Source organism: Rhineura floridana, chromosome 16, assembly GCF_030035675.1.
Source record: "Rhineura floridana isolate rRhiFlo1 chromosome 16, rRhiFlo1.hap2, whole genome shotgun sequence".
Taxonomy (NCBI): Eukaryota; Metazoa; Chordata; class Lepidosauria; order Squamata; family Rhineuridae; genus Rhineura; species Rhineura floridana.
The window spans coordinates 4,817,894-5,097,018 of record NC_084495.1 but is presented as its reverse complement, the minus strand read 5'-3'; the positions used below and the strand labels follow the sequence as shown (position 1 = coordinate 5,097,018).

General features: G+C 45.0%; 5 protein-coding genes across 8 annotated transcripts; 1 reads left to right on the top strand and 4 right to left on the bottom strand.

The window, feature by feature from the left end:
• Nucleotides 1–9,843: 9,843 nt before the first annotated feature.
• IGBP1 (immunoglobulin binding protein 1) lies at nucleotides 9,844–18,358 on the bottom strand. Its single transcript, XM_061598776.1, has 6 exons — nucleotides 18,117–18,358; nucleotides 17,197–17,508; nucleotides 14,844–15,039; nucleotides 13,778–13,857; nucleotides 13,012–13,124; nucleotides 9,844–10,294 (listed from the first exon to the last, which is right to left on the bottom strand). The coding sequence occupies exons 1-6, from the start codon at nucleotides 18,308–18,310 to the stop codon at nucleotides 10,152–10,154; spliced, it is 1,038 nt and encodes a 345-aa protein (XP_061454760.1). The 5' UTR covers nucleotides 18,311–18,358; the 3' UTR covers nucleotides 9,844–10,151.
• Nucleotides 18,359–29,705: 11,347 nt separating this feature from the next.
• Nucleotides 29,706–39,549, bottom strand: LOC133371502 (uncharacterized). Its single transcript, XM_061599035.1, has 8 exons — nucleotides 38,873–39,549; nucleotides 38,430–38,626; nucleotides 37,983–38,322; nucleotides 37,340–37,578; nucleotides 35,961–36,238; nucleotides 34,895–35,026; nucleotides 33,325–33,617; nucleotides 29,706–30,310 (listed from the first exon to the last, which is right to left on the bottom strand). Exons 1-8 carry the CDS (start codon nucleotides 39,547–39,549, stop codon nucleotides 30,136–30,138), a joined length of 2,331 nt encoding a protein of 776 aa, XP_061455019.1. The 3' UTR covers nucleotides 29,706–30,135.
• A 5,681-nt stretch (nucleotides 39,550–45,230) lies between these two features.
• Nucleotides 45,231–57,047, top strand: LOC133371501 (transforming growth factor beta activator LRRC32-like). The gene is made up of 2 exons (XM_061599034.1): nucleotides 45,231–45,344; nucleotides 51,853–57,047. Exons 1-2 carry the CDS (start codon nucleotides 45,231–45,233, stop codon nucleotides 53,851–53,853), a joined length of 2,115 nt encoding a protein of 704 aa, XP_061455018.1. The 3' UTR covers nucleotides 53,854–57,047.
• Nucleotides 57,048–63,713: 6,666 nt separating this feature from the next.
• On the bottom strand, nucleotides 63,714–65,108 carry LOC133371437 (uncharacterized). The gene is made up of 3 exons (XM_061598878.1): nucleotides 64,835–65,108; nucleotides 64,493–64,722; nucleotides 63,714–64,162 (listed from the first exon to the last, which is right to left on the bottom strand). The coding sequence occupies exons 1-3, from the start codon at nucleotides 65,024–65,026 to the stop codon at nucleotides 63,772–63,774; spliced, it is 813 nt and encodes a 270-aa protein (XP_061454862.1). The 5' UTR covers nucleotides 65,027–65,108; the 3' UTR covers nucleotides 63,714–63,771.
• Nucleotides 65,109–79,913: 14,805 nt separating this feature from the next.
• Nucleotides 79,914–200,468, bottom strand: EDA (ectodysplasin A). Of its 4 annotated transcripts, none has more exons than XM_061598726.1 (8): nucleotides 200,013–200,468; nucleotides 139,290–139,395; nucleotides 105,819–105,845; nucleotides 103,962–104,141; nucleotides 86,093–86,127; nucleotides 85,197–85,248; nucleotides 83,684–83,814; nucleotides 79,914–82,908 (listed from the first exon to the last, which is right to left on the bottom strand). In XM_061598726.1, the coding sequence occupies exons 1-8, from the start codon at nucleotides 200,370–200,372 to the stop codon at nucleotides 82,657–82,659; spliced, it is 1,143 nt and encodes a 380-aa protein (XP_061454710.1). In that variant the 5' UTR covers nucleotides 200,373–200,468; the 3' UTR covers nucleotides 79,914–82,656. The 4 variants fall into 4 exon arrangements, with proteins under 4 accessions (XP_061454710.1, XP_061454711.1, XP_061454712.1 ...); XM_061598727.1 differs by having other exon boundaries at nucleotides 83,690–83,814; XM_061598728.1 differs by having other exon boundaries at nucleotides 83,684–83,805.
• Between the last annotated feature and the right edge of the window lie 78,657 nt (nucleotides 200,469–279,125).

Sequence of the window (279,125 nt, the reverse complement as noted above, 5' to 3'; positions counted from 1 at the left end):
CCTACTTGCTAGGAAACTCAGGGCAGAAGAGAGGCAATTCAACACACAATTTCTGCATTAATTAACCACAAGGTCATTAGGTCCGATGGCTTTTGAAACAGATTAGACAAATGGCATGGGGGACAAGCATTTCCCTATTCATCATGCCAGCTAAATGGCGACTTTTTGTTTAAAGGAAGCATCTCTCTCTCTCTCTGTTGTTCACAAGATCAGAAGGATTCGCAGTGCTGTTGCTGTTCTATCCATAAAAGTGGGGGTAGGGGTGGGGGCCTTCATTGGATCAAGGCCAGAACTTGTGACTAACCTAAATACTTCTAAACAACAGAAGAAATATTACCAAAACAGAATACAATTCAGGCATTTAGACAAGGAAATAAAAATGCATTCAAATGCAGATGCTAGTTTAAAATGATTTTGATACTACAGATTTTCTTTATAATAAATGTGGCTTAATTACCCTATCAAGATAATATTTGTATTCTCTCCTTTCCACTTTATGGGTGTGCAATCATTTTTGGTTTTTGTGAGATGCTCTTAAACAGCGGGATATAAATCTACTACATAGGCTATTGCTCCAATTAATTTGATGATTAAAACCTCATTTGTTTTGCAATTAATTAGTGAAAGTCACATCCATTTTCTTACTAATTTGATCTTATTCCACTTTTAGCTCACTAATTGAACTAAGGTAGATCCCATTCAGTTCAGATTTTCATTTGTTATAAAATGAATGAACACTCGCTGTCCAAAGCACTCAGAACATTTTAGGCAACAACCCAGCGATGTATATTTGGTCTAAGACAGTGTTTCCCAACTAGTGGGCCACCAGATGTTGTTGGACCACAATTCTAATCTTTCCTGACCTTTGGCAATGCTGGCTGATGCTGATGGGAGTTGTGGTCCAACAACATCTGGTGGCCCACTAGTTGGGAAAGGCTGGTCTAAGAGGTGGAAACCTCTCAACTGGCTTTAAGGGAGAAACCTCTGAAAAGTGTAACTGTATTGAGGGAACAATCTGAATGTTGTGGGGGTCCTTCTATTACTTAGCATATATATATATATATACACATACATATACACACATACATATACATATATATATATACACATGCATACACACACCCAGTGGAGGCTGGTTCACTAGAGCAAACCAGGGCTTAGCCCTTGCCAAGTGAAATGTCAAGCAAGTTTTTAAAGTTTCTCCCAAAATCTCAAAGCCACACTCTTTTCTTTCTCACACACCCTTCCGGAATCCATTTGAATTTAGAGAGGCTCCTGAAGACATTTCTGTCAATCTCCCATTCTCTGGCCAATCCGCTCTCTGCACCCCACACTCAACCTTAATCCAAAAGCATTGCTGTGGCCAAGAAGTCTCACCCAACTGTCTCCAGGCACGGGAAGAACGCATGAGAGTAAATGCGTATGTTAATGGAGCTACTGGCTCATAAGAACATGGGAAGCTGCCTTATATTGATTCAGACCACTGATCCATCTAGCTCAGTATTGCCCACACTGACTGGCAGAGGCTCTCCAGGGTTTCTCTTAGCCTTAGTTGTGCAGTTGCCCCCCTCCCTCCTCTTGCCATGCTGACAATCTAGCCACAGAATCTAATGCTAATAGGTTTATTTTTAAATATGTGTTAAAAGCTGTTTAAATGTATTTTAAATTCTTGTGATCCATCCTAGGACCTTAGGGTGAAGGGCATGTGTGTAATAAATAAATAAATAATACTGTTATAGTACATCCACCAGCCAATACATCTGTTCTGGGCATGCTCTGAGCTCTTTCCTTGAAGACCGTGCTTACAAAGTAGCAAAGCACACGGGCTGTTTGGGTGGCATTCAATGCTACACCTACTCAGTGTAGACCCATTGAAGTTAACAGACATGACTAAAGTCCACTCATTTTAATGGGTCTACTCTGAGTAAGCCTTAGTTGACTATAACCCTTTGTTTCTTTATTCCCATTTGTGTTTGAGTGCTCTTCACTGGACACACTGTCTCTTATTTGTAAAATAAATGGATTGTTTTTACTAATACCATTTTTAATGGATGGGGTGATGGGAAGGAATTATATTACTTTATAAAAATGTGTTTCCCACATTTCCTGTAGCGGTTTCCCCTCATTCAAAGTAGGTGGAATTAAGATAATTATGCTAAGAGGAGAGGTGGAGGAAAGGAAAAAAATGTAGGCTTTTTTCTTTCTTCAAAGACATGCCGGAACATTAATTTCTTTTTAGGCAGCCATAGATGCTGTAAGACTGGCCACTTGATCAAGGTGCATGATCAATAATACCATATTGCATACAGGGATCTCACAGACTGTACAGGGCAAAGGGGCATGGGTGTGTTTACCGCTTGAGCTTCCCTAGGATTATTTATTGTGTAAATGTACTGATTGCTGCTGTCAGTGTGGTGTGGGAAGAATGCGAGCAGAACAATAATACTGTGGAGATTATAAAATGTACTAAGAGATTATAAGATGTCACCAAACTATTTTTATTTAGAACAAACTGGAACACACATTAAGAATGATAAAAAAAATCCACCAGAAATCTCTCTCTTCAATTTCCTCAGAGTCTAAACTCCTGAGTATTTTTTTTTTTTTTTGTAAATCTGGACTGATCTGTTCTAGTCTCCGATGAACTGGAACCCATAGGACACTGATGGATTCCCTTAACACTACAGTGCTGACTATGTGCAGGTGCTAGAGCCCTTCTTGAAAGTCTTGCTTGCTACTTTCAAGACTAACCAATTCAGGCTGCAAGGCTGTACATACTTATCAGAGAGAAACCCACATAGAATTCAATGGGGCTTACTTCAGCAATGTCTGCTGATTGTGGCATAAACTCACTCTCGTAATTGTGACTGATGGGACCCTCCTGAACCAAGGTCACTGAGGTGCTAAGCATTAATAAAACTGCAGTATTTAAATCTCCACTCTTTCTTTGCAAATGAGGAGGATGGGGGAAAGCCAGAGTAGGTGAAGGCCACACAACTTTTCTCCCAGCAGAGAAGCAACTATAACAGCAGGGACTCCTTCTGAACGCTCTTCAGTCTAGTCAGGTGCTGCGCATTTGTAAAATGGCAAGGCTTAAGTGTCCACAATATCTTTGCCAAGGAAGGGGATGAACTGGCCACGCCCCCATGACCTCATTGGCACCCCTCCCTGGTGACACAGCAGCCCCACTAGGTCCTATGGGTGCCATTTCCCCAATATAGCTCTTTTAGTGGGATTTGGTCCAGGGGCCAAACCAGAGTTGGGACAAAGAAGTGTTTACTGAGCACCAGCAGAGCCAGACTCTTTGCTCCATCTAACCTGGCCTCGTGATGGCATCTGCCTGGGAGAAGGTTTCCAGGGGTTCAGCAGAGATCTTTTCCTCCAGCTCTCTTAACTGGTGATTGAACCTGGGACCCATCCTGCATAAAATTACAGCCACCCTTTGCCCCCAGGCAGTGACAGCACCATACATACCCCAGTGACTCAAACTGGCAGCCGCAGGTTTGTTTGTTTAGAGACAGGTAAAGGTGCAACACGCAGAGCTCACTTCAAGACTATGGGTGACCCAGGTGATCCTTGGCCAATAAGCAAAAACACCTGTGAAGGTACCGAAGTAGCCAAAACCGTACCACCTGCCCACAAACGGGAGACATCAGCAGACAGAGGGTAACCTCGAGGTTTGCAGGGGTATAAAAGGAGCAACCCCCTAAAACAGCCTACTGAGGATCCAATGGCCACTGTAAGATGACTGACGAAAATGGAAAGAAAAAGGCAACCAGGCAAGGGGGGAATGGAATGGACTGGCTGGAAAAAAAGGAAGAAAGGGTAGAGATAACTCTCTCATTGTCTGGGCAGGTTATTTCCTGGTTCAAGTTGAGAGCTACCTTTAAATGTCCTGATGGAAATCAAGAGAACCCCCGCCCTGCCAACTCCAGAGAAAAACCAGATTGATGGGGGAAGCCCAAGAAGGACTGAGCATGTTCGGTGGGCACAGAATGCCCAAGCAGCAGCCTTGGACAGAGTCAGGCCGTTGGTCCATCTCGCCCAGCTGGCAGCAGCTCCCCAGGACTTCAGGCAGGGGACCTCTCCCAGTTTCATCAGGGGATGTGAAGGATTGAACCTTGGGTCTTTGACTTGCAAAACATGTACTTGATCACTGAGCCAGGGCTTTTTTTCCAGTCCCCTGGTCATCCTCGTTGCCCTCCTCGAACCTGTTCCAGTTCCTCTGCATGTGCTTTAAAGTGCAATGTCCAGAACTGGATGCGGTGTCCAAAATGAGACCTACTCAGTGCCAAATAGAGGGGAACTAGTTTTTCATGCAATTTGGAAACTATACTTCAATTAATGCAGCCTAAAATAGCATTTGCCTTTTTTGAAGCCACATTGCACTGTTGGCTCATATTCAGCTTGTGATAAACAATTCCAACATCGTTCTCGCATGTAATATTGCTGAGCCATACTTATAACTCATCTTATAACTGTGCATTTGGTTTCTTTTTCCTAAGTGTAGAACTTGCTCAGCAGAAATCAACAGATGATACTTTTGATGGCATGATGAAAGTCCAGTAGGAAGAAGTGGACATGTTGACAGTACAGTAGGTGGAATTTCAAGTTGTGCCTTTTAGATAAGGAAACAGATACTATCGCTATAAGTGAATTACTGAAGATCATGGTAGCTTCCATCCACTCCCCAAGTAGCATGCCACCTGGGGAGTCGGACATCCTCCCCGCAGCCTGGGCAGGTAGACCAGCTCACTAACAACAAAGACCATGTGGAGGTGGAGAGGGACAACTTGGCCGATGACATTATAAGTTTCCGAGAAAAGAAGGAATGTCTCTCCTAAAACCATGTCTGCTGTGGTAATTGTGTGTATCACTTGAAAACAAAGAAAATATTGTTTTTGTTGCAATTTTCTTTTACTTTGTTCTTGTTGCATTGTAATTTTACTGTATATTTTGTACTGGTTATTTCTTATGTAATTTTTTTTTTTGGTTATATGTTTTAATATGTTGTTCACCACTTTGGGGGCCTTTTGGCCAAAAAGTGGTATATAAATAAACTATAAACTAAACTAAACTTTGCACTTATCCCTGTTAAATTTCATTCTGTTGTTTTCAGCCAATGTTCCAGCCTTTCAAGATCCTTTTGAATTTTGTTTCTGTCCTCGAGTGTATTAGCTAACCCTCTCAATTTTATATTACCTGCAAATTTGATAAGCATTCCCTGCACCTCCTCATCCAAGTCATTAATAAAAATCTTGAAGACCACTGGGCCCAGGACCAAGCCATGCAGGACGCCACTCATTACCGCCCCCCAGTTTGAGAAGGAACAATTGATAAGCACTCTTTGAGTATGATTCTGTAGCCAGCTGTGGATCCACCTGATAGTTGTTCCTTCCAGCCCACATTTAGTTAGCTTGCTAATCAGAATATCATTGGGCACTTTATCAAACGCTATGCCTAAATTGAGATATATTATGTCCACAGCATTCCCATGGTTTATCAGGGAGGTGACCCAATCAAAAAAGGAGATAAGATTAGTCTGGCAGGATTTATTCTTGCATCACTGCATTGTTTTCAAGGTGCTTACAGAGCGACTGCTTTTAAATCTAATTTTCCCAGGGATTGAGGTCAGGTTGACTAGTCTGTAGTTCCAGGTTCCCCCTTTTGAAGATACGGACAACATTAGTCCTCCTCCAGCCATCTGACACCTCACCCATCCTCCTCCATTTCACAAAGATAATAGCCAGTGGTTCCTAGAGTTCTTCAATACTCTAGGATTGCAGTTTATTTATTATTTAATTTGTAACCCGCCCTTCCTCCCAGCAGGAGCCCAGGGCGGCAAACAAAGCGCTAAAAACACTTTAAAACATCATAAAAACAGATCTTAAAATACATTAAAACATGACAGTGTTAAAAACATTTAAAAAACAACAACTTTTAAAAAGGGTTAAAAACATTATTAAAAAAAAAATTAAGCAATTCTAAAACAGACGCTGACTGGGATAGGTCTCAACCTAAAAGGCTTGTTGAAAGAGGAAAGTTCATCAGGCCCTGGACTCAGTATTCCTTGACCATTTGTCTATCAATCTCAATCTGCAATCCTGCCCCTTCAGCTTCACATTTGCCAGGAGGGTCACAGACCCTTTTTTGGGAGAAGACTGAGCCAAAGTAGGAATCACGCACTTCTGCCTTTTCTTCGTCCCTGTCATCATTTTGCCATCCTCATTGAGTCGCTGAACCACCATTTCTTTTCTCTTGTCTTTTACTATGGACGTACCTGAAGAAAGCTTTTTTGTTGCTTTTAGCATCTCTCGGTAACCTCAGCTCATTCTCAGCTTTAGCCTTGACACCACCCCTGCAATTCCATATTACCTGTGTGGCCTGGCCTTCCTTCCACTTTCTGTATGTGTCCTTTTTTGTTTTCAGGTCATCTTTAAGCTTTTTGTGGAGCCACATTGGCTTCTTCTGTCTTTCCCTTTTTTCCGTTGTTCAAATTGTTTCCGTTGTGCCTTTAGAATTTCCTTTTTTAGAAACTCCCACCCATCTTGGACTCCTTTTCTCATTAGGGTCGCTAGCAACGGAACCTTACTTGCCACTGCTCTGAGTTTATTAAAATCGGTTTTCCTGAAGTCCAGGGTAGGCGTATGGCTACTCTCAGCTTTTGCTTCCTTTAAATCAAGAACTCCAGTATAACATGATCACTTTCCCCCAGAGTTCCTGTAACTGCCATTTCATCCACCAACTCACCTCTGTTGGTTAGAATCAGGTCAAGGATAGCTGATCCTCCCATTTGTAACCCTCTTCTCCCAGAGAGGATGGGCATGAACTCGGAATCTGTCATGTGTTTTGTATCTAGACACACACAGCATTCTAGGCAACCCAGTGTTGTGTCATACACGATTGCAGCACAAAAGGAAAATTTCCAGTTCCACTACCAGTAGATGGATAAGAAAGGGCATTTCCCGGGTTTATTGAACCAGGTTTACTATGAAAGGTGCCATTTGCTCAGATGGCACCATTGTTCTGCCCCAATTAAGCATTATGTTGTTTAATATACTGCTTACAGGTCAGTAGGTAGAATTCTCTTCAGGAAATCTGTTAGCAAGTGATTAGGTCTGATTGTCTGTGATCATGCCTCGAATGGCTGCCCCTGAGGAAGGCCTTTAGTTATATGTTTTGTGGTGGTTCTTTCTAGAAGGCAGACAACCTCCCTCAGGCCTGGTTCTCCTCAGCTCGGAGGGCTTGGCTGTGCATTATCTTGTCACCACGCACCCATTCCATCTACTTTGTTCAACTGAATCCTCTAATCAACTTTGTGCAGTTAAGTGTTTATTGGTTGCTGTTCAAGATTGTTCATCAATAAAAAATAGAAGATTTAAGTCATGTAAAGTGTGGCTTGGACGTGAGTTTATCTGCCTGGATAGACACACACCTCAACGTGTGTTGAGGCCAGAACAACCATAACTGGCTTTAAAAGGGGATGAGACAAATCCGGAGAGGCTCTGTGCACGCCAGTTCTCGCTCAGTCTCACACCTACCGAGGGCAAGTCACCTTTTGCCAGTTAAGATGAACAAAAATAGGAACGCAAGCCATCTGCATGGTGGGCAAATGGCTGCAGCTCTACTCAGCCCTGGAGCAGACCCGCTACCCTTTCCGCAAGATGCACCAAGAATCTTTGGTGGTGCTGCATGGTGGAGTGAGGGACGGATGGGCCAACCCCAAGTCTGGGCCCGGCAAGAGGAAGCGGGGATTGTCCCTGCTCCCCTGTTGGCTTTTGGAGGCTCAGCAGGAGACGAGAGCGACAGCCCCACCGGAATGCGGGTGAGCCAGATCCCAGGGTTGCTGAAAGTTATCAGAATGCATTTTGCAATTTTAAATAAATGGAAGACCACAAAATGGAAAGCACAGATGCAGCAAACCCTCCTCTTCCTCAGCCAAGGAGGGGCTCACTGTCTGTGAGGTGTTTGCCTTTAAGTCTGTTGTTTTTATGCTGTATAACTCATGTTAGCTACTTTGGACATTCCCACTGGAGCGGAAAGGCAGGACACAAATTGTACTATAAATAAAATGGGCAGCAATTTAAATACACAGTATTAAAATCAGTTTAAAACAATGACTGTCAAAAGAATAGGGTGGGTATGTGTACACACACAGAGAGTGAAACATCAAAGGTCAGGGAAAAGCATGCAGGGGAAACTGTGGACCGCCCCTCTGTGGAGAGGGAATTCCACAACTCAGGGGCTGCCACAGAGAATATCCAGCCCTGGACTGCCACCCCCCCCCCAAACTTCTGAAGGTGGAGGAACTATCAACAAGGCCCCTCTGCGGATTTAACACTTGGGGGAGTCTGTAGGGAAGGAGGTGGTCTGTCAGATAATTGGCCACCTGGCACAGTGGGGAGGAGAGCCTGGCTGGGAGTCCAGAGTCCGTGAGTTCAAATCCCCGCTCGTGTCTCCTGGGCGTCAAGGGCCAGCTAAAGATCACCCCACAGTGAGTGGCTCAGGGGTTACGTGCCCTGCCTCCTGTGCAGCCATGGGCAAGCGGCATAGTCCCAAGGAGCCCAGTTGCCCCCCAGCTGGCCATTGTGGACAAAGAACGGGCTGGCTTGTGCAGCTGTGGCAAGCTGAGCAGGCCCTAGCCAGCTGGGGAGGACTAGCCTCAGAGGGAGGCAATGGGAAACCCCCTTTGAATACTGCTTACCATGAAATCCCTACGCATAGGGTAGCCATAAGTCGGGATCGACTTGAAGGCAGTCCATGTCCATTTCCAAGAAATTTAGAGCTTTAATCACTAATGAAAATGTTGTATTAGGCCCGGAAATGAACTGGCAACTAACGCAGCTGAATCCAGCCTGTAATATGGACCAGATGAAATGTCGAAGTCATCTTCAAGACCAGTCACAAGTAGGGAGCACTGGAGTAATCCACTCTGTTACCAGAGCATGGAGCACTGTGGCCAAGCCATCTCTATCCAAAGGGGGCTTTGGCAAATGAAACAGCTAGATCTGTTAATAGATACCCCCAGCCGAGGCCACCTGAGCTTCCAGTAACAGTGCTGGAACCAGAAGTACCCTAAGCAACAGACCTGTCCAGAAAAGGCCGCCTGCCTGCCTGCCTTCCTTCCTTCATTTATTTATTTAGGCAGGCCGCCTTCTCACTCAAACCCTGGAACACAGAACCCCTCTGTCTTTTCAGGATTTAGCTTCAATGCCAATTCTAAAGATTTATACAAACACCTAGTGTGGTTATTATGCCCTCTGCTTTCAACGCACTAACATTCAGGGTGAACGTGTGTGATTATTTTAAGCTAGACGAGAGTCACAACACAGGTGGAATTTTCCTCCTCAGCACCAAGGTGGCAAGATGATCTTGCAAAGGTCCAGCTTCCACATTACAAAAAGAAACCGCTAAACACCTTGCTTCACCAGATGTGAATTTGCAAGGTAGAGGGCAACATAACAGGCACTTACTGGAAGGTGAAAAGAAAAAGGATTCTTTCTTTTTCAAAATTCTAGAACCAGCACGAGTGACTTGCTGTAAGAGCAGGCCAAATCAAAGAACCCTTTTGCTCACAGAACACATCATTACAAAGGGACTCCTGGGCCCCAGACGGACCTTGGTCTGATCCAGCCCAGCTGCTGCTATGTTCTTAAGATGGTAATCCCTTCGCGGCAGAACATTTTATACCACCGATATGAGGGAGGAAGGGAACTATTTCACCTCAGAAATGGTTCTGGGAGCTGGCGCTTAGCCTTGCTTCTCCACCTGCACCAAAACCGTTAAGGAATCATCTGACTTGTAAGCTCCGCCCATGTCAGGAAGAGACGACGCCAAGCTGGATGAACTGACAATGGCATTTATTTTTAAAGAAAGAATAAGTTACAGTACTTCTAAATTGACATCCATTCAGCTCACCGGGAACGACTTTAGGAAAGGGGGATGTCATGTCCCCCACAGGGGTCTCCTGCGCGGGAGGAAGCCTCAGCCACTTCTGGACTCCTGATACTGCCCAAATGTGGCCTGACAACGCAGAACAAACAGCCTCGCCCTGTTCACCTTTCAAAAGGGAGAGTACATGGTGTGGGCAGCTTATTTAACCAAATGTTATGGAGGGTCTCTGGGCTGCAGGCTCACCTCTGGGATGCCCATCAGCCCATGTTCTTCCGGTTGCCATAACCCCTGGGGTGCAGGTCCTTCCACTCGTCCCATTCCCGGGCTTTCCACACGGCTTCATCTTCCTCCTCTTCCTCCTCTTTCGTTCCTTCCTCTTCCTTCTGCCGCTCTTCCGTACCTGTCACAGGGAAAAAGCAAGAGTTTTGCTGAGATCACAGCTGTCCTGAATACATCGGATCAAGAACACCAATTCATAAAAATGCAGGGTGGAATGTCCTGGCACCACCTGGACATGCCTTTGCCTCCCCCAGGGATCCAGAGCAAGGAGTGACTGCGGCACCTTGGAGGGGAAGAAGCAATGCCTGTCTCAGCACCAAGAGGAGCCAAAGCAAGAGGCCGCGAATGTTGGCAGGGCTAGGTGGCCAGCAACTCCACACCAGGAGGCCACCGAGGATCATCTGGCGGCTACATCTGTGGGCCACCCAGGAAAATAATCTCTCAGATGTGTCACACGCATTCTCCTATTTCTTCTACTTGTACCCTGCACTCGTGTTCAGCTAGTTAATCAAGGCAACTCGGAATAACTTACAGGAAAACAACATTCACAAGCAAAACTTCCCTAAAAACGTTAGTGCCGTTTTAACCCAAACTGTGCCATTTAAAAGCCAACAAAACCTTATGGCCGCAGCAGCAGGAGGAAAAATGTCTGATTTCGGCTGAACATCAGGGAAAACTTCCTCACAGAGTGGTATGACAATGGGACCAATGACCTCGGGAGGTGGTGGGCTCTCCAACCCTGGAAGAATTCAAGAGGCTGCTGGAGAGCCACCTGTCGGGGACTGTTTAAGCTGGATTCCTGCATTGAGCAGGGGTTGGACTTGATGACCTTACAAGCCCTTTCCAACTCTACTGTTCCATGATTCTATGATGTATTTCTGGAAATTCTCACCCTCGTGTTCCCTAGGGAAGCTTCCTACCATAAATTCACATTATAAGAAAGGTTGCCTCCCTCAGCTCACTTCAAGACCTAGGTCCAGTTCAGACACAACAGGGCAGCACAGCTTGTATCAAGCAGAGTTTCTACTTCCAGGCACCCAACAGGTAAAACATAGTTTTAGGGCTTGTGTGATTGTCTTTTCCATCTGCTCAGGACTCAGCTTCAAAAGTTTACTCATGTCTCCATGAGGCACATCAAGATCCTAACTGCCATTTGTCAAATATCTGGAAAACCAGAGGCCATGGCAAGCACATGAGCGTGTGTATGAGTCGTGATTCAAAACCAGGTTCAACACTAGATTATCATCCCAAAATGCACTGTAGTTAGTGAGCCACCTCAGGTTCAGACATGACATAAAGCCACGTTTGAGCTAAATGTCATGGAGGACTGTCTACCATGACTGTCCCAGCCCAGGGCCGTGGAGCCAGACACTGACACTGGGTCCTTCAGTATGCTCGGGTCAAGAGGCCCTTGCCCTGAAAGTAGGCAGGCAGCAGTGGAAACCAATGGGCATAAGCAGCTGTGGCGTGGGAATTCAGTTCTCCCTCTCAAAGCAAGTCTGCACTCGCTCGCTTGTGACACCATGAATCATATATTCCATTTCCTTCCAAGGCCAAAGCAAGGTCTAGCCGATGCCAACAAGGCCTAAACTACTCAACACTGCCCCGCGAGATTTAAGTGCTCCCAGTCAATTATCTGCGCATAAAACCAGGTCCACAAAGGACACTGTGAGCCCACAGTTCTTGGTCCTTCACCTCACAGGCTCCGCAGAGGAAGAAAACGCCAAAGCTTGAGCCTGTACCCCTTCCACCCACAAGGGGTGCAAAGTATTTTTGGGTGTCCAGGGAGAGGGCAGAATATGCCAAAATGAGATCTGACACACGCAATTCACTTCTTCTTCCCTGCCCTGAGTGGGGGGAGCTTAAGTCAAAACGTTGGTCAGTTGATCAAGCCATCAGTTTCCCAGGCTTTGTCCTTGAGCATCAACACAGACCTCCTCTAGCTCTCCCTAACAGGGATGGCGGTCTCTCTCTCTCTCTCTCCTCCTGCTCCTGGGCTACCTCTCTCCCCACAGAGAAGACACATGATGGGAAGGGGGGAGAAGAGAATCCATTTGTACGTCGATTCCTTTAGAATAAATTCCTGCTGTCAGGGACTCTGAGGCCTGAACCGAGCCTAGCAAGTCACCAGGTCATCTCCACGTCCACGCCTCACAGCTCCAGAAACAGCAGGGAACAGAGACCTGGGGTTGGCAACCAAGATGAAGCCTTGGATTGTCCAGCCCTGGGATAAATACTGGCAGGTACCTGACCCTACTGTCCTTTCCAGGCCAAGATCACAGGCCCATTTGCACTGCAGGCTCCAGCTTCCTTTGGCAACCCACAGCCCTGGATGGGGCATGACCCCCAATGGCATGAAGCCCACGGGAGTGCAGGGGTCTGGATAGCAGCAGCCGCTGGGTCCCGAGTCTGGAGATGGAAGACTAAGTACGCAATGCCGGGAATTCAGAATGAGAACATTCCATCATGAAGAGTGACCGACCGGAATCTGGGTTCTCACAAGCAGGGCTATCAGTCTTTCAGCCCAGGATCTGGCGGACAGAGGGATGCGGCCTTTGTATACATACCCATTCACAAATTTGCAAAAGCCACCCAGGCCTCCAGTCATCATCACATAAGTGGTGCTGCTTCCGCCACACACTGTGCGATTTATACGTGAGGGCTGAGGGCAGGTGTGGCAGGGAAGGGGACCCAGGGTCCAGCCAGGAGAGGGTTAACCCTGAAAAAGCCACTTAGCTAAGATCAGGCAGAGACAGGGGTGTTTCCAACACTAGCCCCTCTGGTTAGACTTGATGCATATACATCCACCTTCCCACACACACACTGCCCCACAAATACCTGAAGCTGCTTGTGGAATGCCCTGATCCGGTAAGGCTCCTTGCTTCCGGTGCTGCTCATACCAGTCATCCACTGTCATGGTTGCGAGGCTGGGGTAGCCAGCACCAAACACCCTACAAGGAAGAAAGGTAGAAAGATGCATTATTTACTGAAAATATTCATAAGCTGCTTTTTGGGGTCAAATCTCCTCAAGATGATTTCCAACACTCCTACAACTACTACAAAGACTCAAAATACAAAAGCAAGAACCAACTTAAAACACCCTAGCCATAAAAATAAAGTTAGAAGGGCCAATAGTAACATTAACAACACTGTAGTCCGGTAAGACCCATAAATCCACACAAAACGGCTAAAACTATCGCAGCCACAAAATGCAGCGGAACCATAAAATTCTTTTTCATGAGAAAGTGATTTTAAACGAACAGGGCTTTGAAGCAAGCGATACAGACCTATCCACGGACCTGAAGTTGGAGTCTTGCGTAGGTGCAGGGCCTCCCTATCCCTCATACTCACTATCCTAACTGTTTCCACAGGGCAGGCATACCAGGCGGGGTCTCTGAAGCTGATCCCAAGGAGCAAGCAGGTTAACATAGGTGAAGGTGGGTCCTTCAAACTGTTTCGGGCTTTAAATGGTCAAAATATCATGCAAGCGCAAGAGGGCCGCAGGGCACAATTCAGCCCCCAGAGAGACTGTCTGCAACAGCAGCAGCCCACAGCCAGAAGACGACCCCCTGATCCCAGCTCCTCCCTTCCCAGAAGAACATACTTTGCCTGGGCAGCATCCCGCGTAAGGATGAAGGGCTTCAATGGAGGCCGGCATCGACCGGGAGGCCGCGTGGCTGAACCCTGGAGAGGACAAACAGGAAGAGGAGGATCTTTCTGGACCTGTTAAAGAACTCACACTTGCAGACACAAACACACTGCAGGAAACATGCAGCCAGCGAGGGGTGTGTGAGTGTTACAGTTTTGCCCCTCAGTTAACTGCATGCCCCCATTCCCCACCCCAGCATGTGATCACCACCCACAGATAGGGATATATTCTGCTGTCCAAAGAAAGAAAATCCACATCTAATTTCTTGGCATACCTTGTATTTCCCTAACTGGTATAACTGACTGAATCCCAGTTCTCTCTCTCCCCCCACCCAGCCGTATCGCATTTCCCCTCACATCCCCAAGAGAGGCCACTGCTCTGAGGCACAGCGTCCAGTGTTCAACGCTGCTGAGGTGCTTCACCATCCCTTTTGTCCTTCTCCTAATGGCCGTCTCAGGGTAACTCTTGCTCTCCTTTCACAGAAGCCCAGTAAGAGAGGAGCTTTATCTCCTCGGCTGGGGCCCATCAGCGAGCAGGCCACAGAACCCCCATTAGAAAGATGCAGCAGAACTCAGGCAGTCTTCTCCACCGTTGCATCCACCCCCATCATCCCTGACCACTGGCCAAACTTGCTGGGGATGACAGCGGCTGCAGGGCAGCAACATGTGCAGACCCAAAGTCCCTTGGAGGCCTCTTGTCACACAGAATGGTGAATTTGTTCCTAGACTGTGCAGAATGCAGGTGGTGGAATCTACAACTGAGTATTCTCCCCCACTCGGAAAAGAAAATCAGGAAACCTACCTACGCATGCGCAGAACTCACACGTCAAAGCGTGTGGTCTGAGGGGGGGGCAGAGGAGTTCTAGCCGAGAGTTACCCCCAACACGCCCCCTTGCCACATGCAGGGTTCCCATCTCCACTACCAACGGGGACCATTCAGACGCTGCCTACCACTCGTAGGCTGACGCGGTTTCAGCAGAGAACCCTCTCTGGTCCAGCAAGGCCCCTCACGACTCTCTCACCTTCTTCAGAGCATCCCGCCGACTGAGGATTGCTACTTCTTGATCAATGCTCTCGATCTCCTCCAGACCTGTGCTGATCCACTTCTTGATTTGCAGCAAGTAGAACTCCCGTATTTGTTCCTCCTCTGCCTGGCCGCGATCGATGAAGGTCTTCAAAGAAGCAAGCTGGTTTTCGACCTCCTTCTTCTGTTTGTATCTGTTGTGGGGAGGAGAAGAAATGAAAACGGGGAGGCAGCTCTCACACTGCCCGGCCTTCACACCTGGGGCCATCTGAAGTAAGCAAGCCAAATGCATTAGGATGCATTACCACGAGCGTTACGCCAACGAAACAATGCAGATCGATGCAAGGAAGGTGGGAGCCACCTGTCTTCTCCCACAATCTTCCAGGGTACGTTCTGCTGCTGCTTTATTTCATTATTTATTATCTATCACCTTTCACACAAGCGTCTCAAGACAACGTGCAATAAAATAGCTAAAACCCAGTTTAAAAACAACACAGAAACAGCAGATATAGTTTAAAAACAGAAACAACAACAACAAGGACCAAGCGGTCCGAGCATATAACACCTGTTCTGGCCCGCTTGCACTGGCTGCCAATACGTTTCCGGGCCAGATTCAAAGTGTTGGTATTAACCTATAAAGCCTTATACGGTGCGGGACCACGATACATTGCGGAACGCCTCTTCCGATATGAACCGGCCCGTGCACTACGTTCTGCTACGAAGGCCCTCCTCCGGGTTCCAACTCACAGGGAGGCCCGGAGGGTGATGACAAGATCTAGGGCCTTCTCAGTGGTGGCCCCCGAACTATGGAACAGTCTCCCCGAGGAAGTGCGCCTGGCGCCGACTCTGCTTTCTTTTCGGCGCCAGGTTAAAACCTTCTTATTCTCTGAAGCATTTTAATTTAAATTGATTTAATTTTAAAAATGTTACTGTATTGATTTTAGATTGCATTATTTTGTATTATATTGTGTCATTTATTGTATTTCCTATGTTATTGTATTTCTATGTTCACCGCCCAGAGAGCTATTGCTAGTCGGGCGGTATATAAATTTAATAAATAAATAAATAAATAAACAAACAAACAAAACCAAATACAAAATCGACACTCATGGCCCAGATCTAGTGGCCCAGCTGGGACAGTCACCAAGAACAAAGATGCCTTCAATTGTTTCCAGACGGTGCAGATAGTGAGCGGCTGATGTATTTTGGCAGGACTGCGATTCCACAGAGAAGGGCAACCACACTGAAAGTCGCACTCCGAGTTACTCTGAGATCTTTGGAACTCGAAGGAGAAGCTCTCCCACAGACCGCAGTGACCCACTGGGTATACAGGGCATAAGACGGTTCCTCAGGTAACCTGGACCCGAGTTGTACAGGGCCCTGTATGTTAGTACCAAAACCTTGAATGTGGGCTGGTAGCAAACTGACAGCATGTACAAATCCCACAAGCAAGCTGTTATATGCCGGTGGCACTTTGACCTCACAAGTAACCTAGCCATTGTGTTCTGCACCAGCAGCAGCTTCTGCACCAACCTCAAGGGTAGCCCCACCTAGAGTACATTGCAGTAATCCAATTGTGAGCTCACCAAAGCACAGACAATTGTAATCAAGGTATCCTTATTCAGGAATGCCCACAGCTGTCTTACTGACCAAAGGTGGTAAAAGGTACTCTCAGCCACTGAGGACACCTGAACCAGAAAGAAAATCCAGAAGATTAAGGTTGCAATCCAATACAGTAGGGCCCCACTTTTTGACATTCCGCTAATACGAAGGTGCCAGCTGGGCGATCAGCTGCAGTGCAGGGAGCTCCAGCCGCCGCGCTCCAGCTGATCGCTGTCAGCTGGAGTGCGGTGGCTGGAATACAGTAGGGTCCCACTTTCCTGTGGTTTTCGCTTTTCGCTGGGGGCCTGGAACATAACCTGCCGTATGAATGGGGCCCTACTGTACGCACTTACCTGGGAGTAAGTCCCATTGAACCCAATGGAGCTTACTTCTGAGTAGACATGTATTGGCTTGCAGCCTAAGCTATGCCACAAAAACTCTGTAACCCAGAGTAGTATCTTCCTCACACAACATTACCACCCGGGGATCACTAATACAGATAACCATAAACCCAAATGGAAAAAGTGAGAAAGTTTTACTTCTTGGTAAAGCCCCCACCCTTTATCACAGACAACAATGTGTAGCAGAAAAAGAAACAGATAGCCCGGTATTACTACATGATAAATTTGTCCACGCTTGAGTAGAGCTGTGGCAAAGTTCTTGGCCTTCCTTGAAAAATGGGTGGCTATTTATGTCATCCATTATCTAGACGGGCCTGTAGAGCCAAACCCCAAGGCCTGCCTCCTCACCTTTCAATTTTTGCCTGCCTATTTGATGCCATGGCAATGAGAGTGGCCTGATCAGATGCTGGCGCAGCGTCCCATGAGCTCCCAGCAGACTCACTCTCCTCCCTGCTGCTCGGCTCCCGAGGGAGTTCAAACTGGCCAATCCCATAGTCTTTGCAGATTTGCAAGAAATTCATGAAACAGGCTCGTGCCCTCTCCACATGCTCCAGTCGCTTGTCAGGATTGACCTGCTTCAAGATGAGGGCCGCCAATAGAGCAGGTACCAGCATGAATTTCAGGTCAGCTGACGCAATCTCTTCCAGCTCTTCATTTCGGCTGAAAGCAGAGAAAGGAATGAGATCTGCTACAATCAAAGCAAGACAATTTACAGAAAACATTGAATTCTGCAACTTCTGTATGTTATGAACATTATATTTACAAACATTTGTTTAATTTGCAAAAAAGCACAACAAAGAGCTACTGCATGAAGCTGTTGCTCTGGAGTGGCAGCAACATATGTATGTGGCTGCTGTCACTTGTGGGTTGAATTGGCACAATGGATATTTATCATACTACAATGTCACGGTGCCTGCATTGTCAACACATTTCCCCCTGACCGGCCACTGTTAATAAGGTAATTATCACTGCGAATATTTTTCTTGCATTTTGTTTCCTTCTGACGCCAGTTTACAACCTCAACCTCACGTGTGCGTGCGTGTGTATACACATATATATCCCTTCGCCGAGGGAAACCGGCGCCGCCCCGCTGTTTGTCCCAGGCCCCGCGGCTCTGAGGAGAGATAGACTGCCCCCGGGCATGGAGGCTCCATGAGCCCTCAGGAGGATCCCGGGCCCCGCGCCGAAGGAAAGCTGCGCCCCAAAAGGGGAGGGGCGGGAGCACAGGGGGCTCTCTGCACATGCTCTACGGCATCCCCGCCCGGCACCTGAAGAGCTGGAGCTCGGCGACGGCGCAGGCTGCGCGCTCCAGGAGGGCAACGCCGCGCTGGACCTTGCGCTGCACGGCGGGCGCCCCCGAGGAGGGCTCCGCGCCGCTCTCCACCTCTTCTAGGAGCCGCCAGCCAGACTCGAGCAGCTCCGAGAGCCGCACCGGCTCTTCCGTCGCCGCGCAGGCCGCCATGCTGGGAGGCGCTCTGCCGCCGGAAGCGGAAGCGCCGCCGCCGCTCGGGCGCCGAAGACTGCGGCTCCATCTTGGCCAAGGGCAAGCCGCGCAGGGCGCGCGTGACAGCGTTGGGCGCCATCTTGTGCCGGCCTCCCTCCCGGGAGCGGGCGGCCCCTTCGCGCGGGGGGCGGGGCCTCGGTCTTCACCCCCGCCCCCTTCGGGCACCCTGCGGCGGCTGCGCGCCGCTCCCCCGGCAAGGGGGGGAAGGGGGTCCACACTGCAGGGCTGGCGTGCGGAACTCTCCTCTGGCAGCATCGTCCGCGGGCCGGGCCAGGCGTTGCGTGGCTGGGAGGCGTCCCTCGACCCACCGCCCTCCTCGGCTGCCAGGAAGGGCCTCCATTCCCCCCGAGTGCCCAGCAGCAGCGCCCGGCCCCCTTAAGAACATAAGAAGAGCCTGCTGGATCAGGCCAGTGGCCCATCTAGTCCAGCATCCTGTTCTCACAGTGGCCAACCAGGTGCCTGGGGGAAGCCCGCAAGCAGGACCCGAGTGCAAGAACACTCTCCCCTCCTGAGGCTTCCGGCAACTGGTTTTCAGAAGCATGCTGCCTCTGACTAGGGTGGCACAGCACAGCCATCATGGCTAGTAGCCATTGATAGCCCTGTCCTCCATGAATTTGTCTAATCTTCTTTTAAAGCCATCCAAGCTGGTGGCCATTACTGCATCTTGTGGGAGCAAATTCCATAGTTTAACTATGCGCTGAGTAAAGAAGTACTTCCTTTTGTCTGTCCTGAATCTTCCAACATTCAGCTTCTTTGAATGTCCACGAGTTCTAGTATTATGAGAGAGGGAGAAGAACTTTTCTCTATCCACTTTCTCAATGCCATCCATAATTTATGTCCACGAGTTCTAGTATTATGAGAGAGGAAGAAGAACTTTTCTCTATCCACTTTCTCAAGGCCATGCATAATTTTATACACTTCTATCATGTCTCCTCTGACCCGCCTTTTCTCTAAACTATAAAGCCCCAAATGCTGCAACCTTTCCTCGTAAGGGAGTCGCTCCATCCCCTTGATCATTCTGGTTGCCCTCTTCTGAACCTTTTCCAACTCTATAATATCCTTTTTGAGATGAGGCGACCAGAACTGTACACAGTATTCCAAATGCGGCCGCACCATAGATTTATACAACAGCATTATGATATCGGCTGTTTTATTTTCAATACCTTTCCTAATTATCGCTAGCATGGAATTTGCCTTTTTCACAGCTGCCGCACACTGGGTCGACATTTTCATCGTGCTGTCCACTACAACCCCGAGGTCTCTCTCCTGGTCGGTCACCGCCAGTTCAGACCCCATGAGCGTATATGTGAAATTAAGATTTTTTGCTCCAATATGCATAATTTTACACTTGTTTATATTGAATTGCATTTGCCATTTTTCCGCCCATTCACTCAGTTTGGAGAGGTCTTTTTGGAGCTTTTCGCAATCCCTTTTTGTTTTAACAACCCTGAACAATTTAGTGTCATCAGCAAACTTGGCCACTTCACTGCTCACTCCTAATTCTAGGTCATTAATGAACAAGTTGAAAAGTACAGGTCCCAATACCGATCCTTGAGGGACTCCACTTTCTACAGCCCTCCATTGGGAGAACTGTCTGTTTATTCCTACTCTCTGCTTTCTGCTTCTTAACCAATTCCTTATCCACAAGAGGACCTCTCCTCTTATTCCATGACTGCTAAGCTTCCTCACAAGCCTTTGGTGAGGTACCTTGTCAAACGCTTTTTGAAAGTCTAAGTACACTATGTCCACTGGATCACCTCTATCTATATGCTTGTTGACACTCTCAAAGAATTCTAATAGGTTACTGAGACAGGACTTTCCCTTGCAGAAGCCATGCTGGCTCTGCTTCAGCAAGGCTTGTTCTTCTATGTGCTTAGTTAATCTAGCTTTAATCATACTTTCTACCAGTTTTCCAGGGACAGAAGTTAAGCTAACTGGCCTGTAATTTCCGGGATCCCCTCTGGATCCCTTTTTGAAGATTGGCGTTACATTTGCCACTTTCCAGTCCTCAGGCATGGAGGAGGACCCAAGGGACAAGTTACATATTTTAGTTAGCAGATCAGCAATTTCACCTTTGAGTTCTTTGAGAACTCTTGGGTGGATGCCATCCGGGCCCGGTGATTTGTCAGTTTTTATATTGTCCATTAAGCTTAGAACTTCCTCTCTCGTTACCACTATTTGTCTCAGTTCCTCAGAATCCCTTCCTGCAAATGTTAGTTCAGGTTCAGGGATCTGCCCTATATCTTCCACTGTGAAGACAGATGCAAAGAATTCATTTAGCTTCTCTGCAATCTCCTTATTCTTCTTTAGTACACCTTTGACTCCCTTATCATCCAAGGGTCCAATCGTCTCCCTAGATGGTCTCCTGCTTTGAATGTATTTATAGAATTTTTTGTTGTTGGTTTTTATGTTCTTAGCAATGTGCTCCTCAAATTCTTTTTTAGCATCCCTTATTGTCTTCTTGCATTTCTTTTGCCAGAGTTTGTGTTCTTTTCTATTTTCTTCATTTGGACAAGACTTCCATTTTTTGAAGGAAGACTTTTTGCCTCTAAGAGCTTCCTTGACTTTGCTCGTTAACCATGCTGGCATCTTCTTGGCCCTGGCGGTACCTTTTCTGATCTGCGGTATGCACTCCAGTTGAGCTTCTAATAGAGTGTTTTTAAACAACTTCCAAGCATTTTCGAGTGATGTGACCCTCTGGACTTTGTTTTTCAGCTTTCTTTTTACCAATCCCCTCATTTTTGTGAAGTTTCCTCTTTTGAAGTCAAATGTGACCGTGTTGGATTTTCTTGGCAATTGGCCATTTACATGTGTGTTTAATTTAATAGCACTGTGGTCACTGCTTCCAATCGATTCAACAACACTTACATCTCGCACCAGGTCCCGGTCCCCACTGAGGATTAAGTCCAGGGTTGCCGTCCCTCTGGTCGGTTCCATGACCAACTGGTCTAGGGAATAGTCATTTAGAATATCTAGAAACTTTGCTTCTTTGTCATGACTGGAACACATATGCAGCCAGTCTATGTCCGGGTAGTTGAAGTCACCCATTACTACCACATTTCCTAGTTTGGATGCTTCCTCAATTTCATATCTCATCTCAAGGTCTCCCTGAGCATTTTGATCAGGGGCACGATAGATCGTTCCCAGTATTAAGTCCCTCCAGGGGCATGGTATCACCACCCACAACGATTCTGTGGAGGAGTCTGCCTCTTTTGGGGTTTCGAGCTTGCTGGATTCAATGCCTTCTTTCACGTATAGAGCAACTCCGCCACCAATACGTCCTTCCCTGTCCTTCCGATATAGTTTATATCCAGGGATAACCGTATCCCACTGGTTTTCTCCATTCCACCAGGTCTCCGTTATGCTCATTATATCAATGCTCTCCTCTAAGACCAAGCACTCCAGTTCTCCCATCTTGGTTCGCAGGCTCCTAGCATTAGCGTACAGGCACTTGTAAGCAGCATCTCTCTTCAAGTGTCTTTGGCACTTGTGGTTAGGCCTGTGGTAATTTTGCTCTTCTGAATTTATATCCTGTGCCCCTGCTCTCACAATGCCTACTTCTAGGCCTACCCCTTTTAAAATTTCATCATTTCTTTGGTTTTTATCCCAGGGGGGAGGTTTATTCCGAACCGGACCTTTCTCAGCTCCTGTCGGGTTTCCCCCTCAGTCAGTTTAAAAGCTGCTCTGCCACCTTTTTAATTTTAAGTGCCAGCAGTCTGGTTCCATTCTGGTTCAAGTGGAGCCCGTCCCTTTTGTACAGGCCCGGCTTGTCCCAAAATGTTCCCCAGTGCCTAACAAATCCAAACCCTTCCACCCGACACCATCGTCTCATCCACGCATTGAGACTGCGAAGCTGTGCCTGTCTGGCTGGTCCTGCACGTGGAACTGGTAGCATTTCAGAGAAAGCCACCTTGGAGGTCCTGGCTTTCAGCATCCTACCTAGCAACCTAAATTTTGCTTCCAGGACCTCACAGCTGCATTTCCCCATGTCGTTGGTGCCAACGTGCACCACGACCACTGACTCCTTCCCAGCACTGTCTACCAAACTATCTAAACGACGGGCGATATCCGCAACCTTCGCACCAGGCAGGCAAAACACCTTGCGGTCTACACGCCCATCAGAAACCCCACTGTCTATGTTCCTAATGATTGAACCACCCACTACAAGGATCCCTCCACCCCCTGGAGATATATCCTCGGCACGAGAGGATAGCTGCTCATCCCCCAAGGAATGGGTCCCTTCTAAGGGATTGTTTCCCTCTTCCTCAGCTGGATGCTCTCCTTCCCCAAGACCATCGTTCTCCATGATAGCAGGAGAGCTATCATCGTTGGAGTGGGACACAGCTATAACGTCCCTGAAGGCCTCCTCCACACACCTCTCTGCCTCTCTCAGCTTTTCCAGGTCCGCCACCTTGGCCCCAAGGAAATGAAGTCGTTCCCGGAGAGCCAGGAGCTCATTGCACCGAGAGCACACCCACGACTTCTGTCCAACAGGCAGATAGTCGTACATGCTGCAGGCGGTGCAAAACAGTGGAAAGCCCCCACACCCCTGCTGGCTTCTTCCCGGCACAAGGGGCGGGCCGATCCCCTTTTGGGGTGGAGCCTCGTCGCCCCTCTCCTGGCCCTCGGGGGCCACGCTGCCCCCGCGATTCTTTCTCACATGCTGGTACTGCCCACGCCGAGCCTCGCCTGGCCTCCCGGCCCCGGTGCCCCCCACCCAGCCACCCAGAGAGCGAGCAGGGTGCAGGCGCCTCTCCCAGGTCTGCTCCGTGCAGAGGAGTGGGCGACCCTCCCGGAGCCCTTCCCTCCGCCCCTCCCGAGGGGTCCCCCACTCAAAGCTCCCCCTGCCTTGGGGGAGGAAGCCTGGGGCTGCCCGGTGTCAGGACGTGGCCGTGGGAGCAGCGGGAGGCGTCGGCGCCTGAGCCCCGTCTCGACCCCTTTGCTGGTCGAAGGCTTTTCTCCTGATCTCCGCCCCCTGGGCGAAGGCCAGGGGGCTGCGGGGGTGCCCGGCTGGCCCCGTTTTCTTGCTGGAAGCCCCCGGGGTCGACATGCAGTGACCCAAAGCAGCTGCTCTGAACCCACTTTAATCGGGAGGTGACACCCCAACAGCCAGTTTCAACCCCACACACACACCCCACATCAAAAACAGCCGAAAGATCTGTGCAGGACGATCATGGGCCCCCAAGTCGCTTTCAGTTTACGGCGCCCTCCACCAGCATCTGACCCTGTTCAGCTGCTGACACTTTAGATGCCCCGGCTGGAAACGGTGCAAGGCCCAGAGAGTCTCTGGAATAGCTGAGGAAGCTGCCTTGTACCAAGTCAGACCATTGGTCTAGCCAGCTCAGTACTGCCCGCACTGACTGGCAGCATTCTCCAGGGTTTCAGGCAGGGCTGTCTTGCAGCCCTAGTTGGCGATGCTGCTGGGGACTGAATCTGGGTGCTTTTGCAGGAGGGGCAGGTATGTTTGTGTGCGTGCACGCACTGATGCTCCACTTTCATTCTCCATGGGCATGCTAACCAAGTCAGTTCTGATGAGCATCCCAAGGCCTAAAAGCACTAAGCCCCTCCTCAGTCTGTGCAGCTTGTCTGCCGTGCACAATCTAGCATCCCCATTGCTAACATATTTCTGCTTATTATTAAAAGAAAAAAAGCTCAGCAGGTTAGCTGAGGCTGGGATCCTGGTCCTGCAGCGGAAATGTATTTATTATTGCATTTATATCCCACCTTTCCTCCAAGTTGCTCAAGGTGGTACACATGGTTCTCACCCCCCATTTTTATTATTATTATTATTATTATTTATTAAATTTATATACCGCCCGACTAGCAATAGCTCTCTGGGCGGTGAACATAAAATAGCATAAAAATACAATGAATAACAAAATAATACTAAAATACAATCAACAATCCAATACAATAAACATTTTAAAAAGTAAATCAGTGTAACTTAAAATGCTTCAGAGAATAGGAAGGTTTTGACCTGGCGCCGGAAGGAGAGCAGAGTCGGTGCCAGGCGTACTTCTCAGGGAGACTGTTCCATAGTTCGGGGGCCACCACTGAGAAGGCCCTAGATCTTGTCATCACCCTCCGGGCCTTCCTGTGAGTTGGAACCCAGAGGGCCTTCAAAGCAGAATGCAGTGAGCGGGCGGGTTCATATCGGGAGAGGCGTTCCTCAAGGTAACGTGGTCCCACACCGTATAAGGCTTTATCCTTATAGCAACCCTGTGAGATAGATCAGGCTGAGAGACTCTCACCCAAGGTCACCCAGTGGGCTTAGCTGGGTGGGGATTTGAACCTGGATCTTAGTCCAATCCTATAACCCACTGGTATTCGGAGACAGGACTGTACATCTTCAGATGGGAGGGGAATCCCAATTTGATTGGGCCTTTGCATTAAGAAAAGAAAGCAACACCTCCCTGTCTGCAGGGAGCTTTTTTATGGAAAGGGATATTTGGAGATGTGATTTTGCCATACACATTTTTTCAATTAACAGAGCCTAAAATTACAATTAGCATGGGGGGGGGTGTCACAAATTTGTTTGAGCTTACAAAAGGGGTCCCATACTCATACAGGTTGGGAACCACGGCTCTAAACCCTAACAATGGACTACGTTGCAAGGTTGTTGAAAGCCATTCTCTCAGCTAGGCTCCTCCCTGCTACAATGTTATCTCCCACATTGGACCCACTCTGGAAAGGGAGGGAGGAAGCGCTGGCAGCCAGGGACACACTGGGGGAGTTCTAGAAACAAGTTGAATTTACACAGATGGGAACCCTGGCTGTTCTTGGGACAGTTGCCCCAGAAGGATGCCATGGTCGATGGTATGGAAAGCCGCTGAAACATCAAGGAGTCACACTCTCCCTGTCTCTCTCCTGACACAAGTCATTGTACAGGGTGACCAAGGCAGTTTCCATACCAAACCCAGGTCTGAATCCTGATTGAAATATATCTAGAAAAATCTGTCTCCTCCAAGAGTATCTGGATCTGGTTTGCAACCATGCTCTCAAGAACCTTGCCCAGAAAGGGGACATTTGCTACTGGTCTCAAATGTAGCAAGTGATACAGTGCAGGGGTCAACTGGTCCAGACCCAAGACCCACCTCTGACCCCCAACCTGCAACATGGGACTCACTTTCACTTTTGATATTTAATATGCTCATAATGCTCACTACTAAGATTACTCATCATGAACTGGCAGTTAAGAGGAATATACCTAGTGTTACTTTGGCATTACTACTATATTAAAACCAGTAATATTTGAAAAGATTCACTCAGTTTCAGTGGGACACCTGGCCATGTTTCTTCCTTCAGATTTCATTCCAGGGAGGAGTGATGTAAGAAAGGCTCACTTGCAACTCATTTCTTTTGCTTTTGTTTGGAGGGTCACCATTGTCGAGAAGCCTTGCTCACAAAGATACCAATCTTGATACCAAAGGTCTGGTACCAAGTGGCAGCAGATGACGATAGCTTCACTTGCCAATTCTGGGTATTCTTTACCAACCAAGATCCAACTTTGGTAATGTTAGTTGCTCAAACTGCAATTTTAGGGCTTGTGTCACAAGACAGCTGAAGAGAAGTTACACAAACAATTCCAAAGACTTTGTGCCCAGTGATTGTACCCAATTTCATGCACATCTTTGGGGAAATAAACATTTGAGCTACCGGGCCAAGTTCAAGGTTCTTATTTTGGTGTACAAGCCCTATACAACTTAGGACCAGGATACCTGAAAGACCATCTTATCCCTTATATACCCAATCTGCAGATACCATCTTATCAGGAGGTCCATTCCACACAACATAGAAACAGACCTTTAGTGTAGTGGCACCTACCTTTTGGGATTCCCTCCCCTTAAATATTGGGCTCCTACTGGAAGGGGGGGATATAAATCAAATAATAAATAAGTATTGGACAGGCACCTACTGAAGACCTTCCTCTTTCAACAAGCTTTTAAGTAGAGATCTTACCCCAGTCTGCGTCTGTGTTGGAATTGCTTTTTGAGGCGTTTTTAAAGATGTTTTGTTTTAATATGTTTTAAAGTCTTTTGTTTATGAGACTTTTAAGAGTGCTTTTGGGGGAGGGGTTCCGCCCTGGGCACCTTCTGGGAAGAAGGATGGGATATAAATAAAATAAAAATACTTGGAGACTAAAACTACACAAGTGGACTCGGCTAAAAATATTAATATTTGGTATTGCTTTATTCAGTTCAAAAGCAACCAGGACCACCCAAAGAACCCACTAGCCAGACATGGACAGTTATGGATCGACTTTCTAAGATGACCTGTGAAATGGGAAAATACGATGCAATGCATATAGGGAAAAGTGAACACTTGGTCTACATGCCATTCTGCAGGTAAATATGATCCCATATGATACAGGTCTCTGCCTTTTATCTGTTCCTGGAGCAGCCGAGGATATTTGGCTGAAGGACTTAGTTACTGTTGTTATTTCCCAGAATTGGAAAGATGCACGTAATTTGACTTTATTGCCATTTCAGAAAAATTAACACATCATTTGAACATACAAAGGAGTAAGGCTGACCCAGAAGACTGCAGATGTTTGGTGGCTTTTATAATACTTATGTCCCAAAGCGTTATGAGTTTGTTTGGAATTACTTGCAATCTGTCCCAACAAGCTCTTTACTTTTGACTTTTTCTTTTTACAAGATGACATTTTCCTCTTGTTGCTTTATTCAATTGTACTGGATGGATGGATGAATGTATAACTCCGTACTTACTAGTTTTGTTCTTACGGAAATGCTTGATGTATTCAGACCTGCTTCATGTTCTTCCATTTTGTTAATCAAAATTAAATAAATAAATACATAAAAATTGGTCTGCATCAGTTGCCTGAAATCTTTTAGTGGGGAGAATTCACAGGATCTTGTTGTTGTACAAAAGGTAAAGTACAAATTGAAAGCCAATGTACACAAGATATGCTTGTGTTTTGGAAAAATCAAATCAAACTGCAGGTTACAACCACAACATTCAACTGTTCATGTAACTGTTGCAGCGACCTTTGGGGCTCTGGAAACATGCCCCCCACCTTCCCTTACCAAACTATTCTATCTACCTTCTTGAAGGTCTGAACAGCAACAGGTTGAGAAGCACAGAGTTTCCCCTCAAGTACCATGATCCAGCATGTGCAATTGGGGGGCTCCATGACAGAGGCAAGAGCCAGGGACACTCGCCAAGGCTCAGAGGAACTGCCCGGAAGAGACGAGAGTTCCTAGATGCAGGCAAGCAGGTGCCGGGTCCAAGAACCAGGAGTCCAAGATGCTAGCCAAAAGGTTTCAGGTAGAGGCATCTGGAATTTTAAACTCCAAGAATGCAAAGGCTCAATACGGCAGGGAAACAGAAAAGGACCAGAGCAACCCCAGACCAGTTCAGCTACCACGCCTGAGTGGAGATTTCAGCCAAACAGGCAGAAAAGCCAATTAGGCTGCAGATGGGGGAACAGTCAACAGGCAAGACAGCCACTAAAATAATCGGCACAAGCTGAGGGATTCTATCCCAAGACAGCAAAGGACCAACACTTTTTTAAAAAAAAGAACCTGTATGGATTCTATTAAGGGTGCAATAAAATCCACTGAAAGTTGACTTGTTTCTGCCAAGCAAAGCTGGCTTCATCCTAGAGTTGCTTCAGGGCAAGCTAGTTAGCATCTTATATTCACTTGAAATTGGGTCCCCATTTCAGCCAAGGGCCTTGATGTTAAACGGTGTGAATTAATAACATACATTTAATGGTTACAACAAAGCAACCGTGCACGGCAGGGGCTTATTATACAAAGCCTGCATCAAGGTTTGCTAAGCTACATGCCCTTTCCATCAACAGCTGACTTGTGTCAGACCAAGATGGAGATGCAGTAGCGAGATCCCAAGTTTGAGTAGCACGGTTGCAAGAGCTCACCTTGTGGCATTCTTGCAAAAGATCCTCATCACACAATTCTAGCCAATTTTTCTTGCATGGCAGAAAGTTCAGCAATGCAGGGAATTCCCAATCCTTCAGAAGCCAACTGCTTTGAGCATTTGGGCTCAGCTGACTCCCTCCCCCCACCCCTCATCCTTTCATCAAGCTTTGAGGATAGTCCAGAAGGCCAAGGTCCCATTCATTAGGCACAAAAGGAGTCCATATCCCTCAGGATGGCAATTTTTTTTTTAATTTGGGAGAGAAATAAGCTCCAGTTCCAGAAGCTGCTCTTCTGGTTTTGCTCTAGGATGGGTGTTGGGAACCTTTGGCCCTCCAGATGTTCTGAACTACAACTCCCATCACCCCCCGCCTACTGGCCATGCTTGCTGACAGGAGCTGTAGGCCGGCAACATCTGGAGGGCCAAAGGTTCCCCACACCTGCTGTAGGAACCGTTTGCTGCAGCATCACCCTGGCCCGTTCACTCACACTAGACAAGGACAGGGAGGAGTCACACGCCGCCACTGTTGATTTGTAACCCTCCCATGGTTTATTCTGCCTTTGGCCCCATTGCAGAAAAATCCAACTTGGGGGAAAAAAAAGAGGAGTAGCCATTCACAGCTAGCGTGAAAAATGTGCAGCCCTGCCACGGTGGGAGGTGCTGCCACTGTGGGCGGGTAAGCTTTATAAGGGCTTACCCGCGTTTCCCATGGCAGAGTGCTTCCTGCTCTGCAATGCAAGCCCTAAACATTTGCCACCTGCCTGCTTTGAACAGCAAGGAGAGGCTCAGTGCTCACCAACTGAGGGGAATGCGCCTCCTGCAAGCCTTGTCTGACTGGCGCGGAGCGTAGAAAGCATGCAACTGTGCTGCTGAGAGGGGGAAGCCATACTCTGAACAGCAGCCCGTCATCTCACTGCGTTGCACAGTGTGCAGTCCGGCCCAAGAGGACGTTGAAGGGAGAAGGGACTCCAACGCGGAAAGAGGCCTGCCACAAAGTCAGACCACTGGTCTATCCAACTCAGTACTGTCTACACTGATTGGCAGCGGGACGCCAGGGGTTCAAACGGAGCCTTCCCCGCCCCACCTGGAGATGCTATCGGGGACTGAACCTGGGACCTTCAGCACGCAAAGCACCCACTCTCACCACTGGGCTACGGCCCTCGCCCTAATCCGCTCCGTTCTCATTGCACAGTTCATGCAACGTGAAGCTTCCACACTCGACCTTTTTTTTTAATGGCTTCTTTGAACTGCAGTTTTCCATCTACCTTTTCCACTTTCTGTATCAGAAACAGGAAGAGAGGAAGCTCCGTCCTCAACAGCAGCTCCAGGTAGGGGTGGGAGAGGCCCCCGTCTGGAACCTTGGAGAGCTGCTGCCAGTCAGTGCAGACACTGCTGAGAAAGACAGACCAAGGGCATAAGGCAGCTTCCCAAAACTGCAGTTCAAAGCAGTCAAGGCAAGGTGGAGAGCGGCAACATAAAACATGCCCACTTGATAGACCACAGACTCTTAAACCGTCCTTGGCTTTTAGTGTCTTTGCTTTATGGAAGAAACGGGGGAAGGGGCTCAGGAAAGAAGGAAAAGCAACTTCAGAAAATGAATAAGCAATTGTGTGTGTGCATGGGGGAGAGAAGATCAACATGGCTAACCCTCTTATGTCCCACCCACTGTGTGGATAGAACACCACAGAACGTGAATCTTAGCCAGTGCAGAAGCTCTGCTGCAATGCCAGATAAAATGGAAAAGCAGCAATTGGCGCTAAGGAGCCCGTCTGGAAGCAGCCTGGGTGCAGGCAGAAATCTTCGACAAACCGTGGATGGAGCTCACAGTCCGCATGCCCCTGCGTTCTCCCAGCAGACAGCGTGCTTCAGGGCCCAGCCTCGAGTCACTTGCAGACGAATCTTTCCACCACGTTCTGGCACTTCTTGCACTTCACGTAGCAACACCAATAGTACTTGCACTGGCATTTCTCTTCCACGCTCTCCGAGTAGGTGTTGTAGCCACGCCCACAGCACAGGAGGTTGCAGCTGTCACTGCCAGCAGAAGTCTTATTGCAATGCCTGCCGGAGGAGGAGAGAACGAGGAAAGGCCATGAGAGATGAGAGGAGGTGCACATGCATGGCTGCCCTGCAGGAAGGGCTCAATATGCAAGAGGCAAGATGGCCACAAGTTTTTAGAGGGGCTGCATTCAGAATCGAGCAAGGCTAGCAACACTGATTCCCTCCACAAGCAGAGAGTCTCATTACAAACACAGCCAAATGGGGAAATGGCAGGGAGAGGGAAACTCCAAGTTAGTGAGGACAGCAGCAGCTGTGAGGTCTCTCCTTGGAAAAGACACAGGAACTAACCCCGCCCCCCAGCCCTCTCCTCCCAACACAAAAACTTGTGGCATCGCTCTAATAAAGGGGGTTTTGGACCACAAAAGCTTTCCCCACAATTAGGTTTTCTGGGGTTGGCGCCAACTAAGCCCTACTCAGAGTAGACCCACTGCAATGAATAGACCTTAGTCACTCACATCCATCCATTTCAATGGGTCTGCTCTGCGGAGGACTAACTTTGGATACAAACCTTGGCCTTTACGGGATTGCAAATGAAACTACCAATATTGTAATGCCTTTATACAAATTTATGGTGTGACCCCACTTTGAACACTATATACAGTTCTGGTTGCCTACCCTCAAAAAGGATACGCCCTGCCTACTGCCCTGCCCTTACTCCCTGTAGGACACAGTCAGACAAAAGAGAAATGATACTAGCGTAAGGTACTCAAGTAAATTCAAATTCAGCATTGCTGCGTGGACAATTCCTAATCGGTGGCACCTTGAGCTTTTTCTGCTATTGTTATGGCGTGAGATGTAAACGTCGCTGAACTGACTAGAAACAGTCGCCACAATGCTATCAAATTCCACTGTGTGTTGCCAGCACAGCCTCTTTTGAAGTCTCTCAAAAATGGGCTTAGTTTTTTTTTTTTAAAGACCTTCCAATATTGTTGATTGGCAAACCCATGTCATGTGATTCAGATACTAATATTAGTGGCAAAATTGACTAAGCTAAGAGGGTCAAATCTCTCTCAAACAAAAAACTGGGAGTTGTACAAAAGAAAGGCCACAGAAGCTCAATAATAGAATGACGAGATCAGGAAAGGTAACAACCAGGGCCAAGAGAATTGCAGTGTCGTTAACAAGCAAAGTCACAGAAGGTGTAAGAGACCAGAAGGCCTGACCACATGAGAACAAAAAAACAGAATACAAACTTTGGTAAAAGCCCTGAAAGGAGGCAATAAAAGATGCAATAATAACCAATCAATTCAATCAAGGAGGACATTGCTAAAAGCATTAAGACCAACAACTAAGTTAGAGAGGCTAGTTGGACGGACCTTTGGATGACAAAGAAGTTAAAAGGTGTGCTAAAGGAGAAAAAAGAGATGGGAGAGAAACCAAATGAATTATTTGAACCTGTCTTCACCGCCGAAGGCACATATGCCGGTGCCTAAACGGACATTTTCATGGGAGTCTAGGAAACAGCGGTGACCAACAGCCAAAGGTGACAAATTAAAAATGAACAAATCAGATGGCACCTAAGCAACAGTTTTTAAAGCACTCAAATATGAAATTGCTGATCTTCTAACAAAAATTTGTACACTATCCCCAAGATCAGCCTCCATACCAAAAGACTGGAAAGTGGCTAAAATAACACCTCTTTTTAAAAAGGGATCCAGAGGGTATCCAGGAAATTACAGGCTGGTTAAGTTAACATACACTCTAGGCAAATGGATGGAACGTGTTATTAAAGATACAGTTATCAAGCACATAGGACAAATCTTGCTAAAGAAGAATTAACATGGCTCCTGCGAAAGTAAGTCCTGTCTCGGTAACGCGCAAGAGCTCTTTGAGAGTCTCAACCAGCAGAGTTTCAATAAGAAGGATCCAGCAGGAGAATTTCAAAAAGCGTTTAGCCAAAGTTCCAAAGGCTCCAGAACACACTTAGCAGTCATGGGATACGAGAATGGATCTTGGTATGGACAGGTAACTGGATGAAAAACAAGGAAGCAGAGAGTAGGAATAAACGGACAGTTCTCACAATGGATGAGTATAAGTAGTGGGGTCCCCGGCGGATCTGTACAGGTGACAGGTTAGCAGTGGGGTGTCCAAGTTTGCCAATGACACCAAATCATTTAGGACAGCAAATACAAAAAGACTGTGAGGTGCAATTAAAGGATCTCTTCAAATTGGGTGAGCGGGCATTAAAATGGTAAATACAATTCAATGGAATAAAGTGTAAATTGATGAACACTGGGGCAAAAAAAATCTCAGCTTCCCATATTGTTGATTGGCAAGTCCATGTCGTGATTCAGATACTAGTATTAGTGGCAAAATATTTAATGTATGAATGAGTGAAGGAAAATTATATATGCAACAGAGGTAAGTTTGAACTCAGGACTCTTAAAAAGCTAAATGAAAAAACAGACACCATCTTTTTTTGCAATAATGAATAAAAAGCATTAACGTTAAAAAGCCAGTTACATAAATGGAAAATTGCTATTACTTTTTATTACTACACAGCAGGGTCCCTCTATAAAATTCCTCCATGACAGAGTGTCTCCAAAGATACTGTGTTGTGGCCCATCTGCATTTGAATTAATATAGTACAAGAACGATAAAATTGATCTTGACCTGAAATTCAAAAATGTTTTAGATAATTGCTGTTTGCTCTTACATAATGTTTCACTGTACTTTAAACTTTGTTGTTAAAGGCAAAACAAAAGTGATGAGACACCTATATGAGTGCAATGTTGTGTGTCTCATAATTTCTGAAAACAAACGCCCTGTTCCTTAGGGACATTTATTAGCATACAAGATTCAAATTAGGTTGGGCTGCTTGGGCTCAGGAAGAATATTTTATGACTGAGGTTTGATCCAACATCCCTGAGTTAGCCCTGACAGTATCGTATCTGGCCTTTGGAGGGAGGTTTGGATAGAGCGATGCACACGCAACGTAAGGCATCTCTGCATAATATGCGAGGCAGGGCTGTGGGCTCAGGGATCAAGTCCTCTGTGTGTCCTGCAGGACTCACCTGTCCTGAGTCCCCAAGGAGCCCAGTCTGGGATTCTTCATACAATAATTAGAGGAATGGACAAGATAGACCAGCTCGTCCTCTTTCAACAGCCGGACGCTTGGTCCTCTGGGCACCAGCTGCTTCCTGAGGCCCGTGAACCAGGGCATCACTTGGGTAGCAGCCAAGTATTTGGATTTGAGCTCCAAGCCTATGTCGGCTAAATCGCGCAAGCTTTTCCAGCAGGTCTTGACAGCGCAGGAGCCGGAGACGCCATGGCATTGGCACTTGGTTTCCAAGGAGTCCATTAGGACCTGAGGGAGGAGAGGAGAGAGACTATCAGGAGTCCGAAGGAGGGAAAATCTAGCCTCCTGTATCCACACTTCCCACCTGAAGTTTGTTTACATCTCCCAAGCTCAGATTCTGCAGACCAAATAAGGGAGCCATCATTTCAGTTCCGGCATGTGCCATTACTGCAGTGCTGGCGAAGTTCTGTGCTGGTCTCTGAAAAGCCTCACTTGCCTTGCCACAACCTGGGATTCCCGCCTAGAACCCCTGTCAGGCGCCACCTTTCTCCTCCCCACTTCAAATATTACCTGTTTGGTGAGGCCTTTGGAGGAATCCCTGACTTCCCCTCCCTAACTAGTGACGTTTCTTGATGGCGTTAAATCCATCATAATCTCCTCAAGGACAGAATTTGGGTGGGTGACTGCCTGTTTGGGTACACCAAAGGAAATTAAAAGCAAACAACATGGGGTCGCATCGAACTAAGCTCTACTTACGGTAGGCCCATTGAAATGAATGGATCCAAGTTAGTGAAGTCCATTAATTTCAATGGGTCTGCTTGGAGTATGACTGACATTGGATGCAACCCATTCAAAAACAACAGCAGCAACAAGTGGTCCAACAAAGATCTACACTCTGTGACTTCCAGCACGTACAGAATGTGAGGATGTCTGGAATAAAGCAAAATTGGCTTGCTTAAGCCCTGAACAGCTTATAGCAGGGATCTCTTACCTGGAACATCTGTCATGCGTACCATAGCATCCCAATTTCACAGAAAACTGGCAATGCTCAGGAAATACCCCCCCCCAAAAAAACAGACAAACCTACAAATGGTATGCCCCAAAATATAAATGATAAAACAGGCAGACCATCAACCTCAGAACAAGTAACCAAAAAGGCCAACAGGCAGAACACCTCCAAAACAGAAAAAGGAGGAGGCAGCCCCCGTAAACAACCAAAGGAAAAAGCAGGCAAGGCATTCCCACATGGGTTCCCCAGAGGCAACCTGGAGAAACAGAGGCCGGGGATGGGGTGCCTGTAGTTTGCTTTCCAGCTAGCCTAGCACCAGCCATGAATAAAGCCCCTCAAAAACTCATTTTAAAATAAACATAAAACGGGGGGGGGGCCAAGAGGGTATCTGAGGGTGCCATTGGAGACTGCAGGCTTACAGCATGTTGGAGGGAGGGATGAGGGTTGGTGGTGCAGGCTGTGAAGCAAAGGACTCTCTTCCCCATGCCTGCTCCTTAAAGGGAGGGAAGGGGGCTTCCCCCACTCTCCAGACAGAATCCAGCATTCAAGCCCACACCTCACAGCCAGCTCCAAACTGGGGCTCTCGAGCACTCTGGTGGGGAAAGTGAGTTGGAAAGAGGAAAGGAGCGCTCGCTTCTTCTCCCATCCAGTGAAGCGAGGTGACCAATTTTGTAGCGCTTTTACTTTCCTGCAGGGAAAAAAATCTGTTTCACACGTTTATTAAGTAGCAGCCAACAGATCCCAATTACAAATAAAGCATCAGACACGCTTAGCAGCTTCAGTTTTTTTAGCTTGGCTTAGTAAAATAAACATGCCACATTAGATCATTCTTGGGGGCATTAGGATGTTTTCTGATGCTCATTTTCCAATTCAAAATCTTACAGAAAATCCATACCACTGCCCCTCACCCCTCCTAAAACCTCCTCTTCGAACCCCAATAGTTCTAGGTGGGCTCTGGTCTAGCTGGAGCCCTGAACAGGAGCACTCCTCCAAGGGACTGGAAACACATTTTGTTGTGGGTCCCTCTGAAAGTGAACCTGGTGCACCCTCACCAACTGCCAAAGCCACAAAACAGGGCCAGCCACAGATGAAGCAGGACAATTCTGCTTGCTTGGAAGACTCCCACTGAGACAGTACGTTGGAGTGTCAGACTAGGGTTCAACTGGCCCTAAAGCTCACTGGGTAACCTTGGGCCACACTGTCTCTCAGCCTATCTCACAGGGTTGTTGTGAGAATGAGGAAGGGGGCAACTACGTTTGTATGTCACCTTGAGCTCCTTGAAGGAAAAGTGGGATATAAATGCAATAATAATAATAATAATAATAATAATAATAATAATAATAATAATGCTGGGAAGAACAGAAGGAAGTAGAAAAAGAGGAAGGCCAAACAAGAGATGGATTGATTCCATCAAGGAAGCCACAGACCTGAACTTACAAGATCTGAACAGGGTGGTTCACAACAGATGCTGTTGGAGGTCGCTGATTCATAGCATTGCCATAAGTCATAGTCGACTTGGAGACACATAACAACAACAAATCCAGCACATGCACTGGGGGGAACGGAGTCGCAGTTTCCCCCTCCCCACCCGCTTTGCAAAGCTCAACAGCCGTGATACTTGCCTGTCGGCCCACTGCATTGTTATGGAGGTTCACCAGCCTGGAGACTCGCGTTCCGGCCTTGCTAGACTTCATGGGACCATCGACAAAAGCAGAGCCCAGCTGCAGGCCAAAGCGAAGGTTGTCCCCACAGCCACCCCACTGGAAGTCAGGCTGAGGCTCCTCCGTTGGAGCGGAGCCACAGGAGCAGAAAGGCACCTGTCCAGAAGCGCAGGCCTGGGCAATGGAGTGACTGATAGCAGCAGATGCCAGTGCATAGACAAATGCAGATTCCTTGGAGCCTACAAGAACAATTAGCGCTTTTGACACCTGACTTATAAGCTACCACAGACCAAATGCAAGAGGCAGAGCATCATTTTACAACATGACCGCTGTGATACAGCTGTGATACAGGCTTTTGTCGTCACCTGAAGGGATCTCAAAAAAGCAGCCAGTGTGTGAGGGGGAGAGCTGACACTGCACTGCTACTCACCAGGACCAGGATGGGGGGAGCGGCAAGGTTGCAGCGAGGGTGGCTCCATCCCATCTTGGCAAGTGGCAGTGCCAACCGCAGCCAGGACAGCAGCACAGCAGCAGTGCCCCCTTCACCCAAGCATGGCTACCAAAGAGACTGTTCATGCTTTTATTAATATGAACTAGAGAGCACAGCAATTAGAAATGCAAAGATGAGCCATAAATAACAAAAGCCAAGTCAGCTTAGCTTAACAGAAGAAAGCCCCCTGCCCATGCACTGAGTGGAGCTGTAGGCACACCCATTGCCCTGCAGGGGCAGAAGATGCTCCTGTGACCAAGAGAGAGAGAGAGAAGCCAAGGAGCCACCGCCTACGGCCTGCCACATCGAGGAAGGGCAAACAGGGCTGAAACCGGCAGCCTTATCTGGTGCAGAAAAAACACAAACCAACCACTGCAACAGGGCAAAACACGTGGGAAGTGTTGCCTTCCACCTTTCCATGCTGCTGGCCCCTAAAATCAAGTTCTCACAGCAACTGACAACACAAACCAAAGCAAATCTGAAAAACACATGAAGGGGGTGTTATTGGGGGGACTTTGGCAAGTTGCCCTCCCTCACAGGGAGGTTGTGCAGCGAGAAAACTGGCACAGCCCGAGTTCCTTGGAGTGAGACTCCACCATGCAGACGGGCTCCTTAACTGAAACCCCTCTCAGGTGGGCCACAGCAGCTGGGGCGAATCACAGCAAGGTGCGCAGAACGCTGGGACCGGGAGCCAAACTGGCCCTTGGGGAATCCAGCAAGCTTTGGAGCGCACAGCACCCTTCACCCAGGCCAGCCTCCATCTGCCTGCCTGGGGCAGAAACGCATAGAGAGACCCCCACCCGCCTCCGTTCAGTGGAACGGGCGGGAGGGCAGCGCGCTCTCCCTTCACCTTTCCGGAGGTCTGGCGCCAAGTGAGGCGCATCCTGGACGGAGGAGCAGTTCCAACGCATGTCGGCGAAGGTCTTTCGGCAGACGCCCTTGGTGCGTTCGGCCGCCTGCACGATGCTGGGCATCACTTCCAGGTTCCGCCGGCACAGTCGCACAAAGGGGTCCGGGGCCAGGCCCTCCAGGAGGCGGCAGTGTTGGGGGGCGTCCCAGGCCACTCGGGTGCCGTTCGCCGCCATCCCCCTACCGGGAAAGAGAGACAAGAGCCATCAAGGAACCGGCCCAAAGGGAACGGCTGGCCGCGCTCCGGGAGCCTCACGCGGCACCGATTAGGCGCAGGGCGGGTAGCCGGAGCCACAGAGCGCTCTTGGCGGCGGTAGGACGGGCAGCTTCCGTCGAGCCGGCGCGACACCGCCGTTGCTGGGGTTAAGTAGGCGGGGGCGGGCTGCTGCCAGCCAGGAGGGTCGTGGAGACGCGGCGGCCCCGACTGGGCATGTACTCGGCGGGGGACCCCACAAACCTCCCCGAAACCGCCCACACAGGAAAAGAGGAGCGGGACGGAGTTGCACCGGGTGGCTTTCTACCTGTCCCAAAGCTTCTGCGCACGCGGGGGGGGGGAAGGGAGAGGGGAGCCCGCCAGGACTCACAGCCATTGGATGGCGGCGCAGAGGCACAGGCGGGAAAGCAGAAGCAACGGCAGCAGCACGAGCCCCGACGGCGCCGAAGCTGAGAAGCGCATGACCGGCGAAAGCTTACGCTGCTGGCGAGGGAGAGGAAGAGGGCCTCTTTTAAAGGCGGCGGGGGGCAGCGCCACCCCCACCCCGGCACCCATTGGGCAGTCCCGGGTGCCATTAGCAGGGCGCGGGTGGGGAGGCGTGCCTCCCTCTTCCCCCCCACCCCGCCCCGCGTCTCTGCCCGGCTCTCGGCTGGACACGTTCACCCCTGCGGCGCTTTCGGGAGAGGGCGGCCGCGTGCCGTCCTGACTGGCTGCGGGACATCGGAGCAGCTCGACGGAGCCCAAGCGCCTCTGGCCCGGGAGTCGTTTCCGTGCCGAGAAGGGTGAAGGGACGCGCGCGGGGCCAGGCACTATTCACCACCGCCGATGAGGCAGTCAGGCGCGTCGGGGGCACAGAAGCCGATGGCGCTCGCTGTTCGAAGGCGGGCAGGCCACGGCTTTTGCTGAAGGAAGGGGCCCCCCTCCGTCTCCAGGCCCCCCGCTCGCCCTCCCCGCCCCCCGCCGCGAACAAAGCACTGAGGCGCCCTCTGGGAACGTTTGAAGCCGCCGTGGAAGCTGCGGGGGGTAGGCCGGCCGACTAGACCTGCCAGACCGACACTCCCCCGGGCTATGGGAAGAGGATTACCCCGCTGCTTTTCGCCGCCGCCTTTCCCCGCCCCTTCCCACTGGATCAGCGCCGCTTCTGCCCGTCAATCCACGTTTCCAGGTGGTCCCGCCGGCAGCCGCGGGGTCAACGAGGCCGGCCATCTCCATAGCGGTGGGGCGAGGCAGGCGTTCCCCCCTGGCCCGCGCCCTCCTTGCCTGGGGTGGGGTTGGAGCTGCCGGAGGGAGCCGGCGGCTCCTTGGGCGAGTGCTTGTCTCAGCGCCCCATCAGCAAAATGGGAAGAAGCCTGCCTGCCCGGCCTAAATGGCAGAGGCCGTCGAGGCTTCTGTCTAAAGCGGCGTACAAGCTGAATTGGTGCCGCGACGGCGGTGAAAGTGACGGCGGCTCTGATGGCGATAAGGGGCAGCCCGGGAAGTGGCGGCAGGGGCCGAGCCAGTGCGGTTAGGGCGGCAGCCTCGGCGACGTGACCCTGGGAGCGGCTGGCCCGAAGGGAGATTCCTGAGGAAAGGCGCCGCTCCCGATGGCCGAAGCCGCCAATGCAGCGTTGCAGGGCCGCTCCGTCGTCGCTGCTCCGGGCCGCAGGAGGCAGGCCGCGAGCCGCGTGCTGTAGCTGGCCGCCCACTCGCTTTGCCCGTTTAACTGTGGAAGGCCGGGCTTTGGACCAAGGGCGTTTAGCAGCAGGGCAAAGCCGGCTTTGGCAACAGGCGGCGCTGCCGAAGAGCCCGGTGAGGAAGGGTTGCAGCGTGCCGTCTACTACGGGGGCAGGAGGAAGAGGAACATGGGGGGGGCAGACAGGTTTGGCAAGGCCTGAGGCTGCAGCTTTGGGCTCCGGCGGCGGGTTCAGCTCCGCTCCCTCGGAAGCCTCTTGTCTCATTGCGCTCCCTGAGAGGGGGGGGGTTGAGGAGAGACTGGGCCGAAGGCGGAGGGGGGAGGACTCGGTGAGCCCTTTGCAGATTAGCTCTGGAGCCTTCCTTGAAGTCTCTGCAAGGAGAAAAACGTTTCTGCCGGAGGGAGTGCTGGCCCCTCAGGGTCTTTCTGAAGAGTAAATGAGGAGAAGGCCCCGAAGGAATGTTTCAATGCTATAGTCTACAGTGATGTAATTACAATTGCATTGTTTTATTTGCATGATTTAATTTAAGCCCAATCTCGCTTCTAGTATTTTTAGGAAAGACCCCGCCTCCTGCCCTCTTCCCTGGCTGCTGAAGCTGAGGAGCAGGCACTGCCCAACTTCTTGCAGTGTTAAGGACTAGAATGTTGCTTTCTTAAAAAAGAAAGAAAAGTAAGTAGTGCAGAAATTTATACGGCACTGGCGGAGACCCCTTCCACCCCCCCACCATTGCCCCATTTCAGTTTGCAAAGCACTCTCTACAGAAGCCTCCCAGTTCTCCTACATTTCACCTGTCATGGGACCCCCCACCTTTTCCAAAGGTGCTGTTGCTGCCAGCACCCCCCTCACACATGCAGGACACTCGCTGCTGCCTCTGGGAGGAAGTCGCCTTACTTGGGGCTAGAGATGGGTGGGAATTTCGATTCAGTTTGCATTTCAAGCAGAATTTATCAAATTCGCACTTTCCGAAACAATATGAGAACCAAAACACAGCCATGCCTCAAAATTCGCATTTATTAGGATTTTGGGATGTGGTTCGGCAACTAAAGAACATTGACAAAAATGCACATATTAGGGGAAAGTGTGCATAAAAATGAATGCATCAGTGAAAATAACATGCAAAAAGGCATGATGTGGTGAGAAATGGCTTGGAAAAATGTGTACCTTTGTCAAAATTGCCTACAAAAATGTCTATTTGGAGAAACTTGCACTAAAATGGAGAATTTTCATGAGGATTTTTTTTTTAAAACCGCAGATTACTGCAGACATGCAGAGGACTGAATTTAACGTTAGAAAAGTGAGAAACTGCGAGAACTGATGGACAGATCTTTCCATCCCTACCTGGGGCTCAGCCCTGCGCAGCTGGGTTTGCCCTCCTCCAAATTAGCTGGGGGTGGGGGGTGGGGCACCGCTGCTCTTTGACTGAAGGATGGGACGTTCAGTGCACGAGCTGCGTGCTCAAAGTGGCACTTTCCAAGGAGCGCTGCCAGGCTGGCTTGGGGAAAGTTGGTACTCTCTGAGCAATCCACATACGCAGAGGAAAGAGAATGCATACACTTGGCAGCCCCCCCCCCCCCGAGCAACGGATCACGCAAAAAGGCCAGGAGCCTGGTGAAGGGCTCCGGCTTCTGATGTGCCCATCAGTTAAAAAGGACGGCAAGAACCGCCACCCTCGGGCTGCCTGGGGCTATCCCTCGCTGAGCTCAAAGGGCTGCATTCTGGGTCCACAGCTGTAGGATTGTGCTGTGAGGCTGTTTCCCCAGGAAGCTCGCTCACCCCACCCCAGCAAGTCAGAAACACAGGCAAGGAACAGACTCTTGGAGCCCTTTGCCTTGATCTCTTTGGTCAAAACAAAACCTCATTTACATATAAAGAGTTAATGCAAACAACAAACTGGGCTCAGTCAGTGTCGTGGGGGGGGTCATCTCACCCAGCAGGTAGCTCAGATCCGTCTGCTTTTTTGTGGGGGCATGTTTGGTGCAAGGCAGTTTAGATTTCCTGTCCGATTCCTAAAGCAACCTTTTCCATCCCCACGAATTGGAGGGTTCTTGATGGGAAGTATCCCTGTGGGGTGTGCATGACTCCTTTCAGTTGTTCCGTAACCACCCTCCATTGCCATTTGTTTCAAACTGGTCAGGCATCCAGGGCTTGGCCCTGCCAAGTGCAATGACCATTTTTTTCACGCTTCCCCAAAAATCTCAAAGCCACACTCTTTTCTTTCTCACACCTCCTTCCATAATCCATTTGAATTTAGAGAGGCTCCTGGAAACATTTCTGTCAATCTCCTGTTCTCTGGCCAATCTGCTCTCTGCATCACTCAGCCCATCTTAATCCAAAACAGGGTTAATTTGATGACACTCGTGTAAAAATAACATTATATAAAATGGAAGTGGGAGCTAACTTTGCTCTTTCACCACAATAGGTCTTATACTAAGCTTATTTAGGAAAATGTGCCATTACACATGTGCAGAGTGCTGCTGTCTCAGCCTCAGTTTTTTAAAAAATCAATTACTCGCTGTACATCTATGGACAGAGGAAGAGCTCCATATAAGGCCCAAGTATGATTTCCAGATAAGATTGACTCCATGCCTCTTAGTTAGAAACTAGGCCATGTTAGAAACTTAGTTAGAAACTAGGCCATGCCACATGGCAGACTTTTTTGAATTCATGTCTTGCACAGCCATTGCCAAAACACTAAAGACACACAAACTTTTAAAATGTGAGGAACGCTCACTTATTATTTATTATTTTATTACATTTTTAAACCACCCTATAGCGATAAGCTCCCAGGGCGGTGTAGCATAAAAACTTCCATGTGCAGGCGGTTTTCCTCCCACAAAAAATCAATTTAACTTTTCATTATCAAAAACACTTTTTCCTCTAAATTAGAATGAAGTATTCCAACCAGTAGACAAAAAATGATTGTTTCATTTGAGCCAGGGCACCATCAAAGCATAGCAGAACATACAGGGCCGGCGCCACGCATGCCTGCACCTTTGGGCACCAGCCTGCCCCAGGCCTGTGGTGACATAGCTCAGTCCCTCCATACAAGTGGTGTGGGGCTAATAAACCCACCTACCTTTATTGTCCCTGCAAGCGACGTGTGCTATGCAACCAAGAAGGCAGCAGGGGCGTTAGCCCCTTAGGGAAGCCTCTGGCGCCATCTTGGTTGATGGCAGGGGTGTGTGCTGCATTCACCGGGGTGAGAGAAGTAGGTGGGGCATGTGTGTGGGCTTACTGAATCCTGCACTGACTGTATGGGGGGGAGGTGCCTGGGATTGCAGAATGGGAGCACTACCCTTCCACCCTAAGGAGGGGCCCCTCTGGGCCACAGGGGCCCTCAATCAGGGCCGTCCCCTGGCTCCGGCCCTGAAAACATACTTGAAATCTATGGCTCAGTCTTGAAAACGTGAAGCAATACTTTCTACTCATGTGCAGAGTGCTTTACACCAAAATAATCACAATCATTTATTTATTTTATTCGATGTGTTAGCCATCCATCTGTCTGGAAACCCAGCCACTCTGAGTGACGTACAAAATAAAGGGATGTAAACATCAAACAAAAGTATATAAACATCAAAAAACAAGGAATAAAAATGAACAACCAAGTAGAAGCTATCCCCCAAGCCACACAGCCCAACCCAAAGATCAGAAAGTCCTCCTAAAGAAGCTGCGTTTGAAGGCTGGAGGGTGGGGCAAGGCAGGTGGAAGCGGCCTCCCCTGATGGCAACAGAGTCTCTCTCCCCTCATATCTGAGGTTAGGGAGAGTTGTCTTCCTGGTTTGGGAAAGAATGTGGAGTCAAATCAAGGTAATATCCATACAGACAGATCTAAGTCTGTTGCAATGCAGCTTCAGGCCTGGATATGGAACAGAGGTGGCTTTGGCCACCTTGGTGGACAACCTACGCTGGGAATTGGATGGGGAGCATGGATCCCTGTTGGTTCTGCTGGACCACTCGGTAGCTTCTGATACCATCGACCATGGGATCCTCCTGGGCCACCTTGCTGGGATGGGACATAGGGGCACTGTTTTACAGTGGCCCTGTTCCTTTCTGGAGAGCTGAACCCAGAAGGTGGCGCTGGGGGATTCCTGTACGACTCCTTGAGCGTTAGCCTGTGGAGTCCCTCAGGGTTCCTTTCTACCCCCCATGCTATTTAACATATTCATGAAATTGTCTGGAGCTATGGGGTCTGGCGCCACCAGTATGCTGATGATATCCAACACCATTTCTCCTTCCCACCTAAATCCAAGGAAGCTGTTTCGGTTTCTAAACCGGTGTCTGTCATCAGTAGTGGGTTGGATAAGGGCAACCAAATTGAAGCTTAATCCAGACAAGACAGAGGTACTCCTGGTCAGTCAAAAGGCAGATAAGGGAATAGAGATTCAACCTGGTTTGGACAGGGTTACGCTCCCCCTGAAGACACAGATTCACAGTTTGGATGTACTCCTGGATTCAGCCCTGAGTCTGAATGCTCAGGTATCAGCAGTGGCCAGGAATGCACTGGCACAGTTAAAACTAGTGTGCCAATTGCACCCTTTCCTGGAGATATCTGATCTGGCCATGGTGACACGTGCCTTTGGATTACTGTAATGCGCTCTACATGGGGTTGCCTTTGAATAGTGTTCAGAAACTTCAGCTGGTCCAAAGAGCTGCGGCTGGATTGTTAACTGGGTGCAATGGCTCCCTTGTCGCAACATCCCCGCTGGCTGCTGGTCTGTCTCCAAGCACAGTTCAAAGGGCTGGTTAGGACCTATCAAGCCCTATACGGCTTGGTTCCAGGCTACCTGAAGGGCCGTATCTTCCCATATTTATTTATTTATTTATTTACTTATTTTTATAAATATTTTTATAAATATATGAACTTGTTCAAGGTGTAAGATCTTTGGGGGAGGCCATTTTCTCTGTCCCACCACCCTCACAGGCACGTCTGGTGGGACCACAGGAAAGAGCCTTCTCGGTGGCTGCCCCAAGGCTCTGCAACTCCCTTCTTGGGGGAGGTTAGACTGGCTCCCTCCTTGCTGGCCTTCCGCTGGCAGGTGAAAACTTTCCTATTCTGACGGGCTTTGGGGAACTGCCTGTAAGGGTTTTTCATAGTGTGCTGTTCTACTTATCTTTGGGCTTTTTAAATGGATATGCTTTAAATGGTTTTAATTCTGTAGATAGTTTTAATTATATTTGCACAGAACTTTTTGTACGTTTTTACCCTGTATTTGTTTTAATTTTGGTAAGCCACCTTGAGACCCAGTTTTTGGGGAAAGGAGGGATAAAAATGAATAAAATAATCAATTAATAATAAAAAAATAGAGCCCCAACTTTTCATTTTAGAAATTCACTGACAAAACTAGCAAAAAAGCATGCAAGAATTAAGAACAGCAGCATTTTCCTCCATTGTACATTCAGGATACTTTGAATTTAAGGGAGGGGAGAGATCCACACACTTTCTGGAACTGCACGTGGCTCTGATCAAACTGTCCCACGTGGCTACTGCTACAATGAACCATATGAGGCAATCCCCAATTTTGTGTCAAGAAAAGCTGGATTCTGGAAGGGGAACAAACCCTCATTCTGTGGTGTGCTTCTAGGTGCTCTACAAGTGGTGCAAATCGCTCTGGAGGCCAGTGTGCTTTCCAGCTGGAGATTCCCTGAGAAAACCATTGGGCTTCCCTCTTTTGAAAGACCTCTTTCCCTTTTGGTCTGGAAGGCTCACCTGGAGGTTCCTGGTTTCATGCCTCTGGGCTTCTCTGGCCAGTTTTGCTTTCCCTTCTGCACTCTCCTGGCTTCTATTTTGCCTGTCCTGCTTCTGTGGCTGGGAAGCACACAGCACTAGTTATCTTCTCTCCGCAGACTCCTGGGCCTATTTATGTGCAAGCCTTTTCCTTCCTTTGCCTGTGGTCAGGCTGAAGGGTGTCTGGAGGCAGGGCTGCTGGAGGCTGGCTTTCTCCGGCCATGGCTTTTCTTTATGGGTGCTTCATCCTCTGGCCGCTGCTGCTGCCGCTGCCAGTCCTCCTGAGCGCGCAGCCTGACTGGGAGGAGACCCCAAAGCCTCTGCCATGCCAGAAGGTAAGATGACGACACTCCTGTGGTAAAACAGCTGACTAGAACCAAGCCAGCTAAGCCTGATCAAGGATCTCCACTGAGATCCATTGCTTAGAAATGGTTGGGATTCTGAAGCCTCCCTCGCCACAAAGTCAGACAGAGGGAGGAAAAAAATAACCCTTTCCAGTCTTGCATCCCTCCTTCCTTAACTAACCTATAAAACTGTGTGTGTGGGGGGGATATCTTGTTTTTCTCCATAGCCCATCAGCCCCGGTCAGTGGTCAGGGATGGTGGATGCGGCAGTCCAACAACTTCAAAAGGGCCCCAGATTTCCTTTCCCTGCTATGAAGCCAATCCAAGCTGGAGCTCCACAAGGTCTTCAGAGTCCTGCTGATGTGTACTGATGGAGCCCTGCCTAGGAGAGGGGAGGTGGCTCACTTGACGCCTGAGCCAGCGGCTGAGTCCCGCAGGGTTGTTGCTTGAGAGCTGGAGAGGGAAGACGGTAGGCTGAGCTTGGGAAGGGAAAGCTGAACACAGGCTGAGGGCAAACTCCCATTGCATGCTGCTGTGTTCTGCCCTGGGCCGGGAATCTGTGGTCCTTCCAGTGACTCCAGCCAGCAGGGCTAATGGTCAGGGCTGATGGGCATTGTAGCCACAGGTTCCCCAGGTCTACCCTAACCCATTTGACACACACACACACACCCTGGAAAAATATCACCTATGGAAACAATTCCCATTTGTTACCGGGCCAAGTTCAAGGTTCTAGTCTTGGTGTACAAAGACGGATACAGCTTGGGACCAGGATATCTGAAAGACCGATTTATCCCTTATATACCCAGTCGATCACTGCACTCTTGCTCTGTCATACAAAGGGATGCTGTAGGCTTTGGCACAGAGCTTAGTAGTAGAGGGAGGATGCTTGCTGAGTGAAGCAATTGGCTGTTTTTGTGTGTTGAGCACCTACTTTAGGAGCTTCCCTCCCACCAGACTCCCACTGGCTGCCCATTTGCTACCGGGCCAAGTTCAAGGTTCTAGTTTTGGTGTACAAAGCCCTAACCAGCTTGGGACCAGGATACCTGAAAGACCGTCTTACCCCTTATATACCCAGTCGATCACTGCGCTCTGCAGGTGAGGGCCTCCTGCAGATACCATCTTATCAGGAGGTCCGTTTTGCACAACATAGGAAACGGACCTTTTGTGTGGCGGCACTTGGCCTGCGGAATTCCCTCCCCTTAAATATTAGACGGGCGCCATCTCTGTTATCTTTTTGGTGCCTACTGAAGACCTTCCTCTTTCAACAAGCCTTTTGAGACCTTATCCCAGTCTGTGTCTGTGTTGGAATTGCTTTTTAATATGTTCTTAACCCTTCTTTTTAAAAATGTTTTTAATCTTAGAAGGTATTTTGAAAGCTTTTTTTAAAGAAGCATTTTTAAAGATGTTTTAATATGTTTTAAAGCTTGTTTTTATGATGTTTTAAAGTGTTTTTAGTGCTTTTGTTTGCCGCCCTGGGCTCCTCCTGGGAGGAAGGTCGGGATATAAATCAAGCGGATGAGGGGGTAATGACATAATAAGAGACTGAGGGCATAACATGGAGGCACACAACCTCTTATACTAGGAAGGCTAGAGCTAGTTGGGGCCAACTCCCTGTGGGCTACACTGGGCAGGTGGACAGGGCCACCCACCCGCCAATCCCCTGACATCATCTGATTTCAGATGAATCCAAGCCCAACCTGGCAGCATGGCTTGCATTTGGAGTTATATTTAAATGGCGCTGAGTTCAAGCCACATGTGGAAGGGAACAATCAAGAGGGCACTGATTGTCCCAATGTTGTCGCAGCTTTACCTGTACCACACCTGACCTCAGGGGCCTATAGGTAGAGACACACTCCCTCTTCTGCTGGTTCCAGTCGCCACCTCTGTCTTCTGAAAATGGAGGCACATGACGCTTGTCAAGCCACACCCTTTTTTACTGTAAAATCTGGTGGGAGCCGCTTGAGTGTGTTTCTTTTAAAAGAATTCACTTCAAAGAGATTTTGCAGCTGATCGGCAGATCAACCCATTGCCCCTCCAGGTATGGCCAATGGAAATGCTTTGCTGCAGGCGACTAGTGTGCTCACAGCCCAATTTCACTCCAAAATGCTGTTTAACACAGTATTAGGAGTTCAGCTGGAGTGTGTGCTGCAGATCAGGAAAGGCGCCACCAGGGCCAAGAGGGTGCTGGTGTGGTTGACAGACAGAGTAAAAGAAGTTATTAGAGGTTAAGAAGGCTTCCTTCAAAAAATGGAAGTGTAAATTTCATGCTAGAGATCATTAAGGAAGTTATGGAAAATAAAACTGCTTATATCATAATGCCACCTTACAAATCTATGGTGTGACCACATTTGGATTACTGTGTACTGTTCTGGTTGCCTCGGCTCAAAATGGGTATTGTAGAGCTGGAAAAGGTTCAGAAAAGGGCAACTAGAATGAGCATGGGGATAGAGTAGCTCCCCACGAGGAAAGATTGCAGCATTTGGGGCTTTTTACTTTAGAGAAAAGGCGAATAATAGAAGTGTATAAAATTATGCATGGCATGGCAAAAGTGGCTAGAGAAAAGTTTTTCTCCCTCTCTTATAACGCTCATGGACATCCAATGAAGCTGAATGTTGGAAGTTTCAGGACAGGCAAAAGAAAGTATTTCTTCATGCAACACAAAGTTAAACTATGGACTTCGCTCCCGCAAGAGGTCATGACAGCCGCCAACTTTGATCTAAAAGAGGATTAGACACATTCATGGAAGAAAGGGCTATCAGTGGCTACTAGCCATGATGGCTGTGCTCTGCCTCCATAGTCAGAGACAGTATGCTTCTGAAGACCAGTTGCTGGAAACCGCAGGAGGGAAGAGTTGCTTTTGCACTCAGGTCCGGCTTGTGGGTCTCTTCCCACTGGGACACCTGGTCAGCCACTGTGAGAATGGTGCTGCACTAAGTGGGCCACTGCCCTGATGCAGCAGGCTCTTGTGTTCCTAGGGAGAAAGACGATGGGTCAAGGGATGTATTTTTGAGGAGTCAGTGTCATTTTGAATGCAGTAGGGGAGGAACTGGAGAAGAGACGGGGGGGTGGTATGTGGTGGGGAGTGTCGGAGAGTCTTAATGCTGCGCTACGGAACGGAGACTTTTGAGCGAGCGTGTGTGTGTGTGTTTGAATCTGCTAAGATTCTACCTTCCCTGCAAATTAGTCAGACAGAGACTTTAAGCTTTAAAATAAGAAAGAAATACTTTATTCTGGAAGTACATGCTTGATAGGAAAGAGTCCTTACATCTAGCTAACTAGTTATGCTGGAGAGCCAAATACTGTGCCCAGTGCTAGCCCTCATGCTGGTGGAGAGGGAGAGACAAAGGAAAGATGTTTGCTCCCCTCTTGAGAAAGAAGACTGTAGGAAGGCAGGAAGGAACTGAGATCAACATTCCTTGCATATCAGTAAAGCAGGAAGGAAGAGACAGCAGGAGATCAAAGGACAGGTGTAGCTTAGCAACCAAGAGGTCTCCTCTCTAGCTATGCCTTTAGCCCCATGCAGCCCCAACCCACAAGTTGGAGTTGAACCTCATACATTCCAACACAGATATGGTCACAGCTGGGCCACCAGCCAAAGGTGATGGAACGCACTCCTTGCCACCGAGGCCACTTGAGCCTCAAGGGACAGTAATAGATCCAGAAATACCCCCAAGCTATGCACCTGCTCCTTCAGAGCAAGTGTCGCCCACCAAATGGTCCAGGGAAGCACCAGCTAACAGTGCCAAAGTCTTGTCTGGATTGAGCTTCCGTTTATTGGCTCTCATCCAGTCCATGACCGAGGCAAGACATCTGTCTAGCACATCCACCACCACAGCTGGAGATGTAAAGGAGAGAGTTGTGTGTTGTCAGAATATCTATCGCAGTGGGTGGAAAGCACTGCCAAAGAGGAAGGAAATGGAGAATGGAGTAAGGCATTTTGTAAAGGCTGAGCATGCCTGGGAATGAGAAGAACCCTAACCTTGAAAGGGGGAAAGGGATTCACCAGGTGGTTCTGAATATAGGAGGCACATTGAGACTTGGAAGGCACTGGAGACCCACAAAGAAGTAAAATAGAAATCTTCCCAGGTGACAAACTTCTATTAATGTGATGTAGACATACAGGGAAGGTGATCGAGAGGGTTGTGGTGCAGCAATTGCAAGTACTCTTGGATGAAACAGATTATCTCGACCCATTTCAATCTGGGTTCAGGCCTGGTTATGAGACTGAATTGGCCTTGGTCACCCTCATGGATGACCTTTATTGGGAGAAGGACGGGGGAGTGTGACCCTGTTATTGTTACTTCATCTCTGAGTGGCCCTGGTATCCTCCTGAACTGACTTGGTGAGATCTTATCAGATGGGTTTTACAATGGTTCCAATCCTATCTCTGGGGTTGATTTCAGAGAACAGCATTGGTTGATTGCCTTTCACCCTCCTGGTAGTTGTGCTGTGGGGTGCCACAGGGTACTATTTTGTCCCCCATGCTGTTTAACATCTATATGAAGCCATTGAGAGGGGTCATCAGGAGATTTGGGGCGAGTGTCAGCAGTACGCTGACGATACCCAACTCTGTTTCTCTGTAACATCTTAATCGAGAGAGTCCACGCAAGCCTTGGACCAGTGCCTGGACTTGGTGGTGCGGTGGATGCAGGCCAGTAAACTGAATCTGAATCCTAGCAAGATAGAGATGCTGTGTGTTGGTGGTTCCCGAGACTGCATAATTGGTCAATTGCCTGCTTTGGATGGGCTCATACTCCCTCTGAAAGAGCAGGTCTGTAGTCTGGGGGTGCTCCTGGATCCATCTTTGTTGCTAGAGGCCCAGGTGACCTCAGTGGCTAGTAGTGCCTTTTGCCAGCTTCAGCTGTGGCCATTTCTGGATAGCCTCACCACTGTTATCTATGGACTGGTAACCTCCAGGCTGGATTACTATAATGCATACTATGTGGGGCTACCCTTGAAGTTGGTCTGGAAGCTGCAGCTGATGCAAAATGCGGTGGCCTGACTGCTCACTGAGGCATGGTATTGCCAACATGTTATCCCGCTGCTGAAAGAATTGCACCAGCTGCTCATTTGCTACCAGGCCAAGTTCAAGCTTCTGGTTTTGGTGTACAAAGCCCTGTACAGCTTGGGACCAGGATAGCTGAAAGATCATGTTATATACCCAGTCAATCACTGTACTCTGCAGGTGAAGGCCTCCTACAGATATGATCTTACCAGCAGGTCCGTTCTGCACAACATACGAAACGGACCTTGAGTGTAGTGGTGCCTACCCTTTGGAATGCCCTCCCTTTAAATATTAGACAGGCGCCATCTCTGTTATCTTTTCAGTGCTTATTGAAGACCTTCCTCTTTCAACAAGCCTTTTAAGCAGAGACCTTATCCCAGTCTGCGTCTGTGTTGGAATTGCTTTTTTAGATTTTTTTTTAATTAAATATATTTTAAATATGATTTGTTTTTAAAGATATTTTATAGATGTTTTTAGTGCTTTATCACCTGTTTGTCATCCTGGGCTCCTTTTGGAAGGAAGTGCAAGACATAAATTTAATAAATGAATGTATGCATTCGCTTTAGCATTGAACCCCCATTTCTCACTGATAAGGGCTTGAGGCGAGGCTTACTCCACATCGTATTCCACTCCCCCTCCAAAATCAGAGATCTAAGACCAGTCTCCCATACCAATCTCAGGCCTCTCATAACTCTGTCTTGCTTGCCAATGTTGTAAGTTGCTGCTCCTACACTTCTAGGCCCTCCAAAACTCGCCAAACACTTTTTTGCAAACAAGGTAAGCGAACATGGGACCCCTGAGTTCCAAGGAGAGATCTACATTGTAAATGTTCATAAACTTTCTTGTGAGGGCAGTGTGCCCTGAAAGGCAGGGTGGAGATATTTGAAAACACACATTTATTATTATTATTATTATTATTATTATTATTATTATTTATTAATGTATTAGTCGCTTGATACCCAAAGGTCCCCAAGCGACTTATAATGTTAAAACAAAACAAAACAGTCTGTAAAAACATAACAATAAGCAACAACAAAACAATAGCAATACCACCCCCACACAACTACAGGAACCCCATTAAAAAAAACCCTAATTTTACATGTCAGGATGATCATCCCTATCATGCTTTTACACTTGGGGGGGGGCACAACCTGGTTGAGCACTTTTGGAGGCCAACTGTAGCCTGATTAGTTGGGTCCTTCAAGGTACTTCTTTATGGTCTCAATGCGACCGTGGCCCATAACTCTGTGTTTCCTGCTCACCCAAGAGGGTCATGAGGTAAGTGCGGGCTGGGTTGAAACCTGGTAACCTGAAGACTTGACAGTGCCCAGCTATGTTCTTGAGTCATGTGAATTCCTCCCAAAGTCTTGTGGTTTCTTGGGGACCAGAGGAAGGTAGAGGCCCTCATGACTGAGGATTTTGAACAGCTGCAAAGTCTGACTGACTCTCCCCTTGTTATTCTGTCCCTCTCCCACCCTCTCCGTTTCTCTGCAGATCTCGCTTTACATATCCTGCAAAGGCCGAGGCTTCTCCACTTTTCCACAGGGACTTGGCTATGGAATTAAGCGGATTGATGTCTCTCATAATGCCATCTTAAACCTGACAGAGAGTGACACAGCCACTCTAGAGCACTTGGAGCAGCTGGACCTGGGCTCAAACCGCCTGCAGTGGGTGTCAGAGAGAGCCCTGAAGCACCTTGTCCGCCTTCACTCTCTGATCCTAGCCACAAACCATCTCCATCGGGACTACAACTCCAATGCAAAAGCTTTCCTGGCGCTGGTGAGTTTGGTAGCCCTTGACCTCTCGGCAAACAACTTAGACAATGACATGGTGGCTTTGTACCTTCACAGCCTCCCCTCTTTAGAGCGGCTGGACCTCTCCAGGAACCACGTGACTCGACTGTCAGAGAGCATCTTCCAAGGCATGCCAAAGCTAAGGGAGATCAACATGAAAAGCAATTACATTGCAGAGATTGAGGAAGGAGCTTTTACCCTGCTGAGCGGCTTGGAGGTGCTGAACTTGGCCATGAATTCCCTTCCCTGCATCTCAGGCTTCAGCCTAACCCAGCTGCGCATTTTAAACCTCAGCTACAACATGCTGGAGTTCTTTGAGGTAGCAGAAGGAGGGCTGGCTAGTGGGGAGGCTCCCTACCAGCTGCAGGCCTTGGACCTCAGTCACAACCGGCTGGTTCTCCTCCCGCTGCTCCCCAGAAGAAACCAGCTGGGGCATCTCAACGTCTCACACAACACCATTGCCCTCTTGGCAGCCAGCTCCACCAGGACAGAGTTATATTCACCTGGTCATTACAGGCGGCCCTGGGACATGTCCAGTGCCAATCTTCGCTTGAGAAAGGTAACCGACTTGGATCTGAGCAACAACCATCTGGAATCATTTCCAGTCAGATTCCTTTACAGCTTGAATTCTCTCCAGTCTCTTAGCATGGGTATGAACTGCCTTCAGGACATCACTGTAGAACTGCCCACTAATTGCAGTTTTCAGAGCCCTGATGCCAACAGAAGACAGCCTGGGGTTGGGGTTAGGCAGGACCTCATCTCGCTGTCAGTGAGGAAGCTGGATCTCCAAGGAAATGCCATACATTACTTGCCACAATGTTTTTTTGACATTATGCCTGATCTGGAGGCAGTGGACATGAGTCTCAACAACATCCAGCTCTGTAGGGCATGGAATGTCTCCAAGAGAGAACGCCCTTCAGCTGAAAGAGAGAACTGCACAAGCTTCCAGCGCATCCCCCGGCTCAGGCACCTCAGCTTGCGTGGGAACAACCTTGGCACAGTGCACAGCCATCAGTTCAGTCACACCCCTTTGTCTTCTCTGGACCTGTCGGAGAACAAGGGCTTGTCCATGCCAGGAGCTGCTTTGGAGGGTCTGGAATCTTCTTTGCAGGAGCTCTCTTTAAGAGGAAGCCAGATGAAGATCTCTGGCCTGAACTTCCCTTGCCTTGGGGTGCTGAAAAGACTGGACTTGTCAGAAAACAAGCTGAGCCTTTTGCCTCGCAGCCTGCATTGTGCTCCACTGGAGAAGCTGAACATCCGAGCAAACCGCCTGCCGAGCTTAGAGGAAGCTACAGTCATGCACCTGGCAAGGAGTCTCCAGTCCATGTCTGTGGCAGGGAATCCCTTCAGCTGCTGTGAGCTGCAATGGCTAGATGTCCTAGGTGCCTCGGCTATCACTGTGCCAGATTTGGACGAAACCCTGTGTTATTACCGTGACAGGGGCAAAAACTTTACAGCTCGGATCAGCGACAAAGATGCTGTGCACCTTTGCCCTCCTGAGGCACCCAGGGCCTCGCTGGCTGTGCTGATGGCTTGTCTTTGCTCGCTTTGTCTTCCCTGTAGCATCTGTTACTTTGTGAAAAAGGGCAAGAAGCACATGCCGCTCTACTTGGGATTCCTGAGCAACAAGGTGGACCCCGCTCCGTATCTGAGCAAGGAGACAAGTGGACAGACCGCAACAGACAACATCACAAAAGTCTAGGAAAAGGAAGAGGGTAGGATTTCTCTTTAAATAGCCACCCTTCCCGAGGGGGGGATGCGGGCAACACAGTGGCTTGTAAATGGCCTGCAGAATTTCTGCTGCTGCTTCTGTTGCTGCTGGGGTGGGCAAATACTACTACTACTAAATCTAGCACCTAGGAAACGATCAGACATTAGTGTACCTAGCTCAGTATTGTCTACACCAGCCTTTTTCAACCAGTGTGCCTCCAGATGTTGTTGGACCACAACTCCCATCAGCCTCAGCCAGCATTGCCAAAGGTCAGGAAGATGGGAGGTGGTCCAACAACTTCTGGAGGCACACTGGTTGGGAAAGGCTGGTCTACACTAACAGACAGTGGCTTTCCAGGGTTTCAGGCAGGGAATGCTCTCAGCCTTACCTGGAGATACAGCAAGGGACTGAACCCTGGGACCTTCTGCATGCAAAGATGCTCTGCTACGGAGCTATGGCCCTTCGCAGGGGGAAAAAAAAGTGCTCCGGCCTATTTGCCTGCAGTCTGGCAGGCTTCTTACCCAGGGCACCTTTGTTATGCCTGCAATTTTCAGATAACTTGTCCACAAAACACTAGGGAAGATTAAGTGCTTCCTTTTCCTTCTTTTTTATTCAATTTCCTTTTGTAAGCCAAAAAACGAAAACAAAACTATAATGACTGCCCTTGGGGGAAACCGCTGCAGCTCTCCTGCAGAAATTTGGAATACTGTGTACAGTTCTGGTCACCTCATCTCAAAAAAGGATATTATAGAGTTGGAAAAGGTTCAGAAGAGGGCAACCAGAATGATCAAGGGGATGGAGCGACTCCCTTATGAGGAAAGGTTGCAGCATTTGGCACTTTTTAGTTTAGAGAATGAACTTACAAGATCTGAACAGGGTGGTTCATGACAGATGCTCTTGGAGGTTGCTGATTCATAGGGTCGCCATAAGTTGTAATCGACTTGAAGGCACATAACAACAAAGTTTAGAGAAAAGGCGGGTCAGAGGAGAGATGACAGAAATGTATAAAATTATGCATGGCATTGAGAAAGCGGATAGAGAAAAGTTTTTCTCCCTCTCATAATCCTAGAACTCGTGGACATTCAAAGAAGCTGAATGTTGGAAGATTCAGGACAGACAAGAGGAAGTACTTCTTTACTCAGCGCATAGTTAAACTATGGAATTTGCTCCCACAAGATGCAGTAATGGCCACCAGCTTGGATGGCTTTAAAAGATTAGACAAATTCATGGAGGACAGGGCTATCAATGGCTACTAGCCATGATGGCTGTGCTCTGCCACCCTAGTCAGAGGCAGCATGCTTCTGAAAACCAGTTGCCGGAAGCCTCAGGAGGGGAGAGTGTTCTTGCACTCGGGTCCTGCTTGCGGGCTTCCCCCAGGCACCTGGTTGGCCACTGTGAGAACAGGATGCTGGACTAGATGGGCCACTGGCCTGATCCAGCAGGCTCTTCTTATGTTCTTAAATCTGTCAAGATGCATGCTCTCCAAAGGGGCAAGCTAGCCTGCAAATTTCATCCAAGACTACCCAAAAATAAAAGTTATAGGCAAACACATTTTAAAGTGTCCAAAACAAAAGTCCCTGGGCCTATTTGGCTGTAATTTGGCAGGTGTTCCTTTACCTTGGGGAGGCTACGATGCCTGAAAAGTTCATCCACTTCTGTAAAAAGTGATGGTGGTGGTGAGACTGAATGCAGTAGGACATAAATATTTGCTTTAAGCTACTGTATAATCTATGGTATATTCTACACAATTTGAGTTTTAGATGCTGTATATTGTACACTGCCAGTGTGATGTAATGATTAAGAATACTAGACCAGGACCAGGGAGTGCAGGAGGTCAAATATGAAGCTCACTTCAGGACCTTGGGCCCGTCACTCACTCTCAGCCTACCCTACAGCATAGGGTTGTTGTGATGATGCAGTGGGGAGAGGCAGACCTATGTATGCCACCTTGAGCTCCTTGAAGGAAAGATAGGATATAAATAAGTAGAATACACATTTTGGTTATTATTGGTGTGGGGGTACCATACCTGACAGTGTCTTGCGCCCAAGGAAGGTTTTGGGACAGATATCATCCAATGTCATCTCATAGAGGATACTGTCCTGGAGGTTGTAAAGTATGATTTGGCATGGCCTTGAGCTTATTGTGGGATGCACACCCTGAGTTCCTGCCTTGTTTTAGATGTCTTCTGAAAACCTTATTATTTAGACAGGCTGTCACAGTATGAATTTCTTTTTAAAAAATCTACCGATGCTTTATTGATGTTTTCAGTTATGGATACTTGTACTGATGTTGTTATGTTTGTATGTTGAACACTGCCTTGATATATCTAACAGACATAGACACAACAACCAATACTTATCAAAATAGTTGGAAATTACAGCCTGCTTGTCAGATCTCAACAGATGCTTGGAACTGGATTTGGCAAAATATCCCACAACAGGTAGTCACTATAAATTTGAAAGAAAATTTCTATAAATTTATTTTCTGATGGTATTTAACTCCCGCAAGGCTTAATTATATTTATAATAATGTTGGCAACATGTGCTGGAGATGTAAGACAATAAATGCAGATATAACCCACATTTTTTTGGTTTGTCCCCAAAATAATAATTAAAAAATTGGTGAGAAATAATACATGCAATTGAAATTATGACATGCTACAAGTTACCATTAGATCCTTTGGTTATGTTGTTTGGTTTTATAAAGGACTAAATGTTACCTCATGATATAGAAAAGGTATCTTTTAATAGCCACTTGAATGTTGATTGCTGTCAGTTGGAAGAAGACAAGAATGCTTACTGTGGGGAATTAGATGGTGTTACTTTCCATGTCTGGTCAATCTCACTACCATGGTGAGGGTCAGAGAGGGTGGGCAACAGAACAATCTTTTTGCAGAGAAATGGAGCATGTTTGTTATGAACTGGAGGAACATTGCTCTTCTCCCAGGCATTTTAGTATGTGTTAAAATTGTTTTTTAACTTTTTAAGAATTTAAAAATTTTAAAGTTGTTTTAAATTGTCTAAATATGTGGTTTATTGTATTTGATGTAGGACTGTCGTGAACCGCCCAGAGAGCTTCGGCTATGGGGCGGTATATACATTTAATAAAATAAATAAATAAATAAAAGGATGTATAACCTGGTACATTGCTGGGTTCATTGTGATATGTAGCGTTTCAGATATGTATGATGTATATGATTATGTGTATGATATATTATTATGTTATGACAATAAAATATTTTGTCTTCGGAATAACTGTTTCAATAAATAAATATTTGCCACTGTTATCTGCAGTTATTGTGCCTTCATGACTTTTGTACAAACATAATTTTGATTGGAAAAATTATTGTGGATTTCAAAGAAGACAGCCCTCCCCCCCCCTCGCACATCATGACAGAAGATTCCAGAGCTTACTTTGTGGGACACAGATACTGTAATTCTTTAAAAAGAATTTTGTTTGAGCTGTGTTTAAAACTTTCATATAAATAAGGAACTGGGAACTAGTCACCACCTTCAGCAAAAGAATAAAAAGGGAGCGAAGGGGCTGGAGATCTGGGGCATATTGCAAAAAAAGTGGGGCTCAGCATCCCCCCAGACCAGAAACAACACCCTATTTGTGGCATTTTCTTCTTCAGTGTTGTGCTTTTGAGTAAATGTAGATAATTCACAAGAACCTTCATGCACTTGCTATCTATGTGAGACTTCTGCAAATATCTCTCAATGACCAATTATATTGTTGTTATGTTGCTCGCATGGTAGGAGGAGAGAGGGGTGAATTCCCACTCTTTTCAAACTTCCTCCTCCTCCCGCCCCCATGGGGAACAGCAGCATTTACGTGTAAATACCTTTTGTTTAGCTTCGAGATAGGACAGAAAGAAGAAGTTGTATCACAGGAGCCGTGATGGTTATAGCAGGAAATGTTTCACCTTCCCCGCTAAGCCAAGTGAAGCTGCTCCAGACAGAGTTGCAGTCCTGGGTGCTGCATTAAGAGAAAGGGACAGCAAATGCAACTACCAGCTGAAATGCACAGGGAAATCCAACTGGGCCCTGTTAAAAAGGACTCACTGGGTGGGGCCTTCATTTTTATTTGTTTTCTTACATTTGTATCCCAACTTTTTCCATCATGGAACCAAAGGTGGCATATATATGACTCCAGGCACTGTCCAGACTACTGTCCTGGCTTCTTCAGAGCATTCTTGGTTTCCCAACCCACCCAGGTTGAGCAGACAGCTGCAGCTGCCTCTTTGGCAACTAAATTGCATCTGGAGAACTCCTTCACAGTAGTGCTGGCAGGCTTCAATATTCACGCTGAGGCTGCCTCAAATGGGCCAGCGCAGGACCTCGTGGCCTCTATGGCAACCAGGGGGCTTTCTCTGACCCTCATAGACCTGGTCTTTGCCAAGAGAGCGGACCATCCGCCCTCAGAGACTGATGCATTCGTGAACACTCTGAGGGATTTTCCGGCTGATATGGCCGGTGCGCCTGTTGAGACTCCTGGTTACGCTGTGCAGTGGTGAGATGTGTGGAGCCATTGGCACAATCACTCCCGAGTGCTGTCGCCATTACTTGGGCCACATATGCCACCTTGGTAAAACCAATGCTGGGCTAACTGTGACCAGTTCCTGTTCTGCAGGAGGGAAGAGGAGGAACCCTGTGTGGGTTGTCGCCACCCCCTCACTCCACTGGGCAGCAGGAAGAAGGCACTGAGAAGGGGTCACTTGAGTGGGCCAGACAATCCCTCCCTGGGCAGTCTGGGGTTGTGGTGAAGACCTCCTGGGCCTGCAGGAGGAAGCCGGACAGGATCAGAATACCACACAGATATGGAAACAGGTGAACCGCAGGCTTTCTGAGGCTTGCTACTAGTGTCCCCAACACCTTGGTAAGCACACCTGGAGCTGAGGTCAGCCCACGGGGCAGGGCCCTGCGCTGGTAGCGCCTGCTCTGGTAAGTGAAACATGGCGATGGAGTGGGCGAATCAGCATGTGAAGTTAGGCCTCTGTCAGGTCCAGGGGCGACATGAAGTTCCCCTGCCGGAAGCTCTCCAAAAGAGCCTTGAGAGTCTCCAGGTGAAACGTCAGTTTTTTAATATGGTGGTGATATTTTTAACTCCAGGTTTTCTTGGAGGAGGTTGATCTTCTGAATCCCTTTCAGTCTGGCTTCAGGCTAGAGTTACCAGGTCTCCGGTTTTTGGCTGGAGTCTCCATTTTTGGGGGGGCTCCTCCCGCTCCCCGGCTAGCACCCCTTAATCTCCAGACTCTCAGCTTCAATTTTAAAAACAAATTAAGTTTCTAGGTGGTCTGGTTCCCGAGATATACACCAAAACGTCAACCACTTCCCCGCACGACTGTTTTTTTACAATCTTTAGAACAATTCCTTGCTCTAGCTACAACTCCCATCAGCCCAATCCAGTGGCCATGCTGGCTGGGGCTGATGGGAGTTGTAGTTTTAAAAAAGTAACTTTTCAAAGCTCTGGCTGTAACTCCGCCCTTTCAGGATTGTAGCTAATGAAGCCAGGGTTGTGACTTGTTGATCCAGGCACGCCTAGGCTTAATTTCAACATCAGAAAATGGTGGCTTTAAGATTTTTGCAGTCTGCGTAAGTAATATGGCTTAACAGGTTTTTTCCTCTTCTGTCCAAGAGTCAGACCCTGGGCTATGAAATATGAAAGTATTTAATCCAATATCTGCTTTCCTGGGAGTAAAGCAATTCTAATCCCATGTACCTGGAGTAAACCCCATTGAACTCCATTAGGACTTACTTTTGAGTAGACATGGTTAGGATGTGCTGTAAATTAATAGGACTTTTGAGTAAACATAGCGCAGACTTGTGTTTGTGTTGTAAATCTTTCTCTCCCTCCCCAACCCTATTTTTAAAGAAATTAGGCAGGGTTTATCACAGTTTTTATTATGTAGGAAACTAATACTGATTTTTTTAAAAAAATGTTCCTCAATGACCAACTGGTTTGATAATAAACTATTATATGGGGTGTATTTTATGTGTGTGTGTAGGGCTGGTGACTGGAAACGAAGGCAGCTCACAATAAGAAATAAATCACTTTAAAAACCAATATAACCATAAAAAGAATAAACAGTTGGAAAACAGCTTAAAGTGGCATGATTCCAAATTTTGGGTTGGGTGAATGAAGTTTATTTATTTATTTTTATTTATTTATTATTTGATTTATATCCCACCCTTCCTCCCAGTAGGAGCCCAGGGCGGCAAACAAAAGCACTAAAAACACTTTAAAAATCATAAAAACAGACTTTAAAATATATTAAAACAAAACATCTTTAAAAACATTCTTAAAAGCTTTAAAAACTTTTTTTTTTAAGGAAAAGGTTTGAAAACATATTAAAAAGCAATTCCAACATGGACTGGGATAAGCTCTCAAACTTAAAAGACTTGCTAAATGAACAAGTTCCTTATCACTTCAGAGTACAGTTTTCCCTGGTTGAGTAAGCCCCATTGAATATATTGGGGCTTGCTTCTAAGTAAACAAACATAGGATTGCACTATAAATATCTTTACAGGTTGTATAAATAATAAACATATTTGATAGTCATGCTTATATAAATATTTTCATAGAATCATAGAATATTAGAGTTAACCCCCTGCTCAATGCAGGAATCCAAATCAAAGCATTCCCGACAGATGGCTGTCCAGCTGCCTCTTCAATGCCTCCAGTGTTGGAGATCCCACTACCTCTCCAGTAATTGGTTCCTTTGTCGTATGGCTCTAACAGGAAGTTTTTCCTGATGTCCAGTCGAAATCTGGCTTCTTGCAACTTGAGCCCATTATTCCGTGTCCTGCACTCTGGGACAATCGAGAAGAGATCCCGGCTCTCCTCTGTGTGGCAACCTTTCAAGTACTTGAACAGTGCTATCATATCTCTACTCAATCTTCTCTTCTCCAGGCTACACATGCCCAGTTCTTTCAGTCTCTCCTCATAGGGCTTTGTTTTCAGTCCCCTGATCAGCCTTGTTGCCCTCCTCTGAACCTGTTCCAGTTTGTCTGCATCCTTCTTGAAGTGCAGAGACCAGAACTGGACGCAGCACTCAAGATGAGGCCTAACCAGTGCTGAATAGAGGGGAACTAATACTTCATGCGATTTGGAAACTATACTTTTGTTAATGTAGCCTAATATAGCATTTGCCTTTTTTGCAGCCACATCACATTGTTGGCTCATATTCAGCTTGTGATCAACGACAATTCCAAGATCCCTCTCACATGTCATATTGCTGAGCCAAGTATCCCCCATCTTATAACTGTGCATTTGGTTTCTTTTTCCTAAGTGTAGAACTTTGCATTTATCCCAGTTGAATTTCATTCTGTTGTTTTCAGCCCAATGCTCCAGCCTATCAAGGTCCCTTTGAATTTTCTTTCTGTCTTCCACAGTATTAGCTATGCCCCCCAATTTTGTATCATCGGCAAATTTGATAAGCATGCTCTGTACCTCCTCATCCAAATTGTTAATAAAAATGTTGAAGAGCACTGGGCCCAGGACCGAGCCCTGTGGTACCCCAGTCATTACTTCTGCCCAGTTTTGTCATACTGTGTCCCTATAAGTATCCGATTTCATACTATGGTTGTACAATACTTCCTTTACATTTTAAGTATGCCTTGGGGTAGTCATGGTTCTCCATTGTTTTCATCCTGAGGGGCAGATAGGCTGAGATGGTGAGTAGCCCATGGTCACCCACTACAGTTTATAGCTCATTTCCATTTTGAAAAATTAATTAAAACAATTTATATGCAGGCAAAATTTATTAAGTGGATTCACACAATATGTGTAAAGCACATCCAACTCGCATTTAAAGCGCACGACTTCCCCTAAAGAATTCTGGGAAGTGTCATTTCCCCCTCACAGTTATAGTTCTCACCGCTCTTAACAAACTGCAGTTCCCATGATTCTGTGGTGGGATTCATGTGCTTCAAATGGGTGTTGAATGTGCTTTAAAGGAATGGTGTTGATCTGCCCTAGGTATGATGTGCATTCCAGAGTGAATTGAAAAAAACAATTTTAAAAGATACTTCTTACTCTTACTCATTTCTCAGACCTCTTTCTGAAGGGTCTAATCTGTAAACAAGTTTGGAGCAGCCACGTTAAAAGATAAGGGCAGGGTATTCCAGGCAAGGGGTTGCCAACCCTGCTTGGATATGGATGTCTTTGCAGAAGAACCCTCGTCAAGCTTTACCAACAGCACAATCCAAACTATATCTACTTAGAAGTCAGTCCTGTTGAGTTCTATGGGGCTTAATCCCTTAGTAAGTGTGTTTAGAATTGCAGCCTTCAGGGGCATCCATCTTTACTCCCCAAAGTTCCCATCTAACAACACTAAGCTCCTTTGTCCCTACAGTGACCTTCTGGTGACTGGCCTGGCCTGAAGGCACTTAACTCTTCTTGCTGAAAGCAAGTAGGCTAGATTAAATGTTCCCTACCCAGGCTCCACCTTTTAGCTAAGATGTCTAGCTTAATTTCCAATCAGATATATTTTTTTAATTGTATGCTCCAAGCAACTGTGATTGATGCTTAATGTATCATGCTTAATGACATCACTGGGGCACGCCCCATGACATCACTCAAGCCCGCCCCATGACATCACTAGGGCCCGCCCCTCAGATCTCAGGTTTTGGGAAGCTTCTGACCTGGCAACCCTACTTCAGGCCCAGTTATCAGATAGAGCAATTTGGGGCACCTTGGTGGCAATCCATGCTAGGAAACAGAGAAGGAATGCGCTCTGTTGGACTTCTCAGTGGCTTTTGCTGCAATCAGCCAGGGCATACTTCTGGCTCACTTGGCTGTGCCAAGGCTCAGGGAACTGTCTGGCGGCCGCTCCTTTCCTATGAGGACCTTTCCCAGTCCTTGTGACTATCAGGGCTGAGAGCAGGGACAAGCTTACAGCAGGCTTCCCCTTGATTGATTGATTGATTGATTGATTACTTGGTTTATATCCCACCCTTCCTCCCAGCAGGAGCCCAGGGCGGCAAACAGAAGCGCGAAAAATACTTTAAAACATCATAAAAAGACCTTAAAATACATTAAAACAAAACGTTAAAAACATTTTAAAAAAGCTTTAAAAACATCTTTAAAAACAAAAAAGGGTTAAAAACATATTATTAAAGAAAAGATATTAAAAGCAATTCTAACACAGACACAGACTGGGATAGGTCTCAACTTAAAAGGCTTGTTGAAAGAGGAAAGTCTTCAAAAGGTGCCAAAAAGACAACAGAGATGACGCCTGCCTAATATTCAAAGGGAGGGAACTCCACAGGGTAGGTGCCGCCACACCTACGTTTGTATACCACCCCATAGTCGAAGCTCTCTGGGCGGTTTACAACAATTAAAAACATTAAAAACAAATATACAAATTTAAAAACAATTTAAAAACAACAATTTAAAAACAACATGGTGGTGCCCTCCAGATGTTTAGGATTACAAATGTTGCAGTCCAAAATGTCTGGCAGACACCAGGTTAGTGGAGGCTTACAAGTATTGGAAAGGCCTCTTTCTTAAGCTTTAGCTCATTTTCACTTGGGAGCAGAGCTTGGAAGATTACTTTTAAAAAGTAATAAATTACAGTTACAATTACTTGGCCCAAAAAAGTAGTAATTACCGTTACAATTACAATCGCTCTGAAAGTAACTGATTACTTTACTTTTTCTCAAAAGTAATCACTACAATTACATTTCAGTTACTTTTTTAAAAAAACTCCTACAAGGTGCTGGCCTTGGCTGCTGCACATCTAAGAAGCCCAAAATAATATTAAAAATAAACACACACACACAGGGGGTAGTAGAATAAAAAAAATTATCCATAAGATTAACATGATGGCATAACAGAATCTCACATCCCCCCAAGCAATGAAGATACCCCAACTCTTGAAATCAAATTTTACACTTGAAATGCTTTTATAATATGTTTCTGTTATGTCTCAAAAGAACAAGATGCTCAAAGAGCATGTCAGACAAGGAATGTCTTTTTACAGTCATTACGTTGCCACCAGTACTGAACAGGCGTTCTATTGCGGCGCTTGAAGGCATGCCTGTGTTGTGCTGCAAAAAACACCGCAGCACACGTGGAAAGCCATGGAGTGATGACACTTCCCTGCTGGGAGACCTCAGGTACCTCACCAGTTCCTCCTCAGCAGTGTCCACTGCTGACTTCTTGCCCTGGGGCAGAAAATTAAAGATGTCATCTTCTAAGTCATCTCCTTCCTGGTCTTTATCTGAAGACTGATCACTGTCCTCATTAAGTACACCCATCTTTATTTCGGCTTTCAACAAGGCTTCCATTGTGTATCTAAGAAAGAGAGAGGATATGTTAACACATATATGTTAGGAAACCATCATCTGCTCTTCATTTCCTGATGCTTGTCATGTCCCCTGGTTCAGGGTCCAGCCTGAGCCTGTGGATGATGACATGGAAGGTAGGAAGGTGACCAAGTCACCACACTCATGGGGCAGCACAGCAGACCCTTAAGGATTACCTGCAGCAACCCAAGGTTGTGATGAGGAGCCCCAGGAAGAAAAGGCCCAGCCCCTGCCTACCACCTTAAGCCCTCTGATGCCTCCCTTGAGACAACATTTCCCTTGGAGTAATCCACCCAAAGGGCTTCCCTAATGTTCTTACTTGTTGGTATGGGTGGTGGCCTGACACGATTCCAGCCGATCTAGTTTGAAGCGAGGGTGTACGCAGGCTGCCAGAAGAAGCAGATCCCTGCCAGATCCCCACCTCTCAAGGGTTGTCTGCTGCTGCTTCAGCATTTTGGGAGGAGGGGTGTCATGCATTGGTTCAGGAAGGCCACGTCTCCTTGCCTTTATTGCTTCTTCAATTGCTCTCAGCTTCTCAGGGAGTGCCCTCTGAGGAAGAAGAACAAAGCATGAATCCAAGAAAAAATGGAAGAGGAACTTCACAATTTAAACATAAATAGACAATGGACACTCTTTGAGGACCAGCATGACAAAGGCTTACCTCAAAATGTTTCTTCACATTGGATGAGGGGGAAACAGCTGATCTCAGATTTTTGATCCTTGGAAGGCAGTAATTGCATCGTACAACAACATTTTTCCCACTCTGGCTCACAAATGTACAAGCTTTCTCAAAGCCAAACCATGGTACTTGCTGTTCTGCAGATGTGGCTGTGGGCAACTGGCACTGCTTCATGCCCTCCTCCTCCTCGTGCACAGGGCCTCCTTTCTGAACCTCACTTGCTAGTTTTGCCTCCTCAGGATCAACAAGCTGTGACTCAAGTGGCCGCACTAACTGACTGCTGCTCTCAGCAGCAAAACCTGCAACAGGCGTCTCTGTAATAAACAAGAGATAATGCTCCTATATGGGTGAACTTCAGCTGTGATGTGCCCCCATCTCTTCCCCATGCTGCAAGATCCCCCAGTCAGAGTGGAAGTAAGCAGGTCGATAGCACAATTAAAAGAGATCCTATTTGCTCACTGAATAACCCTGCCTGGGCCAGTCTAACCTACTATCTCACAGGGTTGTTGTGAGAACAAAATGAGACTAGGGTTCAAATCCCCACATAGCCATGAAGCTCACTGAGTGACCTTGGGCCAGTCACTGCCTCTCAGCCTCATGAAAACCCTATTCATAGGGTCACCATAAGTTGGAATCAACTTGAAGGCGGTACATATATTTTTTATTTTGAATATGATGATTATGATAATAAATATGCAGCATTTCAAATTAATTCTGTATGAGAAGCATTCCATGCCAAGCTTGGAAAACCAAGGATGAGGTATAAAATGTAGACAAAAATACTTTTGACAAAATGCTGTTTATATTTTATATATATGAGCCTGGGTAGGGAACATTTAATCTAGCCTACTTGCTTTCAGCAAGAAGGGTTAAGTGCCTTCAGGCTAGGGCAGTCACCAGAAGGCCACAGCAGAGACAAAGGAGCCTAGTGTTGTGGAGATGTTAGATGGGAGCTTTGGGGAGTAAAGATGGAGGCTCCTGAAGGCTGCGATTCTAAACACACTTACTAAGGGATTAAGCCCCATACAACTCAACAGGACTGACTTCTAAGTAGATATAGTTTGGACTGTGCTGTTGGTAAACCTTGACTAGGGTTCTTCTGCAAAGACATCCATATCCAAGCAGGGTTGGCAACCCCCTGCCTGGAATACCCTGCCCTTATCTTTTAACGTGGCTGCTCCAAATGTTTTTACAGATTTGACCCTTTACTTCAGAAAGAGGTCTGAAAAATGAGTAAGAGTAAGAAGTATCTTTTAAAATTGTTTTTTTCAATTCACTCTTGAATGCACATCATACCTAGGGCAGATCCACACCATTCCTTTAAAGCACATTCAACACCCATTTGAAGCACATGAATCCCACCACAGAATCATGGGAACTGCAGTTTGTTAAGAGTGGTGAGAACTATAACTGTGAGGGGGAAATGACACTTCCCAGAATTCTTTAGGGGAAGTCATGCGCTTTAAATGCGAGTTGGATGTGCTTTACACATATTGTGTGAATCCGCTTAATAAATTTTGCCTGCATGTAAATTGTTTTAATTAATTTTTCAAAATGAAAATAAGCTATAAAGTGTAGTGGGTGACCATGGGCTACTCACCATTTCTCAGCCTATCTGCCCCTCAGGATGAAAACAATGGAGAACCATGACTACCCCAAGGCATACTTAAAATGTAAAGGAAGTATTGTACAACCATAGTATGCAATTGGATACTTATAGGGACACAGCATGACAAAACTGGGTGGAAGTAAAAGTTCTACTTAGGAAAAAGAAACCAAATGCACAGTTATAAGATGGGGGATGCTTGGCTCAGCAGTACGACATGCAAGAAGGATCTTGGAATTGTTGTTGATCACAAGCTGAATATGAGCCAATAGTGTGATGTGGCTGCAAAAAAGGCAAATGCTATATCAGGCTGCATTAACAGAAGTATAGTTTCCAAATCATGTGAAGTATTAGTTCCCCTCTATTCAGCACTGGTTAGGCCTCATCTTGAGTGCTGTGTCCAGTTCTGGTCTCTGCACTTCAAGAAGGATGCAGACAAACTGGAACAGGTTCAAAAGAGGGCAACAAGGATGATCAGTGGACTGGAAACAACGCCCTATGAGGAGAGACTGAAGGAACTGGGCATATTTAACCTGGAGAAGAGAAGACTGAGGGGAGATATGATAGCACTCTTCAAGTATTTGAAAGGTTGCCACACAGAGGAGGGCTGGGATCTCTTCTCAATGATCCCAGAGTGCAGGACACAGAATAATGGACTCAAGTTGCAAGAAGCCAGATTTCGACTGGACATCAGGAAAAGCTTCCTAACTGTTAGAGCCATACAACAATGGAACTAATTACTAGAGAGGTAGTGGGATCTCCGACACTGGAGGCATTCAAGAGGCAGCTGGACAGCCATCTGTCGGGAATGCTTTGATTTGGATTCCTGCATTGAGCAGGGGGTTGGACTTGATGGCCTTATAGGCCCCTTCCAACTCTACTATTCTATGATTCTATGAAAATATTTATATAAGCATGACTATCAGATATGTTTATTTATATAACCTGTAAAGATATTTATAGTGCAATCCTATGTTTGTTTACTCAGAAGCAAGTCCCACTGTATTCAATGGGGCTTACTCAACCAGGGAAAACTGCAGCCTCAAGTGATAAGGAACTTGTTCTTTTAACAAGTCCTTTAAGTTGAGAGCTTATCCCAGTCTGCGTCTGTGTTGAAATTGCTTTTTAATATGTTTTTAAAATTTTTCTTAAAAAAAATGTTTTTAAAGCTTTTAAAAATGTTTTTAAAGATGTTTTGTTTTAATATAAAGTCTGTTTTTATGATTTTTAAAGTGTTTTTAGTGCTTTTGTTTGCTGCCCTGGGCTCCTACTGGGAGGAAGGGTGGGATATAAATAAAATAATAAAAATAAATAAATAAACTTCATTCATTTTTTAAAAAAATGAGTATTAGTTTCCTACATAATAAAAACTGTGATAAACCCTGCCTAATTTCTTTAAAAATAGGGTTGGAGGGAGAGAGATTTACAACACAAACACAAGTCTGCACTTTACTCACAATCATGAAAGGGCGGGGTTGCAGCCAGAGCTTTGAAAAGTTACTTTAAACTACAACTCCCATCAGCCCCAGCCAGCATGGCCACTGGATTGGGCTGATGGGAGTTGTAGCTAGAGCATGATCTGTTTAAAAAAAAGTTGTGCAGGGGAGGTTACGTTTTGGTGTATATCTCGGGAATTAGACCACCTAGAAACTTTTTTTTTTAAAATTGAAGCGGAGAGTCCAGAGAGTAAGGGGTGGTAGCCAGAGAGCCGGAGCGCCCCCCCAAAACCAGAGACTCCAGCCGAAAACACACACACCGGGGCACACAAACACACAAATCATCGTCACTCACCTCCACAGCTCTTCGCCATTCTGCCTTCCTTGCCCTGGCTTTTTCCTCCAGCGTCCATTTTTTCCTCTCAGAGTCAGAAGCTAGAAGGCTCCCCCTGCCTATTCATCTCTTCCATCGTGCCTCCTAACACAGATCACAAGGGAAGAGACAGTCTGCGCAGAGGTGCAATCAGTGTGAGGCACATGTCTTGTGTTAACCAATCACAGCCAGGAGCTGACTTCCCGTTGTTCCCACCCCCAAGTAACGTCCAACCTAACATGGAAATGTTAAAGTTGAAGCTGAAAAGTAGGGAAATTACTATTCGTTCCGTTACTTGCCAAATGTAATGGAATTACCCACTCGTTATTTAAAATTGTAACGAATTAAAAGTAACTCGTTAAAAATAACGAGTTACTTCCAAGCTCTGCTTGGGAGGTGCACTTGGACTTCCAAAAGGCTTTTGATACAGTTCCTTTCCAGCTCCCGAATGAGGTTAGCACCCTTCTTACAGATCAGCAGTTAAGAAACAGGAGCAGAGAGTATGAACAAAAGGACAGGTCTTCCATTAGAGGAAGTGGAGTTCCACAGTAATTGGTAGTGGGTGGGAAGTGTGCTTTTTAATGTTTTCATAAATGACCTGGATTTAGGGGTAGCCAAGTCTCCTGATGACACCAAATTGCTCCAGGTGCTTAAAGCAAAAAAAAGGGTATCTCCAACCGGGGTGACTAGGCACTAAAATGGCACACCTGAGTCAATGTAAGCAGATGAAAAGTGATGCACATGGGACTTCCGGGAAGTGGTGCTGGCTGGTGGTTGTCTCTGAGGGAGCTCTGCCTCAGAGGAAGCTTTTTTCAGGTTAAAAGTCAGCCAAGAGGAATCTTGGACTGGCTTAAATGTTCTCCAAGGTACAGGAGAACCGATCAGATCTTCCACAAGACTTCGTTGAGCTGTCGGCGGCTGGAATTGATCAGGAAATTCCTGAGATAAGAAGGCAAGCCGATCGGCTGAAGACGGAGTCAGGATTTTCACGCAAGCTGGACTGGAATGAAGCGAAGCGTTTTTTCTTTTCTTAAAAAAAAAACGTTCTTAACCAGCGAGCCCACTTCTGCCTAAACCTTATCATTTGGCTTAAATTACTGCAATAAAAGGGATTTGTTTATGAATCAGCAATTGAGAAACCTGGGTGAGTCATACTTTTTCTCTTTTAAATATAATTAAGGAAGAAAGAAAATATAAACAACTTATTTACTTTTCTACGACAAAAAGCTGGCTTGAATTTGGACTTTTAAAGTTTAAAAACGGATGAGAGGTAATTATTATATTTTGGACTATTTTTCTCTTTGGACTATTTCTTGTTGGATGAATCCGCTGCTCGTATATGCTACTAATTGTTTAGTCTTGGCAACCAGAATTGTTTTGCATTCTTGGATGCAGATAAGGACTGTGTTGTGCTGGCTGGATTCCAATTACAGGCCTGGAATATTAACTCTTCTTTTTGGTGGAGGGAAAAAAAGAAGAAATAGACTGCCCTTAGGTTCTGAAACAGTGATTAATTTTAGAAATTAAAGACCTTTTTTTGAAAATGACAACTAAAAAAACAACTAAGGCCCAGGGGCGAAGAGGTTCTATTGATACACAGGAAGAGGATATACCCCCAGAAATGTTTCAAAAAATAATGGAAGGGATTAATGCTATAAAACAGGAAATTAAACAGGAAATGAAAACTGAATTGACAGATATAAAAGACTATATTAAAACACAAGTGGATGAGATTAAAGGGACAATTGGGCAAATAAAGGAGGATGCAAAAAATACTAAAGAAAAGGTACAAACCTTGGAGAATAGAACAGATATACTAAATCTGGAACTAGAAAAAAATTTGGACTATTTAGCTATGACTGAAATGAGAAATAAAGAGCATTGTTTGAGATTCCGTGCAATCCCTGAGGAAACAGGTGAAGACATTAGAGACAAAATTGTTAATGCTTTAGTAAAATTTCTGGACTTGAATGAAGATAGGATGGAATTTGAAATAGACAAAGTTTATAGAATTAACTCCAGATATGCAACAATGAAAAAAATTCCAAGAGATGTGCTTGTTCACTTCGTAAAGAAAACGACCAGAGATATGGTTTTACAGCAACACTTTAAATATACCTTTAAAATTGATGGTAAGGAAATACTGGTGATGAAGGAAATTCCTATTAGACTTTTACGTAAGAGAAAAGAATATGCTTTCCTTACAGAAAAACTTAAGCAATGCAAAATTCAATTTAGGTGGGACGTTCCAGAAGGAGTGATTTTTACATTCAGACAACAGAAATATAGATTGAATACTGTTCAAAAAGCAAGGGACTTCTTGAGAAAAGCTTCAAAAGATATGGAAGAAGATAAACTCAAAGATATGGATACAGTTCCTGGGAAACAAAGTCAACAAGGATACGCAGAGGAGGGGAAGGAAGATGATGGATCAAAAGGAGCATCAGGCAAATTTTAAAATACACGCTTAACGATGGATTACAAATACCTAACTTGGAATATAAATGGAGCCAACACGGCGCAGAAGAGAAAGAAAGTGTTTCATTATTTGAAAAAATTAAAATTGGATATAATTTGTCTACAAGAAACTCATATTCAGAAGAAAGATTCTAAATATTTGATTTGTAAAAATTTGGGTGAAGAATTTATTTCAGCTGGACCAAAAAAAAAAAATGGAGTTGTTCTCTATATTAACCCACAATTGCTTCCTAAATTGGTATTAGTGGACGATAGTGGTAGATTTGTGGGGGTTGAAATTACTTTACAAGGTACAAACATTTTGATAGTGGGTATTTATGCCCCCAATGAAGATAAAACAAGGTTTTATACAGGACTTATGGAAAAATTGTCAGAGTTTTCATATGAGCATTGGTGTGTCATGGGTGACTGGAATGGGGTAATCTCACCAAAAATTGATAGGCTTTCTGAAAAAAATATCAAAGAGACACAAGGTAAATTACCGAAGATTTGTTTTGAACTCATGGAACATCTAGAATTGGTGGATACCTGGAGATATATAAATGATAATGCAAAGGAATTTACTTATTTTTCAGAAAGACATAAAACATTTTCGAGGATTGATATGATTTGGATGTCAAAAATTTTAGCGAAGGATATTTTTAAAATGGATATATTACCAAAAACTTTTTCGGACCATAATCCTGTGATATTAACTTTAAAAAAAAAAAATCTTGGATTTAGATGGAGACTAAATGAATCTTTATTACAGAATGATAAAGTAGTACAAGAATGTAAGAAGAAATTAAAGGAGTTCTTTGAATATAATTTACATAAAGGAACAAGTGAAAATATTGTTTGGGATACAAGTAAGGCATTTATGAGGGGATACTTTATTAAATGTAATTCTGAATTAAAAAAAAAGAAACAACAGAAAATGCAATTAATTTTGGAAGAAATAAAACAAAAAGAGGAAGAATTGAAAAAGAATCCAGCTAAAGTTTCTATTGTAAATCAAATTAAAATGTTACAGAAGCAAGTATCAATGTTGACAGTTAGAGAAATTGAAAGGAAATTAAATTTTGCTAAACAAAGGACTTTTGAATTTGCAAATAAACCTGGGAAATGGTTAGCATATAAATTAAGAAAAGAACGTCAAAAAAATATTATTTTAAAGATACAAGAAGGAGATGAGACGCTGACAGACAATGTAAAAATCAAAAAGATTTTTCATCAATATTACTCAACATTGTATAAGTGTCAAGAAATTCCATCTGAAAAAATAGAAGAGTATTTATTTAAACAGAATTTGCCTAAAATTACAGATTTTCAGAGACAAGTTATTAATGGCCCTATTACGTCAAGAGAGATATCTGAAGCTATAAATAAAATTAAATTAGGAAAGGCACCAGGACCAGATGGGCTATCTGCAATGTATTATAAATGTTTGGAGGAAGAACTCCTGCTACCTTTACAGTCTACAATGAATTCTATTTTGCAAGAGGGAAAGATACCGGATAGTTGGAAAAATGCTAATATAACATTAATACCTAAAGAGGACCAAGATTTAACTAAAACAAAAAATTATCGGCCAATATCTCTACTGAATAATGACTATAAAATTTTTACAATGATTTTGGCTGAAAGATTGAAAATAATATTGCAACAATTTATTCAGGAAGATCAATCAGGGTTTTTACCTAAAAGACAATTACGTGACAACGTCAGGAATGTTTTGAATGTGTTGGAATATTTAGAACAACGAAATGATAAACAAGCAGCTCTGATTTTTTTAGATGCTGAAAAAGCATTTGATAATTTGAATTGGAAATTTATGTTCCAGGTTTTGGAGCAAATGGACTTTGGAGACAACTTTATAAAATGGATTAGATCGATTTATACATCACAGAAGGCCCAGATAATTGTTAATGGAGACTTAACGGACTCATGTGAAATACAAAAGGGTACAAGACAGGGATGTCCATTATCTCCCCTTTTATTTATTCTGGTTTTAGAAGTGTTGCTTAGAGATATAAGGCAAGATAAAAGGATTTCGGGATTAAAAATAAAAAAAGAAGAATATAAATTGAGAGCATTTGCTGATGATTTGATAATTGTACTAGAAAACCCTTTGGAAGGAATTCATATACTGATGGACAAATTAAAAGAATTTGGACCTTTAGCAGGATTTAAGATCAACAATCAAAAAACAAAGATGTTGGTGAAAAATTTAACTTTAAGGGAACAGAAAGAGTTAATGGACAAGACAGATTTTACAATAGAAAAAAAGTTGAAATATCTAGGCATCATTATGACAAATAAAAACTCAAAGTTGTTTCACAATAATTACGAAAAATTATGGACAGAGATTAAGAAAGACTTGCTAAGATGGGATAAACTACAACTGTCATTAATGGGTAGAATATCTGTGATAAAAATGAATGTATTACCGAGAATGATGTTTTTGTTTCAAACAATACCTGTAATATCCTCTGATTTACCTTTTAAACAATGGCAAAAAGATATTTCTAAATTTGTATGGCAAGGAAAAAAACCAAGAGTTAAATTTAAATTACTTCAAGACGCTAAAGAAAGAGGAGGACTGGGATTACCAAATTTGAGACTTTATTTTGCTGCCTGCTGTTTAGTCTGGATAAAGGAATGGATCTTATTGAGGAATAAAAGACTATTGGATTTGGAGGGCCACAATCTGAAGTGGGGATGGCATGGATATCTATGGTATGACAAAGTAAAAGTAAATGTAGACTTTAATAATCATTTTATAAGACGTCCTCTGTTGAAAATATGGAATAGATACAAACCAAGGTTTTATTCGAAAATACCATTATGTGTCTCAAGTCAAGAAGCGTTTTATAGAAGAGAAATGTCTGGAAAAGAGAAATGGTTAACTTATCAAGAACTATTAGAAAATGTACATGGAGAATACATAATGAAAGAGAGAGAACAATTGATAAAGGAAGGATATAGTTTTCATTGGTTTGCATATTTACAATTGTTAGAAAGATATAAAATGGACAAGAAAATGTATGGGTTTGAAATAAATAAATCTGATTTTGAAATAGGTTTGTGTACAAATGATGAAAACATAATTGCAAAAATGTATAAACTTTTATTGAAAATGGATATGGAGGAAGAACAAGTAAAAGAGTGCATGGTAAAGTGGGCAAAAAATTTTGGTCATAACATACAAATGGATCAATGGGAAAATATGTGGAAAAAAGGCTTGAAATTTACATTATGTTATAATCTTAAAGAAAATTTTTATAAAATGATGTACCGTTGGTACATGACTCCAGAAAAGCTGTCAAAAATGTATAGTAATGTCTCTAATGTTTGTTGGAAATGTAAACAACAAGAAGGATCTTTTTATCATATGTGGTGGTCATGTAAAAAGGCGAAATTATTTTGGGCACAGATAGGTAGGAAGATGCAAAAAATTCTAAAGATAAATATTCAGTCAAAACCAGAATTTTTTTAATTGGGTTTTATGGATAAACAAATAGAAAAGAAATATGGAAGAATAATATTATATATGATTACGGCAGCAAGATTATTATATGCACAAAAGTGGAAAATGGAATCAACACCAACAATGGAAGAATGGTTATTGAAATTAATGGACTTAGTAGAAATGGATAAATTGACATGTTTACTTAGAGAAAAATCGACAGATACATTTCTTAAGGAATGGAAACCTCTCTTAGACTTTTTGTTGAAAGATCAAAATAAAATGATGATACTGGGATTTGACGATTAATTAAGACAGCCTATGGAGAAAAGGGACTCTGTATGTATACATTAAGGGACAGGTTTGATGTATATTATATACTTATAGCTGATCTGCGACAAATCGGAAGTCAACTATTTTATTTTCATTTTTTTGTTGATGTATTGTTATGTCTTTTTGACTTTGTTTTGTTTGTTTTTGGAAAAATTTGAATAAAAAAATTATTAAAAAAAAAAAAAGTGATGCACATGGGGGGTGGGAGAAATTCCTAACTAATGGGATCCGAACTTGTGGTGACTAATCAGGGGTCATGGCCGGATAACTTGATGAAGATGCTGACCCAGAGTGCAGCAGCTGTGAAAAAGGCAAATTCCATGGTGGCAATAATTAGAAACAAGAATGAAAACAAAACTGCCAGTATCTTAAGGCCATTATTATATGGCCACAGCTGTGTCCCTACATAAAGGGCGAGTCAGAGGATAAGGCTATCAGTGGCCACCAGCCATGACGGCCAGGTTCTCCCTCTGTTGATAGAGATGGCAAGCCGGGAGAATGCTCTCAGGTCTTACCTCCTGTTGGGTCATCCAGCTGGCCACTGTGAGAATAGGATGCTGGACTAAATAGCCCCCTTGGGCCTAATCCTGCTGCAGACAGGCAAGACCAGGGACAGCACAATCCCTTCTTACCGTCGGGGAGCTCAGTCACTGAATAATTCCTTGAAATTTTCAAAACCAGATTTTGCGGCTTAGCAGACCTCTCTGTCGGATGGGCGATTACTGTAGAAACACAGCAATGCAATTCTCTCTGTTGTTCCTCGTGAAGGCGTTGGTTGCAGCCTTCCATTCAGAGCTCCCTTTTGTTGCTGGGTGTGCACTTTTTCTGTGGTGGAAGAGGTTGCTAAACCTCCAAGGACACAAGCACGCACCTACCAACAGTACAGACCAGAGAAGAAGTCTCAGAAAACATTTTAAAAATGTTTCAGAGAAAGCTTATAATTAATTAGTGAGCTGGAGCGGCAGGAAGAATTTGCCCCACACAGAACACAGTTTTAGTATTCTGATCAGTGCTGCAACTAACCATACCTCCGCCCAGTGTGAACCATGTATCACGTGCCCTCTGCTCCCCCTGTCTGTCTTGCTATCTGTTGCTGTCAATATCTATTTAAATTAGAACCAGAAATCGACAATTCAATTAAATAAGAAAAGTTACAGTAAGTGGTGGCTGGCAAAATTTTGACTTAGTAGGGCTGCATTTTTTAACCTTGCTGTTTTTTGATGCACATCATGTACCCAACTATCTATGTTCCCAATGATCAAATTGCCTACTGCCAGGATCCCTCCACCCCCAGAGAACTGTCCTCATCGTGAAAGGATAGGTGCTCAACTTCCAAGGAATGCGCCCCTTCTGAGGAATCGTTTCCTTCTTCCTCAGAACGACAACCTTCTTTCCTGAGACCCTCATTCTCCCTGACCATCCTGGGAGTGGGACAGAGCTACAATGTCCCTGAAAGCTTCAGCCTCCAGCCTCTCTGCTTTTCATAGAATCGTGGAGTCAGAAGGGGCCTATAAGGCCATTGAATCCAAGTTAAAGCATGTCCAGCTGCCTCTTGATGGCCTCCAGTGTTGGTCTTAAGGTGGCGCCCCTTTGATTGGGGTACTGGATGCTTAGTTAGCATCGTTAGCATCAGTAGTGAGCTAGTCTAGCCAGGCCTATGGGACGCACTGCCTTTGGTGTAACGGTGACTCTAATAAAGCAAGAATTATTGCCAAACTCACCTCCGACTCGTGTGTCAAACTCTGGGCAGGACAGCTTTAGACTTCCTGATTCTATCCCTGCAATTCCATGCTACCTGTCTGTACTCTTCCTTTGTGTCCTGGCCTTTCTTCCACTTTCTACATATCCTTTTTTGTTTTCAGGTCATCTCTAAGCTTTTTGTGGAGCCACATTGGCTTCTTCTGCTATCTTCCACCCTCTTTTCCTTTACGGAATGGTTTGCAATTGTGCCTTTAGAATTTCCCCTTTTAGAAACTCCCATCCATCTTGGACTCCTTTTCTCAATTGGGTCGCTTGCCACGGAACCTTAGAGCCAGTGTAGTGTAGTGGTTAAGGTGTTGGACTACGACCTGGGAGACCAGGGTTCGAATCCCCACATAGCCATGAAGCTCACTGGGTAACCTTGGGCCAGTCACTGCCTCTCAGCCTCATGAAAACCCTATTCATAGGGTCGCCATAAGTCGGAATCGACTTGAAGGCAGTACATACACACATATGCCATGGGACCTTACTTATTCTTCTGAGTTTATTAAAATCAGCTTTCCTGAAGTCCAGGGTAAGCATATGGCTACTTTCAGCTTTTGCTCCCTTTAACATAAAGAACTCAAGTATGGTGTGGTCACTTTCCCCCAGAGTTCCTGTAACTGCCACTTCATCCACCAAGTCGTCTCTATTGGTCAGAATCCAGTCAAGGGTAGCTGATCTTCTAGTTTTCTTTGGAAGGAAGGGTGGGATATAAATATAAAAAATAAATAAATAATAAATAGTCGCTTCCTCCACTTTCTGTAGGAGAAAACTATCTCTAACACAAGTCAGGAATTTCTTGGAGGGGCCATGTTTGTCAGAATTTGTCTCCCAACAGATACTGGGGTAATTGAACTCTCCCATTACTACTACATCATGACTGCTGAAACATTGGTAATTTGCTTTTCAAAAGTGTCATTCTCGTCTTCTCCTTGATTGGGTGGTCGGTAGTAGACTCCAAGCACCACGTTCTTTTTATTCCTTGCCCCATTAATTTTAATCCAGATCCTCTCGGTGGAGCTGCCAAGCTCATCGTCCTGTATTTTTTAACATATAGCATGAACGACTCCGTCTCCCTTTCTATTCCATCTGTTTTCTGAACAAGTTATATTCCAGTCATGGGAATCATCCCATCAAGTTTCAGTTATACCTACCAAGTCATATTTATCTTCCTGTATTAAGAGTTCAGGTTTATCCTGTTTGTTTCCCATATAGACTTGGAAGTCCATGTGATTTAAGATCTGACTTCCTTCCTACATGTTTATGAAGACTATCATTGGGCCCCATTACAGCCATTCCCTCAGCCACCTTGGCCTCAACAAGTCACTTGATGTGACAGTTTGAACTTGTTTAATCCTAGATTATTTATGGTGCCCCCGTCTTCCTTATGACAACTTGGAGGTGAAATTAGCAACCTTTTTTTTAATTCTTTGGACTCCTTTGTAAAATAATTACATTCATCATGCACACAACAGAGCAGAATTTCCACATTGTATCTAAGATATTAAAACTGACAAAAGTGATTGGAATGTCAACAGCAATGTGGAAATGGCTGTGAGCAGGCAAAAAATGTGACACTAAAGTGGTTCTTCCACCAGGCGCCCTATTACAGTATTTGTGGGAATTCATGTTAAGGGTTTGGTACTTTCATGAGACTAACTGATTAACAGAGAAGAATCGAAATATTAGTATTAGTAATATGAAGCAATGAGTTTCAGAAGACTTGCAAAGAAATACAATAGGCAAAGATTCATTACAAATGCACAAACTATACAATGATTCTGGCCCACTTGCACTGGCTGTCTATATGTTTACGAGCTCGATTTAAAGTGATGGTTTTAACCTATAATGCCTTACATGGCTTGAGACCACAATACCTGATGGAACGCCTCTCCCGACATGAACCCACCGATACACTATGCTCAACATCCAAGGCCCTCCTCCAGGTGCCTGCTCTGAGTGGTGGTCCCCAAATTATGGAATGATTTTCCTGACGAGGTGTGCCTGGCGCCAACACTGTTATATTTTCGGCGCCAGGTCAAGATTTTCCTCTTCTCCCAGGCATTTTAGCATGTGTTTTTAAATTGTTTTTTTTTAAGTGTGAAAAAGACAAATAATTGGGTGTTAGAACAAATTAAACCAACTGTCACTAGAAGCTAAAATGATGAAACTGAAGTTATACTTTGGACACTTCATGAGAAGACATGAAAAGATTAGAAAAGATAATAATGCTGGGAAAAACAGCAGGGAGTAGAAAAAGAGGAAGGCCAAACAAGAGATGGATTGATTCCATAAAGGAAGCCACAGACCTGAACTTACAAGATCTGAGCAGGGTGGTTCATGACAGATGCTCTTGGAGGTCACTGGTTCATAGGGTTGCCATAAGTCATAATTGACTGGAAGGCATACAACAACAATGCTCATTCACCTAATGTCTGCACATCAAACTGCTCTTAAGGCACAGGGGCAGGCCAGGGCAAACTTATTTCTGCTCAGCTGGCAGCACTAGCTGTAGGCTTTCTTTCTTTTTCTTTAGGTTTCCATAAAGGAAGCCACAGACCTGAGCTTACAGGAACTGAGCAGGGTGGTTCATGACAGATGCTCTTGGACGTCGCTGATTCATAGGGCCGCCATAAGTCGTAATCGACTTGAAGGCCCATAACAACAACAATATTTGTATATTTGTTTTTAATTGTTGTAAACCGCCCAGAGAGCCTCGGCTATGGGGCGGTATACAAATGTAATAAATAATAATAATAAAGTGAATGTAAATACCGCACTGGCAATGAATACCATGTGTGGGAAAGAAGGCAAAGTTCCTGTTCCCTGCAAGGAAATGAGGAGCAGAAAATCTACGCAGGGTCAGTGAAGATCTGTCGGCATGTATCCCTCTTGCAGGGAGTTTGTTCTGAACAGCAGAAGACGACATTAGGGTTTTACGATTATGGAAGTGATGGCTGACCAGCAAGGGCCGTTTGACACTGCAACCCAGCAGGAGGGGGTGGGGGGTGCCCAGAGCAGCACGACCATCAAAATGCCTGCAGTGAAGCAGCCAGCCACGTGGTGGCAGCATTGAGTCAGGAAGCCACATAAAGATGACCTGACCGGAGATGCTTTTTCCTATTTGGGGGGGGGGGGAGTAAGAGATGCATCCCTTTGTGAAGTGTAAGAAGTCCAACGTTAATTCTTTCCTTCTGGAGTGCTGAGCAGGGACTGTTGTGATTGCTTCTACCCTCTTCCACACCAGCCATGCTGCTCTCATTGTCTTTGCCTTTGGCTCACTCCTCTCACCAGCCCAGACTTGGCATCTCTGCCCTGTCGCAATCAGGAGGTTTCATTACTTGCAGCATTGTAAAGAGATCGGCCACTTTCAACGGCCTTTTTTCTCTTTTCATTTTCTTAAGGGTTCTGTAACACTCTCCCCGTTTAAGCCTTTAGGATGGGAGGCTGACCAAGGAATCCTCAATTTACATGTGTGTAAAATGCCCCATATTTCATCAAAAGCAACAGGCTCAGATTCATTTTAAGCCAGATTCACACACAGGAGTCCTGGTGCCCACCCCTACCCTGCCCCACCCTCTGGTTTAACTGAAGCCACGACTGGGAATGTTCCGAACGCAGCAGAAGAGCAACTGAAACCAGATCAGAAAAGGTTTATTTGCAAAGAAAATACTGACAATTCACGTAAACTTACATCCCTGTTTATATACATTATGTATATTTTATGTACAGATCATATTGTGAAGAAAGATGCCAGCCAACAGGGCGGCATCAGGCACCCACCTTGCCCCTCTTCAAGGCAGGCTATTTGTCTTGCACACACAACCCTTTTGCCATTCAGAGTTTGAGCAAAGAGTCAAGCCGTGATAAAACCAGAACTGTCAAAAAGCAGAGCATGGCAATCTTCAGAAAGATGCACCCCAAAGCAGGCATAATGCATGAGAAGCCCTTGTGTTTGTCATGCTGGCTCTCCCCCACTGGAGGCGAGGCTGAAGTTGAGGGTGCAACCTGGCGCGGTTCCCAAAGTGCAGAAGGAAGAACATGTTCTTAAGCAAGTCAGCTGGCAGTGACTGGCACTGGCAATTTGGCTGTTCTCCTTTCCTGTTCCAAAAGAGCCAGCAACGGATGCAAGGCTCTGAATGCGTGTTCTGCCGCACGTCCTCTTAAGGCTTGGAAACAGGAGAGATAAAAACAGCAGAGGCAAAGGCTACTGGAAGGGCAGCGTAACAGCGCTCAGTCATCGAGTAAACCTTAACCCACTTTCCTCAGCACTCTCGGTCCAAGGGCTTCCCATCTCCTGTGCAATGCTAGCCAGTTCAGATCCGCCACAGGACCCTCCACCTCGCTTTGCTTCAGAAACTGGTACATGCAGATGCAGAAACTGATGGAAGAGCCCACATGTGCCTGAGCAGCTAAAAATGCCCCCCCCATGGATCCTCTAGGGCCTGCAATGTCATAAAGTGGTGAGTGGGGGCAGGGGGAGGATGAAACCAGCTCCTTCAGGACAGGCGTGACTTAGAACAGGGACTGGCCAAAGCAAGCTGGTGCTGCTGCTTCTACCTCCACGACTCAAGGTGGAGACAAACAGCGGCTCATCGGTTACCTCTGCCTGTTCCATGTCTACAGACAAAGCTGGCCCTGCCACTGCAAGAGCATTTTAAAATTCCTTGATGCTTGGCGAGAAGGAAAACCTCAGCCACCGATGGGTCCCGCTGCCTGCCTTGCCAGACCAGTGCTTGCTACTGGGCCATCCAGGCTGGATCCAGCGAAAGGTGGCACATCTAGTCTAGCATCCTCTTTCCCACAGTGGCCACCCAAAGCCTACCAGCAGGACTTTAGGGCACTCTCACTCTTGCTGATGTTCTCTAGCAATCCCTGGTACCTGGAAGGATGCTGCCTGCTATGTAGCCTTCAGGACTGACAGCCTTATCCTCCACAAATTTATCCGTCTACGCTGGTGACTGTCACCACATCTTGTGATCCCCTAAAGTGACTTGCTTCCCTGTGTAAGGAAGGCACCGTCTGAAGCAGGCAAATCACTCCTGGAGGACAGCTTACAGTCTTAAAGCACCTGTTGCAGGAAGGCACTTGCTGCTTTGAAGGCTGGCACAAATTTACCTTACAGGCAACTTTCCTAGAAACAGTTTCAACTGAAACAGGCTGATTTTTTCATCCCAGGATGGTCCCTCTATCGGAACTTGCTCCCAAGTTGCAACATTGAGGCACCTTTCATCAGTTTCCTTTCCAATAACAATCTGTCAGGGGAAGAGGAGAGGGGGAGGAGCTCAGCAAAGACCCACACCGCAGAAGATAGCCAAGCACAGGTCACACCAAGCTCTATTTCCCCATGGCTGTTGTGTCAGGGTAGTGGGAAGTGGCAGTTTGGGCATGTTTGGGTAGGCTGACTAAATCTCCTAATCTCTCCGATATCTAGGCCCAGAAGTCAGATGGCAAAGCAGGGTCACTCCATACAGAACAGATTTCTCTAGCCAAGAGTCGGTCGCTGCTCTCAGGGAGAGACAGACCCCCCCTCCCCAAATAAAGCCCGTAACAAGACATGGAAAGGGAGGCCTTTGGAAGCAGGTCTCCCTTTTGCTAAGTATGCTTTCACTGGGCAGAGCGTCCTTGCCGAATTCAACTTTACCAAGCCCTAGGAATGGCTCCCCATCTACGTCATCATTTTTAAATTGCTACAAGAACATCCATATAGCAAGGGCTCCGCAACAACCTCCGCAAATACGATATGGTACAAAAAAGTTGCTACATGCTGATTAGGAGTTCCCCGGGGTCGCTGAAGATGCCATCTTAAGCTAAGCTGAGCTGTTTGAAGAACCATCTTACTGGAGAGCATTTTGTTTTGTTGCCAGATTTAATGCTCTTCTGATGGTCACTGCCTCCGCTGCCCAGAAGCACCTGGCCCACTTGGTCCCATCCCATCTGCTTCCTCCAAGCCGCCATTGCCCTACAAAAGAATTCGCTCCTCTTTGTGGAGAAACCCCAACCCCAATCAGCTCTTGCTTGCCTTGGTGTGCATGACAGGACAGCTACCAAAGGTGTGCCTTCTGCTCTCTCCTGTCACAGCTGCTCTTGCTAGTGCAACCCAGAAGCAGGAAACAATCACCACCACAAGCCCTGAGTGGATTTTCAGTGCTGCAATATGTGAAACACTGAAGGAAGGTCATTTGCCCCTCCCCCTCCCTCCCTCCCACGGCTCCATCATTCGTGTTTCAACGGTCCCCTAAAGCAAAACACAGGAAACCTTCCTCGTTCTTCCTGCATCTACATGAACAAATAAATATCAGTGGTCTGTTCTCCCTGTGGTTGGGCTACATGGCCACCTGCAATTCTGTGGAGCAGCAGCAGCAGCAGCAGCGCCATCCAGTTCCTTTAGGACGCTGGTGCATCTCCTAGCCGTATGGCTCCAAAGAAGGTGGTGTGCTTGCTCATGTTGATGGAGATGTCTGCGTGGACCATTTTCACAGCAATCTTTTGCCGGGCTTTAAGTAGACAAACCCCAGCTGTGTAACAGGTGTTGAAGTTGGTCTTGCCCGTCTCAATGCTTCGGGTGCACTGTAGAAAAGGCCTTTCATCTACCACCACCTCATAGCTGGCAAAATCCGTGAAGTTTATATAATATACCTAGTTGGAAGTGGACAGGAAAAAAATGGCATCATTTGAAGAAGGGCAGTCGCGTGGCTACACCAAAGCATCCAAACGACTTTCAGGCTTTGCAATGAGAAACCTCTACAATGTCTTTGCATTTTCCTGCATCATGGCAAGAGAAGCAAAGGTGTAGCTGAAGACAAAACGTTTGTAAAGCCAGGCATCATAAATCAACAAAGTGTGAGGGTCTGATAAGGGACTGGTGGCTCCAAGCAAGGTGACTCTGCTGTTGTGGAAATTCTTCATGTGAATCGGCTGCCTCACGCGGGAAGGAGGTGCTCCAATTTGTCACATGAATTCTTTGCAACCATTTAAAAAGTACAATAAGAATGCAAGGAGCGCAACACAGTTAACACTTAATGAATGTTGAAAGAGGAGAGCCGATCCCACACCCCTGTATTGATACAGTGACCAGATCCCTTGCTGAGTAAGTGTCCCCCTCTGTCACCCAGCCTTGGACAGGGATGTGGTTCCGAAGCTACTTTGAGTGCATTTACAGCGGGAGAGCAGCACAACAGCAAGAACCGGGACAGGGAGGAAAAGGATATTACAAGGCACACGAAATCAAATGCCGTGCAGCTGGCATTTTGGCAGCATCACTTGCACCACTTTGCCCCCACCCAGCCATTCCCTGACCCCTAGAACACACATGCTGCTGTTGCTTTCGCTTGCTCTAAAGCCCCTTTACAATTTTCCAAACAGTTTGCATTCTGGAGACAGGAAAAGGAGTTAGGCCTAAGACCGTACTCACTTCTACCTGACTATAGACGAAGTATGTGCCGTCCACCAATACCTCCAGCTCTCCGCTGCGGGCGTGCAGCTTAAACACTCTGGGGTTCATGGTGATGCGAGACCAGTCATTGAGCACTCCACCTGAAAGATCTCAGTATGAGAAAATGGCAGTCACTCAGTACTCGTCAGGATGAAAAACACAAGAGCATCACAAAGGCAGGCTCTGTTCAAATTATTTCATTATACACCTTATGTAAAGAATGGGATATAAACTTTAAGATCAATTGATTAAGCATTTCAGTTCTTGGTTCCTGATCCCTGAAGGACTCAACGGATGCTTGCAGGAAGAAAAGACTGCAGCGCGCCTCCTCCCCACACTCTTTGCTGGGCACAAGTGCTGTACCAGCACCACTTATGCAGAGGAGGAACAGGGCACCCACTCCCTCCGCTGCAAATGTGCAAAGACAGGGGAGGTCTGTCCCTGCTCTGGTCCTTGGAATCAAGCTCTGGTTGCAAGGAAGAGCAATGAGAAAACCCTCCTGTTGCAAAAATACAACAATGCATGACCCACATTTTAGTGAAGGGACCAAGAACTTCATTATGAACCAAGACCTTCTACATCTGGCTTGTGCCAGACGCTGAACTGTAATATATGTAAATAAGCAGATGATTAAAAAAACCATCCTGGTGAACCTTAAGATCCATTTTGGGGGTAGAAACAAAAAATATCACATTTGCTGGGGGGGGGGTCTGGAAAGACACAAAAAGGAGGAGCAAAATATTAAAGTTGCTATGGTGAATTTTAAAAGGAACAGAATCAACCACTGAGATCTAGGAATAATTAGAAACAACAAACCTCCGTGCTGAACTGAGTCTACTACTGATTTCTTATGAAATGGGCAAAGGTCAATTTAATGAGCTGCTGAGCCTGCCAGACCTGCTGGCTTATTTATATATTTGTAAATGTGGTTTTTCTCTTGGTGGTGAGCCAAGACCGGAAGATAAGAAAGTGCTTTCTGGTACAAAAGTGGAAGTGGGAAGGCCCTGCTACCCCTTCCTGCCCACCCACGGTCCTCACTTGCCCCTCTTTCTTGGAGATTGGCTGGACCCAACCTGGGTCCTTCATGAATCACACCCTTAGCCATCAGAGCCTGCAAAAGAAAAGAACCACCCATGCATTGTGCTATGGATGAGCTTTTTGTAGCTTGCGTCTACTTCGTATGAAATAGCCCAGGAAACGAGCAGGAGAAGAGGAAGATTGATGGAGGTTACTCAAGATGGCAGATGACTGCAAAAGGAAAAAGACTGGCTAGCTGGTGTGACATGGCGATTAATTTTAACTGGAGACTAGAAGAAGATGTGAATAGAAGGAGAAGAAAGGCTGACGACTTAAAGTGATTCATGCCATTATAAAATGTTCTGCCGAGAAGGCTTCTCATTCTATGGCCAGAGGGAGCAGGACTACTTCTTCGTTAGAAGCCATGGAAGGTAGAGGGTGTAATTCTCAATGGCCATTTACTTGCAATTCTTACCATTCTTGACTTGAATAGCTGACCCTTGCCCCTGGAGATGAACTACAGCTGGCTGCAAATTAAAATACAGCAGATTGAAATTAAAACAGGTGCAAAGCTATATTATGCTATAAACGCATAATCAAGTTATCGTTCTAGACATTTATAATCCTGCAGGAAGTGACCTACTCTAAAGACTGAATTTTAGTCTGTCTCCAATGAGATTAAAGCACGCTCATTAGTACTAAGGATCTTATTTGCTTTTCTGATGTTCGTCTTGTGAAAGAAGCGTCAAGAAGACTGAAAGTTAGATTACTCCCTAAGGAACAAGGAAAGTGGCTGCAAAATATTCTGCTTAAAAGCATTACCAGGAGATCCCCTTAGGACAGTGGTTGGGAACCTCTGGCCCATGGGTCTAAATAGGCCTTGGACAAGCAGCACCCACCTGGCAATCACCTGACATCATATATGACGTCCGGTGTGGGTAGGTGAAAAGGTGGCTGGCTTGGATAAGCTGAACTGGGATCAGTTGATCGTTCAGGCTTCAAAACACAATGCAGTGTTCAAGCATGCAAAGAGGGGTTTGCAAAGAGTCGTCCGCTGCGCTTTGAAGCCCCGACGATCAGCAGGTGCTGTTACCTGATGTCATTTTGACATCAAATGAATGCCTCTGTCCATCTGTCAAGCTTGGCCCATGGAGGATAGGAGATAAACCCTCTGGCCAGATCCAGTCCCCTGCCCCTTAGGGGAACTCTGCTAGTATTTATGTAAGCAAGCATAAAGGTGAGTCAGCACAGACATTTGTGTCACAGAGAAACCTACATTTGGTTTAACAAAATCCAGCTTTTTACATTAAAAAGCAGGCAGTTTGTTATGACCAGGACCCACAGACATTTTCCCCAGGAGAGGCCACTGACCTGTGCATCTCTCGGTCCTGCTTTGTCAGCGGTACCTGCAAAACAGAGTATTTGTAATAAGACAAAATTTCACATGGCTTTGTATAACCGATTGCATCACGTTTTGTTAAAAGGTTCTCTCACAGCACTAATGCCAGAACTCAGCTGGGGTCATCCAAGATGCCGCAGGGTGGAAGAATCAAGACAGGCAAGAGGAAGCACTTTTTCACATCATGCGTAGCTAAACTATGCACTTCCCTACCACAAGATGTAGCTGTGATGATGGCCAAAAACTTTGATGACTTTGATTAAAAGGGAACAAGACAAATTCATGGAGGATATGGCTATCAATAGCTACCAGTCATAAAGGCTACATACTGTCTCCGGTATCAGAGGGAATACACCTCTGAATGCAAGACACCAGGGAACAGAGGTCGACTGCACGCATGCGCTGTTTGTGGGCTTCTTCCCATTAGGGCATCTGGCTAATTACTGCAGGAAGCAAGGATGCTGGACTAGCGACCCCCACTTTGGCCTGTCCCAGCTGCTGGTTCAGGGCTCTTCTGATGCTCTTATTCCAGTTATCCGGGAACAGAAAACAGTGCTTGGGCCATATTGTGAAATGCCTGCACATGGAAAGGGCCTGGGCCACCATCACTCCTCTTAGTTTACAGCTCAAGTTTGTTCAAATGGCTTTCATTAAAAGAGAGAAATTATAGCCTCATCTGGAAAGAGAAATTTAGTTACAATTAATTAATCATTAATTAATTAATAATTAATTAATAAAATTCAGCAAATTCACACTTGCGGGCTTGGATGCATACCCAACCAGCCCATCTGGAGCATTCTTTTGGCAGAGCATGACTGCCCCTCCCACCCTCCATCATTAGAAAGTTCTTTCCGAATTCTTTTTTCAACTTTTGCTCCAAAACTTTGCTGTTATGTGCCTTCAAGTTGACTACAACTTATGGCAACCCTATGAATCAGCAACCTTCAACAGCATCTGTCAGAACCACCCTGTTCAGATCTTGTAAGTTCAGATCTGTGGCTTCCTTTATGGAATCAATCCATCTCCTGTTTGGCCTTCCTCTTTTTCTACTCCCTTCTGTTTTCCCCAGCATTATTGTCTTTTCTAGTGAATCATGTCTTCTCATGATGTGTCCAAAGTATGATCACCTCAGTTTCATCATTTTAGCTTCTAGTGACAGTTCTGGTTTAATTTGTTCTAACACCCAATTATTTGTCTTTTTCGCAGTTCATGGTATGTGCAAAGCGGTCCTCCAACACCACATTTCAAATGACTTGATTTTTCTCTTACCCGCTTTTTTCACTGTCCAACTTTCACATCCATACATAGAGATTGGTAATACCACATCTTTGCATTTGAGGACCTTTTCTAGTTCTCTCATACTTGCCCTCCCCAGCCCTAGCCTTCTTCTGATTTCGATTATCTGGATCTAGGTTGATCCAATGAGGAAACTGAAGAGATGGTAAAAAACCCTCATATATTTGCAGAGCACTTAGGAGTCAGACATCAAAGAACCAGTGCAGACTATAAGGAAACCTCCCTCTACTGCAGAGCTTGTGTTTCAAAAAGGCGTATGTTTGGTTTCTTAAAAGAGAGTGTATGCACATGCACAGAACAGTCTATTTTCAACCCTCAAAAGCCTCACGCTTAAAACATCTACAACAATATTACAGTTCGTGATGTTTATTTCAGTACCAATTTTATACAAGTTTCATTATATTATTAAATATTATATATTAAATTATTTTCTCCTTTGGATCTAAAAATGGCTAGAATCAAGGAGACTTTATTTTATGCCTCTGCAGATGTGGGTGGCTGGTGAATCCCAAATTTCAAACTGTACTTCAAAGCTAACAAAGTTCAAAATATGTTTCCATTTATATTTCCAAGTGGTCCCATTAACGGGGCCTTTACTTAGGACTGAAACCAAAGGCTACAATCCTGCACATATTCATATGCGAGTAAGTTCCATAGAAATAAAAATGAACTTGCATGTGAGTAAACAGGTTTACCCTCTTTAGGATGCACAGCTTAACGTGGTGAGGGGGTTTGAGAGTGTTGAAGAAGCTGGGAGCAATGCCGTCAGGAGTCTAGACCAAGAGGCTAGGCTCCTAGCAGGGGCACCCAAGGCGGAATGGTCAAAGCTGGGACGCCAGACTAAGATGCATCCAGACTCAGAGGAAGGCAATGGTAAACCACCTCTGAATATCTCTTACCATGAAAACCCTATGAACAGAGTATCCAAAATGCAACATGAGATAGTGCTGGAAGATGAGACCCTCAGATCACATGGCACTTAGTGAGCTACTGGGGAAGAACAATGGACAAGTACGAGTAGCGCTGTGACCAGCTCCAGACGCTCTTGGATGAGACCGATTATCTAGATCCATTTCATTCCGGTTTCAGGCCCGGTTTTGGCACGGAGACGGCCATGGTCGCCCTGTGTGATGACCTTTGTCGGGAGAAAGACAGGGGGAGTGTAACTCTGTTGATTCTCCTCGATCTCTCAGCGGCTTTTGATACCATCAACCATGGTATCCTTCTGGGGAGACTCGCTGATCTGGGAGTTGGAGGTACTGGTTGGCAGTGGTTCTGCTCCTACTTGGCGGGTCGTCTACAGAAGGTAGTGCTTGGGGAGTTTTGCTCGGCACCCTGGGCCCTCCAATATGGAGTTCCACAGGGGTCAGTACTACCCCCCATGCTTTTTAACATCTACATGAAGTCACTGGGTGCCGTCATCAGGAGTTTTGGAGTGCGTTGCCACCAGTATGCTGATGACACGCAGCTCTACTTCTCCTGTTCATCTTTTTCAGGTGAGGCCGTCAAGGTGCTGAACCGATGCCTGGCTGCGATAATGGACTGGATGAGAGTGAACAAATTGAGGCTCAGTCCAGACAAGACTGAGATGCTGTTAGTAGGTGGTTCTCCTGACCAGATGGTGGATGTTCAACCTGTCCTGGATGAGGTTGCACTCCCTCTGAAGGAACAGGTTCGTAGTTTGGGAGTTCTTTTAGAACCATCCCTGTCATTAGAGGCACAGGTAGCCTCGGTGGCACGGAGTGCTTTCTATCAACTTCGGTTGGTGGCCCAACTACACCCCTATCTGGACAGGGACAACCTTGCTTCAGTTGTCCATGCACTGGTAACCTCTAGATTAGACTACTGCAATGCACTCTATGTGGGGCTGCCTTTGAAGATGGTTCGGAAGCTACAGCTCGTGCAAAATGCAGCGGCCAGAATGTTAACAGGGACTCGGAGGTCCAATCACATAACACCGATTCTGGCGCGCTTGCACTGGCTGCCTATATGCTTCCGGGCTCGATTCAAGGTGCTGGTTTTAACCTATAAAGCCTTACACGGCCTGGGACCACAATACCTGTTGGAACGCCTCTCCTGATACGAACCTACCTGTATGCTGCGATCAACATCAAAGGCCCTCCTCCGGGTGCCGACCCAGAGAGAAGCCCGGAAGGTCGCAACGAGAAAAAGGGCCTTTTCAGTGGTGGCCTCCGAACTATGGAATTCTCTCCCTGATGACGTACGCCTGGCGCCAACGTTACTATCTTTTCGGCATCAGGTAAAAACCTTCCTCTTCTCCCAGGCATTTTAACATTTTAACATTTAATATATAATTATTTTAATATTTAACATCTTAATATCTTAACATCTTTACCAGTTTAATACTTTTTTAACAGTTAATATTTTAGTATTGAGTTTTGTACTCGTCTATGTGTTTAATTAAGTTTTGGTTTTTGGTATAATTTTTCTGCATTTTTAGTTGTTTAATAATGTTTTAATTGTATTGGATGTTTATATGTTGTGAACCGCCCAGAGAGCTTCGGTTATGGGGCGGTATAAAAATCTAATTAAAAAAAAAAAAAGGCGAAAGGAAGCCCAGAGGCTGATGCACACAGATGCGAAAGGAGAGTCTGGAGTTGTATGATGCACACAATAGGAACATGGAATGTAAGATGCATGAACCAGGGAAAGTTAGAAATTGTCAAGCAAGAAATGGAACGTATCAACATTACAATACTTGGCGTGAGTGAATTAAAATGGATGGGAATGGGACATTTTCAATTAGACAACTACAAAATATTTTATGCAGGAAATGAGAAATCAAGAAGAAATGGGGTTGCTTTAATAGTAAGAATCATAGAATCATATAACAGTAGAGTCGGAACCCCCTGCTCAATGCAGGAATCCAACACAAAGCATTCCTGACAGATGGCTGTCCAGCTGCCTCTTGAATGCCTCCAGTGTCGGAGAGCCCACTACCTCTCTATGTAATTGGTTCCATTGTTGTATGGCTCCAACAGGAAGTTTTTCCTGATGTCCACTCGAAATCTGGCTTCCTGCAACTTGAGCCCATTATTCCGTGTCCTGCAGTCTGAGACAACTGAGAAGTGATCCCGGCCCTCTGTATGACAGCCTTTCATGTACTTGAAGAGTGCTATCATATCTCCCCTCAGTCTTCTCTACTCCAGGCTAAACATGCCCAGTTCTTTCAGTCTCTCCTCATGGGGCTCGGTTTCCAGTCCCCTGTTCATCCTTGTTGCCCTCCTCTGAACCCGTTCCAGTTTGTCTGCATCCTTCTTGAAGTGCGGAGACCAGAACTGGATGCAGTATTCAAGATGAGGCCTAACCAGTGCTGAATAGAGGGGAACTAATACTTCACTCCGTTTGGAAACTATACTTCTGTTAATGCAGCCTAATATAGCATTTGCCTTTTTTGCAGCCACATCACACTGTTGGCTCATATTTAGCTTGTGATCAATGACAATTCCAAGATCCTTCTCACGTGTCATATTGGTGAGCCAAGTATCCCCCATCTTATAACTGTGCATTTGGTTTCTTTTTCCTAAGTGTAGAACTTTGCATTTATCCCAGTTGAATTTCATTCTGTTGTTTTCAGCCCAATGCTCCAGCCTATCAAGGTCCCTTTGAATTTTGTTTCTCTCTTCCATGGTATGAGCTGTGGCCCCCAATTTTGTATCATCTGCAAATTTGATAAGCATGCTCTGTACCTCCTCATTCAAGTTGTTAATAAAAATATTGAAGATCACTGGGCCCAGGACCAAGCCCTGTGGTACCCCACTTGTTACTTCTGCCCAGTTTGAGAAGGAACCATTGATAAGCACTCTTTAAGTATGATTCTGGAGCCAACTGTGAATCCACCTGATAGTTGTTCCATCCAACCCACATTTAGCTAGTTTGCTAATCAGAATATCATGGCGCACTTTGTCAAAAGCTTTGCTGAAGTCGAGATATATTATGTCCACAGCATTCCCACAGTCTACAAGGGAGGTTACCCGATCAAAAAATGAGATTAAGATTAGTTTGGCAGGATTTGTTCTTCATATATCCATGTTGGGTCCTAGTAATCACTGCATTATTTTCAAGGAGCTTGCAGACTGACTGCTTTATAATCTGCTCCAGAGTTTTTCCAGGGATTGATGTTAGACTGATTGGTCTGTAGTTCCTCCTTTTTGAAGATAGGGACAACATTAGCTCTCCTCCAGTCATCTGGCACTTCAGCAGTCCTCCACGATTTCACAAATAGACAGCTATTCTGAGAGTTCTTCAGCCAGTTCCTTCAATACTCTAGGATGCAGTTTATTGGGCCTTGCCGATTTGAACTCGTTGAAAGTGATTAGGTATTCCTTGACCATTTGTCTATCAAGTTCAAGCTCCAATCCTGACCCTTCTACTTCATGTTTCCCGGGAGGGTCATAGACACTTTTTTGGGAGAAGACTGTGCTAAAGTAGGAATTGAGCACTTCTGCCTTTTCTTTGTCATCTGTTATCATTTTGCCATCCTCATTGAGTAGCTGTGCCACCATTTCTTTTCTCTGTCTTTTACTATGGACGTACCCGAAGAAAGCTTTTTTGTTGCTTGTAGGATCTGTCACTAACCTCAGCTCATTCTCAGTTTTAGCCTTTCTGACACCATCCCTGCAATTCCGTGATACCTGTACCTGTACCACTTTGTGGCCTAGCCTTCTTTCCACTTCCTGTATGTGTCCTTTTTTGTTTTCAGGTCATCTCGCTTTTTGTGAAGTCACATTGGCTTCTTCTGCTGTTTCCCCCCCTTTTTTCCTTGTTGGAATTGCTTCCCATTGCTCTCTTAGAATTTCCTTTTTTAGAAACTCCCACCCATCTTGGACTCCTTTTCTCATTAGGGTCGCTTGCCATGGAACCATACTTACAATTGTTCTGAGTTTATTGAAATCAGCTTTCCTGAAGTCCAAGGTGTGTGTATGGCTACTCTCAGCTTTCGCTTCTGTAAAAATCAAGAATGCAAGTATGGTGTGGTCACTTTCCCCCAGAAGTGATGTAGCAAAAGCAATTAGGAGCTACAACGCAAGGTCTGAGCAAGTGATATCAATGAGATTAAATGGAAAACCTATTAACATAACAATCATCCAAGTCTACGCTCCAACATCAAACGCAGAAGAAGAAGAAATTGGAGAGATTTTACTCGGAAGTACAGGAGGAAATTGGTCACACACAAAAATGAGATGTGATGGTAATTATGGGGGACTGGAATGCAAAAGTAAGGAACAGAGAAGAACTAGGAATTGTGGGGAAATGGGGCTTAGGAGACAGAAATGAAGCAGGAGAAAGACTTATTGAATTCTGTGAAGCCAATAATTAGTTTCTTGCAAACACATTTTTTGAGCAACCGAAAAGATGACTGTACACGTGGACATCACCAGATGGTCAATATAGGAATCAAATTGATTATATAATTGGTAACAGAAGATGGAGAACTTCCATACTTTCTGCGAATACAAAACCAGGAGCAGACTGTGGTACAGACCATGAACTGGTCGTATAAAAAAACCAGAGTAAAGCTAAAGAAGAACAACAAAGCAATCATAATGCCAAAATACAATTTAAATAACATCCCAGAAGAATATAAAGATCAAATAAGGAACAGATTTGAGGCTTTAAACTTAGTTGACAGAGAACCAGAAAAACTATGGAGTGAAGTCAGAGACATTATCAGGGAAGAATGCAAAAAGACAATACCTCTCATTAAAAAGAGAGAAAGACCTCAATGGATGACTGAAGAAACTCTTAAAATGGTTAAAGAGAGAAGGAAAGCAAAAGCAAAAGGAGATAGAAACACAGTCAGAACCCTAAATGCAACAATACAGTGACTAGTATGTAGGGACAAAGAGAACTATTACAATAGTTATTGTATAGAAATAGAAGAGGACAAAAAAGGGAAGAACAAGAGCCCTGTTCCAAAAGATTAGAGAAATGAAAGGGAATCCCGTTCCGTGCCTGGTACTTCCGGGCAAAGGGGCGAGTTTGCGGCCGCAGCCGAAGCACAGGCCGCCATCAGGGGTGTGTGTGTGTATGCGGCAAGCCGGCGCGCCGGCGTGACACGCAGAAAGGAGGCAGGGCAGCTGAAGGCCATTTAAGGCCACTCCACCAGCCTCCCGCCCTCCTTTGAATTTTGGCGGCAAGGCCTGCAGGGCAGTGAGGCCTTGCAGCGGCGGCGGCTGTGGCGAGGTGCAGGGAGCCTTCTGGCGCCGGCGACCCGCGGGAGGCTTTCCAGCCGGGGTGAGGGCGTTTGATGCGCCGGCCTTGTGGCGGCGGCTGCCACAAGACGCAGGAGGCCTTTCAGCCGCAGCGAGGCCTTTGACGCGCCGACCTTCCGGCTGCAGCGAGGCGCGGGAGGCCTTGCAGCAGCGGCGGCTGTGGCGAGGCGCAGGGAGCCTTCCGGCGCCAGCGACCCGCGGGAGGCTTTCCAGCCGGGGCGAGGGCCTTTGATGCGCCGGCCTTGTGGCGGCGGCTGCGACAAGACGCGGGAGGCCTTCCAGCTGCAGCGAGGCCTTTGACGCGCCGACCTTCCAGGCCTTCCAGCGGCGGCGGTGGCAGCAGTAACAGGCCTTGCGCGAGGCCTGGCTGAGGAGCCCTACGGCGGGACGCGAGGCTTCAAGGAGAGGCGCAGTAGCAGCGGCGGCAAGGAACGGCAGCGACCCGGGGAGTGGCGCAGCAGGCGCTCAGGCCAGGACATTTAAATTTCTTTTGTGAGCTCTTGCTGGGGGGGGAGGCTAGCGCTAAGGGGGTCTCAGGCCCCCACTGCCGACTTTAGCAGAATAGTAGAACAGGTAAAGCTTGTCTTGACATTCTGAGTATTGCATCTCCTGGGGAAAAGCACTAATTTTTGTTTGACCCTCATATATACAGAGAAGAAAATGCCTTTTAATGCTAGTGGAATTCCATATTGTCTGTCAGGACTGTTTCTGTGATCTCGCATCTTTGATGCTTGATACTGGACATGGGAGGAGAACTGCATGTATCTGGACACAGGGCTGACCCTACCATTAGGTGGAGTGAGTTGACAATTTCAAGTGGCAAAAACTTGGGGGGGGGGAGTGGCAGCAGCCCCCCAGGTCTACCTCATAAGCATCCTGTCTGTACCCTTCTGGTAGAGAACACAACTGTGCATATCATATGGCTTGTCCTGTACCCAGTTTTGAAATTAGATTCAGCTGCTGTTCCAGTCAACTCCTGTACATGAAATGGTGGTGGGGATCTATTTCTGCACTTCAAGCAGTAAAGTGTCTTGGAACAGCCATGGCCACACTCTTCCCCTAATCTGAGAACTCAGATTATAGAGTGGGCACATGATCCTATCTCATGAGCATTTCCCCTCCCCATCTCTCTTAAAGAAGATCTGAAAAGGGGATACTTTCAACTTCTCTTGCCCAGTTGTAGTTATTGACATTGGTGTATTATAGTCAGTTTGTTTGTTACTATATCTCAAGGTGATATTTAGTTGCATATATGCGGCCTCAGTATCCCATTGAAGCATAATATATTGTGTTGTCTGTGGGATGGGTTAGAGCACTGTAGAGAGAAAATCTCAACTTTTTAGATGCAAATGTTTGCTCTTTAAAGTTGCCTTAACTTTAAGCCTGTTTCTAACTCCAGTGACCAGCTACGGTACTTATGTGGGTCACAAGAACTACTTGATTGTGATGTTGCTCAGAGAAATATACCTCCAAAACTACCTTAGCTCTACTCATCCCCTCTTTTTTCACTGTCAAGCTTCCCCTCCCCAAATACGTTCTTCAAAACCCAGGTAAAAATATATGAACCTTTCCATCAGTTAAGTCCCAAAACCTGTCCTAAAACCCATTTAATCTGTGATAGGCTGAGTAAACATACATAGGATTCTGCTGTATGTGTGCAATCACATGCACCCTTCCGGGGGAAGAAGTAACGATACACTCAAGGGGATTTTCTCATAAGTAAGTATGCATAGAATTGGTCCAATTCATATTTCTCTGAGTAAATTATTTAAACAAGGGAATTCTTTTCAGTAATCACGTGCAGGCTGCACATTTGCTTGCATCTTCTCTTTAGCTAGTTTACAAACTGGAAGATGACATTGCCCAACTTCATGCCATCTAATAACTGCCGAATACGAACCTGCTATTAAAGGCTCAACAAGAAGCCAGAAGGATATGTGGGGCCAGGGCCCCTCAAAGGAGTGGGAAGCAGCCCCCAGCACAGGCTGCTCAAAAAAAGTTTCCCTTCCCAGCTACACTCGAGGGTTACGGACCTTGCTTTCAGACTGCCCAGTTTTTCTTTTTTATGCGGTTTTCCGGATCCTATACCGTGGCCCCCGGCTCGCCCTTATGGCCAGCAATCTTAAATCAGTCTTAGGTACGGACGCACTGGTCCAGAGGACAATTGATGAAGACATACAGTTGGGCAGGGTTATTGGCCCCTTCCCATCATCCCCTACCTCTGCTCTCTCAGTGCCCCCCGTATAGTGCCCAAAGTGGCAGTGGGCAAAGTCTACCTGATTCACCATCCGTCATACAAGTGGGGTCAGTCAGTGATGCCTTATGGGCAAGTGTGGCAGCTAATCTGCCTGCATTGCCGGCTGTTACACACGGTGGATTTTGAGCTGCTGAGTTTTGCCCTTGAAGTCAACTATGCAGCAGAGCATTACCTAGGGGCTGCTGTATTCTTGCATGGAGCACTTCAGCCCCTTCTTGGAAGGGACAGTCAGGAGACGAGAGGGCTCAGAAGCAGTGGGGCACTACTTTCATGATTTACAGTTCACGGGTAGGGCAGACTTCGGGTGCATGTTAGCACCTGATGGCACAGTTTATAGCGTAGCTATGAACTGGGGGGTTCCTTTGGCAGCTGGGAAAATGGAGGATCCTGCCCCAGTGTTCACCTTCCAGGGTATTAAGATTGACTTTTGGACCCAGGGCTGCAGGCTGCCTGGGAAAAGCTTGAACTGTTGCTGATCAGGATCCCGGAGTTTTCAGGGGCTGGGGAAGGTGTTTGCTTTCTGCCCTTCAGGAGTTGGGGGCCTTCTGCAGTGGGGTTTATGGTGCCATTAGAGGGATTTCACAGCCTTACCACAGGTTCAGGGTTTTGGCTGCCTTATGCGCCAACCTGTGGTGCGGCCCCCTCCTTTCCTGCGATGCATCAATGGTGTTTCAGTCAGAGGAAGGACTGACTCCGCTAGTCCCATACTGCATACTGGGAGATGGGGGAGGGGAGTCAGAGATGGCCATATGCTATCTGCTGCCCCAGCATGCTCAACAGCTATCAGAGGGCAGGAGGGGATTCCTGGGAGTCAGGGGCCGGCAGGGGCTATGAAAAGTGTGGCCTATTCATATAAATCACGTGCTGGAATTCATACGAATCACGTGCTGGAATTCATCACAGATGGTAGGAGTAAAGCTTGGCTGTCAGTGTGTCGCAAGGTAGGCTGGCAGGGGGCCTTTGGGACCATTCAGACGGCGTGGGATACGTCATGTGCTGGCCGGCTGGCCCATGCACACCCCCATACCCCTTATCCTCATCCTTCGTGTTCACCTGACCCGCCAGGGAGTGTTGATCAGGGAGGTGCTCTGTGACCATCCTGCTTCAAAGCCCAGCAGTTGCAGGTAGCGGTCTTCGCACTTAATTTGGAGCCTTCCAGATGGGGGGCCGGGGTGTTTGGGGCCAGGTCAGACTTCCCTTCGAGCCATCCCCCAGGCAGACCAGGGGTACAAGAGTCACTCCACATTATTTTACCCTCCCCCTGGACTGGACACTTCCCCATGAGGGCGTCATAGCGTTTTTGGCCTGAAGCTACAGGCCTGGTTGCCTGATATTCAGGGGGAGGGATCTTCCCTCATAACGTTTCGGTCTAGTGTCGCAGTGCCTGGGAGCAGACCCATGGGGGTTTGAGGGACATGCTCCTCTGGAATTGGGGTTGCCTACCCGGCAGTGGGATTGCCTACCTGGGACGGTCTATTTGGTTTTGTATATGCAGGTGCAGGCCGTCAGGAGGTGGAAGTAGGGGGCGCATGGAATACATTTACCCTGGGGGTGAGTCTGAAGGTCCAGGACCCAACTGTTCACGATTCTTTCTGTTTCGGCAGATTGCTGGACGGGGATGGAGCAGATGCGCAGCCTACTCTCTGCAGCCATGGCATGATCTCATAGGCTGGCCTTGGGGCCGAAAACGCACATTGGTTCACAGCTGGGCCCTGATGGCGGGCCACGGTTTGGTGGCTGGGTCAACAGAGTATGCGCTGGGATGGTCTCCTACCCATGTGGTTCCAGCAGGGTTCAGGGTGGAAGGTTCTGCAGGTGGTGGTCATTCCCCTGGGTGGGAATTACCTTGGTTACTGAAGGGCAAGACATGTGAGGACATGCAGTTGAGGCCACAATAGCCTCTGGTCGTCTGCTGTGGTCAGACAGGGAGGGCAAGGCCCTCAGTGGCAGGCATGTGAGGACATGCAGTCGAGGCCTCGGTAGCCTTGGGTCGTCTGCTGTGGTCAGACATGGAGGGCAAGGCCCTCAGTGGCAGGCATGTGAGGACATGCAGTCGAGGCCTCGGTAGCCTTGGGTCGTCTGCTGTGGTCAGACATGGAGGGCAAGGCCCTCAGTGGCAGGCATGTGAGGACATGTAGTTCGGGAGGCAACAATGCCATCCTCCTGATGGACCTGCAGAGGGGTCTGCATGAGATTCTTATCGGGTGTGGGGTAAAGGGAGACTAAGCAGAGGCTTGTCCCCCTTTTGTGGCAAAGAAGTGTGGGAAAAGGTTTAAAGGGAAAGGGCAGCTAGGTGACACCTTTAGGCACCTTTGGGGGCAATTGGCGGTCCGGGGGCCTGCAGCTCAGGGCTATACGGCCCGGGGGCAGAACACGGGCCGCCTTTGGGGCCAACGTGCCTCATCCGCTCGGAGTTTCACGGCTCCGGGGGGCGGTGATGCGGGTTGGACCCCCTACACATCTTCAGGGTGTGGCCTGAGCTGGGGTCTGGCACAGGGCAGCCCCGGGCTCAGGCAAGGTTTGGTCGCCCTATGGCTGCAAGCAGGCTTTGCCTGGATCATCAGAATGCTCCCGCACTTGATTTCCCCTCTGCAGGTTCATTATTCTAATTGATTCCGTTTAATAAAGTGGCCCATGATTTAACCCAATGAATGGTGTTTGTGTTTTATTTCAGCAATAGGCCGCAATCCCGTTCCGTGCCTGGTACTTCCGGGCAAAGGGGCGAGTTTGCGGCCGCAGCCGAAGCACAGGCCGCCATCAGGGGTGTGTGTGTGTACGCGGCACGCCAGCGTGACACGCAGAAAGGAGGCAGGGCGGCTGAAGGCCATTTAAGGCCACTCCACCAGCCTCCCGCCCTCCTCTGAATTTTGGCGGCGCCCGCCCGACCCTCCCTCTGCTGCAGTGTGATTCATTTGGTCGCTACGGGGCCGACTAGGAATTTTTGGCCTGCCTGCCTCGCTTTGCTGGCAGGTTTCTTTTGCCTACTCCACACTGTGGTTGGGAAGATGGGTCAAGGGTTAGCACGGGTGCCTTTGGGGTTAATAGGCTGATTGGTCTGTTTTTAGCTTCAATATGTCAACGGTCACTTGTGGCAAAGAAGTGCGGGAAAAGGTTTAAAGGGAAAGGGCAGCTAGGTGACACCTTTAGGCACCTTTGGGGGCAATTGGCAGTCCGGGGGCCTGCAGCTCAGGGCTATACAGCCCGGGGGGCAGAACACGGGCCGCCTTTGGGGCCAACGTGCCTCATCCGCTCGGAGTTTCACGGCTCCGGGGGGCGGTGATGTGGGTTGGACCCCCTACACATCTTCAGGGTGTGGCCTGAGCTGGGGTCTGGCACAGGGCAGCCCCGGGCTCAGGCAAGGTTTGGTCGCCCTATGGCTGCAAGCAGGCTTTGCCTGGATCATCAGAATGCTCCCGCACTTGATTTCCCCTCTGCAGGTTCATTATTCTAATTGATTCCGTCTAATAAAGTGGTCCATGATTTAACCCAATGAATGGTGTTTGTGTTTTATTTCGGCAATAGGCCGCAAATTTAAACCACAAGTAGGGATGATGAATAATCACCAGGGGAACGCATTGACTGACCGAGATGAAATAAAAGGAAGATGGAAGCAATACACTGAAGAACTCTATAAAAGAGATGCAAGGATGACAGATTCATTCACGGAGGAACCATATGATGAAGAACCAGAAATTTTAGAATGAGAGGTAAAAGGTGCTCTTAAAATACTTGAAAGAAACAAATCACCAGGAACAGATGGCATACCAATAGAGTTGCTACAAACCACTGAGACTGAATCTGTCCAAATTTTGACAAAAATTTGTCAAGAAATATGGAAAACTAAACAATGGCCCACAGAATGGAAACGTTCAATATATATCCCAATTCCAAAGAAAGGGGATCCCAGGAAATGCAGTAATTATCGAACTATTGCCTTAATATCCCATGCAAGTAAAGTAACTCTCAAAATTCTACAACAAAGGCTCTTACCATATATGGAGCGAGAAATGCCAGACGTCCAAGCTGGATTTAGTAAGGGAAGAGATCATATCGCAAACATTGCTAAAATCATATCACAAAAATTGGGCAGACGGAGGATGGGTCAAGGGGCTGTTTTTCTCCCAGGGGGGTGGGGGAAATGGGGAAAACAGTGGCAAGATTCTGGAGGGGTAGAATTTCTGAAGGAAATCACCCTGTATAGATTACAGCAGAGCCTTTGACTGTGTAGATCATGAAAAACTATGGAATGTTTTAAAAGAAATTGGGGTGCCACGGCATCTGATTGTCCTGATGCGCAACCTATACTCTGGACAAGAGGCTACTGTAAGGACAGAATATGGAGAAACTGATTGGTTCCCAATCGGGAAGGGTGAGACAGGGGTGTATTTTATCACCCTATTTGTTTAATCTGTATGCAGAACATATCATACGGAAAGTGGGATTGGACCAAGATGAAGGAGGTGTGCAAACTGGAGGGAGAAATATCAATAATTTTTTTTTTTTCAATAATTTTTATTCAGATTTTCATAAAACATACAAGACAAAATCATAAAACATTCAAAGACAAAAAACAAAATCAAAAATAGTTAAACAAAAAGAAAAAAAGAAAAGAAGAAAAAAAAAAATAAATAAAAAATAAAGAGTAAAATATTGACTTCCCATTTGTCAAAGATCAAATCAGTTATAAGTCTATAATATATAGCAATCCTGTCTCTTAAGTCATATTATAAAATCACTTTCCTCCAGTAGTTATCTTACTTAATCATCAAATCTCATAAACATTACTTTATTCTTTCCACAAAAAGTCAAAGAGAGGTTTCAATTCTTTAAGAAATATATCTATCAATTTTTTTTTCCAGATAAGCATATCGATTAATCCATCTCATTACTAATTATGATAATCTTATTGTCATAACCATAGTCAAAATAAACATTTCAATTAATCCATCACATCAGAATCTGTTAGGTTCAGTAATTTCAGTAGCCATTGTTCTATTATCTCTATTAGTTCCATTTTCCATCTTCCATCTTCAGTAGTCTTGTTAAGTCCAGTAATTTCAATATCCAATCTTCCATTATCAGTATTCCATAATAATCTTGCTGTCAAAGCCATAGTCATATAATAAGAGTCTGATGGGAATTACCTCTATCCCAAATATTTTCTTGCCATCCATTCTGAATAAGTTGCTGAAATACTGCTGTAAAATCATATCTCTGTTCTTTTTTTCAAAATACACTGGGTCATCTCTTAAAAGTTTTTCCATTGTCACATGGCTGCAGTTAATTCCATAGATTTTCTCTATATTGGGCTCCATCACATCATTCCAGTCCAGAAGATAATCCATGCCATTGATAACTTTATCTCTAGAGTCTTCATTAATTTCTTCAGAGATAACATTGAGTTCCAAACAATAGATTTTATTTCTAAAGTCCATAGACTCCAAATCTTGTTCCTGTTCCACGTTTGTTCCAATCTCCGGGATCTCCTCTCTCACAGGGACCCCTATTCCAGTCTCCAGGGTCTCCTCTCTCACAGGGACCCCTATTCCAATCTCCGGGGTCTCCTCTCTCACAGGGACCCCTTCCAGGGTCACCTCTCTCACAGGGACCCTTATATCTTTAATCTCCTGCTTCATTTTACTCAATTCAATTTTCGTTATCTCAATCTCATTCATTATTCTCTGAAACATAGTTATTTCCAGATTCTCAGCCACTTTCTTAATTGCCATTTTAAAAGAAAAATATAGGAAAACCACTTCTTATTTCAGCAACAATTGGGTTAATACTCCAAACTTGGTGACATCACAGTATAAACAGAGCAGACAGCCTTATCTCTCCAATAGTTAAGTAAACAAAATGCAGTTCCCAGGATCGAAGCAATTAATGGCAATCGTCAAGAAACAGATTCGTCAAAATAAAATAGACCAAAAAGAGAGTAGTCTCAAAACAGTATAATATTTTTCAAAATAAAAATCTGGAATAGAAATCCCTCTTCTGTGTGTATCTTTAGAATGCAAATCCAGGACAGCTTTTTGCAACAAAAACAGAGATAAGCTATTAATTAGTGCGTAGCAGAGAGAAGTTACGGCTCCCCAGTGAGATGTCAAAAACCGATCAATCTGGCAAATCTCTTTTAAACAGCAACAATTTAAGTCAAGTAAAAGAAAAATATAGAAAGAAGGGTGCTTGCCTGTTAGTGCGTTCTCTCTTAGAAGATAAGATGAACGTTCGCTTTAACAGATAGAGCTTGCTGTTAAAAATCCGTCCCACCTTCGTCGGCTGGACCTCGTCCCATAAATTAATGAGATCTGGTCGTCCCAACAAAAATAGGCTTTGAGGTTAATCTCTTCGTTTCTCCCTACCCGGGAGAAGTTTAATCAGTCAAAAAAAAAGAAAAAACTGACTGATATATCTGAATAAGCTTCTTTTGAGGCAGGAGCCCGTCTCAAAAGCAGGCACAGGCTAAGTCACCCTTCCCGGAAGTCCAGAAATATCAATAATTTAAGATATGCAGATGATACCATACTACTAGCAGAAACCAGTAATGATTTGAAACAAATGCTGATGAAAGTTAAAGAGGAAAGCACAAAAGCAGGACTACAGCTGAACATCAAAAAGACTAAAGTAATGACAGCAGAAGATTTATGTAACTTTAAAGTTGACAATGAGGACATTGAACTTGTCAAGGATTATCAATACCTCGGCACAGTCATTAACCAGAATTGGAGACAATAGTTAAGAAATCAGAAGAAGGCTAGGACTGGGGAGGGCAGTTACGAGAGAACTAGAAAAAGTTCTCAAATGCAAAGATGTATCACTGAACACTAAAGTCAGGATAATTCAGACCATGATATTCCCAATCTCTATGTATGGATGTGAAAGTTAGACAGTGAAAAAAGTGGATAAGAGAAAAATCAAGTCATTTCAGATGTGGTGCTGAAGGAGAGCTTTGCGCATACCATGGACTGTGAAAAAGACAAATAATTGGGTGTTAGAACAAATTAAACCAAACTCTCACTAGAAGCTAAAATGATGAGACTGAGGTTGTCATACTTTGGACACATAATGAGAAGACATGATTCACTAGAAAATACAATAATGCTAGGAAAAACAGAAGGGAGTAGAAAAAGAGGAAGGCCAAACAAGAGATGGATTGATTCCAAAAAGGAAGCCACAGACCTGAACTTACAAGATCTGAGCAGGGTGGTTCATGACAGATGCTCTTGGAGGTCGCTGATTCATGGGGTCGCCATAAGTCGTAATCGACTTGAAGGCACATAACAACAACAACAAAACAGGTTTAAGATTGGCATGCCATTTCAAAATGTCAACTAATTGTCTCTTTTCGAGGGTGGGAACACAGCACCGGGCATACCTATACATCGGGCACAGTAATAATTAACAGGGGAATCCTGGTCGCTAGTAGTTGGATTGTAAAGGATCTTGTGAGCTGACTTCATTCCCATCTGCTAATATCCTGCTGCTTGTGAGCTTGGCTGCCTGGAGGTTTAGGATGTGATCCAACACACAATCCTTCATGGCTACATCAGACATGATGTTTGAGGTATATACTTGAAGCGTACACTGTGCCTAAATGGGCCAACGTGGTAACCCACGCCTGAACACAAATACCATTCAGGTACATTCCACAGGGGATGGTCTGTGACTCCCTCTCATGTGACACCTTTACACCCATTGATATCAACAGCGCATTTTTTCCAAGTAAACTCATTTGTGACTGCCGGTTAAGACGCACCAAGACTGCAATACAGTGTACAGTGAGTCCATTTTACTTCAAGCGCTATGAACAGACACAGGGCCAGGATGCAAACCTGGCTATGCTCCAGCCCATCTCTCACCAATCTGGTGCCCTCCAGGCGTTTCGGACCACAGCACCTATCAGCCCCAGGAAGTGGCTGCAATCCAAACATCTGAAGGGCACTAGGTTGGGGAAGGCTGCTTTGACCTTAAGCAGAGGGGGCATGGGGCTTGTGCCCTCTTTGCAGCCAGCCTGCCCGCCAGTCCCCATCGCGGCTCTCCCCATGCACTTACCCGCAGGGCCTTGGTGGCCAGGGGGCCCCTGAGGGCCAGGAGGGCCAGGGGGTCCGGGAGGTCCCATCACGGTGGTGCCTGGAATGCCAGGGATCCCTGGGATTCCGGGGGGGCCCTGAGGCCCGGGGGGGCCAGGAGGCCCTTGAGGCCCAGTGGGTCCAGGAGGGCCAGCTTTTTTGCCTGCAGAAAGAAGCAGTGCATGTTAAGTGTTCACTTCCAAGCATGCCAGTTTAGGGATACAGGCAAGTCCCTCTGTCACCCCCCCCCACACACACACACGCATGAGCAGCAATGATCGACTGGCATTCTCTCTCTCTCCTGCTTTGGCAACCTGCCGGCTTAGTTCTTAACACATTTCAGGAGAGACAAAAATCACCTAGAGAACTTTGACTGGGCCAAGCAGTCACTTGAAAGATTTCAATATCCATGTTTCATGCAACTCTTCATTGGGCAAAACAAGCATCAGAGAGCTAGAAAACGGTTAAGGCGTTTACATGCCCCTGAGCTGAAGTAGGAAAGGGCTATCCGTGCAAAACGCTCCTTTTGGGATGATCAGACACACATCTAAGGAATCAGGTAATTTGTCTGATGCTCCTTCACCCCAATCTAGTCATAACTGTGTCACAATGTGGCTGGGCCAAGGGACATTGGATGCAAGAGTGTGGCTGGGGGTGACATCCACGGCTGGATGCCCACGTGCGGTGCAGCCCACATTCTGCTGCAACAAGTAGCCCTGTGCAAACCTTCATGAACAAGGAAGCTGCCTTCCCAAGTGCCATCATGTTCAGTGGGACTTGCGTTGAGGACAGGCATGGAATGCCAGCCTTAATCTTAATGCAACTAAGAGTTAGCCACATGTTTCTCTGGAATCAGATCTGAGCTGGCCATTGGCCAAGTCCTTCATCCAGCCCCTCAGCTCTCCTCTCTCTCCCTCCCTCAACAAGACACATTTAAAACGATAAACTTAACCACATTCCAGACCTTGCACACGTTTCCCCTAGAGTGTTTATCATTAAATTCCTTTGGTTTATACCGTCTTCATCCTCAGCTTACCTTGAAATAGGATCAAATGTGCATCTAAGCCAGTTTTCAGTAGGCAGGCTCCTCCCATCCCCACCCCAAAAATCAAGGGGAAATACACACTACAGCTGTTTTTTAAATCCTGCCCCAGAGGCCTGTTCTGCTACTAAATTAGTTGCTACTTCAGGTGTAACACAATTCGCTGTAATCTGAAAGCAGCACGTGCAAGCAGGCAGGCAAGCAGTCGCTCGTGTGCACCTGATTTTTCTATCCAAGCAAGATTCCTGTTTGCACTGCTGAAAGCGTACCCTTTTTCTTCAACCTCCACACATCAGGAAGGAGGCATCGAATATATTCAGGTGAAGCCGCCCAAGCAATAAGGTAACCTTCCTAGGTTGGAAACATGGCAGGCAAGTCCAGGCGTTAGCCACCCTCTCCTGACACGGAGAGAAGGTGAAAGCAGAGCCCTTGCCTAGATCTTTCCACGCCTCTGGCCTTAGCCCACAGGCAGAAGGAGCCTGGCCCAGCCGCCATCTCAGCACTGAGGGACAGGAGCTCTGCTGATCTCTTTGCAGATCTTCTAGGGGCAGAGAAGCACCGGGGGGGGGGGATCTTGGGAGGTTGGCTCAGAGGATACAGGGAAGGCCAGAGGGTTGCCCAGGCAGGTGTAGCGGGGCTGTATTTTCAATCAACAAAGGCTTTATGCAAAGGCGGTATATTAAACTGCCAGTAATCAACTGCCTTTTCTTTCTGTTGGAAAGGATAGATTTATGTGTTTAGTTGCTATTATGGAGATTTTCTCTATGCTGGACAGAAGAGGCAGGATCAAAGGCTTACCTTTTTTCTTTTTAGATGAACTTGTGCCTGCAAAAGAAAAAGAGAAGATATTTCAGTAATCTGGAATTATGCCTTGCATCTACTAACATCAAATGAATGGATGGCTGACAACTGCATAGATTAGGGATCTGGCACAAAAAGATCTGGGAAAACCTACACAGTTCAATTTGTTTAGATAAAAATGAATGATAATTGAAAACCGATTGTTCAAAACCAATAGGAAACATGCAAAAAAAGAAAGAACACCACCATCAAGGAGATTAAATGGTACATATTTTTTGCTACTCAAATGTGTATGATTTTCACCATGTTCATCTTATGTTCAACGCTTACAGAGGGCTGCTAACAATAAACTAAATGTCCCTATGACCTGAAATGCAGGAATTTCAAAGTCTTTCCTATGTCTGAACAGGTGACATCTTACAATTTAGCCTAGTCTACTTTTGTCTAGCTGCTCCAGCAACAAACAATATATTATCCTCCCTCAAACAAAACAGGCCACAGTTAGAAAAAACAGGTCAAACATTTGCAATTAAAGAAATTGCCCCCCTCCCATAAGCCACCTTCTCTTCCCATTATAGTGTAACGAAAATTATTATACATATAGTGCTTATACTATTGCTGACTTTTGACTGATGAGCTATGCCACCCTAAAACTACACTACAACAAGCCTGTCAAGAAGAATTTCCTTCTGAGAGTATCATATTAGTAAACACTCTTATTCCTTCAGTGCTAAGGCTTTCAACATATAGTCATATTTTGGAGGGAGGAAGGCGATAATTAGCACAACTTTCATATGACGTCTCTCTGTTCTCCATGTGAACTTGCACAAGAAAAGTTAGATCAGCCTTTGCCAACCTGGTGCCTTCCGGATGCTGTTGGACTCCACTGGCTACAGCAGTCAGCAGTCCCAGAATGATGGGAGTTTGTAGTCCAGCAACATCTGGATGGAAGACAGCCAGATGCACATGCTGCAATTTGGGCAAAATCCTCAAAAATGTGCCCTACAAGACAGTTTTCTCCAACTGAGTCCAACTTGAAATGTAGTCATCACAACAGAAACACCATAATGGAGTCATTTGCAGCCCACATGCGTTTGGACAGCATTTGCCATTTAGCATCACATAAGGGTCATTGACGAGGAAGCAAGCCACAGGATTTTACACTCTCAACAAACTCCATGGATCAATTTATCAGCTATCCTTTTGGAAGAATGCAAAAAATTAGGAGTAACGTGCCAGTTTTTCATCCAGGAACACATTTGCAGATGGATTGCCTTTGCTTCTCCTTCACCGGCACCTGGTCTCTGAAAAGACTGGAGAATATTTTTCTCATTTTGCAAAACTGATCAGCCGGCCTCTTTAATCCTAGGTAATTAAAGCCACCTTTCCCTGGAAGGCCACATCAAGCCCTTCACAAAACGCTCCAGCTAAAAGCTTGGTTTATAGAATGACTTTCGCCAAGGGAGAAACCAGAGCCGGCCCTTAACGGTCTTGGGGGCGCCCATTCCACCTGAGGGAAGACGTCCAGTTCTTAAGCCTTTTACTCTTTAGAGAGAACCAGGGCTGCTTTCACACTGCACTTTATTCCGTTATTCTGACGATTTCTCACCTGGTAATTTGCATATTATATTTGATCTTTCACACGACTCACAAGCTAGCTCTAGAATTCTAGTGGAATGTAGTGCAAGTTTAGCGCTAATTTTTGTGATAATAATACCAAAAATAATCCATTTGCAAGCTTGGGAACCCGGAAAATTGGTTTTTCACTAGCTGCAGCCACTCACATAATAGGCATCCCAGCATGCAATGCATTTCTGCCCTTTAGGCACGTATTAATTTTTGTTTTGCCTGACAAAAATTGTACCGATACTCCAGCATAGGTGCAGGTAGAAGCGGCATTTCCCCCCCCACACACACACACGTCTATACTTACAACTAAAAAATATGTATGTCAGCTGCAAAAAGGAGAGGGGTTGCATTGCGATGGGACGAGATCTTAAACCTCCTACACCAGCCTTTCCCAACTAGTGGGCCACCAGATGTTGTTGGACTACAACTCCCATCAGCCTCAGCCAGCATTGCCAATGGTCAGGAAAGATGGGAATTGTGGTCCAACAACATCTGGAGGCACACTAGATGGGAAACACTGTCCTACACAGTGGGAAGCTACAGTGACATGTGTATAACGGGTAAGGGACAAAACAAGACATTCATTGCAGCCGTGTGAAAGACAGTAGCCAGTAGATCAGCATAAAAATCTACTGTTCCTTAATGCAACGGGTACTGCAGTGTGAAAGGAATTTTAGTTATCGGGACAGAAGAGCTACCATTTCAATCCGTTAAATTTATATCTAGTCCATGTAATTCCATATAATATAAAGAGCTCAATACCCCACCCCACCCCCTCAGTTTCCATTCTTTCATCAAATCACAGTATCACACCATCAGCCTGGTGCCTTTCAGATGTCTTGGACTAAAACTCTCACCATCCTTGACCACTGACCATGCCGGCTGGGGCTGATGGGAATTGTAGTTCCAAACAACTGGAGGGCACCAGGTTGGGAAAGGCTGCTCTGCATTTGCAAACCCAACCCAACCCACCATGAAACTGACTTCCAGCTTCCACAGCGAAATCTCTGCGTGTGAGAATCCCACTCTACTTGAGGATGACAGGCTGAAGCTCATCCACATCAGCCTGAGGTAGCCAGCTGGTGGCCAGGAAGGGATGGGATCCTGCTCAGGATGAGGCTGCACTTCCCTGAAAACAGGAGTGGGGAACATCTGTGGGGCCCTTGCAGATGCTGTTGGAATCTTAACTCCCCCCAGCCTGCTAGCACGGCCGACGGTCAGGGGTGATGGGGGCTGAGCAACAAAGGTTCCCCACCCCTGCCCCACCGGGAACTGCTTGTTCCAGTCTGTTCTTGGCTCTCCCCCCCCCCCCAGAAAGTATGGAATTTCTCCATCTTCTACCAATTATATAATTGCTTGCTCAAAAAATGTGTTTGCGAGAAACAAATTATTGGCTTCACAGAAGTCAACAAGTCTTTCTCCTGCTTCATTTCTGTCTCCTAAGCCCCATTTCCCCACAATTCCTAGTTCTTCTCTGTTCCCTACTTTTGCATTCCAGTCCCCCATGATTACCAGCGCATCTTGTTTTGGTGTGTGATCAATTTCTTCCTGTAATTCTGTGTAAAATCTCTCCAATCCCTCTTCTTCTGCAACAAAAACGTATATGTGGGAGACACATTATTATCCGTCTAAGTTTTGTTACTTCTGAATTATCGTGATACAAAAATATAAAACTACAATGAGTGTAGAAATGGAAATTTCCAGAAAGTTTGAAGCCACACACACAAAAAAACTTTTTTCAGTGTAGTGGTGGAAAAAACCTGAAATTTAAGGGGAAATGGGAAAATATGCAACAACTGAACACTAAAGTCAGGATCATTCAGACCATGGTATTCCCAATCTCTGTATGGATGTGAAAGTTGGACAGTGAAAAAAGCAGATAAGAGAAAAATCAACTCATTTCAGATGTGGTGTTGGAGAAGAGCTTTGCGGATACCATGGACTGCAAAAAAGACAAATAATTGGGTGTTAGAACAAATTAAACCAGAACTATCACTAGAAGCTAAAATGATGAAACTGAGGTTATCATACTTTGGAGACATCATGAGAAGACATGATTCACTAGAAAAGACAATAATGGTGGGAAAACAGAAGGGAGTAGAAAAAGAGGAAGGCCAAACAAGAGATGGATTGATTCCATAAAGGAAGCCATGGACCTGAACTTACAAAATCTCAACAGGATGGTTTATAACAGATGCTACTGGAGGTCGCTGATTCATAGGGTCGCCATAAGTCATAATCGACTTGAAGACACATAACTGTTCCCTACTTTTGCATTCCAGTCCCCCATGATTATCATCACATCTTGTTTTGGTGTGTGATCAATTTCCTCCTGTAATTCTGTGTAAAATCTCTCCAAATCCTCTTTTTCTGCATTTGCCATTGGAGCGTAGACTTGGATGATGGTTATGTTAATAGGTTTCCCATTTAATCTCATTGATATCACTCACTCAGACCTTGCGCTGTAGCTCCTAATTGCTTTTGCTACATCACTTCTCATTATTAACGCAACCGCATTTCTTCTTAATTTCTCATTTCCTGCATAAAATATTTTGCATTTGCCTGATTGAAAATGTCCCATTCCCGTCCATTTTAATTCACTCACACCAAGTATTGTAATGTTGATATGTTCCATTTCTTGCTTGACAATTTCTAACTTTCCCTGGTTCACGCTTCTCACATTCCATGTTCCTACTGTGTGCATCATACAGCTCCAGACTTTCCTTTCGCCTCTGTGCGCATCAGCCTCTGGGCTTCCTTTCGGCTTTGACCCAGCTGCGTCATTAGTCACAGTGCTACTCGTACTTGTCCTTTGTTCTTCCCCAGTAGCTCGGTGAGTGCCTTCTGACCTGGGGGTCTCATCTTCCAGCACTATCTCGTGTTGCATTTTGGATACTCTGTTCACAGGGTTATCAAACAATAACAAAACAAAATAGAGCAAAATACTGAATCAGTTACACCTAATAACATTAATCTGAAAGGGGGTTTAATCTTTGTTAAACTATATCCTATTCCTAATATTTTAAATAACACCACAAAGAAATTTGGTAATGGGAAGCTTCTGAAATTAATAAGATGTATAGTAAACAAAATTTAATGTTCTCTCTTCCCTTTAGATTTGCAGGTCAAAGCAAACAGGTGTCCGTTGTTAATGCTCACAGTGCCATCTAGTGTCTACATATAGATTACCCAGCAGGGAATTTATTCTCTTGGCTCTCACAGGCTCCAAAAGCAGCAGGAAGTATAGAATCATAGAATAGTAGAGTTGGAAGGGGCCTATAAGGCCATCAAGTCCAACCCCCTACTCAATGCAGGAATCCAAATTAAGGCATATCCAACATGTGGCTGTCCAGCTGCCTCTTGAGTGCCTCCAGTGTCGGACAGCCCACCACCTCCCTAGGTCACTGGTTCCACTGTCGTACTGCTCTAGCAGTTAGGACGTTTTTCCTAATGTGCAGCCAAAACCTGACTACTTGTAGATACTCAGCATCAGACTCCTCTATCAGCTGTCGGGTGCTCTTTTTATATATAGGGAAGCCACCAGAAGAGTCTTCCCTTTGAGGTGCCGCTCTCCCACTCCCCTTGGGGCTGACAAAAGACTGCAGACCCTGACGCAGGAGGCAGCATGACCGTCTTAAAATGCAGTGCAGGTGCATTGAGCTGACTCAGCCTAGTGGCACAGAAGGTTTTAAAATCAATAAATGTGATCAGAGCTCTGAGTGAGTCCCCTGAGAATTCTAGATAACTTACTAAAAATGACTCTTGGCCAAGGCTTTGATGGGTTTGCCACTGAAAAGGATCTTTTAAGTAGATTTTGTAAGCCACTTTGGAAATCCCGTACTGAAAATGGGCAAAACCAACAACAATAAAGAATGCCACAGTGATTGTACACACAGTCTTCTTTTAGTATTTTTTTTTCCTGAGCAGGCCTTCCAACAGGCTCAAAGAAGTGACAATAAGATACAGCTTCAGTGTAGTTAGTTGCAGAACTAATAATCTTTCTTCTGATTAGTGCTTAATTAGGATGTTGGTGCTTGTTAAAGAATTTGGGAAGATAATCAAAATAAACTTTGCTAACAGAGACACAACAGGAGCATCTATCTTGTTAATACCCCAAAATGTCCACAGTCGGACAATGCCTTTACTGGGACCAATCAAAATGTCAGAGGACTTTATCAAACTTTGAAGCTCTCCAGAACTCTGCATCACACAAGATGTGATGAACAGTCCTGGAGAACTCGCAGGCCCAGGCAGCCAGGTTGGGCACTGACCGAGAGCCCCTGTGGCGAGAGGGGCCCCTGCTGTTGGGGAGGGGTAGATGTAGCTCCCACTCTGCTATCCATGCTAGCATCAGGTCATAGACCACACGCCCCACAACACAAGGCTAGCATGGACTGCGGAACGGGAGCCGCCCTCCCAGGCACACCCCTCCACCTGCAAGCATGGGCTTAAAATAGGCCTGGCTGCGCCACTTCCCATGTTGCTGCATTAGTGTCCCAGTGTGCTGTGCCATCGCTGCCAAGGGCCCACTGCAGCCTAGTGCCCAAGAACCTTTTACAGTTTGGTGCCAGCTCTAAGAAGCTTGCCACACTTTTGTGACATTTTGGTTGGTCCCATTAAAGGCACTGCTGAATTGTACATTTTGGGGTATTTTCTCATGGACCAACATTTGCTTTTCATGTTGCCAAATCTTTAAGACTAAATGTTCATTGACAGATGTTAATCCCCAAATGTGAAACCACTGCATGTTGCTACATGCCTTTCAAGTATGTAATCCAATAAACCAAGCTATGGAACTGGTGAAAGAAAGTGTCCCTCAACACACCTTGGGCCCAGCAGGATACCTAAAGGACAGCCCCCTCCAACAGCAGCCCCCCCAAGATCTTTTGGAGATGCTCTTTTTCATGTCCCAACAGTGGCCAAGGTACAAGCATCTAAACTGTGGAGCTTCCTCCCTTGGGGAGTCTCTCCTTGCCTTCTACCACTGAGCCAACGTTTAAGTAAGAAAAAAATCTGGCAGACACTTTACCTGATGATCTGTAATTCTTTTAGTGGTCTTAACCCTTTATTTTATTTACTGCTCTTGTTTTGGAGATTTATGTTACTTTTTGCATTGCTAATTTTTGTTGGATGTAATTGTTTTAAAACTGTTGCAAGCCACCTTGAGCAATGTATGTGAGATGGCCATTGTGAGGGCAGGAAGCTAGGGATGTGCTAGAATTCCACCCAATTCAGAAATGGTATGGAATTTTCCATTAATTTGCTAATTCTTAATCATTGCAGATAGGAATTTTATGTAGTGACTTCCCTCAGCTATTTTCGAAAGTAGATTCTTTTCAAAAAGAAATCTGTCTCTAAAATATTGATATTAAGAACCACAATTGTACTGATATTTCCTTTCAAAATATCAGTATTACTATCAGTAATTTTGCAAGGGTAAAAAACCCCAGGTTGGTAAAAGCAGCATCTAGCGGACAAAGAACAAACTTAAACCAATACTGGCCTGTTAGGTTGACAGAATGCTTTCAAATCGGCATGGGCCAATGGATCCCATCCCTACCAGATGCGCCTTTGCTCTGATGTTGCAGGGCTCACCTTACATTCCCTTACAGAGCCAAGGGTGTAAACAAGACTTTAATATCCCTTGTATACACTCAGCTGAGGCACCGGCTATGGAAATCTCATCTGACTTCCAATCCAAAACAAGCAATGGCTACACAAAAGAAAATCAGAGAGAGGCGGATGAAGGCTACGGAAAGATGCTCTGCAAACAGTTTGGCATCCTCTTGTGAGCAGCTCCATTGTGGACCAGCTGAAGTTTCTGTGCTACCTTCATAAACAGCTTCATAGAGTGCGCAACAGGAGTCCAGTTGGGTGATGACCAGAACACATGCATCTCTGGGACAATCGCCCTAGGAGCCGTCCCTCTCACCCTTTGCAGAGAGAGCCCCTGAGGTGTAGTAAGGTAAGTGATGTCGGGCACGGGTGGTGAATGGTGGTCCTGCACCCTGCTTCCTAGAACTGGCTGTTACCCTGCTTCAGCCAGCTGTACAATATTCGGCATCAAGGCACCTCCTCCTGTTTCAAAGGATACATTAAAATGTAGCTACAGATTTTTCTTATTCTTTACTTTGGTTGCATGTTCTAGGATTGAGCAAAACCTTCCAGCTTAAGATTCTGGGGAACAAAATGCAACAACCTATTTCAGTTAGTGAGCTTCCCTTTCGTGACTCCTGACAGAGGAAGAGCGCCCATCTTCAAAGGCCTAGGAAGCGTTTCCTGTGACATCACCCATCCCCACACTGATCAGCACATCCTAAGTGCTTTGCTGTATCAGAGCCAAGGATGTTCAGCCTTACCGTAACTTGACAGTAGGGCTGTGCTCGACGAATAAAAGCAGACAAACTGTGGTACTGCTGTAGGGATTATTCAAGAGGCCGTGCCTTACCCCAGTACTGAAGGCCCCACATCCCCCCTTCCCAATATCATGTTCAGTGAGGTCCCAAAAGTAGGTTGCTGCAGGCTGCATGGAGCCACCGCTAACAGGGGCATTTAGAAAAGGAGTTTGCGTTCCTGTTTACCCCTCATCAAGCATCATTCACATGAACAAGCAGTCATGGGCATGTGAACAAGTCTAGATAGTAATCTAAAATGCAAGTCCCTTGGGAGCTCTTCACGCACCTCCACACAACATTTTGGCAATTTGCACCAATCTGTGGAGCTGTGGAGTAACTTCTACACAACGGATGTCAAAGGGCTTAGCCCACTCTGGGAATGGCAGAGCAAAAAAGGAGAGCAAAAGGCACGTTCAGCTGCAGAAACTGTGTGACAGCATGTGAGGAATCCAACATTAACACTGCAGAGGGTGGCAGGCAGTGCTAACGTCTTTTAGTTATTGTATCAGGGATGGGGAACCTGTGCCCCCTCCCCCACCTTGACCAGTGGCCATGCTGGCTGACTGGTGTTTGATGGGAGCTCAAGGGCCAGGGGTCCCTGTGATGTTCCTGCTTATAGTGTAAATATGGTAAGTGCTGTTTATATAGAAGACATATGGTAGGTGGAGTGAAAGAGGAGGGGGGAGTACATGAGCAGTAGAATGCTGGATGATTGGCTGAGCGTTTGAGTGGCTGGGAGTATAAATGGAAGAATGACAGTTGAATCTGGGTGGAGGTCAGGAGTGTGGAGAAAGAGGGAGTTGGAGTTCTGATTAATAAGTCAAGTACAAAACAGGAATAGATGAAACCATACGCTTGTGAAACATTCTAAAACTAATCTTGTTATTTCTGATATTTAATAAATACTTATTTGGTTTACCAAAGGCCTGATCCTTGGCTGGGGGATATACATACCAGAAGGGAGGGCAAGGTAATTACCAAGGCTGAACAGAAATAGTATCTAATGGTGGTAGCGGTGAAGGGAGGAATAATAACAATTCAAGTATCCAGAGCAACCCAGAGTTGTATGCGTTATCTATAAAGATACAAGGGGGTTGGGAACAGCATAAGCACGCAGTCACAAAAGTAACCAGCTAGAGAGAGACTCAGGCAAAGTCTCTGGGAGTATTGGTTATAGGATGTGACTGGTGGTGCTGCCTAGCAGGGGGATCTAGTGAGATCTGTGATAGAACGGAGTGAGAAACCATATAAAGGACAGTCCAGACTGGTGGTATCCCTGGTGGTGCCTAGTGAAAGGCAGTAGCCACAAGCAGGTGGGAACCTGACAGGGAGAACCAGGGAAGGACGTCACAGTCCCCACCTCCTATTCACATCCTGCCTTTTGTCCAGGGAGCTCAGGGTGGTGGACGTGGTCCTCCTCCCCTCCCCTTTTACCCTCGCAACCGGCCAGTGAGGTAGGCTACAGTACACTATGAGATAGTGACTGGCCCAAGACCATGTAGTGACCTTTGTGGTCAAGTGGGAATTGGAACCAAAGTCTGACTCTTTAACAAGCTTCACTCAGGTGGTCCATGGCACATCTGAATGAATGAAGAGGATGCAGCAACTCCCTTACGAGGAAAGGTTGCAGCATTTGGGGCTTTTTAGTTTAGAGAAAAGGCGGGTCAGAGGAGACATGATAAAAGTGTATAAAATTATGCATGGCATTGAGAAAGTGGATAGAGAAAAGTTCTTCTCCCTCTCTCAGAATACTAGAACTCGTGGACATTCAAAGAAGCTGAATGTTGGAAGATTCAGGACAGACAAAAGGAAGTACTTCTTTACTCAGCGCATAGTTAAACTATGGAATTTGCTCCCACAAGATGCAGTAATGGCCACCAGCTTGGATGGCTTTAAAAGAAGATTAGACAAATTCATGGAGGACAGGGCTATCAATGGCTACTAGCTGTGATGGCTGTGCTCTGCCACCCTAGTCAGAGGCAGCATGCTTCTGAAAACCAGTTGCTGGAAGCCTCAGGAGGGGAGAGTGTTCTTGCACTCGGGTCCTGCTTGCGGGCTTCCCCCAGGCACCTGGTTGGCCACTGTGAGAACAGGATGCTGGACTAGATGGGCCACTGGCCTGATCCAGCAGGCTCTTCTTATGTTCTTAAACATTCATATTGCTTTTCAAATGTACTTTCATTGCTTTCATCATTTCTTACATTGCATTTTATGGTATTCCAATTTAAATTCTACGGAATGCAAATTATAACACAATAAGAAATAAAAGCAGCTACAGAAACACCATTACAAACCACACAGCATCCAGCACAGCCCATGACAATTGCTACAACAGGCAGAAAAATCATTACGTTGTCCACCAAGACCATCAGCAGTTTTCAAGTAGGCCGTAGAAAAAGAGCCACTCGTCTTGACTCAAGCCTCCATATGCAAGAAGTGGTAGCTGCAGATAACTGAGGTCTGAAAGAAAACTTGAACAGGGCAGGAGTTTCCCTCAACCCAGGAACCCTGCATGGAATCTGAGTGTTGCAAACCTGTCCATTCAGGGATACGTGTGTGTGTGTGTGTATCACATCACACCATTAGAATTATAAACAGAGTGAAAGTACAAATAACTGTGGTCAGCCAAACACATTTGAAATGGATGGAACTAATTACCTTCAAAGGCAAGAAGGAATGAGAACCACATGATAGGATGTCAGTGTTTGCAGAGACTCTATTACAAGACACACATCTGTGCCAAGTGCAGTCAAGGGGAACTCTCAGACGGTGCAAGAGGGCCTTTCCACAACCCCCAAGTATTTCTTATGCGCAGCTCCCCATCCCATCCCTGGAGGCATGGATTATCACAGCTGAGGCAATCTCAGGCTCCCGCGAGAGTTCGTGGCAAGCTTCATCTCATCTCCTCTCAGGCTGGAGAACTTTAATGTCTCATAACATATAGAAGCAACTGACATTCACTTTGTTTAAATTAAATCCACCTCTAGCAGGAGCCCTTCTGAAAGGATGTTGCTGGCCTCCTTTTGGCTAGACTGCTCTCCATGGCATGTGAGCATCCATGAAGAGCTTCAAGACACAACATGAAGTGGGCTCTGCTCCATGAAAGCTTATGCCAGACTAAATCTGTTAGTCTTTAAGGTGCCACAGACTAACATGAGCTGCTGCCCTCTGGGCAGTCTTCTGACGTCTACTCACACAACCACTCATGGCTTATCACAGGGCAATTGCAGTGTCAAGTGCCATCACTGTCTGAAACGTCCCATTCCAGACAATATTGTGTGCTGTTAGGAGGACCTATTAAGATGGTCCGCCACAGGCGTCTGATGGATCCTGATGGATTCCTGAATGCGCTTGGGGACTCTCTGGAGCATGCACACAGCCACTCGGCTGAGACCCTGGTGGAGGGGTGGAATGCCGCAATCGCCAGGGCATTAGACCGGGTGGCTCCGAAATGCCCTCTCCCCCTGAATAGAGCTCAGACGGCACCGTAGTTCACCCCACGGTTGCGAATTCTGAGGCGGGAGGTGAGACGGCTAGAGCGCCGGTGGCAGAAATCTCGCTCTGACGACGATCGGACACATGTTAGAGCGGCCGCGGCAGCCTATCATGTGGCAATAAGGGCAGCAAAAAAAGATTTTTATGCTGCCTCTATTGCATCTGCAGAGTGCTGTCCCAGGAGACTGTTCCAAGTGGTCTGGAGCCTGGTTGGTCCAGTTGCTCCGGAACCAATGGAACATGCTAAGGCCTCCTGTGACGAGTTTGCTAAACACTTTGCGGAGAAAATCGATCGTATTAAGAGTGCTATTCCATGCGCTGTGGACACAGTGAGCGAGCCAGAGGATAAAAAGCTCTGTGCCTAAAACTATGCACGTGCTTCTGGTGCTGAAAGGATTGGCTCAGCTTGATAATGGATGAGAATTTAATCGGTGCTGAACTGAGCATGTCCCCAAATCATGCGGTTGGGGATTGTGCTGCAATTCTGAGGCTCACCTGGGCATAACTTCTTGACACTAATGGCAAATGACTTGTTGTTTTACACTGAAATAAAACTGGTAAAACAGATCTTTGAAGGAATAATGAAGTTTCAAAGTAATAAGTGAGATCAGAAAAGTTCTCCAAATGAATTTGACTAATTCCAATGACTGTTTTAAATATTTGTTCTCTCACTGCCATTTATCCAACACAGCTATTTATTAATGGATGAGAATTTTCATAACAAAATGTAGTCTGACTAGTAAAAATAAGAACATAAGAAGAGCTTGCTAGATCAGGCCACTGGTCCATCTAGTCTGGCATCCTGTCCTCACAGTGGCCAACCAGGTGTCTATGGGAAGCCAAGCAAGCAGGACCTCAGGGCAACGGCACTCTCCCCTCCTGCGGTTTCCAGAAACTGGTAGTCAGAAGCATACTGCCTCCGACAGTGGGAGTAGAACACAGCCATTAAGGTTGGTAGCCATTTACAGCCTTATCCTACAATCAGAGAATGCTAGAGTTGGAACGGGCCAGTAAGGTCATCGGGTCCAACCTCCTGCTCAATGCAGAAATCCAACTTAAAGTTTACCTGACAGGTGGTTGTCCAGCTGCCTCTTGAATGCCTCCAGGGTTGGAGACCCACCACCTCCCTAGGTAATTAGTTTCATTGTTGTACCGCTGTAACGATTAGGAAGTTTTTCCTAATGTTCAACTGAAATCTGGTTTTCTGTAACTTGAGCCCAGTAATCCGTATCCTGCACTCTGGGATGATCAAGAAGAGGTCCTGGCCCTCCTCTGAGTGACAACCTTTCAAGTTCTTGGACAGCACTATCATATCTCCCCCCCCCCAGTCTTCTCTTCTCAAGGCTAAACAAGCCCAGTTCTTTCACTCTGTGCATTTAATTTCTTTTTCCTTCGCATAGAACTTGATTAGACTAACTTAGACTAAGACGCATCCAGACTCAGAGGAAGGCAATGGTAAACCACCTCTGAATACCTCTTACCATGAAAACCCTATGAACAGAGTATCCAAAATGCAACATGAGATAGTGCTGGAAGATGAGACCCCCAGGTCAGAAGGCACTCACCGAGCTACTGGGGAAGAACAAAGGACAAGTATGAGTAGCACTGTGACTAATGACGCAGCTGGGTCAAAGCCGAAAGGAAGCCCAGAGGCTGATGCACACAGATGCAAAAGGAGAGTCTGGAGTTGTACGACACACACAATAGGAACATGGAATGTGAGAAGCATGAACCAGGGAAAGTTAGAAATTGTCAAGCAAGAAATGGAATGCATCAACATTACAAAACTTGGCGTGAGTGAATTAAAATGGACAGGAATGGGACATTTTCAATCAGGCAACTACAAAATATTTTATGGAGCAAATGAGAAATTAAGAAGAAATGGGGTTGCTTTAATAGTGAGAAGTGATGTAGCAAAAGCAAGTAGGAGCTATAACGCAAGGTCTGAACGGGTGATATCAATGAGATTAAACAGGAAACCTATTAACATAACCATCATCCAAGTCTACGGTCCAATAGCAAACACAGAAGAAGAGAAATTGGAGAGATTTTACACAGAATTACAGGAGGAAATTATCACACACCAAAACAAGATGTGATGATAAACATGGGGGACTGGAATGCAAAAGTAGGGAACAGTTATGTGCCTTCAAGTCAATTACGACTTATGGCGACCCTATGAATCAGCAACCTCCAATAACATCTGTTATAAACCATCCTGTTCAGATCTTGTAAGTTCAGGTCCATGGCTTCCTTTATGGAATCAATCCATCTCTTGTTTGGTCTGCCTCTTTTTCTACTCCCTTCTGTTTTCCCACCATTATTGTCTTTTCTAGTGAATCATGTCTTCTCATGATGTCTCCAAAGTATGATAACCTCAGTTTCATCATTTTAGCTTCTAGTGATAGTTCTGGTTTAATTTGTTCTAACACCCAATTATTTGTCTTTTTTGCAGTCCATGGTATCCGCAAAGCTCTTCTCCAACACCACATCTGAAATGAGTTGATTTTTCTCTTATCTGCTTTTTTCACTGTCCAACTTTCACATCCATACAGAGATTGGGAATACCATGGTCTGAATGATCCTGACTTTAGTGTTCAGTTGTTGCATATTTTCCCATTTCCCCTTAAATTTCAGGTTTTTTCCACCACTACACCGAAAAAAGTTTTTGTGTGTGTGTGGCTTCAAACTTTCTGGAAATTTCCATTTCTACACTCATTGTAGATATATATTTTTGTATCACGGTAATTCAGAAGTACAAAACTTAGACGGATAATAATGTGTCTCCCACATATACGTTTTTGTTGTGTAATTGAACACCTGTAGGCAGAGAAGATGTAAGTAAAACATCTTCTCACACTTCAGAGAGTAAGCTTTAGCCTCAAGCTCATGAAGACCTCAACTCTCTTGGAAACATTGCCAAGTCAGAGAGGAGAAAAACAGCTGATGATGCAAGACAAACATAACTGCACTTTCTGCAAGCTCCATCTGTCAAGATTCACTATGTAAACTTTGGAAACCTATTAAAACATAAACTTTTTCAGAACTGTGAAAAGCAATACTCTTCGCTTACGTTATTAGCTGGACGGTGCTTTGTGAAAGGGTGCATCTCTCCTTCTTTATAAAGATTGGCACAAACCATGATCAGCCCGCACCGCCTCTCCTCCTCCTGCTGAATGCCCAAATCTAGAATTCTACTGGGCCTTTAACAAACACATTGGCTTCAAGCAACATGGCCCGCTGACATTCCCATCCCACAACAACAGAGGTATGAAATAGGTTTCAAACTGCCTAGGACACGTTTGGGGGAAAGCCCTTCAAAAAAAAATACAACGAAAGCTGCTTTTTAAGCCAGTGACTTGCACCCAGCCATAGGAATAGTCCTACACACCCCAACCATATTGGGGTACGCATTCATTCAGCTGCTCCTCTCGGGGAAGGGTAAAGGCAACAGGACAATCAAAGGCCAACCCAAACAGTTTGGTTTAGCTTCTACAGCCGTTCCCCTCCCAGGAAATCCTTGGAGCAAAAGTGCAGCATAATCAGGAGCTGTACTGGTTCCCTTCTCCTTGCCCCAGTCCATTCTCACTTATCTGCTGCTGCTATGCCTGGCTGAGGCTGGAGGCCCTAGACAAGGAGTGGGCTACCTTTCCTCATGCAGAGCCGTTGACCCACAAGAAGAGTCAGCCAGGGACCGGACTGAAAGCCAAAATGTCATAGCTCTCACTCTCTCGGCCACCCCAGAGCTCCCCCCAGCCCCATGTCCCTTTTGTATCCCCCTCTTGGCAATGGGCTGTTATATACAGCCGGGGCAGCGCCAGAGGGCGGCCAGGTCAGACCCTGGCCAAGGGGCCCCTCCTTAGGGTGGGTGGGTAGTGCTCCCTTCCGTGATCCGCTTCAGCTTCAGCTCCTGACCCTGCAGCAGATTGCAGAGAGGGAGCTCCCAGGCTACCATGGAGGCCCACGATGCCCACCTGCAAGCCCCACCTCAAAGTAAATACTAGCCCTTCTGCGTTCGAATGTATGCCATCAACCAAGATGGTGCCCAAGACATCAGCACCTTAGGGAAGCCTGGGCCACCATCTTGGTGGGTGGCAGGCCTGCGCGCACAGCATGGCCAGCATTCACATCAAGGGAAATGTAAGCCGGTGTGCAGGCAGGCTGGTGCCCAAGGGCCCCGCCCTGCCTGGCGCTGGTCTTGTATGCAGCCCTCCCCAGAACCAGCCCCGCCCTGAGCCTTGCGTCTCCAAGAACCAAAAGTTCTACTCTGTTCAGCATGAAACATAACTTTTTTTCTTTACATAAACACTATAAAGTTTAAATAGCTAACTAACAGGGACAGTAACGAGAAAAGTTTGCTATGTGAAGCTTCTGAATAATAAGAGAAATATGCAAAAAGGAGGGAATATACTGACAGTTGAACTCTTCTGGAGTGGAAAGCATATTCAGGAAATCTCATCTACACTTTCAGGGTCTGCAAAAGGAGTTAGGTTTCTTCAAGAATCCCATAATACAGCATCCTTTAGCACTCATATGCCATGGCTTTAGAAGAGCAAACGTTTCACCAGTGGGGGCTTTCTGGCTGGGCAGCAACTTGCTGGTCCCCTTCACCAGTCCCTAACTGGGGTGGAGGACCCAAGAGTGGCACAGGGGCCAAGGCTATGTCCTGGGGCCAGACTCATCTGGAAAGAGATGAGTGCCAAGCAGGCAGGCGAGCTGCTGCCACCACCCCAACTGGGAGATGGGGAGGGCATCTGCTTGGGCCCTCCTCTGCCCCCCCATAGCCACCCTTGTCCCCCTGTGGGTGGGACGCTATGCTTTCCTCAGCCCAATTCAACAGACTCGAAGAGGAGACCAAATGGTGCCCCCAGTGATGGAAGTCCCTCATCACCTTGTTTCTTTTACCTCTCCCTTCTCAGGCACCAAGGCAAGCCCAGCAATGGCCGCCTGGCAGAAGGTGGCAGCGGCAGCAGCAGCGAGGACTGCCCTTCTGTCACAAGCGCTGGGCATCCACTTCATGCCCCCTTCCAGATTGCCCACCTTGTTATAATATCCCACGCCCTCCTCCTAGGAGAGACAGCCTGTGCTCTTCTGCCAGTTTGCTCTTTCACATTTTTCTTATTAAACTGATTAGTTGCTTGTTACCCCCAAAAGGTCTCCAAGCAACTTGCCTTTAAAACATTAACATAAATGCATCATATAGTAATACTTCAGTTAACAAAGTAGAAACGTTCCTGGGCATGACTTCTTTCACAGAAACTTTGGTACCAGATGTAGGAATAACTTGGAAAGAACAGGGATAGGTTCCTACACCCCCAAAAGAAGAAACGTTCAACATATTTCAGCAAACTTTTTATTCAAATCTAAAAATATGCATGTCTGAAATGAAACAACCATGCCAGGTAGGCCTTGCATGCAGACCACCGAAAGGCTTCTTCCAAAATACATCCGGGGGGCTGCCTTGCCTTTTTCCTTTCATTATGTAGCATTTTGCGACAGCAATCTAAAGCTTGGAGCACAGTTTTACTCTCCGTACACTCGAGCAGAAAGACAAGGGGCAGCCATCGCCACCACCCTGTGCGCTCTCTCTCTCTCTCTCTCTCTACCATCCTCCCCTGGACTCGAGTAGATGCATCTGCAGTAAAGAGTGCTGCCATGGCACCCAAAGCACTGTTTACTGTGAAAGCATCTGCTCCACCTGGCTAGGAGCGCCATTCCAGCCACGTGTGATAGAGCTGCCTGCAGCAGCTGCAATTCTGTAGACAAGGAGCCACATTCCACCTATGTCAGCGTGTGTGCGCCCCACCCCCCAAAAGCCTTTGTTAAAAGGACCTTCTTTCCTGAGGTATTACTGTATCATGGGAAAAAGGGGGGAAATCATTAAAACATTAATCTTTTCATGCAACATACAAAGCACAGCTCCAATAACAACAACCGGAAGCCATGGCAGCACACTAACGACAAAGCAGGATCAATAAAACTGAATCAACTCAGTCTATCAAAGGCCTGAGGGAAAAGGCAAGTCTTTACCTGATGCCAAAAATATATTAACAAGGGCACCAGGCAGTCCACACAGGAGAGTGCATTCCACAAATGACAGCGTTCCACAGGCGGGCCACCACTGAAAAGGCCCTCTCCCTTGTCACCACTTTCCAGGCCTCCCTCAGAGAAGGGACCCAGAGAAGGGCCTCAGAGGAAGATCTAAAGGTCCAGGCAGGTTCTTATCAGGAGAGGCATTCCAGAAGTTCTTGGGAGTCCTGAGCTGAAAAGGGAAACAACCAGCACTCTGAATTGGGCTCAGAAGAATACAGGCAGGCATTGTAGTTGGAAAAGAACTGGCATTATATGATCTGTCACCCTGAAACTTTCAACAGCTGGGCAGCCGCATCACAAACTGAAGCTTTTGAACTGTTTTCAAAGGCAGCCCCATGTAAAGTTCATTGCAACGGTCCAACCTTGAGGTTACCAGAGCACAGATTACTGTAGGAAAGCTGTCCCTGTCCAGGTAATTTCACAGCTGGGCCATCTAAGCTGATGGAAGGCACTCTGAACCATGCAGGCCGCTTGTGCCTCATGTGATAGCAATGGATCCAGGAGAAACCCCAAACTAGCTACTGCAGAGGGAGCTTGACCAAATCTAGAGCAGGTTCCACAACACTCATTTCGTAAGAGGAACCCCGCACCATCTCAGTCTTGTTTGGGTTAAGCTGCAATTTATTGGCCCTCCTCTAGTTTATTATAGCAACCAAACACTGAGTTGGCACATCTGCTGCCTCACCTGCTTAAGATGAAAAGGAGAAGTAGAGCTGACGATAACGCATTCCAAAATTCCATATGATCCCACTGAACAGTTTCATCTACATGTTAAACATGAGAGGCAGAACTGATCCCTGTGGGACCCCATACTGGAGAACCCATAGAGCTGAGCAATGCTTCTGGAGCCGGCCATCCAGCTAGAACCACCACAATACAGTGCCCCCAATACCCATCTCAGAAGGCCCCAGAAGGATATCATGGTCAATGGCAGAGGTTGCCAATCCTTTTGGACCAGAAGGCACATTTTGAGAGAGTGCACCAGTCACAAAATGGCTACCATGGGGGTCATGGAATAACACAAAACTAGAAAGTAACCATGGTGAAGCTTTCCTCATGGAAGGCTTGCCCTGTTGAATTTTCTCCCTACCATACAGCCATTAAAGGCACAAGAACCCTGTCTTTCCCCAATCCCAACCCTAACCTAAAGCCTAGGCTGCCAACCTGTACCCAGTTACCTGGAAGTAAGCCCCATTAAACACAATGAGGCTTACTTCTAAGTAGACATGTATACCATTGCACTGTAAGTTAACTATACAGTGAGTTTTTAATGAGTCCTTGGTCTTTAGCTTCTGCAAAGCAGGAGACATGCCTAAGCCTCTTTGAAAAGTTTTCACATTTTGCATTTGCCATTGGAGGAGGGGGGTTCTTTAACAGTATTTGCAGAAAATAATTTCTAAGCACTATCTGATCTCAGGCAAACCCAGCACAGGAAAGGTATATCCTGGTTGCTAAGGGAAAAAAGGGCAAATTATTGAGATTCCAACGAATGGGCAAAAAAAGACAGAAGAAAAGTGCACTAAAAGGCAGGGCAAGACAGTAGCTCTTTAGGACCCCAGATATTCCTATTGCTGGGTGTCCAAACGACTCAGTTATAAATCATAGCTCTGACTTCATTTATTCATTGACAGGTAAGAGCAGGCAGGCTGCTCATTTGAAATAAATCATTGAGAAGGGTATCTGCACATTTTGTTCCATTCACTTTCTTTCTAGGAGTGCTAGAGACTTGCACAGACTTTGGGCTACCAGCTGGGGGTGCCACTGAAGGCCTTTTCGGATGTCAGGGTGCCTGTGGGCAATCGGTTGTTGACCTCTGGTCAATGGTATTGAAAGCCGCAGCGATCAAGGAGAACCAACAGAGCCACGATCCCCAGCTTCTCTCCTGGCACAGGTCATCATAAGAACAACCAAGGCAGTCCATACCAAATCCAAGACTGAATTCTGAGTGAAATGGATCTAGGAAAACAATTTCTTCCAAGAGTACCGGGATCTGATTGGCAACCACCCTCTCAAGAAGCTTGCCCAGAGAGCAGACATTTGCCAGTGGTCTAAAATTGGATTAGGCTAAAAAGCTTCTGTTTATTTATTTATTGCATTTATATACCGCCCCATAGCCGAAGCTCTCTGGGCGGTTTACAACGATTAAGAACATTAGCTAACTGTTAGCTAACAAAAAGACATAGGTGAGAGGTGGGCCAAATACTAGCCGGCCATCAACTGGATTTGAATCATAGCCTCAAGCCACCATCATGGAACTACAGTTTGCAGGGTGGGCAGGAAAAGCTTCTTTATACAGAATTAGACTGACGGGTCCATCTAGCTGGGTATTGTCTCAATACTGGTTGACAGAATCTCTTGCAGGTTGCATAGAGGAATCTTTCTCCTGAACCTTGGACCTTCTGTATCCAAATCAGACACTCAGCTACTGAGCCATGCTCCTTCCCCAAGGAAAAGAGATACAGGGACACTGGCTCCTTATGTACACATAAATGTAAAGACATCCTGGTCACCCTGAATGACACATCATGGGACAGAGTTCTCCCACCTGTCAATATGTTATTCAGAGAGGAGAGTGCAGGCATGGCACATGTACCCAGAGTGGAGGCTGGAAACGATCCTGTTCTCTTTCAGACTAGAGAATGGCTTCTGTGGAGATACAACAGCAGCAGGAACAGAGATTATAACTGTTTTGAATTAAGAGCCACGCACAAGCGCACACTCCACTCTAGACTGCAGTCACTGTGTGCCTGTTTGATCTCTGTGTTCCATTATTGCTATGCCTCTTGGAAACTCTCATGCACTCCACCTCAAATGCATTTAGAAACACAGAATCATAGAATCGTAGAGTTCGACTGGGCCTACAAAGCCATCGAGTTCAACCCCCTGCTTGATGCAGGAATCCAACTTGAAGCATTCCTGACAGGTGTCCATCCTCTTATACATGGAGGATATAAATTTACTAAAGAAACAAACTCTTGGTGTAACGTTGAGCATTTTATGACCTGCCCTGGGACTTTAGGCTGCTAGGCAATAAATCATTTTAACAACAACACTTTGTGTTACTGTATATCTCATTCAAATTCAGCGCATGCATGCAAAGGCTTATAAACAGGGAGGAGCTAAGTGATAGGTTGGCAGAATCAGGAACAAACATGTCCAATGGTTTAAATCCAGTGTATATCAACTTTAAGGTATCTTAAAAGGATTTCCATCCCCTCTCCTCCAAATCTCCCCTCCAAATTGTGTTAATTTCCATAGCAAGGACAGAGTACTATACCCAAGGCTCAAACATTTGGTGGAATGTGCTCCTTCCCTCTTGCTTTTTTTTTTCATGGTAGCCAGCACATGACAGAAACATTTATGGAATAAACTCCAAAGATGTGCATGAACAATTGGGGCAGCAAACAGGAGATGGTTTTCAACATGTATGAGACAGCAAAAGACCAGCATTCCTCAGAAATTTGGACAAGCAGGTAAGATTTATTGGAAAGAGGCAGTCTGTCCTTTCCAACATAAAGAGAGTGAAAAAAAACCGTTGGCAATTCTATTCCAAAACATTAAGAAATATCAACTTAAAAAGTTAGGAAAACCTCAGACATGCAACTAATTATGAAATTACTCAAATACTTGTCCAATTTGGCCCAAACCTGTCATGAAAAAAAAAAATCTTGGCAAAAAGATGACAATTGTGAAATTTCAACCACTTCAGTTCAGCTTAGGGAGTAAGGCATCAAGCTCAGGCTTATAACGGAAAACTACCTGAAAAGCCAAAGTGACTATGTATTATGATGACAATTCTCATTTATCCATCCATAAAATAAGAAAAGCTTCACTACCTTTGGAGTTGAATATTAAGAACAACATAGAATACAGCTGAAGAAATATTAGTATTTGCAAAACCTTAGTCTGTTCTGAGGACTGAAAGTTCATTACATGCAAAGATTTTGCAGATCAAACTCTCCTTTGATTTGCTCAAGAAATAATGTGAGTACATGCAGGGAATCAGGAGTGGTGTGAATGAAGACCATGGTTAAATTAATTTTTGTTAATGAAGAATCACGATAAAAAGGCAAAAGTACTGTTCTGCAGCAAGGTTTGATGTCAGAGCTCACAAAGAGTCCAAATTCTACCCAAAATAGTATTACACAAAGAAGTGACATGGAGGAGGGGGAGGGTGGGGAAACAGCAATGTTGAAAAAGATGAAAATGGATATAATTGCATGGCAGGTTCATAGCCTGAAATGGTATGGTATGTTGAAGGGGGCTTTGATTTGATTGATAGTGTCCTGGCCATAAGTCAGTGCAGAGCACATACATTTCCCTGGAGAAAAGGTAGGATACAGAGGCAACAAAACATACCTCTTTCACCTCTCTCTCTCCAACATCCTTCAGCCACCATCTAAGAGGTTTCTTTTGAAAAGAATTATAAGTGTGCTCAGCGCCAATGACTTCAAGCTAAAATATAAGGGCCCTGTTTTGTTCTTTTTGTGCTTAAGGGTCGTATTTGAATCTGTTGGAAGATTCAGGACAGACAAAAGGAAGTACTTCTTTACTCAGCGCATAGTTAAACTATGGAATTTGCTCCCACAAGATGCAGTAATGGCCACCAGCTTGGACGGCTTTAAAAGAAGATTAGACGAATTCATGGAGGACAGGGCTATCAATGGCTACTAGCCGTGATGGCTGTGCTGTGCCACCCTAGTAAGAGGCAGCATGCTTCTGAAAACCAGTTGCCGGAAGCCTCAGGAGGGGAGAGTGTTCTTGCACTCGGGTCCTGCTTGCGGGCTTCCCCCAGGCACCTGGTTGGCCACTGTGAGAACAGGATGCTGGACTAGATGGGCCACTGGCCTGATCCAGCAGGCTCTTCTTATGTTCTTATGCATTAGATGTGTGTCCTCAAATTCAGCTTTGGTGGAAAGGGAACAAAACTGTCAAAATCTGGAGGAAGAAACCACTGTGTGAAAAATTAACACACAAGAGAATGTCAGGGAGCTGTCACCTTGGCAGGAAAGGAAGGGAAAAACATTCAGCTGGGCCAAAGGAACAAAATGTTTGAAACTAGGATCAAGGATGCAAATTTGCAGGCACCAATCGGAGGAGGAATCAAGTGGAGATTCAAGGAGCACCTGCTTTCCTCAAAGACAACTGCTTGGTTGCTGTATAACTGCCTTGTCAAAATGTCAGTTGTTGCTCTAAGAGCCTAAGAAGATCCTGGCTGCTGCCCAGCATTTCTGTTTCCTGCCATCTCCTGCCAGATGCCCCAAAGGAAAGCCCCCAAACACAACAAGGCGGCAGCAGCCGGCTCTCATTCCTTGCTGCTCCCAAGCAGCTGGTATTCTGTGCAGCAGCAAATCCAGGCCAGCAATCCATAGGCCATAAACAAACTACAACACTGCCTACTAATCAGTCAAACACTCGGGAAAATAGGCTGGCCTACACTTGGCACCTGAAAGACACTGGGTGCTGGGCAAGTGCCCCTTGGGGAGGAAGCTCCACAATCAGGGTGCAACCCATGGTCAAAAAGGCCCTCTCTCTTCCAGACGTTCATTCAAATGCAGGGCAAATGTCCCTGCTGTTAGCTGTCTCCTCCCAATCATTCCAGGAAGAGGGAAGGAAAGCAAGAGCACTCCCATACAAGCAGCGTGGAGATGAAGGGAGCCACAGACTAGAAAACCTGTGGACCTTCAGACTTTGCTAGGCTACAACTTCCATCACCCCTAATCATTGGCTGTGCCGCCTGGTGCTGGTGGGTGTCCAACCACATCTGGAGAACTACAGATGCTCCTTACAGGATCACACCACTGGTGACAACACAGCCCTGCGAGGCTCTGCCCAGGCAGACCCAGGAGATGGCTCTGGCTCCTCCCCCAACCCACTCAACACAATCTGGGTCCTGTACAAAAGACAGAAGTGCCCATCCAAAAGCAGGCCTGGGAGTATTCTGCATCGTCTGAAGCAGATGTGGGAAACCTTTGGCTCTCCAGATGTTGCTGAACTACAGCTCCCATCATCCCTGGCCATTGGCCATGCCTGCTGTGACTGATGGGCAGTGTAGTCCAGCAATATCTGGAGGACCAAAGGTTCCCAACTCCTGGCCTGAAGGAATCGTCAAAGTCGTGCCCAGCCCCAGAAGACCATTTCTGCACATCAGCTGAAGCTGCCAGCAGCAGCATCACCATTCTGCTGTCTCTCGACGTGACTACAAAACACTTCTGCCATTTGCAGCAGGTTGCAGCTTGTAAGTATAGAGGTTTATTTCTCTCAGCAGTTCTCTCTTCACCTGTGAGCAACAAATAAAATATGAACTAGAAAGCTGCTGACAGAAGTATTAGTCATCTGAGCTACTGCTAAACTATGTTAAAAGGCAAAGTAGCTAAAAGTAGCTAAAAAAATCTGAGACATAAAGATCCTCCAGTCTCATAAAATATGATTTTCCTGTACTGCAGAATGAATGTCACACCACGTTTCATTCCTTACACGTACATTCATTATTCCACTGTATATTCTGGAAAGTTGTTTGTCTTTGCATTTGGACACCTCCTTAAGATATTGCAACCAAATTTTGCATGATCGTTCCTGAGATCAAGGAGCAGGTTTTTATCTACAAATGGATACATCAGGGCACCATTTTGAATCAAGATGGCGGACTGGATCTTTCAAAATTGCAGATTTTAACATCTGATTTCAAAACTGCAATGATTGTTTGGTTTCGTAGAAGTCCCAAGTAATGTGAGTAGGGTTACCACCATTTTGTTATTTCAAAGAGAGTACATTTGACTTCGATAAGTGAAAAGTAAGAGTATGCTGTTGCACCATCTCAAAAAGAGTATATGTACTCTTAAAAGAGTACAGTTGGTAACCCTAAATGTGGTGTATAAAGCTGCTATACATGAAGATCAGGGAATAATATTATAAATAATGAGTTTTTGCTATTCATTTCTATGTAAGTGACACTATCAGCTCTAAATAACAGCTCGCATAATGGTTCTAGAAAGAAAGAAAGAAAAAATAGGAGGCAAGAACCCCGGACATTCCCTCAGTCTGACTGGAGCTTTAAAAAGAAAGGCAGAAATGACAGCTTGCTGAAAGAGAAATTGCACCTTTCTCTGTAATCTGCTGCCCAAGACTAATTCAACCTGCTTCAAAGGCCTGGGTCATGAAAATTGGATTTCTCCAAGGGCAATTCTGGATTTGAACAAACTGTTCAAATCTCAAAGTCTCGAATTGTTTCTCAGAACTATGTTTGTAGCATTAGTTTAGAAAGTAATTTGAGGAGTTCTTTTTAAATCTATATCATATGTATTCTGGATGTTTGCCAACAATTTAAAGATAATTCATTTATTAATTAGGCGTTTAAAAGTTACATGAACTACTTTAACAGCACTTGCACTGATGGGTCAATAGTCTTCGCTGTTGAACGAATGCAATGCAATGAAAATCAGTCTCAAAAATGACAAACATAAACAAAGAATGATAACATTTACCAACATTGCAGCAGCAGCAGCTTTAAGCATGATAAATAACGCGCAAATAAATAAATAAATAGTTTTTACAGAACAATGAGAGTTTCGTTTATATTGGAACGACAAGCTGTAAGACTCAGTGAACCCATATTCTCTCCTGGGGAAAGTCTAAGAGTGGTGAGGGTAGATGAAATAGTACTGGGCTCCTGCTGGGAGGAAGGGCGGGATATAATGATAATAATAACAACAACAACCTGGAAAAGCATTATTAGTATTATTATTTCTCCTTTTAGGATTTGTAGGAACATTTAAATATATTTAACTGGCCGATGACATGTATTTACTACAAATATTAAAACTGTATTTATAATATTATTTTTAGAATATGATTATAACTTACAAATGGTGAAGACCACAAGTTGCAAATGTTTATAATAGAGCTAAAGGAAGCCTACCATTTTATCAAATGAAGAGTTTAAGAGACTTTATCGTCCTCCTTTTCTTAAAAGTGATTAAACATGTCTAAATATTTCAACCACAACTAGCTGACATTTGTGCCACCTTAGCCTGGTTTTTGGTAACTCTGGCCAATGGCCCGTTCTTACATGTAGTTTATCCTGCAGTAAATCCTACTGAGTTCAACGAGACTCCCTCCTTCCAACAATGCGACAGCATTCCCATTTCTGCAGCCCTTCCAGATTAGGTTTTAAAGCAAACAGTTTACTAACAACATTGTTAATAAATGTGTGATTTTGTTGCCTTTCAAGCATTTAAGGGCCCCAATTCCCTGACTTTTATGCATCAGTTTTATGCCGCCAAAATGGCAACTAAAAAGATCTCCCAAAGTAGAGCAAATGTTTCCTAAGGAGGTGAGATGAGAAGCAAGCAGAGTGCTCTTGCAAGACTAAGTATGGCAACTGCAGTTTCCGATGACATTCTCACTGCCATGTCACAGAGAAGCTCCCTCCATGAAGCAGCTATCTGATGCACCCCATCATGGGAGAAGGACAGAAATGGGAAGCTCCTACTGACAGCTGGCATCTTGGACTTCCCCGTTACCTCAAGCCCTTTCTACCCTCACTGAACTCCCAGTGCATCTCCAATGTCTGCCAAGGCCATGAGCTGCTCTAGGCAATAGATGGATAGAAGGAAAAGCAGGCAGGCAGGACTCTCATCTTAACCAAGTTCACTGAAGCACTCCCATGCACCCTGGAATATTATTATGCATGTATGTATTATTTATTTGTTTATAAAAATGTTTGTATACCGCTATTTCGTTACAAACATCAAAGCGGTCTACAACATGTTTAAAACAGCAACCATAAAATAAAAAAACCATCAAAAATACAATAAAAACAAATGTCAATTGTTGCAAAAAAACCATGTTCTTGCCTGCATAAGCCTGGTGAAACAGAAATGTTTTCAGCATGCGCTTAAGAGTTAAAACAGAAGAGAATTGGGCCGATGACACTGAAGGCTCAATTTTGTGTCGTCGTTAAATAAGCCTCGCCAACTCGGGGGACAACCAGAGCCACTCGTGAAGAAGATCTCAGTGATCAAGCTGGGATATAAGAATATAGTTGTGCATGTGTGTGTGACACACATGCCTTTTTGCAGGCAATGAAGTTATCACGCCCCTGGAAGAGCATCCCTCCTCAGAGGAAGATCTGGAGCCATCAAAAACTAGTAGCATCCAGGAGGAGCTTATGCCAGCAGCAGTCCTGCACTGCCCCAACAGTGGGACGGGGCAAGATGCACGATCAGCCCCCCTTCCCTAAATCTTCCTACAAACCAAATGTTGAAATGGAAATGGAAATGGACTGCCTTCAAGTCGATTCCGACTTATGGCGACCCTGTGAATAGGGTTTTCATGGTAAGCGGTACTCAGAGGGGGTTTACCATCGTCTTCCTCTGAGGCCGAGAGGCAGTGGCTGAAGAGTAGTGGAGAGGGAAAGAAAAATACTCCGGGTGGATGACTGTCTACAAACATGGTGCCGACACGAGAGATTTGGATTCTGGGCCATGGGCTACGCTTCTGGGAAGATAGACTACAAGTGATGAGCTACACCTCACAAGAACCCAGAAGAAAGTGTTTGGCCACAGCATGCAGAACGTCATCAGGAGGACTTTGAACTGAAACCTAAGGGAGAGGGAGACATAAACTTGGAGGTAATGGTTGACAAAAGCTTATTTATTTATTTATTTATTTATATTCATTTATATATTATTTGATTTATATCCTGCTCTTCCTCCCAGCAGGAGTCCAGGGTGGCAAACAAAAGCACTAAAAACACTTCAAAACATCATAAAAGCAGACTTTAAAATACATTAAAACAAAACATCTTTAAAAACATTTTTTTTAAAAAGTTTTCAAAATGTATTTTGTTTTTTAAAAAAGAGGTTTAAAAACATATTAAAAAGCAATTCCAATACAAATGCAGTCTGGGATAAGGTCTCAACTTAAAAGGCTTGTTGACAGAGGAAGGTCTTCAATAGCTGCCGAAAAGATAACAGAGATGGTGCCTTGTGCACAGTAACAGGAACAGAGAGAACAGCTCTAATGGGGCCCAATAATAGTCTTCATAAAAATGTAGGAAGGAAGCCAGGCCGTAAATCACATGGTCTCTACGTCTGTATACTAATGTCCAGAGTATGGGAAACAGGATGAACTTGAACTCAATACAGGAGAGTAAATACAACTTGATACCTATAACTGAAACTTGGTGGGATGCCTCCCATGACTGGAATACAGTAGTTGAAGGATACAATTTGTTCAAAAAGAACAGAAGGAATAGAAAGGGAGGCCAAGTTGTGCTATATGTTAAAAATATTTATCCCTGCACAGAAATACAGGAGGATGAGCTTGGTAGATCCACCGAGAGTGTCTGGATAAAAATAAATGGGGCAAAGAATAAAAGGAACATGGTGGTTGGCGTCCACTACCAACCACCCAATCAAGAAGAAGATGAAGATGAAACCCAATGTCTCGAGGAGGCATGATGTAGTAGTAATAGAAGACTTCAATTGCCCTGATATTAGCTAGGAGACAAATTCTCCCAAATGCAGCCCCTCCAAGAAATTCCTGACTTGTGTTGGAGATAACTTCCTCCTACAGAAAGTGGAAGAAGCAACTAGAGGATCAGCTATCCTTGACTTGATTCTAACTAACAGGACTTTGTGGATGAAGTGACAATTACAGGAATTCTGGGGAAAAGTGATCATGTTATATTGGAGTTCTTGATTTTAAAGGAAGCAAAAGGTGAGAGTAGCCATACATGTATCCTGGACTTCAGGAAAGCTGATTTTAATAAACTCAGAACAATGATAAGTGAGGTTCCATGGCAAGCAACCCTAATGAGAAAAGGAGTCCAAGATGGATGGGAGTTTCTAAAAAAAGGAAATTCTAAAAACACAATTGCAAACAGTTCCAACAAGAAATAAAGGGGAAAGACAGCAGAAGAACCCAATGAGGCTTCACAAAAAGCTCCTGCTGGGAGGAAGGGCGGGATACAAATTAAATAATAAATAAATAAATAAATAAAAAGCTTAAGAGATGACCTGAAAACAAAAAAGGACACTTTTGGGAAGTGGAAGGAAGGCCAGGCCACAAAGGAAGAGTACAGGCAGGTAGCACAGAATTGCAAGGATGGCACCAGGAAGGCTAAAGCTAAGAACGAGCTGAGGTTAGTATGGGATGCTGAAAGCAATAAAAGAGCTTTCATCAGTTACATCCATAGTAAAAGACAGAGAAAAGAAATGGTGGCACAGCTACTCAATGAGGATGGCAAAATGATAACAGATGATAAAGAAAAGGCAGAAATGCTCAATTTCTGCTTTGGCTCAGTCTTCTCCCAAAAGAAGGTCTATGACCCTTCTGGAAAACATGAAGTTGAAGGGGCAGATTGATAGACAAATGGTCAAGGAATACCAAATACGAGTTCAAATCTCCAGCCCCTGATGAACTGCATCCTAGAGCAATGAAAGAACAGAACTATCAGAACCACTGTCTATTATCTTTGGGTGAAGTGCTGGATAACTGGAGAACTATTGTCCCCATCTTCAAAAATGGCAAAAAGGAGGAACCTGGGAACTACAGACTGGTCAGCCTGCTAGCAATCCCTGGAGAAATTCTGGAGCAGATTATAAAGCGATCAGTCTGTAAGCACCTTGAAAACAATGCAGTGATTACTTGAAGACAACATGGATTTGTCGAGAACAAATCTTGCCAGACTAATCTTATCTCATTTTTTGATTCGGTAGCCTCCCTGAAAGACTGTGGGAATACTGTGGACATAATATATCTTGACTTTAGCAAAGCATTTGACGAAGTGCTCCATGATATTCTGATTAGCAAGATAGTTAAATGTGGGCTGGATGGAACAACTATCAGGTGGATCCACAGTTGGGTAAAGAATCATCTTCAGACAGTGCTTATCAATAGCTCCTTCTCAACGTGGGGAGAGGTAACGAGTGGGGTACTGCAGGACTCAGTCCTAGGCCCAGTGCTCTTCAATATTTTTATGAATAACTTAGATGAGGGAGTGCAGGGAATGCTCATCAAAGTTTCAGATTATAGAAAAGTGGGGGGGGATAGATAACACCCTGGAAAACAGAAACAAATTTTAAAGTGATCATTAAATCTTTGAAGTTGGCTGAAAGGAGCAGAATGAAATTTAATAGGGATGTGCAAAGTTCTACACTTAGGAAAAAGAAACCAAATGCACAGTTATAAGATGGGGGATACTTGGCTCAGCAATGCTACATGCGAGAAGGATTTTGGGATTGTTGTTTATCACAAACTGAATATGAACCAACAATGCGATGTAGCTGCAAACAAGACAAATGCTGTATTAACAGAAGTATAGTTTCCAAATCACTGAAAGACTAGTTCCTCTGTATTTGGCACTGTTTAGGCCTCATCTTGAGTACTGCATCTCATTCTGGACACTGCACTTTAAAAAGGATGCAGACAAACTGGAGTGAGTTCAGAGGAGGGAAACAAGGATGATCAGGGGATTAGAAAAAAAGCCCTATGAGGACAGACTGAAAGAACTGGGCATGTTTAGCCTTGAGAAGAGAAGGCTGAGGGGAGATGTGATAGCACTCTTCAAGTACATGAAAGGTTGTCACATAGAGGAGGGCCGGGATCTCTTCTTGATTGTCCCAGAGTGCAGGACATGGAATAATGGGCTCAAGTTGCAGGAAGGCAGATTTCAACTGAACATCAGGAAAAACCTCCTAACTGTTAGAATGGTATGGCAATGGAACCAATTAACTAGGGAGGTGGTGGGCTCTCCAACCCTGGAGACATTCAAGAGACAGCTGGACAGCCACCTGTCGGGGATGTTTTAATTTGGATTCCTGGTGTTGAACTTGATAGCCTTATAGGCTCCTTCCAACTCTACTATTCTATGGTTTTATGAATTGGGCCCAGAAATGAACTGGCAACCAATGCAGCTGTTTTAAAATGGGGGTTATGTTGAGATTTAATGGGAATCCCAGCCAGTAATCTGGCTGCTGCATTTTGGAGCAGTTGAAGTTTCTGAGTTTTCTTCAAGGGCAGACGCATGCAGAGCATACTGAAATCATCCAATCTGGAATTTACCAGAGCATGGAGTACCGTGGCAAAGTCATCTCTGCCTGAAAGATGGTGAACCAGCTGCAGCTGGAAAAAGGCACTCCTAGCAACTGAGGCCACCTGAGCCTCCAGCGGCAACAGCTGGATCTAGGAGTACCTCCAAACTGCAGACCTTCTCCTTTCAGAGGAGAATGAGCCTCCTTGTTCAGAAGAGGGCAACAAGGATGATCAGACACTTGTGGGAGGTTAAAACAAAAAGAAAATTGGTAAAGAACAAAACTTGGGAGGCGGATCCAAAGCCTCAAGCTGAGGCTGCTTTAGCTCTGACTGCTTTGGTTCCATTTCTCAAGATCCAAGGCTATCTAGATACCTTCGAAGGTACTATTCACTTCAGCATTAATGACTTATCTGGGCTTCATTTACCAAACACTCCAGCAATATATTTTAAATAATTATCTATGGAACAAATAAAGGGTTGATGGTTCTCCAGTCCCAGATGTCAAACTCTTATTCCACCCCCATCCCTTCCTCCCTTCCCTCCTTCCCACACAGGCTTCAAATTGTGCCACACTTAACAGAAATGACCCACAAAGTGAATTCAAGACTAATATTTTAACAGCGTTTGGGAACTGCAAGTCCCAGTGGCTTATAATGCGAGTCTGTGAAGCTGGGGAACAATGAATTGCAAAATAGTCCAGGCAAATAGACAGAAAGATGTAGCAACAATGCTGAAAACATAATTGGGCTCTGGATATTGCTAATCAGCACATCATAAATCATTCTACTCCCCAGCAGAGACTCAGCAGCAGCAAAGGGGGGAGTCTGCTCTAGTCTCTGGATGAAGGCAGAGCTAAAAATAAAGAAAATAAACCCTGGAAGGATCCTCTTCTCTGGAAGTGACAAGCATGTTTTTCTTCTTTTGTTCTCTTTTATAAGCACTCCCTTCCATTGGAAGACTAGTTAACTCTTTGCTGCCTACTTTCCTGCTTTGTTGACCAAGGCCCACTTAATCACAATCCTATTTCATTTGATGCTAGTTTCCATTATTTCTCAAAGAAATAACTCTGAGCAACTTTTTGGTTCAAAGCAAAAGATGTTCACAGAATGCAGTTTCAATTAAAAAAAAACAAAACAAGGAAGGGCGGGGGAGATCAAGAAAGCCAAAAGCGATGGTTCAGATGCTGGCTGTGGGTCTTGTAGAATCGCCTGCTTCTTTTGCTACTCAATATACCACCAGCTTCCAACTTTGGATGGTTCAGGACTATTCTCTGCACATCACTTTTTACCATCCTGGTCCTTTAGCTGACTTATTTTCATTATTCTTTTACTCTTCAGATTTCATTTCAGCATTTTTATTTCTTTCCAGCCTAGGTTACCAGAGATAAGCTGCAATCTTCTGGCCTTCAGACCAAAGGCACCAAGAACTGCAAAGGTTCACCATTTTGCACGAGCTCTTGTCTTTGAAGATCTGTAGACTGAGTGAGCTTTACCCTACTTCACAGAAGCACTGCCAACCTCAGCAAGGATCTTTCCTGAATCCCCCAAAGAATGTTGGGCTGGGGAGGGGAACAGCTGCATCTCTGGGCCAACAATGAGGAACCGGAGCATCTTATGGGTGGGGTTGTAGCCCACAGCTTCCAAGCCCAGGAAAACCACCATACTTCTATAGGGCTTAAGCATATCTCTGGGCCAGTTAGGACCTTTATTAATTCGAAGCATGCGTGCAACTCTCTCCCTACGAGCTGCTAATTGGAGCCAAACTTAAATACTGAACTACAACTGGATTTTTTGACAGCCAGAATTCACCAATAAAATTACAGGTATATGATGAGAACTCCTTCTGAGTCCTGGGCTAGTGCCCAATCTGGCTGACTGCTGGCGTCAGGCCTGACTGTGTACAACAGGGGCCACCAACCTTTTTGGACCAGTGGGCACATTGTGAATTCTAAGAAATGGTTGTGGGCACCAGTCACAACATGGCTGCCACGGGGGGCATGGCATAACACCAAATTATTATTGTTTAGTATTAATTTGTTAAATTTACATCCCGCCCTTCCTCCCAGAAGGAGCCCAGGGTGGTCAATTAGAGACAGTACAGTCATTGCTGCCCCCCTCCCACCCCACCCCAGATAGCTGACTTCCCATGGTTACACCTGAGGTTATGTCCTGCTGGGTCTGATTGTGGTGCTCATACAGCATTGATTTCAAACACACATACGCATACACTAATTATATTGCTTTCTAATAACAATAGGGAATATTCCCTAGGACCAGGAAAAATATAAAAGGTGGCCACGCCACACTCACTCTCTTGTGCACATGTGCACATGCACCTCTCTCTCTCTCTCTCTCTCTCTCTCTCTCTCTCTCTCTCCAGCTTCAACTGTCCCGCCCCTCACACACACACTCTCTCTCACAGATCACATACGCTCTCTCTCTCTCTCCTTCTCCCACAAAGTAAAACACTGGAAGGGTATAGGCCAATTTCTCACCAAAAAAATGAGAAAAATTGTGTCTACACATTTTGCCTCATATCTCAGGTTCTACCAATGCTCAAAACCTATCTTGTGGTGTAAATGGAAAGCTGGGAAACTGGGAGGGTCCACAAAAGGCCTTTGTGCGCTCTGGGTTGGCAAGCCCTGTTGTACAACCAAGTATGCTCACAGGCCCCCAGAGAAATGTGATGCTGAAACTAAAAATGAGGAAGGAAGGAAGGAAGGAAGGAAGGAAGAAGGAAGGAAGGAAGGAAGGAAGGAAGGAAGGAAGGAAGGAAGGAAGGAAGGAAGGAAGGAAGGAAAAAGATGCATGCTCTCACCCTCGGCTCCTTCATTATTCTTGCTCCTTTTGTTTCTGCGGACACGGCGGCTTCCTTCTCCAAAGGAAGGCCTTTCTTCAGAGGAGAAGAAATTCAGCAGTGCCACCTGAAAGATGAAATATCATTATAATTTCTACCCTGCTTTTCTGTTTAAACACATACAAAGCGGCACACAAAAGTTACAATGTACAACAGCAAAATGAATAAATCAAACTAATCCTATCCAGGAGTATAGTCATCCAGGGTCCTGGGAGGTCTTAGACCCTTTACTTTTTTGGGAGCAGGGTCCCTATGGCCAGCACCTATGAGCCAAACAGCCTAAAAGCGGAGTGTGTTAGCCACTGAGAAGAGTCTTCTAGCATTATTACTTGTCCTTTCCTGCTGTGGGAGCCAATCAGAGTGAAAGAAGGTGAGTCAGCCCCTAAGAAGACTCTTCTCAGTAGCTAACACTCTCCCCTTTTATGCTGATTGACTCCTGGGGACATCTGTTGCTGTGGGAGAAGGCATGAACAAAGATCTCATTCCCAACCCAGCAAAATAAAAAAGGGGGAGGTGACTATGACTATCATGAAGAGACTCTGCCCTTCTGAATATACCACTACTGATCCTATCAGCTACCATCTTTATAGGTGTTGAATCCCCCATCTATGTTTAACATCTCTACAGAGCCACAGGGAGAGATTGCCCTGGAATTTAGAGTGCACTGCCATTGATATGTGGACGACACACAGCTCTAATTCTCCTTTACATTTAATGCTAAGGAAGCTGTTGATCTTTTGATTTGGTGCTTGGAGAAAGCCATTGGGCTGGTAAGTGCTAATAAAGTGAAGTTTAATCTAGACATAGGAAAAAGTGCTCCATTCAACCTCTGGAAAAGGGATTCAATCCAATTTGGATGGGGCAGTGCTCTTTCTGAAGAAGGAGACTTGCAATCCTGGACTCCACTGGAGTCACTGGAGTTGTAGCTATCTCCATTTCTGGGGAGACTGGAATCAACTACAGTAATACCCGTGTTAGTTACATCTCAACTGGATGAATGCACTTTGCATTAGTGACTGCCCTTTTACGGGATCTTATCACTGGTAAGTTAGCAAACTGTTTCCAGGCACAATTCAAAGATGGTTTGGCTCCAGGATACCTGAGGGACCATTTGCCCTCATATCAGGGTGCCCATTCATAAAAGACGGAGTGCTCCACCTATGACAGAAGAAAGGGCTTCCTCAATGGCCACATCAATTATTGCAGAGCAGTTTGCCCCACAATGTTCAGATGGCTTCTGCTCCAAATGCCTTCTGCTATCTTTGGAAGGCTTCTTTTAAAAAATGGTAGGCATTTAACCTGACAGACGTACTTGTGGTTTCTCTCCTAGAAGAAGATGCTTTTTTTATCTGTTATGGCTTCCTTTGTTATGAATTGTTATTGATGCGGTGTTTTAATATTGCAATTTTAACCACTGTAAGCTGCCTTCAGAAATATATATATTTATCAAAAGGGCAAAATATAAATGTATAGCATTCAACAACTCTTTCTAGGATGCTAAGGAGAAAAAACCAAATCATAGGAAGTAGGCAAATTCATGTCATAGTTTCTTTTTCAAACAATTCTGAGAACAAGTCAAAGGAAGCCAAATAGGGCAGGAATTCTGTGTTCCAGGTAGGACTTTCCATGCTCCCAAGGTGGTCTGAGGTGGCCAGAACAGGGCTTGCTTCCCAATGAACATTATCAATAATCCCGACGCAAGCCAGACAACCAGCCAGACTGTGCCAGGCACATGCAAAGTCCAGCACTTGGCTCTCCAGGGCATCTGTTTCGACTGCCACATACGCTGGGGCAGAGGGCTTGTCCTTTCTTCTCAAAAGATGAAGTACGGCATATGGATGTTTCCTTGCAGCTCAGTATTGTGCATTCTGGGTTGCTGCCTTAACGGAAGGCAAGAGCAGGTATGGAGAAGGGAGGCCAAACAAGCGAGCCACCAGCGCACCATGGTGCTCCCAGCTTCCACTGAGCCGCAGCTGAGCCTGCCATCCCGATTGGGGGGGGGGGCAGACAAGTAGAGCCTTCACGCTGTGCACCAGCTAGGCGGTGGTTCCCTCGCCGTGCCTGCCTGCCTCCTTACTTGCAACCAGTTCAGGGGGTGGCACTGGCTGTCACCCTCCTCCTAAGTCTCAGTGTTGCCTTTGCAGAATTCAGGAAGGTGGGGACAAAAACCAGAGTTAATTGACTCCACCTATGTTTGCCTCCTTGCCTCCACAACTGCAGGAACCTGAACACGAGGAAACAGAATCATCTGTGGAGAGGGAGGTGGCTGCTTGTCGCAAGAAAATGCTTTCTCTCTCTCTCTTTTAAATAATGTATTAACAAAACAACAAGCACAGCTTCCAATGTCATGTAACAGTACAAACCGAAAGGAATAAAACATCAATATGCCATACAGGGCACGTAAGAGAGAATTTCCCTGGTAAGTCGAACTGAAGGGTAACATCTCACCTCCGACCGCATCCCTCCCCTAACAAAATGCTTTTATTACTCTTCTTTACAGATGTCAGTAGCTAGCAAAAACTAAAATGAGGAAAGCAACCGGTCAGCAATCAAGATAAACACACTAAAAGGGTGGGGTTTTAAATATATATAGTTTACACCACCTAATTCCTAAGGAGGTTTTGTATTTTTAACGAGATCACAGCGTCTCCATAATTGCTTTGTTGTGACTCTGTACTTAGTACTACAAACATTTAAAGGAATGACAGAATAGCCAAAGGTGCTCAAACTTCAGAGAGAGAGAGAGAGAGAGAAGGTAAACTTGAAAGATAATAATTCCTATGAGTGTCTGGACTCTTGCAGAAGGCAATGTCTGTAACACAGGAAGCTGCCTTGTATTATTTATTATGTGATTTATATCCCGCCGTTCCTCCCAGCAGGAGCCCAGAGCTCTGTACTGAGTCAGAACATTGGTTCATCCAGCTCTGCATCGCTGACACTGACTGTCACTGGCATTCCAGGGTTTCGAGTAGGGGACGTTCTCTGCTCTACCTAGAGACCAGGGACCTTCTGCAAAGCACGCATTCTACCACTGAGCTACAGCCACCTCCCCACTATGCATAGGGTAAGAAAGTTCATTCTGTACACATATGTTACTCCAGTGGAAGTCCTGAAATATTTTTGCAATTCCAAATCCAAGGCAGCTGAGTCAACACAGGAGGTAAGTGCAGATCTAAAGTCTCTCTCACATACAGGACAGCTGCTTTGATCACTGGGAGCAGCAGTGGAAGCCACAAATTTGCTAAAGATCTGCCTCTACTTTGGCTACCACACTAAGAGGCCAGACAGCATCCAAGAAAAGCAGCTTAGGCTGCTTTCACGCACGGGGCTGCCTGCGTTAGTTTAGCAGATTAAAAAGGTAGCGCTTCTGTCCCAATTTCTAAAATCCCGTTCAAACTGCAGTACCTGTTGTGTTAAGGAACAGTAGATTTTTACACTGATATACCGGCATTTCGTACAACTGTCTTTCACATGGCTTGTTTCTGTCCCTCACCCATTATACACATGTGCACTGTTCCCCACTGTGTAGGAGGTCTCATCCCGTCTCCATGCAAGCCCTCTCCCTTTAAGATCTGACTTTTAAAAAATTATTCTAGTTGTATCGGCACAGGGCTGCGTGTAGGAAATGCTGCTGCTATCTGCGCCGATGCTGGAGTACCAGTACAAGTTTTGTCAGGCCAAAAAAAAAAAACGCAATTAAAGGGCGGAAACGCACTACATGCTGGGATGCCTGTCACATGAGGGGCTGCGGCCAGTGAAAAACTCCTGCAATCTTCTGCTAGCAGATTATTTCTGGTATCATTTATCATGGAAATTTGCACTAAACTTGCACTACATTCCACTAGAATTCCGGAGCAAGCTTGTACATCGTGTGAAAGATCAAATATAATGCGCCAATTACCAGGTAAGAAATACAGGAATATTCCGCTATACGGACCTTCACTTTACGGACACTCGCGAGTACGGACATATTCACAGTAGCGCCATTCCCCCGTTTACGTCCGCTCGCTTCGCAAGAACGGACACTTAACGGCATGATGCCACCGCCTGATCAGTTTCCAACTACCAACGTTTTCTTCAAATAAGGCCTACTGTCTTTATTTTAGTTACAAATGCGTTCTTTACATCAGTTGTGGCCGTATATGACGATTGCAGTGCAGTATATGCATCGGTAAGTGAAAAAAGTTAGTGCTTCTCTTTAAGTACATTTTCGGTTTACGTACTCGCTCTGGACCCATTGCGTACGTTAATGCGGGGTATTCCTGTAGTCAGAATAACGGAATAAAGCACAGTGTGAAAGCAGCTGCAGTCTCTCACTGTTGAAAGTCTTCAAGCTTAGTACTGTAGACATTCACAGAGAATCGTCAGGCTACCAGCAGCCGTAGCTGAGTGGCACTGCACATGCAGAAGGTCCAATCTACAAGTAGGGCCCGGAGAGTACCCTGCCAGGATCTACTGGAGCTACTGCCAGTTTGTGTAGGTAAAGCTGGTTTGATGGTCTGACTCAGTATAAGGCAACTTCCTCTGTTCCTTCTAGCCACGATGGCTTTATACTACCTCCAGGATCAGAGGCAACAAGCCGTCAGCAGCTGGCAAACACAAGTGACAGATGGCAAACGTGCTCAACCCTGGACTAGATTGGCCTTTGGTCTGGCAGGGCTTTTCCTGTGCTCTAATGATAGAAATGAACTGTTTGGACTCCCACATTTACCTTCAGAGCAAAAACACAGGAACACTCAAGTCAGAAACTATATAGCATTGAAACAGACATAGGAGAGCACTACGATTCTTTGGCACACAAATTTCTTGTCACAGCATGGATTACATTTTAGTGCATCATGGGCTATAAACTCATTAGACAGGTGCTGAAGCCAGTATAAAGTTTCAAAAAGAGTAGGATACCTCAACAGCGAGGAATGCGTGATCCCCTTAGGGAGGTCACTCCACCCCAGATTTCACATCTTTTCCCCCACCTGCCTAAAGTTGCAATACCCGTGTAAAATTTAAGATAAAGAAACAGCTTTTCTATAAGAGAAAGCTATCATATGGATTAAGGAACAGGAAAGTCACAGGTTTTAAGGTCGCTGTGATCCACAATTTGCCCATTCACTTTGCAGAATAGAGGGCAGATTTGCCAAAGGATATTGAACACAGTCACAACTCCTACTACAAGTACAATAATGAATGCCGCCCTGGGCTCCTGCTGGGAGGAAGGGTGGGATATAAATCAAATAATAAATAAATAAATAAATAAATGATACTTATCCCATATAAATCCAACTGTGGTTACCATGGTCTACAAGCAACAGTATACATGTCTACTCAGAAGTAAATCTTTGTGTTTAATGGGACTTACTCCCAGGTATGTGGGTACAGGGTGGCAGCCTAGGCTTTGGTTTGTGGTTGGCATTAGGGAAAAACAGGGTTCTTATGTGTTTAACAACTATGAGGCAGGCAGAAAATCAACAGGATAAGCCATTCCTAGTATGAAAATACAATTTTGGGAAAGCTTATCATTGTACTTTTTTTTTGGTCATGTCACATTCTCCATGTGCCCTTGGCACTCTCAAAATTCAAAACTCTTGATGGCTTTAAAAGAGGATTAGATAAATTCATTGGGGATAGGGCTATTGGTAGCTACCACCCGTAGTGGCTATGCTCTGGCAGGATGCTGCTGAGTACCTGTTGCTGGAAACTGCTGGAGGGGAGAGTGCTCTTGTGCTCATTTCCTGCTCGAGGGCTTCCCACAGGCATCTGATTGGCCACTATGAGATTGGGATGCAGGCTCTTCTTACGTTCTTATGTTAAAATGTTCCCACTGGTCCAAAAAGCCCTTGATCTTTCTAGACCCATTTCAACCTGGCTTCCAGGCCCACTTTGGGAACGAAATGGCCTTGATCACCATGGCTGACAGCTTTTGTTGGGAGAGCAACATGGCAAGCGTCACTCTGTCAATCCTCCTGCATCTCTCAGCAGATTCAGACGGCATTGGCCATGGCGATCTTCTCCACTGCTTTCTGGGGAATGGGAGTAGAAAAGCCCTGTGCTCCGCAGGTCTCATGCCTCCCTGGTGGGTCATGTGCTGAGGGAGGTGCGCTGCTCTGTGGCATGCCACATGTCAAGGGTTCCACAAGTCTGTTTTGCCATCCATGCTAATTTCATGAAGCTGCCCAGAAAGGCTGCCCAGAGATCTGAGGGCGAGATGTTGATCATACCAAATTCTTCCTCTTTTTCCTCTCCAGGGGAGGTGGTGGATCGACTAAACAGCTGTCAGAAGTTAGTGATAGAACGCATGGGGGATAAAACTGACGCTGAATCCTGACAAGGCTGAGCTGCTGTCCGTGGGTAATGGATAGGATATTCAACCTGTGCTAGAGGGGTTGTACCTACCCCCCCTTAAACAACAAGTTCACAGAATGTGGGTATTTTTCATTTAACCAAAATTTTTATACTGCTTCGTTGGAAAAGCCCCAAAATGGGTTTATATTTGGGCAAAAACCTCCGAGTGGTATTGTATGAGAGCACCAATTGTCATCTGCAATTGCAGTGGGAGAAGCAGACCCTGCCACAGTTGTCAATCATTAGTCACTCCCAAGCTCATTATGTGGGACTGCCTTTGAAGTTTCCAGAAACTTCCAGGATAGTTCCAGGATAACAGCCACAGACAGCCTCCTTCTCCTCCATGGTTTGATCTGACCTTCTTTTAAAGCCTTCCAAGTTGAAGCCATTAATTCATCTTGTCCTGCATCTTCCAACATTCAGCTTCAGTTGGGCTCTGGGATCCTGCAGGCTCTAACATTTCTATGAAGTCGCTTGAAGTATGATGCAATTTGTCAGTCTGGTGATGATTCCAATTCCTCTCTTTTGTTTACATTAGATCCAAGGGAGTGAGTGGAAACCCTAAACCAATTCTTATTGCTGGAAAAGGACAATAAATGGGAATGGGCAATCAACTGAAACTTAATCCTGGCAAGGTTGAATGGGGTGGGTGAGGGTTATCCAACCAGGTGTTAGAGTTATACCTGGTTCTGGATGGGATTGCACTCCTTTTGATGCATCAGGCTCATGGCTTGGAGGTGCTCAGTCCAGGATAGCAGAGAGTAGGCACAGATGGTGTTGGTGACTAGAAGTACCTTTTAAATGTTACTGCAGCCTTTCCCAACTTTTGGGTCCCCAGATGTTGTCGGACTGCAACCTCCATCAGCCCCAGCTAGCAGGGCCAATGATGGGGATTGTAGTTCAGCAACATCTGGGGACCCAAAAGTTGGAAAAGGCTGCTATAAGCTGGGATAAGGTTTTAAGAAAGACAGTATTTTAAAAACCTTAAATAAGCTAGATAATAACTACCAGCTTTGGCTGCAACTCTTCCTGGCAAAGCCAGAGCTCACCATGACCTAGTGATTTCCAGGTTAGACTACTGCAATTCACTAAATAAGGCTGCCCTTTAAGAGTGCTGTTCCTAATGCAAAGTGCTGTTGCTGGTTTATTGGCTGGAATCTGGTGATCACAGCATGTTACTCCAATCTTATATGATCTGCACTATAGATGTGTAGTGGTTAAGGTGTTGGACTATGACCTGGGAGACCAGGGTTCGAATCCCCACACAGCCATGAAGCTCCCTGGGTGACCTTGGGCCACTCACTGCCTCTCAGCCTCAGCGGAAGGCAATGGTAAACCACCTCTGAATACCGCTTACCATGAAAACCCTGTTCATGGGGTCGCCATAAGTCGTAATCGAGTTGGAGGCTCATAGATGATCAATGCAAGGGTGAGTGGGCACATGCACCCAGACAGGCCTTCCCTGGCATCTGCAACTAAAATCCCACCCTCCAACTAAAATCAGACTTGACAATAGCCTTCTATTGCAGCCAACAGAGAAGTGATTTGGGGGGCTTAAATGGAGAGGCAACGGTCCACCCTTCACTCCCTTGCTGTCACCATCCTCAAAATCACCCTCCCAAAAGACTTCTCTTGGCACCAATACAATTTCTAGGTGGTTAACATTAGGGAATTTCTAAGCAGTGTACAATATACGATTAAAAACATGGTATAAAATCATTGAACACACTACGGGGCTTAATAAAACAGAACAGCAGAAGTGTAAGATACAAAGGTACCAAGTCTGACCTTCGGGTGCAAGAAAGGCCGTTGGCCGGCAGGTAACTGGTGGTGCCTCAGAAACTGAAAGGCAGAGGGCTGTTTCCTGACTATAGGGGCAACAATGGAAACGCCCGCTTCCAGGCCAAGCCCAGAACAAACCAACAGAGTTTTTCTTGATGGCCTAAGTGGTCACAAGCCTATATATGGTAACCTGGTCGTAAGTTATTCTGAGCTTTATATCTCAACTTATAAAGGAATAAACACGGCCCAGTAGCTAAGCGGCCAGTGCCGTTACTTTGGCACAGATGTAATATGTGCACTCTGGATGCTCCACTCAACAAACTAACCACAACATTCTGCACCAGCTGCAGCTTCCAGTCGCAGAGGAAGCCCCACATAGAGCATGTCACAAGTACCTCATTTGTAAGGTTACCAATGTGTAAGTCACAGTGGCCAAGCTATCCCTGCCCAAAAGGGCACACCAATCTAAGAGGATGATAGGTGCTCCTTGCCAAAGAGGTTGCCTGGGCTTCTAGAAGCACCCCCAAACTAGGTGCCTATTTGATCAGAGGGAGGGCAACCCCACCTAGAACTGGTAAACTCCCCAGCTCATGGACATCGGAACTACCCACCCACAAAGTTTTCATCTTACCAAGATTCATGCTCAGTTTGGTGGTGGGCTTCATCCAGCCCATCACTGCATCCAGGTACTGATTCAGAACAGTCAGTGCCTCTCCACATTAAGATTTAACAGAGAAAGAGATCTGGGTGTCACCAGCATACTGACGACACGCCTCCCCACATATAAGGACTGCTTCCAACAGCTTCATACAGATGTTAAATAGTGCCCTGCAGCACCAAAGAGCACAACTGCCGGGGCAGACAATACCTCAGGGCTGTTGTCCAAACTCAACCCTGTAAGTAGGAGTTAAACCACAATAAAACAGTGCCTCAGCTTCCCTGGATGAACGCACTGCATTCTGGTAGTATGAGAGTGCAAAAAAACCTCTGTCCACTTTCTCCACAGTATGCACAATTCTGTGCACCTCTATTATGTCCCTCCTTGCTCACATTTTCTCTAAACTAAATGCCCCAAATGTTGTACCCATTCCTCATAGGGGAGTTGCTCCATCCCCCTGATCATTTTGGTTGTCCTTTCCCAAACCTTTTCTAGCTCTACAATATCCTTTTCGAGGTGAGGTGACCAAAACTGTACATTGTATTCGAAGTATGATCACATAATAGATTTGCACAACAGCATTATGACATTGGTAGCTTTATTTTCAATTGTCTATAGAGGAATCTTGTGCTGATTCAGATCATCTTGACCCATTCCAAGCTGGGTTCAGGACTGGTTATGGGACTGAATTGGCCTTGGTCTCCACGATGGATGACCTTTATGGGAGAACAATAAAGGGAGTGCAACCCTGTTATTTTTATTTGATCTCTTGGCAGATTTTGATGCCACTGATCATGGTATCCTTTGGGGCAAACTTAGTGAGATGGGTATTGGAGGCACCGTTTTACAGTGGTTCCAATCCTATCTCTGGGGTTGGTTTTCGAGAAAAGCATTGAGTGATTGTCTTTTGTTCCCTGGCAGTTGTGCTGTGGGGTGCCGCAGAGTACCATCTTGTCCCCCATGCTGTTTAACATCTATATGAAGCCCTTGGGAGCCACTCTATTTCTCTGTAACATCTGAATCGGGAGAAGCATGCAAGTCCTGGACCAGTGTATGGACTCGATAGTGGGCTGGATGAGGGCCAATAAACTAAGTCTGAATCCTAGTAAGACAGAGGTACTGTGGATTGTTGGTTCCCAAGTCCAGATAACTGGGCAACTGCCTGCTTTGGATGGGGTGATATTGCCTCTGAAAGAGCAGGCAATGGGGTGCTCCAGGATCCATCTTTGTTGCTAGAGGCCCAGGTGACCTCAGTGGCTAGGAGTGCCTTTTCCAGCTTCGGATGGTAAGACAGCTGTGGTCATTTCTGGACTGAGATAGCTGGACCACTGTTGTCTACGCACTGGTAACCTCCAGGTTGGATTAATGTAATGCACTCTATAAGGGGTTGCGCTTGAGGTTGGTCCAGAAGCTGCAACTGGTGCAAAATGCAGCAGCATGACTGCTCACTGGGGCAGGATATCAAAAACACTGCTGAAAGATTGCACTGGCTTCCCATTTGCTACCAGGCCAAGTTCAAGGTTCTAGTTTTGGTGTATAAAGCCCTATACAGCTTGGGACCAGGATACCTGAAAGACCGTCTTATTCCTTGTATACCCAGTCGATTACTGTGCTCTGCAGGTGAGGGCCTCCTGCAGATACCATCTTATCAGGAGGTCCGTTCTGCACAACATAGCAAACGGACCTTTAGTGTGGTGGCACCTACCCTGTGGAATTCCCTCCCCTTAAATATTAGGCACCATCTCTGTTATCTTTTCAGCACCTACTGAACACCTTCCTCTTTCAACAACTTTTAAATAGAGACCTTATCCCAGTCTCCGTCTGTTCTGGAACTGCTTTTTAAGATGTTTTTAAAGTTTGTTTGTTTTTAAAAAAACAAATATGTTTTTAAGATGTTTTATTTTTAACATGTTTTAAGATGTATTTAATGTTTTGTCCCTTGTTTGCCACCCTGGGCTCCTTCTGGGAGGAAGGGTGGGATACAAAATTATTATTATTATTATTATTATTATTATAGATAGTGTCAAACATATAGGTAGTGTCAATAGGTTTCCAATATAAATTGGTGCTTATATAGCCACTGTGTAGTTGCACAGTCATATGCAGAAAGTTATGCGGACATGCACTTCCCCTTCTATCGAGGCACCTGTCCATTTATTCCTATTCTCTGCATCCTGTTACTTAACCGGTTCCTGATCCACAAGAGTACCTCTCCTCTTATTCCATGACTGCTAAATTAACTCAGAAGTCTCTGGTGAGGTACTTTATCGAAAGCTTTTTGAAAGTCCAAGTATACAATGTCAACTGGATCACCTCTTTCTGTATGCGTATTAAAAGGTGCAGTGCTCATATTAACTCTACCCCAGCAAGATTTGTTCTTTTTATACTTCATATTTCTACCTTTTGATAATGGGCTCCTTCTGGGAAGAAGGGTGGGATAGTAATCAATCAATCCATCAATCCATCAATCCATCAATCAATCAATCAATCAATCAATCAATATTTTCCACCAGTTTCCCTGAAACGGATATTAAGCCAACTGGTCTGTAATTTCTCAGATCCTCTCTGGATCACTTTCTACAAATTGCTGTTACATTAGTCACTTTCTAGTCCATAGATATGGGGGCTGATCTTAGGGACAAGTTGTCAGAAGATCAGCATTTCACATTTGAGTTCTTTAAGAACTCATCCGGATCTGGTAATTTGTCAGTTTTTAATTTGTCAATAAAGCCTAGAACTTCATCGCTCATCACTGCTATTTGCCTCAGGTCCTCACTCCCTTCCTGCAAAAATTGTCAGGCAAAAGTATCTGCCCTACATCTTCCACTATGAAGATGAATGCAAAGAATTCATTCAGTTACTCTGCAATATCTCATAACACAGCAGGGATGCATAACAATCTCTCAACAGATTCACAGAATCACAGAGTTGGAAGGGGCCTATAACGCCATTGAGTCCAACCCCCTGCTCAGTGCAGGAATCCAGCTTAAAGCATATCTGACAGGTGGCTGTTCAGCTACCTTTTGAAGGCCTCCCATGTTGGAGAGCCCACCACATCCCCAGGTCAGTGGTTCCATTGTCGTACCACTCTAATGGCTAGGAAGTTTTTTCTGATGTTAGGCTGAAATCTGGCTTCTTGTAACTTGAGCCCATTATTCGGTGCCCTGTACTCTGGGACTACTGAGAAGAGATCCTGGCCCTTCTCTGCATTGCAACCTTTCAAGTACTGCTGTCATATCTCCGTTCATTCTTCCCTTCTCAAGGGTCAACATGCCCAGTTATTCAACTCTCTCCTTATAGGGCTTTGTTTCCAGTCCCCTGATCATCCTTATTGCCCTCCTCTGAACCAGTTCCAGTTTGTCTGCATCCTTCTTAAAGTGCAGTGTCCAGAATGAGATGCAGTACTCAAGATGAGGCCTAAACAGTGCCAAATAGAGAGGAACTAGTCTTTCAGTGATTTGGAAACTATACTTCTGTTAATACAGCCTAAAATTGCATTTGCCTTTTTTTACAGCCACATCACACTGTTGGCTTATATTGCTTGTGATCAACAACAATTCCAAGATCCTTCTCATATATGTAGTATGGCTGAGCCAAGTATCCCCCATCTTATAATTGTGCATTTGGTTTCTTTTCCTAGGTGTAGAACATTGCACTTATCCCTGTTAAATTTCATTCTGTTGTTTTCCGCCCAATGCTCCAGCCTATCAAGATCCCTTTGAATTTTGCTTTAGTCCTCCAGGATATTGGCTATTCCTCCCACTTTTGTACCATCAGCAAATCTGATAAGCTTTCCCTGCACCTCCTCATCCAAGTCATTAATAAAAAATGTTGAAGAGCGTTGGGCCCAGGACTGAGCCCTGCAGTGCCCAGTCAGGGAGTCTTTTTTGAGGAAAGCTCCTCAGATGCTCCTTGAATCCCCACTTGATTCCTCCTCTAACTGGTGCCTACAAATTCGAACCCTTGATCCTAATTTCAAAGAACTTTGTTCCTTTGGCCCAACGGAACATTTTACTCTTCCTTGTCTGCCAAGATGCCAGCTCTTGTGTGTTAATTCTGCACACACAGGTTTCTTCCTCCAGATTCTGAAGATTCTGCTTCTCTTTCACCAAAACTCACATCTGGAGTAAAATAGTAGATGGCAGGATAGCTAATACTTTTCAACCATTTGATAGAAACCTGAACAAAAGATTATTTATTTACTAAATGTATACCCCACCCTTCTTCCCCAAGGGAGCCCAGGACAGCAACCACAAACAATAAAACAATTAAAATCTCTAAAAACAATCGAAACACAGATTTAGATCTGGGAAAGATCTGCACAGGCTCAATGAACCCTGGATTCCAATATTGTTCAGAACACATTGGGTGGAGGGCAAGGCTCCATTATTTCCTCATACATGCAGACTTGTCTCACACAGTGGAATAATCAGTGCTCATAGGTTGGTTTCATCGGTGAAAAGGTTTGCTGGTGTTCAGCCGTTTTCACAGTCCACCTTCTACCAGAAAGTTTTAATGGTATCACGCAAAATGCACTGAGTGCACAGATTATTGTTATCACAGAGGGTAGTAAAGCAATGACACACTGAAGCGACCTCGGATTTCACATGATTTAAGGGGCATCACTTAAGATCTGGCACAGTGTTCCTCAGTTCAAAACCAACCAGATTCTGAAAAAAGCTGGGGATAGGGCTCTAATGAAATTTCATGCTCTTCAATGGAGGCACTTCACCGGCATCAACAGAAGGCTTGAAAGCCAGGCGTACATACCCAAAGGCAACAGAGCAATTCTATTAAGCTCCCCGCTTCCCTTGGCGGCATTGAGACATCTGCACATGGCACACTGGCAAGCCAAATTCCAGCTTAAGCTCTTGACACAACCAATTTACTACACCTTTTCCTCACAAATACAGACATTCCTTAGAGTGTATTAAAAATGCAGATTACATCCTTAAGAGGCAGTAATTAAAGCATCAACAGGAGTTATACTGCCAAATCACGTAACTGCTCCAAATATATATTATAATGTGCATTGAAAAAACAAGGAGGAAAGACGTCTTTGCCCAAACATGAATCCCACTGAACTGGGAGTAGTTTGTTTGTTTAGGCTGTTGCCTTCAGTAGAGTACACAGCTTTGCCAGAAACAAGAATACACAGAGATTAAGACCAACAACAACAAAAAAGGCACTTTAAGAAAAGCATGACACTCTTTCACACACACACACACACGCCCCAAAGTCTGAGCTCAATTTATGTCACCTCGTGCAAGGATTTCAGGGCAGCCATGAAGCTGCATCATGCCAGAAGCCTGTCTCATCCTGCATCTTCTTTCCTACAGTGGTCAACTAGGGGCCTCCGAAGAGCTGGAGAATGAAGTCAAGTGTCTTCCCCCAAAGCCGAGCATTTCACGTCCCCTTCTGTCTGTTTTTGACCCATTCTCATCTTGTCAGTTTCTGGACACTTGTCACTCACTCCTTCTGGAAGTTAGGGATCGAGTCGCTTAAATATAAACTTGTGCCTAATACACCTCAAACTTTATATAGTTTCCCAGGAGAGAAGAGTGTGTCAGGGTGAGGAATGTGTGCAGAAGAGCAGGCCTTGGAACAGCTCACAGAGGAACTGGGTTGATGACAGCTCGATTCAGATAATTACAAGTGGCTGCAACAGACATGCAGTTGGCGCAGGGAGAAGGTTGGGGACAGTGCACTAACTCAGCAGCACACGCACACCAGGTGGAGGTAACTGCAGGGGAAGCCTTCTGAATTTCCAGGGTTGTAAAACATGCAGGAAACCTCCATGAGAGCAGGAGGTTTGTCCATTACGATTCATGTTTCAGACAGAAAATATTTTCCAGCCAGCATAGAATCCTCGAATTTTGGAATTAGAAGGGGCCCGTAAGGCCATCGAGTCCAACCCTCTCCTCAATACAGGAAGCCATCTTAAAATGTCCCCGACAGGTGGCTGTCCAGCTGCCTCTGGAATGCCTCCAGGGCTGGACAGCCCACTACCTCCTGAGGTCATTAGTTCCATTGTCTTATCTCTCTAATAGTTAGAATGTTCCCCCTGATGTTCATCCAAAATCTGAACTTCAGAGCCCATTATTCGGTGTCCTGAACTCTGGGACGATCGAGAAGAGATCCTGGCCCTCCTCTGTGTGACAATCTTTCAAGAAAGTGAAGTGCTATCATTTCTCCCCACACTCTTATCTTCTCAAAGCTAAATGTCCCCAGTTCTTTCAGTCTCTCCTCACAGGGCTTTGTTTCCTGTCCCCTTATCATTCTTGTTGCCCTCCTCTGAACCTGTTCCAGTTTGTCTGCATCCCTCTTAAAGTGTGGTGTCCAGAATTGGACACAGTACTCAAGATGAAGACTAACCAGTGCAGAATAGAGAAGAATTAGTACTTCACACATTTTGGAAACTATACCTCTGTTAATGCAGCTTAAAACAGCATTGGCCTTTTTTGCAGCCATATCATACTGTTGGCTCTTATTCAGCTTGTGATCAACAATTCCAAGGTCCTTCTCACATATGTAGTATTGCTGAGCCATGTGTCCCCCATCTTATAACTGTGCATTTGGTTTCTTTTTCCTAAGTGTAGAATTTTGCACTTATCCTTGTTAAATTTCTCTGTTGTTTCAGTCCAATGCTCCAGCCTATCAAGTTACCTTTGAATTTTATTTCTGTCCCCCAAGGTATTAGCTATTTCTCCTGATTTTGCATCATCTGCAAATTTGATAAGCATTCCCTGCACCTCTTCATCCATGTCATTAATAAAAATGCCAAATAGCACTAGGCCCCAGACCAAGCCCTGCGGTACCCCGCTCGTTACCTCCCCCCAGTTTGAGAAGAAATCATTCAGAAGCACTCTTAGAGTACAATTCTGTAGCCAACTGTAGATCCAGCTAGCTTGCTAATCAGAATATCATGGGGCACTTTGTCATAATCTTCCCTGAAATTAACTGATTAAAAAAATAGATTAAGATTAGTCTGGCAGGATTTGTTCTTGATAAATCCATGTTGGCTTCTACTAATCATTGCATTGTTTTCAAGGTGCTTACAGACTGATCGCTTTATAATCTGCTCTAGAATTTTCCCAGGGGTTGATGTCAGTCTGTAGTTCCCAGCTTCCTCCTTTTTGAAGATAGGGACAACATTAGCCTTTCCCAGTCATTCGACACTTCACCCATCCTCCACGATTTCGCAAAGATAATAGACAGTGGTTCCAAGAGTTCTTCAACCAGATCCTTCATTATTCTGGGATGCAGTTCATTGGGCCCTGGAGATTTGAACTCATTTGAAGTGATTAGGTATTCCTTGACCATTTGTCTATCAATCTCAAGCTGCAGTCCTGCCCCTTCAACTTCACATTTGCCAGGAGGGTCATAGACTGAGGCAAGGTAGGAATTGAACATTTCTGCCTTTTCTTTGTCATCTGTTATCATTTTGCCATCCTCATTGAGTAGCTGAACCACCATTTCTTATCTTTTACTATGGATGTACCTGAAGAAAGCTTTTTTTGTTGCTTTTGGCATCTCTCGGTAACCTCAGCTCATTGTCAGCTTTAGCCTTCCTGACCCATCCCTGCAATTCTGTGCTACCTGTCTGTTCTCTTCCTTTGTGGCCTGGCCTTCCTTCCACTTCCTATATGTGTCCCGTATGAGTTCCGGTAACTGCCACTTCATCCACCAAGTCATCTCTGTATGTGAGAATCAAGTCAAGGATAGCTGATCCTCTAGTTCCTTCCTCCACTTTCTGCAGGAGAATGTTATTTCCAGCACAAGTCAGGAATTTCTTGGAGGGGCCGTGTTTGACAGAATTTGTCCCCCAACAGATATCGGGGTAATTGAAGTCCCCCATTACTACTACATCATGCCTCCTCAAAACATTGGCAGTTTGCTTTTCAAAAGTTACATTCTCATCTCCTTGATGGGGTGGTCGGTAGTAGACTCCAAGCACCACATTCCTTTTATTACTTGTCCCATTAATTTTAATTCAGATACTCTCAGTGGAGCTACCAAGCTCATCTTCCTGTATTTCTGTGCAGGGATATATATTTTTAACATATAGCATGACTCCACCTCCCTTTTTATTCCTTCTGTTCTTTTTGAACAAGTTATATCCTTCAGTTGCTGTATTCCAGTCATGGGAGTCATCCTACCAAGTTTCAGTTATAACTATAAAGTCAAATTTACCTTCCTGTATTAAGAGTTCAGGTTCGTCCTGTTTGTTTCCCATACTCTGGGCATTAGTATACAGACATTGAAGGCCATGTGATTTATGGTCTGGCTATCCTCCTACATTTTTATGAAGACAATTATTGGGCCACATTAGAGACATTCTCGCAGTTCCTTCTCCTGTGCATAAGCATTTGTCAATTGTTACCTCCAAATGTATGTCTCTCTCCCCCTTAGGATTCAGTTTAAGTCCTCCAGATGAAGCTCACCATGTGGGGACACATTTCCCCCAGTCCTTGTGTTGTGCAAACTATCACTTGCCAGCAGTCCATCTTCCAGAAAGCATAGCCCATAGGTCCAGAATCCAAATCTCTCATATCGGCACCTTCTTACCAAGTCATTCACCTGGAGTATTTTTCTTTCCCTTTCTTCTCCTCTTCTAAGTACCAGAAGGGTGGATGAGAAAACTATCTGGGTCCCAAAGTCTGAGTTTCCTTCCCAGAGCTTCAGAGTCTGATGTGATTTTTTCATAGCTCCACTTGACAGAATCATTCATTTCTACATGGATGAGAAGAAAGGGATAAGTGTCAGTGGGCTTTATGAGTGCTGGAAACCAGGGCTGTGGAGTTGGAGTCGGGGAGTTGGAAGCAATTTTGGGTGGAGTCGGAGTCGGTACATTTCTACCGACTCCGACTTCAAAATAAATTTTGATTGACAAATTTTTTAAAATATAAATTCAAAATGTCAAAGAAGCTTCCCATGAAGTCAGCTGTAGTTGAGCATTTCACCATAACTCAAGATGGAAAACATTTTGTGTGTCAGTGTATGACACAGGACCCAGATGAAGACAAATGCTGTGATGCCAAGATCAGCACATATTCAGGCAGCAATAAAAATGCTCCTATGAGAGCTTCCAATTTAAAAAGGCATTTACAGCCCTTTCCAGGGCTGTGGAGTTGGAAGCAATTTTGGGTGGAGTTGGAGAGTAGAAAAATAGAGGAGTCGGAGTCAGAGTCGAAGGTTTGGCGTACCGACACCACAGCCCTACTGGAAACACTTCCATCACATCTCTAATCCATCCTCCAGGGAGACAGCATACCTGGCGAGTCCATGGGTCTTCTCTGCATACTTGGCTTTCAATCCCACACAGTAGGGAGTCTCCCACTGCTACTACTCTTCTCTTCTTCTTGTCGTGGGGTGTGGTTTCATTGCCTCTGCTTGACTGAGCTTCAGCCTCTTGCTTGTTGTTGCACGGGGTCTCCTATAATTCTTCCTCTGCAGGCTGTCCTCCAGTATCATCCTCAAGCACCTGAAAGTGGTTCCATAGTTCCACTGGTGCAGCCTGTCTTCTGGCTCTTCTGTTCCTAACTGTCACCCTTTTCCAAACAAATTTTGTTTCTTTTTTTTTCTACTTGTATTGGAAAAGCCTGTGCTTTGTCTTGTCTTCCTTCAAAGTTAACAGAAGAGTCCTCCTGGTATGTGTTGCACGTTGCCCCCCAAAAGACAGACAGACAGATGTTGTTATGTGCCTCCAACTCGATTTCAACTTATGGTGACCCTATGAATCAGCAACCTCCAATTCTTCCTCTTTTTCTACTCCCATCTGTTTTTCCCAGCATTATTGTCTTTTCTAGTGAATCATGTCTTCTCATTATGTGTCCAAAGTATGATCACCTCAGTTTCATCATTTTAGCTCCTAGGGATAGTTCTGGTTTCATTTGTTCTAACACCCAATTATTTGTCTTTGTCCATGGTATCTGCAAAGCTCTCCTCTAACACCACATTTCAAATGAGTAGATTTTTCTCTTATCCATTTTTTTCACTGTCCAACTTTCACATCCATACATAGAGATTGGGAATATCATGGTCTGAATTATCCTAACTTTAGTGTTTACAACACATCTTTGCATCTGAGGACCTTTTCTAGTTCTCTCATAGCTGCCCTCCCCAGTCCTAGCCGCCTTCTGATTTCTTGACTATGGTCTCCATTTGGGTTAATGACTGTGCCAAGGTATTGATAATCCTTGACAAGTTCAATGTCCTCATTGTCAACTTTAAAGTTATATAAATCTTCTGTTGTCATTACTTTAGTCTTCTTGACATTCAGTTGTAGTCCTGCTTTTGTGCTTTCCTCTTTAACATTCATCAGCATTTGTTTCAAATCATTACTGGTTTCTGCTAGTAGTGTGGTATCGTCTGCGTATCTTAACTTATTGATATTTCTCCCTCCAGTTTTCACACCTCCTTCATCTTGGTCCAATCTTGCTTTCCGTATGGTATGTTCTGCGTATAGATTAAATAAATAGGGTGATAAAATACACCCCTGTCTCACACGCTTTTTGAGTGGGAACCAATCGGTTTCTCCATATTCTGTCCTTATAGTAGCCTCTTGTCCAGAGTATAGGTTGCGCATCAGGACAATCAGATGCTGTGGCACCCCCATTTCTTTTAAGGCATTCCATAGTTTTTCATGATCTACACAATCAAAGCCTTTGTTGTAATCTATAAAGCAGACAGATAGACAGACAGACACAGACACAAACACACAGTTAAAAACAAAAGAGGGGGGCTGTTTTTTAAAACAGTTTTTAAAAAAGAAAACATAAGCACCCCCCCAATGCAATTTGAAATGTTTCAGCCCCAACTGCATGAAATCAAACCATTTTAAATGGGAAAAATGCTCCGCAATAGAGCTAATCCTGAAACTGGACACAAACAGCCTAGCCTAAGAGACCCAGACAGCTGATTGATAGGTGGGAACAAAAGTTTCTTCAGTGGCAGCTGCTGCCAATCAACTGGAGAGAAGCATAGAGTCATTAAATTAAAGACATCCGTATGCTGCCTCTGTCCATGTAATGTTCCTGAAGGAATCCAAGACAAGGCAGTCAGGCACTGCAAAAAAGGGGCAGAATTCTAACTCATGGGGAAGACACACCCACCCACACAAATTATAGGGAACCACCATAATCCAAACTACTACAATCAATGTGTCACAAGCATAAAACAAGAACTATGAATATGTGCACAGCCAATAACCGAAACACATGATTTCATCCACAGACTACTCATCAACTCACAAAACATATAACATGCATATATGTCAAGGAATTAAGCATTTGGAATAATGGGTAAATTCTGTCAGGTTAGCACACCAGCACTGCCTGAGGCGATTACACCTTTTAAAGTGGATTCTTACCCAACTTGTGACCACCAACCAATTTTACTTCAAGCAGTCTGTCCTGAGGAGGTCAAGTTACGTCAAGACATTCTGCATCCAGCTATTGGCAGATTTAAAATATCGCATTAAACGGACAAATGTATATTTGGAAGATCTGGATTCCCTTTTGTATTCCGACCAATTACTCATACTGAGAGATACTTTATTAAATTCAAGAGAGATGTGGATGAGGTACTCGATTGTTATTGTCGGATAACATCTGCATTACAGTCTTTTCTATTTCGAGAAGTACAACAGAGATGGTGTGGATCAAACCCTGGTTCAAGAATGAATGTAGGCAAGCTAAAAAGGTAATACAAACCAAATTCCTAAGAGCCATAATGTATCCCCACCAGCACCACATTATTACCTAGAACTGCACAAATTTTATAAAAAACAAATGCAAAGGAAGAAGGACGGATACTCCCTAACACAATGGTCTAAGCTGGAACTGTCCTTTGTGCACAGAGACATGACTGAATTTTGGCATATTGTCTCTTCCACAAGGCACACTGGAGATCCCTCTGTCGACAATGCTGTCTCTGCATATGAATGGAGAGGCATTTTCTCTTCTATGATGAAGCAGCTGGATTTTTATCAACATAGGCAGATGACCTGGCCTTACAAGATTGGCCCTCCGTGACTTGCAAAGATATTGCATTATTGTTAATAAAGTTAAAGTCCAAATGCTGTACAGGGCCCCTGTATGAACACATTCAGGTATTGCTGCTTTGGGCTCAGAACAAAATTCATTAGTAGGCAAAAAAACAACCCTGGCAGTTTAAGAACATACCTATAGCCGACAAATATTTCTATCAAACTTTAAAAAGCAGGGAAATTGGGCAGCTATAGTGAATGCACCAGGGGAGCAGGAGACCTGACCTCCTCTCTGAGATATTGGACCGCCCTACAAATTTGTCAAAATGCAAACATAATTTGGGTTGGTCTTTCACAGTCCAATCCACTTCCTGTGTAGCTCAGAAGAATTTAGTAACATGTGCCTCTGAGCATATGGTGAGCTTTCCCTTGTCCGCTAAGGAGGGATGGAGACTCTTCCTTTTCTTCCTTAGGACATGCTCTCCAATAGGGGTTAGGTGCTAGATACATAAACCTCAAGATTTACTTGTTATACAAGAGAAGCTCTTCACTTGGGATCCAGGAATGTTATTTGTTACCCCATTTGTCTGAGGATATGCCTAATAATCTTTCTGACTCCAAATCCAAGTACTGCAATTCAGATTCAGCCTCAAATCCCAAGTCCAAACTTGCTGCGGATCTGTCATCATATTCACCCTGTGGTGGGACAGACACTCAACCTGCTGGTGTCTGGAAAAATCAGGCTTCCGAATGAGGCCTGATGATTGACTCACAAGTCCCATTTGTGTCTCTCTTGGGAACGATTAGTTGTACTTTGGGTCTCTCATCAGTTCTCAGGTCTTACCTCTGGGATTCTTTGGAATTGCCCTGGTGCCAGAGGAGCACTGAAGGGCTTATCCGTTGCATGGGGGCAGAACCTTCTCTCTTCCAAGGCTGCAATCTGGGGGGTGGGGAGAGACCTACATGCCAGAGGCTAATGCAGCCAGAAACAAGAATGTTCTGGATTAATTGATCTGGAATAAAAAAAGACACCCCCCGTGTCAATTTTCAATATGGCTACCTCAAATAGGATTTTCCAGTCCTAAAGACTGGATTTGATGAAGCTACTCTCAAGTTAGTATGTAGAAAAAAATTCTAGTACAACAGAACAATGAAGATACTGTTCCAGAGAGCAAGTGACAGTAATGTAAGCAAGTAAGTTTAATTTTGTAGCCACGGGTCATAACACAAAAAATCAAAACATACAGAAGAACATTAACACATTATACATCCATCAGAATTTTAAATAATTAATATAGAAGTTAATCAAATAAAAATAAAACTGGATTCAAAATGTCAAATAGTAGTTACAACGCTAATAAAAACGGTTCAGATTTGAGGACAAATCCTACAGCTACAGTTTAGCTAAGTGTTTAGTAGGACATGCAAATAAATCTCTTTCTGATTTTCAGGTAAAACAGTAAAAATGGTCACTTGACAGCTGACATATGGAAATACGTCTGCCACCCAGGTGTGGTGTTGGAGGAGAGCTTTGCACATACCATGGTATATATATGGATAGAGATCCACAAAGCTAATTGGACAGTAGTTGACAGGCTCCCATCTGCTACCCTTTTTATAAATTGGATGTATAATACTTTGTTTCCAATTTGAGGGAACAACTCAGGTATTATCAATTTCAGGGGAAAAAAACTTTACTAGGATTGGGGGCTACCAGGGCGTTCACTCTGAATACCTCAGCAAGCACCATGTCCTCCCCGGGAGCTTTCCCTAAAGTCTGAGTGCTGATCAACGGACTGTGCTCTGGGTCTCTAATCACAGGCCACACAGGGAGCGAGTCTAATTCCGGAAGTGGATATTCATGAATTGACTCAGTCTGGGTGGAATGGCCACAAACAGCCGAAAAGTGTTGAGACCCCCTCTCAGCTGGGAGAAGTACGGTGTGAATAAAATAACATACTTGAGTACCAGTGGCTACCATTTCCAAAACTTCTTGTATTGTACAAAGACCCAGCTCTCTCCATTCTCTCTCCTTATCATGAGAAAAAAAGTAAGCCTTCAAAAACTGCTCACATAGAAAGCGAAACTGTATCATCAATTTGTTTGAAGAGTCAGATCGATCCATCCTGACACTATTTCAACGTTTTTGGAGGGCCTGTCACTTAAACTTACATTCCAGCCCTTCCTTCAAAGTTTGCTCTGGGTTGACCTACTGTAGTCAATTGGGAACTTATAATCTTGCAAGATATCTCTGATTTAGCATCTGTTGATAATTTAACAGGGTTGCGATCTTCTCATCACTCCGTTTGAGGCAACATCTGTCAGAAATAGAACCCCCTCCCCCAGAAAAAAATTATGGCATATTGCATCTGGGGCTCGTATGAGCAGAAAAGATCATAACCAGAGACAAATGACTGTCTCCCCCAACATTAACCAAAATTAAGGTTACTAGTCTCCCACCAACTCTACCATGGGAGCCATATTTAATACCTGGCAAAGCATATGTGCGGAACTCCTGCAAATAAAGATGTGTCCAAGCACCCTATCTCTCTGGCTTTAGTGTGCTACACAAAAATGTGCAGAAGCCTACCAACCTGTTCTCTGAGAGCTGGGGAAAATATTTTCCCTAGCACATTGTTCTTCAGTCTTGGGTCCCCAGATATTCTTGATGACAACTCCCATCATCCTTATCAGCCCTCTTCAGGTGGCATTAAACCGTGTGCACTCTCCTCCCCCTTGTACAAATTCTGAAGGGGGGGGCTTGAAAGAGGGCCCTTACTCCCATCCCACCTCACCCCCTTGTGATCATGGCGAGACACGCTAACGTGGGCTGCTTGAATGCATTTAGGAGCCCCAGTCAGACCTTATTGCTCAGTGCAGCCAGGTCAGGGGTGGAGGGGGAGGAACCACATGCATGCCCTCCTGCACACTGAAAAGCAAATGCCTGAAGAGGGCTACCCTTTCCTTCAAAAGCTACATTTCATCATGTTAGACAAGCAAGTATAGTGTCGGACAAGATGTTGCACAGTAAGAACATATAGTCTGAACTAGTTAGTATTTCAGGATTGAACATGCTGAAGCAGCCAGATTTTTTTTACTCTGCACTCCAGATGGTTCACAGCTGGGCTACAGCTGTCTGTGTTAATTTTGCATAATAAGTCATTGGAGGGAAAAAAATCAATTTCCCATAAAACTTTGCTAGTGATACAAGGAAAATCCCACTGAAGATTTCTGCTCGATGACAAAGTTCAGTCATGGTGCTATAAAACAACTGCTTTTTAAAGAGTGCCCAAGACAAGACAAAATGAAGACATGTATTAGCTGTCCAAGTAGGAAGGATTCCTCTGCATATGTACAAGAGTTGTTTTTTTTCTTTTTAGCAGACAGAAACAGAGAGAGCATTTGTAAGTGGACTGTTAGACAAGCCACAAGTGCCTCATTGCAGTCATCTCACAGAACCCAGCAAACATGACACTGGAACTGGCTCAGTTTGAAAAATTCATTCAAGACTTTGCATCTCAGCCATTCATAGCAACACTGTGAAGCCAGAAACATGATATTAATCTGACTTGGCCATTAACTGTGAGTCAAGGTTGTACTGCTTATTAAAGAGGATGAAGGGATATTTGCAAATCTAAGAAAAATCTTAGATAAACAATTTAAGGGATTAGAGAAATGAAGAATAGAAAATGGTTTATATATGAAAAATACCAAGACAAAATAAAAATACTTTCCAGCCAAAGAACAAGTTACTGTGAATGGAATTAATGTAGCATCAACTTCTAATGTTTTGCTCTTGGATGTTTGAGCAACCCACCTAAAACGTACAAAAGAGATTCCATACAAAAAAGTTTAACTCCCACAACTCAGTCGCAGTTACAAACACTTGCCAGGTCCTCCCAACATTTCTTGGCGGCAGGAAGTCTGTATAAAACTTGGGGGTTGCATCAGGAAGACAGAGGTGTAGAATTTCTATCCATCCATCTCCAGACCAAAACCAAGCCATGCCTTTAGCAAAGTGGGTCCCCAGTAAGAAGTCGTGCTGGGTTCCCAATCAGTAAGGGGCGTCGTGCATGCACATTTGACTGTCATCAGGGCGTATTCTCAGCCGAACACAGTTCAGCAAACACAATTAGCTCCAAAGAAAGGACAACTAGAAGTACACCCCAAACCCCACACTTCCTCTGAGAGGCCTTAGGGATCTGGCGAATGGAGGATGGGGTCTGCCTTCTCCCACCATGACACCTGATGGGGGAGAGAGCTAAAATCCCCACCACAGTTGATTTGGGGCTGAAGGTTGGCTGAGCCCTTCGAAGCTGTCTGAAAAAAACATGGGGTGTGGGTAGCTCAAGGAAAATATGCATGTTATGGTACAATTTCAAATTGGATTCCTGCATTAAAGCAGGGGATTGGACTCGATGGCCTTATAGGCCCCCTGCAACTCTATGATTCTATGAAATCACACACAGGCACCAGAAGCTAAACTTCCCTCCCTCCCCCTCCAAAGCAATCACATGTGTCAAGGGGAGGGGTGAACTTGTGGTGAGAATTCAGAGTTCTGCCACTCCATCAAAAGCACAATATATTAAGGACACACAACTTATTTTGTTCACAAAACTGATTATTCTGGTTGAAGAATAATTGAAATTTCTCAAGAAAAAGAATTGCAGACATCCTAATTGTTGATCATGCTCATGTCCCCCCAGAAATCCATGGGGATACAATACACTTGTTGGCTTGCACTGGGTTAAGTCTTCTGACCTTAGACATTTTTTCCAGCAACAGAGGGAACCCTACGTCAGAGGGCCAGGAAGTCAGAAAGAGGAAGGCTGCACAAGTGACTTGCAAGGGATTCCACTGAACGCACAAACACCTGTCTGTTATAGGAAGATGTGGAACTCGCAGGTGTGCGTGCAGAGTAAAAGTGGGCAAGTCGCCATGCCACATTACAGGAACAGCAGGGTGGGAAGGCGGCCAAATCACGGGCACATCCTCTGCTCTGCTCCTTGGAATACCTGAAGCTGTTCAGAAAGGACTATGAAAAGTGTTATCACTCAATGTAGCAAGGGCAAAGAAGCTTCCTTTGTTGTTGTTGTTGTTATGTGCCTTCAAGTCGACTACCACTTATGGCGACCCTATGAATCAGCGACCTCCAAGAGCATCTGTCGTGAACCACCCTGTTCAGATCTTGTAAGTTCTGGTCTGTGGCTTCCTTCCAATCCATCTCTTGTTTGGCCTTCCTCTTTTTCTACTCCCTTCTGTTTTCCCCAGCATGATTGTTTTTTCTAATGAATCATGTCTTCTCATTATGTGTCCAAAGTATGATAACCTCAGTTTCATAATTTTAGCTTCTAGGGATAGTTCTGGTTTAATTTGTTCTAACACTCAATTATTTGTCTTTTTCGCAGTCCATGGTATGTGCAAAGTCTAACACCACATTTCAGATGAGTGGATTTTTCTCTTATCCGCTTTTTTCACTGTCCAACTTTCACATCCATACATAGAGATTGGGAATATCATGGTCTGAATTATCCTGACTTTAGTGTTTACAACACATATTTGTATCTGAGGACCTTTTCTAGTTCTCTCATAGCTGCCCTCCCCAGTCCTAGCCGCCTTCTGATTTCTTGACTATGGTCTCCATTTTGGTTAAGGACTGTGCCAAGGTATTGATAATCCTTGACAAGTTCAATGTCCTCATTGTCAACTTTAAAGTTATATAAATCTTCTGTCATCTAGCTCAGTATCATCTGCACTAGTGTTCTGCAACCTCAGGTCCCCAGATGTTGTCAGACTATTTTTATTTATTTATTTATTGGATTTCTTAGTCGCCCATCTGGCTGGCTAACCAGTCACTCTGGGCGACGTACAAAATTTGAATGGTGTATGCCTGCAGTGCAGACATATCCTAAGTCTTCAGCAATACAAACACTAGCATTAAACATTTCAATTGACAGATAGTATGAAGGGCTGGATTAATATATTATTCACCGTGTTTTACTAACATCATCATGCTTTACTAAAATTGGGGCTCAAGCGTATTTATGAAAAAAAGTAGTGCCTTTTCCCCTACAACTCCCATCAGTCCATGGTAAAAGATTATGGTAGTCCAATAACATCTGGGGAACCAAGGTTGAAGAACAGTGGTCCACACTGAGTGGCTCTCCAGAGTTTCAGGCAGGGGACATTCCCAGCTCTATCTGGAGACACTGCCAGGGATTGAACTTGTCACCTTCTGCGTGCAAACCAGACGCTCTTCCCCTGTCAAAAGGTTTGTTTTTAAGCATTTTAGTGAAAGTTCTGGCCAGGGCCGGTTCTAAAGGGCGGCCAGGTTGGGCACTGACCCAATGGCCCCTGGAGCTACAGGGGGGCCCTCAGCCGCCCCTCTGCTCCCCTTCTGTGATCTGCGCCCCCCCAATGTCCCCCACGTCTCCCCACTTACCAGTCTGCTTCTTTTACCATTGCCCTTAACAAAGATGGTGGCCGCAGTTTCCCTAAGGTACTGAAGCCCCTGCCGCCATCTTAGTTGATGGCAGAGATGCATGCGCGTAGCATGCATGTATGCCATCAACAAAGATGGCGGCAGAGGCTTCATCCCCTTAGGGAAACTGCGGCTGCCATCTCCGTTAAGGGCAATGGTAAAAGACAGCAGACAGGTAGGTGGGGTGGGGGCTGTGCGCGCGCGAACGCAAACACGCACACACGCCGGGGCCCAGGGCAAGCTGATGCCCAAGGGCCCCGGCATTCCTGGAGCCGGCCCTGGTTCTGGCATTAGCTCATGAACTGATCTATGAAACAATTATCCTCTAGTAGTTGCTAAATTTAAGAATTCCATACCCAAGGAGCAGTTTCAAGCAAGACATTAGGACTTCAGAAGAGCCTGGCTGCTGGATCAGGCCAAACATCTATCTAGGCCAAACATCTATCTAGTTCAGCATCCTGTTCTCAACCAGATGCCTCTATGGGAAGCCTACAAGGCTGAGGTTTCCACAAATGTAAAAAAATGAGTGACACAGCAGTGGTACCAACAGACTATGCAACCACCTTCCTATATTTTATCATGGAAAGATTTAGACAACTGCAGAAACATTTACATACCCAAAATTCAAGACACCACTTGGGAATATGACTCTATTGGTACAGCATGTTGGCAATGCCAGCATCTAAACAAGCTTGGGTTCTAAGATTTATTTATTTATTATTTGATTTATATCCAGCCCTTCCTCCCAGCAGGAGCCCAGGGCGGCAAGATTCAGTCATCTATCAGTATACTTCTGCATAAGGAAGACTCAAGACTCGCCAGCACATGCAAGGCAGAATTTCTGTTTGGCAGTTGTGCTTGCTAGTGTGCATTGTCTTCATTTAATAAAGTACACTATGAATATATTTAATTTCCAAACGTCAAACCAAGTGCCGGAGAGTGTTTATGCCCAAGGTACCCATGGGGTAAAACCTCAAGAGTCCAACAAAAAGTGAGATACTAATTTGAAATGAGGTGGCCTCAACTGAATTTCTAAAACCTAATGCAAGCTCCAGTCTAGATAAACAACTTTTCAGACAGCCCATTATGTTTAAACAAATGCAGATTAGACAGCACCTTCTGAAAAGCATTACAGAAAGCATTCTGAAAAACTAACAAAAGCATTGTTAGTTCTCCAACTGCTGAAAATATAGGAAACCATTTGCCTTTGCACAGACACGATGCCCAACAGCATGTCCTAACAACTGCCTGATCAGTCTCAATTTGCTATTTCATCAACACAGCTTCAACTGACTTATTTTAAGTACCTGAGCATTGGTTGACACATCCACTCTGCTCCACTCATTGTGTTCAGTAATGAGTACAAACACTATCCATGGCCCATGGAATATTACTTTCATATGCTTTTAATGATAAAACAATAATACTGATGTCCATATTATATGCCGTGCCTCTATCTGCATACAAAAGCCAGGTGAATGGTACACTAGATTGCTGAAAAAATTAAAACTACAACTGGCTTTAAGTTATTTATTTATTGAATTTATATCCCACCCTTCTTCCCAAAAGAGCCCAGGGCAGCAAACATATCTATAATTAAAACAACAATTAAAAATAAAATAAAAATGTATTTAAATTTTTAAAAAACTCTTAAAAACATCTAACAACAATAAAACACAATAAAACTGCCAAAACACATTTCAGAACCAAATCAAATGTCTGGACAGCCCTGCCGAAACAAAAAAAAATTCAGCAAGCATATAAAAGGGGACAGTGATGGTGCCTGCCTAATGTCAACAGGCAGGGAGTTACACTGCCACACTAAAGGCATGTCTCCTTACAAATGCAGGATGAACTCTGCATGATGCTTATAGAAGTGCATGTTCTGAAAATCGAAGCGCTTGTGTGGGCACATATGGGGTAAAGCAGTCCCGCACATAAACTGGCTCCAAGCTGTTAAGGGCTTTATATACCAACAGTAACACTTGGAACTCAGTCCGGTAGCTGAACGGGTAAGCCAGCGCCAATCTTTTGAGCACAGCGGTAACATGCTGACAGGTTCTTGCTCCTTCCAGCAATCATGTTGCAGAATTTTGAATTAAATGCAGCTTCCAGACCAAGTGCAAGGAAAGTTTATTTATTTATTTCCCGCCTTTTCTCCCCGCAGGAGCCCAGTTAGACTAAGTTATCAGTAAATAGCAATAATCTGTTTTATTTATACAGTCCTTCATCATAAAACTCCAGGACAGTTGCTAAGCATCCATATCATCTGCTCTCTGAAAAGGATGTGGCTGTAAAGAAAAGAATACCAGCACATTTTGGTTATCACATGTGCTTCTCAAAATACGTTCGCTATACACTATTCCTAAAGTTCCTCATCGCTGTTGCCAATCACTCTCATCTAGAAAAAGTATAAAGATGTAAGGTGCAAAAATGTGCAGCCTCCCACTCATAATGACACAGAACAGGGTAGCCAGCATGGCTAGACTACAGCTCCCATCATCCCTGACCAACGGCCATGCTGGCTGCTGGGGTTGATCAGAGTTGCCGTCTGACAATATCTAGAGGATACCGCATTGGTCCCCTGATCAAGGATGTTGACATTTCTCAATAGGGGCTGTATATTGATTAAAGCCTTCTTTCCCTTCCAAGATTCCCTTCCACCCCTTCTCATCCATACTCACAAGTAGACTAAAAATATTTTTGAGAATCCACACAGGGAAGAAAAGCAGAAGCATTTATGAGATGGGAAAATGACATGTATGGTGAACAGTGTCTGAGCTGCTTTGGGGGTCTGAGAACTGAGGCAAATAGCAGTGACAAGAGACAAAGTTCTAGGCTTTACTGAGAAAATAAAAACTGTCAAATCACTTGGTCAGCATGGCATCCACCTGAGAGTTCTTTAAGAACTAATATGTGAAACTGCTAATCTTCCAACAAAAATGCATAACTTGTTCCTAAGATCAGCCTCCGTACCTGAGAGCTGGAAAGATGCTAATATATGACCAATTTTTGAAAAGGGATTCAGGGAGGATCCTAGAAATTATAGGCCAGTTACCTTAATGTCTGTTCTGGTGGAAAGCATTGTTAAAGATGGAATTACCAAGCATACAGAGACTTGATGAAACAGAAGCAGCATGGCTTCTGTATGGGTACGTTTTGTCTCACTAACCTATAAAGAGTACTTTGAGAGCATCAGTAAGCATACAGATAAGATATGATCCAGCCGGCATTGTGTACGTAAACTTTCAAAAGGCTTTTAACAAAGTGCCTCACCAAAGGCTCGTAAGTAAGCTCAGTTGTCATGGAATAAGAGTACTTTTACCACAGTACTAGGACTCAGGGACATCCACACAGCTGAATGTTGAAAGGTTCAGGGCAGACAAAAGAAAGCACTTCTTCGCACAGTGCATAGTTGGACCAGCCTTTCCCAACCAGTGTGCCTCCAGATGTTGTTGGACCACAATTCCCATCTTTCCTGACCATTGGCAATGCTGGCTGAGGCTGATGGGAGTTGTGGTCCAACAACATCTGGAGGCACACTGGTTGGGAAAAGCTGAGTTAGACTATGGCACTCGCTCCCACAGGAGTCAGTGATAGCCACCAACTTGGATGGCTTTGAAAAGAGGATTTGACAGATATATCGGAGATAAGGCTATCAAGGGCTACTGGCCATGATGGTTGTGCTCTGACCCCATGATCAGAGGTGGTATACTTCAGAATACCAGTTGCTGGAAACCACAAGAGGGGAGAGTGCTCTAGCGCCCAGGTCCTGGTTGTGGCTTTCCCATAGGCACTTGGATTGGCCACTGTAAGAACAGGATGTTGGGACAGATGAGACTTTGGCCTGATTCTGCAGGGTTTTTCTTATGTTTGTAAGTGCATTTTGACAATACTAGCCATGAAGCCCACTAGATGCCCTTGGCAAGTCACCCTTAGGCCAACCCGTCAGGGCAAGGCCAGTCTGCAACAGTCCCAGTTATATCTGCCACTACCTTTCCATTCACCCTCACAACTCAACAAGGGGAACTCCTAGAGCTTGGCACCTCCGTAGCCATTTCAAGCGAGTTCAATCTGTCTTCCCCTTACCTCACCTCGGTTGAAGCAAGCAGCATGAAAAGTCTGCCATGCAGAAAAAGACCTTTGGGTTGTCAAGAGCATACAGTCGAACACCAAGTTTCAGTTTAAGAAGCTTTATTAAGATCAAGGATGATGATTTAAGGGGCAATAGCCAACATTAGTCATACTCAGTGTACATCCATTGAAAAGAAAGGCTAAAGTCCATTAATTTCAATGGATCTCTTCGGAGTATGACTGATACTGGATATCACCCAAGGGATTTGTTTATTTATTCTCTTTCTGAATCGCCCAATAATTCTTGTTCTCTGGCTGACTTACAAAATATTTAAATTAAATCACTAAGGATACAGTTAAATAAAGCAGCACTGCAACAATGACAAATGAAAGAAATCTAAAGATCACTGTAGTGGTAAATAATAAAAGCCCTATCAAAAAGTACAAGAAACACAGTCAATTTATATTCTGCCCTTTCTCCCAGCAGGAGCCCAGGGCAGCAAACAAAACCATTAAAAACACTCTAAAACATCATAAAAACAGACTGGAGGCTGTGAAGGGCTGGATGTGGGCTAACAAACTGAAACTTAATCCAGACAAGACGGAAGTGTTGCTGGTCAAGAGGAGAACTGCCCCAGGGATAGGGTTGCAAACTGTACTGGACGGGGTTGGACTCCCCTTGAAGGAGCAGGTCCGTAGTTTGGGAGTCCTCCTGGATCCTGCCGTGCTGCTTGAATATCAGGTGGCTGCGGTAGCCAGGAGTGCTTTTGGCCAACTCAAACTGGTCTACCAGCTGCGTCCATTCCTGGAGGCAGTTGACTTGGCCACAGTGACACATGCATCAAGGCCTGATTGTAACACGGGTTTGCCTTTGAAAATCATTCAGAAATTACAGTTGGTTCAAAATGCAGCAGCCAGAATGTTAACTGGATCACAGCGCAGGGAGCATCTCACCCCTGTGCTTGATCGACTCCACTGGCTCCCAATTTGTTTCAGGGCCCAATTCAAAGTGCTGGTTCTGATCTTTAAAGCCTTAAATGGCCTTGGACCAATGTACCTGAGGGACCGCTTATGGCCATATGTACCTGCCCTGGATTTAAGATCGGCTGCCTCTGGTCTCCTCTGTGTGTCTGGAATGAAAGATGTCAGACTGGCAGGCATGAGGGAGTGGGCCTTTTCAGCTGTGGCCCCCAAGCTCTGGAACGCCCAACCCCAAGATGCCCACTCTGCTCCATTCCTGACGGCATTCCAGAGACTTCTGAAAACCATCTTGTTCCGGACAGCCTTTGGGAGAGCCTGAAGGCTGAGCCTGAAACTGGATTTATTCCCCCCCTCTTTTTAGTTTTTTACCTCTTTAGTCCCTTTTAATATCACTCCCCTATATTTCTTAATTGTATTTTATGTATTTATTATCTATTTTAATGTTTTTATAATTTTATTGTGAGCTGCCCTGACTGCCCTGTTGTAGGGTAGTTTTGCCTTTACAGAACAGATAGAAATATTTAAGATAAATAAATAAATAACTTTAGGTCCATTAGATGTTGTCCGGCACTTCCAGGGAGCAGGTGACACATCTTTGCCGTCTATGTGACAGCAGCTCATCAGGGGGCTGGAGAGTATTGTCATATCATCACACACACCCAGGCTACAACTTGACAGGTTCCTCCAACCTTTCCTCTTATGACTTCTTTTCCCTAACCCATTTTTGTTGTATTCATTCATATAAACAATGGTTCTACTAAAAGCAGCCTAGCGGCACACACAGCGTCTGTGCAGCCACATCGCACTGCTGGTTTGTGTTCACCTTGCAGCAGACTACAATCCTGAGAACCTTTTCACATGCATTATTCCCAAGGCAGGGATCTCCATCCTATGCCTAGGGTCACAACCACACCATACATTCAAAACACATTCATTCCATTGCTTCCCCCAAAGAATCCTTGCAACTATAACTTACCCCTCACAGAGCTACAATTTCCGACACTCTTAACAAACTACACTTCCCAGGATTCTTTCGGCAAAGCCATGACTGTTAGCAGTATAAATGTGACCCTAGGCACTGAATTCCCCCATGCAGTACTTTGCATGGTTGGTTGAATTTTGTTTATGTTTTTAGTTTGGGGCCAGTTTCCCAGTCCATCAAAGTTGGCTGGGGCTGCTAAGAAAAGCCTAAGAGAAACATTGGTGGAGGTTGATCTATGTCATTGACAACAATGTTGAAGAGTACCAAGCCTGGGACAGAGTACTACAGTACTTGAAACCTTCCTGCACTTTGATGGGGAACCAAAGTGATGAGCACTTTGTATGGTTTTCCAACCAGCTGTGATTCCATCTGAGGGAACTACCTTTTAGCCCACATTTAATCAGTTTTCTCACCAAAATATCATAAGGAACTTTGTTGCCAAATGCTTTGCTGGAATCAAGATAAATTACGTCCACAGAACTCCCACAATCTAGTAAGCTAGTAACCCAATTTTTTAAAAAAGGGAAGGAAGGAATCGGTCTGGAAGAATTTTTCTTGACAAATTCATGCTGGCTTCCACTGATCACTGCATTGTTATCAAGATGCTTCCAAACTGACTCATTTATAACCTGCTTTAGTATCTTTCCCAGTATCAAACTGTCGCTTCCTGGATTTTCTCCTCCTCACCATTTTGAAGACTGGTACAGTATTTGCCAGTTTGCAGGCCTGTGATATATCACCTGCTCTTCAGGATCTCTCAAATATGACAGGCAGAGGTTCTGAGGACACATCAGAAAGTTTCTTTCGAACCCTCTGAGATGCGGCTCATCTGGTCCCAGCCAACTGGACAAAAGTAGCTCAGTAATTCTTGCCTGTGTCATTCTTGCACTACAGTCCTAACCCCACAGCAGTTGTGCTACTTATGCAAGGTCTCCCCTTTTGCGAAAAGATGCAGGCAAAAAAGAATTTTAGCAGTTTTGCCTTCTCTTTATGGGCAGTTAGTATTTCACCATCCTTATGAGGAGCAGTCCTCCCATTGCCTTCTTTTCTCTACAAATATACACGAAGAAGCCTTTTTGTTGCTTTAAGCATCCCTTACCAGCCTTAGCTTGTTTGGAGCTTTAGCTTTCTGACAATGTCCCTACAAGTCTGGGCATCTTATCTGTACTTGTCTTTGGCGACCTGCCTTTCCTTCCATTCATATGCATGTCCTTTTTTCTTTTCTTTTTTTACTTTCAGCTCCTTAGTAAGCTTTTTGTGCAGCCAAATTGGATTCTTTAGATGTCTCCCATTTTTCTCTCTCATTGGAACTGTTTGCAATTGCACCTTCAGGAACTCCTGGGCCCCTTTCTTTGTCTGTATCATAGTAAGCACAGAAAAATATTAAGTAGGATTGTATGGTTAGCATATCTAGCCATGGAATCCAATTCATATTTCTTCGAGTTTATCAAGAGTCAGCTTTTCCAAAATCCAAGGCATGTGTTTGACTACATTTAGCTTTGCCTTTACGTAACAGCAAGAATTCTAGCATCACTTCGCTTTTTCTCAAACTCCCCACTGCTTTCATCTCACTGAGCTCCTCTTCCCTATTGGATAAGGTCAAGTCAAGGACAACTGATTCCTTTGTTTCCTTCTTCTTCAAGTTGGAGATTCAATCCTTCATGGAAGCTCTCTCTCAGCAGACATCAGGTTGGTCGAAGGACCCATTTCTACTTAGGTTTCCTTCTCTTAAGCATCTCTAATCTGTTTCACGAATGCATCACCTACATCGCCTCCTTGGGTTGGCAGTCTATGGTATCCAACCACAATGATGGTTTTACTCCTTGCTTCATTTATTTTCACCCAGTCATTCTCTACAGGACTCACCGTGAACCTCTCTCACCTTTTGGGGAGATCTACACCGTTTACCAGTTTGCTTCAGAGCCCAATTCAAGGCGCTAGTTTTTAAACCTTGAAAGTGCTTCGCAGCTTGGGACTCAGGTATTTTAAAGGCTGCCAGATCTCCAAGATCATCCGCTGTGTGTACCTCTACCACCAGAGATCAAGTGACAACAAAGAAAAGGTCTTTCTTACCTGTGCTGAGAACTCCCTCCCCAAAAAAGTTTGCCTAGCACCCATTTTATTATCTTTAATGCATCAGGGCAAACATTTTTTATTCTCTCAAGCAATGGAAGGATGTTGAGTTTTACAATGCTGGAAATTAGGTTTTTCACTTGCGTCTTCATTGTGTTATTGTTTATTAATTTGAATTGTTTAATTGCGGATCTTATTATTGCTGGGTTGTTTTGTTTTAATTTGCACTGTAAACCGCTCTGGGAAGGAGAGGCTTTGCTGTTCAACTCCTATGGACCCATGCAGAAAACGCGGAATCACCAGTGTGCCCTGTGACAGTTATAAAACACTGCCTAACTCCCAACTCTGCCCAACTACATACTTTGATTGTAACAATAATCCTACACAATTATACTAAGAAGTCAGTCCTGTTGGGTATAGGATTGCCAGTACAGAACTGCAATTCTTTGTCTATTTACTTGGGAATAACCTACACCGAACTCAAGGTTCAGCTTATGAAACACAGTGGACACATCTTTAAAAATGTGATTATTTAACTTTTTAATTGGGAATGCAAACAACCTTAAGGAACTTTTTTGGGTTTTTTAATCCTTTTTAAAGATGTTTTTAAAGCTTTTTAAAAAAAATGTTTTTAAATTGTTTTGGTGTATTTTAAGGTCTGTTTTTATGACGTTTTTATGTGTTTTTAGCACTTTTGTTTGCCGCCCTGGGCTCTTGCTAGGAGAAAGGGTGGGATATAAATAATAAATAAATAAAATAAAATAAATAAACTTTTCCCATTTAGACTGCTAGTCTGAAGTAAGAAGTCCAAGGGAAAGGAGGATCTACTTAACTGTTTTCCTCACTTCCATTTTCGGTATAGTTCCTTGCAGTTCAAGCTCATAGTTTGCAAAAAGGCTACAGACCAGAAGGATCAAGCCCCACCACCCTTGTTTTTAAGATGAAATTCCTGCTTGTTCCAATCCATGAGCACAGAGAGGATAAAACAAGTATTATCCTACATAGTGCCTGGCTTGGCTTATCTGTCTCCATGACTGTTGGATTTGAACTAATAATCACAATCACCTCATTGACTGATCCTAGAGCAGAGATGGTCTATCACCAGATGACCGTGGCAAAGAGCCTGCTCCCAAGAGCGTTTACAACAGAAACCCAATATTTAAGCCAAAACTCTTTTTGATTGAGACCAGTCCTGACAAATAAGACTGAGAACAAGCTTTTACCTCTATGGCTCTCAAGCAAAGAACCCTAGGAAATGTTGTGCCGTTCTCTGAAGTGGCTTGTGGACTCTTAGAACTAGAATTCCCAAGAGGGACTTTGTGGAAAGTCAGAATATAATATATCATCATCAAATCAATTCAAAACTTTCAGCCAATTTAATTGTTTACTGAAATCTATACTTCAAAGTTTTGTAAACGAGTGTGGGAGGTATATCTGAAAAGCAGCATCTAAATGCTTAACACCCACACGTAATGGGGGGATGTGCAGCACATGCCTCTATTGGTACTGAAGTCTACATTCAATAGAAATTATGTTCATGCACTGAGCATGAATAATTGATGGTAATGAAACCGTTACTAAACACACTATCAGATTTTGGTGCAGATATTGCTTAAATGAGATCCATAACTTACTTTTGTCTGAGCCTGTGAGCTGCAGTTATGAAGTTTAACTTCTCCAAAACCTAGATTAGTTGTGCACATTGGCCCTTGTAAGTAACATCTGCATCACAAGAGACATCTCAATATGCTTTGAACTACTTAATGTCACCAGCACTGGCAGCCTCAAAATGCTAATTTAGAGCAGTTCTGTAGAGATTTTCGTTTGCATTTGGAGATATTTTTAGTCCCTCCTGCAAATGAAGAACAATGAGCTGTGGACTGATTTATTACTTGAAAGCAAGTTGCTGTTTTTCTACTAACAGATTTAACAAATTTGTTCCACCTGTTCAATTATGCACCCAATGGCTTTCTTGTGGTTTCACTGAAGTTTCTCAACCAAACCTCAAAGAGCCTGAACTCAACATTGAAAATAAACTTTGCATCATTCCTGCCACTCATAACGAGGACCATGGAAGGCTGCTTCAAATTACTGCAAGATTTCATCTCTAAATCAATGCAGACAGCAAGATTATCAAGGTTAACAGGAGTGTCTTGCAAGCTGCATAGACTCTTCAGAACATTCACTCTCTTTCCCACTTTAAGTAGTTGGCGGCATTGGCTGGCCTATGGCCCAAGTGATAAATCAGGAGAGAAAGACAGCCTCTGATCACATGCCATTAGCAGCATTACAGCACTTGGTTTATTTGTAGCTGAAGCAACACAGAACTGCTCTCTGGTTGATCCAAGGAAAAAGGTAACACTGAAGAAGAAGAGGGGAACCTTTTTGGCCCAGTTGGCCGGATTACCTGTTCCCACCCCTGTGGGATGACTTGCGGGTCAATCACCTGACATCATTATGGCATCAGTTGATTGACAGGTGGGTTGTCCCTTACGCAATGTGGCAGCCAGCTGGTTGTGTGGCACTTGGGAATGGCATTTTGTCAGCCCTGTGCTTGGCACTTGGGAAGTCCCAGGCATAGGGTTGACAAAGCTTGAAATAGAATCATAGAATAGTAGAGTTGGAAGAGGCCTATAAGGCCATCGAGTCCAACCCCCTGCGCAATGCAGGAATCCAAATCAAAGCATTCCCGACAGATGGCTGTCCAGCTGCCTCTTGAATGCCTCCAGTGTTGGGGAACCCACTACCTCCCTAGGGAATTGACTCCATTGTCGTACGGCTCTAACAGTTAGGAAGTTTTTTCCTGATGTCCAGTCAAAATCTGGCTTCCTGCAACTTGAGCCCGTTATTCCGTGTCCTGCACTCTGGGACGATCGAGAAGAGATCCCGGCCCTCCTCTATGTGACAACCTTTCATGTACTTGAAGAGTGCTATGATATCTCCTCTGAGTCTTCTCTTCTCTAGGCTAAACATGCCCAGTTCTTTCGGTCTCTCCTCATAGGGCTTTGTTTCCAGCCCCCTGATCATCTTTGTTGCCCTCCTCTGAACCCGTTCCAGTTTCCATCAGCTGATGGGCAGCGAGCTCCAGCCTGCTTTCCACCTGGGTTGGCCATGTGACTGAGGGCCCCAACCACACAGCTGATCCCGGAGGCTTCAACTCTCTGTCCAGGTCAACCCTGTTTGCTGCAGTTTGCACTGAAACCACTGCTAAAACCGAGCGGGGAGGAGGGGGAGCTCCATGTTAGCAGCAGTTTCAATGCCAACCACTTTGTGAACCAACAAGAGCTGATGGGTGGTGGGAGTGCACCTTGCTTCACTTTAAGCTCCCAACCGTTGCTTTGTAGCCACGGCAGTATTTGCCCCACCAGTGCCATCACAGGCAACATCATGCGTGGGGCGGGCAGACATACTTTGAGGGAAATGGCCTCACTGATCAAATCTGGCCTGTGGGCTGGAGGGTCCCCACCCCTGCTCTAAAGGCACAGTCAGGAAGCCAGATTTCAGCTGAACATCAAACTTCCTAACTCTTAGAGCAGTATGACAATGGAACCGGTGACCTAGGGAGGTGGTGGGCTCTCCAACACTGGAGGCACTCAAGAGGCAGCTGTCATGGATGCTTTAACTTGGATTCCTGCACTGAGCAGGGGGTTGGACTGGATGGCCTTATAGACCCCTCCTGACTCTCCTGTTCTAAGATTCTGTGGAGCAGGAACCCTTACAAGGAGGGATCTGGAGCCATCTTGCTGCAAGGGAAGAAGACTGGCAAAGAGCCAGCACTGTAACCCTACAGCACCAGTTCATACGGGAAAGGACTGCTGACAGAAGTGGATGGGGCTGCAATAAAGGTGGAGATTTCTCCTTTGCAGGCAAAACCTAAAGGCTGTGGCACTTGTCTCTTGCTTAGAAAGCTTCCAACAAGCAATACAGAAGCAAGTATTTGGCTTTTGATATGGACTTAAGCATCAAGAAACAGAGCTTGATTTATATTGCAGAACAGATGGACTCAAATGTTGAGAGAGAGATGCAACTCCCGGCTAAAACCACTGGTGCCCATGGCAAAAATGTCTGCCTCTTGAAGGGTAATTCAGCAGCAGCTCAGTAAATCAGTAGCAGACTATGGTGTTGATTATCTGGATTCATCTCAATCCAGGTTCAGGCCAGGATTTGAGACAGAAACTGTCTGGGTCACCCAGGTGATGATGTAGGCTGGGGAAGGTCATCTCAGAAGGTGGTATTTGGAGACCTCTAGTCCAACTTGCGGCCTTTGGGGTGCATCACGGTTCATTCTTTCCCCTCACATTGTTTAACATCTACATGAAACTCCTGGGAGAAGTCATCCAATTCATGACTTGGATAAATAAGATTGTTTTTTCCTGGTGCCTATAAACAGACAGTGATGGCACAAGGCATGCTTCCCTGGGAAAAGCATCCCACAACCTGGAGCCACAACTGAAAAGACCCATTTCATGCGTCACCACTCTCTGCACCTACTTCAGAGAGGACACACAAAAAAGGGCTTCTTCATATGATGAGTGCAGTTTCTGGGTTGGCTCCTGTGGGGAGAGGCTGCCCTTGAGGTATTGGGGTCCTGAGTTGTTATAAGGTCAAAAACAGCACTTTGATTTGAGGCTGGGCACTAACTGGTAGACAGTGGAGTCCAGCTAAGAGAGGCATGATATGCTCAGTCCGTCTTGCTCCAGTCAGCAATCTAACTGCTAAGTTCTGCACCAGCTGCAGTTTCCAAATGATCTTCAATGGCAGCCCCACATATGATGCATTGCAGTAATCTATCCTGGAGGTTACCAGAGCATAGACAACAGAAGTTAAGCTATCCCTGTCCAGATAAGGGTGTAGCTGGGCTACCAGTTGAAGCTGATGGAAGACACTTCATGCCACCGAGGCCACTTGATCCAGAAGTACCCCCAAGCTCTACACCTGTTCCTTCAGAGGAAGTGTAACCCCATCCAGAATAAGTCACGCTCCACCAGTCTGGTGCATGGGACCACCCACTAACAGTGTCTCAGTTTTATCTTAATTAAGCTTAAATTTATTGGCTCTCATACAGTCCATTACTGAGACCAGACATTGATCTAGCATATCAACTGCCACACCTGCGGGTGTAAAGGAGAAGGAGATCCATGTGTCATCAGCATATTGCTGACAACATACTCCAAAACTCCGGATGACCTCACTCGGCAGTTTTATGTAGATGGGGAAACGCTGCAGCAGCCCTCACTGGATGCTCCACAGGGCTGACTAAGATTCCTCAAACACCACCCGCTGGAGATGGGACCACCACAAAGCCCAAGCCCAACTCAGGCGGCTGCTCCAGAAGATTATCATGGTTGATGTTATCAAAAACTGCTGAGAGATCAAGGAGAATTAACACGGACACACTCCCCTGCCTCTCTCCTGCCAAAGGTCATTGTACAGGGTGACCAAGGTGGTTTCTGTACCAAATCCGAGCCTAAACCTCAATTGAAACGGATCTAGAAAATCAGTCTCATCCAAGAGAGCCTGGACTATGCACTCGAGAACTTTGCCCTGGAAGGGGCTATCAGCAACTGGTCGATAGTTGTTTAGATATTCTGGATTCTGAGAAGGTCTCTTGTGGAGTCTCCCCATTATTTTTTAGGCAGGCTTGGGCCACTCCCTCTTGCATGGAGGCATTAATCACTTCCCTGGCCCTGCTGACCATTCCCTTCTTGCTAGATTTTATCACCCATGAGGGTCAAGACCAGAAGGGGTCGCCCAAACAGATCCCAGCATCCTGTACACATCCTTGAGCTACGTTAACTGAAATGCATCCAATACAACCGGACTAGACAGTGCTCTGGATGCCTCTTGAGATCCTGGCAGATGCATGTGATTTTATCCTCAAAATGCCTTCACAAACAGATCACATTGGGCTAACATAGGCTCAACATAGGGAGGGATAGCTAACACAATGGAAGACAGGAATAAAATCCAAAGGGACCTGGATAGACTAGGAAATTGGGCTGAAATTAATCAAATGAAATTCAATAAAGACAAATGCAAGATTCTGCATTTAGGCCACAAAAACAAAATGCACAGGTACAGGATGGGAAATACCCGGCTTAGCAGTAGTGCGTGTGAGAAGGACCTTGGAAATGTAGTGGATCGCAAGTTGAACATGACCCAGCAGTGTGATGCTGCGGCAAAAAAGGGAAACACGGTTTTGGGATGCATAAACAGAGCTATAGTTTCCAGGTCGAGGGAAGTAATAGTCCCACTATATTCTGCATTGGTCAGGCCTCATCTGGAATAATGCGTTCAGTTCTGGGCGCCTCATTTTAAGAAAGATATAGACAAGTTGGAGCGGGTTCAGAAGAGGGCGACGAGGATGATAGCCGGTATGGAGAACAAGTCTTATGAGGAAAGGTTGAAGGAACTTGGCATGTTCAGTCTGGTGAAGAGAAGGCTGAGGGGTGACATGATTGCACTCTTTAAGTACCTGAAGGGCTGTCACATAGAGGAGGGTACAGATTTGTTCTCTGCTGCCCCAGAGGGTAGGACTAGGTCTAATGGTTTTAAGTTGCAGGAGCGTAGATTCGGATTGGACATTAGAAGGAACTTCTTGACAGTAAGGGCAGTTCGGCAATGGAACCGACTGCCTAGGGAGGTGGTGGGATCCCCTTCGCTGGACGTCTTCAAGCAGAGGCTGGACAGCTATCTGCGGGAGATGCTCTAGCTGTGGTTTTCCTGCTGTGAGCAGGGGGTTGGACTCGATGGCCTACAAGGCCTCTTCCAACTCTATGATTCTATGATTCTATGTATAGAAGCCTCCTTGCTACCTGGACAAGCTTTGCCAGAAGGCATAATGAGGAGCCATTGGAAGCCACAAAGTATGACTCTGTTGCCCTCATTGCCACTGAGTAGGCTCAACCAAGAGAACTCACTAGTGTTTGGTTGCATTCATTCATTTTCCTCCACTTGCATTCAAGCCATCCCCCTTATTGTTTCATTGCCTTAGGCTCTGGTGTATACCAAGGAGCTAAGCAGGCTCCGTTAAATGGGAGAGGGTGCTCAGGAACAATCATGTCAACACCCTGGATCATCCGTGCATTCCACAGGTCAACCAAGGCTTCGCAGGAGCACCAGCCATATCAGCCAGAATGGCTTGAAATCATTTGGATCCATCAGCCTCCAAGGGGGGACCATTCTAATAGGTCCTCTGCCTCTGTGGAGGGGAAAAACCGCTGGAAGCCTAAATCTCAGCAGGAGGTGATCTGACCATAACAAGGGGCTAGTGCAAATATCCTCATTTTCCAATCGCTCTCTTCCTGCCTGGCCAAGAAAATCAGATGTAGAGTGTGGCCTACCATATCCACTGGGCTGATGACAAACTGGGACAGCCCCACAGCAGCCATGAAGCCCTGAGGCTGCCCCCAAACTTAGTGACCTCAGCATGTATGTTGAAGTTCCCCACAGCCAAAAGTCTGGGACTCCTCAACACCACCTCCAAAACCATTTCTGTCAGCTCAGGCAGAGAGACTGATGGTCAGCGAGGCAGAGAGTAGACCAGCAGAATTTGCCCTGATTGCCCAGTACCAGGTAGACACTCTACCCACTCAAGCAAGCAGGAAAGGTGGAGAGAGATAATGTCTATAGTCTATAGCACTCCCACCCCTCCCTGACCCTCCTTGTCTGATGCCACACCTGGTACCCAGGTGGGCACAGCTGAGTAAGACCCAACTCTACCTGCTTGCCCACCCAATCTCAGCAATCCAGTCAAACCCTGGAGTGGGAACATGACCCAAATCTACAGAATAGATGAGATCCTGTTCTGTCAAACTTAGATGCCAAGTAAATATTGTCCTGCACAAATGATCCTCACTCGTCATTTAGTCCAACATGATATCGGTTGTGAGCAAGTGGCCATCTGTGCCAGATAAGAACTATTTTGTAATAGAACTAAAACGCAAGCAATAACAGCACACTTGAGTCACTTGTTATGGAAAAACACATACTGGCGTTTGACAGGTTCAACTAGGAGATTTTAAAACACAGTGTAGACTCTCTTTGGAAATAGTAATAGCTGGCAAATATTCAGCAGAATCCTTAGAGCTTAAGACTCTGCTGATTCCAAATTTTATTTCCTGGATGGCTTCCATCCAGCCCAAAGGCAAAGGAAGAGTGCCAAGAAACATATGAACTCTTAAAACATTTAGTAACTTGCTATATTCCACCTCTACGGCATTTTCTGTTGGAATAATTGCACTGCATTCTCCACACAAGTCAAGATCACACTAATCTTGGAAGGCAGGTCTGTGTTGCCCTTTATGTTAAGTCTGAAGAGCCTAAAGATGCTAAGATTCAGCAGGTTCTTTCAAGTCAATGAAAACTGAGGCACAGGAACAGTATCAGAGACTTGAATCACCCAATTTTTAGAACTGATTTTGAGACATTTCTAGCACACTTGCCATCATTAAGTTAATAAACTATCAACATTTAACTAACTCTACATGGGCACAGTCCTCTATTGAAAAATAATCTTGCAAATCTAATTAAACAACTGAAATCAAACTTAAGCACCTGCAAAGCATAGGGTGTTAAGTTCCCAAATACTGAAAGGAAATGAAAATAAAATCACCAGCAATGTTGTTATGTGCCTTCAAGTTGACTATGACTTATGGTGACCCTATGAATCAGCGACCTCCAAGAGCATCTGTCGTGAACCACCCTGTTCAGATCTTGTAAGTTCAGGTCTGTGGCTTCCTTGATGGAATCAATCCATCTCTTGTTTGGCCTTCCTCTTTTTCTACTCTCTTCTGTTTTTCCCAGCATTATGGTCTTTTCTAGTGAATCAGGTCTTCTCATGATGTGTCCAAAGTATGATTACCAAAATGCAACCAGCAATGTAATGCCATTATATTTAAGCGGCAGCTATATTTGCAATATGGTATATAGTTTTGTTGTTTGTATTTATTGTAGATTGTTTGATGATGATTTTTTGGATTTTTTGCAAGTCCCTCTTTAAAAACTAAAAATATCCATGCTTTATTTTTATTTAAAAACAAACTTCAAAAGCAGCATATAAACAAAAAATTTAAAACACTGAAACATATGGTTTGGGTAGTCATGTCTCAAAAAAGGGCATCACAGAGTTGGAAAAGATACAGAAAAGGAAGCAGCAGCATCTCCCCCACAAGAAAAGGACTCAGTATTTCAGGTTTTAGTTTGGAAAGCAATAATAATAGTACATGATATAGGTTTGAAATCGTTTGAACGACCTCTTACACGCCCACGCACAGAACTGAGGGTTCTTCATGTTTACAGGTTTATAAAGTAATGTATTTTTAAATATATTAGCTGTAATAGATCAGCTAGAGAGGCCCAGTTGAAACTTAGGATGACAAGGGAGTCAAAGCTGTGCTAAAGAAGGAAAAGGACAGTGCAGAGCAGCTAAATCCCTGCTTCACTCAAACCTCCGCCATTCCTTAAAATAGCTGTTTTCATGTCCCTCCTTTCTCATGTCCCCATTTTCATGTCCCTCCTTTCTCGCTGTACTCAAATGTCTTCTTCCTCTGTTCTTCGGTTGCCTCATGTGAGAGAAATAAAGGATGTGGAGACCTCAGATGTTGCCTAGTACCTTCACACAATGTATTTCATTCCTGGTAGCATGTGATGTCTTCAACATGAAATTCCAGATTCAATGCAGTGATTTAGAATAGATATATCATTATCAAACAAACACCCATATATGTACAACACCCATCAACTGAACTTAATCTTCTCTAACTGAACAAGTTAACTGTCAGGCTTGCTCTTAAGATTCTGTCCATCTTAAAGATACAGCAACATAGCTCATCACAGGTGTGTGCACAAAGGGGGCTGCAGAATAAAAGAGAGGAGAGGAGGCATGCAAATATGGGTGGTCTGTGGGCCAGGGGGAGTTGAGAAAAGGAAAAAGGGATAGGGCAAGAGTCTGAAGCTGAAAGTGGAGAGGATATACAAAGGGGGCTGCAGAATAGGAGAGATGTATGGGAAAGGGGATGGTCCATGTGCAAGGGAAAGGTGAAAAAAGGGAGGAGAAAAAAGGGAGGTAGAAGGGGGTATAGGTGAAAATAGGGGTATAGATGGGGTTGCAAAAGAGGAAGGATTAAGAGGAAGGAAGGAGGTGAAGATAAAAGCAGGGGTACGAAAGGGTCTGCAGAACAGGAGGGGATGGTGTTTTCACAATTGGGTGGAAGGTGAAAAGGGTGCTTAGTAGTTTCAATGTGTGGGAGGTGGAAGATTGAGGAGGTTACCATGGGGGGGGTCTGTGTGCAAAGGGGAGTTGCACAAAAAGAGGAGGCAGGAATCTGATAAGCGGAGCGAGCAGGGTTGCAGCCCCTAGTAAAAACATAAAAAGAACCTGCTGGATCAATCCAGTGACCAGCATCCTCTTCACACAGTGATCTCCCAGATGCCTATGGGAAGACCACAAGCAGGACCTGTGTACAAGAGTACTGTCCCCTCCTGCAGTTTCCAGCAACAGAAGCATCCTGCCCTCTGACTGTGAAGACAAAGTATAGCCATTGTGGCTAGGAACCATTCATAGCCTTATGCACCATGGATTTGTCTAATCCTCTCTGAAAACCATCCAAGTTGGTGGCCATCACTGCCACCTGTGGGAGTAAATTCCATAGTTTCACTATGTCCTGTGTGAAAAAAGTTCTTCACTCTGTCCTGAATCCTCCAACATTCAGTTTCACTGGATGTCCACAAGTTCTAGTGTTATAAGGGGGATTCTATATCCACTTTCTCCATGCTATGCATATTTTTATACACTTCTATCACGTTGCCTCTGACTCGCCTTTTTTCTAAACTAAAAAGCCCCAAATGCTGCAACCTTTCCTCATAGGGGAGTTGCTCCACCCCTTTATCATTTTGGTTGCCCTTTTCTGAACCTTTCCCAGCTCTATAATGTCTTTTTTGAGGTGAGGGGACAAAGCCTTTATTCAGTATGCCAAAAGAAGTTGCACCATAGATTTATTTATAAATAGATTTGTATAATGGAATTATGATATTGGCAGTTTTATTTTCAATTTCTTCCCTAATGATTGCTAGCATGAAGTTCGCCTTTTTCACAGCTGCCTCACACAGGGTTGACATCTTCATCAAGCTGTCCAGTGTGATCCCAAGGTCTTGTTCCTGGTCATTTACCGCCAGTTCAGACCCCATAAGCATATATGTGAAACTGAGATTTTTACACTTGTTTGCATTTTATTGCATTTTCCATTTTACTGTCCATTCATTCGGTTTGGAGAGGTCTTTTTGGAGCTCTTCACAACCCCTTTTTGTTTTAACGACCCTGAACAATTTAATATCATCAGCAAACTTGGCCACCTCACTGCTCATCCCTAATTCTGGATCACTGTTCTTCAACCTTGGGTTCCCAGATATTTATTTTATTTATTAAATTTATATCCCACCCTCCCAGTAGGAGCCCAGATGCTGGACTACAACTCCCACCAACCCCAACCAGTTTAGCCAATAGCCAAGGATGATGGGAGTTTTGGTCCAACAACAACTGGGGACCCAAGGTTGAAGAAAAGTGCTCTAGATCTCTTATGAACGAGTTAAAAAACACAGGTCCCAATACCAACCCTTGGGGGAGTCCACTTTCTACATCCATTCACTGGAAGAACTGTCAATTGATTCCTGCTCTCTGCTTCCCATTCATTAACCACTTCCTGATCCACAAAAGGACCTCTCCTCTTATTGCATGACTCCTAAAGCTTACACAGGAGTCTTTGGTAAGGTACTATGTAAAAAACCTTTTTGAAAGTCCTTGTACTCTATATCAACTGGATCCCCTCTATCTATATGCTTGTTGAGATGCTCAAATAAGTCTAATAGATTAGTGAGAGAGACGTTACCGTTGCAGAAACCATGCTTCAGCGAGGTTTGTTTTTAAAGTTCTGAGGTTTAAAGGAGAAGTGTGGGGCAGTTATGAAAGCCTTTTGTAAGCAGCCAAGGGCTTTCAAACAGTCCCACACTGCACTTTGAAGTCCTGGCAACTGTCACTATGTCAGTTGATTAATGAGGCCCCACCCACCTATCAAATTTAGCCCAACAGGGGTCAGAAAGATGATTTGGTCCACTAGCCAGAAAAGTTTTGCCACCCCTGGAGTACTGTGCACAGCCCTGGCTCCCTTATCTCAAAAATGTTTTAGATTTGGGAAAGGTTCAGAAAAGCAGAACCAAAATGGCCAAGGGGATGGGCAGCTACCCTATGAAGAAAGGCTACAACTTATGGGACTTTTCAGTTTAAGAAAAAGGTGAGATGATAGAAATGTAAAAATGTATGCATGATGCATAATGTGGCAAGTGTGGCTAGGGAGAAATTTTTCTCCCTCTCTCATAATACTAGCTCAGGGCCATCCAATACATTTGAATGTTGAAGTCAGGGAAAAGAAGGTACTTCTTCACAGTTAAACTATGGAATTTGCTTCCACAAGATGTTGCGCATGCCTCCAAGTTGAATGGCTTGAAAAAAGAATTAGACAAATTCATGGGGGAGAAGACTGTAATGGGAAGATCCAGATAATTGCTTAAAATATGCATATAATGTGCTGAAATCATTTACACATGCTTAGATTTGCTTAGAAGATACTTAAGACTTATTGAACTACTGTATAACGTTTGCTATAGGTGCAGAGATATATATACATATGTAATATATATTTCTGTTTCTGCTATGATGGCTAAGGCCACCTAGAATGCATTGTATTAGTTGTAGTGTGCAAGATACGAATAAATAGCATATATTACATAAACTGTTCTACTGTCTGAAGTCTGACTCCCAAATAGAACATTTCTGGTACCTCCCAAGACTCAAGAATTCTTGAGTGGGGTCTCCTCTATTCTATCCTCAGCCTACACTAGACAACTGCTGTTGATAACCTGTGAGCTTAGGTGACCTAACGTTTGACATGCAAGGACTCTGTATAGATACGGGGAAAGGGAGAAAGCAAGAACCCTTGACCCTCTGTATACCCTGGCAGGGGGGTAGTCTTGTTGGTAACAAGGCTATGAATGGCTATTAGCCATGACAGCTATGTTCTCTCCATCAGAGGCCATACATCTCTATATACCCACTGCTGGAAATCATACATGGGAAGTGTGGTGTTGCACTCAAGTCCTGCTTGTTGTCTTTCCACAGACATCTGGTCTTTAACAGGTTGGGACCAGCTTACTTGAAGGATCTCCCCTGCATACCTACTCAACTGCTTCAATCTGTGGAACCTGCACTTTTACAAGGGCCATATGATTTTTGTTCTGCATCTGTTAGAAGTCCATCTTTCAATGTTGGCAACACTTATGCCTTGGAACTCCCTGCCTATTCACATGAGGGAGGCACCTTCACCATACTGTTATAGACAACTGTGAAAAACGTTTATTTCAGCAAGCCTATCCAGACACATAATTCAGTTATGTATAGGGGAGTCTTCTCTCTAAATGAAATCTATATAAAGCTTGCAAAAGATGCCAAGAGGAGCTCTGCCTGAAAGAACTGTTTACAGATTTACTGTCAGTTTTAATAGACATGATATATACTACTATGCCTGTGGGTACTGCTTACAAAACTTGGCAACAATCCATAATCTGTTAAAAGAAAATGGAGGAAAATACCAGGAAAAACTCTTCAGTGGCAGACTGGATACGTTTTATCCTTTTGCTTAATACAATATACCTAAGAACACTATATGTCTATATTACCATCCACAAACTGCTTAAGCATCTTATTGACTTTAAGTCTGCTTAGCACTGACTTGAATAAGATTACTAAAGCCTTTCCGTACAACGTGAACAATTAAAGAGTAAATCCTGTGTTGATGTTACTGGAGCCACTGGCAGCTTTACTCGCAGCTTCTACTGAGTAGCCCTGTTTAAAGGGGAAAAATGCTGAAATATTGTTTATAAATGTCTGGCTGCACCGTAACAGCATCGCACTAGAACGATGTGGTATCACAGCAAGCGGACAAATAGAAGCTGTGGCCTTCAGCAAATGCAGAAGGTATAGTCCACACGCTGGCCGTGAGTGGGAAATCACCTTGGGAAACGGTGACATTTTCTAGGTAGGATGGGTACTGCCCAGTGGAAGAAAAACAGGAGAGCTCAAGACCAGCTGCTCTGGTGATCAAGGGTGGCTTGAACATGTAACAAGTTCTCATGGCAGCTTCTGTCTCCTGTGTGGTGGAACTAGTGCTATGACAGTGTGCTGTGTGCATGGTGGGGGTTTGCTATATGCTGGGGGATTTCTAGAGTATGGGAAAAACAGCAGTGGAAACATACCTCAAGACAGTGCAGCAGAAAGAAGGGTCCCAGCCACTGTCCTTTGTGTCTCCCCCCCCCGCAATGCCACCCTCCTTACCTGTCCTGTCCTGCAGTGCGAAAGGTCAGTCCACATCCTGCCCTCTCCCCCCTCCCTGATCAAGTTCTCCTGTCCAAAGATCCTTGTGGCTTCCGCGATATAGAGCTGATTTAACAAAGAAATAATTCTGCACATGCAACCCTAGCTATCTCTCATACACTCCTGGAGGTAGTCACAAGTTCAGAAGCCAACGTGTAAGCTAGATTCTGCACAGGAAAATGCCTTTCTGGATATACACGTTGAACATTTGGCAAATGTCGTTCTGTGCTTTAGGGAGAGCAGAAAGCAGATTAGGATCTACTGGCAGATTGCTAGATGATTTTGCAGTAGATCACCAGAGATTGCTGGCTCCCAATTACTTAACAATTAGCAGAACACAGGCTCCTTTTTGCTATATTCAACTGTTTAGAATCCCGTTCTGCGATTACTCAGCTATAGATTTGTACTTGTATGTACAAATTACCCCAGTGTATGGCTTATGTAAAGTAGGCAATTAGCTGGCCCACTTGGGTCACCATTTGGGATAGATTCTAATTTTAAAAAGTATATCCTCCAAATGTGAAGGCTAACCACAGCTTCTTTGGGGCTTGCTGTTGGAAATCCCTCATAATTCTGACAAATGCTGGATCTTCTTTCCACTTTTCCCTCTCATTCCGTATTATTGAAGTTTACCTCTTGCTATTGTGTGTTAACACGCCCTTGATTATATCTGTGGTAGCAGAAGATGTGGTTCAACTCAAGCAAAAGGTACATGGGAAGCATTTCCAGAAGCGTCATGCAGCAAAAATGACCAAATCTCAGGGCATCTTAAAAAACAAGCAAATGCTATTCTGACATAAGCTTCTGAGGGCTGGTGTCCACTTGAGCTCTAGTCCACAGAAGTGTATGCCATAACAACATGTGGTAGTCTTCACAGGGCCAGAGGACTACATGGTTTGTACATATTTGGAGGACGTAATAAGCTATCAAAGTTCTCTAAAGTAGCCCCCAGAACACCACGGATATGCATGTTTCATACTCTGCATGTGAAGTTTGTATGTGAGAGTCAGGTCACCTGCAAGAGAATGCCTTTACATTATTTACCTCTTAGGCACCAGGCAAAGGTTGCCCTGTTTATCTGAGTAGTAGTCTGATTATCTGTAGTTGGGGTATAACGCTCGGTGTTTTCTTTATGCATGATGACTGTGGGTTATATCCAGCGTTAGTCATACTCAGAAATAGGCCCATTGAAATACCTGATGGAATGCCTCTCCCGACACGAACCCACCTGTAAACTATGCTCAACATCAAAGGCCCTCCTCCAGGTGCCTACTCCGAGGGAAGCTCGGAGGATGGCAACAAGAGAGAGGGATTTCTCAGTGGTGGCCCCCAAATTATGGAATGATCTTCATGACAAGGTGTGCCTGGCGCCAACACTGTTATCTTTTCGGCGCCAGGTCAAGACTTTCCTCTTCTCCTAGGCATTTTAGCATGTGTTTTTAAATTGTTTTTTTAAAGAAGTGTTTTTAAATTTGTATAGTTGTTTTTAATATTTTTAATTGTTGTAAACTGCCCAGAGAGCTTCGGCTATGGGGAGGTATACAAATGTAAATAATAATAATAATAATAATAATAATAATAATAATAATAATAATGGGCATGACTAATTTAGGTCCATACATTTCAATGGGTCTACTCTAAGAAGAGCTTAGTTGGCAATAACTCTGCACTGTAAGGGGCAAGATCTACTCTGTCTTGCGCTATAGCTGTTTTAAGATATGCATTTGTCCTATTGCTAAAGGTATGCTTTTATTTTTTTATTTTTTCAGTGACTTTGTGAGCTTGAATGTCACTGTATGTCAGAAAGGCAGCTCAGGAGTATTTTAAAATAAGAGTCATGCTGGATCAGACTATCTCAAGCAGGATGTGGGGGCAATATTGTGATGCAACAAGAACTACAATAGGACAACTGAAGATAAGCAGATAAATGAACTCTCAATCTTGTGACTGACATGATTAGGTCTTGCGATAGAGCAAAAAGGATGGATACCAGGCCAGAATACCATTTGAGCTTGTTGCATGGCCTGGTCCCTGCATCCAGGCTGTTAGGGTTGGGGGCTGCAGTGGTTCTGCTTCTACTTGGATGGCTGATTCTAGAAGGTGGTGCTCTGGGGACCATCGCTTTGCCCCCCTGGCTATTGAGACAACTATTTCAGCTTCCATGCAGTGCAAGATCTACATGAAACCACCAGGAGAGGTCATCAAATATGGGCCAAGATGTCACCAAGGTACAGATAACACCCTTTTCATTTGTGAGATGGTGGGTGTGCTAAGTCAGTGCCTGGGCATCGTAATGAACTGGATGAGGGTTAATTGATAAACTGATAACCTAGACAAGATGGAGGTACTGTTACTAGATGGTTCATCCACCCAGCTGAGTCATGCTCAACTTGTTCCAAAGGGTGTGCAGTCCCCTAAAGGGTCAGGCTTGTAGTTTAGAGGTGCACTTGGATGTAGCATTGTCCCTATAGGTGCAAGTGGCCTCAGACAGGGCCTTGTCTCAGCTTAGACTGATATGACCCCACATGACCCTACCAGGATAGACATAGCCTGGCAACAGTCATCTACACTCTGGTAACTTTCCATGGGGATTTCTGCAATGTGACACAGATGGGGCTGCCTTCAAAAACGGTCCAGAACTTGAGTTGATCCAGCATACAGCAAGACATAACTGTGCCTGTCCCCATTAAGATAATGCTACACCATCTTCACTAGTTGCTTATCCATTCCCATCTTGAAAGCTGTACAGGGGCAGGAGCAAGAGCCATTAGAGCGTCCCACGTATCTGGTGAAAATGGCAGCCAAAACGTGTCACCAAAGAAGGATTTGTTGAGAAACAAGCCAGGCCTGGAATGAACCTTTTTTCAAGCACATGGAGTTTTCTTCTTCTTTTGACCTGCCAGTGACTCTTCCCCAGTTCCATGGTTGGTTTTCCACAGAAGCAGGCCCCCTTATGCCAATCGCCCAGTGGCTGAGGCTGGCATACCAGCATACACAGAAGCACTGAGGGGGCTGGACTAGCCCCCTGTATTCCTACAGATACTGTGTGCATCTTGAATTGAACACCTGAATAGGGCTTGTGTGTCTTTTTGTTATGTTGCCTGCTCCTGGAAAGCAGCTGTTTCAAGTTAGGGGGGCTATCTGGGAGCAAGGTCAGGGCCAGGGCCTGTGATAGGAAGTATTATTGCCCAGAATGGGGTGTAGATCATTGATTAGTTGGAGTATTTTTAGCTGGGCACTATTGGTGGCAAGTGGTGTTTTGTCACTTACTCTCTGGGTCTGACCTATTGTATATTATTCCTGGGTAACAGCATTATAATACTGGCAGTTTTCAATTATCTGTAGAGGCAGGATTTTGAGTGGACGCCACAAACATGTAGATAGAGGTGGAGTCAGTAGCTTTTCAATACTAAGCAGTGCTTATATATCCGTGATATCCAGAAACTGAACCTATTGCATGGATTGGTGTGGTTCAAGTTGATGGTGTTTTGAGTTCCAGTGGAATATCTCAAGGACCTGCCAGCCATGCCAAAAATCTCCTTGTCATTTTACTCCTAAGGAATTGCTGTGCATACATCAAGTGATGACCAGGGATACTGCTATTTTTTTTATCAAGCCACTAGAATCATAGAACAGTAGGGTGGGAAGGGGCCTAAAAGGCCATTGAGTCCAACCCCCTGCTCAATGCAGGAATGCAACTAAAAGCATACCCAACAGGAGGCTCTCCAGCTGCCTCTTGAATGCCTCCAGTGTTGGAGAGCCCACTCTCTACCCAGGCCATTGGTTCCATTGTTGTACCACTGTAACTATTAGAAGCTTTTTCTGATGTTCAGTTACAATCTGGCTTCCTGTAACTTGAGCCCATCATTCCATGTCCTGCACTCTGGGATGACTGCCCATTTCATGATATTCTAGATACTGTCAAACAATTCCCTGACACTGTAGTAGTTTTGTTCAGTTAGATATCTCTGCTAAGCATCACTGCAGATTCATTCACCCATTTTCAAAAGGCAGGTAGCTATTCTGAAGTATTAAATTGTATATACAGTTTACAGTCTATTACAAGAAACCAGGTAGCAGCCCCTCCAGATCTAGGCTAAAACATGTTATTTTAAGCAAGGCAATTATACAGATAAAGCTATAATCCTTTTAGACAGAAGTGTCGGATGTGCATGTTAGTGCTAAAATGCTGCAATGTCCCCAGAGAGTCAATCAACAGCAGCTTGAAGCATGAGCATCTGCTCAGAACAATTTGTTTGGGCTTTATTTACTAGGAGCCCAAAGTTACTGCTCACATTTGGAAAGAGTTAAAACTTTTTTTTAGATAAAATGTTCTAAGAAAGCCAGCAGAATTCATTTGGACAGAGAAAAGACTCCTTCTAAAAGTTGAACAGAGGCATTCACTCCATGACTGATATTTAATAAGCTATTAGTAATCAGCACAGTCTAGAAGTCAGCAGAGTTTTGCAACTGGAAACCTTGACTGCAATGCTACCTTTCAATATGTATTTCCTATTAGCATAATAATCAGGAAAGGAGAGAATGTGCCACTACTGTGGTTCATTCACAGATGCTTAGCCAATTATTCACCTGAAAGAGTTAAATTACTGCAGGAAGTTCCTGCACCCTAATTTAAGGGAGTTTCACATTCTACTGCCAGTGCAGACACACCCAGAGGATGGCAAAAACCTTTGCTTGTAAGAATAGAAGTGCAAGCACCCTTTTCAAGCCCAGCATTTTTTTGGGGGGGGCATGCAATGCTGGGTGCATGCCTCCTCCCACTAGAAAGGCCATAGCTCACTGCTAAAGCATCAGCCTTACATGTGGGTTCAATCCCCACTGGCATCTCCAAGTAAGGGTAGGAAGGTCCGCTGCCTGAACCCCTGGAGAATTGCCAGTGCAGACAGTGTCAAGTCAGACAGAGTCTGCATAAAACAATGCCTGTGTTTATCCCCAACTAGAGGAATCCCCTCCAATTAATGTCATCACCACTTCTTGGGGTCCTTATCCTTATCTGAAACGTGTTCAGCTGAACTGTGTTCCTTCCTCACTCAACAGGGCCTGGAAGGTTCTCCATTTACCTTCTGCCCAAGTTCACGTGTTGTGTCTTGATAGGTTTCAGCTGAATATATTCATTTCAGGGGTGGGGAACCCAAAGGCCTGATGCCCTCGTGGGCAATTTTCCAGAGGGCACATACCAATGGTGGGTGAGGCTAGTGGCAAAACCGGGGAGAGCAACAGGTGTCCTACCTTTGTACAGTAAACAAGACAGAGGTTTCTGCCCATATACATATATATATATAGTGCATGCCCCTCCTTGCTCCGCTCACCAGCCCCCCTTCTCCCCACATTTACCCCCTAAAGCTGCTTCCCCTTCCCACCCCATGCACCTACTAAGCTTCCTTTCCCCTTCCCAACCTCATGTCTGAAGCCACTCCTCCTCTGTTCTGCAGCCCTGCTTTGCACCACTCTTGTCACCTTCACGCCCATCTCCATGCCTCCTTCTGTGCAACTCGCCCTTGCCCACAGACCACCCCTGGTAGCCTCCTGCATCTTCCTTCTCCCACCCACTGCAACTACGAAGCTCCTCTTTCACCTTCCACCCAATTATGAAGCCACCATCCCCTCCTGTTCTGCTGTCCCTTTCATCTTCACCCCATTCCCATGCCTCCTACTCCTTCCTTTATGCAACTCCCATCTGCACCCCCTTTTCAACTCCACCCCCTTTTCCCTCCTACTCCCCCTTGCATACAGACCACCTCCATTTCCATGCCTCCTCCCCTATTCTGCAGCCCCCTTTGCACACACACCTGTGACGAGATACGGACAGAATCTTAAGAGCCAGCCTGTCAGTTAGTTTGTTCAGTCAGAGAAGTTACGTTTGGTTGATGGATGTTGTACATATATGTTTGCTTGTTAATAAAATATATGTTCTAAATCACTACATTGAGTCTGGAACCTCATGTTGAAGACCACACATGTGTGAAGGTACTAGGCAATATCTGAGGGCTCCACATCCTTTATTTCTCTCACACGAGGCAACTGAGGAACGGAAGGGGGAGACGTTTGAGTACAGCGAGAGACACGGAAACGGGGGAAATGGCTGTTTTAAGGAATGGTGGAGGTTTGAGTGCAGCAGGGATTGAGGGACACTGAGAGGAAAATGGCTGCTTGAAAGAATGGCAGACGTTTGAGTAGAGTGAGAAGGAAGTTAGGAAAGGCTGTGTTGGGGCAGCTTCTGTGTTGTACCCATCTCTGCTATTTCTCCTTGTTGGAACTTTTTTAAAAAACACCCTCAGTGTTCCTCCCTTGCCAATCTCTTCAGATCTCTGCTGTTCTTTTAAGCCACCACTCCCCCCCATCAGTGTCCCTCCCTTCTTGCTCCCCTGCCACAGCCACTGCTGTTGTGCAACCTGCCTCCTGTTGTGCACCCCTACCCCACTCTGATTTCATGCAAATCCAGGATTGTGATGTGGCACTGCAATTCCTCCAACGGGGGCCGAGTGATGACATTTTACGTTTTTATTGTATATAAGATATTTGTACACACTCACACAGACACACACTCCATCCATCCAAGCAATCAAGCGACATCACAGTTCAAGGACACATTGCAGCCGGGTAGAAGCACTCAAGGATGCCCTCGAGCTTGTGGTTCCCCACCCCATATTTATTAGTTTTAAAGTGTTTTTATATCACTTAATATTTTTTAAAAATTCTAAGCCGTAAGCAGTATACAAACAATGCAAAGCAACCTAAAAAGAGTAAAACACGGACAAAACAGGAGCAGAGTGGTACAGGGTCCAGTCTTATGGATCAGGGAAAGACTGTGCAGAAAGCGATGTCTTTACCAGATGGGTGAAGCAAAGATGCTTCACATACGGCAGAGGGATAAGGCATTCCAAAGCACAGGGGCAACAGTGAGAAAGATCCAGTTTTGCATCACCGTCCTGTGACATTTCGTAGGGCACAGCGCCACAAGTAAAATTTCCCTGGACAAGTGATCTAAGTGATCTTACAGATCTACAGGGGCCACCTGGTCCTGAGCTGTTCAGGGCTTTATAGGTTAGTAACAGAACCCAGAGTACTGCCAAGTAGCTGAACAACAACCAGTGCCATTTCTTCAGCACAGGTGCAACATGCAAGAATCCAGGTGTTCCACTGAACGACTTAGCTCTATTCAATTACCTTTTGCACCTCTTAAAAGTGTACATCTCTGTAGAGGTTTCGGTTGCTTTCCATGTATTGGAAAAGTATGCACACAAACACACAATATTTGCCATGTTTTAATGTCACAATGGTAGTTTCATGAGGCCTGAATAAGCCTAGCCAAGAAGCCTTCTGCTGGCATACTTCCCCTCTTTTGGTACAGGAATTTTTGCTTTAGCACAGCTTGTTGTGTTGCCCAAATCAGAAAACTGTGTTTAACTGAAACCATGGTTTCAAGTTGGCTCATTTAAAACACTCTATAGTCGACATTAACCACGGTTTTTCAATTTGAACAACACAGCAAGCTGTGTCTAAGCACAGCAAAAGCTTCCAAATGTTTCCTCGTGGCTGTACTAAAGGAGGGGATGGGGGGTCCATGCAAGTCAAAGGCTCATTCACGTCACACCAAAAACTTCTGGCCCTCCAGCTGTTGCCTTGCAGCCAGTCCCATAGTCCCTGTCCATTGGCCATGCTGGTTTTGGGGGGTGATTGCAGTCTATTCCAAAAACATCTGAAGGGTTGAAGATGTTCCCCACCCAGTATGAAACCATGGTTCAGCATGACATCTTGGTGTGGCCAGCATCTCCCCACGTCAATTAATTTTTTATTAAATTCTTTCTTACTGTGCTTCTGACATGCCAGGATATTTGACCCTCTTACCATTCCTTAGGGGTTTTTTTCCAGCAACCACACGTTCGAACCTTTACCAACTGAGGATGGCACTTAATCCATTTGAAGGGGGTTCTAGTCCATGAAAGCTTATGCCATAACAATTTTGTTAGTCTTTAAAGGTGCTACAGATCTCCATTCTCCCCAATGCAAGTGAGTTTAGGAGGCTTTGGATTCTTGCCAGCTGTGATGACATGAAATCCAACAGCTGCAGTGTACCGTCATTGAAGAAATATGCACCTGTTGCCATGCAAGCTATTACAGGTAGGCAGAGTGTCAGGAGGAAGTGGCAATTATTCAAATGCACAGCAAAATTAGATTTTAATACCAATTTGCCACAAACAGTAAATCAGTGTGATCTGTGGCCTTGACCCTGCAAGCCCTGTTGGACACATACAAGTTTGATGTACTTTTAGCAAAGAACTGGTTCCCCTGCACCACATTGGAAGCCTTTGAAACTAGGGTGCACTGAAGCAGCACTTTGCAACCCCATGCAAGATCACTGCTTGTTGGGCAAGGTAAACAAGACCTTCCTGTGCATGCAAAGCTCCTTGTACTTCAATGGATTGAGCTGATCTGAAGTTGCCACCTTTCCATGACACAGGCAGAAATGCAACAGGTGCACTACTCTACCAGCATGGAGATGGAAAATGATGAACCTATCTCATTCTACTGGCACAACCTCTCATCATGAGAGTGTAACATGTCCCTCCCATTGTAAATTTGTATGAAGAACAGCTTTACCACCCACCCACCCACAAAAACAAAACCATGTTCTTCCCATACGACCAGCATGGAAAGGAGCCCCTCATTTGGACCAAGGCAAAGGGTGACATCCACAGAAGACAATTAAATTTCCTTGTTTTCATTCAATTGCCTATGACTTTCTTGCAGGCAGCAAAGCAAGCAGAAATCCTCTCCTGAAAGCCCCCATTTTATCTAATTTCATCCCTTCAGATATATTATTTTCTCCAGGAAACTTCGAAGAGGGGCGCAGAACAAACTACAGCCCCCTAAGATTGTCCAGGGGCTGAACCTCCCCCATCAGCACCCTTGGCAAAATGGCATGCAAAAGTGAAGGCTGCTTGATAAAAGGAGAGGGGAGCCTGTGCTTTGGGACCCAGCAGTGACTCATCAGGTGTGCTTCCTTTGGGAACAGCGACTGACTAGAGATACAAGCAGTGGGCGTATAGTTCTTTTTTATCATTTTGTAATGAACATGGGCTATATGTTTTCAGTTCAATTTGGATCCTTCTAAATGTAATGTTTAGTTTAACCCTGGGCCCATTTACACCCTTCCCTCACCATTTAAAATAGAGCACATTTATAATCTTAACTGCACAATTCTATGCATGTTTACTCAGAAGTCCCAGGAGGTAATCTACTAAGTAAAAGTACTGCTTTTATTATTTTCATTTCTCACCCTTCACCATGAGGTCCCAGGGCAAGTCACAACAATTTGAAAATATAGTATTAAAATCAGTTAAAACAAATCACAGTCAAGAGACTCATAGGGTGGATTCTGACCTCAGTGGCCAGATTGGCCACCTCACTCTCATGCACACACTGGTGAGAGAAACCCAGCAAGGGGAAACACACACACACCCAGCAGACAAAGTGCCTCTAAGCAACAGCCAAGCATTGCAGGAGCGTGTTTTCCCCCCTTTTACTCCCCAACCCCTTGTCTATAATGGGGGCAGGGAGAACACAACACCATTTGGCTACCTCCTCCCCCAGTTCCCCCTTTTCTAAAGACTCAATCCTGCATTGTTTTCATGACTAAACATTAATGAAAATGGGGGGGAGGAAGAGTGTATGGGTGTTGTCATAATGTTGTCATTGCCAACTGGCTGGTTTTGGAGAGTTTTTCTTTTGCCACTGCTATCGCTTGGGCGCCCGCTGGTGCTTCTCTTCTAAAATCCGGGGTTGGTTCTGGTCTCTGTGGCTGAGGAAAGGGCTGAAGCCTCTTTGATCCCTTGCCCAGCCCCCAAAAACAATGGTTTTCTAAAGGAACTGTGTAAAAATAGATCTGCTGCTTTTGGAAATTTGTGGTTTATGTAACAGCAAGCACTTGACTCCTGCTATTTTGCTTTCTCCAAGAACTATTCGGCTGTGAGGAAAGGAAAGTGTTTTCATAAGGAAAAACTGATGCTTCGATGACTACTTTCAGGACAAGGTATAACTTGGTTATTTACCCATTAAGGAAGCAGATGTTGAGTGCCTGAAAAGGAGACATGATGTTGCATGCAGGGACTTCTAGGAGCACCCTTCCTCCTCAAACAGAACTCCGAGGTCTCTGCTCTTCCCCCCCCCAAAAAAACCCCAACCTGAGCAAGGGTCGCAGAGAAAAATCTGTACAGCTTCCACCCTGGGTTTGCGTTTAAGGCAAAGGGAGAGGGCTGACCCTCTCCGACTGAAACAGGTCCTCAAGGCCAACTTTGGCCGCCAGTTCACGCGACTGATAGCAGTTACCCCTTCCAACGCTCCAAGCCTGGGGGCTCGGCCAGCCTTAAGGCCGATCGCGAAAGCTGCGCCCAGCAACATCTGCCCTCACGCAAGCCTGGCCGCGCAATTCCGCTCGGGCTGGCGAGGGACCTGGGTGACCACTCCCCCCATGCTCTCCGACTGCCCGTCGCGGCCAATGCTCGGGGCCGATGGGCGCGGCGTCCACCGGCAGCCTCGGGCGAGCCCCAGGTGCCGTGCCCTGCCCAGCCCAGCAGCCCAGCCCCGGCCAAGCCGCTCCGGCGCGCGGCCATTTCGCCCTCCAGCTGCCCGGGAGGGGCCTCTCTTGCGGGCAGGCGGTTGGCTGCCGGCCGACCGGCCCTTCGCGCATCCAGGCAAGAGCCGCGGTCTGAGAGGCGCCTCGCTGCATCCGGCCAAGGCAGCCTGGCAGCGCGGGAGCCGCGGCGCTACCCGGGAAGCGCGCCCGTCCGGAGGGACTCGGTCGGAAGCCAGCGAGGCTGCCACCCTCCGACGAGAGGCTCCCCGCACCGACCAGCACCTGCGCCTCGACCGACCCACCCACCTGTTGGCGATGGCGGCGGCTGCCGCTGGTGCCGGGCTCTTCGGCGAAGCGCTGCGACGGGGCGGGCGGAGCACCCCGAGGAGGAGGAGGAAGAGCCGCCGCTGCCGCCTGCTGGGCCGTGGTGCTGCCGTGCAGCGGCCAGGCGAGCTCGGCGTCGTCCCGCTCGCGGCGGAGTTCGGAGCGCAGCTCGAGGTAACAGCCCAGCGTGAGGAGGTGCAGCGCCAGCGAGAGGGCGAAGAAGCCCGCCAGCGCCCGCCACACGCCCGCGCCCCGCCGGCCGCAGGAGCAGCCGCCGCCACCGCCGCCGTCCAGCGCCCGGGCTTGCTGCGCCGGGGGCGGCGCCCTGCGCTCGGAGCCCATGGCGCCGGCCCGGGGGCTACTGCGGCGCGCCCATCTTCGTCCTGCCGGTTCCTTCCGCCCTTCGCCGCTGCCACCCCCTCCGCGTGCCCGGCCGGACTGGCCTGTGCGCCCCTTCGCTGCCGCCTCCCGCTCTTCGGCAGCCGCTGGAAGATTCCCGCTCCGGGGGAGGGACGCCCGGAGGCGGAGCCGTCAGGGGGACCCGCCTCTGCGGGGAAGGGCGGGCGCGCTGCGCCGCGCCGGCTCTCCGCTCTCTCGCGGCGCGTGGGGATGTTCTTGCCGCGGGCGGAAGAGGCGAGCGGGGCTCGGCGGGCTCTTCTTGCGGGGCCCCCTCGGCATCGCCAGGGGCCGCTCGGTGGAGCTCGCCCTCGCTTCCCGAAGGAGGGGGCTGGGCTGGGCTCTCCCTCGCTGGAGGTCTCCGGGCAAAGCCCGGAATCCATCGGTCCGAGCCCCGGATTTTTCGCATGGAGCGTTTCGCCCCTCGCTCTCCAGGAGTTGTTGGTTTACAGCCGTTCTCAGCCGGCGTGGCCAGCGGTCAGGAATGATGGGAACTGGAGTCCGGCAGCTTCTGGAGGGCGCCCAATTGGGAAGTCTGGAACAGCTAGTAGAGGTGCTGGGCCGGGGGCCAACCTGGGCGCTTCGGCTCCCTTCAGCCGCGGCCAGTATGGCCATTGGTGCTGGGCCATGGGAGGTGATGTGTAACATCACTTGGAGGGCCCCCCCCCCCGCAGAGGTAACCTGTATGGGGATCTCTGAGCATATACAGAATTATTTTCTTCCAAATCAAATGGAATCTAAAAATAGTAAAGGGGGGATGAAAGCGCTCCAGAGTGCTGCAGGGTGCCTTTCATTTATTATGATTAGTACTCCTTCCTTTTTGTGGTAAAAAAATGAGGTGCCAGCACTTATACCTGGACGACAGTGCCATTGGGTGCCAAGCACAAAATGGTTGCCATGGGCAGCAAAAAAAATGCGGTGGTGATGCTCCATACTGGTGACTGCCACCAGAAAATAAAGCACCAGCAGTAGTGGTAGTAGTATTTATGAAATTTATATCCCACCCTTCCTGGTCAGGATTTGTAAAAGGCATGCTGTGGCTACGGCATGACTTGGAGCCCTCGTTCACACCTTTGCAGCTGGAGATAGCATAGGACTAGCCGGCAGAGCGGCCCAGGATGGTGCCATTTTCACCTGCAGTCTTCATTTTGAAGGTCCAACTGGCTCTTTACTGCATGATGGAGGATCAAAAAACCTTCCATTTCAGGAAAGAGTTAATGCACTTTTAAAAACATCACCAAGAAACACGGAGATTGCAAGGTAAGGCCCCTGGCCCTAATTTTTGCACAGTGTGAGCATAATCGCATTCGCAGTCTCGATCTTCTGCCAATTGCAGGGATGCTAAACCTGGAGTTCTAGTTGGGACTAAGCCCCACTGACATGTAGACATGGCAAGTTGAGATGTATAACATTGTACTGTAATGCCGTGTCCACACTATATGTTAATAGTCATGGCTTCCCCCCAAAATCCTGGGAACTAGTTTGTTGAGGGTGCCGAGAGCTGTTAGGAGACCCTATTCTCACAGAGCTACAGCTCCCAAAATGGAATAACAATCAATCCCTCTTCCCTCATCTCAGCACCCTTAACAAACTAGGATTCTTTGAGGGAAGCCATGACTGTTAAAAGTGGTATCATAGGGCTTTCAATGTATAGTGCAGATGTGTCCGGAACCTCAGGTCCCTAGGAGGAGTCACAGTGAGCCACTGAGTTTTCTGTAGGCTTTCATCTGGGTTGTGGTAGAAATATCTCCCTTGACCACTGAATCTGACCCTTGTGGTGCCGTCTGTGCTACAAGAGTCTTTGGGGTTCTTCTTTATCTCCATCAGACTCACTTTCACAGGCGACAAGTATGTTCGCTCCAAAACAGTCGACAGAGCCAGGGCTGGTGCTATCATTAGGCCAACTAGGCAGCCGCCTAGGGCTCAGACCTCAGAGGGGCGCAGTACTGACCTTTGAGGGGCACAGTTTTATACATGCCCAAGCATCAGCACTTGACCTGAAGGAATCGGTGACAAAATTTGCAAAGGAAAAGGCACACAAAGTGAGATTTTGATGTGCCTGAAATTGAAACTTTTAAGAGACTTAAATTTTAACATCACAATTCACAAGATTATTCAAAATGATTTGTGTGCTAAAACATTTTCTTTTGTATTTCAGAAAGATAATCAAAGATTGATGTATTACGTATTCTTGCAATTTTATTTTATTTATTTATTTTATTTTGTTTAATGTATAAACCGCCCTTAGCCTGTGGGTCCCTGGGCGGTGTACAACATAAGATAATACAATAAATCAGCAAAATCACAAAATGTAAAATACAGATACATAACAATAAAATAAATTAAAATAACCAAAACCTTAAAACGTTTAAAATACATTAAAATGCCTGGGAGAATAGGAAGGTTTTAACCTGGCGCCGAAAGGATAACAATGTAGGCGCCAGGCGTACCTCCTCGGGGAGACTATTCCACAATTCGGGGGCCACCACCGAAAAGGCCCTGGATCTTGTCACTACCCTCCGAGCTTCTCGGTGGGTCGGTACTCGGAGGAGGGCCTTAGATGTCGAACGAAGTGCACGGGTAGGTTCATAGCGGGAGAGGCGTTCCATCAGGTATTGCGGGCCCACACTGTGTAAGGCTTTATAGGTCAATACCAGCACCTTGAATTTGGCCCGGAAACAAATCGGCAACCAGTGCAAATGGGCCAGAACAGGTGTAATATGTGAGGACCGATTGGTCCTCGTCAACAGTCTGGCTGCTGCGTTTTGCACTAGCTGCAGCTTCCGAACCGTCTTCAAGAGCAGCCCCACGTAGAGTGCATTACAGTAGTCCAATCTAGAGGTCACCAGAGCATGAACAACTGAGGCGAGGTCGTCACCGTCCAGATAGGGGCGTAGTTGGGCTACCAACCGAAGATGGTAGAACGCATTCCGAGCCACCGAGGCTACCTGAGCCTCAAGTGACAAGGAAGGATCGAAAAGAACCCCCAAACTACGAACCTGTTCCTTCAGGGGGAGTGTAACCCCATCCAGAACAGGATGAACATCCACCATCTGTGCGGAAAAGGCACTCACTAACAGTGTCTCAGTCTTGTCTGGATTGAGTTTCAGTTTATTAGCTCCCATCCAGTCCATTATCGCAGCCAGGCAACGGTTCAGCACATCAACAGCCTCACCTGAAGAAGATGAAAAGGAGAAATAGAGCTGCGTGTCATCAGCATACTGATGACAACGCACTCCAAAACTCCGGATGACCGCACCCAGAGGCTTCATGTAGATGTTGAAAAGCATGGGGGACAGAACCGATCCCTGAGGGACTCCACAATGGAGAGTCCAGGGTATCGAGCAATGCTCCCCAAGCACTACCTTCTGGAGACGATCCGCCAAGTAGGAGCAGAGCCACTGCCAAGCAGTACCCCCAACTCCCAACTCCGCGAGTCTCTCCAGAAGGATACCATGGTCGATGGTATCAAAAGCAGCTGAGAGATCAAGGAGAATCAACAGAGTTACACTCCCCCTGTCCCTCTCCCGACAAAGGTCATCGTACAGGGCGACCAAGGCTGTTTCTGTGCCAAAACCGGGCCTAAAACCGGATTGAAACGGATCTAGATAATCGGTTTCATCCAAGAGCGCCTGGAGCTGGCTGGCAACCACCCGTTCCAAGACCTTGCCCAGAAATGGAACATTCGCTACCGGTCAATAGTTGTTCAAGTTATCTGGGTCCAAGGAAGACCTCTTCAAAAGAGGTCTCACTACAGCCTCCTTGAGACAACGAGGGACAACTCCCTCTCTCAAGGAGGCATTGATCACTTCCTTGGCCCAACCGGCAGTTCCAACCCGGCTAGCTTTTACTAGCCAAGAGGGGCAAGGGTCGAGTACCGACGTGGTTGCACGCACCAGTCCAAGCACCTTGTCAACTTCCTCAAGCTGCACCAAATAAATTTAGCAGTTTCAAGTTTTGTGCTTTTCATTTTTCTACAAGACATCTTTTTTTGGGGGGGGGGCAAGTAGTTAGCCTTGCCTAGGGTGCAAAATAGCCTGGCACCGGCACTGGGCGGAGCAATTATGAATAATAATTATTACAGAGTTGGTCACCCAACTGGAGAACTGGAGTGCTTGGTCTTAGAGAAGAGCATTGATATAGTGAGCATAACCGAGACCTGGTGGAATGGAGAAAACCAGTGGGATACGGTTATCCCTGGATATAAACTATATCGGAAGGACAGGGAAGGATGTATTGGTGGCGGAGTCGCTCTATACGTGAAAGAAGGCATTGAATCCAGCAAGCTCGAAACCCCAAAAGAGGCAGACTCCTCCACAGAATCGTTGTGGGTGGTGATACTGTGCCCCAGGAGGGACTTAATACTGGGAACGATCTATCGTCCCCCTGATCAAAATGCTCAGGGAGACCTTGAGATGAGATATGAAATTGAGGAAGCATCCAAACTAGGAAATGTGGTAGTAATGGGTGACTTCAACTACCCGGACATAGACTGGCTGCATATGTGTTCTAGTCATGACAAAGAAGCAAAGTTTCTAGATATTCTAAATGACTATTCCCTAGATCAGTTGGTCATGGAACCGACCAGAGGGACGGCAACCCTGGACTTAATCCTCAGTGGGGACCGGGACCTGGTGCGAGATGTAAGTGTTGTTGAACCGATTGGGAGCAGTGACCACAGTGCTATTAAATTAAACATACATGTAACTGGCCAATTGCCAAGAAAATCCAACACGGTCACATTTGACTTCAAAAGAGGAAACTTCACAAAAATGAGGGGATTGGTAAAAAGAAAGCTGAAAAACAAAGTCCAGAGGGTCACATCACTCGAAAATGCTTGGAAGTTGTTTAAAAACACTATATTAGAAGCTCAACTGGAGTGCATACCGCAGATCAGAAAAGGTACCGCCAAGGCCAAGAAGATGCCAGCATGGTTAACAAGCAAAGTCAAGGAAGCTCTTAGAGGCAAAAAGTCTTCCTTCAGAAAATGGAAGTCTTGTCCGAATGAAGAAAATAAAAAAAAACACAAACTCTGGCAAAAGAAATGCAAGAAGACAATAAGGGATGCTAAAAAAGAATTTGAGGAGCACATTGCTAAGAACATAAAAACCAACAACAAAAAATTCTATAAATACATTCAAAGCAGGAGACCATCTAGGGAGACAATTGGACCCTTGGATGATAAGGGAGTCAAAGGTGTACTAAAGAACGATAAGGAGATTGCAGAGAAGCTAAATAAATTCTTTGCATCTGTCTTCACAGTGGAAGATATAGGGCAGATCCCTGAACCTGAACTAACATTTGCAGGAAGGGATTCTGAGGAACTGAGACAAATAGTGGTAACGAGAGAGGAAGTTCTAAGCTTAATGGACAATATAAAAACTGACAAATCACCGGGCCCGGATGGCATCCACCCGAGAGTTCTCGAAGAACTCAAAGGTGAAATTGCTGATCTGCTAACTAAAATATGTAACTTGTCCCTCGGGTCCTCCTCCGTGCCTGAGGACTGGAAAGTGGCAAATGTAACACCAATCTTCAAAAAGGGATCCAGAGGGGATCCCGGAAATTACAGGCCAGTTAGCTTAACTTCTGTCCCTGGAAAACTGGTAGAAAGTATTATTAAAGCTAGATTAACCAAGCACATAGAAGAATAAGCCTTGCTGAAGCAGAGCCAGCATGGCTTCTGCAAGGGAAAGTCCTGTCTCAGTAACCTATTAGAATTCTTTGAGAGTGTCAACAAGCATATAGATAGAGGTGATCCAGTGGACATAGTGTACTTAGACTTTCAAAAAGCCTTTGACAAGGTACCTCACCAAAGGCTTCTGAGGAAGCTTAGCAGTCATGGAATAAGAGGAGAGGTCCTCTTGTGGATAAGGAATTGGTTAAGAAGCAGAAAGCAGAGAGTAGGAATAAACGGACAGTTCTCCCAATGGAGGGCTGTAGAAAGTGGAGTCCCTCAAGGATCGGTATTGGGACCTGTACTTTTCAACTTGTTCATTAATGACCTAGAATTAGGAGTGAGCAGTGAAGTGGCCAAGTTTGCTGACGACACTAAATTGTTCAGGGTTGTTAAAACAAAAAGGGATTGCGAAGAGCTCCAAAAAGACCTCTCCAAACTGAGTGAATGGGCGGAAAAATGGCAAATGCAATTCAATATAAACAAGTGTAAAATTATGCATATTGGAGCAAAAAATCTTAATTTCACATATACACTCATGGGGTCTGAACTGGCGGTGACCGACCAGGAGAGAGACCTCGGGGTTGTAGTGGACAGCACGATGAAGATGTCGACCCAGTGTGCGGCAGCTGTGAAAAAGGCAAATTCCATGCTAGCGATAATTAGGAAAGGTATTGAAAATAAAACAGCCGATATCATAATGCCGTTGTATAAATCTATGGTGCGGCCGCATTTGGAATACTGTGTGCAGTTCTGGTCGCCTCATCTCAAAAAGGATATTATAGAGTTGGAAAAGGTTCAGAAGAGGGCAACCAGAATGATCAAGGGGATGGAGCGACTCCCTTACGAGGAAAGGTTGCAGCATTTGGGGCTTTTTAGTTTAGAGAAAAGGCGGGTCAGAGGAGACATGATAGAAGTGTATAAAATTATGCATGGCATTGAGAAAGTGGATAGAGAAAAGTTCTTCTCCCTCTCTCATAATACTAGAACTCGTGGACATTCAAAGAAGCTGAATGTTGGAAGATTCAGGACAGACAAAAGGAAGTACTTCTTTACTCAGCGCATAGTTAAACTATGGAATTTGCTCCCACAAGATGCAGTAATGGCCACCAGCTTGGATGGCTTTAAAAGAAGATTAGACAAATTCATGGAGGACAGGGCTATCAATGGCTACTAGCCATGATGGCTGTGCTCTGCCACCCTAGTCAGAGGCAGCATGCTTCTGAAAACCAGTTGCCGGAAGCCTCAGGAGGGGAGAGTGTTCTTGCACTCGGGTCCTGTTTGCGGGCTTCCCCCAGGCACCTGGTTGGCCACTGTGAGAACAGGATGCTGGACTAGATGGGCCACTGGCCTGATCCAGCAGGCTCTTCTTATGTTCTTATGTTCTTACCCTCTGTGTGGTTCTCTCTCTATAAGTGCTTGGGAAGCAGCTGTCAGCAAGCCGGCAAAACCCGCAGCAGAAAATGAAGCTTGTCAGTGGCACCATCGTTAGTTTGGTTCTAGTGAGTGGTGGGACAAGAGTGTGCTGGTGTTTGAGAAAGGGATACCCTGCGCTTGAGTTCTTCTGGGCAGATGCAAGGTCTCCCTGCCTCAGTTCTGCCAATGCTCTGAAGCCACCACTGGCTACTTCTCCAAGGGGGGGACCCACCCTATGGAAGGGGGGCAGAGTAGCAGGGCTCTGAAAACAGGTGGTGCCGGCTGTGTCATTCACAACTGTGGGTCTTGAGGGTCCATTCGTCATCTTTGAAGCCACCTGCTCTGCTACCCCCTTCCCCCACAACAAGTTGGTTTTGCCTTCAGGGAGGGGAAGGGGGCCACATGCAGCAGGGGGTTGCCTCAAATTCCCTTGAGGTTTTTCAGGTGTTTGAGAGGGACTAGAAGGCTCAAAGGGCCCAACTGAGGTTTGGTATGGGGATCAGGCTGCTCACCTAGCCACCCGTTTAGGATGCCAGTTGTCAGGAGCTGACGGATCTGTGCACAGCTCCTCCAAGTGGTAAAGTATTGAACCGCAAGTACTGAAGAGCCTTCCAGCCCTGGACTAATTTTGCCCACCCAGTCTGGCCATTGGATCCTGCTTTATGGGGAGGAATGTTGGAGACCTTCCTGGTCCAAATGAGAAGGTCTTCTCTCATCCAAGTAACAACACTCTACTGTGCCCTTGGTTCTTTGCTCCTGACTCTCTCCTTGACCTGCGTCCTGGTTTTCTTCCCGTTCCTGACTTGATCTTTGGTTCTGGCGACTGGTTGGTCGCACAGCCTTGGCTGCTGACAACAGCCCTGACAGTTTGCTCAAGCCAAAAGATGAGTCCCAGGTGGAACCAAAATAGATGCCGCACCTGGCAAGTCCACAGGCCCCAGGCTTCATTCAGCTGCTCCTGTCCTTGCAAGCGCTTTTAGTGGCTTTGTAGACAGAGGTCCACCCTTTGCAGGCTGAACCCCATGTGGTACACACCATGTCAGCAGCACTTTTGGTAGCAGGATCCTTTTGGATGTGGCCACGCTCACCTTCCTCTGCCAAAGAGATGCAACGGAGCCATCAGAAACTGGAGGGAGGGGTTCTACAGCCAGTGTCAACTGCTATCCCAGACGTGCCCACACTCTTACTTGATGGAATGCAGCTTGTTGAGCCTTATGGGGAAACTCTTTATTTTTCTGTAGCCTTCCTTTTATTGGAAATAATGTGTTCTCTGGGGGGTTGCCTTTTGGAGGTGGTCCGGAGGCTGCCAGGTTGTTGCATGGGTCAGCAAGAAGGGATCCCATTACACCAGTCCTCTGAACTCTCCACTGTCTGCCTGTTAGCCACCGAATCCAGTTCAAGGTGGTGTTGCCGGAGTTGAAGGCCCTATATGATCTGGGGCCCAAGCACTTGGGAGGAGCACCTGTTCCAACACCAGCCTGTGCTTTAAGATCTGCAAAGGAGGCCCATTGGTGGGAATGCGCAGGGCCTTCTCCATGGCTGCCCCCCAGCTGCGGGACTCCCACCCAAATGAGATTCAGTTGTCCCTCACACTGGCTACATTCAGGCAACTACTTAAAACATTTATTTCCCCGAGCATTCCACTGTTAGCAGCTCATTTTAACAGAAACAATTTATTGTCTGCTACATTGTGTGTTAAAGGATGTTATTGTTCTGTTGATAATTCTGCAAGGTAAAGTCCTATGTTGATCACCTTTTAGAATTCCTTGAGGGGGACAGAGATGATGCAGTCAACACTGGGTGCTAAGACTGTTAAAATGTTTTTGATAAAGAATCACACCAAAGATTCCCAACTAACCTTAGTAGTTGTGGAATAATAGAGAACCCCTTAGGGATCTGGAACTAGTTAAGAAACGAGAAGCAGAGACTGCAAGCAAATGGACAGTTCTCCCACTGGAGGGATGTTGAAAGTGGGAGTCCCCCAAGGTATTGGGACCTCTCCTTTTTAACTTGTACATAAATGATCTAGAGTTAGGGGTGAGCATTTAGGTGGCCAGTTTTGCCGATGACACGAGATCATTACAGGTGGTTAAAACAAAACGTAATTGCAAAGAGATCTCCAAATGGAGTGAACAGGCAGTAAAACAGCAAATGCAATTCAACGTGATTAAGCGCAAAGTGATGCACACCAGGGCAAAAAAACCCCCAAACTTAATTGTGCATGTACGGCCATGGGGTGTGAACTGGTGGTGACTGACTAGGAATGAAAGGTCCAGAAAAAGGGAAACCAAAATGATCGAGGGGATGGAGCAACTCCCTTGTGTGGAACGCTGCACATTTGGGGCTTCTTAGTTTAGAGAAAAGGCGATTGAAGTGTATACAATGCATGCTGTGGAGAAAGTGGCTAGAGAGAAGCTTCTCCTCCTCGCTCATAATACTAGAACTCGTGGCCATCCAATGAAGCTGAACGTTGGAAGAGAGTCAGGACAGAGAGAAGAAAAGCACATTGTTAAACAATGGAATTCATTCCCAGAAGAGGCAGAGATGGCCACCAGCTCTGATGGCTTTAAAAGAGGATTAGACCAATGCATGGAGGAGAAGGCTGTGTTCTCCGTCCACTGTTGGTGGCAGCGCGCCTCTGAATACCAGTTGCTGGCAACTGCATGTGGGAAGGATGCTGTTTGCATCTGGTTGGCCACTGTGAGAACAGAGTCCTGGACTAGTTGGGTCTTTGGCCTGATCCAGCAGGCTCTTATTATGTTCTTATGTATAACAATAAACAAATAGTCCAGGCAGGTGGATAGTTCCAGGGCCCACAGAGATAGTGAAACCCTGATAGTGAGCACCTCCTCATCCAAGTCATTAATAAAAATGTTGAAGAGCACTGGGCCCAGGGCCAAGCCATGCAGTACTCTGCTCATTTCTTCCCCCCAGTTTGACAAGGAACCATTGATAAGGACTCTGAGTACGATTTTGTAGCCAACTGATCACTTTCCCCCAGAGTTCCTGTAACTGCCACTTCATCCACTAAGTCATCTTTGCTGATTAGAATCAAGTTAAGGATAGCTGATCCTCTAATTCCTGCCTCCAGTCATCAGCAACACAAGTCAGAAATTTCTTGTGGGGTGTGTGTGTGTTTCACAGAATTTGTCTCCCAACAGATATCGGGGTAATTTAAGTCTCCCCTTACTGCTACATCATGCCTGCTGAAACATTGGCAATTTGCTTTTCAAGTTTCATCCTCGTCTTCTCCTTGATGGAGTGGTCAGTAATAGACTCCAGTCACCATGTTCCTTTTTCCCCTTGCTCCACTTATTTTCATCCAGAAATTCCTGGTGAAGCTACCAAGTTCACCCTCCTGTATTTCTGTGCAGGGAACAATATTTTTAACATATAGCATGATTCCACCTCCCTTTTTATTCCTTCTCTTCTTTTTGAACAAGTTATATCCTTCAGTTGCTGTATCCCATCATGGGAGTCATCCCACCAAGTTTCAATTATGTATATCAAGTCCGATTTACTCTCTATGTTCAGGTTCATCCTCTTTGTTTCCCATACTCTGGGCATTACTATACAGACATCAAAGACCATGTGATTTACGGCCTGGCTTCCTTCCTACATTTTCATGAAGACTATTTCTGGGCCCCATTAGAGCCATTCCCTCAGTTCCTCTTACTGTGCACAAGCGTTTGTTAGTAGCTACTGCCACGTTTACATCTCCCTCCCCCTTAGGATTCAGTTTAAAGCCCTCATGAAGTTCTCCATGCTGTGGCCAAACACATTCTTCCCGGTCCTTGTGAGGTGCAACCCATCATGTGCCAGCAGTCCATCTAGGAAGCATAGCCCATGGTTCCAGAATCCAAATCTCTCAAATTGGCACCAGCTGCGTAGCCAGTCGTTCACCCACAGTATTTTTCTTATCTTTTCTAGTCCTCAGATGTGTTTGAAAAGAAACATGATGAAATGTTGCCTCCCTGTCAACCCTATGACTGCCCTCTTGATCTCCAGCCTAGAGCAGACATTCCTTTGGTGTTCATCTTCCCCCTTTGTGCCCCAGAACGCAGACTCTTGCAGAAACATATATACAAGGCAACCTGGAAAGGAGGTTTATCTGACCATCTGCCTCCGTAGCTAGAGCACCTATATAATTTGAGGGGAAGAAGGACATGAGGACTGGGCCCTGTGTCAATTATTGGACATTAAATCCATTAACCATTCAGAACCGGTATCTGTTGTCATTCATTCCAAACTTCAAATGCCTACAAGCAGGGGTGGGGAACCTCTCCTCCCCGAGAGCCAAATTTCATCAAGGAAAATTGTCAGGAGCCATGAAAGCGTTAGGACAAAACACACCTGCACCCCATTCTTCCTCTCTCATTTACACACACACCCTTTCCCATTTTGACTCCTTTACTGTGTGCTAAGTAAGGGTCTCCTGTTCCTCAGCATACAAAGATCTGGCTATGGAAGAAGCAACCTCTTCCTGCTGTGGACCGTAGGCATGGTCCACAAGGAAAGGTCTTGGTTTAGGAGAGTATTGGATTATTAAGAGGCGGGTGAGCCAGAGTTTCCCTGTGCCTAATCTACAGGGAGCCTGATGGTTTATTAAGTTGCATCTCTGTGCTTCTTATACACTGGTACAAATCTGGGAAGGAGGTTAATGGTAGGCCACATTCTGCACCCACTGTTGCCACTCGGTGTTGTCAGTTGGCCTCTGCAGCCTTACAGCTCTTAGTCAATGCTCTGCTCAGAGACTTTCTCGATCTGGATGACATCTTGAGCCTTGAGGAAACTAGGCATAGGGCTGCTTAGTCCTGGAGGGAATACGTAAGCACTGGCTCTGCAAACTGGAGACATGTCCGTTCAGCCAGGAGGATGTGAAATTCCTGAGCATCTCTCCCAGTGGCTGTCAGATGAATCTGTGGGAAGTGAAGGTGATCGTGGACTGGTCGCTGGCCACAGCTGTAGATTGTGGGGATTTGCTGACTTCTCAGCTGGGTGGGGTGTTGAAAGTTGGAACCCAACAACATCTGGAGGGCCATAGGTGAGCCAATCTCTGAACTAAAGTCCACCTTCACCTGCCACCATTCTGGCCCACTCTGACCATGTCAACCTTTTCGTCGTAGAGGCAGATGCATCCAGTCAGGCTGTGGTGGGGGAGGGCATCCTGTCGCAACACCAAGGGGCCAAGGACCTCTCTCACTCATGCACCTTTTATTGACAGCTGACCCCTGCGAAGAAATTTTGACACCCGGGACCAAGGTGGATTTTGAGGAATGGCACTTCCTTGGGGGCTCATCATCAGCCCCTCCAGATGTTCAACAGTCATAGAAACCTTTTTTAATCAGTGTTTATTGATTTTTCCATTTTTTCTCTTAATGACAGAATAAAATAAGACCAAGGAAATGGTGGGACTGCTGCTCAATGAGGATGGCAAAATGTTGACAGATAACAAGGAAAAGGCAGAACTGCTCAACGCCTATTTTGCCTCCATTTTGTCCCAAAAAGGGAACAGTGTGCAACCTTGCATCAGTAGCAATCTCAGTAAGGGGTCGGGATTGCAGTTCAAGATTGATAAGGTGATAGTCAGGAAATACCTAGTTAACCTAAATGAGTTCAAATCTCCAGGGCCTGATGAACTGCATCCCAGAGTATTGAAGGAACTTGCGGATGTACTCTCAGAACCTCTTGCCATCATCTTTGAGAGATCCTGGAGAACGGGAGAGGTGCCGGAGGATTGGAGACGGGCAAACATCGCCCCAGTCTTTAAAAAGGGTAAAAAAGAAGATCCGGAGAATTACAGGCCGGTCAGTCTGACTTCAGTACCAGGAAAGATAGTAGAACGGATAATAAAAGAGTCCATTGGCAACTATCTAGATGACAATGCTGTGATTAGTAGGAGCCAGCATGGGTTTGTCAAGAAAAAATCCTGTCAAACTAATCTCATCTCTTTTTTTGATCGGGTCACTAGCCTAGTAGATGGTGGAAATGCTGTAGATGTCATCTATCTAGATTTCAGCAAAGCGTTTGACAAAGTCCCCCATGACCTTTTGATTAGCAAACTCGTCAAATGCGGACTACATGGAAATACTGTCAGGTGGATTCACAACTGGTTGGAAAACTGTACTCAAAGAGTGGTCGTCGGTGGCTCTGCTTCGGACTGGAAGGAGGTTTCCAGTGGAGTGCCACAGGGTTCTGTCCTGGGGCCGATACTCTTCAACATTTTTATCAATGACTTAGATGATGGGGTGGAGGGAAGCCTTATGAAGTTTGCGGATGATACGAAACTGGGAGGGATAGCTAACACAATGGAAGACAGGAATAAAATCCAAAGGGACCTGGATAGACTAGAAAATTGGGCTGAAATTAATAAAATGAAATTCAATAAAGACAAATGCAGGATTCTGCATTTAGGCCACAAAAACAAAATGCATGGGTACAGGATGGGAAATACCCGGCTTAGCAGTAGTGCGTGTGAGAAGGACCTTGGAATTGTAGTGGATCGCAAGTTGAACATGACCCAGCAGTGTGATGCTGCGGCAAAAAAGGCAAATGCGGTTTTGGGCTGCATAAACAGAGCTATAGTTTCCAGGTCGAGGGAAGTAATAGTCCCACTATATTCTGCATTGGTCTGGCCTCATCTGGAATACTGCATTCAGTTCTGGGCGCCTCATTTTAAGAAAGATATAGATAAGTTAGAGTGGGTTCAGAAGAGGGCGACGAGGATGATAGCCGGTATGGAGAACAAGTCTTATGAGGAAAGGTTGAAGGAACTTGGCATGTTCAGTCTGGTGAAGAGAAGGCCGAGGGGCGACATGATTACACTCTTTAAGTACCTGAAGGGCTGTCACATAGAGGAGGGTACAGATTTGTTCACTGCTGCCCCAGAGGGTAGGACTAGGTCTAATGGTTTTAAGTTGCAGGAGCGTAGATTCAGACTGGACATTAGAAGGAACTTCTTGACAGTAAGGGCAGTTCGGCAATGGAACCGACTGCCTAGGGAGGTGGTGGGATCCCCTTCGCTGGACGTCTTCAAGCAGAGGCTGGACAGCTATCTGCGGGAAATGCTCTAGCTGTGGTTTTCCTGCTGTGAGCAGGGGGTTGGACTCGATGGCCTACAAGGCCTCTTCCAACTCTATGATTCTATGATTCTAAAAGGGGAAAGCAGCAGCAAAACATGTCAACTTATAATACCATTAAGAAAATCAAACCTATCTTTAAAAAGAGAGAGAGAGAAGGAAAAATAAATTAATTGGGGGAGAGATGGGGTCAGATAGGGAAGAGGAAGGGATGGGGGGAATGGGCTTTGGGAGAGCCTCACGGGACAAACAGATCATGCAAACCACTCCAAGTAGGGGCCCCAGATCTTAGAGTATTTATGTTCTTTGTGCCTCTGAGTAAAAGTAGCTCTTTCATACGCAGCAAGGGAAGAAAGATCCTCTGGCCAACGAGCAATCAGGGAGCCGCTCCATCCTTCCAGTGATGTAAGACCAGTCGCTTGGCTACCAACAAAGCATGGAAGGTCCAGCTGCGACGTCCATATGTCAAATTCCAGGAAATTGGCATATAATGCAGTATGACCTGAACATCTGAAAAATTTAGAGATGTTCCTAGGACCAAGTTAATGCGAATAAGGACTTCTGCCCCAAATGGGGCCACTACAGGGCAAGACCAGATCATATAGAATTATAGAATCATAGAATAGTAGAGTTGGAAGGGTCCTGTAAGGCCATAAAGTCCAACCCCCTGCTCAATGCAGGAATCCAAATCAAAGCATTCCCGACAGATGGCTGTCCAGCTGCCTCTTGAATGCCTCCAGTGTCAGAGAGCCCACCACCTCTCTAGGTCATTGGTTCCATTGTCGTATGGCTCTAACAGTTAGGACATTTTTCCTGATGTCCAGTCAAAATCTGGTTTCCTGCAACTTGAGCCCATTATTCAGTGTCCTGCACTCTGGGACGATCGAGAAGAGATCCTGGCCCTCCTCTATGTGACAACCTTCCATGCACTTGAGCCCATTATTCCTTATCCTGCACTACGGGATGAAGAGATCATGGTCCTTCTCTGTGTGATAACCTTTCAAGCACTTGAAGAGTGCTATCATATCTCCCCTCAGTTTTCTCTTCTCCAGGCTAAACATGCCCAGTTCTTTCAGTCTCTCCTCATAGGGCTTTGTTTCCAGTCCCCTGAACATCCTTGTTGCTCTCCTCTGAACCTGCTCCAGTTTCTCTTCATCTATCTTGAAGTGCGGAGACCAGAACTGGAGGCAGTATTCAAGATGAGGCCAAACTAGTGCTGAATAGAGGGGAACTAATACTTCATGCGATGTTCCACATATGTGTCAGTGCTGCCCCCATCTCACCATAACACCAACACACAACATAATATGCTTCTGACAGAGGCAATGGGAGGGATCCAGAAAGCCCCAAAAACCAGGTTTCTGCTGGATAATGCGTATCCTAAGGCCTAGGGAGGAGAACCTTATAGAGGTCAATGCTGATTGCCATGGTCTCAAATGTATGGGGTGCTCCAGGTCTCTCTTCCAGTCCTCCATAAGGCCACCAGTATCAAACTTGCCAGCACTCAACAAAGTGTTATCAAAGGCTTTGGAAATTGCACCGAAGTAATCAGATCCTGCAACAAATGGACAGTTGACAGTCATAGAAACTTTGAAGTCCTCCTAGGCCTTGAAGTGCCTGAAAGTCCAAAACTGACGGGCAGTCTTCTTAATCCATTTCATTTGTATTTGTGTACTCGCTGGGTACAAAGAATGGTGAGGAAGATGTTTTCTCATAAATATGAGCTCTGTTCCAGTGAAGATGTCCTGCCAGCCTTGGTGCTGACTCCTGCTAACTGCTTCAGTGGGAATATTGACCTATATCATCCCAAACTGCAGGATGTGGAATAATGGGCTCAAATTACAAGAAGCCAGATTTTGGCTGAACAGCAGGAAAAACTTCCTGTTAGAGCAGTATGACGATGGAACTGTTGACCAAGGAGGTGGTGGGCTCTCCAACCCTGGAGGCCTTCAAGAGGCAGCTGGACAGCTACCTTTTGGGGATGCTTTAATTTGGATTGCTGCATTGAGCAGGGGGTTGGACTCAGTGGCCTTATAGGCCCCTTCCAACTCTGTGATTCTATGGCTTCTGCTCCCAGGTCCAGAGAGTCTTGCCAAACAAGCCAAATATCCTTGAGTACCACCACCAGCAGACTCAGCTGCAAATTTAACCCTCATGAAAACTAGTGGGGCAGTTTTCATAATGTAAGTTACACATGTGTAAACCTACAGGGATGCTAGGACATCGTCATGAATTTTAATCTGTACAATGTCTCCAAATTTCACTTACTCCTTTCCTTCTGAAAAAAAAAACACTTGAGTCTTAAAATACCCTTGTCTAAAGCCCCAGGCCTAATTTCTGCCCCAGGCAGACTTTTCATTATGTAATTTACACACGAATAGACCTACAGAGAGACATTGTCACAAACTGTCACCTGTACAATGTCCCAACATTTCAGCTACTTACTACTTACAGTTTTGGAAACAAAACAAAAAAAAAGTGGAGTCCAAATAGACACCAGAAATGCATTGATTTTGCCATTGGGGTCTATTTGTAAAAAACCCAAAAAACATTAGTTTTTCATAGATACACGGGGTGGGATTCAACTAACCTTTACTCACAGTAGACCTACTGAAATTCATGAGCATGACTAAGTTAGGTCTATTAATTTCAGTGGGTCTAGTCTGAGTAAAACTTGGGGAAGGTCTGTATCTCAATGGTTAGAGAGTTAGCCAGTGTGGTGTAGTGGTTAAAGTGTTGGACTACGACCGGGGAGACCAGGGTTTAAATCCTTACATAGCCATGAAGCCCACTGGGTGACCTTGGACCAGTCACTGCCTCTCAGCGTAATGAAAACCCTATTCATAGGGTCGCCATAAGTCGGAATCGACTTGAAAGCAGTACACACACAGAGTATCTGCTGCACATGCAAAAGTCTCCAGGTAAGCTGAGAGAAACTCCTTCCTGGAACCTTGCAGAACTGCTGCCTGTCAGTGTAGACAATGCAGAGCTAGATGGACCAATGGCCTGAGTTGGGATGAAGTCGCTCCGGGTATTCCTAGTTGAGTTCTATCCATGGTCTTGAACAGGCCCTCAAAGAGCACTGGAGGCAGATTTCCCCCAACCGCCTTTGCCTTGTCATGGAAGCTTGCAAACAAACTGTAGTGGAGTCAGATTTCTCCTTCCCACCTTGGCAATTGCTTACAAACTTCCTTTCGCATGACAAAAGGAAGGCAAAAAAACAAAGGAAGGAGTTGGTGAGCTTGAAATGACTAAGAAGAAAGGATACAGGTTTTGCCGCTACAAGGAAAACATGGCTTCTACAAGCAAAGTAAGCTTTATTTTAGAACTGGCAGGAATTGTGAACCCCTTTCTTTGCCCAAGCTCTCCGACTGGAGGCAGGTTAGAGCTGGGTGGTTGTATTGTGAAATGCCCAGGTCGATTTCTTCCTCCCTCAGCTGGCTGGATTTTTTGAAGTCGGCTTGCTGTGTTCTGTAGCATGCCATATCAGCTATGTTTTAAATTGTTTTAAATTTTTAAATTGTGTTTTAAATTGTTTTTAAAAGATGTGTTTTTAAATTTGTATATTTGTTTTAATGTTTTTAGTTACTGTAAACTGCCCAGAGAGCTTCAGCTATGGGGCTGTATACAAATACAATAAAATAAATAAATAAATAATTATGGCAGCCAAAATGAGATAAGCCCCTTTCAATGTTCTGCAAAAAGCAGGTTTCCCTCTTTTCACTGCCCAAGCTGGCCGGCCCTCCTGTTCCCTACCTGATGAGCTGGGATTCAAGTTGTGTCCAAAAATACCCCACAAGACCATTAAGTGTTATTTCTCAGTTTTAATTTTTTTTAAAAAAAAATCTACACAGTTTACAGTGTTTTCATAATATTTTTAAAACTTTTTAAAAAACATATTTTCTATTGTTTGTAATTTAAAATAAATATTAACATTTTTAAAGGACCAGAAATTGTGTTGTTTACTCAGTGTGCTTGGAGAAGGGGCCAGCGGTTACTGCTCAGAAAAATTCTACCTCCTCTGAATAAGTTTGTTGTTGTTCCAGTGCTTTGATACTGTCAAGCACACTTGTGCTGGCAACACAGACAAAAATGGTCTCTGGGGAACAAGGTTACCTCATCCTTCCATTGGAAATCTCATTAGGGTCTAAATATACTCCAAAGTCAGCCAGTGTGGGTTTTTTTGCAAGATCTGCATGAGGGTTAAAAACTATCTTCTCCATCACCCGAGGATCTACATTTCTGAGGGCTCACTTAGCTTCCAAGCCTCTGTGACTGCTATGATGTCCCTGTTGCAGGGCTTTGGGATGTTCCTGAAAACTCTTCAGCTCCTGAGTCATGCCTTCTGATGGCCATCAGTCTAAAATGATATCCAGCCCTGTGATGTGCACATCACAATCAAGGTGTCATGCCACAAACCGGCCAGAGCCTACTCAAATAGATGCCTGCCACTCAGAGACTGTGGGCCCACATCTCCCTGAACTTCACTGTTGCACTCCTGTCTTCATGAAGGATTGGGGTTGGCTCTGCCCCCCCTTCCATCCAGCTGTTCATTGATCATGATCCAAATACAAAAAAAAAAACTGGTTGCTCATTCAAAGACATGCTAGGGGATGGTACACATTCAACATAATTTCAGTGTCAAATCCAGAACAGAGTTTCAAACGAAAAATAAATTTGAGGTAAAAAGGTTTCATCAATATTACAATTACTCAGACTACTTTCAGCACCTAATTAAAACACAATTTGGCACCCAACATAGCAATGCTTGCCAACTCCCACATTTTAGGGATTTCGGCTCCGCTCTCTTCTTAGCCAAGAAGCTCCACGTCAACACATGTTGAGTCAGATGCCTGCAATGCCAACTACCCGCTTGACATGTGATTCCACTTCCAAACCTGCATGCCTTCTCTTGCATCCCTAAACATCTTCACTGCTTACTTCTTCAATGAGAAAATAAGATCAAATGGGGCCTCTCGGTCATTTCCCCAGACTCCTCTTATGGAAGCAACCCCAGTTACAGCTTTAGGGCAATCTGAAACATGACCAAAAACATGCTGTGGGCCAGAGTACCTGATTTAAAACTGCCACAACAGACTCCAATTATTCTATTTATTTATTTAGAAAAAAATTATCCTACTCCCAGAGCAGCTTACAAATCACTAAAAGAAGAGGGTTTCTACCCTTAGGCTTATAATCTAAAAAGACATGGAACAAAAGGAAAATGAATTGGAAGGGAGGAGGAAATGAGCTGCCTCCTCCCATACTGCAATATAATCTTCAATACAAAGTGTAAGAATACCTCAGTGGTTGCAAAGTTTTACTACCAGTGCTATATTATTAATATTACTCTTTAATTTTAGCACCATCTGTGTGCATGGTGCTACACAAGGAACAGATTTAAGAAGCTCCAACACCAAGGACTCAAGAAATCAAGGAAGGAAGAGGAGAGAAATGAAGGCAGAGGTGAACAAGGGGAGAATATGCACTTATTTCAAGGGCACAAGTTCATAGGAGCCATTGATTGACTGAATTGCTATCCCGCCCTTCCTCTTAGAAGGAGCCCAGGGCAGCAAACAAAAACACTAAAAGCGCTTTAAAACATCTTTTAAATTTTTTTAAAACATACTAAAACAAAACATCTTAAAAAAAACAACTTTAAAAACATATTCAAAAGCAAGTCAAGAACAGGCGCAGACTGGGATAAAGTCTCTACTTAAAAGACTTGTTGAAAGATTAACAGAGATGGCACCTGTCTAATATTTAAGGGGAGGGAATTCCACAGGGTAGGTGCCACTACACTAAAGGTCTGTTTCCTATGTTGTGCGGAACGGACCTCCTGATAAAATGGTATCTGCAGGAGGCCCTCATCTGCAGGGCACAGTGATATACTGGGTATATAAGGGATAAGTGGGTCTCTCAGGTTTCCTGGTCCCAAGCTGAACTTGGCCCAGCAACTAATGGGCAGCCAGTGCAATTCTTTCAGCAGTGGAGTGATATGTTGGCGATACCCTGTCCCAGTGAGCAGTCTCATTGCCACATTTTGCACCAGCTGCAGCTTCCGGACCAACCTTAAGGGCAGACCCACATACAGGGCATTACAGTAATCCAGCCTGGAGGTTATCAGTACATGGACAACAATGGTCAGGCTATCCCAGTGCAGAAACGGCCACAGCTGTGGACCTGCTCTTTCAGAGGGAGTGTGACCCCATCCAAAGCAGCAATTGACCAATTACCTGAACTCAGGAACCACCAACCCACAGCATCTCTGTCTTGCTAGGATTCAGATGCAATTTATTGGCCCTCATCCAGCCCACCACTGAGTCCATCCACTGGCTCAGGGCTTCCACAGCCTCTCCCGATTCAGATGTTACAAAGAAATAGAGCTGGGTATTGTCAGTGTATTGCTGACACCTCACCCCAAATCTCCTGATGACCGCTCCCAAGGACCTCATATAGATGTTCAACAGCATCCCACAGCACACCTGCCAGGTGGCCGAAAGAGAATCACCCAATGCTCTTCTCTGAAAACAACCCTGGAGATAGGATTGGAACCACTGTGAAGCAGTGCCTCCAAGACCCATCTCACCAAGTCGTCCCAGAAGGATACCAGGGTCAATGGTATCAAAAGCCGCTGAGATATCAAGTAAGAGTAACAGAATCGCACTCCTCATGTCCTTCTCCTGATAAAGGTCATCCATCAGCGCGACCAAGTCCAATTCAGTCGTATAACTAAGCCCAAACCCAGACTGGGATGGGTCAAGATAATCTGTTTCATCCAAGTGTACTGGCAGTATGTTGGATTCCCTATTTGAAAATTTGTGAGGTTATATATTAATATATTCAAACATTCTTTTTGAGTTATTTTTTACCTCCTTCATGACTGTTTTTTTAAAGCCATCCAGGTTGGCGGCCATCTCTTCCTCTTGTGGGAGTGAATTCCATCGTTTATGCTCCATGTGAAGGACTTTCTTTAGTCTGTTCTGAATCTTCCAACATTCGGGTTCACTGGATGTCCACAAGTTCTTCTGTTATGAGAGAGGAAGGAAAACTTTTCTCTGTCCGCTTGCTCCATGCCCTGCATAATTTTATACACTTCTGCCATGTCACCTCTTAAACCTTTTATGCCTTCTGTGTTAATTTTTACCTCTGTAGTCCCACTCCCTATATATATGTATGTGTGTGTGTGTGTGTGTGTGTGTGTGTTGTATTTTATGTGTTTTAATGGCATTTTATGTATTGTAATTTATTTTATGTATATATGTATGTATCTCGATCATCCCAGAGTGCAGGACATGGAATAATGGGCTCAAGTTGCAGGAAGCCAGATTTCGACTGGACATCAGGAAAAACTTCCTAACTGTTAGAGCCATACAACAATGGCACCAATTACCTAGAGAGGTAGTGGGCTCTCCAACACTGGAGGCATTCAAGAGGCAGCTGGACAGCCATCTGTCAGGAATGCTTTGATTTGGATTCCTGCATTGAACTGGGGGTTGGACTTGATGGCCTTATAGGCCCCTTCCAGCTCTACTATTCTATCATTCTATAACTTATTTTAATGTTTTTGTGATCTTTATTGTGTACAATTTTTATTATGTACATGTTTGATTTAATTGTAAGCCGCCCTGAGTGTCCTATTATAGGGTAGAAGGGTGGGATAGAAATGTTTTAAATAAATAAACTAAAATACCAACAGCCCTTCTCTTGCCCCAGAAGACACACACATCTTCTCTTCCAGTTCGCCATGAAAGAGGCGGCGTGAGGGAGAGAAGGACACTCTCTCTGCCTGCTGCATTCTCTTTTTCTCCTTTTTGTCTGATCGTTGTAAACTAGGGAGAGGGCAGTGCCTGTGTGTGTGCTTGTGCCTGCATGCGTTGCTTTCCTTCTGTGAAAACATGACAGACAAAGATTGGAGGAGACGCCCCCCGTTTCTGTGTGCATCTATCAGTCAGAATGCAGGAAAGAGTACAAAGGGGGGGGGTTCCCGGAGCTCAGCCTTGGCTGTACTCCTTGGCTCGGTGTGCCCACGCCATGAGCTCCCTGACAAAAACATCAACAGCCCTTCTCTCGCCCCAGAAGACATGATCATCCCTAATCCTCTTCTGCACACCTCTGTGTGAGAGGGTCACACACGTTCTCTTCCAGCTGACAGTGAAAGGGTGTGTGGGAGGGAGAGAAGGATGCTCTGTCTCCTGCATTTTCTCTCTCCCTCTGTTTCTTGGTTGTAAGCTGGGGTTGGGAAGTGCTTGTGCATGTGGGTTGCTTTCCTTCCTTCCATGCAAACATGAAAGAGAATGATTTGGCTCCATGTAAACACCCAAACAGATCCCCAGAAAAAGAAGGGATCTGTTTTGTGTGGAAGGTGCTGCTGCATTGAGCTGCACTGATTCCAAGGTCACTGCCAAGGTCTGACTTTGCTCCACAACTGGCGAGAGCCCCAAGAACCATCCTCCCTGGCTTTCATTCCCTCTCCCCCCCCCCAAGGGTGACTCCACTCACCATCTCAGTTCTGGGGCACTGCTTTGCTCTTTTCCAACAAAATCAACATGTTAGTTTTTGGGGGGGAATGGACTGATAAGGCAAAGAATGTTGTTGTTACATGCCTTAGCATCTGTTGTGAACCACCCTGTTCAGATCTTGTAACTTCAGGTCTGTGGCTTCCTTTATGGAATCAATCCATCTCTTGTTTGGCCTTCCTCTTTTTCTACTGTTTTTCCCAGCATTATGGTCTTTTCCAGTGAATTATGTCTTGTCATTATGTGTCCAAAGTATGATAACCTCAGTTTCATCATTTTAGCTTCTAATGATAGTTCTGGTTTAATTTGTTCTAACACCCAATTATTTGTCTTTTTTGCAGTCCATGGTATGCACAAAGCTCTCCTCCAACACCACATTTCAAATGAGTTGATTTTTCTCTTATCCACTTTTTTCACTGTCCAACCTTCATCCATACATAGAGATCCGGAATACCATGGTCTGAATGACCCTGACGATGGTGTTCAGGGATACATCTTTACATCTGAGAACCTTTTCTAGTTCTCTCTTAGCTGCCCTCCCTAGTCCTAGCCACCTTCTGATTTCTTGACTATGGTCTCCATTTGGGTTAATGACTGTGCCAAGGTATTGATAATCCTTGACAAGTTCAATGTCCTCGTTGTCAACTTTAAAGTTACATAAATCTTCTGTTGTCATTACTTTAGTCTTCTTGACATTCAGATGTAGTCCTTCTTTTGTGCTTTCCTCTTTAACTTTCATCAGCATTCGTTTCAAATCATTACTGGTTTCTGCTAGTAGTATGGTATCATCTGCATATCTTAAATTAATGATATTTCTCCCTCCAATCATGGGGGAAAATAAGGAGTGGATCCTCTTGGCTAGTTCAGCGGAACATGGTCGAACTACATTAACTAGCAGATCCCAACCCTAATGTTGTGGATGCATTACTGTTATATTCTTACATCAGCTCAGCGGTTCCCAAACTCCGGCCCCTTGGACCACTTGAAAATTGCTGAGAATTTTAGCGGAGCACTTCATGGTTTTTCATGTCTTTTGCAGCAATTGCCATTGTGCAATGCCAGATGCTGGATGAACTTTCATTGTGTTTTCACACACCTGCCATGGACCACCTGGATGAAACTTGTGGACCACTGCTGGTCCATGGACCACAGTTTGGGAACCGCTGGTAAAAGCCACCTGAAGTTTCTGTATTACACAGATTAATATTTGTGCTTCTTTAGTTACAGTATGTGCTTTGTGCATCTTTGTTGTTACTTTTTAAATTTATGACAAAGGTTCAACTTTTTTCTTATTGTTTGTATAAAATATTACAAATGCATTCATTGGCATTATATCCATCAGGTTTAGACTATCAATAGGTTTAAAATACATCATATTTACTATTTATAGTTTGTTTACCTTTATAATCTATTTATAGTTTGTTTACCTTTATAAACTATGTATAGTTTGTTTACCCTTTTTATGTTCCTGTTTAAATAGAGATTTATTTTTTTGTTGTTCAAATTGGTTTTAGGATAGATGCTTTTATTATGTGGGCTGGCCTTGAATTGTTGATGGTTATTTTTCTGCTTGTTTTAAAAAGTGTTTTTAATGGTTTAATTAATTTTATAGGTTGCTTGGCTGAATTTTTTGAGATTTTGTTAACTTACTGCTTAGAACTATGGCATTTTATAGCTTTATGTGAGCTTGAAAAGGTCATTTCAACAAGAACTGGTTTCTTTTTAAAGTTCAGCATGTCCAAAAAGGAACTAATTCCAGGTCCTGTTTGTCTGTTCACAGAGCAAATTAATTTGGTTCACATTGAGTTCCAGTTCAATTCAAATTCATCCGAATGGTCCTCTCCATTTTTTCCAGCATTCAGAATGTTACATGTTACTGTGCTGAAGTATAATATACTTAAGACTAAGATCAAAACACACACACAGTGTAATGAGAATTGTTTAATTTATTTCCCCGGACAATTGTTATCTTTAAGCTTGAAGGCCCAAACTCTAAAGAGTAAAAAATGAGCTGCCTTGGTTGCCACTTTGTTTCCAGGCCCAGTGCAAAGTGCTCGCATTAGTGCTTAAAGCCCTGAATGACTCAGGTCGCAAATATCTGGAAGACCACCTCCTTCGCTATAGACCCTCTCAGGTGTTGAGATCAACAGAGGGAGCCTTTTTGGAGGTTTTGGGGGGGTGGCTTGGGAGAGGGCATTCTCTGTAGTGGCCCCTAAGTTGTGAAACTCCCTCCCCACAGAATTGCGCCTGGCAACTTCATTGTACAACTTTCGGCGAATGCTGAAGACACTCCTCTCTACCCTGGCCCTCAACACCTGAGATGTAACTTTTTAGGACCCTCTCTGTTTTGTGTGCTGCTGTTTAGGTTGTTTTTAACTGTTTTTAATTATGTGTTTAAAACTGTTGTAACCTGCCCTGGGACCTTTGGGTGAAGGATGGATAACAACAACAACAATAATAAACAAACTAGAAATCATTCAAAGTTCTACTCCAAAACAAACGTCAGTTATGAGAATTACTTTCAGGTGTAGCTCAGAGATTTTTGATCTAATTCAGTGAAATTTGTCAAACCAAGCTAGTTCATTCCAAGCACTGGCTTTATGTCAACTCCTTTAGGGAGACATTTTGCCCTGAAGGGTGCAGTAAGAATGTTTAAATAAAACATAAATAAAACAGAAAGGGTGTGAGAGAGTGTTGGAGAAATCAGAACAGATTGATGCCATTTTGGCACCAAAGAAGGAAGCAAAATCTTGACTAGGGAAAGAGGCAGGAGGACAGGCCTCAGCAGGGCATGAAGAGATGTTTTGGGGTTCCTCAAGCTGGTGTGGATCTGAGAGGTGTATTCCTGCTTGTTAGCCAGGGATATGGCAGGCAAGAAGGAATATTGATAGTGGATGAAATCGGCCAGCCGACTGGGTGCAAAGGGAAACAGGCCTAGGGAAATGGGGCAAATTGTTTGTTAAGAGAGTGAGGCAAATGAATCCAGGGTTGAAGACAGGGACAGGCAGAAGGTGCAAAGTGCAGAGCCAGATGGGCAGGCAGAAGCCACAGAAGAGAGAGGACACAGCCTGTTGATCAGTGGACTGAGGTCACCGAAAGAGCAAGGAAATTATAGGGCACTAAACCGCAGCCCTACATATGAAGTCCCAAGCTTGAATCCTTCCTGTATCAAAACCTCAAGAAGTTATAAGTTCTTCGCTATATATATATGTACAGGCCTAATTAACTCTTCTCTGAGGAGTTTGCATCGGTGAAAGCAGTTTGCTTATTGGAAGATACTTCTTGCCAGCCTTTACTATAAGTGCAAAGATTGTTTACAGATAGATTTTATATGTATGATTTTATTTCGTGTGTTCATGGATGTAAATTTGTCCCTGCCTTTTTATTTACAGCCCCTGATGAAGGCCTAAATATACTAAGGCTGAAACACGTTGGGCTTGGATTACAAATAAACACTTATTTTTCTAGCATTTTGGTTTCCCTCCTCTTATTCCCGAGGCAGGGCACAGCCATCATGGCTAGTAGCCGATAGCCTTGCCCTCCGTGAACCTGTCTAATTCTTTTAAAGCCATCCAAGTTGGTGGCCATCTCTACGTTTTGTGGGTGTGAATTCCACAGTTTAACTCTGCACTGTTGTGGTCCTGTGTTAAAGGTGAATCAGCTGAACTGCATCCCACCCTTACAAAGAGAGTATTATGTGGCTCCTGTAACAGTGGTAGTTCTGCAGATTAAAGTGGTCCAGTGGGCCCATTTGTAATTGATTTTTGAAACTGTAGTTTCATTAAAGGAAAAAGGAAAAGAAAAAACAAACAAAAAAGGAAAGAAAGAAAGAGAACCATCCACTCACATTAATAGTACATTTAAACATCAATACTTTATACATACAGATCAATACAGTGCCTTGCAAAAGTAATCAGACGCCTGACCAATGCTCTCATATTACTGAATTACAAATGGTACATTGTAATTTCATTCTGTAGGATATTTTATTTTGAAACACTGAAACGCAAAATCAATTATTGTAAGGTGACATTGGTTTTATGTTGGGAAACCTTTGTAAGAAACATAAAAACTGACACATGTTGCTTGCATAAGCATTCAACCCCCCCCCCATTAATATCTGGTAGAGCCACCTTTCACGGCAATAACACCTTTAAGTCTTTTGGGGGAGGTATGTACCAGCTTTGCAAACAGTGTCTGAGGGATTTTGGCCCATTCTTCTTGGCAGATTTGCTCCAGGTTGCTCAGGTTGGCTGGACGTTGCTTGTGGACCGCAATTTTCAAATAGCATGTGAAGAACCAATTATGCTTTCTAATAATTTAAATCTCTTGCTGAGTTTTAGGCTTTCAGCATCTTTTCACCTCTGCAGAGGTAGGGAACATATTAGGATGGTCTGCCGATGGAGGCTGATGGTTTCCAAATGGAATCTGGGAGATTTTCCAGCTGATATGACTGGCACTCCTGTCAAAGTCCTGGCTGATCTGTGGAACATACAGGTGGCCCAGGCTGTTCATACGATCACTCCCGAGTGCCCTCTCCTGCTTTGTGGAGCCCATTTGGCTCCTTGGTATACATCAGAACTTAGGACAGTGAAACAAGCTAGGAGATGGCTTGAACACAGATGTAGAAAAATTCAGACAAATACAGCTGAACACTGGCAAGTGTTCATTATCGAGCCTACTCAGGCTGGGCCTGGCAACCAAGAGGTCTTCTGTATCTTTAAAAGCTGTGCAGGGGGAAGGGAGAATTCCACCTTGTGGTTTTTCCCATTACAGTGTTGCAAGAACACCTGCACTTGGCTGACTTTCTCTTCTCCTAAAGATACAGGATCAGTCTCAGGCCCTGAGCCTGGCAACCCTAGCTCCAGTGGGTTCAATGGGACTTATTCCCAAGTAAGTGCATATTGGATTGCAGCCTAAATCCCCTGCTCCAGCAATGTTGGAGGAGCTGCAAAACAACATCAGAGTTATGCCAGCGTAGCATTGCACTGGTGTGTTGTTAGGACAACAGCCCGAAGTATCACCATCAGAAGGGCAGAAAATGGGTAGAAACAGGAAAGGAGTGAGTCTTAGTCTCTATCCGAAGTTCCCTCAAAAGTTTGGTGAAAGGAAGTATTTTATACAAACAGCCTCCCCTTCCCCACCCCAGGATTTTTTGGGGGGGAAATTGTCTTCTTTTTAATTTGTGACATGATAGACAATGACAACCTCCATTTAAATAATGACAGCTTGTTTTAAGAACAGGAGCAAGGTAAGAAAGGGACCCTCCGAAAAACTCAGTGAATAAGGCAGGGCGAGAGCACAACAAAAGCCACATCTGCTCACTCAAGATTTTCCCTCACCGAGGGTGGATTTTTCATTATCACAATCACTCTATAATGGGGGGGGGGACAGCCTGTATAGTAACATGACCCTTGAAGAGTTAAATATGCAAACTTTGGGTTTTGTGCTAGAGTCACAATCCACTGTTGGAGTCTGCTCTGCTTTTCAGTTTCAGTTGTGTTCTGTATCCAGCCAGCAATAATGTTTGCTTACCTACAGTAAAAAGTAAAAGTTTGTTCATTCCGCAGTTATTATAATGAGTAGGACTGGGTTGGATGCTTATTTCTAGAAGGTGAGATACAGAGATAACTTAAAGCGATCTGAAAAAGTGGCTACCCTAAGTTACCCTTTACTCTTTTAAAGCACTCACTACACTCACAATCATAGTGGCTATTTTTCTTCTTTTTCTTGAGTAGTTGTTGGCAAAGGATAAAAATAACCCTAGAGGAATAGAAATATTGCTATGTACATGACAGCTGGCTAGGTGGCTGGCTGGCTACTTAGGCTGTAATTCAGGCCTAATTTCTGATTTTCCCAATAGGTGCAACTCAGCATAAGGCCTTTTTAGATTTCTGTACAATAAAGCCGATACAGCAACCAGTTAAAAAAAATCCAGTTGCTTTCCACAATTAGTTTCCAATTTCTCAGTTAGTCCTTTATATAATTCCACAATTATTTACTAATTGCTTAATTAAACCTTTAGATAATAGCCACTTCCAAAGTTTTCCCTCAATTGTCCAACAGGGAAAATTCAAAAAGGAAGGAAAATCTACTTGTGGTCCATGCAGCCTCAGTGGAACAGAGTGCCTTCTATCCAGCTGGATGGAGGGACTCTCAGAGAGGAGTTAACAGGCACACCCTAAAAGTATGTTTTCTCTCTGCCTTTCCCTAAACTTGTAGTAGGGACAAGTTTGTTTTTTAGGTGGGGTCTAAAACTGAGATACCTCATACTGCATCAAAGCCAAGCTCACTGTCTTTACCAAAGAAGTTCAGTTCACGAAGAATTGGAACCCAGGGACAGACCACGGGAGAAAAGGGACTGCAGCTAGAGGGAAAGGCAAGCTTTGGAGTCTGGCATTCCTGGGAGCTCTCAAAAAAGGGTGAGACAGTTCAACAGAGTAAACTTCATGAAAGTTAACACACTCTCTGCACAGAGGAGGCCTGGCCCTCACATCCTTTCTATCAGTGAGGGAGGGACTGACTGGCACTATGCGCCTCTCCCCTCTAAACGCCCCACCTATGAAGGAAGGCTGGCTACAGGGCTACTCAGAGCCAATAGCTCACTCTTGGCTTCGCAGAAGGTCTCTTGCCTCAGGAGGACTCTGTATGGAAACATTCAACAGGAACCTCAACTTGCCTCCTCCAGTGGGTGGTGCAAGGACATGATACCCCTCATAGGTAAGCAAAGTGGGCTGAGCAGGTAAGTGCTGGGATATTGTGCTTCAAAGTATGGCTGCTGCAGATATCCCTCATGTTGTCTCCTGCCCCATACAACAGGAGAAAAATCTGAACAGATTAAACTAACATTCCTCCAGTGATAGCTAACAGCACGACCTCCCTCACAGGAGCCACAGGGCACATATACAGGGCGTAAAAAGGCTGGGGTGTTGCCATAAACCCCACACGGGGATCAGTTCCCTTATGGCGAATGCCAAGCACCCAACATCAACCGTGGCTGCTACCATTTGGAGTGAAGTGTCATTGGCATGTTGCTACCACCCAGTTTTATTTCTCTCTATCATCTGAGTCAGATGAGGGCGCACAAATGCTAAACTGTTGCCTGAGTTCAATAAAGGGCTGGATGAAGCTGCCTTCTGACAGGACAGGAGCTCTGTGTGCAGATGGTTCTTGGGTCCAGGAGATTGGTCTTTGATTAGTTCTGGGTGCTTCTTCATCGAGCATTGTCGCTTGTGGCACATGTAGCCTGAGTGGAACAGAGGACCTCCTATCAGCTTTGGCTGGTTTATTAGCTATATCTTTTTCGGGACAGAGCTAGCCTAGCCACAGTGATCCATGCTCTAGTAACCTCTTGGCTGGATTACTGCAATACATTTAGGGTTGCCAGGTTCAGGGTCTGAGACTGATCCTGTGTCTTTAGGAGAAGAGAAAGTCAGCCAAGTGCAGGTGTTCTTGCAACCCTGTAATGGGAAAAACCACAAGGTGGAATTCTCCCTTCCCCCTGCACAACTTTTAAAGATACAGAAGACCTCTTGGAGGCCAGGCCTGGCACAATTCCCTCAGGCAATGATCTATTTACCACATTCTGGATCACACTGGTCAACTCCCCTCACTTTGTTCCAATAAGCCATGTTGGGCAAGGCTTTAGAGTACAAGCGGTTGTCCAGAGAGTTGCAAGCACCCTGCTCCACATAACTGGGCCAGGTGGTGCATTAAATGCCTCATTTGGCCTTGCTGACAACAACATTCAAGTCAGGTGCCTTTATCCTTAAAGTGCCTGGCAAACCTGTCACAACAGACTTCTGAGGATTCAAGCATCCCATTCACCGAGTCAGATGTCAATAAATCATGAGCTACTCTGAATAGCTCCGCTGGGCATCTACTTGAGGATGCAACAGAGGCAGCAAAGTAAGCCTCTTTTCACTGCCCTGACTGCTATGCAGTAGGCATGACTGTTTGCTCTATGAAGTTGCCTTCATAGTCCTAAATCACCTTCAGAGCTCTTTAAAGCCCTAAACAGCTTGAGAAACAAATATCCAATACTCTTCCTTTTCCCTCAGGCCCATGTCATAAGATCTTCAGTTGACGTGTCCTCTTCCAGGGGGTACCCTCAGGGGTTATGGTCCCAATCCCAGAAATATTAGCTTCTCACCAAACTATCAGCACAGACAGGGCCTCTGGTGCAGCACAGTCCAAAGAACCCGTGGTCAACCACAGGAAATCATACAGGTCGAAAGATCATCCAGAAGCAAGGTTAAGAAATAGCCCAAGGTCAATATCACCATATATTCCACAAGATACAGCACAACAAGGCTGAATAACTAGCATCAGGAGTGAGGAATCCAAAATCTGTATCGTTTTTAGCAACTGGAAGGTTTAACAAGGAGGCCTTATATACTCTCCTCCTAGACCACACGGTCACAGCTCCGGCAATGAAGGAGTATCATGGATAGCTTACTCTAAGTAAACTCCTTACTCATGAGTAGACTGCCAACAGTCTGTGGATGCACACTGTGCTGCCCCTCTTTGGCCTGGACCTGAAGTTTCTGCCACTGGTGCTCTTGAAGACTGGGTGGGAAGAGTGGATCCACCACCTCCTCTGACATTCCCAGCTGTCCCTCCTCAGGTATCAACCCAGAGGGCTCCCCAAGGGAGTCCTCACCATTGGATTCAGGGAGCTTTACTTGCTTCTCAAGGTCTCTGGCCTTTGGGATGCCTTGTTCATCCTCTGCGGACACAGGGTCTGGCAGCAGTCAGACATGACAGAAGGCTCTTCTCCAGGTGCCTTCCTGTGCAGACTACAGTCTCTCCCTCAGCCAGTGGTGTAGTCGTCCAGCATCGCGGCGGGGGGGTCACAGCCCCTTTACTTTTTTGGGGAGCAGAATCCCTGCCAGGTCCCTATGTATTAGCCAATCAACATAAAAAGGGAGCATGTTAGCCGCTGAGAAGAGTCTTTGTCCTTTCATGCGGATTGGAGCTAATCAGAATGAAAGGAGGTGAGTCAGCCCCTGAGAAGACTCTTCTCAGTAGCTAACACAGCCTCCCCTTTCATGCTGATTGGCTTCTAGGGACGTCTGTTGTAGCGGAGTGTGGACTCGGAGACAACACAGAGAGCAAGGGAGATAAGGGAAAGTGGAAAAGGGGGCATGGCTGTGAGGGTGTGTGACTATCATGAAGGGACCCTGCACTTCTGAGTTTGCCACTACACTATTGCCCTCAACAGACCCCAAAAAGTGGGCAGCATGAGTGCCCCCAACAGGGCAAGGAGCAGCCCTGTACAGCCTAATCCTGCCTGCTCCCTCCCTCCTCGACCTCTGATGAAGGTATATGTCCCAGTTCCACTGTTCACCCTGATGGGACTCAAACCTAGTTTTGCCCGTTTCTCACATCTGTGCTCCTTCCCGGTGAGCAACCAAGGTTTGTGCCTCTGACCAGGCGACCATGGCTTGCCTCATTGCTGGTTCTAGTGTTTTCCTTCTACTCCTGTGCATAAAACATCTCCTCTCTGCAGGTATTGTTTCCCCAAAAGAGCTTGCATCCTTCTCCCAGGACGCCTGTGCATTCTTTCAAGTGAGTTCAGCGGCTGTGTGTAAATGAGTCAAGAGGCTGCTCATTTACAGGCTATGTGTTTTCCACCAGTAAAAGGGACTTCAAAACCTCTTGGATGTTACAGGTGATTTGGATCTGTTCTAGCCCACTTTTGGCCTGGCCATGAGTCTGAAACTGCTTTGGTCGCTGTGGTAGATGACCTTCATAGGGAGATGAACAGGGGCAATCCAACCCTGTTGCTTCCCAGCTGCTCTCAGGACGTCAGCCATGGTAGCCGTCTGGCCTGCCTTGCTGGAGCGGCGCTTGGAGGCACTGTGTTACAGTTCTTCCTGAATAGGACGATCCAGAAGAACAGGCCTCACCTGGAACGTTGCATCTGTTTCCGAGTACTGCAGTTTGAGAAGGACAAGAACGTAAGAAGAGCCTGTTGGATCCGGCCAATAGCCCTTCTAGTCCAGCATCCTGTTCTCACAGTGGCTGACTAGATGTCTATTCAGATGCTTCAAAGAGCAGTTCTGGGAGGGAGAAGCAGTTCCTTCCTAGCACTGCTCTTTGAAGCAGTTTCACGCTGCTCCTTTAACACCTCTAAAAATTGGGGGCTCAACTACAGGGACAGTGCGAAGCTGCTTGCAGAGGGTTCCCAAACAGCCACAAACAGCTGTGCACAAAGGTTGAAAGGAGCAGCTTTGCGCTGTTTGAAAGCCGTAGATCAGGAAAGGTACCACCTGGGGATAAGAGGATGCCAATGTGGTTCACAAGCAGGGTCAAAGACACTGTTAGTGGCAAGAAAGCTTCCTTCAAATAAAAAAAGGAAGTTTGGTCCAAATGAGGAGAACAAAAAGGAACACAGTTTTTGGTAAAAGAAATGCAAGCAGACAAAAAGGGATGCTAAACAACATTTTTAAAAAGTTTTTTGTATTTTCAAAATAAATAAAATATAAACATAACCAACAAAATAAATTCAAAATAATATACTAAGTAGAGCATAATCATATTGCTTATAAAGATTACATTTTCATTACCCATAGTAAATTATTAACACCATTTTAATTCATGCATTAATACTGTTCCTTTTCTTTTTCTTTCCTGCAGGAGTGTTGAATATAATTCCTATCCTTTCATTTGTTGGAAATAGAATTCCATTCGGGGAGCTATTGCCAACTCTTTCTTTCCCAATGGTTTCTGGCCATAAATTGAAATCACACCCAACTCTTGCACTGAAATCTCCCAGGAGGATAATTTTATCCTCCTTAGGTATCTCTGATAAGATGGTGTCCAGCTGGATATAAAAATTTTCCTTGATGTCTTCATCAGCAGGAGAAGGAATAACCTCCTTTTTCTTCCTTCAGCTGTCCTTCTCCTGCTCTTTGAGTTCCTTGAAGTGCTGCTATGTCAATATTAAAATGTCTCAACTCCCTCACGATGATGGCAGTCCTGCATTCAGGACATTCACTATCTGTATTGTCCAGCAATGTCCATATATTCCATGTTCCAAAGTTCAATTCTCTTTTGCAACCGCTAAGTCGCAGAGCATAATCTTGTTATTACAAAAATACTTTTGCCAGAAAAATACATTTAAAACATCATGGAAGCACTCTTGGTCAAAACACTGACATCTCCTGGATTACGTAATTGTTCGTGCTAGAGATTGTCGTGATGTACTCCTCACTAGGGCCAGGACCAGTGCTGATGACTGCTGGACAGATCACTGATGAATTTGATCCATTATGACCATTAATATTGTTCCTCAATGTAGGCTCCAAGGAAGAAAAAAATGAAAATGGACTGCCTTCAAGTCAATCCTGACTTATGGCGACCCTATGAATAGGATTTTCATGGTAAGCGGTATTCAGAGGGGGTTTACCATTGCCTCCCTCTGAGGCTAGTCCTCCCCAGCTGGCTAGGGCCTGCTCAGCTTGTTATCATGACAGAAACATATATGTAGCTAGTCTATGTGAAGATAACTGACCTATCACTACAACATTTCCTCTTTTGGATGCTTCCCTAATCTCATTTAGTCCTGTCCTTGTATTAAAATCTTGCAAAAATTTCTGTTCTGATTTGTCTAACCAGCAAAACCACATAGCATACTGCTCTTTTTCTTTCACTGAAGGTAAGAGCACCATTTTCCTCACTACATTCATCATCATCATCATCACTGGCCTTTTCTGACAGACCTTGCCCTGAGTCCTCTTCATCTTCGGGAGAAATACGATTTGACATCAGTAGTCCCTTGTTAATGTTAAAAAATGCTGATTAAAAAAATGTTAACATTTCGTCTGGCATCTCAGTAGCCATTCAAGACGTCTTCAGTTCTTCAGAATCACAGAACCTGCCTGCAAGTGTAAAATTAACTTCCTTTAAAGCCACACTGATGTCCTTTTCAGCTGATTTGATGTTATCTATTTTTTGTATGCGTCGATACATTGTCAATTTTGTATGCGTCAGTATCTATCAATGTCTAGATTTGCTGAAAACACTATCGAGGACTTGTTTTTCCTGTCAGATGAACTGGAACATATGTCTTTTCCATAATGTTTTTGTAGTCTAAATTTAACTTCATTGTTTCTAATTATGTCTTCCCCAGCCAATATATTTATGAGATCATGGATTTCCGACAGTGTGAAATCATATCCTTCTTTAAGCTTAGGGCCAATAATTTCATTACCTCTTTCAAAGGCAATATCTTTTGCTGAAATTGTTTTACAGTCTTTATGATTTTGTGTACCATATTCATACAACTTTAAATATCCTTCCAAACGTGTTTTGGGGTACAGTATGTCTGCATCAAATACCTTAAGTATTTGATTTCAGATCTGCCCGACAAGTGTGAAAGTCATCTTGAAAATAAACAGCTGCATCTAAAGAATTCTTTGTTCTTTCTGATTCACTTATTCAAAACTTCTCCAAAACTTCTCCTGCACACCATTATGACTTTGTTGTCGACAGACTACGCATCTTACACGCGTTGATGGCATAACTAATGAAGGAGGTGCTCGTTGTGTTGACCTCATTTTATGTGATGTTTTAGCAGTGGCAGTTTCATGCTTGCTTACTTTTTAATTTCATTTTTCAGCTACTTTATTGAGTTTTTTTCAAAGTGCAAGCTTTGTAGCATTGATTAGTCACATGATACACAAACTCGTCTTCATCTGTCACAGGATTAAGTCTTTTCACAACCACATCATCTCTAATGTCAACTGCTTCACGTATTCATTTTCTGCCATTTATACATGTGGTAACTATTGTCTTAGTGTCTACAGTCTGGCAAATAATGCACTTTCCAGATCAAATGAAGCCTGCATTTCTTCCCGATGAACAGATGCAAGTTTAGTTCCAAGTCCTCATTCATCATCCATGTTTTCTTCAGTGGTCCTCTACCTGAAACAGATGCATTTATATAATAATGTACATTTCATATCAGGTAATCAGAATTTCATGTATGTTACTGTTAAGAGAGAGCCAGTGTGGTATAGTGGTTAAGGTTCTGGACTACGACCTGGGAGACCAGGGTTCGAATCCCCACACAGCCATGAAGCTCACTGGGTGACCTTGGGCCAGTCACTGCCTCTCAGCCTCAGAGGAAGGCAATAGTAAACCCCCTCTGAATACCGCTTACCATGAAAACCCTATTCATAGGGTCGCCATAAGTCGTGATCAACTTGAAGGCAGTACATCATCTTCATACTGTTAACAACAATTTTTATTTAATAAGTAACATGAAACCTGTTTACCATAAAATCTAACACCTATATGAATTTAAGAGCCTTATAATTGAATTACTTGACCCCCAAAACATATATTTAGACACCAGAATGATGTCTGTAAGTGTTCTAGGAGCCGAAACAGATGCAATTGACAGCAGCCATTTTGAAAGATAGTGTCTAGAAAATCTGTTCCAAACTATGGTGATATCTATGCAAGTTTTTCTGGTTCTCTTATATGTATTCTATGTGGTTTTGTTGGTTAGACAAATCAGAACAGAAATTTTCATTACAGGGACTGAATTCATTCTCCATTTCAAGATCTCCCTGAGCATTTTGATCAGGGGACGATAGCCATGTCCGAAGTACTAAATTTCTTTTGGAGCCTGGTATCACCACTCACAATGATTCTGTAACGGACTCAGCCTCTTTTGGGATTTCTACTTTGTTTGATTCAATGCCCACTTTCACATACAGAGCAACACCTCCCTCCAGTATGTTCTTTGTCCTTCCCTATAGAATTTGTATCCAGAGATAACTATGTCCTACTGGTTCTCTTCATTCCACCAGGTTTCCATTATGCCCATCTTCATCTCCTGTTGGCTTCCCCCCTGCCCACAATCAATTTAAAAGCTGCTGTCCCATGTTTTTTATTCAAAGTGCCCAAACTCTGGTTCCATCCCAGTTCAGATGGAATCTGTCCCTTTTGGACAGGCCTGCTTGTCCCAAAATGTTCCCCAGTGCCTAACAAATCCAAACTCCTCCTTCTGACACCATCATCTCATCCACGCATTGAGACTACATGCTGCACCTGTCTAGCTGGTCCTGCGCATGGAACTGGAAGGTTCTAGCTTTCAACATTCTACCCAGCAGCGTAAATTTAGCTTCCAGGACCTCACAATGGCATTTTTCCATGTCATTGGTGCCAATGTGCACCATGGCCACTGACTCCTCCCCAGCATTATCTACCAGGCTATCTGGACAACAGGTGACATCTGTAACCTTTGCACCAGGCAGGTGATTAACCCTGCAGTCTGCACACCCATCATACACCCTTCTGTCTATGCTCCTAATGAATGAATCACCCACTGCCAAAATACTTCAGCCCCCTGGAGGAGTGTCTTGGCACAAGAGGAGAACTGCTCATCACTCAAGTAATGGGTTCCTTCTGAGGGATCACTTCCCTCTTCCTCAAATGACCTCCTTCCTTGAGGCCCTCATTCTCCCTGGCAGCAGGGAAGTTATCACCCTGGGCATGGGGCAAATGTCCCCAAAGGCAGCATCCACCAACCTCTCTGCCCCTTTCAGCTTCCACAGGTTAGCCACCTTGGCCTAAACTGAACAAATCTTGTTTCCCAAGGGCCAGGACCTCATTGCACCAGGGACACACCCATAATTTCAACAGCAGACAGTTGTACATGTGACAAACAGTGCAATACATTGCCCCCATTTTATTTTAATTTGTTGAGTTATTTTGTTGGGTTTTGTTAGGTCAAAGTGTGGAGAAGCAGAGTAGTGTGCCCTAGCCTCCTTGACCTGCTGCTGAACTTGCCTTGATGCTTTGCCACTGGGGCAACATCACCTAGGGCTTCCTCTAGCCCCCTCACTAGGCTGTCCTACATGTATATGCCTGGCTAGTTTCTCCCAGCTGCCATGACAGCCAATGAGATCAGGGTGTGTGACTCAAATTTCTGAGCAGGAATCTGAAAAGGGGATGGGGTCAGGTCAGTATAGCCCCCTGGAAATGGGAAGTAAACAAGGAATGTTAATTTAGTTGATAACGGGCAGTGAGTTGATTGGGGCTTCAGTCCTTGGAGAAGTTTCCTTCTTTCCTGAGAAAGATTCTTATTTTAAAACTTTTATTTAAAAAAAGCTCTTTTACTTAATTTTCTTTTTAACTGAGCAGAACTAGAGATGCAAAATTTCTGGAAATTTTGAAGCTATTGGGGAAAAACATTTTTTTAGACAAAAATGGAAATTTTGATAAAAATGGGAAAATATGCAATACTTATGTTTTTGGTATCCTTTACAGATTGAAAGTCACTCTGGGTGCAATTCAAGTTGTATGTAAGCCTGGCTGAGGGGAGGTGGATACTGCAGATCCTTAGCTGAGCCAGCTGGGTCCCAGTTCAGCCAGGCGATGCTGGCAGAAGCCTTTTCTCCTGGCACAGCCACAGCCACAGCGCAGCCGTAGCGCAGCCATGGGGCAGCTGAGCCAGCCTGCCTCAGCCAGGGATCCGCTGGAGAAGCCCAGCCTGGTTGGGGAAGCTGGTGGAAGCTGGCGCAAGGCCCCAAAGAGGGGTGTTCTGGGGGGTGTCAGGGGAGGAGCCAGAAGGGGACTTACACTACATCCCTCCTGCAGCCTTTGACCTGTCAGCTGGCATGCTGGGAAAAGGCATGGCAGAAGGTGCAGCTTCACCTCCTAGAGTCCTCTGAATGGCAGCTGGATGTGGCTAGAGATGTAAGCCGCCCTGAGTGCCCTGTTATAGGGTAGAAGGGTGGGACAGAAATATTTTAAATAAATAAATACAATTTCTGGGAATTTTGAAGCCATGGGGAAAAAACAGTTTCTTTCCATTTTTTTCAGAAATTTTTTTTCAGAAAAATTAAAATATGCGATATTGGCACTTTTTACAGATTGAAAGTCACTTTGTTACTTCAGGAACAGCAAATGTAATTATGTACAAGTTGGTTTGGCATGAAATCATCACACGTGGTATATTAAAAAGTAGATTTTATTCAAACAATTATTACAAATTGAATTTACTTTTTAAAAGTTTTCCTTTTTTTTGGTAACAAATGGACCTACAAGATCCTGAACTGTAAGGAACCTCTTTCATTCTGCCAGTTTATGAGGAGCAGGCAAAAAACAATTAAAAAACCCCCAAAGGAACAATCAACATTAATAACAAAGAAAATTATGTCTCCGCTAGCCCTCCACAGTGAAGCAGATATAAAGCATCCATTCCCATAAAAAGAACTGAGAAAAAAAGGGGGTCAAGATTCAATGAAACATTTTATTCATCTTGCTAAAATAAAACATTCTATAATCCATTTTTTCTTCATTTTTTCCCCAATTTTTCAGAAAAAAACAGAAAAGGCTTTGGGAAAAAACAGGGGGGACGACAACTTTTTTTCTGTATTTTTCCATTTTTTTTCCTGGGCCTTCACATCTCTAGTTGTGCTGGCCTCTTCCTCCAGCTCTGCCTCCACCGGCTCTGCTGCTGCTGGCCTCCAACAAGATGGATTGCTCTGCCCGTCACTTCATAAAATGTATTATGCATAACTTGGTTTGCCCCCAGAAGTATCATGCCCAGCATATTACAAGTACAGTGCATTCAGATAATAATTACAAATTGAATTTACTTTTTACTTAAAAAAAAAAGATACAAATAGAGCTACAAGCTGCTGAACTGTAAGGGACAAAGTAGCATCTCTTTGGTTTTGCCTGTTTATGAGGAGCAGGCAAAAACCCATAAAAACAGGAGAAACCATCAACCTTATATGCATTTACTTGTTTATTAATTAAATTTGTGTCCTGCCCTTCCTTCCAAAGGAACCCGAGGTGGCAAACACAAGCAATGCAACATCTAAAAACATCTTTAAAAAGGTAAAGAAAATTAGCAAAATAGCTCTTCCGGGCCTCCACTGTGTCAAGCAGACGTGAAGCGCTCATTTCCACAGAATGAGATGAGAAGAAGAGGGGCAGGAAAACTCAGACTCAGTGAATACTCCGCAAAAGGAATCTCTCTCATTTTCTGAGCTATCACTAGGAGTTTCTGTTCTTCTGTCTTGTTCTGTCAAGAGGACAGAAACAGATTCATGAGCTATGCCCCCCCCCGAGGAAGCCCAGAAGGCGCTGAGTCCTCCTTCCTGTTCTTGTGTCAATGGCAGTGTCTCCTAGAGGCTGAACTGCATCTTACTCTTCCACTGCAGAGTTGTCCTCCCAGAATCCAACTGAGCTTGTCCTCAGTGTACAGGAGTTGTAATGATCTGATATTGTATGCAGTCTTACTTAAAAGTTGGTTTTTGAAATCATTGGGGGGATGGGAGTAAATATATGAATGTCTTAAACATTTTATTCATCATTCTAAAAGAAAATATTTTATAATATATTTCAAACACAAACAGAAAAGGCTTCAGAAAAAAATGGGGAAAATCCAGGTTTTTTCCTGATTGTTTTTTTCTCCAGGCCTTCACATCTCTAAGAAGAATACACTTTTTAAAGAGCAACGTACCCTGTAGTTTTAAGTGGTAGCTTTCATTCTAGCTTTTATGAGCTGGGCAGATTTTAACTGGTATTAAACTGATCTGAAAGCTAAAACTTTCAGCTGAATCTTTTTCTGACCTACAAAACCATCTAACCCTTTTAAGCTAGGAAAACTGAAATTTACACTGAGCTTGTTTTTACAGGCTAAATCAACGTTTTAATAATGTAGGCTAACTCTCCCATTAGCTAGGTCTGTATTATGTAGAAGTATATGTAATTGTGGGGTTTTCCTTTTTACCCCTTCTCCAAAATTAGAGTTTAGTTTACTGTGGCCCCTTAATCTTCCCTGCTATGGTAGGGCTGAAAACTATGTTTCTACAGGCTCCCTACTCCTAGAATTTAATTCCTGAGTTATAATGTATTACAGGATTTGGCTTCTAGTACACAGTGCCCTTACTGTGCCCTTATTAGTCTGAGCTGCTGCTATAATTAAATATATCAGTGTTACCCTCTTGCAGCTTGTCTGCTTAAGTTGTGTTGATGCTTTGTCAGCTGGGCTCCTCTCTAGCTCATGGTAATTAGCCATGTACATGTATATTTCATTAAATAGCACTGTAGTCACTGTTCCCAATTGGTTCAACAACACACCTTGCACCATTTAAGATTAAAACCAGGGTCCCCTCCCTGTGGGTGGTTCCATGGCAAACTGTTCTAGGGCGCAGTCATTTAGAGTATCTAGAAATTTTACCTCTTTGTTGTGACTGAAACGTATGTAGCCAGTCTATGTGAGGGTAGTTGAAGTCATCAGTCACCAGAACATTTCCTCTTTTGGATGCTTCCTTGATGTCATTCTTCATCTCAAGATCTCCCCGAGCATTTTGATTACTATTAGGCCTCGCTATCACCACACACAAGGATTCTGTGGAAGAGTCTGACCTTCTTAGGATTTTTAGCTCATGGGACTCAATGCCCTCTGACATACAGAGCAACACCCCCTCCAATACATCCTTCCCTGTCCTTCCTGTAGAGTTTATATACACAGATAACGGTGTCCCAATGGTTTTCTTCATTCCACCAGGTTTCCATTATGTCCGCTATATCAATGTCATCCTCTAAGGCCAAGCACTCCTGTTTGCCCATCTTCACTTGGAGGCTTCTAGTGTTTGCATATATGGCACTTGTGTTTTGGCCTGCCCTGCTTTGGCCTCTCTGAATTGGTGTTCTGTGCCCCTCCATTCAGAATGCCTAGTTCCAGGCCCCCATTTAAATTAGCATCACTTTTTTCATCTTCATCCTGGGGGAGATCGTTCTGAACTGGACCCTCCTCAGCTCTTGTTAGCTTTCTACCTGCAATCAGTTTAAAACTCTTTTGATTTTAAGTGCCAATACCCTCTTTCCATCCTGGTTCAAGTGGAGTCCATCTAAACTGCACTGCTGCTTGACAGAGATAGGTGATTGCTGATGTACCTGATGAAACAGGAGAGCTCCAGTGGTGATGGGTGTAGTGTCTCCCTCACTACACAGTACAAGGGGCAAGGGCAATATTGTTCTGTATCCCATTTGTCATTTTGGCCGCCTTTATTCTGATCTGGCTAGTTCCTCTTTCTTAGTTCCTCCTCCTTCCCCCCAGCCATACCTGCCACAATCCATCCATCCATCCATCCATCCATCCATCCATCCATCCATCCATCCATCCATCCATCTACCAGAACTAGCACACCCCAAACATACATTGAAAACATGGACCACTTTTTAACTCACCGTCAACCAACCAATGATGATTACAAATGGCGTTGAGGCATCAGAAAGCCACAGGAAGATAGAAAGCTGCCTTACACTGACTCAGTGGCCATTGGCACATCTGGCTTGGTAGTGTCCACATGGAATGTCAGTGGCTTTCCGGGGCTTCAGACAGGGGACATTGCCAGCCCTACCCAGAGATGTCTTTGGGAATCCAACCAGGGACCTTTTGCATGCAAAGCAGATGTTCTGCCCCTGGATCTGCTTGCTCATTAGGACAGCTACTTAACCCCATCAGTATGCTTTGAAAGGGTGAGGGCACCTTCTAGACACAGCATTAATACCTCCTTTTGTTTATAAAGGTGCGCTATTCAGAATAAAATCACCCTTCCAATAGATTCCATTTCACGTGCCTCTCCTTTGTTCACACCCTGTCCTTACTCAGACACGTACGCCAGTTTTGACATGCCCCAGCTGTGACTTGTATTGACACATGTTCCTAGGGTTAGGCAGCCTAAAGGCATTCGTCTAGTAGCTGTTTCTGTGTCCCTATTACATAAATGGCCCAGATGTAGCAACAGCAGCCCTCAGCACTTCTAACCCTTCCCTTTAGGCAAATATTCAGTTAGTTCTGGAACAGGTGGGTGGGTGGGATTAAATTGTCCCCCAACAAAAAGTCAAATTCTATAAAATCTTCATAGCAAGACCTGCCAATTTTCTGAGAGCTTGTAAAATGCTGAAGGGAATAAAGCATGCATTTGAAAGCACCTCAAAGAAAACTAGTAATTGAGCCAGCAGTACACATGAAAAAGATCTAGGCGGTTTAGTAGATCGCAAGCTAAATAGAAGCCAGCAGTGCAATGTGTCAGCTAAAAAGTCTAATGCAATTCAAGGTTGCATCAACAGAAGTTCAGCATTCAGATTGCGGAAAGTAATGATGGCAGTGCTCTGTTTTGCTTTGGTTAGACCTCACCTGGAGTCCAGTTCTGGGCAGACAAGGACAAACAAACTGGCACATGTCCAGAGGATGGTGACAAAGATGTTGAGGGACCTGGAGGCATTAGAAATTCCATGAAAAACTCTGATTATCCCAGAGATGAGTTGATTAAGAAGCAATATGAGAGCCATCTTCAAAAATGTGAAAGGTTGTTGTCAGTCACATAGATGATGATGATCATTGTGAAGAAGCAAATTTCATTTTTGTTGTTCCAGAGGGTAGGACCTGAGCCAATAGGTTCAAATCACACAAAAAAGAAAGAATTATGAATAAGCTTTAGGAGGAAACTCCTCATGGTCTGAGCTATCTGACAGTGGAGTAGGCTGCCTTGGAAGCTGGTCGACTCTCTCCTTCACTGCAGGGTTTTAACCAGAGGCTGGATATCCATCCAGGAGGGGTTCTGTAGGAGAATGTTTCCCAAATCAGCAGGTGTTAGGGATGGAAAGATCTGTCAGTTTTGGTTCTCTCAGTTTCTAATTTTTCCAATCTTAAATTCAGTTCTCCCCATTTCTGCAGCAATCTACATTTTTTAAAAAAAATCCTCATGAAAATTCTCCAATGTTTTAGTGAGAATTTCTCCTAACAATCACATTTTTGTAAGTAGTTTTAACAAAGGTAAACATTTTTTGCAAGCCACTTCTCATTATCTAATGCATTTTTGCATTTTATTTTCACTCATATATTCCTTTTTGTGCACACTTTCCCCTCATATATGCATTTTTGTAAATATTGTTTAGTTGGCGAACTGCACCACAAAATTCTAATAAATGCAAATTTCTAAGGATGACTGTGTTTTGGTTTTTGTAATGATTTGGAAAGTGCGAATTTGATAAATTCTGCTTAAAATGCAACCTGTATCAAAATTCTCACCCCTCCCTTGCAGGTGTTTGGACCAGATGATGTTTAAGGTCTCTTCCAACTATGCAATTCTAAGGTATGATGACAACCACCAACTTAAAAAGCTTTAATAGGAAAATTAGATAAATTCATGAAGTATAAGGTTATCAATGGCTGCAAGCCAGGATGGCTATATACTGTCTTCACAATCATAGGTGCCATCCTCATCTAAAGAACAGTCAGTGGGGAACACCAGTGGGAGGGGTCTGTCGCCCTCCTGTTTCTGAAGACATCTGGATGGCTACTGTGAGAATAAGTCGCTACGCTAGACTGGCCTTTGGTCTGATCCAGCTGTAGGGCTCTTTTGATGTTCTTATGGCTGCCATACATATTTGCATGCCAACATTTATTATACAGCCACAAGAGTGGCTGTATATTATAGTCAGCATGGATTTTTTGCATTCCGCAATGTTAAATTGAAAATACCCCCATGCCATTTTGATGCATCCCATAAGCTCATTCCAAAATAATACCTTACAAAACTTATAGTCCTGAACTCAGAAACACTTGCTTAACAACTCTCTAAATTTTCATGGCGATGCACAAAACCGTCAGAGAGAATCGAGAGTTCAACGTGTAAAAAGAGAAAGAAAAAAACCAGACCGCTTTTGGACTTTTTTCTGTCAGAGTTTTCATGTTGAAATTAATTAAAAATCAGCCATGTTCACATACCTGTAATCCTATTACTGATCTTGCCCCAGACTCTGACCTTTATTTTCTGCAGTTTCCAAGTTAAAAAAAAATGCGTGGCTAATTTTTAATTAATTTAAGAAACTTTACATTGAACTCAATGATAAGGCCGGGCATGCTCAGTAAGAACCAACTGTCAGTGTTCTAAAAGCCAGACTCACAGCTACTGGGCTTGCCTAATCAGGGGGCCTCACCCACACCAGACCTTTATTTCACGTGAGACAGTCATGGCTTCCCTCAGAGAATCCTGGGAAGTGTGTTTGTGAAGGGTGCTGAGAGGAGACTTCTATTCCCCTGACAGAGCTCCAGGGGCCAGAGTGGTTTAACAGTCAGTCGCTCTGATTAAAGCTCTGTGAGGGGAACAGGGCATCTCCTAGCAACTCTCAGCACCCTTCACACACTACACTTCAAGTGAAACGAAGGCCTGGTGTGGATGTGGCCAGGGACAGCTTTGGTTTAAATTTGGGTGGGAGGCTACACATGCCTGCTGTAGAATAAAAAGGTGGGGGAAACCATGAAAAAGAATGATATTGTTCCCAGTGTTTTCCTTTTGGAAAGGAAAGGTGCTTCCCCTCTGCCCAGTGCCCACCCACCCAATTTCCTCCCCTCCCTCTTCCTCCCTCCTCCTCTCCTTCCTGCCCTCCTCCTCCCCTTCCTGCCCCTCCCCCAGATCTGTTTCACCTACCTTAAGCATGATTGCCCGGAAATAAATCTCACTGAACTCAAAAAACATGCAAATGATCATAGCTGGCCTCCCCTCCTTCCCCTCCCCCCTCCTCCCCATGGTCAGTTAAGCATAATTGCACAGGAGTAAATCCCATTGAACTCAATAAGCCTGCAAATGATCAGCCCTGCCTTTCCCCTCCTTTCCCTCTCCTCTCCCTTCTTCCTCCTTTCTTCCTCCCTTTCCCTTTTCCTCCTCCCCTGCGCACTCCAGCCCTCCCTTCCTCCTCCCTCCCTCTTCTCCTCCTCCTCCCCATAGTTTTAACTAACCTAAGCATAATCGCACGAGAGTAAATTCCACCGAACTCAATAAACATGTAAATAGTCAAACCTGCCCTCCTCCTCCTCTCCCCCTCCTGCCTGCTCCCATCCCCCTCCTCCCCTCTGCCCGTCCTCCTCTATCTCTGTCCTTCCTCCTCCTTACCTCCCCATCCCCTGTGGTCAGTTTCACCTATCCTAAGCATGATTGCAGGGGAGTAAGCCCCACTGAACTCAGTAAGAATGCAAATGATCAATCCATTCTCAGCAAACTTGCGCAGGATCCCATTTCTCACCTCCCGGATTAAAAAGCAGAGAAATTCACTAACAGGCAAAAAATCTTGCAGTTTAAGAATGTACCTAGAGCCAACAGATATTTCTATCAAACTTTTGAAAGCAGGGAAATTGGGCAGCTATAGTGAATGCACCAGGGGAGCAGGAGACCTGAACTCCTCTCTGATATATAGTACTGCCCTACAAAGTTGTCAAAATGCAAACACAATTTGGGTTGGTCTTTCACAGTCCAATCCATTTCCTGTGTAGCTTGGAAGAATTTGGTAACATGTGCCTCTGAGCATATGGTGAGTGGTGGCAACACTTGCCATCTCCAAAGATGGAGAATTATATTTTTGTATGTTTGTTGGTGTTCTTCTTACTTTGCTTCTTTCATGTGTTACTACAGAGAATCTAACCTAGAAAATTATATTTCTCTCATTATTCATCCTAGAAATGTGTCAAATGTATTTTTATTAATTTCAAAGCCTTTTTATTGGTCATTGCCATGTGATGGTGAAGACAGCCTTTTGTGTTTTTTTTATTGGAGGTTATGTTCTATTTCTATTTTGGGTGCATTAACAGTTGAATCTGAAACTGCAGTTTGATGTAAAATCAGACTGATTACAATATGTTGCTACTTCAGCAATGACTCTAGGTGTTGGAAAAAACAAACTTGGCCTGCCCAAGATGCATGTTTTCAGCCTGCTATGCTTAAACCACTTCACTTTAGGAAAGGTGGGCATGGTCAATTGTTTTTGGAGTATTTTTAGTGTTCCAAAGTGTTGCTGTACTTCACATATTCACAGAAACAGAAGCAAAAGAGAATGATTTACTATAGGAAACTTCACTAAAATTGCAAAGTAAATCAAACATATTTCAAGTGGCTGTCTGAACTCTATCAACTGTCTTAATATTGCTGCTTTCTCCCTGCTAAAACAAGATCAGCACAGCCCTGTATAGCTGTTAGTGAATTTATCTTAAAAGATCTAGAAACTTAAGGTGGCTCACATTCATGATAATAAAACAGGAAAACACATATTTCACAGTTTCCTCTTACAATAAAACAGCAATTGGAGAGAAACCAGTATCTGTCCAAGGACTACTAAAATGTCTGGTGAATTTGTCACTGTTTTACTGTCCTCCTAAAGCTATAAAGGAACAACATCAAAAGTTTCTCCTGGGTCTGAGGATTCCACAGTTGCTGAGTGACTAATAGCTGACAAGGTTCCTTGCTGTGCACCTGTCACTCTGAGGGAAGATAAAGAAGGGCCCATCAGATAACATGTTTGTGCTTTGAAAGAGAGCAATCTTCAAAGAGGAGAACTAACGCAGAATATGTGTTGTGAGCAAGGCAGGCCTTGGAGATGTTGCTACCATGAGGCAAAAGCCCTTCATGCCTAAATAGTCATAATACTGCTTGAAAAACAATATCAGACAGGCGTAAAGGCATAATACAGTAATTTCCCTTTGGAATAAATATGGAATGCCATTCCACTGGACTTGTGTCAAAGTTTCTGTGTTGCCTTGGCTTGTGGAAGGCCCTGAAGGCCAATCATCCTTTTCAAGTGGCCTTCCAGGCATGAAGGTTTATTAGGTGGGTGATGCTCTGGTTGAATTATGACTATCTAGTTGTGTTTTGTTTTTTAAAAGTGGAGTGAGCAAGTTGTGGTTTTAAAAATGGGTATTACTGTTCTTTTAATCTTTTTTGGTTTTATTTTGATTGTAAGCTGCTTTGGATGGCAATTTGTTGAGAAAATCAGTCTAAAAATAGTTAAAATATTTTTTAAAAACAATCCTACTAGGACATTGTCAAGAGCATCTGGAAAACTTAGCAAGTGGTGGCAAAAAGTAAGCTGTAAGAACTGGATGTTGATTCTATGGGCCTTTGGCCTGAGCCAGAAGCCAGGCACTTCTTCTGATGTTCTCGGTTCACGCAAGGCGAGTGGCACTGTTGACCATTGGTGACCAAGGCATCTGGTCTATAGAGGGGTGGAAAATTCAATTCAGTTTGCATTTAAAGCTGAATCTATCCAATTTGCACTTTTCAAAACGATATGGGAACTGAAAGATATCTTTCCTTCTAAATTTGTACTTATTTGAATTTTGCAATGTAGTTCACCAAGCAAACAATGTTTACAAAAATGCATACATTAGGGGAAAGTGTGCATAAAAATGAATTTATATGAGGGAAAATAACATACAAAAATGCATTATATATGGAGAAATTGCTTGCAAAAATGTGTACATTAATCAAAACTGCCTACAAAAATGTGTCTATGAGAAGAAATTTGCACTGAAACGCCAGAGGATTTTCAGGAGGATTAAAAAAAAAAAAAATGTGGAGAACTGAATTGAAGATTGGAAAAATGAGAAACTCAAAGAACTGCAGTGACAGACCTTTCTATCCCTACTCTGGGTGGGGTGCTGTCCCACTGTAGGGCCAGGTAAGCATCATGGGGATTTTCTCAGACTCAATGCTGCCTGTGGATGGTGTGGATGGTGTGGAGGAGCATGAGCATTTTTTACCGGTTTAGGCTAGTTCATAGCTGCAGTCCTATCTAGAAAAGGTTGACCTATCCTCAGTGACATACGTCAAGGACAGATTGCCATAATGTGCTCTATGTGGGGCTGTCCTTGGAGATGGTGTGTGACTTGCAATTATTAGAGAATGTAGCATCTGGAATGCTTGATGGGAGTGAAGTGTTCAGATTATATTACCAGTTATGCTGACAACCCTTTCTAGGCCCACCAACGTCTTCAGAGGTTTGAGGCCAGGTTATCTTAAGGGCTGCTTACATCCATATGAGTTAGTACGAGCACTGAGGTCAGCCGTGTTCTCTGACCCTCTGGTACCAGGGACAGGGCCTTTTCAAGTGTGGCCCCACACTTTTGGAACTCCCTCCTCAGAGAAATATATGTGGTTGAATAAGTCAATATTGTCGGGTTGATTCTGGAGACACTTATTCCCATGACTTTCTTTATCTGTGGCAGCCACAGAGCCTCAATCCACGGCAAGGCTGTGGGGTGTCCACCACTGCCCTATGTGGAACTGAACCCAGATTGCTTTTTTGTACACCTGCATCAGTTGCTCAAGAAAGACATTTTGCAGTCTCATGCACCAATCTGGCACAGACCAGATTCAGGACATGATTACTTTGCCATAGAGAGAGACAGCTGCAGTGCTGGCTCCAGGATTTGAGGTGGGGGTGGTGGTCCTCAGGGGCATCACCCTCAGTGGAAGAGGCAGGAGATGCAAACCGAGGATTCTCTGCACCAGATTTCCTTGGATATGCCATGCCAAGTGGAGATAGTGGGCCCTTTAATGGTTTTGGGGGGCTCTGTCCAATGTTCAGTCCTGCCAGCTTCATAGCCAGCTCTGTACAGCTAGAAATCAGTAGGGGTTTACAGAAGGGAGTGGCTGTGACAGACTGGCAGGCATGTAAAACAGTATGTAGTGGCAAATTCAGAAGTGCAAAGTCCCTTCATGATAGTCACACACACCCCTTTTTGCTGTTGGGTTGAGAATGAGATCCTTGTTAATACCTCCTCCCACAACAATAGACATCCCTAGGAGTCAATAAGCATGAAAGGGGAGGGTGTTAGCTACTGAGAAGAGTCTTCTCAGTGGTTGACTCACCTCCTTTCACTCGGATTGGCTCCAATGAGCAGGAAAGGACAAGGAAACATGTTAGAAGACACTTCTCAGTGGCTAACACACTCCCCTTTCATGCTGATTGACTCATAGGATACTGGAGACATAGGGACCCTGCTCCCAAAAAAGTAAGGTGTCTGCCCTCCCTCCCCAAGACCCTGCAAGACTACACCCCTTTGGTCAGAGGGACAGAGTGGAAAGGAAAAACAAAATGGAAAGAATGACAGAAGGAGAAGTGAATCAAACTGGGTTTCAACAGGGCAGTCTACATATAATACCAACTTGTTTACTTACCCTGAAGTTGGCTGAGACTTACACACTTATTTATCAGGCAGTTCCTGTTTATTTAACTGGAAGCGACTTCCAAGTCATTGTGTTCAGGCTTGCAACCCAATTGCATGATCCAAAGCACATTTCTTGGAAGTCAATTCCATTGCAATCAGTTTGGAAATTAATTATTTGTTTTATTTTATTTGCAATATTTTTAAACCACTAAATATTACAAAAATACCATAGCGGTATACAACAATAAAACAAGAAGAATAAATTAGTTAAGAGAGATAAAACAGTTCTAATAATAATAATAAAAATAAAATACTGCCCACAAGTGAACTCATCCTTCTTGAAAAGCATATACGAATAAAAATGTTTTCAGCATCTGCCAAAATGTATACAGTGTCAGATCCTGTCTAACTTCAATGGACAGTCAGTTCCATAGGGCAGGAATTGCTGTGCTGAAGGATCTAGTTTGAGCCACCATTGAATAAACCTCCAGTGCATGCCGCACTGCAGGGGCCACTGTTTCACAAAAATTTAAAATGTTTTTTTCTGTATCAAAAGCTGAGAGACTATTATCTTCTTTGGCTGCACGTGGGTGTTCAGTCTACCAATTCAGGGCAACTATTCTTAAAGTTTTAAATTGTCTTACTATTTTAAGTGTATGTTTTATGGTTTTAATATTACGAATAGTTTAATTCTATTTTAATTGTATGTTTTTGTATGTTTTTTACCTATGTGTAGTTTTTATTTGTAAGCCGCCCTGAGTTCCAGTTTTGGAAAAAGGGCGGGGTAGAAATAAAGAATGATTGATTGAACAGCTTTGCCCTACTTCTCTCCAACCTGTTTGAAGAAAGGGTCTGTGAGCAGCTTGGAGGTTGGGATTTGTATGATAGTCATAACTGCTGCATTTTGAAGTATCACCATGAAAGCCCATCACCAGGTTATGGATCAGAATTTATTCTTTCTGGGCTCAATAGCAAGCGTTTTTTTTTTTTAATGTGTAAAAGTTTCCAAGTCATGTTATGTCTCAAAGCCAGATGACAATAATTTCAACTAACAGTGGTGCAAAGTGATGCAAAAAAGCTCAGCCCAGCCCAGCTCCCTTCCAAAGCAAACTCAAACAGAAACACTCTGTTTGGGAATGTTTTGGAAATCTCTTGGATCTTGTTACTTTTATTAATGCATACAGCCTTGACTTTTTACTTTAATCAAATAAGTTCTACGAGCTAATTTCTTGTGAAAGCAAACAAGCCTTCCTTCCCAAGGACTTCCTTGCCAGGGTGATTCAGTGCAATACAATGTAATTCTTTTTTACTTGATTAGAAGAGGGCTTGAAAAAGCTTACTGGAAAAGATGCTACATCTCCTGCCTGGATCTTTCCCAGATACCAAACAATTAATTATACCTTTTGGGAGGTGGGTGAGAAGTGGGAATTGGCTTGTTATAGTAGGTATCCTGGAAGGATGGGATTAGGGGCGTGTGTGTGTTACACATGCCATGAGATTTATGTCTCCCTGTGCTATCAAAAGATATTTAAGAAGGAAATGAAAGGGTGCATTTTTTCCTCTTTCATACTCTCCAGAACTCTCTCTCTCTCTCTCTCTCTCTGCCATGCTGTAAGAGCTATAAAATGTTCAGGCCTGGGGTTAACAGGGAAGGCCCTGAAGAGAAGTAAGAGAGAAAAATTGTGTCCACCATCCCTTCCTGCCCCTAAAACTCCCCACCCCCACCCTCACAGGCCTGAGCTGCTGTACAAGTCTCCTGTTTTAGGCTGTCTGAACACAGCACACTTAGTGGATCAGGGTTACTACAACATTGTGTTGCAGTGCTGCCAAAAATCAGGCAATGGCTGAGTTAGTCTTTTGTTTCTGTTTTGTTGCTGATAATTTAATGTATCCGAAGTCATCATTTTGCAGGTTGACATTATTTCAAATCAACATGTTCTGCTGTGGTGTACCGTTTAGTGGGTTTGCCCAAAAGACAGAGTAGAAGAGTTCCCATTTGATTCAGTGTGGATAGAATCAGGGCCTGTGATGTGGGGCAGAATGGAGAAGGGCAGAAGATGCCGTAGGTGCAACAAGGAGAGGTTAGAAACCAATGGAGGAGAAGGCAGGCGGGAAGCAACTCAACTGAAAAGATTGGTTTTATTTTATTTTATTTAACAACACACAACCCAACCCTCATTTTTCAAGCAGCATCTTTGCAGAGGATGAAGAGCTCAGGATTAAGTTGTGTCACACTAGACTTCCCTTCCACAGCCGAGAGGCTTTGAGCTGGACATAGGTCAGGCTGCATGCACCACCCCAGATGCCAAGCTCCTACAGCATAAGGGGCGTGTGTTAAGGTCCCTTACTGCATGCGGTGGCAGAGATTGTGAGGCTGAGTGCACAGGTTGTTGTGAATGGAGCCACAAAGGCAACCAGCCACAACATGGAGAAAGTTAAATTTCCCCATCTGACACCATAGCTGAGAAAGTCTCAATGTGCCAATATGCAGAACCTGATTCTCTCCCTCTCACCGCGGGAGGATATGACTCTATAACAGTCAATAGGTTTCACACACAGAAAGAGGCTAGATTGTGTTTACTCCTTAAACATATCGGGCATATTGCTGTAGCCTGTGCCTCAGGGTTTTAGGTGATTTCCTTTATGACTGGAATATAGCAATGGAAGCATATCACTTGTTCAAAAGGAACAGAAGGCACAGAAAGGGAGGTGGAGTCGCGCTATAGCTTAAAAACTTCTATCCCTGCACAGAAATACAGGAGGATGAGCTTGGTAGTCCCACCAAGAGTATATGGATTAAAATAAATGGGGCAAGGAATAAAATTAACATAGTGGTTGGAGTCTAGAGAGAGAAAAATGGTGGTTCAGCTACTCAGAGAGGATGGCAAAATTATAACAGAAAAGAAAGAAAAGGCAGAAAATACCTACTTTGGCTCAGTCTTCTCCCAAAAGAGGGTCTTTAACCCTCCTGGCAAACATGCAGTTGAAGGGGCAGGATTGCAACTTGAGATTGATAGGAAAATGGTCAGGGAATACCTAATCACTTCGAACGAGTTCAAATCTGCAGGGCCCGATGAACTGCATCCTAGAATAGTGAAGGAACTGGCTAAAAACTCTCTGAACCACTGTCTATTATGTTTGCAAAATTGTGGAGGATGGGTGAAGTGCCGGATGACTGGAGGAGGGCTAATTGTTGTCCCTATTTTCAAAAGGGCAAAAAGGAGGAACCGGGGAACTACAGACCAGTCAGCCTGACATCAATCTCTGGGAAAATTCTGGAACAGATTATAAAGCAGTCAATCTATAAGCACCTTGAAAACAATGCAGTGATTGCTAGAAGCCAACATGTAATTGTCAAGAACAAATCCTGCGAGACTAATCTTAGATTTGTTTGATCCAGTAACCTCCCTGGTAGACTGTGGGAATGCTGTGGACATAATATATCTTGACTTCAGCAAAGCTTTTGACAAAGTGCCCCATGAAATTCTGATTAGCAAGCTAGCTAATTGTGGGGTGGATGGAACAACTATTATTACTATTATAATTTATTTATCTACCACTTTTTGGCCAAAAGGCCCCCAAAGTGGTGAACCAAATATTATAAAACATATTACCCCCAAAAAAATTACATGAGAAATAACCGGTAAAATATATACATTAAAAATACAATGCAACAAGAACAATGCAACAAGAACAGAGGAAAATGTTTTTGCAACAAAAACAATGTTTTCTTTGTTTTCAAGTGATGCACACAATTACCACAGCAGACATGGTCTCAGGAGAAGCATTCCTTCTTTTCTTGGAGGTGCATAATGTCGTTGGCCAAGTTGTCCCTCTCCACCTCCACTTGGCCCTTGTCGTTGGTGAGCTGGTCCACTTGCCTGGGCTGCGGGGAGGATGTCCAACTCCCCAGGCAGTGTGCTGCTGCCTCATGCCTGGAATGGACCCGTAAAGGATGGCTTGGAGCTCCTGAGTGGTGAAGTGGTAGCTGGGTGGGCACCGCTTGTAGTCCTGAGCAACTATCAGGTGGATCCACAGTCAACAACAGAATCATACTCAAAGAGTGCTTATCAATGGGTCCTTCTCAAACTGGGGGGAGGGAACGAGCGAGGTACCAAAGCGCTTGGTCCTGGGCCCAGTGCTCTTCAACATTTTCATTAATGATTTGGATGGGGAGGTGCAGGGAATGCTTATCAGATCTGCAGATGACACAAAATTGGGAGGGATAGCTATTACCCTGGAAGACAGAAAGAAAAGTCAAAGTGATTTTGATAGGCTGGAGAATTGGGCTGAAAACAACAGAATGAAATTCAACAGGGATAAATGCAAAGTTCTATACCTAGGAAAAAGAAAACAAATGCACAGTTATAAGATGGGGGTTACTTGTCTCAGCAATACTGCATGCGAGAAGGATCTTGGGATTGTCGTTGATCACAAGTTGAACATAGGCCAACAGTGTGATGTGGCTGCCAAAAAGGCAAATACGATTTTAGGCAGTATTAAAAGAAGTATAATTTCCAAATCGTGTGAAGTATTGGTTCCCTTCTATTCAGCACTAGTTAGGCCTCATCTTGAGTACTGCGTCCAGTTCTGAACATCATACTTTACGAAGGATGCAGACAAACTGGAACAAGGTCAGAGGAGGGCAACAAGGGTGATCAGGGGACTGGAAACAAAGCCCTTTGAGGAGAGACTGAAAGAACTGGGCACGTTTAGCCTTGAGAAAAGAAGATTGAGGGGAGATATGATAGCACTCTTCAAGTACTTGAAAGGTTGTCACAGAGAGGAGGGCCAGGATCTCTTCTCGATGATCCCAGAGTGCAGGTTACTCAAGTTCTAGGAAGTCGGATGTTGACTGAACATCAGGAAAAACTTCCTAACTGTTAGACCAGTACGACAATGGAACCCATGACCTAGGGAGTTGGTGGGCTCTCCAACCCTGGAGGCCTTCAAGAGGCAACTGGACAGGCACCTGTTGGGTATACTTTAAATTGAATTCCTGCATTGAGCAGGGAGTTGGACTCGATGGCCTTACAGGCCCCTTCTAACTCTACTGTTCTATGATTCTATGACTCATGTGTGTTTGGAGATTTGGCCATGGATTATTTCATTGTCTTTTGGACCAAAGTCTCTCAACCTCAGAGTTTTCATTATATAGCATTGGTAAATGTTTCTGAAATACTAACCAAGAGAGAGGAGCTGGCAGCCCACTGTTTGGTGCTAAACAAGAACATGGCTATAGCAGGCATTTGGGAACTTGGTGGAAGAACAAGCCTCCATGGAATGTTGTTCTCCCTGCATGCAAATTCTGTGTTATACAACACTGAAGCTGAAGGCACTGTGAGGCAGTAGCTACACATGTGCTGCATCCTGACCCCTTGGCTTTGCCGCCTGCTTTTGAGGGGGTTGGAAATAATGACACACATTAGTAGAACCACATGACAGAGAAGAGGATTGTTTGATACTCAGTGTGCAAAAATGGGGTGTTATAAGCGAAAATAATGAGTACAACAGACTTGTTGTCAGAATCAAACATAAGGATTTACAAGACTATATCTTATGAAACATTAATAACTTACAATTTCCATGATCTATGGTGCATTATTTAGCTCATGAGAGCTTAACTCTTCTCTGAAACTGAAGTTTGTTTTTGTTTTAATCCTAGAATGAGATTTTGGATCATTTTCCTAAATGCAGGAGATCAGAATAGTTTTCACTATTCACAGAATAGTTTTTTTAGCTAAATGAATATTAAGATTTTCTAGAGTTATTCTTAACAGCTGTTGTACGCAGAGTAAATTGTTTGCGGCTCCAGACGTCTGTTTCTCAGAGAGAGAGAGAGAGAGAGACATCAATGCCACCCAGTGGGCTATGCTGAGAACCACAGCTCTCAGCTGGAGGTGGTTTTGAACATCAGACATCAGGTGAAGTCTGGAGAAAAGAAACCCTGTCTGTTTTGCCTTGGCAAATGATTCCACTAAAGTCCCAGACAAAGGTGACAGCCAGGGATTTCTTACTTTGCCTTAAAGCCAGCACAAACCCCTTCTCTGCAAGCTGAACAGCAAGTCACAGAAAGGGAAAAGGCATGAGCAAAGTCAAAAGCACTGTCCAATGTGTGTTTGTGACAGTCCCGGAACAACAGTGGCCTCATTATGTGTGACTCTGTTGCAGCAAAACCAGGAAGCCAGCTGCTGGTGCCTGCAAGGCATGGAAAGCTGTGGATAGCTTTTATTCTGGCATTGGTTTTCATGGGCCTGATTCTGCTTCATCAGATGCCTCAGTCTTGCAGCCACAATATATTGGGATTTGAATGCTTCAGGAAGAAGATATCCCCAAACAGAAGCGCTTCCTTGAGGAAAGATGTGTGAATCCCTGGAAAAAAGAATCCACAGTGTGTTTCTTCCAGTGGAAGGCAAGCATCTAGAAACCATTCCCTTCCTGGGCAGAGATGCATTTCAGCCCCAAAGCTCTCTAGTTCAGCTACTTCCTTGTTTATTTATTTATTATTTATTTATTATTTGATTTAGATCCCGCCCTTCCTCCCAGCAGGAGCCCAGGGTGGCAGACAAAAGCACTAAAAAAACTTTAAAACATCATAAAAACACACCTTAAGATACATTAAAACAAAACAACTTTAAAAACATTTTTAAAACGCTTTAAAGACATCTTTAAAAAAGGGTTAAAAACATATTGTTTTTAAAAGAAGGTTTTAAAAAACATTAAAAAGCAATTCCAACACAGATGCAGACTTTCCTTCCTCCCCTTTCATGAAATACCGCAGAGCGTTTCTCCTTTCCTGCGGAAGGCGCGTGCCTCGCTCTCCGTCTGTGTCCACTCAAAGGGGGAATCTCATGACTCACGGATGAAAAGGCAAGAGGAGTGTGGGAAAGAGCCCACTTCTCTTTCTTGTCTGAGGCAACTGTCGGATCCGATTCTTCCCTCTTTGATGGATGTCCACTTTGTCCATGGGCTGTGTGAGAACAGTTGTAACTCTGTGGGAATGGAGTTTTCCTGCCAAAAGTCAAAGTGCTCCAAGCCAGCGCCACCTGGGCGTGTATTTAATCCATAGATTTGCCTATAAATCTAATGTAATGTAACGTAAATATGTTTATTGTTCCAGCAATCCTTAGAAAGCTAATGTAGGCAGAACGTGTGAAGCCCAGAAATAGATGGAGATCTTTTTCAAAGCCCTTCTCTTGCCTCACAATATTCCTGGGTGTAGGACGGCCGGTGAGGATCCTCCCCCGGGTAAGACACTTATCCAGCAGCTCGTGGAGCTAGTAGCAATTATATCTGAAATAATACCCAACATAACTTGGAATTTTGAATTTTGAGTCTCCTTTGCCAAGCTGATTTGCTGAGGTTCTTTATTACTCAAGACAGGTTAAAAGTAATAAAAGAGAGGCAGCAGAGCGAAGCCTCATATACTTGGACTAATTGCCGCCATTAACCTGACTAACTGCTGCAATTCACTGCTATAATCTATGCTGCAATCTATGCGAGAGTAATTAGAACGCCTTCTAATTTGAGTACAAAGCGGTGTGAGGCAAACATATCAACAGATAGATTGGAGTGAGGGGTGTAAGAACCCCAGTGCATTGACTGCAAGTAACGATTTAAAGGAAGATCTTTGCTAGTATAAATATAAGGAAGTGGGGAAGTGCTCAGTTATGGAGGACGGAACTGGATTAAAGGATCGACAAACAAAGATAACTAATTATTTTCCCCGTGCTCAAGAAATACCCTGTCCTTTTAGGACTACACAAATCTCTCAGTTAAAATACCCTACACGGGCAATGCCTCATGAATGGCCATTGGGAAAATCCTTCTTAGTAAATAAATATACAGAGAATGCTGCTAGAATATCAGTTACAAACTTAGAGGAGGAGCTCATAGATGCAGGCTTCAAATGTTCTTATGACCCTTTTAACTTATCTGACGATCTACCACCTTCGGAACCTGTCACTATTGACTCTTATCATGAGCCACTCAGTGGAAACTCCTCCATTTTCAACTCTCCTGGATCCCTTGAATTATGTTCGTCAGTATCTGCGGCACTTGATGATTCTAAACCAGCAGAACCTGACTGGCAACACATTATCTTTCAGGAACTGAGATTAATTAAATCCTTTATCACTGAAACTAACAACCTACTTACCACCCTGGTGAAATATAAGGGGTCTCTTACTGCATGTGATAATGTGGAGCAGTCATTGCCGCCCGTGGTGGATCCTGTCTCTTCACAGCAGCAGCCATCTGTAAAAGAAACAGATAAAAATAAAAAAAAGAAGAAGAAGAACAAACATCAGCAGCCCAAGGTCATTTCTGGTGGGAGAGGAAAGTTAAGGCAAACAAAGAATACAAAGAAATCTAAAAACTACAAAAACTCAGAAACCCCAGCACCGGCAAAAATGAACTTTAAACCTTTATTTAAACTGCTTGAACAACCAAGACCGGATCCCAAGCTAAGAGAGCATGTTTTATCTAAACAAAACAATCATCAGACTGTACCCTCCACATACTTCATGGATAACTCTGCAAGCGAAACTACAATAACATCGGGGAACGAGAGCCTTACCTTAGAGCTCACTCAACTGGACAAAAAGACATGCTGTACCAAAACGTATTCCAGACCTTGGGAACTAGTTTTGCAACCTGATAAATTGGCAATAACGTACAACTCTAGGACTTTAAGAAGATGCCCCCCCTTTCCAAGTGTGCCCTTTCTGGACAATTATTTTGCTCGCTTTTTACACCCTGGACAACCCACTAACTATGTCAGATCTTTGATTAATGAATCTTCTAAATCTGGAGTGTGGCGTTTGATTGTGACATTCCATTCCTCGATAATAGCTAATCAGATATATCGTGTAAGAGAGGAGCTACACTATAGCGGCCTCTTAATACAACGTTATTACATTAACGCCTCTGCCCCAGTACCCTTATGGACTCACACAGGGAGATCAGTGAGTTCTTCCTCCGCAGAATCTGAGATAGATATGAACTATGCTTATTCTCAAGACAAGGAACGATCTCCTGTTGCACCACCTGTTTCGGCCCTATCGTTTTCGACCTTGCTGGGTGAATTGGAACCGGAAGAGATCCAACTTACTGCATTATGTTCTCAAATATCAGATCTGGAAAGAGACATGGTTATCCAAAGACTATATGGCCTGATACAACGTCTTACAACTACGAACCAACAAAAGGGCTCCATTGGGGACAAGTCTACTTCTTGCAATTCTGGGAGGACTACGCCCTCATATGTAGTACCCCGATCCCAGGTTGCAACTCGGAAAATGTGCCCATCTTCAGGGGCGGTATTTAATGACAATCTGGGCATTCTGAATCACATAGAAGAGTTACATTGACAGCCCCAGATTATATCACCCTTGCCAGCTGGGGACTCCAAGCCCATCCGTAAGTGTATTACCTCAGTGATGAATGACACTCCATTACACCTGCTGTCCTGGAATATAGCAGGATGGTCATCCAAACAAAATATTCCAGATTTTATTGATTTTTTAAATCATCAAGATGTAATTTGTTTACAGGAAACTTGGTGTATTAATGACCTAAACTTAGATGGTTTTAACTCTACAACTTTACCAGCTGTTAATCAAATAGACAAAACGAAAGGACGCCCTAAAGGAGGTCTGGCAATCCTCATCTCTACAGGGCTAAATGTACACTGTAACAGTATCCCAGCATGCCATAACTTAGCTATGGCAGTTCACTTGACGTTTGACAAACTAGCCTTTCTATTAGTAAACGTCTATATTCCCCCTGCCACTTCCAGAATAATTATGGATCAAATATGGGAAGAATTAGACCACTATATCACGGAGCTGGAGTCCCGATTCCCCAGAGCCTTGGTAATCATCATGGGTGATTTTAATGCTAGGATCGGCCAGGATAATGAGAGTCTCCTGTCCTCCAGATTATGGAGGGGGGAAACTAACTCTCATTTAGTTATGGACCTAGAGAGAACCTCAAAAGATCATACTGTGAATTATCAGGGAATTTGTTTAACTCGTACTGTCGGTAGCCACAACCTTGTCATCTTAAATGGACTAAAGCCCCTTGATGCCTGTGCGGAATATACATACATTTCAAATAGAGGAAGCAGCGTGATCGATTATGCTATCACGTCCCCCCATCTCCTGAATTTAATTACAAAATTCTCGATTGGCAAGAGACTAGACAGCGACCACTTACCTATTACCCTTCTACTACAACCAAAGGTGAACTGTAGGTTAGTGGCAGAGTATAACCCGGTTATTAACCAAATGTATTTTAAATACAAACGGCCCATGTGGACCTCATTAGTTGCCGCCAAAATTGAGAAATTCATAGATTCTCCCCTGGCCAAGAATATACAAGAGTCTATTGAGAATTCTTCCAATCTTTCTCAAACTTTAATTATATTTGACTCCTTGGTTGAGACTCTCCAACCTTTGCTAATCCCGAATAAAGTGCCCAGCAGAGCAAATATTTACAATGGCCCACATAAATGGTTTGACCAAGATTGCCTAAATCTAAAAAGACAACTCAGAAGCATATATCTATGCTATCGCCATCAAAATGCTAAAATCTTGCCTGAGGCCTACTATAAAACCAAAAGGATCTATAAAGCCCTTATAGCTAATAAAAAGAGACAAGCATTACAGCTGGGATGGGAGTCCTTAAGACAGGCAGCCAAAGATAAAAATTCAAAAAAGTTTTGGTCACTAGTTAATGGCTCTATCAGACCCTTTAACCTTGCCACCTGTAACATCCTCCCAAGTGTTTGGGAACAACATTTCGCCGACTTCCAAATGGACTTTCATTATTTTCCTTTAAAGTCCCCTCCTGTAGCTGATCACGGATCCCTTCCCATCTGGCCGCCGGTCACACAGATAGAAATACTCGATTTGATTAAAAACTTAAAACTGGCTAAAGCTCCTGGTGGAGATAATCTCCCCCCTGAGCTTTTAAAAACACATCCAGATTGGTGGGCGCCTATTTTAGCAAATTTATTTACTTTGATTAATAACAAGGGTCACTTCCCACAGTCCTGGAAGGAAGCCATAATTGTGCCAATCTATAAGAAAGGTTCCAGGACCGACCCTGCCAGTTATAGACCAATCAGCTTACTTTCTGTGATTGGAAAGCTATATGCTAAATATTTAAAGAACAAATTGGCCAACTGGATGGAGGAAGAAAATGTCCTGGGTGCGGAACAGGCAGGCTTTAGGAGTGGTAGATCGGTTATGGACCATTGCCTCCTTCTTAATCACCTTGCGGAAAAATATAGCAATCACGTAGGGAGTGGTTTATACGTCGCTTTTATTGACCTGAAGGCTGCGTTTGACTCAATTCCACGGGATTTGCTGTGGGCAAAACTGGCTAAAACATCGATGGATAAAAGATTACTGTTTTTGATATATAAGTTACACCAGAACACTTCCCTCCGCGTTCGCTGCGGCCAAAATGGTGATCTCTCCAACTCAATCATCACATCAAAAGGGGTCAGACAAGGCTGTGTGTTGGCCCCGCTCCTTTTTAATCTTTTCCTTAATGATTTGGCCTCCAATTGTCTCTCTGCTGACCTTCACTCGCCTAAAATTAAAGGAAGTAGATGCCCCATCTTGCTTTATGCTGATGATGCAGCCTTGCTCTCCTTTTCAAAAGTTGGCCTAAAACGTTTGATTAGAATTTTTATGAAATATTGTTCAGAGAATGTATTAACAATCAACTTCTCCAAAACTAAAATTCTAGTCTTTGCAAAATCATCATTAACTCCGGAATGGAAAATCAACGGCCATGTAATTGAGCAAGTTAGAGCATATAAATATTTAGGCATCTTATTCCATTCTTCCCTTTCCTGGGTGCCTCACATCAGTGCGGCTGTTGCAACGGCCCGAACAGCGATGAAGAGCATTGTCCGATATTATTATAATAATGGGGGGCAATACATTCCAGCAGCATTACAGGTGTTCAGAGCTAAAATATTACCCCAACTTTTGTATGGTGTCCAGATTTGGATATATGCTTTCAACCCTAAAGTGGAGTCAGTGCTATCTATTTTTTTGCGTCGAATTTTTGGAGTCCAAAATTGTGTTCCTAACGCCGCCTTGAGAATGGAAGCGGGATCTTACTCAGTTGAATGCTTAGCATGGTTATTTTCCTTTAAGTTTTGGACCAAAATCATGTATGCATGCCCGACAGGTTATCTTTCATCTCTTGGGGAAGAAGGTCACCTATCCACTTGGATGAAATGCTTTTTGGACAAACTACCCTATTTAGGCCTTTCGATTGAATTTCTTTCTTCTATAGAGTTTAGTAAGGCCAGACAGATTATTAAGGATAGGCTTAAGGATATTGATAGACAATCCACAACACAGGCGGCAGCTAAAACATGTTCCCCTTCCCAGCATAATCTCGGTTTTCACTTTCCAAAATACGCCCCATACCTAGATGTCCTAACGAATCCTAAATTCCGTCTAGCCTTTACCAAGGCTCGTTTCAACTGCCTGGAGTCTGCGCTCTTGGAGGGCAGATTCAAGGGCATGCCCTTAGCCCAACATTTCTGTATATGCAGAAAAGGACACTTAGAAACACTTCACCATGTCCTGTTTGCCTGCCCACTGTATATTGAGGAAAGGGACTTATATATTGCACCCCTTATACAAAAACAATCCAATAGATCTCCAGAACAGTGGTTAACATGGCTTCTATCTGGCAAAAATAGCTCTTATTTGATTCCAGTCGCTAAGTTTTTTTATACAGCACAACGCAAACGTATGTTATCTAATCCTATATTGTAATGTCTATTGCTTTTTTATCTTGTATGTAACTGGCTGTAATTTTATTTTCTTGACGGGTCATTGACCGTAATAAACATAACGGATTCCTGGGTGTAGTCATCTGAGGACTTGGGGGGTCTTTGGCCCTTTCCTTTTTTGGGAGCAGGGTCCCAGCACGGTCCCTCTGTCTCTAGCATCCTATGAGCCATTCAGCATGAGAGGGGAGCATATTAGCCACTGAGAACAGTTTTCTAACATGCTTCCTTGTCCTTTTTGCTGCTTGGAGCTAATCAGAGTGAAAGGAGGTGAGTCAGCCACTAAGAAGACTCTTCTCAGTAGCTAACACTCTCCCCTTTCATACTGATTGACTCCTAGCAATGTCTGCTGTTGTGGGAGAAGATGTTAACAAGGAACTCATTCTCAATCCAGCAGGAGCAAAAAAGGATGGGGGCGTGGCTGGGACTATCATGAAGGGACCCAGCACTTCTGAATTTGCACTACGGCAATGTTCTATAAATCAAAGTAGTCAGTGTGAAACAAAACGGAGGTCCTTACCACCTTACCACCACTCATAGCGAGAGATGGAAAAAGAGGACAGATTTCATCAGTACCCTTTGGCTGGACTCCTCCCATCTACCTCCTCCTCCTCTGTGTGACGAGGTCCCTGCTCCCAGTGAGATTCCACAAGGCCCTGCCTGATCTTGCTCTGATTCTTCTCCTTGACTTGACTAACAAGCTCCATGAAAGGCTAAGCAATAAAGGCTCCAGTCAGACTGGGTGTAGCTCCTTCTATCATCCTTCCTAATTAATTAACTAATTAGGATTTTACAATGTTCCTTTAGGCACATTAGGGGAAAACATAAACATAAGTCTCAAACAAAGCATTACTAATTATTGATCTTTCCTAAAAGGACGCATTATGCGCTAGCCTCTTTAGTCAACACCAGTTTCCTGACGCAAGACTGGTGATGAGTGATTCTACCTTGCCTTCTTTTCTCCCCTCCTCTTTTTTGAAAACCTTAATCCCAAGGGAGAGTTCTTTGAAAACAAACCTATTTCATGGCATTGTGGTTTTTAGCTAGCCATGTTGTGCTACTTTTCCTGTCTGGATTTTTCTTAAAAGGACTCACTTGTCACCCACCATCTTGCAGTGTTTGTGGGTGTGTGTAAGAGGAGAGGAATTCGTCTTTTCAGTGTTTTGCTTTGTTCTTTTCTGCTAGGGTTGAAATCTTTTTTTTCCCCTGGCAGGTCTGCTCTGCCTATGTAACAAACCGAAATTCATCAGGCGAACCTTTCTCAAGCCCTGGGGATGATTAATGTCCACCAAAGGACTCCAGCAATGGTGTCCAGATCTCCTCAAGCGTTTCCTGGGTATCTGAGGCTGCAAACACACAAGCTGCTTCAAAAGTAGCCGGGCCATTTTCTCTGGCTTCAGTTTGAAACGCCTTTGCCCCCGGCTGGACACACCTCCCTTCCCGCTGGGGATCTCAGACCTCCTAGATCAGCCGACAGCAAAGCGTTGGGCCAGTCTCTGTCTCTGCCCAACCTACAGCAAAGCTTCATTGGACGCCCCTCAGAGTGGCAACGAGCTGATCTACCAAGTTTTGAAGTCTGCGTGAAGCTGACCTCAAGGTCAAATGCACTCGGTCTCCACGTTCCCTGGTTTCGGAGTGAAAAGGAACAGTCTGACTAGCCTCATGTGTCTCCAGCTTCAGCAAACAGAGCTGGAGACATGCTGAAGCCAGCACTACCGCCAGAATGTCTCTACCCTTATTTATTTGTTACATTTATACCCCGCCTTTCTTTCACCCTGGAACCCAAGGGGGCATACATGTGGTTCTCAGGCAGTCTTCCATCCAGGCACTGACCAGACCCAGACCTGCTTATCTTCAGCAAGGTGGTGGCCTCATGGGCCTTCAGACCATAGCCTGGGTATTTTCCGTGTGCTGCCTGCGTTTCTGATGCGATTTAAGAGGCGGCGCATAGAGAAGTGTCCTTTCCCTTGCCACAAGGGCCCCTTCTCTCCAATCAGAGTTGACAGTGGGGCTATGGTTGCCCTCTTGTCCTTTCATATCTTCTAGGGCTGGGTTGTGGCATAGATTAAGCCCTGTCACTCTCTCCAATAGCGCCCTTATCAATGTTACTCTAAGAAACCTTCATTGTGTTTCCTCTCTCCCTTATAAACTAAGAACGCACAAGTTTTAAAAGATCAGTTTCTGTGTCGCTAAATGGAAACCCTTCATTCCTCCTCTTGGGTCCATGCAGTTTAGACACTCTTGGGAGTGCTGCATTATTATTGGTGCACCATCACCTTTGGCAGGCCTCATTCTTACAAACAGCCGCCGCCGTGATCACATCACGCCAGTATTATTTCACCTACATTGGCTGCCAGCTGTTTTCCGGGCCCAATTCAAGGTGTTGGTGTTAACCGTTAAATCCCTATACGGTCTCGGCCCAGTTTACCTGAAGGAGCGCCTCCAGTACCACAAATTAAGCCGCCCGACCAGATCAGCCACACAGGGCCTTCTCTCAGTCCCACCAACGAAAACAGCTAGGTTGGTGGGGACTAGAGAGAGGGCATTCTCAGTGGCGGCCCCCACTCTCTAGAACTCCCTCCCATTCGATCTCCGCCATGCCCCTTCCCTGGATACATTTCGCCGAGCCTTAAAAACTTGGCTCTTTGGACAGGCCTTCAGGAATTCCGGGGAGGGCTAATTTTTTTGGGATATTTTATTATCTATTGATCGCCCTAACTGATTTCATGCTGCTGTGATTAATGATCGTACTGATTTTATTGTATTTTATCTGTATTGTATTGTAATTTACTGAATTTTAGTTTGTACGTCGCCTAGAGTGGCTTCGGCCAGATAGGCGACACAAAAATTAAATTTATTATTATTATTATTATTATTATTATTATTATTATTATTATTATTATTATTATTATTATTATTCTGGGGCAGCTGTTTGCTTGTTTGGACTTTATGAGTTGTTGCCAAAGGCAAAAAGCAGGATGCCAGGGAGCTTGCTGTAAACACCCAAGGAAACAAGGAACATAATGTGGTGAACACGAGGAAAACTTTGAAGGAGACATTTGTCTCCTAGTACAGAGTGGAGCCCACCTTGTCTAAGCGGCCAGTCACTTTTAACAATATAATCCAGGCAATGCATGCAAAATGCCAGGCAGAGCTGAAGAATGGTACACCAGCACAGAAAGATTGCTGCTGGGAACCAGGCATGGCTTGCTGGATAGCTCCTGGCTGCTGGAGCTCTTATAGAACTGGTGCCTTGAGATGTTGTTAACCTCAGCCCCCTTTGGATCCTGCTGTAGCCCTAAGCTCCCGATTCCTTCCAGTCTCAGTTTAGCCTGGGACAGCCTGAACTTGTGCAACCTCAACAGACAGCGATTAAACAGAGTGAGATTCTCCACTGATCCTCCCATGCGCACCCTTGACATCTCATCCTTCTGCAAAAGAAAGCAACCAGACAGCTGGTGTTAAAAAAACAAATTGGCTTATTTGAAAGAATGTGTACGCCTTGTATATCAGCAGCAATGCAGCTGAGGATGTCCTGGGGCAAAACATTCAGGAGAAGATAGCGATCAGGTGCCAGCCTCACTGACAGAGCTGCCAGACTGGAGAGCACTGCCTGCCAAGATTGGCATTTGGAGAAGGAGTGTGTGTGTGTCTGTGTGCCTGCATATGCACTTGGCAGAAAGCCTGTCAGGAGACAAGCAAAAAGGTCCTGCATGCTCGGGCCTTTCTTTTGCCAACCCAGTCCCACCCCTCCAGGTGAGCAGCTGATTGGCAGGCATCCAGCTTTTGAGAAACTCAGCTATGTACGGCATGCAGCCCTTCTTGCTAGACTGGGATGGGAAAGCAAGTGTGCAGCACCCATGGGCTTGTGTGATTCCCTAGCCAGGTGCCTTCTGTGTGGAGTGTAGGGCCTGCTGTCGGCTGCACTGAAGTATCTGGACTAATCTTATATTTCAGCTGATTTTATCTTTACTGGGTCTTTTGTAACACTACTTTACAGACAATGGTGTTAAGTTGAAAGAAGTAACTAGCCTCCCATGTTCTGCCCTGCAGGAGACCCTTCTACACTGGAAGAGCATCCCACAACAAGACATGTTGCTTTTGCTAAGGTGTGTGTGGGGGTGGAGCATAGAGAGAGCTCTCCTTGTCTGGGAAAGCGGACAGAGAAATAACGCACTGGAGGGTAACTTATCATCAATTCTTAACATTTTATTTCTTTACTGGGTTAAACAAGGAGCAGAGAAAAACCCTGATCCAAAATACAACAGAACTGAAAGCATCACAGGTACAGAGACTATTGAAACACAGAGAGTAGTAGGATAATAGTTTAATACAACTGAATTTTAGCATGGTTTTTTTTGTTGGTTCCCTTCCCCCGAAAAAAACCATCTTGGAAAATAAATGTAATAGGAACTAGTGCAAAAAAGTTCTAAACATGAAGCACAGTGTATAAAATGGCATAAGAAAACTGCCCTCCCCCTCAAAGGACACAGTCACTTTCTTATGACAGAGGGGAGAGAACAAGAGAGAAGGGAGAGGAAAAGGGTGGGGCAGTAGAAACGGAGGAGGAGGAGGAGGAGAGTTCCAAAGGGTGACTTCAGCAATATGTCTTTTAGCTTTTAAACCTCACCACCGTGTACTGTAAAAAGGGCTTTTTGCAGCAGGTCTGACCTTAGTGACCACCAACATTGCGCAAGCCTTTGAGAAGGGTTCAGTAGCAACCAGCATCCCCCACATCCTCCAAATCAGAGCACCCCCCCAAATCCCAACAAAGCTCTCTGACCTTGCCACATCCCCCTTGGTTTAGTTGCAAAGTCTGATTGCAAGGGGAGGCGGCCATAGTTTAAAGGTGTTGGGACCCCTTCACGAAGGTCCTCAAAGTATTTTCAAAAGCGATCATGTTAAAAAACAACGTAAATCAGGCATCGTAAAGCAACATTTAAAATGTATTCATTCACTCATTTTAAAGACTAAATCAGAGCATCCCCTCCCTCCAAAATCCCCTTGCCAGTTCCATTAGCTTTCCTGCCCCCTTCTCCACTCTGCTGGTTTGGTTTAGGAACTAGAAGCTGGGGATGCTTCTACAGAAATGTCACCTTGGGCATGGAGGAAGAAAAGACACCTCTTTAGGGCTGTTAAAAATTGGGAATAACTGTGTTTTTTATTGCATAGTATTGGGGAACTCAAAGAAGATTGGGATTGGGGCACTGCATCGTCCTTCTTGGAAGGTGGTACCTTTTTAGCTACACATTTCTGACCATAAAATGAACAAGCATAGTGTTTCCGGGCCAAAGCAGATATGACTTTAAATGTGTCTTTGCACTTAATGCGCAGTTTTAAAAAAGAATGCATAAAGCATTAGCTTGGGGGCTAGGAGAGGTGATAATTACTGGAATTACAGCAGGTGGGAGGGGGGATTTTAACCAAATTTCATCCCATGCTGTGGTCCTAAGGATAATCCATCCTCTGAAGCTGGTATTTGCATTGGGATGAAATCCCCCTTCATTGTTTGGTCCTCAGATGGCTCAGCTAGGATTGCAATCAGCCTTATAGGAGAAAGTTCCCAGAGGAAGCATGCCTTATCTGTTAGGGCTGCTGAAGGCTTCTTTAGAGCAACAGAAGTAAAGAATCCTATGAGGGAGTGAAAACTTTATTCTTTGTTCCAACACAAGGCCCCATATAAAACTTTGACGGGAGGGCCAGGCTGCACATCCGTGGCATTAGGGGAGATACTTGCAAAACATTCAGTCATGAACTTCAGAATAATGCCTGACTTAATGTTTTTTGTTCTCTATGGAAGCAATGTGGACAGTTAAGATATTGCCTGTGTATGAATGCAGAACATGTGCAGTGGTTGCTAAAAGGATGGGCGGGAATTGGGGGAGGTTAGTTAGCATGGTGACCCAAGTTCTCTTTCATTCCACATTGATTCTGATGTTAGGTGTGCAAGCTTCAAGTTCAGAGACTCTCGTGCTGGCACCTGGCCATTTGATGGAATCAGCTGGGTGTCATCCTTCAAAACACTATGGAAATACTTTTAAAAAGTGAGTTACAATGGATTCCAGTAAATTTCTACTCTGAAGTAAGTTCCACTGAATACAATGAGGCTTATTCCCAGGCAAGTGCATATAGCATGCCAGCCTTAAAAAAGTGTCCACCAGATGTTCATCGTGATGTATCAGTCACAGAATGGGAGTTGAAGGTATCTAAGCTGTGCACAATGACTCCCATGTCAAGGAGTACCTCAAGGTACATGTCAAGTGAGACTATGACCAAGGAAAGGAAGGAATTACTCCCAAGCTCTCTCTCTCTCTCTCTTTCACACACACATTTCTAAAAGGCATCTTAGTTGAAATTGAATTATATGGTGTGGGCACCATGTTTACTTCCTCTTAATTTGAGGAAGGGCTTCTTCAAGAAGGAAGGACGGCTATGCACCAGCAACAGCTCCCAAACAGAAGACCCATCAGAAACTATCCTCTTTCCAGGACACTCAGAGACTAGTTCAAATCAAACTCTGTACACTGGATCATCAGAGTCTGTTTTCCTTTTAAGGAGGCTGCTTCTGCTTCTGACATCAGAAAGAAAACCATGAAGCTATTTCAAAATCCCACTTCATTCGAAGGATGAAGTGGAACTTGGAATTTGGACTCAGCACGTTGCATAACATGCCCTGTCTCACTGGGACTGAAGAGAATTGAAAAAATGCAGCCAGAACTGTTTTTTATGGGTCTCCAATGATGGAGAAAAGTCTGGTTTAATCTGTAAGGAAAAGGAGGATTGGCTCATAGAACCCTTTGCTCAAATGCCAGCACCCAAAAGCCATTGTGAGGCCACAACGTCCACTGCCCATCAAAGTGAGTCCTGGATCTTGTGAAGTCATTGAAGCCTGATGCTAAAGGGAAACCATTCAAAATCATTTAGTTCATGCTCAGGTTTTGATACTTTGCAGAATTCAGTCAAATCCTTCCACCACCCTTCGCAGATTTTGTTGGGAAGTTGCCATCTCGGGACAGAGTTCCACAGGTAGGAAGTACTGTGGATTGTCCCCTGGCCTCAGTTAAGCATCAGTGACAGCCAGTGTGGTGTAGTGGTTAAGGTGTTGGACTATGACCTGGGAGACCAGGGTTCGAATCCCCACACAGCCATGAAGCTCACTGGGTGACCTTGGGCCAGTCACTGCCTCTCAGATTCAGAGGAAGACAATGGTAAAACCACCTCTGAATACTGCTTACCATGAAATCCCTATTCATAGGGTCACCATAAGTCAGAATCAACCTGAAGACAGTCCCTTTCCATTTTTTTTCAAGCATCAGTGATTTAGCTAAACCTCTTAAATTTATGTTGGAAGCAAAATGAGGTCAGTTTTACAAGTGGCAATGAAAAAAAAATCAATACGTTTTGCTAAATCACTGATACTTAACTGAGGCCTTATTGACTCCCAGGGGGAAATCTACAGATCTTAGGTGGGCATTCAGAACATTTGTGGGCAAATAGAAGGGAAGTGGAGATTTTAGACAGCCCCTTCTCTTCTGGCAATAGGCTCTGGCAGACATTACATAGTTGTGGTAGCAGCAAGAGAGCAACAGGGACTGGCTACAATGCCCTAGGTGAGTTGAAATTAAAATGGTGGTTAGATGCAATCAACAGCCTCGTGCCAGGAAAAAAAATTAAAAGGCAGCAGCACATGGCCAGGATCTGGTTGCGCTGTGGCAAATGGCCAAGGAAGCTGACACCAGTCCTGATGTTGGAAGCCTACATGAAAGTCCAAAACGTTTACAGAAAAGGTACCATCTATTGAAAATGGCATATAATTTTCACGGTGTTTCCTTTCCACTGATGCCTTCCATGTTTATTGAACTCTTCGTTCCATCCTTGCCAAATTACGCTTTTTTTCAACTTTAAACGTTACATTATTTTTTACAGTAGCTAAAGCAAGACCAAGCATGAGGAACCTCATCTTGCAATTGTAGAACTTGTGAGTTTTTGCGTTTTTGCTGTATTTTTATACATTCTGTGTTCCCCCAACATCAATATATTAGATACTGTCCCAGGAAGTGAGCTCAAAAGGGGGGAGGGGGAAGAGACCTTTGAGATGAGGCTGTGATGGCTTTAGCTGCTGCTCAAATAAATCAGCAATGAGTTCAACATCATTAGGGTGATGGCGCTGCCAAGTTCAGCAAAGAAAGAAAGAGGGAGAGGGGGCATCTATCCAGACCAACTGCAAAAAAGTACAAACTTTGGCATAAAAAGCTTACTGGGCACCTTTGCTTTTCTGTTTTGCCATTCTAGCACCAGGCAAATAAACTCTTTATTTTCCCAGGCTTGTTAGCTTTTGTTGACCTCTTTTATTTGGATGCTGCTTTTATAGAGTTGTTTTTAGTGTATTTAAACGACCTAACTATTTTTAAACATTTAAAATGTTAAATATTTAAGATGTTACATGTAAGTCACCCTGATAAGGTTTTGGAGGGCAGAGTAGAGATGTAAACAAAACAGGAACTGAAGCACTACTTGGCAGAAGTGGCAGCTCCCATGGGCCCCCACAGATGATTCCACTTCCAGAGTGATATATCTGTGACATTACAAAGATCGACACTGTGTAAATTGCCAGGGTAATTCTGGAATATGCATGTAGCCAGTGGCTGTCTTCCCAAGGAACTTCACAGCCCGTTCCTTGTCAAGGAAGGCTCAGAGAGAGCCAAACTGTGGATCAACCGGGCAGGGAGGTAAGAGTAGCGTGTAGGTTGGGAGTGTGGGGGGTCTCTCCTGCCCAACACGTACCTCAGCCGTTTCACCTCCCGCCATTGTGCTCCTCTTCCCAAGAACCTCCCTTGGCTCAGCAGAATGGCTCCTTGGGGGGTGGGGGAACCACAGATTGCAGGCCGTCTGGTGAGGGAGAGGGTTTAGCACCCTATGCCTCTGTGTTTACTTTGGCTCTAAAAATTGGACTACTGTTCTCCTGTTTGCCCCATGAGAGTGGCAGGCCCAGTTTTACAGGCTTGCCCTGTCCCATCGAGCTTGCTCAATGGGAAAGGAGGTGGCTGGGAAAGGCTTTGCTCCAGCAGAGCCATTTGTAAACGGTGAATGTAGAAGCAGCAGCAGCCCAATGGGAAGCCTTTCATCAAAAGGCAAGATGAAACAGTTAGGGTGATGCAAGAGGATCTAGGCCCTTTCCATGTTGACTTGGGCTGCTGCTGATGGAGGCTGACCCACCTCTTGGCATGACCTGATAAAGCATGGCAAGTTGACGAAATATTGCCAAGTTCTTCAACATATTATCCATCAGCTGCCAGGCTTCTTCTCCCTGATAGAAAACTTCTTCCCACCCCCACTCAGAAACCTTGGTTGACCCAGCGTGAGATCACTGGCTTGTCAAGGAAGAGGCTGCAATACTTGTGAGCTTCTGGTAGTGAAAAAAACAAGCTAGCAGCACAATCCTCTCCATGTCTCCTCAGAAGTAAGTCTTATTAAGTTCAATGGGATTTACTCTCAGGAAAGAGCAGGTGACATCTGGAACCAGTGGTCAAAGTCCACAGTAGTTTTTGCAATGTGTGCTGGGATGAGAAATAGATCATCCTTTTTGGGGCTCTGGGAGTAACCTTCACCCATGTCCCAACATGTTCTGAATCCCACAGTATTTTTAAATAAGGTTGGCCAATCATGTAAAACCAGCAGTTGATACAAAAAGTACAGCCTTACATATGGGAGTATCATCCAGAGACCCTTCCCCACAAAAGAGTCTGCTAGAGGATAGGTTAGATTCAGTTGATGTGGCCTGATGACGTGGACAAGGTGCTTGCGACGATGCGGCCAGCAAGGTGTCCTCTCTACCCTTGCCCTTCTTGGCTTATTAAAGCTTGCCGAGGGGGTTCAACCGAGTGGATCCAGGGTGTAGTCAATGTGTTGTTCTAGGAGGGAGTGGTTCCATCTGCCCTGAAAGAGGCAGTGATCCGACCGCTCCTGAAAAAGCCCACCCTGGACCCATTGGTTTGTGACAAGTACCACCTGGTCACAAATACCTCCTTCTTAGGGAAGGTGATTGAGAGGGTTGTGGTGCAGCAATTGCAAGTACTCTTGATGAAACAGATTATCTTGACCCATTCCAGTTTGGGTTCAGGCCTGGTTATGGAACTGAATCGGCCTTGGTTGCCCTGATGGATGACCTTTATCGGGAGGATAGGGGGAGTGCGACCCTGTTATTCTTACTTGATCACTCAGCGGCTTTTGATACCATTGACCATGGTATCCTTCTGGACCGACTTGGTGAGATGGGTATTGGAGGAACTGTTTTACAGTGGTTCCGATCCTATCTCCAGGGTTGTTTTCAGAGACTAGCATTGGGTGATTGTCTTTTGGCCCCATGGCAGTTGTGCTGTGGGGTGCCACAGGGTACCATCTTGTTCCCAATGCTGTGAAGCCCTTGGGAATCGTCATCAGATGATTTGGGGCAAGGTGTCAGCATTATGCTGATGATACCCAGCTCTATTTTTCTGTAACATCTGAATCAGATTGTTTTAAATTTTTTAAATTGTGTCTTAAATTGTTTTCAGAAGATGTGTTTTAAATTTGTATATTTGTTTTTAATGTTTTTAGTTACAGTAAACTGCCCAGAGAGCTTCGGCTATGGGGTGGTATATAAATACAATAAATAAATAATAAATAAATAAATCAGGAGACCGTGCAAGCCCTGAACCAGTGCCTAGACAAGGTGGTGGGCTGGCTGAGAGCTAATAAAGCTGAATCCTAGCAAGACAAAGGGGCTGTGGGTTGGTGGTTCCCGAGTTCAGATAATTGGTCAGTTTGGATGGGGTCATACTCCCTCTGAAAGAGCAGGTCTGTAGTCTGGGGTGCTCCTGGATCCATCTTTGTCGCTAGAGGCCCAAGTGACCTCAGTGGCTAGGAGTGCCTTTTACCAGTTTTGGCTGGTTAGACAGCTGCAGCCATTTCTGGACTGGGATAGCCTGACCACTGTTGTCCATGCACTGGTAGCCTCCAGGCTGGATTACTGTAATGCACTCTATGTGGGGCTGCCCTTGAGGTTGGTCCAGAAGCTGCAGCTGGTGCAAAATGTGGCGGCGAGACTGCTCACTGGGGCAAGGTCTCACAACATGTCACCCTGCTACTGAAAAAATTGAACTGACTGGTCATTAGCTACTGGGCCAAGTTCAAGGTTCTGGTTTTGGTGTATAAAGCCCTATACAGCTTGGGTCCAGGATACCTGAAAGACCATCTCATCCCTTATATACCCAGTCGATCACTGTGCTCTGCAGGTGAGGGCCTCCTACAGATATCATCTTATCAGGAGGACCATTCTGCACAACATAGGAAACGGACCTTTAGTGTGGCGGCACCTACCCTGTGGAATTCCCTCCCCTTAAATATTAGACAGGTGCCATCTCTGTTGTCTCTTCGGCACCTACTGAAGACCTTCCTCTTTCAACAAGCTTTTTAATTTGAGGCCTTATCCCAGTCTTATCCCTGTGCTGGAATTGCTTTATAAAATGTTTTTAAAGCTTTTTTTAAAAAAATGTGTTAAAAGTTTATTATTATTAATTATTATTAATTATTATTATTAATTATTATTATTAATTATTATTATTATTATATACTACTACTACTACTACTACTACTACTGTTAGATGTGATGAGCCAACCTCGGAGGCCCGCCTGGCTCTCTGTACTGCACCTCCAGTGTTTTGCATGTGCAACATCTTGGTTACATGGGCTATCTTAGTGCATACCCTTGTGTAAAAAGGATATGAAATCATGGCCCCATCTTTAAAGCCAAGAGATTCATTCACTGGTTATGGCCTGCACTCAGATGAACTTGCCCAGGCCCTGAGGCTATACCCAGAGGCCCCTGCTCTCAGGGCAGCAGACTGTTCTTTTCAGTGGTGGCCCACATCTTTGGAATTCTCTCCCCCTTGAGGTGTGCATGACCTCCTCATTGGTGGCTTTTAAGCTGATGTTTAAAACCTGTTTGTTTTTTTTAACTCCCACCCAGCTTTGTTTTATGCTGGCTTCATGTTTTAGCTGCTGGTTTAATGGTCAATTTATCGATTGCTTTTTGGTACATATTAGGTTTTTAATGGTAATAATCCACCTTGTGAGGGCTATACCCCTAAAAGGCAGGATATTTAAATCTATCAAATGAATGAATAGAGTGAAAGAAAGAAAGATCCTGTGAGGATGTTGATGTGCCAAAGGCAGAACAACAAATCCACTTAATTGTGCATGCTCTGTGGGATCTTCCAGACTGCTTGCCTGGGACTGTGGAAGCTACATTCTTACCACAGAGAGAAAAGGATTGCTGGGCTGTGGCAATGAGCTTTCCCCTTTGTGTGGAGAACATCTCCAGCCCCAGATGTTGCTGGACTCCCACTCCCAGTAGCTCACAAGGCCAATGGTAGGGATGATGGGAGATTCTGTTGGTCAGTGAAGCAGGCTGTGAGACTCACAGACAGGGTTTTTAGCAAAGAGAGTGAAACCTGAAGCAGAAGGGTTAAGCTGTGAGAACAGAGCGCCAGGTTTGCCAAGGTCAGCAGCTGGCTGGGAAGCCTGATAAGGTGGGATGCTTGGAAAAGCTCAGTGTGGGGGAAAAGCTGTCTGTGAAGAGAACTGTGTCTAATGTCTTTGCCTAGTAAAGACTCTTACAAGAAACTTGCCTGGCCTGGCTTATTCCTGTTCTATGCGACTCTTGGATTCCATCCTTGTATGATCTATACACGCACACGCCAACAGATTCTGTCCTGCAACTTCTATGGGGGGGGGCAGGACTGCAGGCTCAATATCTATGCCCATTATATAGAATACGAGCCACTCCTTCCTCTCCTTAAGGCACTCCTTCCTCTCTTTAAGCCACTCCCTCCTCTCTCCTTAAGCCACTCCCTCCTTTCTACTTAAGCCACTTCTTCTTCTCTCCTTAAGCCACTCCCTCTTCACCTTAAGCACAGCCTGCTTCCGTGTGAAGAGTCTCTCAGAGGAAGGTCTGAGAGGTCTGATCTCCAGCCGCCTTCTTCCGGCAGGCTGAGCCTCCCCTGCATGTTTTTCTCTGTCTAGCCGGAGCATCACTGTATAGTGGGAAAGTGGTACTGCTCCCCCTTCCAACCCCAATATTACTGGCATCTGGCTATATACAAAAGTATCATCATGGCTTGTATCCAAGTAAGTTCTACTCAGAGTAGGCTAGGGATGGAATGATCTGACAATGTCAGTTCTATCTGTTTCTCATTTTTCCAAACTTAAAATTGGTTCTCCTCATTTCTGCAGCGATTTGCAATTTTTAAAATAAAAATACTCATGAAAATTCTGCAGCATTTTAGTGCAAATTCCTCCTAATAAATACATTTTTGTATGCAGTTTTGACTAATGCACAGTTTTGCAAGCAATTGATCATAATATAAGGCATTTTGTATGTTATTTTCACCAATATGTTCATTTGCACACTTTCTCCCAATATAACCATTTTTGAAAACATTGCTCAGTTGGAGAACTGCATTGCAAAATTCAGAGAAGTGCACATTTTGGACGATGTCCATGTTTCAGCTCTCATATTGTCAAGCAACGTGCAAATTTGATGATGAAAACCGAATCAAATCTCTCCCCCATCCCAAGAGAAGGCCATTGAAATTAATGGACCTGAGTTGGGTCTACTCTCGGTAGATGCATTGGATACAACCCCATGAGTCATTACAGGAAAAAAATAACAGCACTTTGTTTTCAAATCCAAAGTGAAAGTAAATTCTCCGTCATTCGTAAAGAGTAGGGGCAGAGGAAGCCACCTTATACGGAGCCAGGGCATTGGTCCATCTGCCTCAGTACTGTCTACAGACTGGCAGAGTCTCTCCAGGGCTTCAGGCAAGGCTCCCTACCAGCCGTACCTTGGAAATGCCTTTGGGGACTGAACTTGCGATCTTTCGCTTACAAAGCAGATGCTCCACCACTGGGCTACGGCCCTTCCCCAAAACTTTGCCCAGGTCAGAAAGTTGCTGTGGCAGCACCCATCTCCAAGGGGAAGTGGGCGGAGGAAACTGCCTTGCACGCCACACGTCTGCAGCAATGACCAGATGCTTGGTGACATAAACACAGGGCTTTAGAGAAACCCGTGGCAGTGACTGCGACGTGCATGTGTTTTCTTTGCCCAAAGCTAAATGATAAATCACATTCAGAATATTTAGCATGACCTCAACATTCTATCCAGGAACGTCCCCCTCCTCCGCCTACCTACAATGCCTAGGCAACCTGTTGTGATCCCATGCTATACAGACAGCTGCCGCCTTTTGGGGAGTCTATTACACCAAATGCAGCAAAGTCTGCTGCACTTTGATTTAGTTCTACAGTCCTCATCAATGGGCTTGATCCTAAATTGTTTTTTAAAAATGGCAGGTACTGGATGCATCAGGAGTCTCTAGAATAGAGATAGTGAAGCTCCAGTTCAGGGACCAAATCTGGCCCCCTAAACACATTTTCTGGCCCCTCAAGACCTCACTGATTTTGGCAGGAGCAGCAAATAAAATAAAAGAGACAATGTGCTTTGGTAGGCGCCTTGGTAAGGATGGAAATGGGGGATGCAAATCACATCAATGAGCAGAAAGGGGTGATACGGCTGCACAGATCAGCTGGGAGGGAGGGCTGTGTGAGAGACAGCATGGTGGTGGCCACTCCTACTGCTGGTACAACAACCCCATAGGGTTGGCCAAGGTTGAATGTGGCCACCCCTGCTCAATGGCATTCTTGCTCTTTAATCTTTGCCCTCATGTTGAGGCTCCTGACCTTCCCCTCAAGTTTGCTGACACATTTAACAGGCTCACCCACAAATTGTTGATGCTGATGCAGACCTTCTTGAAACACCAGGCCGGGGATTTCTTATGAATTCTACAGCATCTGGTCAAAGGCTGTTAAACGCAGAGCTTGGGAATGTTACTTTTTTGAACTACAACTCCCATCAGCCCAATGCGATGGCCATGCTGGCTGGGGCTGATGGAAGTTGCAGTTTAAAAAAGTAACTTTCCCAAGCTCTGGTAAATGTGGACAGCCTCAGTGCCCTGGTTTGTGAGCACAGAAATCACATTATGCATTTTCAGCCTCATTATATGAACAAACTCTAATCAGTCATAAACAAGAAAGCCAGCCTGCAGACTGAACTCTCCTATTAGCTGAAGTACATCTGCGGTACTTTTGCTAGCCCATCCCCCTCCATTGTTATGTTTAAATATTAAAAATCTGCTGCATTCTTGAAAGGAACACGTAGTATGAGAACACAGATTTTAAAAATGAATAAAGACCTCCTCCACCTTATTTTGGTCTCACTGCACTATCATGCCTGATCCAAAAATTAAGTTCAAATTAAGCTTGGTTAAGCCAGCACTAACATCAAATGGAGCGAACTGCAAACCACACTTGGCTGCTGTTACCAGTATGCACAGAAGCATCCCAAAGCACATGGGGAGGGAACGGATTACGGTGCTGGCTTGGCATCCGTATGGTCCCAGTTTCAACCTTTGGCAGATACCAGTGGGTTGGGAAAAGCCCTTACTTGAGGCCCTGGAAAGCTGCTGCCAGGACTGGCTTAGAGTGGTCTGACTTACCACTTCTTCATCCTGGTCAGAAGCAGCAATGTTGCTCCTTTTAACACAGAGAGAGCGAGAGAGAGCGAGAGAGAGAGAGCGAGCAAGCGAGAGAGAATATGCTTCTATGTGAAGATGATGGCAATCCGAGTTGGGTCACTATCCAACAGTTCCGTTGGGAACTTGGACAGTTAAAAAATGAGCCACGTGGCCACATCTTAGGCATTCAAGGTTTTAGCAATTAATTTGGAGTGGATGAGTTATAAACATCTTCCAAAAGTTTTTTTAGGTTTCACCTACAGAATAATCCAAACCATCAGTTGTCTCTCTGGTCTGGAATTGGCTAGCTACAGCTTTCCTCTCACTTTGGGGTCATTCCCAATGCCTACCAAGCAAAAAGTAGTGCCTTTTGGGTGCGGGGTGGTGACAAAGCCTCTCTTCACTGCCAGAATCTGGTGCTACCAAAACCTCTGAGTGGAGGCCCTTTTTTTTTCTGAATTCAATTTGGAAATCACAATTCTTGCTCAGAATGGCCTCATTTTTTAAATTTGAAAGAGTAAGAATTACCAAGAATTAATCTCCCCTCCCTTCTGTGTTTCTCCTTCCAGATTGGAGGGAGACAAGACTCAATTGCAT

What these genes read in the sequence shown, in the direction of transcription:
- IGBP1 (XM_061598776.1), bottom strand. Translation starts at nt 18,310, where the DNA reads ATGGCGGCCTGCGCGGCGACGGAAGAGCCGGTGCGGCTCTCGGAGCTG. An exon ending in AGGCAGGCAAAAATTGAAAG is followed by an intron (nt 15,040 to 17,196) that starts GTGAGGAGGCAG and finishes TCCCCACAACAG; the next exon opens with ATACAAACAGAAGAAGGAGG. An exon ending in GGCGGGATGCTCTGAAGAAG is followed by an intron (nt 13,858 to 14,843) that starts GTGAGAGAGTCG and finishes TGTCCTCTCCAG; the next exon opens with GGTTCAGCCACGCGGCCTCC.
- LOC133371502 (XM_061599035.1), bottom strand. Translation starts at nt 39,549, where the DNA reads ATGAGACAAGAGGCTTCCGAGGGAGCGGAGCTGAACCCGCCGCCGGAG. An exon ending in AGTTTGGAGCTGGCTGTGAG is followed by an intron (nt 33,618 to 34,894) that starts GTGTGGGCTTGA and finishes CTCCTCCCTCAG; the next exon opens with GTCCTAATGGACTCCTTGGA. An exon ending in TCCTTGGGGACTCAGGACAG is followed by an intron (nt 30,311 to 33,324) that starts GTGAGTCCTGCA and finishes CTCCTCCGGCAG; the next exon opens with GCATTGCAATAAGACTTCTG.
- LOC133371501 (XM_061599034.1), top strand. Translation starts at nt 45,231, where the DNA reads ATGGCTTTTCTTTATGGGTGCTTCATCCTCTGGCCGCTGCTGCTGCCG. An exon ending in AGCCTCTGCCATGCCAGAAG is followed by an intron (nt 45,345 to 51,852) that starts GTAAGATGACGA and finishes GTTTCTCTGCAG; the next exon opens with ATCTCGCTTTACATATCCTG.
- LOC133371437 (XM_061598878.1), bottom strand. Translation starts at nt 65,026, where the DNA reads ATGAAGCAGTGCCAGTTGCCCACAGCCACATCTGCAGAACAGCAAGTA. An exon ending in ATGTGAAGAAACATTTTGAG is followed by an intron (nt 64,723 to 64,834) that starts GTAAGCCTTTGT and finishes CTTCTTCCTCAG; the next exon opens with AGGGCACTCCCTGAGAAGCT. An exon ending in GCCACCACCCATACCAACAA is followed by an intron (nt 64,163 to 64,492) that starts GTAAGAACATTA and finishes TCTCTTTCTTAG; the next exon opens with ATACACAATGGAAGCCTTGT.
- EDA (XM_061598726.1), bottom strand. Translation starts at nt 200,372, where the DNA reads ATGGGCTCCGAGCGCAGGGCGCCGCCCCCGGCGCAGCAAGCCCGGGCG. An exon ending in CAGGACCGAGAGATGCACAG is followed by an intron (nt 85,249 to 86,092) that starts GTCAGTGGCCTC and finishes TTTAATTTGCAG; the next exon opens with CCAGCTGTAGTTCATCTCCA. An exon ending in TCGTCTATAGTCAGGTAGAA is followed by an intron (nt 82,909 to 83,683) that starts GTGAGTACGGTC and finishes ACTTCCAACTAG; the next exon opens with GTATATTATATAAACTTCAC.